Source organism: Sciurus carolinensis, chromosome 9 (assembly GCF_902686445.1).
Source record: "Sciurus carolinensis chromosome 9, mSciCar1.2, whole genome shotgun sequence".
In the NCBI taxonomy this organism is placed as follows: Eukaryota; Metazoa; Chordata; class Mammalia; order Rodentia; family Sciuridae; genus Sciurus; species Sciurus carolinensis.
The window spans coordinates 69969719-70248092 of NC_062221.1; the positions used below are offsets into that span (position 1 = coordinate 69969719).

Here is a 278374-nt window from a genome sequence, read left to right on the forward strand (position 1 = left end):
GTGCTGGGGATTGAACCCAGGGCCTTGTGCTTGTCAGGCAAGCACTCTACCAACTGAGCTATCTCCCCAGCCCTCATTATGTATTTTTTAAACTAAAAGTACATATTCACTTTGATTTGAGTGTGTCCCCCAGAAATTCATGTGTTGAAACCTTAATATCTCAGTGCAGTGGAGTTGGGAGGTTGGTCCTAGTGGGAAGAGTTTGGGTCTTGGGGGTTACTCTCAGGAATAGATTCACACCTTTCTCTTAGGTTAACTATCTCAGGGGTTCAGTCCCCTTTTCTCTCTTCCTCACATTCCCCCTTGCTCTTCCCCTTTTGCACTGTGAATTAAAACAGCAGATGAAGGCTCACCTGATCTTAAATCTTCAGACCTGTGAGCCAGAATAAACCTCTTTCTTTTATAAATTACTCAATTTCAGATATTTGGTTACAGCAACAGAAAATGAACTGAGACAGCATGTTAGGTCCTTCACGTTTTTTACACTAAAAATGGGTCTTCAGGCAGAAGACTAGGAACTGAAAACTAGAATATGCTTTTCATAATGGTGAATCCATTACTGGAGGAAGGGGTTTGTATGTGTGTTATGGGGGATTGAGTGTTCTGCCTCTGAGCTGCATCCCCTGCCCATTTATAACATTGATTTTTTGAGACAGGGTCTTGCTGAGTTGCTGAGGGTGACTGTGAACTTGTGATCCTCCTGTCTCAGTCTCCCTAGTTGCTGGGATTATAGGTGAGCTCCATGATACTCCGCAGGAATAGATTTTTTTTGGACCCCATTTCCCCCCTCTATATTAAACAGCTTTTGAGGTGCAATTTACATACCATAAAGTAGTTTTAATTAAACTGTGTAACTCAATGGTTTTGAGTATATATTTACAGAGTGGTAAAAACTATCACAAGAAATAATCTTTAGAAGAGTTTCACCACCCCATTGTCTTCATTAGCAATTGTTCCCCATTCTTTCTCCCCAGACCCCCAGCGCTAGGCAACTACTGATCTGATTCTATAGATTCACTTCTTTAGGATATTTCAACTAAACAGGATTATATAATATGTGGCCCTTTGTGACTAGTGGAATGTTTGGAATCTAGTCTGCATATTTGACTTCTATACATACTTCTCGGCCTTTCTCCTCAGCCCTCCAAGCCTTTTTTGCATACCCAACCTGTGGAAATAGATTTCTCCCATTAAGTCACGTTCTCTTCTTTGGAGTGTTCAAGAAACACTTCACCTAAGCTACATGGCTCATCTTTGCTCTTTTATCTCCAGCTCTGTGAAATCACTCACCCCTGACTTCTCGGGTGGTATCTTGCTGGCATAGTCCTTGGGGCCCCCCTTGAACTGTGCCCAGCATGGTTTTCTGCCTCAAATGGATATCAGTGTGTTGAAAGAATAAATAACTCATGGGGATGTTCCCAGACTTTCAGGAAAAAAGGATTCAGGAGAAAGTACAAGAAAGAAAGCCAATTCAAGAAGATAAAGTGTGGACCATGGGCATTAAAGTCTCAAAGCAGATCAGGTGCCAGATGACTAGAAGAATATTAAAAGGTCCTAGGATGCGAAGGGTCTCCCACCTACCTCCAGTGGCAATTGAAAGAACATATTAGTCACTCTGTTAGCTGAAGGCATTAACCGCCTCCATTAAAATGCAAATGTCAACACCTGGGAGAGTGGCTGATGGAGCTATTATCAGCCATTTCCACCTCAGCTCCAATCTGAGCTCTGAAAGTTTTCTGTTTCCTGAGGCCCAGGGGTTTAGAGGTTGAGGATGGGATTTGGAAAAATCTAGGTCCTGGATCCCTAGATGGCTCATTACAAACTCATCATCCTTGGCTTTCGAACCGAGGAAACCAGAGGTGAAGTCAGAAGGCTGGTGGCCTTGGTTCCTCTTCAAAGCTCACAGTGGAAGACCAACTGGCATGGAGGATGGCTCTCAGAGATGCCTGAGTCCCAAGTCCACATGGGATGACCAGCCTTCAGGACACTCAGTGCTCCAGCCTGCCAGGCACTCAATGACTTGGGGAAAACAGTTAGTAGTGCATTCTCTGTGTAGTTTGAAGTATGAGGCTTGCTCTGACAATGCAAATAAATGCCCATGCATAGGTCATTTCTACCTAATAGTGGGAATGCGATGATCTTTAAGATGCTTTTCACCTTTGTTGGGCCCCAGGAAATGATACCCCAAAGTATGATGAATGCTTTGAACTGAGGAGAACCAAGATCTTCCTGACATGCCTCACCCCCTGTCTTTCCCCTCTTTCCCTCCTCAGGCACAGGAGGGGCTTTCTTGGAAGTTCCCCTGATTATAGACGTCTGGAGTCCCAGCAGATTAGTCTGTGGGAAGAAGAAAATTTAGAGCACCAGGTAAACTTGGTTCCAGGGTACTGTCTGTTCTTTGGGTCCATTCAGCTTCCCTGAAAGGATTTACTCTGCTTCAAAATTTGCCTATAGCCTCCATTTCCTTTTCCCTTATGAAGTGAGCATGTAAGCTTCAGCCATCTGGCCCTTCTGTGAGTTTCATACTTTGTGAAGTCATCCTAGTCTGAGAAACAAGCTCACCGGCCCACACCCAAAGCATGCAGTAAGAGACCCAAGGTATAACAAAAAGCGAAGTTTTTATTGACCGTCTTGCAAGCTGGGAAGTCTGGGTGAGCAGGCACTTCCAGGGCAGGTACAATCAGCATTTGATTCCCTGGTGTCCCTCCTCCAGTGGTTCCTCATTGGCTGAGTACTATGGGGGCATACAGTTTTACCTAAGTTCACGGAGTTTTATTGTCTTCAATTGGCTTAGTTGTCCCCACCTCCCTTTGTTATTTTGTGGGGGAAGGCCTTTCTAGGATTAAGTGCATTTTGGCATGTATGAAGTTTATCTTTGTTGGTCAGGTATGCATACATTAATGCATTTGTATGTCTTCTCACCTGTTAATCTATTGCTGGGCTCAAATTGTGAATCCCTCAGAGGTGGAACGTTCCTTTTGCCCCTACACCCTTGAAAGAGACTTAGATTCTCAGAGTTCCTTAATCCCTTTTCTCTTTTTAAAGATTTTTTCCCCCTTGGGTACTGGGAATTGAACCCAGGGCCTGCCTTGCACATGCTGGGCAAACACTCTACCTATGAGCTACATCCCCAGCCCCCTTAATTCCTTTTGAAGAACTCATTGTAGGGCAGGCCTCTCCTGGGCAAAACTGTGCAGTGGAGAAAAAGAAAAAAAATTTAAAAATATATTTTAGCCAAGGTCTAAGTTGCTGAGGCTGGCCTTGAACTTTCGATCCTCCTATCTCAGCTTCTCAAATTGCTGGAATTATAGGCATATGCCACTGTATCCAGTTGCAAAATTCACGTTTGACCCCCAATTCCTAATTTGCTTTCATTCCTACCCTCCTCTTTCCAGCTCCCAGGCACCCACGACCTGTCTCCCTTTCTATGGTTTCATTTGCCTGAGGAACTGCCCATGGTGCCAAGGGCTCTTTCCTCCTCTTCCTAACTTATCGCGACTCTTAATAGCATGCATCCTCTCTCTCAGTGTCCCCCAGCCCTGGCTGGGCATCGGTGAGGAGGCATGCTGATTAAACCACTCACCCTGACTTGCCCATGGCTGTCGCAGCACCCTCAACCTCCCAGGGGCATTCCGCTTTTAACCGCTTTATTGAGATATAACTTGATAGCATAAAGCCCACCCACTTTCCGTGTGCAATTTCATGGGGTTTAGTGTATTTACAGTCGTGCAGTCGTCATCATTATCTAATTTTAGAACATGTTCATCATCCTAAAACAAATCTTGTACCTGTGGCCTGTGACTCCCCATTTTAAGCATGTGGGCAAAAGTATTTGTAAGTAGGGGAGTATTACTGGTACTCACGTCTACAAGTATTTCTGAATATTCTAAAACACTTGTATCCTAACTTCTGAAATGTATATTCTTCTAAGGGAGTGAAGAACCAAGCCCTGTAGGGTAACAGAGGCAACATGGGGAAGAGGGCTAGAGGGGTGTGTCCGCAGGTCTTCAAAGGCGGGCGGTGCTCTGGGGACTGAAAAGACTAATAATTCCAGAGAGGCCTGGGAGGGCCCTTGGATGAACACCCTGAGGAGCACATCCTTTCTGCATCACGTACACCTCCTAGAGTTTGTCTTAAAAACCTCTGCCTTTCTACCCTGTGACCCCAGATGTTACAGATTTACTTTTCAGAGAGATGGACCCCTGGACTTCTGCCTCCGGACCTAGCTCTCCTCCAGACAATGGTGTCATTTGCATCCCCATGTCCTTTTGGGGCCCAATTTACATCTGCTCTCTAGTGGCTTCCTGACTGGTCTCCTAATGCTCTTGGATATTGTTTTTTCAATATCCAATGTGGCTGCGCCTTTGCCAGTTTGCCTCCCCCAGTGGAATGAACCGGTATATTCTGACCCCCAATTCAAAGGGCTCCTTATGGTCTTTAAACCCGACTCCTTTATGCTGTGAAGAATTCAACCCACGGGCCCATCTCCACTCAGCATCTCAAGTACCCCTCAGTCACATACACTTGAGACTCCATGAGTTCACTAGTTCCCAGGTGTACCTTCCATTTGTTTAACCACCAACTAGTGGTCACCTTCTACCAACTAGTGGGCACCAGGTTAAGCACTGGGCACAGAATGAATCAGGTACCATTTTCAAGAAGTTCAGCTGACTGTGGAGATGGTTCTGTGAACAAGTCAAGATAATACAAGGTGACAGGTGCTATGACAGAGATATAAGCAAGGAGGAGGGAGTGACTACCGGTGTGGGGTGGCAGAGTGGAGAGGCATTAGAAAGGCCTTCGCCCAGGAGCTGCCAGTTTAATTTGTGGAGGAAAAAGGGTAATGTCTGTAGAGGTGAAAAAGAAGTTCAGCGTGGCTGGAGGTGGCTGGTGGCATGGGGAAATAGTGGGCAGTTAGACCCACAGGTAAGAAGAGGCTGCTTTAAGGAGTTTTCAGCGGGGGACAAAGATAAGGACAAAGTGAAGGACAGGTTTGAGGGCAAGAAGGGAGAGTTGGCAATTGTCCAGGCAAGGAGGGGGACCATCTGGACAACAGTTTAGAGAATGTAGAAGACACCGATGTGAAAAGTCAAAGCAAAAGAAGGAACACCATGCTCAGGGAGTTTGGCAGTGGGAAAACGAAGATGGGACAGGTGACTTGGGAGATAACCTTAGTGTTAGATAAATGGAATCCAGGGTGTGGGTGTGTCCCAGGAAGCATCCATGGGCTGGGGAAGCTTGGAACTGGGAAAAGAGGCAAGGACTGAAGATCTAGATTTTAGAAATATCTTAGGGGAAAAAAATGTGCTTATCCTTTGACCTAGCAATTCTACTTGTAGGAATCCCTCCTAAGGATATAATGCGAAGATTTATCTACAAAAATGCTCATTGTGACAATAAAAGATTGGAAACATTCTATAAACTATTCTGACAGTGAAAAATGTCTCACAGTAGGGATTGGTTAAATAAATTGTGATATACCCACGCAATAGAATTCTATTCCGAAATGAAATGGATATTGTAAGTAAAAGTTTACTGATATGAAAAAAAACAACAATATTTTGCTAAGTAGAAAAAGGCAGACTAAAACTGTTTATAAAAGTCCCAGTTATTTTTTAAGAAAAAAAAAAATCAGGACTTTAATGTTGGTTCTTCCTAGGTAGCAGGATTCCAAATATGTTTTTTCCTTTGTTTTTGTTTTTTCTACGTCAATTAAATATGCCATTTGTTGTAAGATGATTTTTTAATTGAAAAAAAAAATTAAAAGGAATGACCAGTTAAGAATTACTCAGGTAAGGAGGAGCTGATCAAGGACAGACCTCTGATGAGTAACCTTGACACCTCTGGCCATCGGGCCTCTCTGCATAGTAGCCTATGACCTGAGTAGTTCTCCTGCATGGTATTTGTTACATGGCTACATGGTCAAGAACAAGGAGCTGACTGCTGCAAACAGTAGGTCTTCTACCTTTCATTCTCTAAGTCTTAATCTTCTCATCTTTATGCTGGAGAGAATAATACTTTCCTCAAAATGATTATTTGATGTTTAAATAAAATTTATAGGAGGCCATTGGTTTGGATTGATGCCTGGCAGACTTAACCCAAATGGAGTTACTCATGCTGAAGTTCCAAGCCACCAGCCAAAACTAAGTTGTTAATCTGACCTTCCAAGAAATCATTAGGAGGGAGGGAGGAAGACACACACACACCAAACAGGTCAGTTTTAGTAGGCATAGTAAGTCCCCTCCTATTTAACCTTTATAAGGAAAGTAACTCTGGAGTGACCTATATGCCTTTTGTTCTCTATTTCTGCTTCTTCAGCCTTTTTCTGTCCATAAAACCAATCTTCTCTGTTCATCTCATTGGATCACTCAAATCTGTTTTGTAGAGTGAGGTGTTGCCCGATTCTCGAATTGCAAATAAAAGCTAATTAAGATCTCTAAACTAAATTTGTTGTAATGCTGTCTTTTGACACCGACAATAAAATATTTACATACAGTACATAGTAGCTTAATAAATATTAGTCCACCTTTCCTTTCTTCTTCCTCATCCTTCCCCACTAGATTCAGATTTGACCTCCAGAGTCTGTTGGCTCTCAGAGAAGGTGAGACAGCCTCTCTCTGAACACAAGTGAGCTCTGTTGGACTTCTGATAGCAATGAACTTGGTTGGACCTGTAGGTAACAGCCAGCTCTACTCCCTTCCTGAGTTTGGCTAACTCTCTCTCCTGGTAGCACCTAGCACAGCGCTTTGTACACTGGGGGTGCTGGAATTTTTGTTGACTAAATTTGTGTTGCTTTTTATGACTTAGTTAATCATGGATTACTCAAAGGCTGGATGATTACTCAAGGGTTCATTTACTCAGACCTTTTGGAATTTTTCTCCTCTCATTCTGTAGCTCCGGCAAGGTTTATACTCTACTCTGCAAATAGATGACCAGCAGAAAAAAAAGAAGGCAGTTCTTCAGACCTCTAGGTTCCTTGTCAGAAACTCTGGGGAGAGGCTGGAGGACCAAGAGGCTGTTAAAGGAAGGAAGGCTGTTTTTCTCTCCCCTGTTAGAGGTATGGTTCCCTCGCTCCCCACCATACCTCACTAGGAGGAGACAGCCTACAGGACAGCTTTTCCCTAGGTGCAAAAGAAGTTGGGCAGACATCATTTCACAGGCCCAGGTCCCCATTGAGGTAGCAGAGCACTTCTCACCCTTGCCTTTGCTGGCCTGCTGGCCATTATCCCCTCCTCCCAGGTCCTGCCTTGCAGCTTGTTCTGGTGCACATCCTTCCTGAGAACAGCTTATTGGATCTGGGAGGCAGCCTGGCGCTGAGGAAAGATCTTTGGGTTGAAAGGAGACCTGTGTGACCCATGGCAAGTTGGTTACACTCCTGGAGCCTCAGTTTCCACAGAGGCCCTGCCCCTGCTACAGCCCAGGGTTACTGAGAGGGAATTAACTAAGATTTTTTTAAGTATGAACAGGTAAACTGCTTTTTTATAAACGCCAGGTGTTCCCTGTTCGGTTTGTCGGGCTTCCTCTCCGTAACTACCCACCAAAGCATTCCCGTCTGCCCCGCCCTGGTTGCACGGGCCTCACCCACTGCATCTTCATCTTTTCCGTCGTTGTGTTTCTGAGTCTCCGAGATCCTCAGTCTCAGCATGTCCCCTGTCCATTTCCGGGTCTTGCTCTGGGGCCCCTCGGATCTCTCCAGGGACTCAGTCTCCGGCTCCCTGCGGCAGTCGCTGCCCGGGTGCCCCCCGCCCGGCGCGCCCTTCTTTGGCACGGTCGCCGGGCCAGAGAATCGCCCAATAAGCGCGCTGGACTTGAGTCTGACAGCTCAGGAAGCGGCCAATCGAGCCCGACCAGGAATGGGGGGCGCAGCACCGGGGCTGAAGTTGGGTTGAATGGGGGGAGGGGGAATAAAAGGGGATACAAAAGAGGGGAGCTAGGACTGGGGGCGCAGGAACCCAAGCCGGGGGCGGGGGACGACCGAAGCCACCCAGGTCCGGCGAAGGGATCGCGGGCTGGACCTGGCTCCAGGCGCCAGGGAGGGAGGGGCGCAGCGAGAATTTTAGGTGAGGAAGGGGCGCTGGGGGCCCCCGGGCCCGGCCTGAGGATGCCCGCAGGCCGCCGAGGCCGGGGCAGTGGCCCGGCCGAGGGCGGAGGCGGCCGCGCGCCGTTGTGAGCCGAGGCCGGAGCGGCGCGGGGGGCGGGGAAGCGGCGGGAGGAGGGGATGCGGAGGGCGCTTCGGCGGCGGCGGCGGCGAGCGGGCAAGAAGGGAGGAGCGGCGCGAGCGGCCGGAGCGGCGCAGGGCCCGAGGCGTGCATGGCGCGCCCGGAGCCGAGATCCCGCGGGCCCCCCCGGAGCGCCCCCGGGGAGCCACGGCTCTTCGGCGGGTCCCTCTCGGCCCGCTGCTTCTGAGCCCCGGCCCTCCATCTCTGGATGCTGTGCTCCCGTAGAGAAGCCCGCCTGCGTTGGGGCAGTACGGCGGTGGCGCTGCGCCGGATTCCGCCCTCCGCTTAGCCGTTCTGCGCCCGGCCGCGGTGGGCCCGCAGCCGCCGGCAAGAAGCTTGAGGCAAGCGGAACCAGCGCAACAGCTCTCGGGACCGGCGGGTGCGGGCCAGCCACGCTTGGTTTGGGGGAAAGGGGGAGGCGAGAGGGGAAGGGCCGCACCTCAGGAGCCGGTCCTCGCCCCCGCCCCCTGCGCGGACGCGCGGAAGGCTCGGCTCGGCTTTCGCGGGGGCCACGCTCCCACTCGGGCCACGGGAGGTGGGGGATGCGGACGACAGCCCCCCCAGGATCCAGGACCCTCCCCCCAGGGCTCCGGAGCTGTTGCTCCGCCCGCCGCCCCCTCCCCCGTGCTCTCCACCCCCCATCCCACCTCCCCACCCCTCGTAAGAAAATAATGCTGGCTGGCGCCCGCACCTCCCAGTCGCTCCCAGTCCGCTGCGAGGAAAGGGCGCCCGCTGTGTCTCTGTGCCGGGACCCCCGCAGAGCCGACCTCGTCGCCACCTCTCTCCGAGTGCCGCTGGGCTCTGCTTAGGCATTATCTGCAAGCGCCGCGCTCGGGCATTGCCAGCTCCGGGGAGGCGCCGCCCGCAAGGACACCTCTCCGTCCCGCCTCGTCCGCAACTCCGGCCCTCGTCGAGCTCGACGCGAGCCAGGAGTCTGGACGTCTCTCTGCGCGCCGCGCAGTAGCTGGAGCAGTCTCCGCTGCCCCAGCTCAGAGCTAACTCCTTCTCGGACCTGGGACTCTTGACTCGGATTCTCTGCTACTTCTCACCTCCGGGCTGCGCCTGCCTCTCCGCTCGACCTCCGTTGCCCTCCTCACCGCTCAGGACGGGGGTGCCAAGATGCCCCGCTGCTGCGCAGGGCCCCGGGCCGCCCCCGACGTGTGACCCCAGCCTGGTCCCCCTGCTCGGCCGTCCGCCCTCCCCTTGGAGACCCCCGGCCCGGTCCCCGGGGGAGGAGGAAGACGACGAGGCCGAGGGGGGGATGTCCGGCTCCAAAAGCGTGAGCCCTCCGGGCTACGCGGCGCAGACAGCGGCGGCGCCGGCGCCCCGGGGAGGCCCAGAGCACCGCTCCGCATGGGGGGAGGCCGATTCCCGCGCCAATGGTTACCCCCATGCCCCTGGGGGTTCCACCCGCAGCTCCACCAAGAAACCCGGAGGGGCGGTGACCCCGCAGCAGCAGCAGCGCCTGGCTGGCCGCTGGCGCGGCGACGACGACGATGATCCTCCGCTGAGTGGCGACGACCCCCTGGCTGGGGGCTTCGGCTTCAGCTTCCGTTCCAAGTCTGCCTGGCAAGAGCGCGGCGGCGACGACTGCGGTCGCGGGAGCAGGCGGCAGCGTCGGGGCGCGGCCGGCGGGGGCAGCACCCGGGCGCCCCCTGCGGGCGGCGGTGGCGGCTCGGCGGCTGCGGCAGCTGCGGCTGGCGGGACGGAGGTGCGCCCCCGTTCGGTGGAGCTGGGCCTGGAGGAGCGGCGGGGCAAGGGTCGCGCGGCCGACGAAGTAGAGGCCGGCGCCGTCGAGGGCGGTGAAGGGTCTGGGGATGGCGGCAGCTCAGAGGACTCAGGCTCAGGGCCCGGCGCGGTACTGTCGCTGGGTGCCTGCTGCCTGGCGTTGCTGCAGATATTCCGCTCCAAGAAGTTCCCGTCGGACAAGTTGGAGCGGCTGTACCAGCGTTACTTCTTCCGCCTGAACCAGAGCAGTCTCACCATGCTCATGGCCGTGCTGGTGCTCGTGTGCCTCGTCATGCTGGCCTTCCACGCGGCGCGGCCCCCGCTTCAGCTGCCCTACCTGGCCGTGCTAGCGGCCGCTGTGGGAGTGATCCTCATTATGGCCGTGCTCTGCAACCGTGCAGCCTTCCACCAAGACCACATGGGCCTGGCCTGCTATGCGCTCATCGCGGTGGTGCTGGCCGTCCAGGTGGTGGGCCTTCTGCTGCCACAGCCGCGCAGCGCCTCTGAGGGCATCTGGTGGACGGTGTTCTTCATCTACACCATCTACACCCTGCTGCCCGTGCGCATGCGGGCTGCTGTGCTCAGCGGGGTGCTCCTGTCTGCCCTCCACCTGGCTATCGCCCTGCGTACCAACGCCCAGGACCAGTTTCTGCTCAAACAGGTAGGAGCCCTGCCACAGGCACTGGACCATGAGACTTGGCAGGCCTCGGCCTGATTCCAGAAAGTGATCCCACCTTTACTCTTTAAAGTGGTGAAAAGAGCCAGAGAGATATGGCTTCTTGGTCCCCCTTGCATCCCAGTGTCTTCATTTACAACAGAGTGCTTTTGTATTATTTATAATGTTCCTGGCCTGGTAGATGACAGGCTCCAAACTGTATCCATCAGTGCTGGATTTGAGTGAGGAAGGAGGCTTGGAGAAAATGGAGAAATCCCCATCTCTCCCTGAGCTTCAGTCCCTGTATACAAAAGACCTTATCTAAAGTGGCTGGACCCTCTAGCAGCCACCTCTCCTGAGCACCACTGCTGATTTGTTAACCCAGACCTAGATAGAAGGTTGTGGAGGAGGGATCCTGGCCACCCCTTGTCCAGTCTTCCGAAGCAGATAGGATAGCTCTGCCACTGTCTGAGGCTGGAGGTTTGGGAGCTAGAGATATCACTGAACTTTAAGGAAGACAAGTTTGTTTCCTTTACCAAAGTACTCTAAGGCAAGAACTTGCAGTTGGCACAAGTGGGAAGGAGCATCTGAGATGTGTGTGGCTGCAGTCCCCATTCTGGCCTGAGCAGAAAGCTGGTATTGAACATCATAACCCTTCCAAGGCTTGCTCTTGGTCGTTGCTTTTGGTGGGAGCTTTTTAATCCCTGCTGGCACTTGTTGGGCAAACATAGAACTATGGGCTAAGGAGGAGATAAAACTTCTACAGCTTCAGGCTTCTGTGAGAGGGATGATGCTTGCCATCCAGACCTTAGGGTGAGGCAGCCTCTGAGACATTCACACTTTCTCCTTTTAGCATCCTAATATCTGTCCCACTCCATGACCCTTATGGAACCTGCTTGTTTGTATGCTGTTCAACCGGACAGAGTAAAGGGGGTCTTGCTGTAGGCCAGTGTCTTGGTGCCCATCCCCACTGTACACTCCCTCCATCTCTTGGTATCTGCCTCCTCTCACAGAGTCTCTCTTCTCCCACCTCCTCTGTGCTAGGGATTGAACCCAGGGCCTTCCATATGCTGGGCAAGTGCTCTACCACTGAGGTACATTCCCAGCCCTCATAGAGCCTCTTAACAGTGATCTTTTGTCATTGACTTCTTCCTTCTTCCTACTTTTACTACCTTCCCCAGATTTTGATCCTGTTGGCTGTTGTGTCTTTCTTGGGATGCTCCCTTGTATCCCAACTTCCTGGAGTGCTGAACCTGCAGGATGCTCTGTGACAGGCCAAGCAGTCTCTCTGGTCCCAGGTTCCCTTTCTAGAAAATGAGAGGGTTGACTATGCCCCTTTGACTCCCACCAGCCTCTGCACCAAGCCTTGTCTCCTGTAAGGTACCTTCTCCTTTGGTTCCAGCCACATGGGGCTCTCCCTGTTCTGCATGGAGAGTCAGACATACACAGGAGCACTTATTTGTTCTCCAGTGTCCATTGGTTTTGCTGCCTGTTCAGTGTAACCTTCTTGAATACAGAGATCCTGAAGTATATGTTTTCCTTCCTCCACTCTCTCCCTTGCCTAGTCCGGAGTGGACTATTTAGTAATAATTTAATAGCCACTCCAATTTGGTTGAGGTCCAATGAGTAGAGTAGGTGGAGTTGTTGATGTTAAATTTTTTTCTGATCTAGGATCAGAAGGAAAAAATCCCTTTAGAGATTGGCTTTGAACTTGAGAGGGACATCTTTTGAGAGATGGTGGTTTGAACATGTTACTACTATTGTTAGTGCTTATAAAGACTCCAACTCTTTTGGCCCAAAGACCTATGCCCTCAGATGAGGGTCGTATCTCTGTTCTTGCCTTGGGTGGATATAGCGTTTTTGAAGAGGGAAGGGTATGTCATCCATATGGAGCAGTGGAGATTTCCAGGTTGGCTGTGGGTATTTCTGAACCAATTTTGGGATATAGGGTCTCATTACAGCCATAGGCAGTCTTGGACATAGGATTTCAGGAGAATGAGGTCAGATCCCAGATGAGGGAGCTGAACCTGGGCACTGCAACTCTGTCTTGGCATGAAATGCCATTGCCACAGGGTCTGACTTGCCTTCTGGTTTCTCAGGCAATATTCTCCCTTCCATTCCTGCCCCTACCAGCTCCCACTCCATGCTTCTCTATCCATTGTGGTCTGTAGACTTTTCCTTGGCTGTAGGATTTTGGATGGATTTACCCTTAACTTTTGATGATCTGTGTTGAGTACAGCAGAGCTTGTTTTAAATAGTCCAAGACAAGGGAATGTAAACATTCTTTCTATTTGGCTTCAGAGAAAACTATCTTTTTTTTGTTTGTACTTGATTTACCTTCTGATTATGCCTGTTATAAAATTTGTCTTTCTTGAACAAAGTGTGCTGGTGATGGGGACTATTAGTGTAGTATTAGTCTAGCATTGACCACTGCCTCATGGTATCCCAGAGTGGCAGGTATTTTTGAGGTGGCTTAGTTAGATACCATTTTTTTTTTTTAAATGAAGACACATGTCCAGGGAGAAGGGTGACAGTGAATGATCAGTGAATGACAGTGAGGATTCCTCTCCACAATACCTTGGGCACACAATAGGTCCTCATTGAAGTGTGTGGGTATTTCTTAACTTCTCTTGCAAGGCTGGCCTCCTGCCTCCCACCATCCTGAGCCTAATATCTGACCTGTGCACTTTGTTTTTCTTCCCCACCCCTTCTTACGTTTGGGCTCCGGTTAGGAGAAGAAGCATTTGGTTTCTTAACCAGTTGGTTTTTATTCAAGAGCCAAACAAGAGGCAAGGTGGGGCAGCCCCTCTGTGGGACGGTGTTCCTTTCTTCCCCTTTTCTGCATCTCTAGCTCTTGCCTTCCCCTGGGATCTGTCACCCTTCCCTTCTGCCCTTTCCCTCTTCCTGCCTCTGCCTTGCCTTTCTTCCTTTCTCTGACTTCCCCCTTTGGCCCCCTGTTGCTCCCAGCCCACTTCCCCTTTCCTTGCCCTTCCTACTTGTTCTGCTCCCCACTCTTACTCCCGTTGGTTCGTTTGTGGCCTCGGCCTCTTCCGTGCTCGTCTTGCTGTCGTCTCCTCATCTCCTCATCTCCACGCGGGGGTACAGTAGGAGCGTCATGGGGTTGTTTTTTCCTCCTCTTTTGCCTGTTAGAAGTCCCTCTGCTACACCCATACCATAAATAACACTCGAGCATCTGCCAAACACATTCCTCACTTGTGTTAATAGGCTGCAGTGATGCTGGAGCCTGTTGCCATGGCAACCTCATTTTTGTTTGACTGTATCCCACTCTGCTACATAAAGCCTCTGTGCTCACTCACACACAAACAAGCACACTCCACAACTATTACCCATGCTCGGATGTCAAAGATTATTTTGGAGACAGCATCTTTGGGCCCTGTGGGGGCAGGGTGGTCATTTGAGCCATGGAAAGGATCACCTCCTCTACCCAGTATTACCCTAGTAGGTCATAATGGATGGAGAGTTCTGCTCAAATGTGGGGTATTACTATTTCACAGCCACTTTGAACCTGTCTGATGTGGTTTCTGAGAAGATTCTGACCCCATGTGGGTAGCTAGGAGAGTCTAGTGTGGGATGTCCCATCCCCACCCAATCCTGTCCTCCTTTTGCTCCTTATTCCCTGCCTCCTGCCCCTTTGGGAGAAGCACAGTGATTTCCTGCATTTCTTCCTTTGTGCCTGTTTGAACTCACAACTGTCACCAGTTGTTCCAGCGATCAGAATGGCACAGGCATTGTGTGGGTGATGTTCTGTGACTGAGCACGTGTGAGTGTCTGTTGTGCGGAGGCAAGGATGGGTGGGGGTGGGGACATGGACCAGGAATCCACAGCTCTGGCTGCCCTAGGGCATGTGCACGTGTGAGCAAGCGCATGTGCCTGCCCATGTCTGTCTGTCAGTCAGGCATGCTGTCCCTGGTAATGGGGGTGGCCTGAGAAGCCTTTATGTTCACTTTGAAAGGAGATCCTCCTAGCTCTGTCCCGTTTGTTCTTGACTGGGAGCTGGCTTCCTATGGCCATTTGTCTTTCTGATTCTGGGCCTTGCTCATTCTTCTGACCTTGACCTCTGACTCCTCAGGGATATATGCACTCCCTCCCTTTTCCATAGTGATATTGGAGGCTGGACTTGAGTGGTCAAAACTCTTCACCCCGTGGAGTCCATCCTTCCCTTAAGGAACCTTTCCTATTGTGCAGTGGCTCAACAGCCTGGTAAACCCTACTGAAGAGCCCCCTCCTTGCTCTGTAACTTGACCCAGTGGCCTGTCTGGTGGGTCACTGTGACTGCCCCATATACACTGCTAGGTGGTATGGAGGACACTTCTACCAGCGCATTGTCTGCCACCAATTACCTCCCCTGTCACCTGTGCAGGAGAAATCTGGCTGAAAGTGAATTCCAATAGCACCAGCAGGCTGTGTGTGTGTGTGTGTGTGTGTGTGTGTGTGTGTGTTGCAGTGGGGGGTCAGTTGACTTTGAATCTGGAGTGGAGAAGGGTCTGCTTATCTTGCTAATTGTATTTAGCAGTTATGTTTGCTAATTGTCTTCGATCATGTTGCCTACTTCTCTAGGCAGCTAGGAGGGGATGTATGGAGAGAACAGAAGTGACTTCTGACAAGAGTTAGAGCAGGGTTTCTGGATAGGAAATTGCCTGCTAGATCTCAGGGGTACCTTGATCAATGTGGGGAGGACTTTAAGAATGATGAAGACTCAGCCATGGAGCAAAATGCCTGATGCTGAATTTGCAGGAAAGTTCACTGTTAATAATTCAATTTAAGTTGTGATTTGCAAGTAAGAGCATGAAGTCTCTGTGCTGCGGAACACAAAACAGAGTGCTCACATTTGTCTCTGAAGAGGACACAGGCAATTGTTCAGCCTCATCATGGAAACATGTTTGACCTTGCAGGAGAATTTTAAAAATCAGTGTACAAGCCTTGGACAGAAGCTCTCCTATATGGACAGACAGTCCTGGCCATAAGTTCCTGTGTCAGAGGGTGTAGCTGGCAGCAGAACAGGGCTGTGACCAGGGCTCATGCCAGGAACTGCCAAAGTGGAGACTCTCCTGGGAGGTGTGAATGGAGCTACCACTTTGGTCCCAGGCAGAGGTGGAGTGGGGAGAGGGCAGGGTGATGGGAGGAGGGGACTTCCCTGGGTTGTACCAACCTTTAGGTGGGTGACATCCAGTCCACAACTGCCTGCTCTTTATTTCAGCTAACTTTATTCATCTGTGGCAGGTCCAGCTTGTAGTCCTTTACTTCCCAGGAGAGCATCCTGGGCTGGGCATGGAAAGTTGCTCCGGGGGCTCCAACATGCCTGTTCCCATCAGCCCTTTGGGTGCAGTTATATAAGTGATGTTTGAGCATATTCTTTTCTCATCCATGCTTACCAGATGGGGGTAGCTGACTTGTGGAGGGCAAGATCAGCACTGATTTTCTCTCCTGAACACAAAACTTTATGGAGATAATTGAAAAGTCCCAATTTGTTTGTTTGTTTCTTTTTTCTTTTCTTTTCTTTTTTTTTTTCTTAAGGCAATGTCCAAATGTAGAATGGGTAAGATCTCTCTGCAGCCATTGTGAAGAAATCTGGGGGTTTTTAGTTAACAGACAGTGAGTGATCTTAAGGTGAGCTTGTGTTTTTGAGATGGCTAATAGGATCTTGGTTCAGTTTATATGCATATCCAATTCACAGGAAAATTGAGTTCTCCTAGTCTGAAATACGATATTTGATTCTAGAATTTAGATGAAGGGGACCAGTTTAGTAAGAGGACTGGAAACTTTGACTTCTGAGAGAACATTTGAGAGTGATGGGTATTTGGCTGGGAAAAGAATAAACCACAGCAGGTAAGAAACCCTAATGAGCTGGGCAAGGTGTTATTGCTAGGGCCCCTATTGTGAGACATTAGAGAAGGGGATAAATTATTTTTGGTTGCTTCCAAGGACAGGTTTAGGGTAAAGAAGTGAAAATAGTAGAAAATTTCAGCTCCAGGTAGTAGATACCTTCCAGCCATTGCTGTAGCACCCAAACCAAATGCCTCTTGGGGTATTCAGCTCTGTCCATGGAGGTATTCAAGTGGAGACCAGACAGTTGTCTGCCAAGCTTTTTATCAAGGAAATTGCCTGCTTGGTGGAAAGGAAGTTTGGATGGGTCACTGTATCATTGATTCCCAACTTTGGTTCATTGTAATTATCTTGGAAATTTTTGAAAAATGCAGACTACCAGGCCTTACTGGAAAGTGCAGCTTTAGTTCTGGGGTGGTCTCTCCTTTCCCTCCCACCTCCTCTCTCTCTCTCTCTCTCTTTTTTTTTTTTTTTTTTCATAATGGTGCTGAGGGTCCACATAGGTCCTTGAGCTTGCTAGGCACTGGCTCTACCACTGAGCTACCCTCCACCCAGCCTGGATCTAATTTTTTAAAATATTTTTTTGAGATGTTGAGAGACCTTTATTTTTTATTTATTTACCCCAGCCCCTGGATCTATTTTTTAAACAGCTTGGATCTCGTTTTCAAAGCTTCCTAGGTGGTCTTTATCATTATCATCATCATTAACCTCACTGGAGATTGAACCTAGGGGCTCTCTACCACTGAGCTACATTCCCAGCCCTTTCTATTTTTATTTTAAGACAGGACCTTGGCAAGTTGTTGAGGCTGGCCTTGAATTTGGAATCCTCAACCTTTGGAGTAGCTGGGATTACCAATGTCTGCCACCACACCTAGATCCCTAGGTGGTCTTGATGATCAACTCTTACAATTTGGGGTCATTTGTCAAGATGACCATTCAAGTTATACCCAACCCTAGGATTCAGTGGTTCAGTGACTGACAGCAGAATGGCCACCTCCTAGTCCTCTGTGGTGTCCTCTTGTCATGCCCTTCTCCGTATAGCTGTCAGCTTTTCATCACTACAAAAGTACCTGAGGCAGCTAACTTTATAAAGAAAAAAGGTTTATTTAGCTTGCAGTTCTAGGGGCTCAAGGGCATGGCACCTACCTTGGCTCAGTTCTTGGGAGCATTAGTTCACCTCATGGCGAATACCAAAGACAGGAGCCTTTTTGGGAGCAAGTGGTTCCATCTTGAACCAGGAGCAGAGAGACCTGGGTAGGGCCAAACACAGGCTCTTAGAGTAACCCTCTTGTAAAAACTACCAAGGAGTCACATGAGAACTAGCAAGATGCTGTAATCCCAGGGGCTTGGGAGGCTGAGCAGAAGGAGTGCAAGTTCAAAATCAGTCTCAGCAATGCAGTGAGACCCTGCCTCAAAATAAATAAAAAAAAAAAAAAAGAAAGAAAAAAAAGTGGGCTGGGGATATGACTAGTGGTAAAGCACCCCTGGGTTCAATCCCTGGTACCAAAAAAAAAAAAAAAAAAAAGGAACTAGTAACAGTTCATAAGAAATACCTCACACCCACAATGACCTGAGGACGTCCCCCTAGGTAGGCTTCACTCCCAAAGGTTCCATTACCTCCTAGCAGTGCCAGCCTGGGGACCAAGCCTTGAATCACAATGGACCCTTGGAAAACACAAATCATATTCAAACCATAGCACTTAGCCTCTGTTTAAAGAGCAAAACCACTGCATCTGTTCACAGGGTACCATCCAAGTGGGGCCAGTGTGTACTGATACAAGGATGCAGATCTGGAAGGTGGTCTGGTGATGGTGAAGGTGTGAAATGAACTGGGACTCTTGGTCTCTCATCTCTCCCTGCCATCCCAATCCCCTGCTTCCTGTTGGAGGCTAAGCAATCTGTGGTTCACCATTATGGGGTGGTGATTGGTGGACCTAGATTTGACTCCTGCTTTACTCATTCATTTGTGTCTGGTAACTCGATATGAAAACCACTGAGGAAATGCCAGGAATGGATGGTCTAGAATGTGGAGAAGAAGGAGGCTGGGAGTGGAAAAGCGAGGTAGGAGAGAGGGAGGAATTAGGGAGTTGGGAGGTGTTTGGAGAAGGAGAAGGAGGACTGAAGGAAAGGGAAAGGATAGTGGAGATTTATGAGGAGGCCAAGGACTTACAAGTGGGGGCAGGGATGCCTCTGGGAACAATGGGATGTAGTCACAAGAAGGGGGGTAGACAAACAAAACACAAGGAGACAGTGGAGGCTTTATTCTTGAGGCCAGCCTCATGTGTCAGTGTGAAATTGTGTTACTCCCCCACTACATCTTGAGGCCTCCTGACCTCACACTTTCAGAGTCCCCCTCCTTCCCCTCAGGGGCTCCTGGTTCTAATCACAGAGATTACCACAGTTCTACCTGCTTTTGGAAGGGCTCCAGTGCTTCACGTTCATCAGTGCTTAGCACATAGTAGGTGCTCAATGAGGGTTGAATGAACGAACAAGTGAATGAATGAGTGGTGGGGTGGGCGGACGCCTGCACGCAGACTCTGGGCTGTGCTGAAGTGCTAGACCAACACCTCCACAGAAGGAAGCTATGTAGCTCGGCTTGGAAGCCTATTTTGGTGGATTGTAATCCTAAACTCTGAGCAGGGCTTCCAGAATCCCTCCCGCTGCAATTTAAAATGTGTGCCTTAGAAACAGAGCTGTTGCCTGGCACTGCCGATACTATATCACTTCACAGATTTAAAACCATCATTAAGGCATTCTTGCAGCTTTCTCTCCATTCATTCAGATAACAATCGTTTATGTTGGTGCCCACTGTGTACCAGGCATTCTACTAGATCAGGGGGCTGCAAAGATGGTTCATATTGGGTCCCAGCTCTCCCAGGACTGCCTTAGGACCAGAGTCTCCCATTAAGTGTGTCCCTGGGAAGGGTGTTAATTAATGTTTCATATTATTCCCTACCAAATATACAATAGTATAACAACTATTTACATAGCATTACATTGTATCAGATAATATAAGTAACCTAGAGATGATTTCATACACAGGAAGATGTGTGTAGGTTATATGCAAAGATTGCACTATTTTATATAAGAGATTTGAAACCTGCAGGTTTTGGTATCTGAAGGGGTTCCTGGAACCAGTCCCCCAGAATACTAAGGGAGATAGCTGTGCTGGGTTCAACAGAAGTCTTAGACTCTAAAGCTTTTGACATGTTAATGTGCACAAAATTGTCAAGAGGGGGCTAGTGTATGAAGTTTTTATCAAACATATTTGAATGAAGACCATTTTCTTCATACCCAGAGTCATTAGTGTCTGTTAGAACCCACTTTAGCACTCAGTCTCGGGGCGGAGGCCCCCTGCCTCTGGGGTGGACCTACAGAGGCACCTAGAGGAGGCTGTTGGACAGCCTTCCTCCGTCGGGAGGGAGACTGCCAGGCTGCACTGGCTGGCTGCCTGTTTGCAAGGCTCATTCTCCATCTGGGTCAGCAGTTCTTTACAAAATAAAATGATGGGGCTGGAAGGGACCAGGAAGTGCCTCCTTTATCTAGCTTCAGTTTCTTTTAGGGGTTTTCTGCTGGTAGTAGACAGTGGATCAGGTTGGTCTTCTGTATAATGATCGAGTCGGGGCTGTGGGCTCCACTGAATGTCTTTCTAGAACTTTTGCTTCAGGAATTGAGTGTGTTACTGCGCATAGGAAAATAATGATGGGACATTGCAGATCATCCTTCTCCCCAGATTTTTATTTCTTTTTTTCCCACCCCTACTCTCCAAAAGGAGGAAACTCAAAGGATATCGATGGGGGCTGGGGCTGTAGATCAGTGGTGGAGCACTTGCCTTGTGTACGTGAAGTGCTGGGTTCTATCCTCAGTACCACATAAAATAAATAAAGGTATTGTGTCCATCTACAATTATATTTTCTTTTAAAAAAAGAATATTGATGATAAACAATGAGCCTTTACTACACAACTGGCGCAGGGCTAATAATCCCTTATATGCAAGACCTTTACTTAATCTTACTGTCAACAGTGAAGAAGGGATTTATTCCCTTTATATCACTGCAGAAACCAGGATAAGAGAAGGTAAGTAACTCTCCATGGTCACACAGCAAGCCTTGTAAGAGATGGGTCAGTGCCCCACCTGCATCCCCAGGGCATCTGCCTTTGGTTCCTGCCTAGCAGACTTCCAGCCCTTAGCATCTGAGGGCTTTCCCTGGCCTCAGGCCTTGAGGCCTGCTGGTAGGCAGGTCAGAAGTGGGTGCTTGTGTTCTCCAGTGTCTTCCAAAGTACTTTGGAAGGATTAAGCTCTGGTTGCTCACAGTGGACACAGTCTTGATAACACACACCTGCTCTTCCTTCTCTTCCTCCAGGCTTTCTTCCCTTCTAGTACTTCCTGGGTTACCTCCTAGAAAAACCATTTCTTTTTGTTTTTTGGTATTGGGGATTGAACCCAGGGGTGCTTTACCACTGAGCTACTTTCCTAGCCCTTTTTATATTTTGACACAGTAAGTTGCTTAGGACCTCTGCAAGTTGCTGATGTTGACTTTGAACTTTTGATTCTCCTTCCTCAGCCTCCTGAGCTGCTGGGATTATAGGAGTGTGCCACAGAGTCCAGCCAGAAAAAACATTTCTTTCTTTCTTTCTTTTTTTTTTTTTTTGTACTGGGAATTGAATTCAAGGCACTCAACCACTGAGTCACATCCCCAGCCCTATTTTGTATTTTATTTGAGACAGGGTCTCACTGAGTTGCTTAGTGCCTCGCTGTTGCTGAGACTGGCTTTGAACTTGAGATCCTCCTGCCTAAGCCTCCCAAGCTGCTGGGATTACAGACATGTGCCACCACGCCCAGCAGAAACACCATTTCTTGAGTCCTTGTCTCTAGGTTCCTTTTCAGGGAAATTCAGAGAGTGAAGAAGCAGATCCTAATGCAGGTTGGACTTGAATGCTAGGGAGGAGGAGGTGTTTTGCTGGGGACAGAAGGGTATCAGATGTAGAACTCGGTGGATGTAGAAGCCTGGGCCTCTGTCTTATTTGATAACATATGTTGTCACTAATATATTGGTTTCTGGACTAGATGGGTGATGTGAAAATTTAAAAACAAATTTTTAAGAAAATGTGTTTTTTTTTTAATTGTTAATGTTTAAGAAATTTATGTGACTTTCTCTGCCCTTTTTTGTTAGTACTCTGCTCTGTCTTCAAATTTCTAAGCTGTTCTTATAGGAGACAGTAGCCCTTGTGACCTTAAAAAAAAAAAAAAAAGGGTTTTCTTAGAATGAGAAAAGAAGATCCTTGACTTGGGGCATTTTTGCTGTAATGCAGGTCTGAAAGAAATTGCATGCTGACTTAAGGGCCTGCCAGCTTCTTGACCAGGCTGTGACATCATTCAGTCAGTGGAGGACTCGGTAATTACCGAGTCTTCTTCTGGAGTCTGCAGGGACCTTGTCTGCTATGGCAGTGCCTCCTCCTTGGTGTTTCTCTAGTTTGACACTCGGCTGACTTAACTCTGAAGGACCTTGCCCAGACTACACGCACAGACGTCTGAACTGGCTCATCTCAGCGCTCCATTGCTGAGCACCGTGTGTAGTATTGCTGAAGCCATGTACCCATAGGAATGAGACAGGGCCCTTGTGGGGGTTGGGGGGATTTCCCTCACACTAATAGACCTAGGCCAGGGTCCTTTTGAGGGTCCCTGTGTCGTCCTGCATGGTCATTTACCTCTGTGTGACCATATGGGCAGTGGAGGGGCTAGGGAGGGGGAAGGCTAGGATAGACATAATTCTATCCCAGATTCACCCTTGGATCCTCTGGGGAGCTTTGAAAAAGTACCTCTGCCAAAATCAACCCCAGACCACTCATATTAAACTCTCTAGGGATGAGGCTGGGTGTCCCTAGGTGTCCCCAAGAGACCTGGGCTTAGTGGCTCGAATCCTAGGCCAATGATTCCAATACCTCTTAGTTAGCATTTGATAGATGACAGAGGACTTTTCCCTGTGTGATGTTGCTTGCTTCTCGTGACAGCTCTGAGGAGGTGATGGGTTCAGATGGAACAAACTGGAGGCCCAGGACACAACCCTGGTTGTGTGGGCATCCTGGCTGAGTTGCCTCAACCTCTTTTCAGTCAGTTTTCTCTGCTGTACATGGTGACACTAGTTTGCTGTCTGGCAGGACCCGTGTTACATTGCAGCAGCCCAGGTTAGTGTGTGTGAGGGTCCTCTGTGGGTGGGAGGTGAGCTACAGCCCTGTGTGACTGAGGGTGCTTTGGAAATAGAGGTTCAGAGAGGTTTGGTGACCTCATTCAGGCCACACTGTTGGTTGGCTTAGGAGCTGCTGCACGCATCCAGATCTCTGACCCCAAACCCAGTACTCCTTTGTAGGTAGGCCTAGTGCTAGGCTAGTATGGGGTGCCTTTGCATGCTATGGATGGCACACCTGCTCCTGGGCAGTTGTCCCAGCTTGGTTTTGGAACGCCTGGCTTGTGTTTGTAGCTCCCATCCCCGATGGTGCCTGGCACAGATGGGCCTGAGCCTGTGGCCAGGCTGTGCTGAAGCATTCAGGAGCCCCTGGGCTCAGCTGATCACCTGTGAAGAGCTCCTGAGAGATTTTATGGATGATGAGTATGAACTGAGACTCAGAAGAGGGGTCACAAGTGACTCCAGGGTAGCTCAGCTCTGGGCTGAGGTTGCCTCATAGCTCATCTTCTGGTGGCAGAAGTGGGACAAGGGAGGGACGGGAGGAGGCTGGTAGGATGCTCATCAGGACTGCCTCTCACTGCAGCCCTGAGGGGCAGCCCAGGATCTCTGAAGAGCAGCATCCAGCAGACATGCAGTTTAGTGCTTACTAGAGCATTTCTAGGGTTTCTTAAATCCCAGCTCCCCAGAACCATCGATACCCTAAAAATACCCGCACATCCTTTAGTTGGGCTTCAAATCCACTTCTACCCTGTTGGTCTTCTCAAGAAGGAATAAAAATGGAAGAAAAATGAAACGCCGTTGCTAAGTGGATTTTTGAAATATTATTCCACATCTTTGGGGTTGGGAAGATTGTTCACTCAACATGCCCTACTCCCCAGTCTGTCTTTGGCCAAGTTTCTTTTCCAGTATGCATTTCACCACGTTGCGTGGACAGGATCCATTGTGCTAGCTGGGAAGCACCTTGGCTCTGACATCTCTGTCAGGAGGCTGCAGAGGCAGAGGGGCCAGAGTGAACCCCAAGTTCACTGGGGAGCCATTGGCCTGCCTTTGCAACATCTGACCTGCAAAACTAAATTAGCAACATCCCCTTCTTTGACTGTGTAGCACTTGGGTTTGTTTGTCATTTGTTTTGTTTTGAGGATGGAACCCAGGGCCTCTGGCATGCTGAGCACATACCACTGAACTACACCCCCAGGTGTCATTTTATCTGTCCTTCCACTTGACTGTTGGCCCTCTGCAGGCAGGGCCCTTGTCTGTTTTAATTCCCAGATGTTCTCGAATGTCTTTGACTTTCAGACCCCTTGTTGCCCAGCACTGGGGGACAAAGGCAGAAAGTTCCCATTCTCAGGTTCCACCAGAAGTTCTGACTTTGGCAGAGAGGGTTCCCTCATGGACTGCCATGTCGCTACCAGAGCACCACCTTCCTGTCCTGATCTTGGAGAACGCTGGTTTTCATTATTACCCTCTCCCCGGGGTACCCCCACTGTCCCATCTGATGCTGTCGGGAAGGGCGGTGCTGCCCGCTTTGGCCTCTCCCTTCCCATCTTTCTTCAGGTTTCTTTTCCCATCCTCTGCCTCATCTCCACTTCCCTCTTTGCGGCTGGAAGCTGGGGAGGACCATGAAGACTGGCCAGGAAGCAAGTTCCTAGACACTGTCAGGACCACCAATATGGCAAGGATCACTACATGGATTCCAGACGGGGTTCATTCCTTTTAAAGCATTCCTGCGAATAGCAGTTCCCAGTGTGTTACCGACTCCCTGAATTTATTGCCACACATTACAACACTCCTCCGTTCTCCACCTCAAGGAGCCCGCTGGAGCTTAAGTGCCAGAGAGGTCGGCACCTCTAGGAGTTTCCACCTGATCCCACTGTCCAGCTGAGGTGGCCTGGGCATTGGTGTTTCTTTTTCCTTTTTTAGTTTTTGTTTGTTTGTTTACTTACTTATTTTCTTGCGCTGGGGTTGGGCGGTGGGCCTCACCTGCTGAGCATCCACTCTGCCACCGAGCCACACCCCCAGCCCCGCCTCAGCACTTTGCGGTGCTCCTGGGGATTCTCACATGCTCCAAGATTGAGGACTTGCGCCCTGAGCCTCCTCTCGTCAGCAGAGGGGTCATGTGGGTGACACTGAGTCTGATTTATGGCTCTATTGAAAGGCAAGTTGTTTATATCTAAAGGGTTTATTGTGGTGATTCAGTAAAGAGTGATGGCCACTAAAAATGATTGCAGACGTGTAATTCAGGAAGAAGACTTGGTTGGTGGTTGGTGTATAAAATCTTGTCAGGCGAAGCTGTGGTTTGGTATATTTATGTTGCTCTTATCACCAGCAATTAACCCCAAATGTGGCTCGATAAATGGCTTTAATGCAGTGCCGTAATAATTGCGAGAATATTTTAGAAAATGACAGCTGCCCGGGAATGCTAGATGGACCTCAGCGGAGCGGCAAACCTCCGTTGGCATTCCTCAAGGCCCTTAGCTACACGCAAACACCTGTTGGTGGGTATGAGCCCCTACCTCCTCTCTTTTGTGTCCAACATTTCACTTTTGAGTAGGGAGAAGTCCACAAACACCTGTGGCCTCACCGCCCTTGGCTGTGTTCATTAGTCTTTGTGAGTCTCTGTCCCACCAGAGTGTGGCCCAGAAGTGTCTGTAGTAGATGCTCAGTAAATATCTGGTGGACACTTGAATGACTTTGCTTAGGGTCACATAGAGGTAGGTAGTGATATTAGTCCAACACTTTTACTTTTTCGTAACTCTGAAGCTCTGTGAGAGGCAAGGAATGGCATAATTGGTGCCTCCCTGTATACCTTTGTTACCAGCACCATGCCACGTATGTACAGGGTGATAAATAGATGGGCATGCACCCTTCCTGTCCTCTCTGGGGTGAGTGCTTTTCTGACTCTTTGGATCAGGGCAAGAAGGGCAGGGACTCTCTGTTGCAGCCGCCATTCTCTGGGAGGACAAAGGGGGTAAAACTGCCTTTCTGGGAACTGAGAAGATTGGCATGCTCCTGCCATGTGGGTGGGGGCCTGGGAAGCATCCCTGTCCAGGTCAGGGAGGTGTCCTCAGGGTTAGTCCTTCAGGAGGACCACAGGTAGACTGTGGTGTGGACTTTCTTTGGGAAAAGGGTTATTTGGGGAGAGTTAATTTGAAATTCACTTTACATTTATTTTTAAAGTGGAATATTTCTGCAGCATTGGTGACAATGCCCTAGAAAAGCCAGTTGGTCACCCTCTCAGATCTTCCCGAGTCGGGCGTTGCTGCCCCGTTCCTTCCTCATCTGCCCTTGGTGACTTCCTCTTCTTCCTTGCAGGCCTCTGAGTGATTTCACTGCAGGCAGGCCCATTGGGACTGCAGCTGCTCTGAGATGGTGTCATTTATGCTTCTTTCTGGGCGTGTCTGAGGAGCTGTGCGAGTTTGTAGGGTGGTGGGGTTGCCCCAGGAGAGGACCCAAGGATGCGATGGCCTCTCCCTGCTGGGGCCATGTCTGCGAGCCTGATTTCAGCCTGGGTTTCCACCGTCCATTTTGTTGTTTTTGAGGTGGGGGTCTCACTATATTGCCCAGGATGGCCTTGAACTCCTGGGCTCAAGTAATTTTCCTGCCTCAGCCTCTTGAGTAGCTGGGACTACAGGCATGTGCCACCACTGGTGGCTCCCTTGGTCTTTTGCTCTTTGCTTCCCCACTCCCCTTGGGAATTGAACCCAGGAATGCTCTACCACGGAGCTACATCCCAGCCCTTTTTATTTTATTGAAACAGGGTTTTGCTAAGGAGCCCAGGCTGGCCTTGAACTTGCAATCCTCCTGCCCCAGCCTCCCCAGTCACTGGGATTATAAGCGTGTGCCACCACATCTGCCTTGCTCTTTGCTTTAGCTCTGTATCTTCTTGAAGTTCAAGGGGAGTTACCCCCTACCTGGAACTTAAAGAACAGACCTGATTTCTCTTAAGGGAACTAAAGACTCAACATCCTACCACGAGTCCCCTGGAGTGGGAAGAGGGTCTCTGCATGTATGCTGTGGACAACCACTGCAGTGTGCTGACAAGGTAGAAAAAAAGAGGTATCCACCCATAGGCTTGGTCTAGAGGCAGGGCCTCAAGTGACACGTGGGGTGTTTGCTCACCCCCTAGGCTGTGCTGCTACCTCTGAGGCTCCTGTTGGATTCACGTACCCCACCTCAGGCAGTGGCTGGGGCAGGGGAGCTCCAAGGAACAGTTGCAGCTGGGTGTGGGCTGGGGGTAGGGCATCCTGTTCCCCTGACAGAGTGCAGAAGCATTTTCCAGAACTAGAAGCTGGCCACATGGGGATGTGTCACCAGATGGCACCTGTGTGGCTCACATTCTGCGGCTTGCTCTCCCGCCCTTCTCAGGAACACCATCAGGCTGTTGTGGAGGAAGGTGTCTCTCTCTGCCCTTAGTAATGCTGTGGCCTCTGTGTTTATGTGAATGCCCATGCCCCAGGCCCCTCAAGCAAAGAATCCGTAGAGAGGCTGCCATTGCCCCTGAGATGCCGTGACGGAACTCCTTTACCTGGTGCTCTGAGGATGGGGGATGTGATCTCAGAGGAGGGGCTGAGGGCAGGCATTCACTGGGGAAGGGTCCCATCCTATTTCTGGATTCCCTCTGCATTAGGAAGTAGCCTATCAGCCTTCCAGATATGTCAGGTCGTGGCACCCAGGAGTCTTTGAGAATGGCCTCTGTTTCCGTTCCACACGTGAGTCTTGCACTGTGCTGATGGGCTCCTAGGGCCTTGGGCATGGAGTTGGAAGAGGAGACTTTGTTCTCCCCTTGGGGAAGGGTCAGTGTGATGGAAAGCTCCTTTCAGAGATGTGCCACCAAAGATAGGACAGTGTTGCCAGGTCCTGCCATTGTCACACACTTACCATGTGCACAGTGTTGGGCACTGAGAAACCTATTTAACCCTCACAATCTCCCATTAAGCAGGTGCTGTGGTTTGAACACGTCCTCAGAGTGCACCCCTGGGTTGGAGACAGTCCCCCTGCAGCAGTGGGAGGCCAGGAGGTCATGAAGCTCTGCATTCATGCTGCTCTTGCAGAGGGGGTTCTAGATAAAAGGATGAGTCCTGCCCCTTCCTGCTTCCAACCTCCAGAGCCACGATTCAAATAAATTTCTGTTCATTACAGGTCCATGGTGTTCTGTTATATAGCAGCACAAAACAAACCAGACAGTAGGTGTTGCTTTTGTCTTCTTCTTCAGATAAGAATATTTTCTAGATAAGGAAATCAAGGCCCAGAGAAGCTAAGTGACTTGCTTCAGAAGGCACAGTTGTAAATTGATATGGTGGGCTCTAATCCTCACCTTCTTAGTGCCCCAGTAGCTCCCAGACTTACGTGTGTGCAAGAATTCCCCAGGGGGTTTATTTAAAATTTTGATTTATGAGTTTTCTTGACAAAGAATTTAATGCAGTAAGTCTGGAGTAGAGCCCAGGAACCTGCATCTTAAGTAGCACCACCCTCGCCATTTGAGGCAGGTGCCTTGAGGTCTTTTCAGTGTCCTTTGTAGGTAAAGAAAGGCTTGAAGCTGTCTGGGTCACCTTCCCTGGAGCGATGGGGAGTGTTGGACCCCATCACAGAGACAGGTGTTTGTGTAGCTCTCACCAGGAACTTAGGGAGGCAGAGTGTGATGGTTAGATTGCAGGTAGGAGGGAACTTTCTGCTCAGCCTGTGCCCGGGGATTCTCAGGGGAGAGAACTGGAGGAGGCTTTGGAGGAAGCAGGGGAGGGTGTCTGGATGAGGCAGTCTAATTCAGAGACCAGGAGCTAGGAAGTAGCCTAGTAGCGGAACACATGTCAACAGCCTGAGAGAGGAGGCAGACAAAGGGATGTCGAGATGACTGTGGGACTTTGGCTGTGATACTGTGGTGCATGGCTGTAGGTCATGCAGCACAGACAAGACATCCACCTCTTCCTCAGTTTTCCCATGTGTACAACAAAGGCCAGATGGTCTCTGAAGTTCCTGCCAGTGTATGTAATACAGAGCGCACGGGAGTCAAATGAGAAAGGACTGACTGGGTGTGGTGGCACACACCTGTAATCCCAGCAGCTTGGGAGGGGATGCAGGAGGATCAGGAGTTCAAAGCTAGTGTCAGCAATGGCAAGGTACTAAGCAGCTCAGTGAGACCCTGTCTCTAAATAAAATACAAAATAGGGCTGGGATGAGGCTCAGTGGTCAAGTGCCCCTGAGTTCAATCCCCAGTACCAAAAAAAAAGGAAAGAAAGGACTGTATACCAGAGGCCTGGACAGGGGTACTATGGGGACAAAGAAGCTTCAGATCTTGGAGGACAGAGTCACTCAAGTCAGACTGCAGTTCTCTCCAGCCTTGACCGCAATCATGGGTCCTTGTCCATCAATTCTCCTAGACAATGCCCCCTCACCTGCACGAACCTTGAATGTACTCAAACAAAATTCCTCATCCCTGAATTGACTTTATTTTTCTTAATGTCAGCTCTTTCTTTGTATAGACACTGACATTCAGTGTTTGTTAGACCAAATTATTTAATAAGTACCTATTGTGTGTTAGGCACTGGGAAACCAAGATCAAAAGGCCACAGCGCCTGCCCTCACAGGAAACAGTGTCTCGTGAGTGTCAAGCGCTGCCCGGCTGCAGTGGGGAGTGAATCCTCCCCAACCCTGTGAGGTGGGCGTGGTACTAGCATCCCCGCTTTGCAGATGAGGGTGTTGAGACGTGGCTGTTTAAATAACTTGTCCTAAGCTCCTACAGTGAGCCGGGCAGCCTGCTCCAGTGTCTGGTCTGTTCCCTCTAAGCATCGTTACCTTGCAGGTCCAGTGGAGATGGACATGCACACCTCTGGGGAAGTGTGATGTGTGCGTTTTAGCAGCAGAGACAAAGCACGCTCGCTGGCTGTGCCAAGGAGGGAATGGCGTAGCTTGTCTGATTTCAGGAAGAGGTCAGAGGGGACTTCCCCAAAGAAGTGTTCTTTGAGCTAGCTTGGAGGATGAATGGGGGTTTCAGTGGCAGAGATGTTCCCACGTGGGGAATAGCAGGAGCTGAGGCATGGAGGTAAGAAACTGCTCCAGGGCTTGGGGGTGTAGGGAGCAGTGTGGTAGGAAGGCCAGGCTGGCTTGTAGGAGGGACTAGCTTGGGGGGACAGATTTCTGTGTCCAGGAGTTTGAGGATTTTGGAGGCAGTGGGGAGTCTTTAAAAGATTGTGCAAGAGGGTGGGTGCGCATGGTCCCATTTGTGTTCAGAAAGGCAGCACTAGAGGCTGGTGATGGGTAGGGAGGTGGGGAGGTCCACCTGGGGAGCGGGAGGGCCAGAGCCTTCAGACAGAGCAGGGAGCAGGGGGCCCTGGGCATCTGCCTATTAGCTTTTTTTCTGCCTTGGTTATCGATGGGGCCAAATCGCTCCCTCGTGTTCCCAATCAGGACACCTGCCCCCAACCCCTGGGAATCTAGCTATCGCTTCTTTCCAGGGGGACCTGGGTGGACCCCACTTACTTTTGGGGGGACTTTCTATATCCTACCTCAGCTTCCTTCCCTCAATTGAGGTCTCTACCTTCATCTAGGTGTTAGGCATCCAGAGATTCAACTCCTAGCCTTCCTTTCTCTGAAATCCAGGAGCCTCCACCTGGTGCCCAGAAATCTTCAGTCTCCAAGGACACCTGCCCTCTGTGGGACCCTGGCATCCTGGTACCCTGCCCCTGGAAGCTTCTAGCACTCCCACAAGCCTGGATGCCAACTTCTACATATGGCCTTTCTCAGCATTTGTCTGGTCAAGTGTGTATTTCACTCCTTTGTTATTTTGCTGAATGTTTTTCCTGCCTGAGGGTGTCTCTTCTGGCCAGCACCTTGCCCTTTCTGGGTCTTAATATTCTTTGGAAAATGGGTGATAACCATCATCCCACCGCAGGGGGCTGTGTGGAGCATGCTGTGTGTCAGTGTGAGCAAAGCACTGTGCATGGGACCACCAAGGAACAAGCCCTCAGTGATCCCCTGTGGTCTGTCTCAGCAGCAGGGAGTATGTTCTTTGAAATTCCCACACAGTATGGAACAGCTGAGCGTTTCTCTTACTTCCTGTGCCTTTGTGTGGGTAGAAGAAAATTGTATTACCTCCAAGAAGAAGTCAAAGTGGAAGAAGGTCAAGGGCCAACCCATGGGTTTCTCCTCTTCCCTTGGCTCTGTCCTTATTCTGGCCACCAGCTAACCAGCATAGGCCCTGCAGGGGTGGGAGCAGCCTGTGAGCTGGGGCCAGGGTTGCCCTATGCTAGAGTGAACCAGGGAGTGGGCTGGGCCAGGCCCCCTCTGAATTTGGGGGTGGCTGTGACTGAGGTTGGCCCTGTGACCAGCATTCCCTCCAGGACTGATCTGGAGAGGCTGGTAAATGACCTGTGGGTGGTTTTGAGAGGGCTAGGGTCGCTGGGGAGGGGCAAGTGGAATACATCTGCTTCTCCTGCTCCTGCTTCATTCTGTAACCTTATTAAGACACGCTTGTGTGCAGCGGAGGACAACAAAACCTCCCACGGACCTCTGGAGGCTCAGCACCGGGAGATCTCTGAGCCTGTGAGGCTATGAGGAAGCCTCTCATCTCTCAGGCAGGGAAGTCATATGAGACAGTTAAGCAGTCTCTGAGGGTAAGCAACAGCTATGGTCATGAGGCTAATCCCCTATCCCAAGTGAGTGTCTAGATGTGGCATGACCCAAACCTGGGGGTGCATGATGGTAATGATTCTAGAACATTCTTTAGACTGGTTGGACTTTTGGGACTGGACCCAGAACTGGCCAACTGGCTGTCTGTTGGAAGCCTACTGGAAAGTGGCCTGCCTACTTGCTGCTTCATAACCTCATGTGCACCAGGCTGAGGCCCTGTTTCCCAGCGCTCAGATATGATGGCACAGAGAGGGGCCCCTCCTTGCCTGGGCTACACTCAGGCTGCCTGGGGAGAGGCTGCACCAGCGCCAGAAACCACAGTGGACCCTGGCCCTGGCGGCTGGAGGCAGTCTCGAGGTGGACCGTTTTCTTTTTGGCTAAATTAACATTTGGCATTTCAGGGTGCTGGCCTCCTGCCCAGCTGCTCTGGCCTTCTGCCTCTCAGCTCCTTTGAGGCTATTTTTGCCATTCACTTATTTATTAACTATTATTGCTCCCCAGGACAGATGGGCGTGTGCACACTGACATTCTCATGTACATGTGCGTGCACTTACACACACCCTTCAAACCTGGAGCCCTTGAAAAAACCAGCCTGTCCCTGGGCTAAAGAGGGGGAAATGATCAGAAGAATGGGCAATCTGTGTCAGGCTGGAGGAAGGGCTCCGGGGTGGCAGGAGCCAGACTCCCCCAGAAATATCTCCGCCTTCAAGGCATCTCTGTTCATCTTCTCTCGCCCTCGGCATGTTCTGCCCTGGGAAGGGCTCATGTGTGGTCCTGACTGCACCATCTTTCCAGAGAAAGTATCATGGGGCCCCCTACTAGGACATGGGAAGGTATTCCTACCCGGCCTGGAGGCCTGGGTTGCTTCTCTGCCTGCTCCACTAAGCTCCTATCTTCTGGAGGAAGAAAACTTGACTCCTGCCTTCAGAGAGATCCCTGTCTGGTGGGGATAACCCTGGGCTCTGCTCAGGTGGGCAGCCCTGAGTCTCTCCCAGCATCTGAGAACAAAGGCTGCTGGTAGGAGCAGGCCTGAGCTGAGAGGTTTGTGCACGGGCCTCACGCACCTGACTGCAGGCACCAGACCCTGGGTCTGCACAGACCTGTGAGCCTTGCGTGTGCAGGGCATGTATGGGCATGGATGTGCAATGCAGATGCATGGACTTCATGTCTCCTAGTCTCAGGACATCCTATTTGCTTTGAGGCTGGAGCCTTCTGTGTCCCCTCCACATTGCGACACTAGGACAGAAGTAGAACCAAAGGTAGAACAAAATGAAAAGTAGGGATCTCCCTCTGTAGCTGCCTGAGGCCTTTTCCTGGGCCTTGGCCTGTGCATGTGAGAAACAGGAGTGATGTTCCCTCCACCCCCAAGGCAGTGAGTGAGGACATCAGGGACTGTGGTGGATGCTGCCTATGGAGGGTGGTGACCAGGCCTGAGTCCTGGCGTGGTTCCTCTTTCTCTCCCCCTCAGTCGGGCAGCCTCCGCTTCTCTTCTTAAAGGATCTGCTGTTTGTTGTGCTGATCCCCAGGACCCTTCTCTGCCTCAGGAAGACCTCACATTCCTGGGACTGGGTGTAGCTATAGAGGAGCTGCCAGATGCTGCCCTGTGGGAACAAGGGCTGTGTGAGTCTCCTCTATCAGACTACAGACTCCTAGACCTGCTAGTCCCTAGTGCAATGTCCCCTCATCAGACTTGTTCCCTGAGGACAGGAACTAAATTTGTCCCCACCAGACGGAGAACTCTCAGGGCAAAAATTGGTACTCCTCTAGCAGACTGGGAACTTTCAGAGAATGGGACAGTGTCCCTTCTTCCCTCCTCTCAGGACCCAGTTTCTGGTTATGGGATGTATGAGATGTGAGGTCCTGAGCACCAAATGAACTGGGAAAGAGGCTGTGGGATGCTGGGGGCCCAGAGTGTAGTGGGCATGGGAAGGGGAGAAACTTCCCATCTTCCACTGGGAAGGAAGAACCAAGAAGGACATTTCCTTAGTCTCTTCCCTCCACTTACCTTCTGCCTAGATGTGTGTGTGTGTCCTGTAAACCAGACAGCCAATAGGCACTTAGGGTTTGTGCCAAGCTAGGGTGGGAGGAGAGAAATGGAGATGTGGGTATGGGATGCTGGGCAGTCAGGGAGGCTGGGCTGCGGCCTTGGCGGGCTCAGCCCTAGGACCAGGCAGCTCTGAGTCCTGTTAGGCTGCCACCCTGTCTGACCCATTCTGGAGCGTAGGGTCAGGGTGACCCCAGGAACTGGCCTGTCACTCACTATTCAGGGCAGCATCATCTCCTTTTCTGTGAGGTCAACCTGCTGCTCCTCCCCAGGAGGGCCGGGAGGACTGGCCTCTGCTCTGTGTGTCCAGATTATGCATGGAAAAGTTCCTGGTCTCCTATTTGGCCACAATGTTCCTGTGCCTGTATCCCCCCTTCTTGAAAAAGGACCATCCCGTTGATAGGTGTGCTTCCTGGGGTTGGCCATAGCACTTGTGCTCTTCTGGAGTTGCTGGCTTTTCAGGGCTTCCACTGGCTTGCAGAGGGGCTTAGTAAGAGGGGAGCCCAAACCTGCTGCCGATGGCCTGGCCTGGAAGCCGTTGTCATATGGCCTGTGAAGAGGCAAGTCCTAGCCACTTAGCCTTTCACTGGGAGTTAGGGGAGGGAGATCAGCCCTCCTCTAGTCTTGAGCTGAGTTCACTGTTCCTGCCTTGGAGTTGGGACTCAGTCACAGGTTCTTGGGCTTTGTAGTTGGGCATCTCTGGGTTTGATACCCAGCTCTGCCACTGCCTGTATACAAGTGCCTTGGACTAGTGACCACAGCTGTCAGGCCCTCAATGTCACCATCCAGCACTTGGAGCTCTTGCTGTCCACCCCCTGGGGCTGATGTGAGAATGAATGCACCGACCTCTGTGAGATGTCCCAGGCTTCCCCTTGGCCCTGGGACCCCAGGGACAGGACAGGACAGGCTGAGAGAAGGAGGGAGGTCTGTGAAAGTCTGTCTCCTCCGCCACAGTGCCTGCCCTAATTTTTCCACGATCTTGCATGGTTTAGCTTCTGGTTGCTTTAATTGCTCATCCAAATCTAGACCCAGCTTTGGTGCTACTTTGCTGAGAGAAGGGGGAAAAGCTGGCAGGATGAGCAGCTGGGCAGAGCCCTTCGAAGGCCCCTCTCTGCCTGGGAAGAGGCAGGCCTGGCACCCGCAGTAAAGACCACATTATTATGAGCTAATGTCTGTGCTGTCCCCGGAGTGGCCAGGGAAGAAACATCGGGTAATGCGATTAGTACACCAGTAGTAATAACAACAATAGCACTCCAACAAGCACACACGGTGGCGGAGGAGGCCATGAGTGCAAGGGCTGGCCCTGGGCTGGGGCTGTGGCTGGCACGCCAGGACTGTGGTGGCCTTCGAAGGCAGCAGGTTTGGGGCTTTTCAGACTCAACTCCCTCTCCCACAGTCCTCTCCCCTTCAATGAAAACCCTGCAGGACAATCAGTAAGTCCTTTCCGCTGCAGCCGAGCAGTTGGGTGTGTCATCACATGGTCTTGTGTTCATCTGGGGGTGGGTGGGGGAGGTCTCGGAAAGGGAGGCAGCGGTGGTCCATCTCTTCTGTGTACCTTGGTCGCCTGCCCTTCACTCACCCACTCAGAACTCCTCTGTCTCAGGGCTTGCCCACCTGTCCTCAGGTGGTGAGTTGAGCCAGGGACCAATTGCCCTGTGGCACTGTTCCACGGTTCAATCTGATGGCCACAGTGGACCACATCCAGGACCTGGATTTAGGACTGAATGTCATGGTGAGATGTTCGTGCTGCCTAGAACTGGCACAAAGGCTGACATGATATGATATGATTATTGTAGTGCACTAGCTAAGTCCTGAGTTTGAATCCTGGTGTTGTCATTCATAAATTGTGTGGCTTGGGCTGAGGTTGTGGCTCAGCCCAGAGGTGGAGTGTTTGCCTGGCATGTGTGAGGCACTGGGTTCGATTCTTGGTACCGCATGTAAGTAAATGAATAAAATAAAAGTCCATCAACAACTAAAAATATATATAAGAAAATAATTTTAAAAACCAAACAAATAAAAATCTGTGTGGCTTTGGTAAGTTACCTAAGCTCTCTGGTCTCAGCTTTCTTATCAGGAAGTAGAGACAGTAAAAATAACCTAATGTGTTAAACATGTTTATAATAAATCATTGGGGCACATAGAAGCCCTACAAGGGTTCCTTCTGTTATGTTATTATTTCACCAGGAACAATAATAGTGCCTACAGCATTCCTACCCTTCGGGTCTGTTGTGTGTTGAATTATGTCTCCCTAAAAGATGTTGAAGTCCCTGGCTGGGGCTGGGGCTGGGGCTGGGGCTCAGTGGTAGAACGCTCGCCTTGCACATGTGAGGCACTGGGTTTGGTCCTCAGCACCCCATAAAAATAAATAAAATAAAGGTATTGTGTCCATCTAGAACTAAAAATATTTTTTTTGAAAAAGATGTTGAAGTCCCAAACCACAGTACCTGTGACCCTATTTGGAAATAGGGTCTTTGCAAATGACCACATTAAGATGAGGTCTTTAGGGCAGGCCCTCATTTACAGTCACTAATGTCCTTATAAGCTGGGGAAGTTGGGGCATAGAGAGACACAGAGGGAAACCTGGAGACACTGGAGGCCCTCCAAGCTGAGGAACGCCTGAGGTTACCAGAATAGGCGAGAGGCAGGGAGCAGCTTCCCCTGATGGCCCTCAGAAGGAAGCAGCTCTCCTGACACTTTGGTTTTGGGCTCCTGACCTACAGAACTGTGAGAATCAGTTTCTGTTGCCTGAGCTATCCCATCGGTGGTGTTCGTATGATGTGGGTGTAATCTACGCCTCCTCCTGCCTCCCTGAGCTTCCTGCCAAGAGGGTGGGGTCTGGGGCCTACTGTTAGGCTTTGGCCTTGAGCCTCTGCAGCTTCACAGATGGTCTGGGCTCCTGGCCTTGGAGGTAATGAGGATGGGACCATTTGTAGACCCTGGGATGCAGATCGCCCCACCCTGCCTTCCTGCTCCTTGCTTCTGTTTCATAGAGCACTCCCTGCCTCAGCCCCGCACCAGGCAGGAGGAACAGGAGATAAAGCAGAGAAAAATCCCTGAAGAGGACAAAGTGAGGTTCGGCCTGTCATGTCTGCCCCTCTTCTGGCCTGTCTGGATCCTTAACTGAGCAGGACAGTCTGCCGCCTGGGGTGTGCCTGTGTGGGTCTGTGAGGATACATAGAGCATGTCCCTCATTAAGCTTCTGTGACCTCGTGACCATGACTCATAAACTTACAGTCAGGCTGTGCTGAACAGAGGAGACCCATCCCCAGGATGGGTGACGCGGCTCCTGATGTGGTAGCCCGCACCAAGGCCCTCCGCAGCACAGCTTGGCAGCTCACCCCTCTGTTTCCTCCACGGAATGGGTTCACTTTCTTTCATGTGAGGGAATAACTGTGTGCCATGAGCACCTCTATCGCATGGCGTGGAGACAGGATGAGGAGGGCGCAGCCCTCACCCACAGGAAGCTTGTCATTTGTGTGTGGTAGAGGCGAGGGGTGTCTGACCAGTGCACAGTTCACTCTGAATTCAAAGTAGAATAACAGAAGGAGAGTCGGGGTTTGGGAGAGGGACTTGGGAGGGCTGGATGGGGGCCAGGCCTAGGCAAGCCTTCACCAAGGAGACAGCACTGGGGACAGGCTGTGTGGCCCTGGCATTGCTGACAAGAGAATGGCAGACACAAAGACTGGAAAGCTGGAGCATCTAGGGTGTGTCTGGGTCACACTGAGTCTTCTCAGGGTCCTCTGGGGCAGGTGGGAGATGAACATTTCATGGCTGCCCTCAGATCCTGGGGCCAGGAGTCTCTATAGGATGGAGGTGTGAAGGGGATTTGCTGAGGTTTGTGGGCAGGGGCATGATATGACTCTGCTCTAGAATAATCAGTTTCACAGGAGAGATGGACTGGGGAGCATGCTGGGGGCCCTGAGAAGAGCTGATGCCCCGTGAGTGGGAAGGACAGGGTGAAGAGAGTGATGGGATTTGGCTGGGGAGGAGGAGGAGGCCTGGGAGACTGGCTGCCATTTAGGGGGAGGCAGGTGAGTGGCACCTGGCTGGCCCGTGGTGCATGTGGAGGGAAGGAGCTTGAGTGGCATCCGACGGGCACTGGGGTCAGTGCAGGGGCCTGGGATGGGGTCATCATGGGCAAATGAATGCAGGGCCCTCTCTGGGATACCAGGTGAATCTGTCAGGGTTTCTCTGAGAAATAGTAGGTTCTATACAGATAAGTGGAGATAAATTTATTGTCCTTTGACCCCATCAAGTTAACACATAAAAATGGGCCCTCATATCATGGATGGTGGAGGCATGGACTAGGTGGTGAGGTGGGATCCTTGGGTGCACTGTTCTGGAGGCTGAGAAGCCCTCCGTCTGCTGAAAACCAGGAAAACCATGGTGAAGTTCCATCCAAATCCAAAAGCCTGGGAACCAGGAGAGCTGATGGCTTAAGTCTTAGTCCAAGTCCGAGAGCCTGAGAACCAGGGGCCCAATGTCTGAGGACAGAGGTGGATGTCCCAGCTCAGGGAGGGAGAGTGGATTGGCTCTTCCTCTGCCTTTTTGCTCTTTTCAGGCCTTCAGTGGGTTGGACAGTGCCTTTTGTTGAAGCTGGTGTTCTGCATTGGGTCTACCAATGCAACTGCTAATCCATCTGGAAGCACCTCATAGACACACCCAGAAATAATACATGGGCATCCCTTGGCCCCATCAAGTTAACACATAAAATGGGCCCTCATATCATGGATGGTAGGGGCATGGACCAAGTGGTGAGGTGGGATCCTTGGGTACACAGGTACCACTGCCTCTTCCAGGAATGAGTGACCTGTGTGGATCTTAGCTCCTGGGTGCTCCATAGCTATGGCCTGCTGAAGGGTACAGCAGCCAGGGTTCACTGGGAGAGTTGCACCCACTCTGATTCCTGCAAGCTGCTCTCCTTGCCCACCAAAGAATTGGTAGCCATGGCTGGCATAGGGTCTTTCCATGTTGGAGGTTACCCACTCAACATTTTCCTCCAGCACCTTGTAGGCATCTCAGGCCATCTTGCCCTGTAAGTCTTCGTTTGTGTTGTTTTCTGGGTTTTATTTCATAGAATTCTAGAATTCCGGAATGAACCACAGCCATCTTCTCCCACGCTCTCATTTTCAGTGGAATAAACGGCTGCCCTGAGAGGTGAGGTCATGACCCCAGATCACATGGTTCCTCACTGTGGTAAGATATAGCCCCATCTTCTGACCTGAGATATTGTCCCATGGCCCATGTCACTTTTTTCTATTTTTTGTAGATTTCTGGCCCCTCTGGGAGTCAGGAGCTGCAGATCCTTCTCCAGCACTCAGCAGAGTAGACATCAGATAAGATTTGTTGCCTGGATGAGAGAAGGGTGGCGCCTCGCACATACAAGTGTGCATTCAGTGGGGGCTGCAGTGGGCAGGGGCTGAAGGAAATGACCCTTCTGGGAACCTGACTGAGCAGGCCTTGAGGGGGGCGGCTCACTGCCCTGCTGGGGAGTCTGGGAAGAGGAGCTGGGAGGGGAGGCTGGAGCCTCTTATTGTTGCTAACTCCTTTTCTTCTTGGGACAGATAGACCCACCTGTGGTCTTTTTGTGCCTCTGGTCCAATCTCACATAGTGGGTTGGAGCAGGGGGAGGGCCCTTGTACCCTCAGGGATGCTCAGGAATCATGGGTGCTATGGGGTCAGATGGAACTGTGAGGCACCCTGGAGTTGACCACTGTGGGAAGGAGGAGAGTATTACCTCAGGTTGCCATAACAAAACACTGAAGACTAGTGGCTTCCAGAACATATATTTATTTCCTCACAGTTTGGAGGCTGGAAGTTCAAGATTGAGGTGCTATCGTGATTGGTATCTGATCAGTACTGGAGTCTGATGAGAGTTGTCCCTTTGCCTTATAGATGGCTGCCTTCTTGCTGGGTCCTTACTTAGTCTTTACTCTGAAGCCTCTTCTTTTCTTGTAAGGCCACCAACCCTATGGGATTAGGGCCCCACCCTTATAACCTCATTTAAACATCATTACTTCCTTAAGGGCACTGTCTCCAAATATAGTCACATGGGGAAGGGTCTCCACATATGGATAGGGTCACAGTTCAGTCTGGAGCAGAGAGGGTTTGCACGTGAGGACTGAGGTTGGCATCTTCCTAGGTGGCAGGGTGCCTTGTCCCTGGTCATGGAAGGCCTGTCTGGTAGGAGTTTGCTCAGGACCTCAAAGTCCTCCATGGTTCTGTGGGAGACCTGTCTGGCATCCTCCAATGCCTTTGAGCCTGCTCCATCCCACCTAGTGGACTCAGGGTGGGGAGGGCCCTTGGGAGGTCACTTAGGCTGTTCCACTGCCGGGTGGTCTGCTGTCTTCCCTGAATCCACTGGACAAAATATTCTGGTTATAAAAGTTCAAGGGAAGGAGTTCCTTGCCCTTCTTCCCTTTTGGGAATGAGATTGGAAGTCAGTTCTGGGGAACAAGGTCTCACAGAGGGCTTTTGGGGCTGAAGTCCTCCAAGAGAATGGGACCCACAGAGGGACACCTGCCATTGCTGCCTCAGCCCCCGCCTCATTTCCTACCTGCTTCTGGACCTTCACCTGGGTCCTGTGTTATCTCCCCTGCCCCTGCGTGGGGCCTTTGTCTCAGATCTTCTGATAGGAAACATTTCAAAGTAGAAGAATAATGAACTCCCATATGCCCATCATTCAGATTCAACAGTTGTCACAATTTTTGCCACATTTCATTTATTTTTTTTCCCCTCTCTTGCTGAAGTAGATTAAAACAAATCCCAACCATCGTGTCCATTTATTCTTGTATCCTTAACACCCATTTCTGAAAAAAGTTCCGCACATGCATTTGGTCTCTACTGCTATGATCCCGGGGCCACCAGCAGCGCCCTGCCTGCTCGGATTCCTGCCAAGCATTTCCCCTGCGGGTGTGGTGTCTGAGCACAATAAAGAACTTAAAAGGAAAAGCAGTGTAGTGAGAAGGTACACCAGATTCAACCCGGAGGCCCGGCTCTGTAATTAAATTGTGTTCTCCCTGGTTGGAGCTCCTCCCCAAGGCCACACAGCCGCTGTGGGACATGCCACCCCCTCTCTCTGGTCACAGGAAAAGTAATCATTTTCTAAATGGTCCCACAGACGCTGAAGAGAGGCTCATTAGTTCTCCCAGGGGCTGCCGTAACCCCCAGAGGACAAGTGGCCCAACTCTGGAAGAATCTGGGTCATTTTGTTTAGTGCCATGAAGACCTTCCACAGGGCTCTGGTGAGAGGTGTCCTGAGCAGCTGGGACCAGGGCACAGTGGCACCTGGCAGGGCCACCACAGTGGCACTGCTATACTGTGGGGCTGGGGAGGGATGCTGGGTTGTTCTACCCCGCTGAGCCAAAGGAAGTTTTGATTTCATCTCATTCCTCACTAACAAATGAATTTTTCTCCTTCCCTTGGCAACCCAATCCATGTTTACAGAAAATATCAGCGTCTGGAATAAACAGTTCCTATCAGGCCTGGGGGCCTGTTGGGGCCGTGGGAGCCCTCGTGGGTCTCCTCCCTGGTGAAGGAGGTGACTGCGGCTGGGTCCGGCTCATCCTGAGGTTCTTTCCGGGTTCTGTGACTGCAGTGGTGGAAGCTTTGGAAGTGGTGGAAGTTCACAGCCCTGTGTTAAAATCCTGCTTCCTGTCCTAAATACCCATGTGACCTTGGGCAGGTGACTCAGCTTCTCAGAACCTCAGTTTGCTCATCTGCATCCTGGAAAGGGTTGCTTTGAAGATGAGTTTTCAAGTCAAGCCCTGACTCAAAACTGGAACTCAGAAATAATGCTTTCTCTGTCCCCTCCATTGGAGTTCTCATGTCCCTTTGGAATTTACTACTGGACGCAGGGAATCATTGGCTAAAGGGATATGGGAGCAGTTCCCAGGGAGAGTTTGCCATACCTTACCTGGAGTATCAGTGTCCTATTTCCCTGATACTAACTACTACCTGCATTTTAGAGATGAGTCAAATGAGGCTCAGAGAGGATGGGAGGATTGTAGAGTTGTAGGTGCAGGTGGGGCTTGGGTATGGTGTAGACTCGTGGGTGAGATTGGTATGGAGTAGCCTGCAGAAGGAGGGCACTGGATCATCGACCTGGGAACCAAGAAGGCTGGGGAGCCTGAGATTGGTGACAGGTCTTTGAAAGGTCAGTGTCCCCCAAAGTCATTCTTCGACCACCTGTCTGAGGCAGATCTCCCAGCAGTTTCTTTGTGGTTGGCTCACAATGTATGCTCCTGCCAACATTCACACACACACACACACACACACACACACACCTGCATCTACCCTGATTTCTAATGTATTTGAACCAGGTCATCTCCCCTTGCTGTGTCCTCATTGTCCCAGAGTGAGGAAAATGACTTTCCCAGGGTCACATGATCTGCGGTAAGGCTGGGACATGGGTCCCAGGCATTGCTCTGTCTACTAGGCAGCCCTGTTCTCCCTTTTGTCCCCTGGTCTTTACTACGGTGTGCTCCTTTAGGGATGAATTGAGAAGCTGATGTCTCTTGTACCCGGCATAGTCAGGTTTGTTGAACAAATCAAAGGGGAAGTGGTCTGCTCTCTCTGCCATCACTGAAGAGAGCAGAAAGTGCTTCAAGTTGCAGCCTGAGGAACTGGGGTTAGACAGACAGGGGTCTGACAGGTCAGCTTCTCAGGGGGCCCCACTGCTCAGTGTCTAGAGAATGTGCAGTCACCTTGTCCTCTGAGAGCCCCAGTGGTTTGGGATTTGCCTGGGGGGATCCGTGCAGGTCTGGAAACAAGGTTGGCCCCTGACCCTGCCTCACACACTCAGGCTTCAGGTTTCGGAGGGGCCACACTCCCTGAACCCAGTTTTCTATAGTTCATTCCATTGTAGAAATTCTGCTGGGGAGGGAACATCTCCTTTCCTGCTCAGGCTGAGATCAGAGGCCTCCCAAAAAAAGACAGACCCTCCTCGGGCCCCAACCCATGCCTGGGCCTCAGTTCACAGCTCAGCCATCTCTGCGGGGATGGAATGAGCTCCTGCGAGCCTGAGCTCCAGGCCAGGGGAAATGCTAGGCACACGCAGTGCCGGCCTTCGGGAAGGTCATTGCTTAGGCAAACAGCCTGGTCCTTGGCCCGGCCCATCTGACAGGCCTGCAGCTCCTCTCCCGTGAACTGGCAGAGTTTCCAAGGAGTGCAGCCTGTCTTGTCCTGGAGGAGCCTGTGTCTGCCTATCATGCAGAGGACGTCTCCAGGGGGCCCTGTTACTTCTGGATTTGACCAGCGGCAGAGCTGGAGGCTGGGCTGTGGTGCTTCTCTGCAAGGCCATTCCGGGTGCTTGTCCCGGGCCGGTGGGCGCTGCAGTCACCAGCTGTCCTGACAGGCATGTGCGTGTTCAGGGCTATTTAGGGCAGTCATTGAAGGAGCACATAACCATGACTGCCCTTTTTTTATTGTTTGTTTGTTTGCTTTGTTTTTAGCCCGAGGAAGGAGCCAGATGTTTCTAGTTGTGTGGATTTTTGTGTGCATGTGGTAAAACTGAAGACCAGAGATAGGAAGTGAGGAATGAGGGGGAGTTGCCTCCCAGAGCTGCCTGCACAGCTAGACAACCGCAGTGGGCACAGAGTCCTGCACCAGACCCCCACCCAGCCCCCAACTCTCAGGCACATATCTTGGGCTTTCATGTTTGGTCTCCTTCACAGCTCTCTGCCTGCTCTTCTCAGTGACCTTCGGCACTACCTTTAAAACTTCACCCAAGAACGGTCCATGGGCCAGGCCCCTTTGACCGTCCCAGTACATGTGGGACCAACTTTACGAGGACATTGTGGTTACACTGATGGCACACATTCAGAATCAGAGAGCTAGCCCATGGGGAAAGTCCTGTCAGGTATTTCCTGTCTCCTTCTGTCCTTCTTCTGTTCTTTTTTTGGGGGGCCGAAGGGAACGGTCTTGTTATATTGCCCAGGCTGTTTTCAAACTCCTGGGCTCCAGCGATCCTCCTGCCTCAGCCTCCTGAGTAACTGGTCTACAGTCAATCTCTGTTCTTGTCTCTGTGTCTCACTGCTACTTCCTGGTGGGGATGACAACCTGGTGGCAGGAATCTGAACTAAGAGGGTACCCACTGAGGCATGAGTAAGGCCTCTGCTGGGTGGCAGACCTCTGTGGGGTCAGGCTTTGTTCCCTCCTGTTGTTTCCTCTTGTGCTCCCCTATTTGGAAGAAGATTGTGAGTGGGGTCTTACTGGCACCTCCTGGAGAGGAGAGGGCCAGTGTCCTGAGTTCCTGGATGCTGGGGCAGCAGCTCAGGTCAGGAAGCTTGGAGAGCCTGTTTAGGGAGCAGGAGGTTGAAAAGGTGGGAAGTTCTGTTGGGCGGGTTTGGGAACTGAGCCCACAGACTGCCGGGACAGATGCCAGACTGTATGTGGGGAGGTGGGGCGGGCCCGTCCATTCACCTGGGCCTCTGTTGTGCAGTCAACATGGGTGGAAAGCCCCGCCTGGCCCGTTCACCTGTATTGACATGTCAGCCCAGCTGTCCCATCAGGATCAGCTATTCTTGGGTGTGTGTGCCAGAGCCCAGCGGCTTTGGTCCAGAGTGTGAGTCCAGGAGCAGCTTTTGCCAGTCCTGCTCTGGCCTTAGGACCCTGGCTGAGTCCTGGGGCAGGGCAGGAGGGCTGGGCCTGTACTCTGTGAGCTGAGCTTAGAGGTGTCCCTGGCGGGTGGGTCTCAGTTCATGGTGAGAGGCAGGGTAACACTGGGATCTTGGGCAGGCTTAGTCCTTTGTCCCCTTGGAACTGGGTTGCCTCTAGAGGATTCTGTCTCAGATTGAGAACTCTGAGAATATAGCCTCTCAGAATGTCACCTCTCCCAGGTGCCCAGGATAGGGCCCTCACACGCTCCCTGGACAGGGATAGGCAAGGCCAGCAGGACTCCCCTCACTCTCCCTTCCTCCAGCCTCCCATTTCTCTCCTGAACCTGGGAGGGTCCACTCCACTCTGCAGAAACTGCTTTGCTCTGACGCTGGTGTAGCCCTCTGTGCAGGTCCCATATTGGATGGCAGGTTTCCTCAAAGGAGACATTTCCACAACCCTGTCTCCTGATTCCATAATGCTGCGGGGCAGGTGACGGGGCCCAGGGCAAGGAAGAAGAGCTTTCTGACAAATGGCGGGCAGTGAGCTTGGACCCCAGAGCGTTTAGGTGTAGCTGCTAGTTTGTAGGTGAGAGGGACCCAGGGGGCTGGTGCTGGGGAATTGGAGCTTCACCAATCGGGGATGATGAGCCCCTGAAGTTGTTTGAATGAGAGATGGACGTGGTGTTGATGGACACAGAGCTGTTGGGTGTACTTTGTGTTAGGTCATTTTATTTCCTCTCACTGTGGCTCAGTAGGTGTTGTCCTCTGGTTTTCACCCAGATAATAGGAGGTGGGCCTGAGATTCAAACCAGACAAGGGCAAACTGCAGCCAAGGGTCTTGGAATAACAGGGATGAGCTCTTCCCAAACAGGCAGTTCACCCTGGGATACAGCCCCCACTGTTCCTGGTTGACTCCTGGGGTGTCCTCAGGCTGCTCTCTCCAGGAGGAGGAGGAGGAGGGAGCAGGGGAGGGAACCCCTTCCAGGGGCGGCGCTGCCCTGGTGAGAGCTTTTGTGAGCAGCTTCCTGGGGAGTTCTAGAAAGGAAAGTCCCAGCCACTCTGCTGTCCTCAGGAGTGATGAGCTGTGTTCCAGCCCCCATCCCTCCCTCCCTCATCCTCCCAGCTCTGAAGGGAGCCCTGGGGGTGGATAGGGGCTTCCTGCTGGGTTGATGGGGGTTGACAGATCCCAGCTCTGGGGACATGTAAGGAGAGCCTGGCAAATCCCATTGCCTCCTGGGAACTGCAGGGCTGTGGGGCCACCACCCCTGAGAGCACAGGTCTCAGGCAGGGACAAAAGGGTATGGGAGGGGAATGTGCAAAGAGCTTTGGGTAAGGGCCCCTGATTTATTACTGATCTCCAGCAAGGTGTTTGCCCTCCCAGGTCAGCGATCTGGGGAAGAGAGAGGGAAAAGTTAATCTATATCCAGGTGATAGATTAGCTTCTCTGGCCAAATAGGTCTTTCCTAGCTCTTCCTCTGGAGCCTATTGGGTAGGAGGGCTGGGCCCATGAGGGAATGTGTTCTTGCCACTTGTTCTTGCTGGGCCTCTGTTGAGGAAGCAGGGGAGAACTAGGAATAATACTCTACTCAGCCAGCCCTATCCCCAGCATTTCTGATTTACAAGGTCCAGAGGAGGGGGAGCCTAAGAATTTGCATTTCTAGCCAGTTCCAGGGGATCCCGCTTTGGCAACTATTTTACTGGAGAATCAAAGGAGAATTTTTGGTGTCTCTTCCCTGGCCTAGCCATCCTGCTCGGGCAGGACTGTTACTGGCATGCCTGTCTTCCCACAAAAGTCATACCTGGCCTATTTAGGCCCAGCTCCATGAACACCTTCCCCAGTGGCCACCCTAAGAACCAGCATCTACTGGGCTGTCCATCCTCTTTTTTAAAAAATCATTTTTTAGTATATATTTTTTAGTTGTTGATGGATCTTTATTTTCATTCATTTATTTATATGCGGTGCCAAGGATTGAACCCAGTGCCTCCCACATGCTAGGCAAGCCCTCCACCACTGAGCCACAACCTTGGCCCCCCACCCTCTTTTTTGTATTTTTGCTTTATAGTACTTGTTGGATTGCATGCTCCCTGAGAACTGGGACTCACTCATCAATCTCTGGAGCCCCTGTGATACCTAACACAGCCCCTGGCACGAGGAGTGTCTAGGGCTAAAACCATTCTAAAAGCCAGGAAATTGAGGACCAAGTGAACAGGGGATTCAGAGGTTTTCTGAACTGGTTATGGACAGTTCCTAGATCCTGACTTCCCAGATTCCTTATCCAGAACAAATTCTATAAACTTAAAACACCAGTTACCTTCCTTAAATTTCCTCTATATTTTATTTTTAGAGATTCATTTTTATATATGTAAATGTAGACTCTATAGCTAGAATTGTGTGTTTTTTCATTTTTTTATTTGTTCTTTTTAGATATACATGACTTTTTTTTTTAACTTAACATTTTGTATACTAATTTACTTGCTGAGTGTACAGATGACTATCTTTTGTGTGATATCCCTACATTATTTCATTCAATTCTCATGACAACACTGAAGATTAGCAGTACAACCATGTCTGGGCAGATTGAGCATCCCATGGAGGTGATGTTCTGTGATTGGCTTAATGTTTCCCAGGCATCGAACACAGAATTGGTGTTTGGATTTTTTGCTGTAGGTCCAGAGCTCTTTGTACTATCCCAGGCCACCTGTTTTTTAAATTTTTTTTAATGTGCTCACTGTACATTGTATGTAATTGATGCATTATCTAATAATTCAAAAAATCGAGGTGAGTTTATTTAACACAGGATTAATCATTTAAAGTGTATAATTCAGTAGAATTTAGTATATTCCTAATATTGTACAACCACTATCTCTATCTAGTCTCATTTTCATCACCCAAAGGAAACCCCAAACCCATTAGGAGTCACTCAATTTCCCCCTCCCCCAGCCCCTGGCAACCACTATTCTGCTTTGTGTCTATGGCTTTCCTATCCTGGATGTTTCATATCAATGAAATCATACAATATGTGTCTTTTTGTGTCTGGCTTCTTTCACTTTGCATAATACTTTTGAGGCTTGTGTACATTGTAGCATGAATCAGTACTTCATTCCTTTTTATGGCCAATTAATGGTCCCTTGTATAGATATAGCAGACATTTTTGTTTGTGTGGTTCCTCCGTGGACTCCTGTTGGATGCTAAAGTGACACTAATGTTTGAGAAGTCGAGGGCCTCTCAGGAGAGGAGCACGCTGATGTGGGGAGGGGCTGCACAGGACGGTGGGAAGCATCTTGAGAAGGTAGAGTTAATGGTCACAGCTGGGACTGGGAGTGTGGCCTTGAGGGATCAAGTAGACCAGGATGATGGAGCTTGGCCATTTGGAGGGCAGCTGAGGGGATGCCATGTTCTCAGAACAGGCAAATGTGCTGACCGAACTCCAAAGTTGTCCCCAGGTCTGGGTTTGGATGGCTTCAAGTGGAGAAATTTTGATCTAAAATGGAAAGGGTCTCGGCTTCCCACAGGAACAGGAGCAGCAGCTAGCCTGCAGGATAGACGTGCTAACAGGACGACTGCCAGTGTGTTCCCGAAAGGAGTCAGCATGGGATCCTAGTGGAGAGAGCCTTGTATGGAGTCCAGCTGTGGGGGGGCGTGGGAGCACAACTCGCCCAACCCCCAGCCTCCCAAGTTCCCTTGTCCCTCCCATCATTACAGCAGAGCCAGGGCTCATTAAACCATTATCGTGCCATTTCAAGTAACCGTAACCGTGGGAGAAATGGAAAGGGAATAACCCTGAGTCTCAAGAGCCTGAGTCTCAAGAGTTCCCCCTTGATTCCCTTCAACTGGAATGAAAATGCCTCTTGGCTGGTCAGTGCCATAACATGGTTACCTTGGTAACTGACTGGGGAACCCTGGGTGTGGCATTTTAAGACACAGGTTTTTTTCTTCTTTAAGTATGGCGAGACCTACAGGTCAGGAGACACTGCTGTTGTAAAGACAATTTCTCACAGCTCCTAAGACGAAGGGATGTGCCATGCCATACTGTGCAGGGACCACAGGGAAGCACCAGGGTCATCAGGAGGCGGAAGGATCAGGGGAATTGTAGGCAAGAGCTTTTATTGTGCTTTCTAAAGGAAGGAACAGATGAGGCTGGTACACAGGCTTAGGATGGGCTAGTTCAAACAGTTGAGCCCTAGGACATAGGGTCTGTCTCTGGTTGTCTGCTACCCAGCTCTGGGGTGATTGGGGCAGAGGAGTGGCCCAGAGTGTGAGAACCCAGTACAGGAGGTGGTTGGGAGGTGGCCTCTGGACTGCTTGGTTGGCCTATGAAAGGTGCTCACAGGCAAACCACTCACTGTCTCTAGGAGTTGACTAGCCCTAGGAGGCACAGTAACCCTCCAGGTCCGCACAGCCCCAGATAACATAGCATCAGGAAGCCAGGACCTGGAAAGGTCTGGATGCACAGTAGGGAAGGCCAAGGGCCTTGTATTTAGCATGGCCCTGCCCAGAGGGCAAAGTGGAAGTTCTGTCTTCTCTGTCCAAAAGAACTTAGTCCAGAAGCACTTGCATTCTGCTGTGCCTGGAGTATGGCGTGTCCCCACCAGCACTGTATTGAGGTTTGGCGACACTGAGAGGTGGGGCCTAGCAGGAGGTGTTTGGGTCATGGGGTGCTGCCCTCATGAATGGGTTAATGACTTTCTAGCCTCATGAGTGAGTTCTCCGGCTCAATCAGTTACCTGAGAGTGGGACGTAGTGAAGGGAACTCACCCTTTTTAAGTTTTTTTTTTTTTTTTTTTTTTTTTGTACTGGGGATTGAACCCAGGGGTATGGGCACTTAACCACTGAGGCACATCCCTAGCCTTTTTTACTTTTCATTTTGATACAGGGTCTTGTATGTTACTTAGGGCCTCACTAAGTTGCTAAACCTGGCCTGGAACTTGCAATCCTTCTGTCTCAGCCTCCCCAAGTTGCTGGGATTACAGGCATGCGCCACCATGCTCTGCCCACCCTTAGTGTTTGCCTCCTCCTCACCTACCCACGTGCCATTCCACTTTGTGCCTTGAGCTGAAGCAGCAGGAGGCCCTCACTGGATGTGGCTATCCATTCTTGGACTTGCAGCTTCCAGAACTGTGAGCTTGAATAAACCCTTTTCTTTGTAAATTACTCCATCTCAGATATTCTGTTATAATTACAGAAAACAGACTAAGCCACATTCCAAGCAGGGGACGGACTCTGAAGCAGCAGACAGTTGTCTCTGCTCTCCTTTCTGCCAGCTGGTGATTGTTGCTCAGAACCTCTCCAAGGGACTGCAGGCAGGCTGTGGGGCCAGGCTGCCGCAGGCTTCCCGAAGGCCTTGAGTCTCTTGGTAGGAAAATTAAAGCCACAGCCAGGGAAGTCCAGGCCTTGGGAGCTGTGCTTGTTGGTCCCAAAGGCCTTCACCTGTCCTCTCAGTTTCCAGGTCTACTCCAGCAGAACAACTCTGCCAGGTTCATTCCTCACTGCCTGTCCCTTTGGTATCTCTCTGCCCCTCTGGCAGCACCTAAAGACAAGGAGAAGATGTCTAGTTATCTCAGAGGCCTGTGGGAAAACTGAGGCCCAAGTCAGGTGCTGAGACCCTAAGGTAAGCCCATTGACCAACTCACACTGGCAGGGCTTCTCTCTTTTTTTTTTTTTTTGGGGGGGGGGAGTACCAGGGTTTGAACTTAGGGTCACTCAACCACTGAGCCACATCCACAGCCCTATTTTGTGTATACATATATATATTTGATTTAGAGACCATTGCTGAGGCTGACTTTGAACTTGCAATCCTCCTGCCTCAGGCTCTTGAGCTACAGGGAGGACAGGTGTGCGCCACCACGCTGGGTCAGGTTTTCTCTTTCAGAGCTGATGGAAGACAAGCTCTGAAAAGACAGAATGAGACAGAAGGCTGTCAGCTGAGGGGTCCCCTGCCCAGGCACGCTCAAGCCTGACTTGACTTCCCAGGGCTCCTGTCTCTCCTGCTGGCCAGGGTAGTGAGCCCTGGTCTGTGGTTTTCCCATCTCGATCCATCTGAGTGAAAATTCCCTAGTGCTGAACTCACTCGTGTCTGTGACAACACCCAGCGGGCTTGGGCCACATGCCCTTGTCTGAGGAGACCGAGGCTCCCACTTCTTCCCCAGCTGCCTCCCTGCCCAGGAGGCCTGTGTGACTGTTTGTTCTGGGCATAGTGCACATTCTTCTCTCTGGAACACAGCTGGAGAGAGAGGACGAGGCAGGAACCAGGCCGCAGGCAGAGGCAGGGGATGTGGGCTGACTGCCCACCTTTGGCCCCCGCCTGCTGACCTCTGTGGAGTGGGAGGTAAGAGGGTGGGGGTGCTGAGGCAAGAACCAAAGGTGCTGCTCAATGTTCTGAACTGGCCAGTGGCTTGAGGGTGACCATGTCCATGCCCCTGTGTCTGGGCAGTGGCCATATTTGTCCCATGTTGGGAAGCCATGGGAAGTGAGAACTGTACCTTTTTGAGGTCTTGCGTTCTCAGCACTTAGGGTGCTTGGTTAGAACTTGTTAATCAGCCATTCTGTTTGCTTGGAAAGTCCCCTTGCAAGGCCTCAGGGAGGTGTCGGTGAGCAGCAGTGTGGCTCCAGTGACTCTGACACCCTGCTGATGGCCCACCTCCGCTGCTGCTGGCAAGGGACTGCTCCGCTTGGTTCCGAGTTTTCCTGGGTGGGCAAATCTCTGCCTCCTCCTCAAGTTCTCTGAGGCAAGAGACGTGGGTCTTACTGCCTTCTTGTCAACTAACCGAACTCGGTGTGTTTGCTAAAGGCAGCAGGATGAACAGCTGTCTGGGTGACTGAAGTTCGAACAGGGTGTAGGGAAGGCTGTAGAGAGAAGTCCCTTCAAAAGGGCTGAAGGATGATATGGCTTCCAAAGAGGGGTGGAATTGAAGGCCCAAGGAATGGAGAAGCAGAACAAGGACATACAGGAAGGAGGGACCGGGGTAGGCACAGGGCAGCAGTGTGCGCTCGGCCGCTGGCAGGCTGGGCGCACGTGGCTCAGGGTTCACTCTCATTTCAAGAACAGCAGAGACCTGTTGGGAGCTCTCGAGTGTGTGGTTGGTGGAATCACAGAACAGTGGTGAGGGTGGACTGGAGGAGAAGGCAGCGTCCTCAGGAGGAGCCGGGAGCAGCTTCCTTGGCATGCTCGGCCTCTGGGCCCTGCTGCCTGGGGATTCCTGGGAGCCGTCCTCCAGCTGGGTGCTGTTACGATCTCCTCATTGACAAGCACCCAGGTTCCACATGGTGGTAGAGCCACAAATCAAACCTGGGCTTTTCTGGCTCTAGATCTGGGCTCCTGGTGCCATCAGACGCCGAGAGGGATTGATGGGAGATGCTGGTAAAGATATAATTTTCTTGATATTCACATCAGTAGTGAGGAACACTTTAAGGTTTTCCTTTTCTTCTTTCTTTATGGCCATCTTTAATTTATATAATAAATGTAATAAAAATATATTCTGCTGCCCCAAAGAAAAAACTGTAGCTAGGACTAGAGGCCCCTTTAAACTTCCCCTGCCTCGGTGCTGTGAGCTGCTCTTCCTTGGATGGAGAGATTGCTTGCATTTCAGGGTCCCCTTTGCCTGCCAGGGTTGTCAGCACACTGCCACCAGGCTCACCACAGTCCCGTGCTGTCAGACAGCCAGATTCGATCTCAAGAACAGTCGCTCTGGGTGAGAGCCATGCTCTGCAGCCAGGCATTCCGCCTCTGGGCCTGGCCCAAGGGGAGTGTTTGGAGTGCAGGATTGTCCTCCTCGCCATCGACCTTAAAAGGTCCTGCTTGTGGTCCAGGCATCCCTTGTGTCCCTTGATAACAGCATACCTCAGCCTTCTCCTGGTTTATCTGAACTTTCTCTGAGCTTGTTGTCCTCAGCCTATCTCTGCTCTTAGCAAGACCAGGGCCATGGCTCCCTTTGGTGTTCTGACTGGGCTTCCTTGAAGTGCCCAGGGTCACCTGATCCTGGCATTGGAGAACAAGCCTGCCTCTTTGTGCCCCTGTCCACGTGGCCCCTCTGCACCTGCTCCAGCTGACCAGGACTTGTCTTGGGTGTGTGCCTGTGGATTCTGGGGGGTGGGGGACAGACATTGTAGGGTTATTTAGGGGGTTATCCGGGTCTTCTGACAGGTTTCTAAGGTTCTTTCTTATGCGAGGTTTTCTACGTCGGTTTGGGAATAGCTGCACATCACAGCAGAGGTCTCAGGGCGTAGCAGAAAGGGGCTGGAGGGTTCAGGGGAAATTGTTCCTGCCATGAAGAATGCTGACTAGGGAGGGAGGTTGGGACCCAGATGAATCCCAGCTCCTCTTCCCCGCCTCCTAAGAAGAGTGACTGTGACCTTTCTTGTGCAGGTACTCCTGGGAACAGCAGTTAAGAGCTACTTAGGTGGATGACTCTCCTTTCCCTGCCTAGCTCGTCAGACCCCAGCCACCAAGTGGGCTCCAAGGAACGCAAGTTGAAAAAATCAATTGCTCTGGGATACGGAGTGGTCAGACATATGCTGGCTTTTCATCCTAAGAGGCAGTAGCCACAAGCGTGATCCCCCGCACCCCACTTTTTTTTTAAGTAGAGAGATGGAGCGTTAGGGGTGGCCATTCCTGTCTGAGTGGGGGTTATGCTGGCCCTGGCCTCCCAGGGATCCCTGTTAGCTGAAACCTTGGTTGCTGGGTGTTTCTTCACTAGCCACCTTGCTGCCCTCCCACCTGCTGTAGCCAAGAGCACACACCAGGGGAACTTCACATCCAGGACCTTTGTTTTATATATTTCAAAATTATTTATGCACATTATTTTATTTTGGGGATGGGGTCTGTTGCCCAGACTGGCCTTGAACTCCTGGGCTCAGTAATTTCTCAGTCTCCTGAACAACTGGGACAATAGGCACATGCCACTAGGCCATGATTGGAAACAGAAAGGAAGGAAAAAAACCCAGGCATAGTCTCATCACTGAATAGTCACTGCTAGCACGATGGCGAATTTCCTCTAAGCCTTTGTGAATCTGTATGTGTGAACCCCCATAGGAGCACAGCGCTTCTTTCTTTCTTTTTTTAAAATTTAACTACAGTTTTACAGTATCAGTTCTTTAATGTCCTGCTTTTTTTCATATTGAGTGCCCCCCATAAACCAAATCAAAACAAACAAATAACCTGTTTTTTTTTTTTTTTTCCATACAGCCAAAGCACATTCTCTATTGATACTGTGTCTTTTAAGTACCAGCATAGTATTTCATCAAAGGGGTCCACTCTATCATAGTTGAACCATCCTCCTATTATTAGATTTTAGCTCATTTCCAGCTTTTTAGTGTTATAAATAGTGCTGAGATGAAGGTTTTTGCACATAAGCTTTTTCCTTATTTAGGATTATTTCCTTAGAATTCTCAGAAGTGGAATTAGTAGGTCAAAGAGTTTGAACATTTCTAAGACTCTTGACACATATTGCCAAATTGCTGTACAGAAGGATCCAGCTGGTTTGCATTCCCTCTCTCAGGGTAAGTGGGTACTGGTCTGGCTGCACCTCGGAGCATCCAGATGAGGAAACTGAGGCCAAGGAAGTAAAGCAGAGATCCACAGGCGCATAGTTACGTGGGAGCAGAGGTGATTCTGGAACCCAGGCCTACAAGTTCTCATTTTAGGTCTTTATTCTCCTCGCTACCTACTCCTGTTTTAATTTTGTTTCCTTTTTGGTTGATTTTGAACTGTGTCTTGGTCCCTCCTGTTATACACGTAGCCAAGGCCTTCTGGGGTGAGGAGAGCCCGTAACTCACTTCTGCACCATGTCTGCTGCCCTCCCACCTGTGTGGCCTGGAGAGTGTCTGGGGGCAGAGGGCTTGGGTTCTAGTCCTGTGACTGCTATAGCACACCTACCTCACTTAACCCTGACCTCCTTTATCCTCCCTGTTAAGGGGATATTCATGCTAGCCTGCCTGTTCCATGGGGTCACTGTGAGCCAAAGCTCCTGCAAACCATACTCGGAGGGGTGGTACTAACAGCATGTGCTGTTACCTAGGCTATTCCAAAGCTCTCCTGGGCCTGGAGATTCGGCCAGAGGGCACTAATCAGTGAACTAATTTGCAATGCCAGTTTGTGTCAGAGAATTTGAGGCCTTTATCAGAGAGTCATACGTCAAGATAAACTATGAAAATGATACAGTATCACCATGTGCATAGCATAGCATTAACAATACTGTGCTATCCGCTTAAAATGTGTTAAAAGGGTAGATTTTATGTTACCTTTTTTTTTTTTTTAACCACAAGTGAAAAAAAAATCATTAAGGAAATAAAGCAGAATGGAGAGGGAAAGAAGGGAAAAATAAGACAATTCAGGTGAAACCCTCACCACACCCCTCAGAGGGCAAAGAGAGGCTATTGGAATAGCAAAGCTCTCTAGACTCCCACAGCACGGTGGAAACCTGACGGGAGCCATATGTGTACGTTCGGATTTTTCTATAAGTACATTTTTTTTTTTTTTATAAGTACATTTTTTAAGAAGTGAAAAGAAACAGGTAAACTTATTTTTTGCCATCTATTTTCTTTAACTCTGTATGTCCAATATATTATTATTTTAACATGTAGCCAATGTAAAAAATACGCATGAGCTATTGTATCATTTTTCCCCATATTACATCATCAAAATTCATCTTCTGCAGAACTTTTCCACACTGTGGAAAGTTCCACTGGACTGCGCTGTGGACTGTGACCCTTCAGCTTGCTTTGGAAGCTGTGGCTGGGGTCTAGAGATGCCAGTGTGCAGATGAGTCCTGGGTGGGGGGTGGTTCTGGAGATGGCATCCAATCTCATCATTCCTGTCCCTGGGAGATTCCAGTGGGGGTGCTGCGGGGCTCGTCTCTAAGTAGTGCCTAGGGTCTGTGTGGTGGGCCCCCTGAGGGCTCCCAGTCCACTTGGGGCATCTGGATACCTAATAAAGAAGAATTGCTCCCCTCAATGGGCTTGCAGCCAAGCTAGAAGTTTGGACCCCACCAGTGAATGGTTGTGTATAGCTTCACTGAACACCACCATGGAAGTGGTTACGGTGCAAGACCCCAGTGCAGGCTGACTGAAGGAGGCGAATGTCAGCCGAAAGCCAAGAACCAAAGAGCAAGCGCCTGGGTCGGGGGCTTAGTACATGAGCAAAGCAAACATGGCAGAGACCAGAACAGTGGGACAGAGAAGAGATGGGCATGCCTGGAGCCGCGAGGACCTAGTGTTGAGGTTGGAGTGTGTGTGTAGGGGGTGTCAGTACCCTAATGTTTAGATTTGACCTGATAAACTGGAGCAAGCTATTTTGGGCAGTTGAGCTGAGGAGCGATTGGATAAAAAAGGCATTTAAAGAAGATTATCTGGTAGTGGTGGCCCTGTCTGCTTGACGATTTGGAGTAAGGGAACTGACCGCCTGGATTCTGGGCCAGGAGGTGCAGTGATAAAGAATGGTAAGATAATAGCTGGACGCATCCTTGAAGAGTCACAGAGAACTGAGTCCCTTCCAGAGTTTTGTGCTGTCGCATCCTGGGGACCCTGGGGCAGAACCCCAAGGCTGTGTGATGACTGTACATGACTGGCTCTAGCGGGGGCTCACATCTGTCTCCCCATTACTCTGCAGCTGGAGACTGTGGGTCTCTGTGGAGAGACAAGCGGAGCCCTTGGTTTGGGAGGGGTGGGGGTTTGTTAGAAATCACTTGAGGGCCTCCTTGCTGGTGAGACCTGCTCCCCAGGTGCTGGGAGAGCGGTTGCCATGGCAATGGGCACGCATCCACCAGTGCCCTGTGCAGGAGGACTGCAGATGGTTGCTTTGGTGCTGGGTGGCCGTGGGTTAAGCACCCCAGGCAAGGGGGTACATGAACCCCAAGACGCCCGTGAGCAGCTCTGTGGGTCCTCAGCAGCCAGCTGGGTTTTTGGACAGGATTAACCCTTAGGTTTCTCTTCCTCCTCTGCTCTGTCTTTTTCTCCTCCAGTCTCTGCAGTGGCCTCTCTCTGCTGTGTCTGCCCCACATGGTCCCCCTCACTATCTATTTTGTCCCTATCATTTCCTCTTCTGTCCTCCCAGAGTTTGAGCCAGGGATTGGCTTACTAAAGCCCCCCTTTCTCCAGCCCCCTTCTTCTGCCTCCTCCTTTCTGCTTTGGAAAGGTCCACTTGACTTAATATCAGAAGGGGAAAAATAGTTGAGAAGAGGAAAGAAGATCCTCCTCAAAGAAGAAGAGATTTAAGCCAGACATCAGGAAGAACTTCCAGCCTTGAAGATTTAGGGCTGGCACGGATGAGCTAGTCATTTCTTTCTTTGGCAGTCTTTGAGCACAGGGGAGTTCCCTGCCTGAAGCAGTATATAAGAGGGGCAAGTGATTCTGGATATTTGTTCCTCACCCTCTGCTAACCAAGAGTAAGGAAACAGGCCAGGCACGGAGGAGAGTGTTGGCCTTCTGCTAGTTCCACCCATGCTCAAGAACACCAAGACAGAGTCACATTTAGCTCTCTGTTGAGAGTTTGTGGAGGAAAAGATTAGCATAAATCCTTATTGGGCAAGGGGGAAATCCTTCCCAGCTGGGCCTCCTTTCCCAGTTCCAGGAGCCTGAGCATGTGTGGAAGTTTCTCCAAAGTCATGGGAAGGGGAAGGCCCGGGGTGGGGGTGCCCTTGGCATGCATGTGTGTGTGCCCGAAACAGCAGGCCCCAGCCTTTCAGGTGAGTGTGTGGCGGGTGCTGTTCTGCGTGGAGCCACAGGCCAGCACCTGTCTGCACTCAGCTCGCAGTGGGGCCAGCTGGGAGGTGGGGGTGCAGAATGACAGGAGCCCACCACAGCCACGGGGAGGAGGATCTCAACAGGCAGAGTGGGGAGAGCGGCGACAGGAAGTGGGAGGCAGGCTGGGGGAGTCTGAGGGCCAAGGAGGCGGCATGGGCATGTTCGGGAGAGGGGCGGTAGCCTGGGGCTGGCAGGGCTTTATCCAGAGGTGTGGGGCCACAGTGGAGACCAGCGAGGGGGTCCCTTCTGTCTAATGACTTGACCAGGAGATGCCAGGATGGACACGTTCCTATGGACACATGGTCCTCCAAGTGGGGAGAAGTCTGTCCTTGAGAGTTGGGGTGCCTCTCTGCACAGCACACAGGTCTGCTGAAAGTGGGGACTTCTTCGCGAAGAGCAATTCTCACTTAAAAATGAAATTTGCGTAGTAACATCTTTTCCTCCAGGACCCTTGGAGAACAGGCACTTTGGGTGGCCTGCTTTTTTGGATGATTAAGGATTTATGTGGGCATGTGTTATTTTAATTCTTTTCAATGAAGTCTTCCAAAAATGTGTACTTTGTCCACCTCCTTGAGTAGTCGCCTGTAGAACAGAATCTTCTCTGGAGTCAGGCTCTCCATGTAAGTTAGTCATTGTCCCCTGGTACGTGCAGGGCAAGCCTGGGGGGTCAAAAAGAGGAATGTTCACTCCTGAGCTACATGGCTCCAGCTTCTGGGTTTTCTGATAACTTATGCAACTTTAAAAAAACTCGTTTTCTGTCTTCCTCCTCATTAATAGGCTGTGACTTGTCACTTCTCAATGTTATCACAGAGCCTGCCCAAGCAGCTCCTCACCCCCACCCCATCCGACTCCCACTGCCAATTTGCTATTTCTAAACTGCACGAGCTTGACAAGTATATTATTAGAATTTGTGGAAACTAACAGTTATCAGGTACTTAGTGATAACTCGAGATTATCACTTATGGGTGAAGTTCTTGACAGAGTGCAGAGTCTAAATGACATCTGTTTTGTCCTGTAGGCTGCCTTTTTGGCTATTTCCTGTCGTAGCCATGCTATAGACGGAGGAGATGCTACTGTAGGGACGTGCTGTTTAAATTCATTCTGAAACAATGAGCTCCCCAGAAGGGAATGAAAACACGGAATTCACTAAGGCGGTAGGATTGGAGGCCATAGCCTTTATTATTTCTGATTCAGGTGAGAAAAATGTTTTAAAATCATATTGAGTTAAGAGCTAAGAGGATGAAGAAAAATAGGTTATCTTTCTAAAGTTGGAAAAACAAGTCGAAAATGCCATCAGTTTAAAAGTTGTTGCACATAGTCCCTGAGGGGTCCTCAGCAGACGGGGCTAGAGGCTGGGGAAGGAGCAGGGATCTGGGCCTGGGCTGGGAGGGTTGGGATGGCAGGAGGCTGTGGTACCATGTGGTGAGCACCTGGCCAGCTGTGTGGGCACTTTGCACAGGTGGCCTCTTCACGCGGGTAACTGTGTGCCTAAGGGTTAACACCCTAGGCATGTTTTATAGATGGAGACACGGGTTCAGATAAATCAACAAGGATCCCAAGAGAAAAGAATAAGGATCCCGAGGCCACACGACTGAAAGAACTTGAACCCAGGCCTGTCTCACTCTCAAACCCGTGTTTCTTTGACCTACTCAGGGAAGACTGTCCTCAGCACAGTGTGTGCCTGGGGCGGGGCGGGAAGATGTGCAGGGACACTGCTTCTGTGCCCAGCTGCCCACCTGCCGCCTTGTTTGGGGCCTGTTTGTGGTCTGACTATAGGGATTAGGACTGCAGATTCCCGGTCCTCCTAGGTGTGCCATTGTCAGAGTCCAGTGCATTTGGAGTCACAGGTCCTTGGAGGTACTTGGGGTCAAGGAGATCGTGGTGACTGGGGAGGGATGCTGATACACCTCCCCTCACCAAAAAAGTGCTTTTTTCTGTATGTGCGATGGGGTAGATGGGTAAGGGGCAGTGTTAGATCTTTAGTGAGACCTGGACATCCAGTGTGTGCGTGCATGTGTGAGAAACGGAGAAAGAGACACAGAGACAGACAGGTGGAGATGGATGCAAGGGACAGAGCTAGGGAGGGAACGAAAAGAGAAAATGGTACAAAGAAGGGAAATGACATTTTTCCCTGCCTGGGGCCTAAGGGCCTTAGGCAAACCTGGGGACCAGCCCTGACATGCAAGAGTTGGATATGGTCTCTGTGGTTCCCCCTTCCTAACTTGCACTGCGTGAAGACCCCAGCCTCTCTTGACAGTCCCTCAGACATTCTAAATCCCTGAGGTCCATACGCCCCTGAAGTGCACAGGGCTTTCCTGCAGGGCATGGGGGGTGGGAATTCTAATGACATTCCTAGCCTTCTTTCTCTGGTCATGAAAGCCACGTGCATCACTTGAAGACAATCTGGAAAGTAAACAGGATAAAGGAGAGAAGTTAAAAACTACCCTTTGTTCTACACCCTTTTGCTGGGTCCTTCTAGAATTCAGTTAAAACTGAAATGAACATAATAGAGGATATACTATTTTGTAACTTGCTTCCCCCTCTCCTGCCAGGACATTAGTGATTCTTCTTAACTGCATGAAGTAAACGGAGACAAATGTTCTGGACGGAGGGTGAGGAGGAGGCGCTTTCCTTGTCTGGAGCTGGGAACTCCAGCAGCAGCCGACTCTGTCCTTACCAGGGTCCTGGTCTGGCAGGGATGCATTGGGGTCCCAGAACACCATGCCAGTATTGCAGGTGGCTCTGAGGATGGAGATAAGGGGCCAGCACCTCCCTGGAGAGCTGGTTGAGAGCCTTGGCCACCCCAGGCGCTGGCCTGTCAGCTGGCAGGGCCACAGCACACCATCTGGGAGCCTGCGGGAGGCGTTCCTGGTAGTCGGCATGGGAATGAAGCCTCCTGCCCTGTGCGGTGGGAGCTTGGGCCAAAGTCCGAGGGGTCACCTGTGTTACCACTCCAATTAAGAAAAGTCCCAGGTTCCTGATTGTGGCTGAGGACAACTCTTGGGGAGAGGGGATCTTGCTAGCATTTGGAGCTTGGGAAGGGTGGCCCTGGAGACTGGACTGCACAGAGACAGCCCAGGCAGTATCCACGGCTAGGTGGGGACTACCTCCCGGGAAGGACATCCCCATTATCTTCCCTCAGTCCTCAGTCCCAGGGTTTCTTCCCTTTCCCATGGGGAAGGCATAATTGCAATTTATAGTCTCTTTCCCAAGAGAGGGTCTTACACTCTGTTTTGTGCAGGTTGCACTTGCTGTCCCCCATGTAGCCCTCAAGGACATCTGGAAATGTTTAAACGGTCTGTGGTTATCAGGAGAGAAGGATGGGTTTGGCTTAGTTCAGTGGCCTGGTGGGCTCGGGGATGGCACGTGCTTTGACATTCTCAGAATGTAGCTCACTCTTTTCCTCCCAGACTCACATGCTTCTGCTTCCTTTCCTTTCCCCCCCTCTTTCTCCGCCCATCCCACCCACCTGGAGAGGTCAGCATGCCCCGTCCATCCTTCCAGCTTCCGGGAACCCCTGGCCAGTCTGTTTGGGCAGCTGGTCCCCTGTGCAGGTGTGCTGGGCGGGCCCCGAGCCCCTGGAGAGACAGATGGGAAGTGTGCTGGCTCGTGCCCAAGGCTGGGTCAGCACAGTGTCCTTGTAGTGTTTGGCTTCTGGTTTTCCAAAGTCAACTTGGACATCTCATTCCAGTCAGGAGGGAGACCTCAAAATGCCCCCCTCATGCCCTCCCCTGTCTCTCTAGCATGCAGTTATAGGTTGATGAGGGGGTTTGAGAGGGTGGGCTGCAGAGATGAGGCAGACCTCAGCCAGCTGTCCTGAGTGTGTGAGGGAGAGAAGGAAGAGGATGAGGCCATTCCAAGGATGTGACTGGGTGGCCCAGTCCCAGGCCACACTGCACCTGCAGCCTTGAGGGCCCAGAATCACCATGGGACTATGAGGAAATGCTTCACTCACATCTGCCAAGCTCAGAAGGAGGCCGAGCCCAGCCCTCTGTCCTTAACTCCACGGGGTCTCTAGACTCATCAAGCAACTTTTTAATCCTTCTTTGGAGGAAACGTGGAAGGAGTTATCATGTCTCCTGCAGGAAGTGCCCCTCTGCCCATGCAGGGAAGTCTCAAAACCATCTTAAGAGGGCCCAGGCTCCCGAAGACCAGCTGTGCATGCCATAGCCTGGGCCTCCACTGAGCAGGTCTACCAGAGTGCAGGAGGACAGCTCACAGATGAGTGGGAGGCACAGAGGGTTAGCAAGACTGACACCAAGTAGGATGACTGAGGACATCAGGAAGGCTGGGCCAATGTCCTGCCACCAGCACTGTGCTGTGTTTGGGGACAACCAGCCCTCTCTTTTCCACAAGCTGCAGAAATAGTTGGCCTGGAGTCGAGTGCTGGGGAAGAGACATAGGGGACGGACTCTGTCTTCTGAGCTGATGGTTCACCATGTCTGTACACCTGCCTGGCCTGAGACTGAAGCTGGTCCTTCTTCTTTTTCTTCAGCTGGTCCCTTGATGGCTCAGGAGGGGCAACCACCCTCATGCCTGTCATCCAGGGACACCCGCTCTGTCTTGGGGCCCCCATCCCTGTGCAGGACCACACCCCTGACCTTCCTCGAGGCTCTGCACTCACGGTCCCCCCAACTCTTTGAGGAAGGACAAGGGTCATTTGCAGCTCCCCCCAGAGCCAGGCTCCCAGCAAGGCTGCACCCTTCCTTCTTGGTGGGCGGGGCTCAGAAGGCTTCCGAGGACCGCGGTGCTCTGATAAATCAGTGTCTGGTTGTGCTCACTTCACTCTGGAGTTTATCCTTCTCAGAGCCTAGACAAAGAAGCACTTCATTCTGGAGTTGATTGACCCTGTGGTCAGCCAGGAGGAAAGTTATAGGTTTTTCTAACCTCAGGGTCAGTGTCCCTCTCATCTGCTTGTCACATGCCTCTCTGCATGTGCTGCTCTGCTGGGGGCTTCACCAAGAGCAAGAAGCAGATGTGAGCTTGTGTTGAAGCGATGTGGAGTGTGTGTGTGTGTGTGTGTGTGTGTGTGTGTGTATGCGCACACACACATAACAGACACACACAACAGGGACAGGGTGGTGGTATTTGGACCCCTTTTGTGAAAACTTGCCGTGTGCAGATGAACTTTTGGAATTGGAAGAAAGTGATTCAGAGATTGGGGTGAAGGGTCAGAACTATATGTCATTGCTCCGAGGGAAGTCTTGAAACTGTCTTCCTAACTCTTCTGCACTGGTTCCCCTTCTGGGTCAGAATTCCTGGCAAGGATCTCCTGATGAGATTTTCTGTTTTTACTCATATCCTCCTGCTGAGAGTGGCCAACCCAAGCCCTCACCACCTCTGTCCTCTCTATAGCTCCTGTCCTTGTCACCTCAATCTTTCTGTGTTTTGTCATGAATTCCCTGGTCATAAAGGATCCCTTCACCCTGTTCCTCCCCATCTCAACTGCCCGTCCCTCCTGGCCTCTCTGCCACCCAGCTCCTGCTGTTGCCCTCCTGCTGAGGAGAGGGGACATAAATAGCTGGCCCATGACATAGGTTTCCTTCCTCTCAGGCCTGCCTCCATCTGCCATGTCCTCTGCTCCAGCCCACCACCAGCCCTCTGGACAGGGAGGTCCTCAGCTCACACCAGCCGTAACTGCCAAGACGCTCCTATTGGCTGCCCCAGATGGACCCCGCAGCCTGGCCCCACCTCCTCCCGACTCCCTCCCTCCCCTGTGGTGGCCTCTATCCCTCTCTTCCGCCTTAAGCCTGTGTTTTTCTCAGGGCTCCATCTTGGGCTTTTTCTTCTGCCTGGTCTTGTCCCTCATGGTGACCCTTCTCTGTCCTCCTGGCCCAACCTCTGTGGAGATCCACTCACAGATTTCTCTTGGGCAACTCAAACCCAGTGTGGGTCTGCCTCACTTACCCACCTGCTGTCGACCCTTCTCCCACTGCCTGTTAGAAACTGCAGCCCTTCTTGGTACCTCTCCCACCCTGAGTTGGCCTAGGGGACGGTCTTGGCTCTGGACTGTCCTCCCTGCTCCCCTCCCACCCTCCTCACCTCTCATCTGGACCATGGCAACAGCTGTTGAACTTTCTGATTCTGTGCTTTCCTTTTGGGCCACCTGCCCTACCACTGTAATGCTCCATTTCCAAAATTCAGGTCCCAGCAGATGGCTTCCTTGCCATTCTGACCCTGAATACTGGCTTGCCTCCATCTGTCCTGTACCCCAGCATAGCTACCCCATACCCCCATGCGTCCCTGGACTGCTTTCTGCCTCTCCCCACTCCCTTCTGCATTCCAAACCTAAGTCAGCTGTCACCTCCTCAGAGAAGCCTTCCTGGGCCCCCTCCTGCATGCAGAGATGGGTCCTTTCTTTTCCTTCCTGGGTACCCCACTCTAGTCTCCATGGTGACCAACTGTCCTACTGTCCTGCAGTCCCCTCCTAGACTGGGTGTATCTCAGGATCCAAGACAGGCCTTATTTACTGCTGATGTCTCGATCCTTGCAGGGTGCGTGGCCTGCTGTTGGCTCCAGTCCATGTTTGCCTAATTAATGTTGTATGATGATAAATTTTCTTGCATCTGCTAGGAGGCCTTTTTAAAGGAGGTTACTCTCCCCAGCCCTTTTTTTTTATATTTTATGTAGAGACAGGGCCTCACTAAGTTGCTGAGGCTGACTTTGAACTCTTGAACTTCCTGTCTCAACCTCCTGAGCTGCTGGAATTATAGGCATGTGCCATTGCGCCTGGCTGGGAGGTTACTTTTACTTGGTGTGAATGACCCCTATTTGTGACTGGGCTGGTCCACGCCAAGATGAGCATCCTCCCAGGTAAAAGGCTGCTTCTCTCTGTATAATTCCATCCATTCTCATCCTGTGGTTTACCCCCAGCTTCCTGCTGTGCTGGTCAGATCCTGGGCAATCAATCGATGAATTTGACTGGATTGATTTCTTCCCCCTGGCTAGCTTCTCCAACCCCTGGCATTTTCTATGAAAGTAGAAGTTTTCAGAGTCCAGGCTCATGTAAATAACATCACAATATCACGTGGGCTCAAACATCACCAAGGAAGTAAATGTTAAAAAAGAAAAAAACAAGCAAACCATCTAATGCATTTCAAAGCTTGGTATCAATGATTTTCAGAGTGCTCCTGGAATAGTTCACACCCCACAAGCATGACTGACTGAATCTGTGTGTGCACCCGTGTGTCTGTGGCTCTCTGCATCCTGAGTCTGCAGGACGTATGTGTGCCATTGACTGGAGGTTCTAGCCTTGGACCTGGTGGATGTTTAATGAGTTTTGCTGAATGAATGAGCAGACAGAGCTGGGGGAGGATCTATTTTTCTTCTTGGTGCAGTAGCAGTTTCTGGTGGATCCTAGTGGATCCCTGAGCCGAGCTGGGGAAAGGGCCTGCTGTCTCCCTGGTCTCTCTGGAGTGGCGGGTTTCTGCTGGAGGTTGTCCAGACAGGCTCACAGCCTCACCACCTGTGGTGTGTTGAGAAGACCCCTCTGGGCAGTGACAGTACGGAGCGCTGGCAGGCAGCTGGGAGGAAGTTTCTACAGAAAGAGGTAGCCAGAGGTATTTCCTAAAGGCCCTTGGAACTGCCCAAGGAGCCTGGGGTGCCCTCAGGAGCCTTGAGGGAAGGTTGGAGCATGGTGACCATGTCATTTAGCATCAAAACCAGGACACCTGTGAGTAACTGCCAGGCCTAAGCCAGCAGTGCTGGGCTAATGGAACAGACTGTCTCCCAAACCGATGTCAGGGCTGTTTTGAGCCCCGCACCAGGTCCCCCTAGAGAGCACCCCACAGGTGGCAGTCGGAGCTCTCTGGAGCAGTGTGAGAAGCTGAGGGACTTCCTGGCTGTGAGTAGGACCCCCAGGTCTGCTCACATCTCTGGAGTCCCTCCTTCTGACCATCGTGGCTCCTGGTTGACCCGAAGGGCTAGTGGCCCCTGCTGAGGAAGGGGCAGGGGTAGGCGGTGGCCCCCAGCCTCTGGGTCCTGGCAGATGGAGGCAAGGCTGAGTCACCCACTGTGGCAGCCGCCCCCTGCCCTCCTGCCCACCCAGAGCTGAGCTTGCTCACTCATGCCTTCCAGCTGGTCCTCACCACCTCCTGGCCTGGAGTTCTGAGGAGGGTGGGTCTTCTGGAAGCCCCTCCTTGGGCCCCTCAGGACTCAGGCACTCTGCCCATCTCCATGATGGCGCCCTGGTCCTGGCCAGAGTTTCACCCTCAGGTTGCGTCAGAGTCTCCCGAGCCTTAGTGTCTTCATCTGTAGATGGGGAGAACACATGCCTCGTTGGCTGTCTTGGGATCAGGCAGGTGATGGTGACGATGGCAATTGTCTCCCAGTCACAAAAGAAGTCTTTTCTGTAGTCTACTGAAAGAGAAGAAAGAAAAATGGAGAGTGGGAGAATTCATTGTGATAGCTAATAACTAATTTAGCCTCCACAACTCTTGAATGTAAATGTTATTAGTTTCCATTATACAAATGAGAAACTGAGGTACAGAGAGGTTAAGTAACTTGCCCAAGGTCACATAGCAAGCAGTGAGTGGTGGTACTTAGACTTAGCTTTTCTAGCCTACTTGGGAATGGATGAGGCCCCACATGGGAGTCCTAGGAGCTGGAGGCCAGCCAGGGGTATGAATTCAAAACAACAGCAGTTCTCCCTTCCGGCCTGAACGTACCTCTGTCTCACCAGCCAGGTCTCCAGAGACTAGAGGAGTTATGATTTCAAGCACTGAGTCTGCGCAGCTGGCTGGGGCTAAGTGAAGCCTATTTATAAAAGGTTTGAATAAAATAAGCATTTGGCTCTATTGACATTCCCTCCCTCCCCTTTCATCATCCCCTCTATTCGTCCCCCGCCCCCCCATTGTAGCGCTGCTGTGTGTGTGTGCGTGTGTGTTGGACATTTTTTGCCCCTAGAAGGATGTGCCTGGCTCTCTGGTGCAGGGTGGTTGTGTGGCCCTGGCTCTGGGTGGCCTCTGCAGGAAGGGCAGCTTCTGGGATGGAGCTGTCCTGAGCCGGTTCCCACTCAGTGGTGGGGTTCTTGCCTGTTTATTTACTTGCCCAGGGTGGGCTGGGTGCGGGCAAAGGAGATGGTGTGCAGAGACATCTGCTGTTTGTAGTAATTTTTCCGCCAGGCAGAGCCGCTGGGGAGCTAGCTTTGCAGTGTTCCCCATAAATATTATGACTTTGAGGACCAGGGCGGGGCCCCAGAGACCTCAAGAAGAATGAAGTACTGATGTTCCTTGGTGCCTGTGTCCTCCAAGAGCTGTGTTGCTCCCTCCTCCCTCAGACTGAGGGGTGACTCTAAGAAGAGCACAGAGGCCAGACTGTCCTAATGGACCAAGAGTGACCCTCTGATTAGAAAACTTGGGGTTCAGAGATTATCCACAGAGTTAGGAGCTGGGAAAGAAGAGGTGCCCTGGAGCTTAAGTCTAGTTCCCATGGCATTAATGGGCAGTGGGCAGAGAAGCAGTAATTTGCCAGTGCAGTGATTGCAGGTAATCCAGTAGTCCCCTGAGCTTGGTTCTGGGGGCAGCATCGGTGGACAGACCTGGTTTCAAATCCCAGCTCTGACCCTCACCTGCTGTGTGACCTTCGGCAAGGCTGCAACCTCTCTGAGCTCAAGGTGCACGGCTGGTGGTGCAAACACTCTCGGCCTCTTGGGATTTAGTCCCTGCTCTGGAGGAGGCTCTGTAACTGTTTTTGGTTCCTCTTGGCTGGAAGGTTCTTCGAGTCTGACCAGATTCCTTGATAATATGTACTGTTGAGCCATCCTGTTCTGTTCTCACAGGAGACAGCTGGTCCGATCTGCAGTTGTGAGTGAACGGTTTATTTTTAAACCTCCCTCAGGGTCTTTTCTTGGGGCCTGGAGACCTCAGGCCCTCTGACCCCGGAACCCGAAAGGTCACTGGGTTAATAACTTTTGATGGGGCCTTCCTGGTTCAGTGAGGAAGCCCAGTCCCGGATCGTGGACAGACTCCCTTCCCCCTAACAAGACAGGAAAGACCTCTGGCAAGGCCAGGAGGCTGGAGGAAGGATGTGTGTGCACACATGCCTGTGCCTGCACGCGTGTGCGTGTGCGTGTGCACGTGCCTGGTCCGTGTGGGATGCGTGTGTGCATATGTTCAGGTTTTACTTTTTCCTTCTGGATCGCCCTGTAGCTTAAACCTCCGTAGCTGAGCTCTGTAGGGGGCTGTGCCCAGGGAGCCGCTGCGCTTGCTGCCACTGCCGCCACTGTGCTCCAACAGTGCTGGTGGCCTTTTCCGTGTAGCAGTCCTCTCCCTGCATGGCTTGTCCATCTCTAGGAAGGTCAGAGCCTGTGGCACCAGGGAATCCCTCCCACCCTTGCCTGGCATTGGGACCACACTGAGCATCTCCAGATTTCCGCAAGAGATCAGAAGAATCTTCCCTCCCCCTGCTCAGCCTCGACAGGTGCCGGCTAGAGCCCTGACTGGACGAGGGACCTTTGAGCTCGGGCAGGAGCAGGCTCACGCTGACCACGCCACATTTCCCGAGGGGGCGAGGGGTGGCTGGGGAGCCAGGCTGCAGAGGCTTCCCGTCCTCCTGCCTTGCCCCTGTGGCAGCCGCCTCTGCCCCGTGGCTCGGCTTCACTGGAATCCCTACTCCTGGAAGCAGGGCTCAGATTCCCCAAATGCCTTCACCGGTGGGTGGAAGCAGGACTTTTCACCTATTTCAAGCCCCCAGACTCAGTGAGGGACCTGCGGCCAGGCCTAGGCTGCATGCCTCTGTGCCCACGTGTCCATTACACGCAGTGAGTGGCATTAGGGGCTGCGCCAGGCCTGGAGCATCTCAGCCTCCCTGATGTGGCTATGATGGCCTCACTGTGCTTGCTGGTCAGGGGTCACCTGTTGGCTGCTCTCCAGGCCCTGGGGTGAGCATGGAGGAGGCTGGGGGTGGCCTGGAGGGAGCACAGGGTCAGAGTGGATTCCTTGTTCAACCTAACACACCTGGTTTTTTATTGTCCTTTAAAAAGAATTGTGTTAAAATACACATAATGTAAAATTTGCCATTTTGTATTAAGTTCATTTACCATGTCGGGCAACCCTTTCCAGAATCCATTTCCATGACTTTACATCATTGCAAACACACTCTGTGGCTCTTAAACACTTCACAACCCCCCCCCCCCCCCCCCCGTCCCTGGTGGCCTGTACTTTGTGGCTCTGGGGTCCTCATGCTAGAGGGTCGCTCCATGTTTGTCCTTTCACGTCTGCTAGTCTAAGCATGCTGTCTTGAAGTTCGTCCATGCTGAGGCACATGTTCAAATCTCCTTTTTAAGGTTGGGTGATGTTCCCTTGGACACAGATATCGCTGCGGCATTCATTCATCTTGCCCCTCGGGCTGCTTCCACCTTGGGCTGTGGGGAATGATGCTCTGAACTGAGGTGTGCAGCTATCCGCTGGAGTCCCTGCTTTCTGTTCTTTTGGATACATACCCAGAAGGGGAGTGGCTGGACCCTGTGGTGATCTTAGAGTTGCTGTTTCTCACAGCGGCTGCACCGTTTACAGTCCTACCAGCAGCGCACGAAGGTTCCAGTGTCTCTACATTCTCACCAACACTCCATGTTCTTTTTTTTCAGTATTGAGGATTGAACTCAATGTTCTTTTACGAGGCTGGATTAAGTACCAACCCAACCATTTTAGAAGAGATATCTTTAGAGGACTCTTCTGGCATTAAAAGGATGTCTGGTCCTTTGGGGAAGGCTATCTGACATAAGAGTCCCATGCAGAGTGGACAGCTAGAGCAAAGGCCCTGGGGTACGAATGTGTCTTGTTTCCTGTTGGCAGAAGACCAAAGAGGACAATGTGGCTGGAGCAGACCAAGGGAGGGGTTTGCAGGAGATGAGGTCAGTAAGGGAAGGGGAGGATGCTGAGTGTGGAAGCCTCACAGGCAGCTGGTGACACTTGAGTCTTCCTTTTACTTTGAGTGAGATAGGAGCCATTGCAGGATTTGAGCAGAGCAGTGATATGATTTTGATTCACTTCCCCCCATGTCCTCAGGACTGGGGATTGAACCCAGGGGCACTTTACCATCCCAGACCTTTTTATTTTTTATTTTGAGACAGAGTCTAAGTTGCCCAGGCTGGCCTTGAACTTGGGATCCTGAGCTTCCTGAGTCACTGGGATTATAGGCCTGCACCACTGTTCTTGGCTTCTGACTCACATTTTGAAAGAATTCTCTGGTCGCTTTGTTGAAAAGAGTGTGAGAGGCAAGTGTAGAAAGCAGCCAGCAGCCAGGCGTCCAGGTGGGAACTGAACTGGAAGAGCGCCCTTGCAGGTGCAGCCTGAGTGGGTGATAGCTCGGCCAGAGGGAGTGATGGCAGGACCCCTGGGAGATGTGTGGAGGAGCCGCCAATGCAGCCACCTGACTTGAGGGGCCAGACCCAGTGCAAAATGAAGACACGAGGCCCCAGTCCAAAAAGTGTTAAGCATTTCAAGACAGAAATAATGGAGCACTAAACTCAGTGCAGGGCCCTGTGCCTGAAGCTGGCCAGTTGCTAAACCACCCAGCTCTGCCTGGCTGGCAAGGTGGTCTGAGATCTGGCGAGACACTGGCTCTCAGGTCACGCATGTGCAGTGCTGGCACCTGCCTTTGCGTCAGGTCTTAGGTTCACCTCTGGAGAGAGACTTCTGGGGTTGGCTTCGTTGAGATGCAGGTAGAGCGACTTCCTCTGCCAGAGCATGGTGCAGGCTGCAGATGCTGAGTCCCCAGCCTGACATTCTGACTGAGACCTCTTGGCTCTGAATGAAGGGAACTTCAACAATCCTCAGCACACACTAGAAAAGGGGGTGGAGGAAGTCACTGCCCCCAGTAACGGAAGAACCGAAAAATGATATTAAATTATTTTTGTTTTAAATTTGTGCACATTACTCGTATTATGGCCTATAATGCTTGTGCCACTGAGTGGGGAAAGTTATCCGCATTGTTCAGATAAGAAAACAGGCTCCGGCCCAGAGGCACAGTGAGAGTGGAGGCCGGACTGGAGTTCCTCAGCAGGGTCTCCCCACCTCTCATTACAACTGGTAGTGTCACTCTTGTTCTCTCCCCACTGGGGATAAGCTCTCAGGCAGGCCACTCTTCCTTAGAGGCCCACATTACCCTCTCTCAGCTGTCAGCACGGGGTGGGGGATTTGGGCACCATGATTGTGGAGTACCTCATTTGCTCCCTACCCTGAGAGTGGTGTGCGATTCACAGAAGAGGAGACTGAGGCACAGAGAGGTGCTTACACGGGTAGAGGTGAAGCCTTTGGGAGACACCCCTCTGTTTGCAGTTCTTGTGTGGGATCTGAGGAGGGCTGGGGAAGCATAGACTCTGGCACTGTGGTGTGTGCCTGCCCTGATTTTAAGGTGGGTGGCCCTGCTGGACATCCTGACTCCAGAAAGGACGACGTCAGTGCCGTGTATAGAGTACTGGGCGGGGGCAGTTTTGGAGAAGGTGGTGTAGGTCCTCAGGCCCACGCACCCCTTATCTCTGTACCTCTCCTCGGGAGGCCAGGATCTACATTCCTCCAGATGCCAGCCACTGAGAACTTGGCTCTGCTTGAGGACTGGAATCCACCCCAGGGCAGAGAGCGTTAAAGTCAGTTTCCTTAGCTGGTTCCCTGGAAATGTCTGTGCTCGATAATCACACTGGTGGCACTGGTAATTGCAACTGGGATTTTTCTGGCTTATTTTTTTCCTTGGGGACCAAAATGTGTTCAAACCTGGACTCCCTGTTTCTGAGAAGACAGCGGGGGAAGTTCCCTAGTTCCTTGTAATGAGGGAAATAGCCCTAATTAGAGAGTCTCCTCTGTTGTCTGACCCAGAAGTTAGGAGGACCTAGATTTGAATTCTGATCCTGGCTCGTTATTTTGACGGTGTGTCCTTGGGTTGAGATGGCTTTTCCTTTAAGTCCATTTCTTCTGTAAAAATGAGAATATTCTATAACAGTAGACTTGATGTCAGAACTCGTGGTTTGATAGTTAAAAAGGAAGAGAAATGCAGCTCCAGAAAAGTCTGCTCGGGAGCTGGCCTGGGGGCTCCCGCTGTGCTTCTGGACTGTGAAGCCCTGTGCCTCAGAGCCCCTGAGGGGTCCCACCCTCCCCGCCACCCTGCCCATGCCCACGCCTGTGCTCTCAGGGGCCTCTCCCGACAGCCTCCATTGTCTGCCTCGCCCACTCTCCTCTGCACACCTCCTCTCCGCTCCTACCACCCTCTCCCCACAGCAGCAGCAACTGCTGGATTCTGTTCTGAATTTTCTCAGGGAAAGTTCTCAAAAAACCCACCTTCTCTGTGGGCCTGAAGCCTCTTGCCTCCTGCCCCACAGGTCCTCTCTTACCTCATGAGGCTCACCCGCCCACCAGGAAGACTGGTTGTTATTTCAAAGGAGCAGGGAGAATTGTCTATAAAGCCCTTCTTTTTTAAAAAAATAAATTAAATTAAATTTATTTTTGCGGTGCAGGGGATGGAGCCCAGACCTTGGCACTTGCTGGCAATTGACCTGCCGCTGAGCTACGCTCCCAGCCCGGAAGCCTTCCTTGAGGAAAGCTGGTGGAGTTCATGGTCCCAGGGAAGGCCTGTGCCCTCTGAGATCCTCTACACCAGACCCTCCACCCTGTGCCAACCCCTGCCCCCAGTTCCCCAGCTTTTGCCCACAGAAGACAGTGTGATGGTAGAGTGGCTCTGAGTGGCCCTGTGGCCCTTGCTGGAGGTGGGAGAAGCCTGCCATGAGTAGCAGGGTGAAGTGCCAGCTCTGAGACGCAGGAAGGTGACCCTATCCCAGAAACTCACCTCCAGCCTAAGAACCTGGAAACTCAGGGGGTGGGGGGATTGCTCTGAGAAGGAGAGTGTGGCATGGGACCAACGGAACTGGGCCCTTTCCACGGTGCCTCGGAGCTGTAGGTGACCTTCTCTATTTGTAATACCTGATGCCACTTACATCTGAACATCATTTTCTACCTTTCCTCTAACCCTGGGTGAAAGGGAGCAGTTGGACTGAGCATCTCCAGTTCACCTTTGGGAAGACAAAGGCACGAAGAGACACGACTCAAGATACGCAGCCAGTCAGTCAGGGCCAGGACCTGGGCCCAAGACCCGTTCCCCACGCCAGGCTCCCTCTCCTATCAGTCCTTTGACATCCCTGGCCAGTGACTGGGATGCATGTTTCCCCACAGGAGTGTGGCTTCCCTAGGGTAGTGTCAAGCTGCCTCCAGCAGGCCAGGACCAGCTGGGCCAGCTGGACCCTGAGGTGCAAGCTGTGGTTCAAGCACCAGGGCGTGGACTGTGTTTCAGCTTCTCCTTCTGTCCCTCCCCTGACCCCCACATCCACCCAGAAGATGACTTGCTGGTCTTAGGGAGGGCCTAGCCTTTGCCTTGAGGGTTCTTTGCTCTGGGAAACTTAGCTTCCTGGTCAGCATGTTATCTTGGGGAAATAGACTTTCTCCTCCCAGCAGGGAGATGTGGTCTGCAAACCAGGAGAAGCTTTGGGTCACATCAGGACTCTGGATAGAAGTAACCCTAATTAGTAGAAGCGCAGTGGTGGTAGAAAGATGTGCTCTCCATAGCCTTCCCTCTTTATGGGCACTTGAGAAGACCATGTTCCCAAGACTCCCTCACAGTTAATTTGTGGCCACATGACAGATTTAGTCAGTGGAATGTGAGCAAAAACTATGTACACCAGGATGTGCACCACTTCTAGGCCTGGCCATAAAATCTCCCCCTGTTCTCCCTCAGCCTTCTCTTCTCCCTGTCTGTGGTGACCTGAGAGGTCACATGGTCTAGGTAACTATAGCCACAAGGTAGAATAGAGCCACATGGCCTGCATTAAAAAGCTAGAAATACCCTCTTAAGCTGTGAGACTTGGGGGCTTATGCGTTATTGTGGCGTAGCCTAACTGGTTCTGACTAACAGGACAGCACATCAGCATCAGGGGTCCTGATGTAGACCTTGTACTTGTGTTGCCTGAGGTGAGGTCTTGGACACTGGATCTGTTCCAGGGCATCAGGCACTCTCAGAGCCAGAGATTTGGAGAGGCTGTGAACGTGAGGTTTGAGTGAACTGGTGTCAGTTCTTAGTACCCTGGGGAAGGATGGCTCCCGGACCAGGGTGAAGAAGGAGGGCAGGCTATATGGTGTCTTGCCTTATCTGCAGTTTCATTTTCCAAAGTTTCCAATTACCTATGGTCTACTATGGCCTGAAAATATTAAATAGAAAACTCAGGAAATAAGCAATTTATAAGTTTTAAATTAATTTCTATTATAGTATATTGTTAGAATTGTTCTATTTTATTATTATTGTTAATATCTTTCTGTGGCTAATTTATACATGAAATTTTATCATAGGTACATATGTATAGGAAGAAATTAAGTATGTAGGATTATTCTCTATCTGCTTCAGGCATCATTGGGAGTCCTGGAACACTTCCCCCAAGGATAAGGTGGGGGAGACTGTGGTACCGGAGCTGTTTCTTAGCTTTGTTCTGAAGCTGTTTGCGTGTCTGCATTCAGAGCTGTGAATAGCTCTGGAAACTGCCTGAAAGCTCCTAACTGGGTAGATTCTCTTGTTCTTTGGCACCTTCTGTCACTCACCCGCATGGTATTTCTTGAGCTTTCATTTCTTGCCAGTCCCTGTGCGAGGTGCTGAAGCTCTGGTGCTGAGTCCTGCAGGCCTTGCCCCTAAGGAACACATAGTCCAGCAGGGAAGTCGTACTCTGACAAGAAATCACACTGGTCCCAGTAAAATGTCAGCCTGCTCAGCACTGAGAGGGTGGAGATTGTGAGCCTGTGGTGGCTGTTATGGGGGGAGCCACTTTGGAGTGTCAGAAAAGACTCTTGAGAGGAGTTGAATGTTTGGCTGCAGGAAGAGTTCAAGGTGACTAGAGGAATGGGTGGGTTTTTCTTGAGAAGGGGACAGTCCTCTGCCAAAGCCCTGTCAGGACAGCAGGAACTGAAGTCAAGGGGCAGTGTGAGAGGTGACTGGAGCAGCAGGAGCTGAGGGCCCCAACCCATGGCCAGCTGGTTAAGGAGGCTGGGTTTTGCTCTGGCCAGCTGGGAAGTGATCAGAGTTTGAAGCAGGAGAGGAAGTGCTGTTCACATGATCAGATTTGTGTTTGGGAGAGACCATCTTGGCAGCTGCAGAGCTCAGCTCTCCTGCTCCACGCTTGTCTTCTGGAGGTGGACAGGTGTGTGGGATGAATGTGCCATCAAGTTGGAACAGCCCAGGCTGACCCTCTTTCCCCGCCCTGGGCGTGCCTCCAGAGCCCAAGCTCTCCATCCACACCTGAAACGCCAGAGGCTGCAACTTCCCCAGGGGATGACGGGAATTTACCGGGTACAAATCCTAGTTCTGGGAAGAATGCTAGTGGAGAGAGGAACTGTGGTCTAAAATTAGGATTTGGGACTATTTCACTGAGATGTGCTCTTCCTGCCCCTTCCTTGATGATAGCCGACCCTGAGCTCCTCCCTCTGCCAACCCCGTCCTCCTGCTGGCCAGCTGATCCTCTGGGGGCAGCTGGGGCTAAGGTTGAGGGGTCTGTTCGTGTGTCTTTAGGTCTCCCTGGGCTGCACCTAAGGCAGAAGGCCACTGGGGTTTCCACTAAACACCTATGTCCTAAGGCCTTGGGGGCATCTAGAAATAGGTGTCCCCTCCTAATGACATGTTCTCAACAATATAGACTAGACTTGGAGACCCTGGGCATCAGGCAGAAAGAATTTACAGTATTTAGAAGAAATTGATTTCTTTTTTTTTTTTTTAATTTTTTTTTTTTTTTTTTTTAGTTATAGATGGACACAATACCTGTATTTTGTTTATTTTTATGTGGTGCTGAGAATGGAACCCAGCACCTCACACATGCTAGGCAAGTGCTCTACACTGAGCTAAACCCCAGTCCCTAAAATTCTGATTCCTCTTAGAGAAGCCAAGGGCTGGAGCCTGCCCAGGCACTGCTTAGCTTAAGCATAGCCATTTCAGCTCTTCTCAGGGCATTTCTTTGCTATCAGGCTTGTGGATCCCAAACTCAGGACCACCTTGGTCCCAGCCGTGCTGAAACAGCATGACTACCACGGGGACCTTGAACCTCGCTTGCACCCCGCAGCAGTCTCATGCCCCGAGAACAGGCAGATGGAGGACTTCTGGTCTGCTGCACACATGCTTTGAACAACCCCAGAATAGCTGAGCTTTTAAGCCCCTCATTACTATCACTGCCATGACTCCTGTCACCACTCCAAAGGCCTGCATGGAGTGGGACTGTGCACTAGCCTTCCTCATGGTGAGGAGCCTCGGAATCTCCAGAACAGGCATACTGACAGGGACAGAGGAACAAGGTGCTTGTTTCTTGGGGCTACCAAGGCCTTCAAACTCACTCTGCCCAGCTTCTAACTATCCACTGGTCATGCAAGTGCCCTGTCCTGCATCCCAGGATACCCACATGACCAGCACACAGTTGGCCCCTAGGAGACACTGAAGGATGAATACAGCCCTCAGGACATCTGACCTTTTGGAAACGTCTCATCCCTCTGAACACTTGAGCATTCTTGGGGAAACTAGCAGCAAATATTCTTTCTCAAGAAAGCAAGATGGCACCTGCTGACCTTGGGTCCTAATGCCCCTGATTCTCCAGACTGCTCTGGAAACTGGAAACAAAGGTACCTATCCCAGACAGATGGCTGAACCCCAGTCAGTGTGGGCTGGGCTGTTGGGGTAATGCCTTGCCCACCATCAGGGCCCACAGAGTCCTCAGGAAGAACACCCTGCTGAAAGTCCCCTTCGCTGGGATTACTGGCAGCAAGACCTGGGAATGCTAAGCGCCTGGTTTCTCTCTGTTTGTCGTCCCCTGAGGAAAAATGAGAGTATGCTTCCTTCTCAAAGGTGGAACTGTTTATATCTGCAGGATCTTGACACGTGCATACACACTTTTACATGCACCGACTTGAAGATAAATAAGTCCCCCAGTTTGGACTTCTTGGCCGTGAGCAGATACTAACCAGACCCCATCCATTTCCCCTTAGAACAGATGGGGCCAGAGGTGTCACCAGGAGAGGGGGCCTGTGCAGTGCTGAAAGGCACTAGAAGCTTCGTTCCCCTGGAGGATAATCTGTGAAGAACTGGGCTGCAGGGGAAGCGTGGGTGAGATGGCAGGAGAGACATGGAGACATGTCACAAGCAGAGACATGGAGTATCCACTGTACGGACAGTTCACTCTTTAGTCTGAGTTTGTCCTTGGCAAGAACTATCTTGCCAATAGTTCTTTCTTCATAGATCTCTTGGATTCATCTGTCCTTTGCCCCATCTCCCTAGGCAGCAGTAGTCCTGACCTGCAGACCAGGCCTTCTGAGGGACACAGCTGCTCTTCCCGACCCTTCTTTGCAACTGCAGATAAACAATCTTTCTTGGGTGAGGGTAGTATAGCATAGTGGTTAAGAGTATGGGTTTCAGAGTCAGCCAGCCCTGGCTCCACATTCCAGCTCCACCACTTCCTGCCTGTGTGGCCTGGAGCAAGTTGCTTAACTTCTATGCCTCAATTTCCTTGTCTAGAAGATGGACTTTCTGATTGCACATAGGGTTGTCCTGAGGATTAGACCAGGTTACACCTGCACACTGTCAGGACAGTAGCTGTTGTAAATAATCAGTCATCATGAGACCACCCCCTCACCAGTCTGCAGTGGCTTTATTGTTCATGGGACTTAGCCAAGCTTCCCCAACTGGCAGGCAGGGGTTCACCATCTGAGCCAGCTTTATCACCTGCCACTCTCTGGTCCTGCTCTGGTGGCCTCTTCACCACCCAGTTGTACCATGATTTTTGAGGACTGTTGTTTCTTCTGAATATTTGTCCCCCATTCAATCCCTATTCAGCTCACCCCACCCTGGTGCCCCTCCTGACCTCTGGCCCCAGAGGTACTTGCTGCCAGAATACAACCTTCCTGCTCTTAAGTGTACTACACATGGGTGGTTTCTTGTTTTCTACGCTATGAGTGCCTTAAAGGCAGGAGTCACGACCTGAAGGCCTCTAGAGTGTCCCCCCATGTGGGCTGGGTACTGACTTAATATGGAGAGGTGGGAGTTGGCTGTGCAGGATCAGTAGAGACAAATCAAATATTGGGAAACTTTATCCTGATTTCATAGGAACCAAGAGGTCAAGAGGTGTAACCTAAGGTACCAAACAACCAAGTGGTAAAAATGGGATGGGAGCTCCAGCCCAGAGCCTCTGCTCCCTCAGGCCTGATCCTCTGCCCCTGAGGGGCTCCTGGCTCTTGGTCAGGTGCAGCAAGCGTCAGTGATAAAAGCCGGGACCAGCCTTGGGAGTGCTGACAGACAGCTTGTTTTGACAGGGACAGTTTGGTTTAAGTGACTTGAGCTAGTACTTGAGGTGCTCAGAACAGAAACCTGGCTCACTCCTCTTTCAAGGACATGTGTCCCAACTCTTCAGTGCCTTCGGGGCAGGGCGTCATTCTGTGAGAACCTGCAGGTGGGGTAGTAAGAATTTGTCCCTCCTCTGGCCTTCATCCTCCCTGTCCCATTCTAGCACTTGGGGCAGCTCCACCAAGACTGTAAGCTCCAAGAGAATTCTCTGTGTCTCTGATGTCACTCTTCTTAGCTGCATGAAGCTGGGAAGCCAGGGGCCTGGATAATGCCCAATAGCGGAGGACTTCTGAGTGCACTGGATGGTACAGAATGTACTGGATGGTTTGTAGCAGACATCCTCTCTTGATTTTTGGCTTGTGCTAAGTCAGGTCAGCCTGTTTTCCATGTGTACCTATCAGCTGCCTAGAAATGCCACGGGCACAATGGCACTGTCACTAGCAGATGCGAGTGCCCGTTCTCCCACTCAGCCCACTGTTGTGGCATACCTGCTGCATGCAGGGTGCTGTGGAGGTGCTGGGCCTCAGGGAGTGTGACCCCTGCCTTGCTGACTGCAGGACTGTTGTGCTGTGGAAATCCCCAGAGGGAGAGGGGGCCTTCACCAGACGAGAGAGAAATGGTGGCCGAGTGTTGCCTTTGCCCAGCACTCCTTCCCAGGCTCTCTGCCTTTCCTCTCTTCTCAGGGTTCAGGTGATCCAGGAAGTGGGTGGCTTTGTGGGTTATGCTTTCCCCTGTGCCTGCGGCCCTCTTTAAGAAAACCCCATTGACACACATTCAAACTTTCCAAAGCCGATCTATCACGTGAATGTGCATTTGCTTTGGACAAGAGAGTGCAAAGGACGTGCCCCCGGGTTCCTTCCCACAGCGGCACCTCGTGCAAACTTTGATTCAGAGCCGACTTCCAGGGATGGTTCTGTTGCCAGCCTCAGCCTGGCCAGCTTATCTGTCCCTGTGGCTGGTGTGGGGCACAGGCGTGCAGTGCTGGCGGGTGGGTGGGAAGGCAGGCGTGCTGCGTTTCTCTCCCTGTCCTCACGTTTTCAGCCCTGGTTGAGGCACGTTCAGTGCACGTGGTGCTGAAGCCTTGGACACCATCCTGCTCTAATTTTCTGAGGACTTAAGGCTCTTTCCATCCATGTCTGAGCAAAAGAAGGGGACTCTGATGGGGAGAAAGGACACTGTGCTCTCTCTCCCTGACTGTGTGCTGTCAGGACAGTGTGTCCACAGGATCCGATAGCCTGGTCTGTGGAGCATTGGCATTAATGCCATCTTCTGCCTGTGTGCTGGGGTCAGGAGCTGTGTGTGCTGCTTCTGAGTCCTCAGGAGGGATGAGGAGTCGCAGGGGTGGGCTGGGGTGGGCTTCTGTTTTTCGGCAGCAGGGTGGTGATCAGCTGGACTAAGAGTAGGCGAAGGTTAGGGCCTTCTAGCAGGGCACATGGAGTAAATTAAGGTGAGGGCAGCAGTGGCTTTGGGCCAGCGTGGAATTGTTTCAGGAGCAGAGCAAGAAGGAGGAGCCCTGGCTGATGAGGGGCCGTGGTGCAGAGGCCAGGCAGGGGTGGTATGGGGGTTGTCAGCGACCGTCTCCAGCTGGGAGGACCTAGTTGACCTTCCTCCTACCCTTAAATATTTTAAGTTTGTAAGAAAGAAAGGAATTCTATTGTAGAAGTGAAGGAGGAAAAAGGAACCAAGGAAGATGGGGGAGTTGCTCAGCAGGGCCCCAAGCCTCCTATTCTCACTACAGACCTCAGGGACTTTGCCACTCCACCTTCTTAAAGAGTGCCCCCACCTCCAGCCTCTCTGCCCCAAATCTGCCTGAAGTGCAGCTCAAGGCCCACCTATCCCTCAGATGAGGTCCATGGACACCTTTTGCTGCTTGAAATGCTGAGAGTCTCTCAGACAGGAAAGGAAGCTTCAGATTCTTATGCTGGCCCGGACTAGCCTTGCTTGCTGACTTCCTGAGAAGGCTGTAGCCTTTTCCTTCCCCACCATTCCCTCCCCAGGCAGAGACCACCAGAGCCCTCCCAATTTCCTGGTTTTAGGCAAAGGGCATATGACTCCTCCACTGTTGTCCACCATGCCCAAGCCAGAAGAGGGAAGTCCTCATCTAGAGCAGAGGCAGCCCCCATCTCTGAACCCCCTGGTCCTTGAGTGAGCCCATGAGGAGTATGGGGGCAGCACCCTTGCCCCACCTCCTGCCCAGTCCTTCCTACCTGGGTGAGAGAAGCTGTGTTGCTGTGCCCAGGGCCCAAGACTCTCTACCAGAACCTGGTCTGGGTCTGGGCAGGGGTCACTTTCCCCTGGAAGACACTGGTGAAGCCTGTGCCTGGTGCTTCCAGACCCTTGACAAATGAACAGTGTTCTTATCTTCCCTAGCCTTAGGGGCTGGGGTTGATAGGTGGGGCTTCCAGTTTCTTGCTTTTACTGTATCTAAACCTAAATGGGAAGGGGAAGAATAATAGCTTCTCTGACATTTTAGATTATTGCACTATTTAGTCCATCACCTAATCGTTGCACAGCCTGGAGAAGTAGATCTTCCACATTTGTGGAAGAATCTGAGACTCACTAAGTTCTTCAGTCACACCACTCACGCAGCAAAGGACCTGAACTTGAATCCTCTCAAGGTGGGGCCTTGTTCTTTCCCCACGCCACCCGTCATCTCCCTGAGAATCTGCAGAGCCCACTCTCTCTTTCTTCTGGCCTCCGTTTCCCAACCTGCAGAGTGCGGCCACTGTGCTTCCTTCCGTGGTGAGGATCCAGCCCTGTCTGCTTTGTCTCTCGTCTGGTTCTGGGCTCAGTCCCAGCTTTCCTTGGGACCACTGCCCAGAAACCTTCACCTGCTTTTGGAGCCGACTTTGCATTTCACACCAAACCCCAGCTGGCCTTCCCTGGGCCTTGTGTGGTCCGTGTATGGGGGCTCTCCCTTCTGATTGGAGCACATGGTGGGAGAGGAGGAGTAGGGATGGGGTGGGGCTGCTGCCTGGAGACTCGGGTCTGGAAACATCTGCTGTTCGCAGTTGTGTCAGTGAAGGTCAAGACTCAGCTGCTGTAACAGAGGCACCAAGATTCAGTGGCTTTAAGATGGGAATTCATTTCTCTCTCATGTCATAGTACTGGAGTGACGAGGGCCTGGTTGGTAGGATCACTTGGTTCCATGGGGTGGCTCTGTCACCACGAAGGACATTATTATCCTCATCTGTATGGCCAAAGCTGGATTTGGGGCCTATGTTCCAGTGCATAAGAAAGTGAAAATAGGTGCTGATCTGGGGCAAGCGTGGGGCTTGTTGAAAAATGGGAGGGGAGATGAGGTGGAAGTTTCACGTATCACTCCCGTTCCTGCCCTTGACTGAGCATAGTCACACGGCCACACCTAGCTGCAAGGCAGGCTGGGGAATGTTGTCCAGTTGAGTATCCAAGTGCTTGGAGAGCCTTGCTTTGGAAGGAAAGGATAAGTGGGGCATTGTTGCTCATCTGTAATCCCAGCAGTTGTAATCCCAATTAGGTGGCTGATGCGGTAGGATCGCAAGTTCAAGGCCAACCTCAGCCACTTAGTGAGACCCTAAGCATCTTAGCAAGACCCTGTCTCAAAAAAATAAAAAGGGCTGGGGATGTAACTCAGTGGTAAAGTGTCCCTGGGTTCAATCCCCAGTACCAAAAAAAAAAAAAAACCCATTAAAAAAAAAAAAAAAAAACAGAAGAAGAAGAAGGGACAATGGATTTAGTTAGATAACTAGGTCTGTGCCACAGCCCTTTAAGAAATTATTATTTCTAAATAAGAATGTTAGTTTCAATTATCCACTCAGAAAGGGGGTGGTGTGATCATCTGTAGTCCCACAAGTGGACCTAAGAACGTGTTTCTGGGGGAGCGGGTGCGTGCAGGAGGGCCAGGCTACAAGTGAACACGTGCTGCACTCCTCCCAGATACTTTGCAGCCCTCCATCAGGGTGCGGGGAGGTGAGCACCCAGGCCACGAATCCATTGGCATCCTAACACCTCATGCCCAAGCCCTGGAGCAGTCAGCACTGCTCACGGCCTCAGTGCTAGTCCTGGTCACCTCTTCTGCCCCTTAGCAGCAGCATAGCTGAGGGTGGGTGGAGACCAAGGCAAGAGCCTCTTGGATTTGCTCAGGGAGGCTGAATGACATGGAGAAGGCCCCTAGAGTCCCAGGATGTCAGTGCTCTTGGGGAGCCCTGAGAGCCTTGTGCTGTAGTCTTCCTGTTTTGCATAAGAAGAAATCTCAAGGGACCAGCTGAGGAACTGGCCCACAGTCAGTAGTCCAGATCCTGTGCTTTTCCACAGGCCTCATTTCCCCAGCAACCCATTTTTCCTTCAGGCTTGGTCAGCTGTGAGGGTTGCCCCAAAACTACAGCCTCCTGGGCTGGGGCGGAAGCTCAGTGGCAGAGCGCTTGCCTGGCAGGTGTGAGGCCCTGGGTTCAATCCTTAGCACTGCATACAAATAAACAAATAAAACAGAGGCATGCTGTCCATCTGCAACTACAAAAATAAAAAACCCCGACAGCCTCCTGGTTCCCAGACCAACTCATACCCCCATTGTCCCTCACAGGGATCTGTAGACAGGTCTCGTGGCGCATTTCCCTTACAGATATGAACACAGCTCCAACTGGCCATGGCAGTTGGTACTGTATTCATTTGCCCATCTTTTGCTTAATTCTGACACAGACCTGGGCATTTCCACAGAAAGGGTCCCCTAATCCCTCTCCCACTTCGTGTTCCGTGCTCTGCATCAGAGGCAGCAGGGACTGGGGTCTGGGACTGTCTTCTCTTGTGAGCTGGAATTGTCAAGGCCTTGAAAGTGCCCTGCAGCCTTCAATTTCCTCTTCACCCATTTATTCATTGAACTTGGTTTTATTGGTGCCTACTGTGAATCAGCCTCTCTCCCAGATGTTGGGGCCCAATTGCGAACATAGGAGGCTTGGCCTGCCCTGTGGTGCCTTCATCCACTCCTTACCCATCCAGGTCACTGACAGCATCACTAGTGCCAGCTGTATTATTTTACACCTGAGACATGTTGGCATTAGTGTCTTTTTTTTTTTTTTTTTTTGTCCTGGGATGGAATCAGGGCCTTGCCTGTGCCAGGCAAGTGCTGTACCACAGAGCTTCAGCACCAGCCCCTGCATTAGTATCTCACTAGCAGGTGTTAGTAGCTCATTGTGGAGGTGAGGGCATTGAGGTTCCAAAAGGTTTTTGTGACTTTCTGCATGTTGCTAGGCTAGTCCCAGGTTGCCTGACTCCCAGCATGGCTCCTTCATCTATCTCCTTCCAGGTTCCTGAATTCCTGCTGTGTTGCCCTCCAGGGGTAGTAACCCTACCTTGTGCTTGCCACCCCAGGGTGCCCCTCCATCCTGGGCAGCGGAGTGATGGGCTGTGCGCAGGGTGGCCATGCAGTGGTTGGTGTCTGGGCCACACAGACAGCCCAGCCCCATCCCGCTCTGTGCTCAGTTTGAGGTTAGGGGAGTAGCTGACTGGCAGTTTCACTTTCTCTTTAGTGATTTTTTTTCCCCTTTCCAAATTTGGCTGACCTAAAAGAGACCCCAGAGGTGAGGACAGGAGGCGGGCGTGGGTGGCTGACTGGGGGGTGAAGGTAAGGGGATGGAGGGCTGGGAGAGCTGCGCCTCACCTGTGTGGGGTGGAAGCCAGAGCTCGGTGTTTAGGTGGGCTTGCTCTCCTCCCTCCCCAGGTCCCTTTCCTCCACCTACACAACCTGCATCCCCCTCAGCTGTCACTGCTGCTCACACAGAACAATGCGGGCTTGTCTGACTCTTCTGGAGGGGGAGGAGGAAGCCGAGGGTGGGGAGCTTGGTGGGGGGGTGATAATTGTTCTCCAAGATGAGATTTTTGGAAGAGAGAAACTTCATTGCACTTGGTTTATAAATAAACTTCTAGCCCACAAAACTTCTTGCCAGGCCACAAAACAAACTCTTCCTTACCCCAGAGGTCAGGGAACTGTGGGAGAAGCAGTTTGTGGGTGGGTGAAGCTGCCGTCCAGTTTCTCTAGGGAGCCTTTCCAAAGCGCTCCCACAGAGCCAGCCTCTCCTTCCCCTGCCTCCTCTACCCCAACTCCTGTCCTGCGTTTCTGTGGGAACATCTGCTTTGCACTGTGCTTGCTGGTCCTTGATGGGTGGGTGACATGGGGGCCAGGGCCAGGACTCTGGCTTCCCCTGGGATTCCCCAGGGACCCAGAACAGGTCAGATGTGGATGGTGGACTTCCTTCTGACTTCCAGGTGTGACGGCTGACTTAACACTGTAGGGCACGTGCTGCAGCGGTGAGCCTTCTAGTCCACTCAGGAGACAGGGGAAAGAACATTTGAAATCAGGGACTTGAGAAAATCCTGGAAATGGCATCTCCACTGATGGTAGAAAATCAGTTGTCTTGCCTGAGCAGTCAGACTGCCGGGCTGTGGCCATTCCATGAACTTTCCTGGGTGACGAAGACATGCCTCTCCCTTTTACGGATGAGGAAGTGGAGGTTCACAGTGGAGGAGTGACTTGCCCAGAGCCACCATGCTCATTATTTGCAAATCCAGAATGAGTACTTGAATACTTGAACCCTCTCTGTCCTCAGCTTGTCTGCACTGGGCTGCCTCTGGGCCTGTGTTCATTGCTCTTGGCGGTGCACCTTCTCCCCTTGTGCTCTCCTAAAGCCCCCAGGTTCCATGGCATGCTGGAGAAGCTGGCTTTCAGTTTGGCACCCCTGTCTAGACAGTCTTAGAGACCTCTATCATCATACCCGTGTCCCATCTGAGTCCACCTCATCCCTTGGGTCTTGTGGTTTAACTTCAGTCGCTAGACACCCCTTCCCTTTTCTGCCTCCTCATCTCGTGCTCTGACAGTCACAGGGGGAGGCTGCCAGGGTGTGCTGTCTGAAGTCTGCTCTGAGCCTTTGGGAAATGACTCTTCCAGTAGGGGAGGGAGGCAGGTCTTTGTGGCCTTGAGGTGGGCCACTACTGCCCACCAAGTGATATTCTGCAAGTCAGCTTGTGGTCTGTCCCTGCTCCATGTACTCTGGGTCTCTCCCTCTGGCCTCCTCTCTGTTGGATAGCAGTGCTGTCCAACAGGCCATAATGAGAACCACATACATAGTGCTGACTTCCCGCTAAAAAAGTAAAAACAAACAACAACAATGAAAAACCCATGGGTGCAGTTAATTTCAATAATATATTTTGTATCACCCAATAGATGCAGAATATTATTTTATCTTGTAATCAACATAAAAATTATTCTAAACTCCTGTGTATGTTTTACACTTAAAGTACATCCCAGTTCATTCTGGATGCATTTCAAGTGCTCGTGGCCACAAGGGAGTGGCTAGCTGCTTGTTCTGCGGGGCCTAGGGTTCTGTCCTATCTGGCCTATTTGACCTCTCCCCTCCATTTGCCTTTGGAGAAATCAAGTGAACCCACCCCCTTTCCATACTGTGTCTATTGGCCTGGGCTGCTAAGCATCCTGAGATACTGGCTGTCACTCACTACCTCTCTGACTTAACCCCTTGCAGTCAGACTCCTCCTCTGCCTAATCTCCCTGAGCTCACCTGTGGGGCCCCGACAGCCAATGTCCTTCACAGCCTCTGACTTTTACCTTCCTATCCTCCTTTGGATTTCTCCATTCCCATTTCACTTGGATGACACCATCTTCCTTATTCATGGCTCACACCCAAAACCTGCTGCTCCCTGGACACCCTTGTGTGGATTCTGAACCAAAGCCCCGCCCCCCTCCTCCCCCCCCACACATCGGGATATTATCCAGGCCCAGGCACTTGCCCAGTGAGAGCCTGGGCCTTCTCAGGGCGTGGGCCATGCCTCTGTCCTGGCCTCTGCTCCTCATCTGTGCTGTTTCACGCTCTCTTTTTGATCTCTCCACCTCGAGCATCTCCTTCATTGCCTCCTCCCAGCTGTCAAATTCATCTCCCCACGGTACAGCTTTGATTGCATTGCCCTGGTGAATGCTGGCAGCACTCGAACTTGTAATAACAGGGGAACGTGCTTCTGCTATAATATTAAGTGAAAAAAGCAGGATTCCAAATTATGTAAACAGTAAGATCACAGCTTCATCAAAGCAAAACAGAAAGCCTTGATTTAAAAAAGAAAGAAAAAAAGAAAGGAATAAAAGGAAATGCTAATATTGGTTGTCTTTGGGTGGTAATTGACTTTTGCTCTTTTCAGAGCTTGTGAAATTTTTGTGATTTTGAAATTAACTTTGAAAAATTAATTGACTTTTTAATTTTTGTAAATGCAACCTTCAGAGTGTTTAGTGCCTCCAGGTCATGAGCAGGCTGCCCACCCTGACCTAGAACACCCTGGCTGACCTAGCCTGCCCCTGGTCAGCCCTCCCCTGCTGGCCAGCCTGCACCTGCTGGTGTGCCCAGTGCAGCCATGGCCCTCCAGTCTCAGTGATGCTTCTCTGCAGCCTTCCTTGTCCTGTCTGCCCAGATGTGTGTCCTCTTCTGGTTTGACTCTCTCCCTGAGCCATTGGCTTGCTTTGCCTAGTTGTGGAGGCATCTCAATTCTTTTTTTTTTTTTTGTTTTGTTTTGTTTTGTTTTTTGCAGTACTGGGGATTGAACTCAGGGCCTTGTGTTTGCAAGGCAAGCACTCTACCAGCTGAGCTATGTCCCCAGCCCTCAATTCTTATCTCTTCCACTAGAAGAGAAGTTTCTTCTCCCTAATATTCTCTGAGGGAAAAGAAAGGACTTTCTCCCTTCTTTCATCATTGGATTTTTTTTTTTTTTTTTTTTTTTTTTTTTAGTTTTAAGAGTAATACATATGATAAATAAGTTGGAAGGTCTTCAATGGTCTAAAAAAAAACAGGAAAAAAGTGCTACTTATAATCCCACCACCTGGAGCCTTTTCACCATTACTAATATCTAAATGTTTTTGAAAACTTGGAATCATGCTGTATATGTGATTCCCTAGTCTCTTTCTCCCCAGCTTGACGTTGTATTTTGAAAAATCATCTATGATGTTAGATTTTCTTCAAATAAAATAACTTAAAGGCTGTGAATTATTTCAGGGTATTACATACCATCATTTATTTAATCATTCTTTAATTGCTCAAATATTTAGCTATTTCTAAACCTTTTCTTTTTTTATTTTGTGCTGGGAATTGAACTCATGTCCTCATGCATGCTAGGCAAGCACTTTACCACCAAGTCCCCAGCTCCTCCTAACTTTCTAGATTGAGGTTTACATAGCATAGATTACCAAGAAGTCAGAGGGTATAAAGATTTTTAAGGTTCTTGATACATAGCGACAGTTTGCTTATTTTGGAGGAGATACCGGGAATTGAACTCAGGGGCACTCAGCCACTGAGTCACATCCCCAGCCCTATTTTGTATTTTATTTGAGATAGGGTCTCAATGAGTTGCTTAGCACCTCACTTTTGCTGAGGCTGGCTTTGCTGAGAACTTGCAATCCTCCTGTCTTAGCCTCCCGAGCCGCTGGAATTACAGGAGTATACCCCCATACCCTGCTCCAGTTTGCTTTTTTACCAGCTTGTATCCCCATTGATAGAGTAGTGGGTGGGTTGGGAGTCATTCCATTGTATTCTTGCCAATATTATTACCATGAAAAAAAAAAAGCTTTGCTATTTTAATAGGTAAAATATTGGTTTTCTTTGTATTTCTTTGCTTACTAACAAGGCCTCACATTATTCCACATCACATGTTTGTAAGTCATTGGTATTTTTCCTTTAAATAGCCTGCCATCCACATTACCCTTTTTGTTGTTATTGTTAAATTCTACCTATTTTTATGAATTTATAGAACACTATTATCTGGCATATTTTTTGCAAACTGAATGTTGGCAAATTAACTAGATGAGAGAGGTTGGGGACTGTGAGCCCTGTGGCGTGTATGTCCTTTCACCTGCTCCCATGCCTGTGACTTTACCAGCCTCCGCAGGTAGAGCCAGGTGGCCAGCCTCATGGTTTCCCAGACACCCAGCACAGTTCTCAGCTCAGGGCACTCAATCAATGTTTGTTGAACGAATTAAGAGACTGGCCTGCTCATGTAAGTACTTCAGTGTGAAAGCCATTTCTCTGTGGGATGCATAGGAAAACTCTAAGGTCTTCCAAGGAGTAAGTAACAGAAGATGACAAAAATGAAATGTACAGTGTGGTTGCTTCTCTCTATAGGCACAGCTGTGCAAGGTACAGAATAAATTCTTATTGTCATCTCTTTTTGCTTTACAAATTCAAGGGAATCCAAGTCACAATATCACTTCACTCCCATTAGCATGACTATCATAAAAATAAAATGAGTGGTGGGGAACACATGGAGAAAGTGGACCCTCCTACATTGCTGGTTGGAATATAAAATGGTGCTGCTTTGGAAGAGAGGGCAGGTCCCCAAAACATTAAACAGAGTTGCCAAGTGACCCAGCAAGTCTACTCCTAGGATGTACCCAAGAGAATTGAAAACACACATCCTTGCAAAAACTTGTACCTGAATGTTCACCATAGCAACATTGTTCATGATAACCACAAAGCAGGCAAACTCAAATGTCCATGACTGACGGTGGATAAATAAAATGTGGTAGATCCATACTAGGCAATATTACTTAACCATAAAAAGGAATAATACATGTCATCATACAGATGAGCCTTGAAAATAGCATGCTAAGTGAGAAAAGTCGAAGGCTACCTATTATATTCTTCTATGTATATGAAATGTCCCAAATAGGCAAATCCATAGAGACAGGAAATAGATTTGTGGTTGACAGGAGCTGGGAGTGGGGGTGGAGGTGGAAAGTAGGCAATGACTAATGGGTATGGAGTTTCTTTGAGGGATGTTGAGAATGTTCTGGAATTCGTGGTGATGGTTGCATAACCTTATAGATACACTAAAATACTGAATTAAAATACTTTGAAAGGGTGAATGTTATGGAAGTGAATTATATCTCCATTAAAAATAATGAAGGGAACTACACTAAGGTAAGACTTGGCTTCGTTAGGCAGGTGATGGGCCCTTGTCACTCACAGTGGCGGTTCCTCGGGGAGAGCGTGTTGAGGAGGCAGAGGCCCCCAAGGCTGCTCCATGAAGCTGGCAGTGGCTGGGAGTAGGTCCCTAGTCAGCAGTACTTTATGTGACCAGGATCTATGAAGAAGGCCTGGGGCGCCTGGGACAAGGGTGAAAGAAAGTTGAGTGTTTCTTTATTAAATAGAATAAAACAAAACTGGACCTAAATTAAGTTGGGATAAATAACAGCTTAGTACAGTAGAGTAGGAGAGCTCTGAGCTGCGCTTAAGGTTCTGCTCTGCCTTGTGTGCTGCTCATATAGGGCCTCTGCCTTGCTGCTCAGCTTCCTGCTTGGCCAAAGCCAGGTGCTGCTCCCTGGCTTGCTTATTTTACAGGGGCACGAGGAGCGTGAGATGAAGTAATGCACATGAAAGCGTTTCGGAGCTTCAAAATTGTTGTGCCCAAACAGCCTGAGATTCTTGTCCTTCACATTTTGGTCTCTTTTTTACTAATTTTTTTTTTTCCTCCATGCTGGGGATCTAACCCAGGGCCTGAGCATACCAGACAAACACTCTACCATTCAGCTACATCCCCAGCCCACTCCAAACAGATGCTAATTATTGATTTGTTGATTTTGTGTGCTCTGATTTTAGTAACGTTAAAGTTACATTAATAAACATTACAGAATTGTACTGTAGATGGGTGTTTACTGTGAAGTAGCTGGTATGGTCGGGGTCGGTGTGGTTGGGGTAGGTGATGAGACAGGGACCTGCAGGATGTTAAAGCCAGCTCAGGAGTTTGGGCTTTATCTCACTAGTAGTGGGGAGTCCTGGTAGGCTTTTGAACAGGAAAGGGTCATGATGTTAAGGGCCTTGTTCAAGGATCCACGGCACAGAGGCTGGATGCCCTTCAGGTGGCATGGTGAGCTCTTGGGTTATCCCAGAGAGGGAAGAGTGACAACCCCAGAGCAGCTAGATCCTAGCTGGAGTGAGAGGAGAGGCGTGGGAAGCAGGCTGGGCAGGCCTCTGGCAGGAATGAAGAGAACCCAGGCTTCCTCCTGTCTGTCTGAGGGAGAGAGCGAGCCCTCCACTTCCATGAAGGGACCTCATCACGAAAGCCCCCAGCAGAGGTAACGTGGCATCGCTCACCAAGAACACGCAGAGCAATCTTGACAACTATGTAAAAGAAACATTGTAGAGATGTCACTATGATTACAAAAAGAAGTTTAAAAATATGCAATATTTTAAAAAAATCATTAAGCACCTAATTGAGCATGGTGCAGTATACAAGGAACCGTGCTGATATGTCTTCTAAAAGTATATAATTTAAGATTATCTTTCCTTGATTTATTTTATTTTATATCTTAATGAGATTCCACCGAGGTCCCCTGAGCTTCCCACTACCAGTGTGTAGGACAAATGAAGTCCGGCGTGGGAGGAAAGCGCTCTTGGCAGACTCGCCGGCTCCTTTTATTTGGTACTCATGTGGTTGTTAGCTGTGTGTGTTTGTAAACTGGGAAAAGCCTGGAACAGGAAGGAATTGTGCTTGTCAGAGCGTGTGGGGACACACCTGTGGAGAGGGCCCCTCTCTATTCCTGCAGTAGGGGAGCCTCCTCAGCCCAGGGTCCTGAGGCAGACCAACCCCTTGAGGCCAGCAGTGGATGTGGAAAACTGCATCTCTCCTCTTTGGTTTGTGTTTTTGGGGACTTCAGAGAGAAAACTGGTCTGTCTGTCTGTTCCCTGGTCAGCAGGAGCCACCCCCGTGGAGGGGAGGACCCGTGAGTCTGAGGAGTGGGAGCTGGGCTGTGGAGCGAGCTGGGGCGGAAGGTGGGCACAACTGGGAAAGTGTAGGTGTGGTTCGAAAAGGCTCCTGGTAGGGTTGCAGGTAGGATAAGGGTCATTTGAATTTCAGATAAACAACGAATGATTTTTTTTTTTTTTTTAGTATAAATAGGCCCTGCATATTGAATGGTATCTACTTATATTAAAATATTAAAATATTATTCCTGTTTGTTGGGAATTCAAATTTATCGGAATGTCCTCCCCCACTCTCCATTACCAAATCTCGCTCCCTGGGGAATTCTGATTTGTACCACCCCCACCCTCATCTCCGTGAGCCAACCATACTCTGAGAGACCCCGCTCGTCAGGAACAGGAACCAGGTACAGGAACATACTGTACAGGGTCTTTCTCATCCTTCTCTCCCAGTTCCTTTTCTTCTAAGTCCATTAATTCCTCCTCCGTCTTTGCCTCGCATCTTTCCTGGGGCTGGAGCCTATCGTGGTGGCCCTGGAGCCCCTGAAAACTCAGAGCGGGGAGGCAGAGCTGACTGTGGTGTCTGCAGCCGGCTGCTTGGATTTCTTTGAGGGTTCTGCAGAGGAGACGCCACACAAATGAGCAGTGTAACCTCACCCTCGTGGCCCAAATCAAACCTGCAGCCTCAAGCAGCCAGAGATTGGGTTTCAGAAGTGCTGGCCTTTGAGGAATAGTAAATATTCATAGGCTCCTCCCTTGGCTTTCCACTCTGAGAGTAGAATTCCAAACATTTCCCCTCTGGTGGGGTTTCTCCTACTGTGGTCCTAGGATCACCTGGGTCTGGTCCCGCTGGACCCCAGCCATCTGCAGGGCTCACCAGAAAGGAAGATGCTGGGGGGCTGAAGCTCGCTGTCACCTGGGGTAAGGTGTGTCTGTCACTTGACCCAGGCCGCTGATTCCCTCCCCACCCCTGCCCTCCTCTCTCTCTCTCTCTCAGACACACACACACACACACACACACACACACACACATACACACGTGTTCCATGTGGTTAAATATGTCCCATGAGAGCACAAGGAAAACCAACAAGTCCTTAATGAGGTCTGTTTACCTGGGAAGTCTGAGCCATGAACTATACCTGTGCTTACTGGCTAATGAAGTCCTTTACAGACAGCAGGGCTTCTCCTCACCTTGAGTGTGTCTGCCTCCATGAAGGCGCGGGAAGAGGTTCAGTCCATCTAAGCACTGCTTCAGTGGAACAGAGGTGGCAGCATTATATATGCCTCCCTCATGCCCAGAGTGTGAGATCATCTCTACACTCGACAACTTCCCTGATGTCTATAAGCAAAATTCCATCGGATTCGACTGATGCCTCCTTTCCATTCATAACCCAAGCCTCTGATCCTCTGCACAGGGGCCTTAGCACCCTGGAAGACCTGGTGCACAGGTTCCTGCTTTTTGACAGATGGCATGAGTGAGTGAGCGTGTGTGTCTGTGTGTGCAGGTATTGATCTCTTTCACTTTCAGGTCTAACTTGCTGAGATCTCCCTTGCTCAAGAACCCCTTTTCAAACCGTAGCACCCTCTGGCTGCTCTCAGGGTTTTGTGTTTGGTGAATGACAGATGAATCCTGAGGCACACTAAGCTCAGCAAAGCCATTTGTACCCCGATTGGGTTACTGCACCCATTTTTCCTGGATTTGCACCTTCTGCTGCTATTGGCCTTCTGGCTGCAGGGGGAGTCAGATTACAGCAGGGGAGGCCTGGAGGATTAGTGAAGAGGTCCTGCAACAGCCAGTTGATAATTACCTTGGGGTTCTGTCACAAAACTGACTCAGGTCTCTCTTTCTGGCCTCAGAAAGAGGAAAGGCCATCCTTTCCTTACCCAACCAGCCCCTCTCCTAGTCTCCTGGATCTGACTCCTGTTCTTTTTTAAATCATGGTAATGTGTATATAGTAAAATTCACCCTTTTTAATGTATTATTTTTGCAGATTTGACAAAGGCATATAGGTGGGTAGCCATTAGCACAATCAAGATATGGAACTGTCCCATCACCCTGAAAGGTTTCCTTGTGCTGCCCCTTAGTCAACCCTGCACTCTGCCCTGGCCACTGATCTATTTGGAGTCCCTAAAGTGTTGCTTTATAAATGTATATAAATGTAATCATATAAATGTAATCATAGTATGTAGTCTTGGAAGTCGGGCTTTTTTTCATGTAAGTGCAGTGTGTTTGAGACTGATTCATGCTGTGTGTATATCTGTAGTTTATTCCTTTTTATAATCAAATGGTAGTCCATAGTTATACACAGATTTTTGCATCAGCGTCACTTTTACCTGAGTAAACACCTAAAAGTGAAGTTTGTGGGTCATGTGGCAGGTGTATATTTAAATTTACGAGAAATTGCTGAAAGTGGTGGTACCACTTTTCATTCCTACCAGCAAACTTTAGAAGTTGTAGTTGTTTTGCATATTCATCACTATTGGGTATTGCAGTTCTTTTTCCTTTTTTTCCCATTTTTAAATTTAATTTCAGCTATTCTAATAGTATACAGTAGTATCCCTTTGTTTTTAAATTTGCATTTCCCTGATGGCTAATGCTGCTGAACATCTTATGCTCATTCGTCATCCTTGCATCTTCTTTTGTGAACTATCTATTCAAATCTTAAACTCTTTTAAAATGTGGGTTGTTTGTTTTGCTATTGTTGAGTATGAAGAATTCTTTGTAAGTTCTGGGTACAACTCTTTTGTCAGATTTGTTATTTGCAAATAATTTTCCCCTTCTGTGGCTTGTCATTTCATTATCTTTACAGTGTCTTTTAAAGAGCAGATGTTCTTAATTTTGATGAGGTTCAGTTTATCTCTTTTTTTTTCCCTTTTATGGATCATGTTTTTACTGTTGTATACAGGAAATCCGAGCCTAGCACTGTGGTGCACACCTATAATCTTAGCTACTCAAGAGGCTGAGGCCGGAGGATCACTAGTTCGAGACTAGTCTTGGCAACTTAGTAATACCTGTCTCTAGATACATACAAACATAAATAGGACTGGGAGGTAATTCAGTTGTAGAGCATCCCTGGGTTCAATCCCCAGTAACTGTGCTTAACCTGAATCAAATCTGTGCTTAACTTGAAGTTCTATGTGTTCTTCTGAAAGTCATATAATTATAGGCTTTGCATTTCGGCCTATGAACCATTTTGGGTTAATTTTGTATATTTTGGGAGGTGTGTTTTTGTCATATGAATTTTGCAAAGACTTATCTTTCTCCATTTAATTGTTTTTATATATTTGCCAAAAATAAATATGTGATATGTGATTTGCAAATATTTTCGCAATGTTCTGCAACCCCCATTTTGTGGGTTGTCCTTATACTTTCGATGATGCCCTTTGAAGCACAAAAGTTTTTAATTTTGAAGTCCAGTTTACATATTTTTTCCTTTGGTCGTTATATTTGGTATAATGGCTAAGAAATCATTATCTAATCCATGGTCATAAAGATTTATTCCTCTCTTTTCTTCTGAGAGTTTTATAGCTATGGTTTTTGTATTTAGATCTCTGAACCACTTTGAGTTAACTTTTGTATATGGTGTAAGGTAGGTGATTCAACCTCATTCTTTTGCACATAGATATCCAGTTATCCCGGCATCATTTGTTGTAAATATTGTTCTTTCTCCCTTAAATTGTATTGGTACCTTTGTCGAAAATCAACTCTATAAATATAAGGTTTTATTTCTATTGACCTGTGTTTCTGTACTTTTGCCAGTACTGTACTATCTTAATTACTGTAGCTTTATAGTAAGTCTCTTTTTTTTTTTTTTTTTTTTTTTTTTTTGCGATGCTGGGGATTGAACCCAGGGCCTTATGCTTGCAAGGCAAGCACTCTACCAACTAAGCCATATCCCCAACCCTATAGTAAGTCTTGAAATTGAATAGTATGAATCTTCCAACCTAGGCCATCTTTTTCCAGTTATTTTGGCTCTTCTCATTGCTTATATGGCAATTATGTTGCATCTATAGATCAGTTGGGAATATTTGACATCTGAACAATATTATGTCTCTCCATTTTTATTTAGGTATTTAAAAATTTCTTTTATCAATGTTCTATTGCTTTCAGTAAACAGGTCTTGCACATATTGTGTTAGCTTATACTACTCATGGTTTTAGGTGCTATTTAAATGGTACTTTTAAAAATTTCACTTCCAGTTGTTCTTTACTTATACAGAGAGATACAATTGCTTTTTTGTATATTGATTTTATATATGGTTTTAGTCACCTTTTGTGTCACTGTGAACAAAATACTTGACAAGAGCAACGTAGAGGACGAAAGGTTTATTTTAGCTCACAGTTTCAGAGGTTCAGTCCATGGTCAACTGACTCTGTATCTCTGGGCCTGAGTTGAGGTGGAGCATCATGGTGGAAGGCATGGTGGAGGAAAGCAGCTCAGGACATGAAAACCAGGAAGCAAAGAGACCTCTGCTTACCAGGGAAAACATACAAACTCCAAAGACATACCCCCAGTGGCCTGCTGCCTCCAGCCACACCCTACCTGGCCTACATAGGGTATCCATCCACATCAGTGGTTTAATCCACTAACTAGGTTAATGCTCTCATAACATGATCATTTCACCTCTGGACATTCTTGCATTGTTTCTCATACATGAGCATCGTATATAAGTAACAGATATTGAGAATTTTCCAAACTTGTATATTAATTCTGGTAGTTGTTTTGTAGATTCTTTGGTTTTCCTACATGGACAATCATATCATCTGCAAATAAATAACAGTTTTATTTCTCTGTGTCTTTGCTTTCTTTTTCCTGTCTTATTACACAGTGTAGGACTTCCACTATGATACTGAAGAGGAGTAATGCAAGGGAACAACCTTGCTTTGTTCCCAGTCATAAGGGAAAATATTCCATCTTTTCCTATTAAATATGATCTTAGCCGTAGGTTTTTGTCTATGATGTTGATCAGATTAAGGGACTTTCCTTTTATTCCTAATTTTTTTTAATCATGAATACATGTTGCATTCTGTCAAATGCTTTTTTAGTAACTATTGAAACTATTTAGTAACTATTGAAACTATATTTTTTCTAATTTAGTCTGTTAATACAGAGAAATGTATCGATTGCATTTTGAAGTTGAATCAGACTTCATTCCTGGGATAAACCCTACTCGGTTAGACTGTTATCATGATGTGCTATCCTATTTGAGGCTAGCTCCTCATTTTCTGCTTCCCATTTTCTCCTTCCGTTTTTATCATCCTGCACCTCCCTCTGCCCTTTCACACAGATTTCCCTAACTAGAACTTCCTTCAGCCTTCACCTCTTCATCTCTTTCTCTCTTCTTACTCCTTGCTTCTTGGTCCCCAGTGACTTCCCAGAGGCCTGTTCTCAGGGTCTCACTTCATAGTTCCTGCACTTGTTAATACTGAGGCCCCAGTCTCCTTCTTCCTAGACTTTCTCCTCCATGGTCTCAAGGGTTCTGGATCTGCTCTGCCTTGCCTGGCCCCCAACCTCAAGTGGGTCTTTGCTTCCTCATGCTTCTGGCTTTTGTGACACCTCCCATTCCCTTTGCTTTCCTCGCACTGAATCTTCCTGAAGCCTTATCCTCATCCTGCCACTCTTTAGTTCAACAGTCTTTAATGACTCCCATGGTTTAGAACTGTGCCAGGCTCTCTCAGCCTCAACCACATCTTCTCTCCAGGAACTTCTGGAGAATTAGAGAGCCCGGGTTATTTTTTCAAGGATGCAGTGTAACCTGGGGACATGTGCTTCCCATGCCTTCCAGCCTCACTATACATCCCCCTAACGGAGAGCCCAGCGTACCCTGGGCCTGCCCAGGAGTCTCCTCGTCACCTCTCCACTTTTCTTCCCCAGCTAAGCAGGCGTTTTTTGCATGGCATATTGATGTCTGCTCCATATTACTAGTCTCCTTCAGTGTGCCCTTGTCTTAGATAGTTTGGGTCACTACAGCAGAGTCCCATAGACTAGGTCGTTTGTAAATAGCAGAAATTTATTTCTCACAGTTCTGGCAGCTGAGTGCCAGCATGGCTAGGTTCTAAGGAAGCCCCTCTTCCAGGTTGCTGTCTTTACATATCCTCACATGGCGGAGAGCAGAGAGCAAGGAAGTAAGCTCTAGAGTCCCTTCTTTTAAAGACATTGATCCCTTTTTCTTGAGGGCTCCTCCCTGGTGGCCTAATTACCTCCCACAGGCCCCACCTCCATTAGACATTTATACTTTAACATATGAATTCTGAGGAAACACCAGCATCCTATAACATTCAAGTGGAATGAAATTTCCTGTAGAGCAGGGGTCTTCTTCCCTTGTTGTTATCAAGTGTCCCTAGGCCATGTGTTAAAATGATGGTGATAGGATTTTGGGGTGGTCTGAGGTGCAGCTCAAAGCCCTACAGCTTGGAGGCCTGAGCATCTTCACATGGCTTGTCTCATGTGGGCCCAAGGCCAGAGCAGAACCAAGATCAGCACACTCAGATACTGAGGAGTTTACCTGTGCAGAGACATCTTGACTAAACATCAGTTCACTAGGCTCTGAAATGTGTGATATAAACTTGCCTTTGTGGGTTCTATTGTACTGTTTTGTTTTCTCTTAGTTTTTCAGTAAATACTCCTTTCAAAAGAATCCCAGCCTCGGCTCTGCAGACCAGAAGGGGTGGTGGTGTTTTCCCACACACACATCTCAGTCAGCACAGAGAGGGGATGCCTGAGGAGCAGGGGATGGCAGACGCCTGCCAGCTGGGGTGAAGGACTGTCAGGGAGCCTTGGCGCTGGTGTAGAGATAGAGTAGAAACCTGGGGTGGGGGAGGTTGAGCCCTGCTTAGGACACCAAGCCCCACTGGTGGGTACCTTGCCCATCTTCATTCCCCAGAGGGTTTATGTGTGACCAGTGAGTCCTGGATTCAAGGGAGCTGATCTCTGGGAATAATGGGCCAGGACCTGGAGGGGCAGCCATTTGTGCTATGTGAATTCCATTACACTTTCAAAAGGGAAAACCTGCTGGCCCTGGGGAAACTTCCTTGTGGTACCCCTGCTGCCTCCAGCAGACCTTTTAATTTTCAGTACTGTGGACATGTTCAGTATGATTATTCAATGATTCCCTGTCCTTAGGGGCCACACCCCACCACAGGCCAGCTGAGCTTTGGATCCTGGGGACGTCAGAAAGCCCAAGTGACTGCTTGGGTGTTCAGTTGTGTGCCAGGTGTCCTTGGTGTGTGTTTGCCAAGACCTTGGCTGGGGGCTCCCGACTTCCGAGTCAGGGGGTTCAGGGTCGGGGCTCAGGGATCAGTGCTCCAGGCCTGAGCTTGGTGTGCTTGTGTTTCCCTCTGCAGCTTGTCTCCAATGTCCTCATTTTCTCCTGCACCAACATCGTGGGTGTCTGCACCCACTACCCGGCTGAGGTCTCCCAGAGACAGGCCTTCCAGGAAACCCGGGAGTGCATCCAGGCGCGGCTTCATTCACAGCGGGAGAACCAGCAGCAGGTGAGTGAGGCCTTCCTGCCCTGCACAGCCCGGGACAGAGGAGAGGGCCGAGGCCATCCTCCGCTGAGCTGCTGAGCCAGGGCCTAGCCCACTTCCAGGACAGGGGCCCTGCCCACGGGTCAGTGTTTCCGCTGAGGGAGCCCAGCATTCCTGTTCCTGGCTCTGTGGGAATGCTCTTGGCCTCCCTGCCCATAGCCCTGTGGTTTGCCCACAAGCCAAACAGCAAGGTGGCTCCTCCCTCCTTCCTTCCTGGGCTTCCCATGAGTTTTGAGAGGGGAAGCAGTCAGCATTTCCAGCTGAGATTAAGGTGTTTCTCCCAGGGCAGGGAAGAGAAAAAGGGGAGGGGACAGGTATTGGCAGTTCCCATGGTACCCCAACCCAGCTCTTTTTCTCTGGCCAGTACTGGGTATGGTTGGTTCAGAGAAGGAAGACAGTCCTATCTCTTCCTAGACTGTCCTGGATCAGGGAGGCAGGCCTTTCACAGGACCACAGTCTCAGACTGGACTTCCCCAGCAAACCCTGGGCAAAGGGACTGAGGTCAACCTTAGGGTTCTAGCTGTTCCCATTCTGAGGTGTGATCCTGTTTGGGGTTCAGGGCCGAGTCGCCAATATGTCCTCTCCTGTGTGTAGATCAGATAGAGACCTGGTAGCTGTAGATAGTATGGAGCCTAGATGCTCCCCGACAGGAGGCCTGGGAGGGGGTGTGGAGGGGCGGCAACCCCAGAAACAGAGTGGGCCTCCAGCAGGGCCATGGGTCTCCCACTGCTCTTGGACTAAGCATAACTCTTATGAGATAAGGTTACTGCAGACCAGAGGCTCCTTCCTCCCCAAACCCTCAGCCCATATCAGTGGGGCCCTTCTGTGTGCTGCATGCTGTCAGGCCCCTTAGCTAATGTGGAAGGACAGGGAGGACATGGCCAAGAGGGCAGTGGTGTGCACGCTGTGGCCACTCCATGCAGAGTGTTGTCACTGCAGTGCAGGTGTCTCAGTCCATCTGGATGCTTGCTGGGTGGTTCCAGTGATCTCAGCCAGCCAGTGAGGGGGCAAAACTCCCAGTGTCTACAGGTCGTCCTCAGTCCCCAATCCTTCCACGCTGCTTCTGTGGCCACCCATTCACTCTTTGGCCCTGTCTGGCTCTTGCTCTGGCCTCTTGAGCATCCTTGCTCAGCAGCGTCCTTGGAGTCCTTCCGCTGACCTTCGTTGACGGCTTACCTTGCCTTTGTCACACTGCACCCCACTCAACTCCCAAGCCCTGGCACTCATCAGGCCCCAGCCCCTCTGCCCTGAGAACTGGACACACTCCTTCTCCTTCCGTTTTAGGGAGTGGCCCTTTCACTTCAGGGGCTCTGTCCCCTCTGCAGGATAATTATGTTTTGTAGCTCATCATAGTTCACCTGTTTTGACCCTCGCTGGGAATTTAAGGGAGAAAATATTTTTGTCATGCCATGTTCAGGGCCAAGGCACTGGGAGGGCATCTTGCTTCCTGTGACAGGCCCTTTCCTTGGCCAGCCAGAGCCAGCAAGCCATGCAGAAAGAGCTCCTGGGTGCCTTGTTATGAGGGACTCAGAACTGTTCCTCCAGCCGCCCCCGCCCACGCCACCCAGCCCTCAGCCCCCAGAGTAGCTGTAGATGTAGGAAGGTCTCTCATGAATCCAAACCGCGTACAGCACACTGTGTCCCAGTCGTACGGTATCACAGAACTGTCCTTTAGTTCATGTTTCTTTCAGCAATAATTGTTTACAGAGAGTTGAGTAAATGTGAGATGGCCTTCAGTGGCCTTGCTTCCTGATGCCTGGGGACACCAGACAGATGTGTGGAGAGCTGCATCTTTTACTCATTTACCAGTTTTCCAAGTATAAGACCCTGGGCTGTAGCACTGGATAAGACACAGCTCCTGTCCCCTAGGAGGCCTCTCTGTGCACTCAACAAGAGGAGATGCAGCTGACAGCCATTGACACCCAGGGTAATCAGGGGCTCTGTAGAGGACAGCCCAGGGTGGGGTGGGACTCTGGCAGCTGGAGCTGAACCTCCTCTAAGGAAGGAGGGAAACCTGAAGGAGAGTTAGGAGCAGCGTGTTGGGGCATCGATTCCAGGTGAGGGACTCGTGCAAGCAAAGCTCCCGGGAGCTTGCGGACCTTCCCATGTTCTCTCTGTCTGGAACAGGATACAGACTTCACTTCATGGGTGCTGGGAGGGAGGGGGAGAGTTGAGGAAAAGCCAAATGGTGGGGACCTCCAGGCCATGCTGGGGGCATGGACTGATCCTGGAAGCTTCTGGAGGCAGAGAAGGTGATACGGTCTGGTGAGTGTTGTCCACAGGCACTTGCTTGCTCGCACCGTGGAGTGCGGGTCAGAGGCAGCAAGCCTGGAGGCCAGACCTGACTCAGAGGCTGCCCCAGGGGTCAAGTCTGGACCTGAAGGTGGGGGATGCTGGTTAGGGAGCTTCATCAGGGAGAACTGCAGCCAGGCCTGGGAGAACACAGGGAGAGGGCGAGGCACAGGAGAGGGAGGTGGATCTGAGCAAGGGGTCACAGTGCAGAGCAAGGACAGATGTGTTCAGCAGATCCCGAAGAACCGTACTTGATGTGGTGGTGTTGATCAGGAGAGTGCTGTGGCAGAGGAGGTGTTTCAGAGAGACTGGGCTATATAGGCAGCAGGGAGGGCTTGGGGAGGCTATGTGGCCAGGGCCGTGCTCCTGGAATCCCAGAGACAGGTGAGAGCTGGACACGGGCAGTAGAGGGGGACATGGGTGAAAGGGCAAATATGAGAGCTCTTTCCAGGTCAGTAGGACTTGCTGATTGCTGGACGCTAGGACCCAGGGGAAAGGAATGAGTCTGAGTCAAGTTCTGAAAAATGAACAGTTTACATGGGCAGGGTCTTGACCTTGGCTTAGAAGAATGGGGATGTTGGGGGCAAAGGTAGGGAACTTGGAAAGAAGAGTCCCAGGGGAATGAAAAGGTGGGAAGGCACGTCTGGTTAGGGAGGTGGAGGCAAGACATCCAGGTGGATGCTGGAGACCAGTGAACCCTGGAAGGGGGCTGGGGTGTGGATGGTGGGAGGCTTGGTGCAGGAGGGAGAGGAACCTGAAAGGACAGAGCAGCAGAGGAGACTCGGGCACCGGGAAGGGGACCCCGAGTTCAGTGTAGAGTAAAGGACAGGAGAGTGAGGGGGCTGCGGACCACCAGAATGAAGGCTGGAGAGGAGAGAATTGGGTGAGTGAGCCTGTCGGGCCTGGCCCCGAGTGAGGGCTGTGGAGGGCCGTGGCAGAGGCCAGAGCCCACGATGGCAGCAGGGCAGGCCTGGAGGAGAACTTAAAAAGGGAGCAAAATCCAGACTCGACAGCAGCTGACAAGAGGGGCCACCGAGTGGCCTGGCCTCCTCCCCCTTCTGCTCCCCCACCTCCTCTTTGCTGGTTTTGACTTCTCTTGGTTCAGGTTGACTTGCTTTCCCCTCTCCTGGGCCACCGTCCGGCCCCCATATGGATTTTGAGCACTCCCCCATCATTTCTGTCTCCAGGAAGGCTTCTCTGATCATCCCAAGTCTGCCCAACCTAGGTCAGGCATCCCTGCCCGCTGTCCCCATAGCTTGAAGAAGGAGGAACCTGGCCTAGCAATAGGCACGTGGTTATGACTCCTGGCATCCAGAATGATGCCTGGAACATGGCAGCTGGATGGATCATATAATGTCATCAATAACCACACCCATTTTACAGATGAGGAACTTCTCTTCACTCAGAGAAGTTCAGTAGTTTACCCAAAGATACGCAGTCTCTGGTCACATCCGGGTTCTAAGCCAAGGGCTCCGTCCTCGTAGGTCCACCAGGAGTGCCTTTCCCAGTGCAGCATGGTGGCAGGCAAGGGGTAGGACTAGGAGGTGTCCCAGAGAGATGGGGCCAGAGGACCCTGGGGACATGACTCCAGCTGTTGCCCTCCCCTTGCACACAGATGCTAGCCCCCCTGAGCCTCAGGAGAGCCTGGGGGGCCTTCCAGGGGCCTGCAGGCAGGGACACAGGTGTGGAGAGAGGGACCTCACCAGGCAGATGAAGGAGTGGTGACCAACTCATCTGCTTCCCTCCTCAGGAGCGGCTCCTGCTGTCTGTCCTTCCCCGTCACGTTGCCATGGAGATGAAAGCAGACATCAACGCCAAGCAGGAGGACATGATGTTCCACAAGATTTACATTCAAAAACACGACAACGTGAGGTACGGGTGAGGATGGAGTGGGGCTTGGGACACGGTGGGAGAATTGAACCCCAAAAGAACCATCCCCACTTCTTTTCTTTATGGGCACAGCCCAACAGGGGGGCCTGCCGGCTTTGGAGTGTGTGTTGTCTGGAGCAGGGCAGACCCACGCTCCAGTCATTGTACCCTGTTTAACTTTCTTTGGGGGCCAGTGAGGGGCCGCAAGGCTGCAGGAGAGGAGAGAGAAAGAAGGGGAGAAAGGAATGAGCAACACCAGCTGTTGGGGACACTTCTAGCCTAACAAAGGAGACAGAGAGCATAGGTTTGGGATCCCAGTGTCCCCTCATCACGGTCTTCATCACCACAGAGCAGCTTGTCCGTTCTGAGCCCCATGTGCTAGGCACACGCCAGGCACGGATCCTCTGAGTGTTCCTGCAAGGCGGCACAAGCAGCCTCCCCAGTTCATAGATCAAGCTCAGCAGGACTGAGGCCCTTGCCCACAGTCTTCCAGCTCGAGGGTCAAACCAGGGTACACCCGAGTTGTCCCCCTGCTCCGAAGCCCACACTCCTCTCACGGCGTATCTGCTCCCTCCCCAGACAGAAGCTGCTGACAGCAGGGCCGTGCAAGCAGATGTAGATTAATAGACTGCAAAATCTGCTTATGAGTTCCACAGGGACACGAAGCGATACAGTGGCCCTCATCCAGCAAGGCTCCTAAAGAGCCTGGTAATCCTCCCATATGCCAGAAAAGGAGCCGATATGTGTGCCTGGAGTTACATTCTCCCTGGAAAAGTTTTTCTAAGAGCTGAGTCCTCTAAGGTTACTGTAAAGAGAACCCTTTGGGAGCTTGGGCTGCATTTTCAATCCAGGGAGGGAATGGATCATGCACATTGTTACACACGTGCATGAACACACGCATGTGCGCACACACACAGACACACAGACACACACTCTGAAAGTGAGGCTGATAGTGGGGCCCGGGAGAGCGGTGGGGGTTTCGTCTTGTTTTGTTTTTGTTTCTGTTTTATTTGGTTTTTCAGTACTGGGATTTGAACCAAGGGCCCACACATGCCAGGCAAGTCTTCTACCACCGAGCTACACCCCAGCCCAGAGACCTGTTTTTTTCATGTAGAAAAAGCAGAATTGCCCAGTATCCAGGTGTGCCCTGGGACCTGAGACGGTTGATTCTGCATTTGTGTCCTCCAACCGTCTCTCAAAACAGGGAGGAAAATGTAACTGCCCGACACATTCATGCTCAGTTTTGAGGGGCTCCCACCCACCCCCCGCAAAGCCTACCATGCTCGTCTGTCGGGCAGGGCCAGCATAGCCAGCAGTGGCCTCAGTCTACTGGGAGGAAGGCTACCCCTGACAATCTCTATGGCCAAGAGGCATCCTGAGGGGACCAAACCCAAAGAGGGCAGTGATTGGGGGTAGCTTGATTCATGGGTGTGAGCCCAATGGGTAGCACACTGTGCTGGCTCTGCGGCTGCCACCTCTCATGCCATCCTGTATGCTGTGGTGAACCATTACTCAGGATCCTAGCGGGTGCTTGTGGAGTGCCATGCCAGCGTGCTTTTCTGGTCACTGCCCAAAGTTTTTTCGTGTATTTACTTAGTCCCCACAGAAAGTGTCAGGGTATAACACTCTTATCATCCCTAATTTACAGATGAGGAAACTGAGGCACACAGGTTTAAAATGTCCAAGATTCCACAGCTGGATGAGTGGGAGAGTTGCTACCAAAACGCTTTCTGCTTTCAGAGATTTTATCTAGCCAGACTCCTGGACACATGTTTATATAGCCCGAAGAGGGAGTTAGAGCAAGGACTCTGTGGGAAGGTGGCTTGGGGTCTGGCTCAGAGGCCCAGAGGACGGGGTGGGGAGTGGGATTTGGCTTGCAGTGTGTGTGTGTGTGTGTGTGTGTCTGCATGCTGGTGCACACATATGCCTGTGTGATTGAGGATCAGTAGAGCTATCCCCCTGGGACGCATTAAGTAACAGCCTTTCCTATTAAGACAAATCCCAGAGGCTCAAGTTTCAGGTGGGAAGAGGTGACCCAAAAGCAGCCCCAACACATATACCAGCCTATCCCAAGTTCCCCCTTCTGGAATTTTCTCACTGGCCATGGCATTGGCCCCGGCAGAGTGTGGACAAAAGATATTTTCCTTGATTGCTCATAGCTCAGCAGAGATTGCCACAACTTCCACTCAGTTTATACACAGAGGAAATCCAGAACATTTGCTGCTCAGAAATAGCTTGGCCCTTAAGGAACAGGGCCTCAGCCTGGCTTGACCACCACCTCTGTGTCCCTGTCCAGTCCCTTCCAGCCACCCACCTTGTCCCACACAAGGTGGGCATCAGCCTACTTCCTGAAGTCCCACAGTTGTTGACTCTCAGGTCCCTAGCCCTCCAGTAAGGGTGTTTGTTCAGAGGGGCTGCGGTCTCGTTCATGAGGATGACCTCAAAGAATGGCCTACCCTCTGGATAATCCCTTCTCTCTCCCCTCCCACGGAGGCAGTGACTTTAGTCAATAAAAGGACAGGGCCCTAATCACAGAGTGGCCTGAGCATTTGCACAATAATCAGGCCCCCACCCCAGTGCGGGTATTTCTGTCTAGGACATGCCAGGATCAATGACAGTACTCAGGAAAGATAAAAGGAGAGAAAAACCAAAATGCCGTAATTTTCATGGGGATGGAACTCATGGTGAGAGAGAAAGGTGGCTGGTGCACATCAGAGGCCAGCCACCTGCAATCACATGCAAATACCGTGCTGGGGCTGCCTTCCCTGTGTGGCTAGCAGCACTTGGCAGCCCTGAGTGGAACCAGTGCTTGTCCTGGTCTGTTTGGAGGTTGGACTTTGGCTCGGGCTGGGAGTTGAGTAGTAATTGGGGGTCTAATAGTTTTAAAAATCATTTTGGGAGCTAGAGATGTCGCTCCATGGTACAGTGCTTGCCTAGCAGGTGCAAGGCCCTGAGTTCAAACCCCAGCACTGTGGGGGGAAAAAAAAAAAACAAAAAACTGAAAACAAAACCACATGCACGCACACTTTTGAGCCAGTGGAGAACAGAGGTTGGGCTCTGATGTTAAGCAGCTCTGCATGTCATCCCAACTCCGCCGTGTCCTGGCTTTGTGACCAGGGCAAGTTATTGTCATTGAGGGACTCTAAACCTCAGTTTCCTCATCTGTAAAACAGGATAGCAAGAGTGCCTACTTAATAGGGCTGTAGAGAGTGCACGTCAGAACGTAGGGAAGTGCCGAGCAGTTTCTGGTACATAAGTGTTCAATAATCGATTATTGTTACTGGCATCTTTGTGGTTATTATTGCACTTCTATCAACAGGGAAAGGCAAGGCCTGGGATTCCCTAGCTGAGAATGGGAGAGTAACAAGTCACATTCCTCCATTCTCCGTGGAGTTGTGGTATTTAGAAAGGGTGACAACATGCTGTTCTCCAGCCCCACCAAGAACAAGGCCATCAACTCCACAGTGTGACAGAGGGACCTGGATAAGGACTGACGGGGGCTCCGGGAAAAGGGTTTGTCCTGGTAGGGAAGGGGGATAGAGAGGGGCCAGCACCCCTCATTGTCCTTTGACCCAGAGGAGAAGAGTTCACAGCAACAGTTCCTGGGTTCTCAGCAGGGGCTGGCTAAGGAGTCTGTAGAACATTCTGGTGCTAGGCCATCCCTGGCTATGAGTTGAAGCAGGCCAGAGGCCAAGGAACCCCCGGAGGCCCCACCCCCAAGACCCCAGATGCCTCTCCTGATTGTGGGGACAGATGAACTGTGTCACCCCTCTGGCTGAGCAGCCCACTGGGACTGGGGCCCCTGGTCCTGTGGTTTGTAAGTCTTCCTCTCCCTGCCCCATGCTGTGCCCCATGCAGCTGGCAGTGCCTGGTCAGGGTGGGAGCTGTATCCTCTCCACTTCTGGGAGGGGTGAGGGCCTTGGGCCATGCTAGCAGAGGCTGCTCTGGGGGTAGGGAGGGCTCCAGGAGCTCAATCTGGGAAGGAAGGAGATCAAAAGGGGCTAGAGGTAGACCAGAGGAGGCGCCACACCATGTGGTCACAGTAAGAGCAGATGCAGACGCAGACATGCTGCCAGATCACCCTCGCCAAGCAGCCACATTGTAGAGTGGAGCAAGATGAGCGTCCGTGTCTAGCAAACAGGTGCACATCCAGCTGTGCTGGGGGGGACCTCTGGGAACTTGGGCACATCACCTGGTCTGAGCCTCACTTTCTCACCTGTAACCCAGGATAGACGTGTCCACTCATTCATCCATTCAATTCATCTTTACCTCTGCCCCAGTCAGTGGGGATTACCATGCTCCAAGAATGACTTGAATTTAAGGTTCACGCCATCTCTGACATGGTGAAACCTCCTCTGTTAGAGAAGACACATACTAAACAACAAGTAATTGGTAAATTGCCACCACGTGCTTCCTCAGGTGAGGCACCCTGCAAGGAGTGGGTAGCTACCCAGGAGGCGTGGAATTTGCAGCATTCAGATGTGAAAACTTAGGTCTCAATCATGGTTACAATAGTAAACTTGCCAAAGGAAACACCAGGATTCTCCAGTCCCACCACAGGTCCTTCTGAATGAGGGTCACCTGACCAGCCTGTCCAACACTGGAACCCTTTAGTTTATAAGGTAGCAGATGTCGTGAAGTTGGCAATGGATCATTTCAGATTCTTTATGGGGAGAGAAATCTGCCTCTTCTAGGGGGCACTGGTCCTCTGCCTAAGAAACGTTTCTCCCGGGGCTCCATGTGTCCCCCCACTTCTTTCAGGATGGGGGAAGGCTACTGTGGGCGTGGTCTTCCTTCATTGGCTTGAATCAGAGCTGGGTTTTAAGGTACCAGAAGCACTGGAGGCTGCAGCCAGGGTCCTGGCAGAGGGGCTCCTGAGCCCAGCTAGCCTGGGAATGGATAACCAGACCCTATCCCCACATATGGGGATGCATAGGGTCTGGGGAGGGATTTCCTGCTTTGCTTTCTTCCCCCTCTGGTTCCTTCTCTCCCCAACTTCTCCCTAACACCTCCCCCTTTTAAGGTTATTATCTCCTCTCTCTCCTTCAAGGACTTGGCTGCATTCCCCAGGTTGCTGTGGTGTCTGGCTCAGCCATGTGTGGTTCTGAATTATAATGACCACACCACATGTCTGAGATGCTCAGATACCCATGGGCAGATTGTGCCCCCTATGGGCAGAGGGTGGAAAATACTCCCCTCCAGCCAAACCCAGGAGGAGCCAGCCATGAACTCAGCATTCCTGTCTCAGGCCTGGTGCTCAGGAAAGCATGCCAACCTCCACTCCCATGCCAATTTCAGATACAAATGACTTTTTGCATTTTTTTTCTTTTGAGGTGGAGTGTCTTGCTATGTTGCCCAAGCTGGGCTTGAACATGCAATCCTCTTGCTTCCACTCCCGGGTAGCTGGGATTACAGGCTCATGTGCACCACCAAACCTGGCAAACACATGTATTTTTGTAGTGGTGTTGAGGATTTGCATGCTAGACAAATGCTATACCACTGAATTAAATATTCAGCTTCAAGTGGGCTTTATGTTATGAATATTACTCATTTCACAAACATTTACTGAGCTGCTACTACATGCCAGGCTTCCACAATGAAAAAGATCGTCCAGCTACCACAGTGAGATAAAGGCGGAGTGGAGTACCATGGCAACAACAGCTTGATGATCCAACTGGCCCCTGTCCGGGAGCCACTGGGGTTGGGTCTTTTTAAATAAAGTTGTGGTAAAACATATGTAGCATGAAATTTGTGATTTTAAGGGTACAGCTCAGTGGCATTAAGAACTTCATGTTATTGTGCAACCATCACCCTGTCCATCTCCTGAATGCTTTTATCCTGTGAAACTAGAACTGTACCTATAAAACAAAACACCCCCAGCTCCCTGAAACCACTGCTGTCCTTTCTGTCCCTGTGGATTTGACTACCCTAGATACCGCGTAAGTGGAATCTTACAGGTTCTTTGCTTTGTGTGCCAGGCTTATTTCACTTAACACAATGTCTTCAAGCTGCATCCATATTAATAGCACGCGTCAGGATCTCCTTCCTTTTCAATGCTGAATGATACCCATTGCACGACGTTCCGCATTCTGCCTATGCATTCATCCAGCGTTGCACACTTGGGCTGCTTCTACCTTTCTGCTGTAGTGAATGATGTGGCCTGCATGGCTGTACAAGTGTCTCTTCCTATTTCTGCCTTTTCTTTTAAGTTCATATCTGGAAGTGGGATGGCTGGATCAGGTGGTAGTTCTGAGTGTAATGTTTTGAGGAACCTCTATTCTGTCTTCTTCCATTTGACCTTCTAACCAGCAGTGCACAGCCTTCTGCTGTCTCCCCATCCTCACCTGGGGTGGACCTTGAAGGCCTGAGTTTGTTGTGGGCCTGGCAATGGAGGCGTGGAATGGAGGCGGCAGCCAGCAAGGACTTGTTATTTTAGCTCTCTGCACTCACAACCCTGGACCCTGGCTGGGAAGGAGGGAGAAAGGACAGAGCAGAGAGGCACCAATGGGCTGAACCTGGCTGGCTCTGTCTGTGGCACAGTGGGAGTGAGCTGTGATTGGTGGTTTCGATTCTACTGAAAATTCAGACATAGGAAGGATTGTTCTGGACTGGGGAAAGTCAAGGAAGACACCAGGAAGGTGGACAGGTTAGAATCAGTTCCTAAATGAAAAATGTGATTTCTTTAAAAAGTATTTTTATTATACAAAAGATTTGTGTCCTTTGTAGAAAAAATGGAAAATGAGGACAGTATAGAGAGGAAAATAAAAGTACCCAGAGTCTCACTAACTGTGGCGTGGGTCTTGGTACGGTTCCTTCCTTCTTTTTTGTGTCTCCTTTAGGAAGCATTTCCCCGAGTCTTGCGGGACTGTGTAACCGAAGTGTCTATAGGTGCTGTGGCTTGTTCCACTGCAGAGATGGGTCAGGGTAGGACTGCAAGAGGGGAGGTGTTTGCAGGAGGCCCTGCGGCTAGCAAAGTGGATTGCAGGACTTGCCCTGACCCCAGGCCCCCTGGGGCTTCTTCTCTGGGACTCCACTTGCTGGAGGAAGTTTTTCCCTTCTCTGGGAAAGTAAGAGGGTGCAGCTGTCTGTCCTAGGGCAGAGTCTCCCTTTGGTAGGAACTGTGTAGACTGTAGTGTGTTTGGTACGCCCTTTCCCTTTTCCAGCCTGTGCCCTGCGATGGCTCTGCAACTGCTGCCAACTCATATGCCCCTCTCTACTCTTTTTTTCTACCACCCCTTGGAAAACAGCCCACTTGTGTCTGTTCACACCTGGTGGTGCTAACTCACCTAATAGATGTGAGTGACTCACTGCTCTTCCTTACCTTCCCGGGGGCATGAACTCAAGTGACTCTCCAGGCTGGATGATTTGGACTGGGAGGAGGAATGCTGCAGGGGACAGCCCTGTTGGTCACAAAGAGATGGATGGCTGATGCAGAGGCCCAGCTACTCCAGCTCTCGCCCCATACATCAGGCACCTGTGAGGCCCTCTCCCCCAGCACCACCAGCTCCCACAGGGCCTGACATCCGAGGAGGTGAGCTAAGACCCTTCCATACTCTCTTCTCAGCCCTGACCCCTGGGCCCACGTGGGAGATGGGGTGAGCACCCCAGTAATGCTCAGGACCGCAGAGAAGCAGAGGGGCTGTTGTCAGCATGGCGACTTGCCCAGGCAGCTAGGGGAGTCCGCTGCTGGGCGTTCAGCTCTGCTGTAGGATGTGTCTGTGTGCAGGAGCAGAGCCAGAGCTGGCAACTTCATGAAGTCACAGGGCTTCTTGGCAGCAAGAGGGAACAGCCATGAGGAAAGGCATCACCAAAAATGCCTGCGGACAGCTCAGCTGAAGCTGCACAAAGGCAGAGGGACCAGTGTGGCAATTGGGACAAAGAGCCTTGCGCTCCTACCTCTTGGAGTGGGAGGCAGGAGAAGGTGGTGACGGATGGCAGGCAATTAGGGAGGCACACTGCCAACATGGGCCTGCCCCAGCGTCTGGGCAACCGCCACAAGTGCCTGGTCCTGTGGCCAAGAAGAGCTTGAGAGTGGGAGCTAATCGATGAATTAGTCCTGCCTGCTTGCCTGGGCCCAGCGCTGGCTTGTGAAGTGGGCCTCAGAATCACCAAGGAGCAGTTCAGCAAACCTGGGCCCGCAGAACAGATAGTCTCAGAAAGCAGAGGAGCCTCCAGAGGTGACAGTCACCAAGCAGAGAGACGGGGCTCAGCCTCTGATGGGAGGTGTGAGAATGTGGAGGTGGCAGTTTCCATAAATGTGTAGGAGACGCTGCGGGGAGTTCAGTCAGGACCTCAGGGATCCCATATGAGCTTCCAGGCTAGAAGCCAAAAACTGTACTTCCAGTGCCCTCCTTCCTGGCTGCTGGTGGCCAACCTGCCCTTCTGGATCCCTCAGCAGGTGGTAGAAGCCTCGGGAAGGGCCGGAGGGGTAGATGCCTGGGAGCCTGGAGGGAGGTCAGGTCTTGAAGCCACCTGTGGCCCCTCAGATATCTATGTTGTTCCCTTGTCTCCTGACACATGTCCTCAGTAACCATGCAACCACTGGTTCTGTGAATATTGCTGGAGCCACCAGGTGCCAGGCCCTGGGCTTCCCAGGCTTGCATCTCAGGTGACTTGCCTTCCTATATCTGCAGGTTGGGGGACTTTTCTCTTTCTACCCAAGGGGTCTCACAGACCCCAAAACCAGGCTTTTGCTGTGTAGACCAGGGTGGACCAGCCAGTGAGCATGGTCTGTGGCCTTGGTTGGAAACACTGGTGTTGGCCAAGGGGACACTGACTGAATGCATTTCTTGTTTCACATGCAAATCTTGACCTCAGCTTCCCTTGGTTTTCATATCTTGAGAGATAAAGAAGGATTTCCAGGATTACTGTGTGACAAGTGGTTTCGTGGAGACCGGGAGACGACTTGTCCCAGTGGGTGGAGTGGGACAGCCTCCTGAAAGACAGGGACAAGGTGGGTCAGGATGGGGATCTGTATACTGTCACCCATTCAGACACTCTCTGGATGGCATGGTGCACGCATCTGCCAGGTGGCTGCCTCATCAAAGTAGGAGGATCTGCACCCCCCTATCCCCAACCTGTGGCTATGGTGGCCCACTCTGGAGCAGCTCTCTGGTGTCCTGAGCCCTGTGGCCTAAGAGGACAGTGTCTCTCCTCACCCATCCTATGGTCCTCTCATTTCCAGCAGCTCTCGTCTCGCTCTCCTACTTCTCACTCTGTCTGACCCTCCTGCAGTTGCCTCTGCTGATCCATGCTGGGCTGGAGATGGCTCTGGGCAGAGGCCTGGGAGCTGCCCTCTTGTGCTTTTCCTGGGAGGTCAGCCTGGCTGCAGCCTGGGACACATTCCCTGTGGTTTGCTTTGTGTCTGACAAGAAGCTACTTAGAATGGCCTCTTTGGGTGGAGTCCTGTTCCTGCCCCAGGGGCCACAGCAGCTCAGCACAAGCCCACCTATTGCCACTCACACCTGCTCTCTGCCTCCCCTGATCAGTGCCAGGGCACTGAACTATGCTTTTCAACATAGATGACTGTGGGGCTGATAGACAGCATGCTGTTTGTTGGTTGGCTGGTTTTACTTCTGGAATGTGGAACCAAGTTGCCTGTGTGACCTTGGACTGGTGACTCCACGTTTCTGAGCCTCAGTTTTCTTACCAGTAAAAGGAGCATTCTAACTTCAGGGGATGGTCAGGCTTAAACGAGTGTGTACATGTAAACAGGTGAAACAGTGTATTTCAGGTATGGTGAGGCTAACATGCCAGGAGATGATTGCTCTTGACGATTGTTATAGTTCCCAAGAGAAAGGGACATGCCACATGGGGCCACATAGGCAGGCCAGGGCTGCCAGGAAGCAGAGAGAGCCAGAAAAAGCACGGGCTGGGTCTTCACTGTGCTTTCCATGGGAAGGAACTGGCTAGGTGGGGTAAGGACATTTATGAACAGCCACTTTGAATGATTTCATGGGACTCTGGGGTGTGGGACCTGTCCCAGGTTGCCCGGTACTTGTCCCTGTGATGATTAGGGCAGGGGGACAATGGCTCGGTGGCCTCTGGGTTGATTGGTTTGCATACGGAAGGCCGACACCAAGGCAGGTTGTTTGCTGTGTCAGGGAGTTGTCTAGGCCTGAGGGCTCAGATGTCATCTCATGGGAGTAAAAAGCCATGCTTCATCAGTTTCATTTAGACAGGAGGACTAAATGGGAAGTATTTCTGATACAATGATAGGTATGTTAATTAGCTTGATCCCATCCCTCTAGGTTGTGTATGGATATGACTCTGTGCCCCTTACATATATACAATCCTATTTTGTCCATATTTAATAAAAGACATGTTTAAGATACTGACACACATTTTTGGGTAAATTGACATTCATAACATGGGTGGTGGAGCCTCGGGAAGGTGTAGTGGGAAGAGCACAGACCTTGGAGGAAGAGGCCTGTGCTGCTGTCTCCTGCTTCTCCCCTATGCTTAGCCTCTGCTCTGTGATAGGGGGACATCAACCCCTCACCTGCAGGGCTGCTTAGAGGACTCAGTGAGACCCATTGGAAGCTTGCAGCTTGGTGCCTGGCCACCAGGAGAAGCTTAGTGCATGAGAGTTATTACATTTTTTGTGTTCCTTTTAAGGAAAACACCCACAAGGGACCCTCACACATTCTGGTCCCAGGGCCTTCCCTCTGGTAGCTGTTTGAAAGGAAAAGGAAAATATTTTCAACCTAAGGGACATGAGCCCCAGAAGTGAATGAAAGATCCACAATCAGATGGCGCATTTGACAGTCTGCCTGGAAGGAGCTGGCAGGGAGGAGACTCGCTGGTCGTGTCTTCCTCTTTCCTCCCTGGTCTGTCCCTTCCAGAGGACTCCCTTGGGATGGAGGGCTTTGGGCATGCTTGGGGTTGGGGTCCCTTCTGTAAGAGACGGGGAAGTGAGATCTTGGTGGTGCACCATTCTGGCCTGACACAATTTCCAGAGCCGGCATTTAGAAGGGCCCTTGTCGCTAGGCCCAGCCACCTCAAGGAGGCTGCTCCAAGGCCAAAAGGGCAGGTCTGAAAGGTAACCCCTCTGTCTCACCCTCATAAGGCACACACCCCAGGCCTCATGCCACTTCACCTTCCTGTCCTCTTGTTTGGGACTGAGGGTGTGGTGAGAGTTCATAAAGGAGAAGAGAAATGGGGCTCCCTGTCAGCGGGAGAGACCAGCATCCTCAGCTCTCCAGGTGCCCTCTCCAGCAGCCATCTGAAGCCCCCAGGGCTCTTGCTGGCTAGTCATCTCAAGCCCTGAGGTGCCCCAGCTGGGTCCTGGCAGCAGCCCCAGCCTTTCCTTCCTTATAGAGGTCTGCCTTAGTCCATTCAGGCTGCTGGAACAGAATACCAGACTGAGTGGCTTGTAACGACAGAAATTTAGTTCTCATAGTTCTGGAGGCTAGAAGTCCCAGGTCAGGGGGCAGCATGACTAAGTTCTGGTGAGGGCCTTCTTCTGTGTTTCTGATGGCCATCTTAGCATATCCACACGTGGCAGAGAGCAGAGCATGAGGAAGCAAGCTCTTTTGTCTCTCATAAGGGCCTTAATCCCATTCACCATCAGGCCACCATCATGGCCTGATCACCTCCCAAAGACCCCCACCCCAGCACCTTCACATTGGGCATAAGATGACATAGGAATTTCATGGGACATGAACATTTGGTCTACAGCAGGGTCTCCTCCTCCACTGTCTCCCCAGCATCCTGTTTGCTGACATCGAGGGCTTCACCAGCCTGGCCTCCCAGTGCACTGCCCAGGAACTGGTCATGACCCTCAATGAGCTCTTCGCCCGCTTTGACAAGCTGGCCGCGGTGAGTCACGCTGGGCCTGGGCCAGGGGGTGGCCTGTCTTGGCTGTCAAGGGCCCTGTGGTCAAGACTCTGCTGATCCCCATGGTGGGCACATGCCAGACCGTGCCCTGCTGGGAGAGCCTGTTGCTGGGAAGAAGTGATGGACAGAGGGGCCGCCCAGGCATTGACTGAGTCCTTGTGCCCCAGGCCCAGACATCCCACAGCTGGAGGTGCTTTACTGGCCTTGAGGGAGTGAGCCAGGGCACTCTCTGTGACCCATCTGTGGAAGGGGTGGCAAGGCCTGTGAGTCATTCTGCCCAAACCCCAGTGGGATTTCTGTTGGAGGCAAATTAGATGCTATACAACCACATTCCTGATGAAGTTGGCCAGGGTAGTAAGAGAGCAAGTTTAATCTCCGCCTGGCCTGTAGGCAGCCATGTACTGCGGAAAGAAGATTCTCCAACATTTGGACAAATTGGAAGTCCACAGACTCCACAGCAGGGGATGGCGAACCTGCTCCTCCCTTAGGTCTTGCTTTCCAGACTGTCATCCTTTCCCAGCCCGTGGCTTTAGGTGGTACTCTAGGCCATCATAGAGTCATTGCACGTCAGTGGCCGCTTAATACTACATCCCACTGACACGTGGATATGGCCCCCATTGCCACACGGATGCCAGGCTGGTTCAGGATGAAAGACTGGTCAGGGTCTCTGAGGGTGCTAGATGGTGGCCTCCATCACTGAGCTTGGACAGAGTGAATGTGGCATGCTAGGTGCCTGGGGTTGGATGGACCTCAGAACTCCAGGTCAAGTGGACACTTGAGTCCCAGTATCCCAGCTTCATGGAGTAACCTTTGGGAGCCAGGTTTGGGCAGCTCGTAATTGCTGATTAATGACAATGCATCTCACTCCCAGTTACAGATCAATGGTGGCCTGCAGCACCTATCACTCAGCAGCAGCAGCGGCAAGTGCCTCAGCTCTGTGGCACTCCTGTGCGCGTTGATTTAGCAGAACTCTTTTAGATAGATGTCTCAGACAGGCTGAGGGTCAGGCAAGGGTTTGGTTCAAGCTCATTTCTGCTGCTAAAGTCTTCTTTTATATAAGAAGAAGAATCAAAACTGTTGCTAGAATCTTGGGTCAGAAACCTGAGTGTGCTCCTGGGACATAGAGTGGGACCAGAGATTCTCACACCCAGGGATGGGACCTTCCCTGAGCTGACAAGGCTGCCCTAGTTACTGAGCCATGAGGGGCTGCAGCTGCAGGCCTGGGGAACTGGAATGTCTCTGAGAGTTCAGCCCGTCCCCTGACTCCTCACACCTCCTTCCCCTGTGCCTCCTGACAAGCCTGGCCTAGGACTAGGCAGAGTTCTGGCACAGGGTCTGTGCTCGCCGCCCTGAAAGGCAAGTTATTCCAGGCATGGGGTGAATCTGTTTGCTTCCCATTTCTTTTTCTTCCACTTCTCTTTCTCACTATTTATAATTTTTTAAAATCAATTTTCTTTGCAGGAGAATCACTGTTTACGCATTAAGATCCTGGGGGATTGTTACTACTGTGTCTCGGGGCTGCCTGAAGCCAGGGCTGACCATGCCCACTGCTGCGTGGAGATGGGCATGGACATGATCGAGGCCATCTCGTAAGTTCCCCACTCCAGGGAACATCCACAGCACAAATAATGCCTGCCTGGCCAACTGGACTGGTGGAAGCAGGGCCACCGTGGGGCGGAGCTGTCTGCCAGAGACCCCAGGCCAGCCAGGAGGCAGAGCTGCACTTCCAGTCTTGGTGGCTTCTCCAGGGCTCCATACCACCCACAGTAGGGGTGCTTCAGCCAGAAGAGGCACTAGGGAGAGGACTGTGCAGGCTCCAGGCAGGGGGAGAAGCTAACAGTCATGGCCATGCCCCATGTGGGCCTTGTACTCCTGTGTCTTCTCATAAACTCCCAGCCAGGATAGAACCCCCTGGCTCCACTACCTCCCAGATAGGAGAGTTGGACTCCCAGGGGTTAAACTGCTCCACAGGACTTAATCCTAGTGGGTAGATTCAAATATAGGAGTTCCCACTTGAGAGAGTCCACGCTTCTTGTAAGCAATAGCAAAAAGACTATTGGGCCTGTTCTTGGTCATCGCTGGCCATTAAAGGAAATCTGGATTTTGCATATCAGCCAGGGGAGCAGGTCAGAGATTGTGTCCAGGTTCAGTAACTTTGGACTTTAGAAATAACCTGGACGGGGGCAAAGGAAAAAAACAGATGGCTAAGTCAGAGGTCAGAGTGGCTGGCTAGGAAGGTAGCCATGTCTGTTGATTTGGCACAGTTCCATTCACCAAGTGTCCCCTACATGCCTGGGCTAAATAGTCCCTCACCCAGCAGTGCAGAGTGTATTGAGGGGGGCAGGCCAGGACTCCCATTGCTCAGACACCAAATGTTTCATGTGGACACTGCAAGGTAAGAGAGGCAAACTATATGAGGGGACACTTGGTTCCACTCAGGGTTGAAAGAGACTTCCCCAAGCAGGCAGCCCTGGAGAAAAGACCAAAGATAGAATGACATGTCATCATCCTAAGCAAGTGTCCAAAAGCATCATGTGCAGAAGGGACTGACCAAGTCAATCCCAGGACAAGAGAAATGATGGATGACAGATCTTCCCTGCAATCTTCCCTCTCCCTGATGGGGTCGGGTAGGGTGAGAAGCCTGGATCTCAAGGGGTAGCCTCACCCACCCGGCCCCATCAGACTACTGGTCCCACGACTGACTACCTGGGCACCCCCAGGGTATCAGAGAGGTTCACAGTACCTCGAAAGTATGAAATGTGTGCATCCCACCCCTGGCACCTGCACCCTCTTCTGCAGACTGGGCGGGGCTGCGAGTGCCAGACACTGACATGTAGCCTCTTCCCACTCTGTCTCCCACCCCTCCCCCAGCATGGGAGGTTGTAAGTGGAGGGCCCACCTGGTCTTCTGGGGACCCCTGGGTGTGCAGTCAGGGCCTGGGGATGTCCTGTAGGATACGGAACACTCCTAGACCCCTGCTCCTTCCCAGATTTCTTTTATCTTCTGAGTAGGGAACACGTGCTCCCTTGAAACTCAGTCAATTGCTTTTCTCCATCATCCTGCTAATGTCAGGGAAGCAGCAATGCGGATAAATCCAATAAACAGATAATCCAAAAACCATTTCTGTCTTACCCATAGAGCATTATGACTGGGGTTTAGAGTGGCTGTAACTTCCCTGTTGGGTTCTAGTTGACACTAAAGTACATTTGCATTTCTCTGACTATAATCTAATTGACTAGGGGTAGCAATGATCTCCGGTGCCCTCTGGAGGGGAGGCAGTGGACCCTGGGTTATAATACAAGGCACCATGCCACCTTGTGGCCAAGGCAGGAATAGTGCCTCAGGTTAGTGCCCCTGGGCACGAGGACCAAGCACCTGTCACACGTACCCCCAGTCCTTTTCAGGTTGAATAGTCTAGATTCTGTTTAGTCTGGACCAGAGAGAAATGCCTCTTTGACTCCTGCGCCTTCCCACACTCTCCCCCAGCCCTGCCTTCCAGCCTCACCCCCACCTGTGTGCTTGGCCCCTAACCCTCCCCCAGCCTTACCCCTACTCCGTCCCCAGGTTGGTCCGGGAGGTGACTGGGGTGAACGTGAACATGCGCGTGGGAATTCACAGCGGGCGAGTACACTGCGGTGTCCTTGGTCTCAGGAAGTGGCAGTTCGACGTCTGGTCTAACGACGTCACACTGGCCAACCACATGGAGGCTGGCGGCAAGGCAGGGTGAGTGAGGGCTCAAATTTTGCTTCCTGCTCAAGCCCACCCAGGTGGACTATCTGGAACAGACAGAGCTGGGGCGAGGGGAGGGGAGGTCCAGCTGGCTGGCAGAATTTAAGTAGAAATTCCTTGACTTATTTAAACCACAGTGTGGTCAATTTGTAGAGAATGTCTTTGTAATCTCCCTTTGCCCAGGGGGTTTACACAAAATATGGTGATAGGTAGAGCTCTGAGCAGAAGGCAGAGGTTTCAAGACCCGAGGCTGACATAGAGGCTGGTGCTAGGCGGTGAGGCGGGAGATGGTGTGGGTGTGAGCTTTCTGGAAACTGGCCTTCAAGGGCCATCTTGATAATATGGGAAGGTTGTGCATCAGAGCCAGAGTTTGAGGCCCTGGGCTTTGAATCATAATTAAGTCAGGGTTGCAGTTTGGTTTTGCATGAGAGCTTTAGTTCTGTGTTTGCATTTTCTGCCCTCCCCATCCTGATCCCCTCTCCACCTCTAGACGAATCCACATCACTAAGGCCACACTCAACTACTTGAACGGGGACTACGAGGTGGAGCCCGGCTGCGGGGGCGAGCGCAATGCCTACCTCAAGGAGCACAGCATTGAGACTTTCCTCATCCTGCGCTGCACCCAGAAGCGGGTCCGTGGGCCAGAGCTGGGGGTGGGGGTTGGGGGCTCTGTTCCTTTGGAGAGGAGCATTTTCTCAGTCTACTGCTTCCTTCTTTTATTCCTCCTCCCTTGAGCAAAGTCATGGATTCCTTATGTATTTGTGGTTTTTGCATCTTAGAAAAGACCAGAGAGTGAAGGAGGACTTGCCAAGCATGATGGCAAAGAGGGAATATTTGATTTCAGCTTCTGTTGCAAAAGTTCAACAGGCCTCAAATCAGCCATCTGCAGTGCCTCAGAAGGCCACTGGAGGGAGCCCAAGCAGCAAGGCTATGTTCTGCCTTTAACCAGCTGGAACCCCTCAAGGATGTGGGCGCCCAGCTCCACCTATATCTATATATGTGTTTCTTGAACCTCTTTCCCCCTTTTCACTTTCTAGCCTCTTTCTTCTTCCCTATTTGTCGTAGCTCAAACTTGTCAGTCTAAAACTGAATTATTAGCTGACTTGGGTGTTCTATTTTTAATAGTGACATGTTCCATATTCTTAATTTTTAAAGCGAATGAAGAGAACATTTTATATTCCTCCTTAAATTAAAATGCCTTTGACTTCTGAGTCTTTCCATTGAGTTTATCTGCTGGTAGGTGCCCTTTGGTAGAAAAAAGCTTTCCTGTTTTCCTAAGAAATTAGATCAAACACAAAGTAGCTGTGAGGACAGTTCAAAGAAAGTCTTGACAGCTGTATTAGGTTTTTAAGAGGAGGTTGAACAGTTCAGGCAGGTGCCCACCCTCAAAGGGGCATCAGAGGGGCATGTTCCCTGGTATCCCCCAGAAGTGGGATCCTGCTGCAGGGCCCTGGCAGGGAGCTACGTTGAGTCCCCTCTGCAGACAGCAGGAAGAGGGATGGGAGGACTCAGGGCACTTCAGAGAGAGCGCCTTATGGCTTAATTTGCACAGTTGTAAACATTTGCTTGTTCTTTGGCCACAGCAGAAATGAACTGAAATTCTCCTGGGCCCTTTTTCCACATCCTTCCTCTGGGCCCCTGGTTCACAGGCCTCCAGCCCACCTTCCTGCCCTGAGTTCACTGGGCCTTAGTTCCTCCAGTTGACAAGTGGTCCAGAAGGGATGAAATAGAGACAGAGTGACAGAGAGAGGGACAGTCCCCATCCCAGTGGTGTCAACTGAAGCAGGCCAAGTGCTCTCCAACCCCACCTCTAAGGCAGGAGGGAGTTGAGGGGGGTGCCTCTGGCCTCCCCAGTCCTCCACCCCTTGGAACCCAATTGGAAGGATAGACAGACAAGTGAACAGACGGAGATGCTGGGAGAGTGCTCGCCCATAAGTAGCTGCCCAGTGACACAATTTACAATGTGTCAGCCCTTGAATCTCCTCATTTCAGTGACCCAGACCTCTTTGGAAGCAGCCCTCTGGGCAGCAGGGGCCTGTCCTACTGCCCTCTCTGCTAGGACATGTCTATCTGGGAGAAGCTGAGTGGAGATTGGAGTACCAGTTCTCTTCTCCCTCCATCAGCCTCCTTGGCACCAGGCTCTGCCCAGTCCTGAGACAGTAGGCTGGCCCATGCATCCCAACCAGCAGAGACTGCAGGGTGGGAGGCCCAGACTTGTGCCAGCCTGGCTTCTGGGGGACCAGAGGCTTGGCCTCTTCTCCACCTCACCCACCCTCTGAGTGTCCCAGAGGCAGTGGGGAGAAGCACAGGCAGCAGCAGTGTATGGCTCAGGCCTTGGGGAGCTTAGACAACCCAGTGGGAAGGACATGGCATTGGTTTTGAGAGGCACCAGGGTAGAACCTTGTGACCAAACTTGCAGGGGGAACTCCTTGCAAATGACAGATGTGTCATACCATTTGCTTTCTCACAAGACCAGTGCTTATCACCTATTGTCACTCTCCCCTGAGGCCAGCCAGGTGTTGGGAGTTTGGAGGCTCTGGAGTCTTGGCAGACCTCTGGGCTCCAGGGCTGTGCGGAGAGGCAAGGGTGGCCACCTCAGCCCCTGCCTAGCCAGGTACTGTGTACCTGGGAGGAATGAGGAGCTCCCCATGTGGGCTCCTCCTATGGCCTTGCCCATAGACTGATGTGTCTGTGTTGCTCTCCAGAAAGAAGAGAAGGCCATGATTGCTAAGATGAACCGCCAGAGAACCAATTCCATCGGGCACAACCCACCACACTGGGGGGCCGAACGCCCATTCTACAACCACCTGGGTGGCAACCAGGTGTCCAAGGAGATGAAGCGGATGGTGAGTAGCTGGCAGAAGGGGGTACAGGTGACCATGGTCCAGGACCAGGGCTTTCCAGGAGTGTGAGAACTGGCCCAAGCCTCTCTGGTTACCTGGAGGAGTCTGGGGAGTCATAGAAGGAAGTGGAAGTGGGGTCACTCCAATATTGGGCAAGGAGCTGGGACACCTGACTCTGGCCTGGGCATTCGCCTTGAGTCCTAACAGTTTGTAGCATGCTGCATTTGGCACGGGAACAGAGCTTCAATGCCCCTTCCTCCCTCCTGGCAGAAATTGCTGGTGCAGGCTGGGAGTATGCCCTTCCAGCTAGACTCGCGATCCTGCCGGGGCCTCTAGCTGTGTCTTGGCACCGCCTGGTGAGGTCCTGGAGAGCTGTGTGGACACTGGCCTGCCAGATCCCCTTCCAGCACCTACTGCATTTCCCAGGCAATTGAAGTCACATCTTTTGACTCAGTTGCTCACAAACCATCCCAAGGCTTTCTGTCAAGGCCAGGTGATGTCCCTTTGCCCTCTGTGCTGAGAAGCACCCCCTTTCCCACTGCCTCCAGCCTTCCAGCTGGGCACATAGGACTGCCATCTCCACTTCAAGGCACCCTGCCTTGGGGCACAGACACCCCAGCCATCACTGAATTAGCCATCACCAGGGCAGGCTAATTCAGGACACTGCTGGGCTCTTGCAGAAATGACAGAAAGATAGAATCAGGGGTGGGAAGGAGAGGAAGGAGAATGACAGGAAGCCGGGTTACAGCAACAGTGTTTCTTTCTGCTGAGCATGTGGCCACCACCTTTCAGGCCCCCTACTCAGCGCGAGGGCACCTGTTCCTCAGGTGGGAGCCACCCAGACTCTGGAGGCTGGGGAGGGATAGTTTCGATGACTTTGTGAATAAGCTGGAGCGGGCCACTGGCATGAGAATCCTCAAGTCAGGGTCTGTGGATCAGATTGCGTTTAGATGGACTGGAAGAATGAGAGACAGCATGGGCACCCAGCAGAGCCAAGGCAGCAGCCTGAGGGAGAGACAGGTCAGGCACCCAGCCACCCCTCCTTTCTAGCCAACAGCAGCAAATGACAGATTTAAAGGCAGCGTTCAGGGGAAAATGAGGTGATCAGACTTCTGCCTAACGTTCTGTTGGTAGATTAGCTGATCGAAGGACACTGGTGTGACAGGGAGCCTATGGAGAGGCCTGACTTCCCCGGGGCTTTGAACTTGGACATCCACAGACCTGGTCAGTGCCATAGGCTCTGTCCACCACTCTCCCTTGCCACAGTTGGCCCTCCACAAAGCAAAAAGCAGGTGGCAGCTGTTGTCTCCTGAGTCCTGCAGACTGTACCCGTATGACCTGGTTGGTCAGGAGGGTAGGGAGGGGTAGAGGAGTGGAGATCCGGAGGAAGGAGGAAAGAGGGAGATGGAAGGGGAGCTGGAGATGAAGAGTGGGAAGGAGAGAGGGGGAGGAAGAGGAGGCAGAGAGGTGGAGAGGAAGCAGGGAGCCGCCAGTGGCGGGGAAAGGGGTCTGGAGGTAAGATCTGTTTAAAATCCGAGGGAAGCTATTTTTTAGTGACACTTGGTATAAGCTGCATCTTTAGTCATTTCAGTCCTAAAAGAGGCTGTTTGGACTATCAGCACTTGTTTGGCAGACAGATTCATCATTGTTAGGACAAGGAACCTTGGAAGAATTAGCAGGAAGGGCTGTAACTGGGGAAGGGACTCTGGGGAGAAGGGAAGGTTCCTCCTGGTGTGAATTGCTTCACTCAGCAGGGAAAGGAAAGTGTGCAGGAGAGGGTGAGGCTCTTCACCCTGGCTAGGCACAGTGTCCCCAGAGTGTCTCTTCCTGGCCCCGACGTAGCCTGTCCGATGGGAATCTCTAAGCTAGGGACAGAGACAGCTCTTGCAGCAACTGAGCAGACCGTATGCTTTTGGTGTTAAAATTGCCAGAAATCTTTTGAGAAAGACACACAAAAGAAGAGTTTTCACCCCAAATTCCAACACAATATGCAGGGGAGTTTTTTTTTTTTTTTTTTTTTTTTTAAATAGCCCCTGAAGCTGGAGGGGTGGGGATTCTAACAGAGCAGTTAGAAAGTACTAACTTGTGATCAGCAGGTTGATTTTATTGAAATCTTTACCCAACTTTTCTTGGCTTTTGAAATGCCACAAGGAGCTGCGCAGGTCTAAGCTCAGGCGTGCCTGTCGTAACATCTTCTTAAGGTTGTTCATTAAATAAAGACTGAAGGTGGGAAGCCTGTGGACTGAGCTCATGTAACCCTGGGGCTGTCTGGGAGAGAAGTGACTCTTATCCTAGCACCAGTGAGCTTGGGAGGGGGTGGATTTGCACCCAATCTGGTACAAACACAGTTGTGTTTCGGTTTTAGTTTTTTTTGTGGTGCTGGGAATTGAACCCAGGGCCTCACACGCGCTAGACAGGTGCTCTACCACTGAGCCCAGGCCTGTGTTTTCAGTGACCCCACTGCCATGGTTTATGGACCAAAGGAATTTCCTCCCTGTTATCAGTGTACCACCCTACCAGATGCTGAGCTGCCACATCAACCTGGCTCCCATCTCTGCACAGCAGGGAAAAGTGGGTACCCAACACCTGCCTTGGCAGATCACCAGAGGGACATTGGAGAAAATCAGAAATGTTTTCGTTAAAAACACTTCAGGATATTTGATCTGTAGAGATGGGCATATGTGTAATAGAGTTCGATTGTTCTCAGTTGCTTAGTAAACCGGTTGCCAGTTTGTGGAATGGCTGCTAGTGCATTAGTCCCTCAGGGCAATAATCTGCAAGGTGTTCTCCTGTCCAGCCCTCTGCGACTGGTCATGCTGTGCTCCAAGGGGTCCTGAAAACTTCAGGGATGGGTCTGTCCCCAGTCAGAGCATCCACTTGAGTGACAGCCAGGACTGGGAAGGCAAAGTAGGACAGGACTTGGAGCATGGAAGGAGGGCCTGGTACTCTCAGAGGACAACGAGAAGGGTCCAACTTACCTTAGCAGACAACTGGCAGGCCATCTGAGCTGAGCTGGGAGCACCCCTCCCCCAGCACTGCTGCGGCTCGGGGCCCTTGGTTGGGATGGAGTAGAAGGCACAGCGCCTTGATGCTGCACAGATGCCACATTTCAGTGCCTGGCAGCTCTGGCTCCTGGAGAAGAGCAGTCCCTCTTTTTGTATTTCCAAACCATATCCTCAGTGGGATGAAGTGAGATCCATTTGGATTTTGGTTCAGGTAACATGTGCTGAATCCCTTTTGATACAGTAGTGTTCCACACTGGACCACAGAGACAAGGGATCATTCCCTGTCCCTGTCCTGGTAGCCTGAGCCTTATCTGGAACTTCAGGTCTGGGGACAGTTTGTCACCTCCACTACCTTCTGGATTCTGCCCCCTTCACAGTGTAGGGACCCTCCATTCTACCACAGCCGGTTAGACCCTGACATGTTTTTGGGGAATTCTTAGGCTAAATAGGCTTTGAGTTTGGTGATCAGTAAAGGCCAGTCCCCTCCCCTCTGCCCTGCAGAAATGCTCAGAACAGCAGTCAAGTCCATGCAGGTGTTCCTTACCTCCAGAGTCCCGACCGACTGCAGTCTGGCAGGAATACATTGGTTCCACGACACCAAAAAAACAAACAAAAAACAAAACAACAACAACAAAAAAAAACAGTTGCAGGTAGTTGGAGTTGAAACTTTTAAGTGGAGAACCTGTGAACTCCGGTGGGTTTTTGGGTGCTTTGTGGGGGGAGTGTGTGTGAGGAGGGTGTAAAGGCTTGGGGATATGGGAAGGAATCCAGTGGGGGTCAGGAAGAGCTTAGAGGCAGGGACTTCACAGTGGATGGAATGGAATCAGTGTCCCCAGCATCTCGCATGGACCCATGCCTCAGAAGAACCCCTCTGTGTTCACCAACATAGGGAGGGAGGGAAGGAGGAAGGGAGGGACGGAAGGTGCAGACTTCTGTGTCCAGCACTTTGAGAGACCGCAATGAGCAGGGACTGGCCACCTCCTTGCAGGCCCAGCTTGCTCCCTGTGTACTCTCTGTTCTCACACTTTCTCTCTCTCTCTCTCCCTCTCTCTCTCTCTCTCTCTCTCTCTCTCTCTCTCTCTGCCCCTCTCCTTCTTTCCCTCCCTCCCTCTCTCTCTCTCCCTCTCTCTATCCTCTTTTAGGGCTTTGAAGACCCAAAGGACAAGTGAGTAATAAGCCTTTCTTTATTCCTGACACCACCATCTGGGAAATAGTTCCGAATCTGCCTTCCCACTTGACTCCCCACCATCATGGAACGTGGTCCCACAGACAGTCTTAGCTGAGAGTGAAAGGAGCCCACCATAACAAACAGGTGGTCAGCGGCGGCCCCACATGGGCCAGGGCAGCCCAGGGGACCAGCCCACCTGGCAGAGGTCTGGGCCTTAGTGCAGCCTGTTTCATTTTCACTATACACACACACACACACACACAAAAGTGCATATACACGTGTATGTACACACAAGCACACGTGTGTGCACATGCTTAGCAGGGTTCAGCCACACTCAGTGTCCTGAGAGAATGCCCTCCTTGCACTCCTTCAATTCCCAGTTCTCAGAACTGTCAGAAATCCCACTCAAGGACCAGGTTTCACCCTAGAAATAGGGTTTTTAAATTCAGCAAATACCATGAAACCCGCTTCACAAGAGGGTCCCGAGTCTAGTTAAAGGGATTAAATGGACCACAGTCCCTGTGGTGGGAGTCCCACCTTCCCATCTCTGCCTTCATTTCAGGATGAGGAGATGGCTGGATAAAGAGCAGAGACAGCTGCCTATGGAGAAAACAACAAAATATTCTGTAATATTCACAATATTATCACACACCATGTCATCTTGCCAGTGAGGCCCTCCAGCAGCAGGCCTGAGCCTCCGGGGCTCTCTCTGCATGTGCATTTGTTAAGAGTAGGGGCTCACCTGGCTTTAGTCCTTGTGTCCCTGACCTGGTCAAGGCTGGCCATGGCCACTGCCTGGTCTCTCTGTCATTCCAAGGAGATATGCAGAACTAGTCCTCTGAGGGTGCCCCTGATGGTCATCCCATCTGGGTCTGTGCCTCCTGCTCCCCAGGAATGCCCAAGAAAGTGCAAACCCTGAGGATGAAGTGGATGAGTTTCTGGGCCGGGCCATTGACGCCAGGAGCATCGACAGGCTGCGATCTGAGCATGTCCGGAAGTTCCTCTTGACCTTCAGGGAACCTGATTTAGAGAAGAAGGTATGGCACCTGGGCGGGGTGCAGAGCCAGGATGAGGGAGGCAGTAGGACACTTCCTCCTGCCCCCAGCACCATGGAAGGAGCAGCTTCTTGGTGCCTCAGTTTCCTCATATGTGATACTGTGCTGCCCAGGGAGTTCTAGAGAGACTTCCTTGGTTAGAAGGGATAAATTAACCTTATTGAATCTCTGTTTCCTCATCTAGAAATAGATATTTAACATACCTACCTCAGGATTAAATGAGTTCTCTTGGTGTAAAACACATAAAATAATAACTACCACCTAGAGGATGTTCAATAAACTTTGGTCGCTGTTGGTATTATTATTGCTGTTATCATTTGGCCACCCAGCTTGGGGCACACTGGAGCCTACAGGCCTGAAAGTTGGAAGGGGCAGTCAAGATCCCTCTGTCCCATCTCCTGGGCTCTGAATGAGAAAGCGCTGAGCCTCCCAGTGAAGTCGGACCAGAGCCACAGCCTGACTCCAGGCCAGGCAGATCTCTCTGCACCACATTGCAGGCTCTCCCCAGTTTTCACTTCACAAGGACGTGGGTGAACTCCTGTCAGCATTGAAGGAGGAAACCTGATTATCAGAGAAAAACTCTTTTTTGGAAAGGGAAGTAAACCAACCTGACTACCGCATCGCCTGCTCTGGTTGACCATGCAACACTGACCTCCATGCGTGCAGCTGGGTGGTGTCATGGGAGGAGCTGGGGCTAGGAGTCTGGACCTTGGAGTGACCTTGGGCAAGTCAAAGAAGCTTTTGAGGTCCAAGACGCTCATCTCAGAAGTAGGAGTAGCAACAGTCCTATGCCTACTTCTGAGGCTGTTGTGAGTATGACTGATGGTGATGCAGGTGGTGCCCAGGAATTGACAGTTGTGATCATGATGAACTACTGACAGTGGCCCGGCCTGCATAAGGTTTGTCTGACCCAATTCCAAGTCCCTCTCAACTGCCCTCCTCCGGGCACCCTCTTGAAGGGCTTTGCACGGGTTTCTTGTGATCTAAGTCTAGCTCTGGGTCTCAGGTCTCCCTAGGCTCTCTGGGATCAACCTGGCTGGGGTGGGAGGTCCTCCGCCCCTCACTCTGTGCGTCTTCTCTCAGTACTCCAAGCAGGTGGATGATCGATTTGGTGCCTATGTGGCCTGTGCCTCGCTCGTTTTCCTCTTCATCTGCTTCGTCCAGATCGCCATTGTGCCCCAGTAAGTATCCCCATGCCTCCTGGGCTCTCTCCTATGGCTGCGGGATGGGAGAGCTGGTCATTTAGAAGAACAGAGTAGGGAGCCTGGGCTGACCTGTTCGGGCAGGGAGAGGTTTCTCCACGTGTCCTTGGTAGACCAGGAAGCCAGGGTGAAATGCTCGTGCCTGGGTGGGACACTTCTCACTAGGCACTGTTCAGCTGCAGGAGAGACCCCCGTCCACTACCTATCGTCCCATGCCATTTAGCACACACCTCTGCTTCCCAGCTGAACCACCCAAAGTATCTGCAAGACTGGCTCCTGTGTGACCTTTGAATATTGAAAAAAAAAAAAAATCCATATATCTTCAAAAGACAAAGTTTTCTTACTACTATAGGTATTTCAAAGACTGGAATAATTCAGGTTCTGAAGGCTTGTCACAAAGAGGCACTCCTGAACTTTTCTGAGGACTCTTGGTATCACCGTGAGAGCCTATGGTTTCTGCAGGAATCACTTTGAAGTAGTGGGCTTTCAGAAATGAAGTTTAGTAGATTGTCTTTTATATGGAGTCATGTTAGGAGAGAAATCTATATGTATGTGTATGTGTATATATACATATGTATGTGGGTATATATATATGTATATATACATTTTTTTACGTCTTATGTATGTAAAATCATTCAAACATATAGAAACGTAATATAATCAACACTCATCCCCTAGCTATGTTAATATTTTGCAATATTTGTTTTGATTAGTTTTCCTGATTTTGGTGGGGAGTGTACTGGGCATTGAACCCAGGGGTGCTATACCACTGAGCTACATCCCTAGCCCTTTTCTATTTTTTTATTTTGAGACAGGGTCTCACTAAGTTGTTTAGAGTCTCACTAATTTGCTGAGGCTGTCCTTAAATTTTCAATCCTCTTGCCTCAGTCTCCTGAGCCACTGGGATTACAGGTTGCACCACTGTGCCTGGCTTTTCCTGATTTTTTTAAAGTAAATTTAAGAATATTTTGTCCCTAAAATTCTCGATTGACCTCCATTTAAAGGACATTTTCTTCCTGAAAATTAACATCAATTCTCTACTAACCCTGCTCCCAGTCCATGTTCCAGTTTCCAAAGTAGTCCCCCAAAGTGTCTCTACTCTACTTTATTCCTATCTGGGATCTACCTGAGATCCACTGGTTGCAAGTGGCTGTATCTTTTAAGACTCACTTCATCTAAAGAGTCCCCACAGTCAACACACTCTATTTCATTTTGAAATAATGGTAGACTTCTGAGAAGTTGCAGAGGTAGTGCAGAGCCTCTGTGTCTCTCTTATCCAGTTTCCCCTACGGTTGACAATTTCCAGAGCCACAGCTCAGTGATCAAAACCAAGAAACACACGCAGGAATGATACAGTTCACTAACCCGCAGACCACCTTCTCATCTTGTCCGTTTCCCCCGAGGCCCTTTTCCTGATCCAGGAGCCAGGTCAGGATCCCACCCTGCATTTAGTCATCATATCTGCTTTGTCCCTTCCAATCTGATAGTTCCTTTGCTTGTCTTTCATGACCGTGGCACTGTTGATGAGTCCTGGACAGTTAATTTGTAGAGTGTTGCAGTGTGGGTGTATCTGATGTTCTCCTGATCAGACCGGGGCTGTGTGCTTTGATAAGACTCTCATGGGGGTGGCCATGTATCCTTTCAGTGCACGGTGTCAGGAGGCACATGACATCGACATGCCTTTTTTACTTAACACCTTTTATTTTGATGACATTTATTGTTGAAAAGATACCCCATACATTTGTATCTACTGTGACTCTATCAGGACACCACAGGTAATGACCAGACGCTGGCGTGGGCTCTACCTGGTTGTGCAGCTAAACCCACTCCATGGGCGCCGAGGCTGTGCAGGGTTGGTGCGACTGTGGGTCCATATTGCCATAGAACTCCATTTTTTGTATTGAAGTGGAGCCACAGGAATCAACAAGCAAGCAAGGCCTTCTGTCCCACTGCAGCTGGCAGTCCCTTAGCCGAGTGCATAATCCTGCCTCTTTGCCACTTTTCTTTCTCTGCAGTGTGGCCTGGGCCATCCCAGTTCCTGCTCTGTCTGCCGTGGGTTCGTTCCCTCCTCTGGCCATAGCTCCAAGTGGCTAAGGCATTGACAGAGGTTGTCTCTAACCATCCCCTCTCTAGGGAAAACCTGAAAAGCCACTTTAAAAGATTTATCTTCTTCCTCGTTCCATTCATTGAAGTCCACTAAGTGCTGCTTCTGTGGAATCCTGAACAAAGGTGCTGCCTGTGTCCTCCAGGGCTGTCTCCTTCCCCGGGCCTCACTGGCCCAAAACTCACCAGCAACGTCTGGCATTCCCAGGCCACTCTCCTTCCTTGACCAGCTCTTGGTGGCACAGTAGTGATGCCCCTGGCTAGCCTCTGCCCCAGGAGACAATGGAAGGAAAGTGCCTTGCAGCTCGTTTGTCTGAGGATTTCCACCAATGGTGGCCTGTGATCTGCCTGGGAGAGGAGGGGCAGGGACACCTGTGCACTCTTCTTGTTGAGCTGGCTGGGAATGGTGGGGGTGGCAGCAGAAACTGAGCAGGACTTATGGGGGGCGCCTGGCATTGGTCAGTAGGAAGGGGACAGGACTTAGGGACTGTCATTCTGAATGTATGTATCAGCCCTATTTCTCGGAGTGGCTGGCTGGGCCTGCTGACACATGCATTTATATAAACAAAGGCCATTTGTCAAATCCACTTTCTGTCCTTGCGGTTATTTGTCAAGCCACCAGTGGTGATGTGGAGGGAATGACCAGGTGATTTTTAAAGTGGTTCTTCCAAGCTAAGTGGAGCACTCCCGTGAACAGCTAAAAAATTGGACACAGTATTTTCCAGGTGGCACCTGGCTTTCCATCCAGCTCTCTGTGGGTTGCTGTCCCCCCCACCCCCAGGAAGGGGACAGTGGATGGGACAGAAGGACAGGAGCCAGACCATCATGGTCCAGTGTGCCGAGGGGCCTTTAGGCTGTGTGAGCCCCCTCAGGGAGCGGGAGGGAAGAGCAGGGGGCTTTGGGGAAATGAAGCAACTTCAGGTTCTCTCTCGGCTTTCAGAGCCTCAGGCCCCGGAGCTGTGAGGATGGGCCCTGGGGACCTGTGGCCTGTGTGCCAGGCAGGCCCCAGGGAGGCTCAGGCCCAGCACCTGGACGTGGCTTCCCCCTCACCCCTTTCTTCCCCAGCTCCGTGTTCATGCTGAGTTTCTACCTGACCTGTTTCCTGCTGCTGACCCTGGTGGTATTTGTGTCTGTGATCTACTCCTGCGTGAAGGTGAGTCCAGCTGACACCTGGGCCAGCACCTTCTTCTCCATCCTCCCAAGTATGACCAAGTAATGTGCTTGGCATGGGGGGGACGGAATGGTGCTGGGCCACCACCATGACTGGCATTGGCAGCGAGCTAGGCTGGAGGTGAGCCTCATTCTTATTGGCAGGCTCAGCCCTCAGGAATCTTTGCAACAAGAAGATGCTGTCGTGGCCACTTCTCGGGATCAGAAGGGTGTTGGGAGGGCACCTCACAAGCCTGGCACAGAGCAGTGGTCATTAAGCACTCGCTGGAAGAGACCTTCCTGGATACACCCTGGACACTACCTGTGACACTGCCTTCAGTTCCTGGGTGCTGTGGTTTGCCCTGGGGAGGATCTCAGAGATGAGGGATTGGGGTCCAGATGAAGCGCATGACCCTAGAAGGGCTCAGAGTTCCAGACAGGCCACATCGCTAGCTCAGTGAGCAACATGAGCTCAGGACCTGGAACCTGGCTCCCTTCTTCCATAATTATTTCCCTTGGGCATGTTGTGTCCCCTCTGTCTCTCAGTGGGACTTGACCACAGGCCATTCTGGTCTGTTCTTGGAATCATTCAGCTTCCTGATTACCTAGTCCACCCAGCCTTTCCCTTGTTTTTTTACCAAGGAGTAAATAAACTCTCTAACAGCAGAGATGCACCCTCTCCAGCGCCCGCCAGGCCTCCTATTCCACCCCGACACAACCCTCACTCACCCTGACACTTACCATGAGCTAAGCCCTTGGGGCTGCTGGGGTCAGGCCCTGCCTTCGCATTGCACACTCGGCAGTGAGTGCCATGTTCTCCTGGGGAAATTGGATCTTTGTCAACTCCAAAGTTCCTGTTCTCTCTCCACCCTCCAGAGTCCTTCATTAATTGGTTAACTGCATAGCCACCTCATGGTCAAGGCCTTGGTGGACTGATGGTCAGAAGTGGAAGGGACCTTGGGAATCTTCCCCCTGACGGGTGTGGAGGTGGAAGACCAGGGATGGGCAGGGCCGCTAGGGTCACTCAGCATATTTGTTTGAGAAGCCTGGAAGTGGCTGGCTGCATTGCAGGGGTGACCCTTCATTTCTCCTTCCTCAGTGCAGTGGTCTCCTGCGACCTACCCCACTCTGCATTCAGCCACTTCCTGCCTTTGGTCTCGCTGTTGTCAAGCCTCCCCGGCCTGCTTTCTCCCTAGTGGACAGTTCTACTTTCTTCATCCTGTGCCTGTAAAAGGTTACCATAGAGTCACAAAAGGCAAAAGCAGCCCAAGTGGCCATCAGCAGGTGAATTGATAGACAATGTGGAGTCTGTAGTTGCAAAAAGGAATGACCTTGAGAACATTACTTCAGCACAAGGTCACGTGTTATATGATTCCATTAATCTGAAATATCTAGAATAGGCAAATTCACAGACACAGAAAGTAGATTAGAGGTGACCAGCACCTGGCAGAAGAGAGAATGGGAACTTATTGTTTAATGGGTACAGAATTTCTACTAGAAATGATAAAAGGTTTTCAAAATAGAGAATGATGTTTGCACAATATTGTAAATGTAACTAATGCCGCTGAGTGGCACACTTAAAAATGGCTAAAATGGCAAATTTTATGTTATTTATATTTTTACCACAATAAAAAAGTCACAGTAACCTAAAAAAAAAAGCACACTATAACTAAAATGTTCTCTTTAAAGTTTCTTTCCCCCAGAATCCTGAAAAAAATTTTTCTTTTTAAAATTAAGTTATGGACTGAGACAAAGTCATTTGTTTGTTTAAGATACATAATTGGCCTGTTCAAATCAGAATCAAAGCTGTATGTAGGCCACCAATTTTTAGCTAGAACCTAAATATCCTCTTTCCTCGTTGGTGGCCTTGGAAAATCTGAGTCCATCCTGATTCCATTCCCTGTGTGTGCCCTGATCGGTGCATGTCTCTGGGTGAGCAGGGCAGGAGGCCCACTTCCCTGCCTGACACTGACTGCCCTGGCCTTTTTGAGTTAGTACGCTGGTCTAGTGAGTTCTTTCTCCTACTGTTCAAGATGGTTTAAGGAAATCAGCTCTGCTTCCTTTTGTACTGTGAATTTCACTATTTTGTTCCCAGTGCCCAATTCAGTAAGCTTGTTCTCAGTTCCCTTATTGGGCCCGGTGAATTTTCTGACTGTTCTGAGGAGGCCTCGGGTTCACTTCTTGCTGCCCGTCCACAGAAACACTGTCCCCCACACACCAGTCTTCCAGGGAGCTGCTTCCTCCACCTTGTAAATGGAGGGCTTCGGTAAAGAAGGTGTTTAGAAAGTGCCCCCTGGTTATCACATCTCCAGGCTAGCAGCTGACATGTCAAATAGACGCTAGCCCCACCCTCGCATTCTTGCCATCAGCCCCTGGATTAGCCAACTTCTTAGAATTTGTCCCCCTCCTGGAAAGCAGAACACGACCCGAAAATTTGTTTATAACGTGAACTGCTTTTCCAATTCCTTGTTCTCCTTCCTTCCCTCTTGTTGTGGGCCAAACTGTTTGTACATTAAGACATGAAAGGGGCCGTTTTACCTTTTGGCTTGTATGCAGCAGGTTATTAACCCACCCTTTGAGGGATGCAGGACTAACCTGTTGCTGAGCACCATCTCATGCCAAATGAATGAAGGTGGACAGACTAAATGTTTATTGTTTCACCTTGTCAGGTATTGACGCAGCCGGCGGGGCTGCAGTCAGCGTCATGCTGCATTACCTTTGAAAAGCATTCGCCCTTTAACAGAATGCAGACGTTCTCCATCTCACTCCACAGTCTCTGAGGACCCAGGGTGTGCCGGTGAGACGCGTAATCCCTCAGCTACTCCAGGCTCGGGCTCTGCTCATCAGAAACCATACAGTTGTCAGACACAGTTGCTTTCTCTGTCTCATTTGCTTTTCCATTTTCCTCGAGCAACTCAAGCTGCTTCCTTAAGCTGTCCATATTTTGATCTTTTCACAGAGATATGCATGGAGACAGTATGGACCCAGTCTTCCCTGCGTGGGAGGAGCGGAAGGTTCTCCCTTCTCCTCACTAGTGCTCAGAGGGCCCTTCCATCTTGGCCCTGTGAAATCTCCTGACCTGGCCTGGTGCAGTTCTCACGAACCCCAGACTTCTCAGTGAGGCTGACCCCATGCCCTGATCTTCACCTTGACCCCAAGTCCTGTCCTCACTTCTCATTCCACTGTGTGCCTTTGGAACCCTGCGCCTCTAGGATGCCTTGGCTGAAGGATGGGAACCCGGAGTCCACCCTTTCATTCATTGATTGCAGTCGTGAGGGCAAGTTGTATGTCTGCGTTAAGGCCCTCGTCCCCTTCCTCCATGTCTGTGCTGACCACAGACCAAGAACCACCAGATTAAATCCTTCCTCACCATCACGTGTTCATGGACTCAGAGAATCTGAGATGGGAAGGAGCCTGAGCAGTAATGGAGCCAAGCCACACACCTGAGGCTGCAGTCCTTTAATTTAACCTTACAGGCATGGATCAGCCTGTGCTTGATCACCTCCAGGGACAGTGGGTTCACTCATGTCTCCCAAGTACAGCCCCTTCCCTTCTTGCCCAGCTCCAGCCTCTCCGCTGGTCTACATTACCTGTGAAGCAGACCAGGTTTATACCTACCCAGTGGGCAGAGAGGGCAGCTCACTACTCTCCCCACACTCTGGTCTGGGCCTCATGCTTTCCCTGTGGCTCATCAGCACATCCTTACGCAGAAGGTCAGCCTGTCTTTCCAGCAGGACATGGAACCCTGTAGGGGCAATTGGCTACACAGCTGTGGTGTGTGTGTGTGTGTGTGTGTGTGTGTGTGTGTGTGTGATGCTGGGGTTAGAGCCCAGGGCCTCACACATGCTAGATATGCTTTACCACCAAAGCCACATCTCCAGACTCATAAACCATGTATTTCTTAACCTCACAGCCCAAGATCCTTCCCCTCCAGGACACTGCCTTGGTTAGTATGTCCGTTTAACTCCTGAAAGGCCAAGTGATGAGAGCAATGGTGTGCAGCTTTTGCCTGCTTTTCTGGCCTCTGAGGTCTTCATATCTTTTAAAAAATGTTCCCAAAGTAAGAGCTACTGCCTTTTGTTAGCTCCTTGTCAAAGAAGCTGTTTTCTTAAATATTTTGCCACCCGATTTCATCATCTTCTTTCATCTCTGTAATCCCCTGGCCCCATATCACAGGGCCCAGCAAGGTCACTTTTCCTAGGACACTCAAGAGAAGCCAGTGTCTAAACTGTCCCTTACCTCAGTCATGGTCTATTCATTATATCCACATTCCCACTGTTCATGGTGAATAATTTCAATGTACTGATTCTAAACTTACTTTAAAAAGTGTGCTTCTTTTTCTGAGCTCCAGTTGTGAGCCGGCATTCTGTGTACAATCGTCTGCTGTGATGATGCAGTCCAAGATCTGATTATAGCCATGGCGATCCTTCATAAAGAGGCTCTGTCCGCTAAAGGATCTTAAGATGCACACTGGGATTAGCAAATTGGGATTTGGGGTTCACATACATATGAATCTTCCAATTACAGATGAGACTGTGTGAACCAATGCTGGGGCAGGATGTCTCTAGACTTCTGTTCTTGGCTTCCTACCAAATCTAGGATAGGTCTTTTTGCAGGGTGCCAAAGGAAGCTGGCTTGCAGCAAGCCAAGGCATGAAGACTCGGCCATTCATTAGCTGCTTCCCAAACTCCCACTGAGGATTGAACTCAGGGGTGCTCTACCTCTGAACCTCATTCCTGATTCTTTTATTTTTTTACTTTGAAACAGGGTCTTCCTAAGTTGCATAGGCCAAGTTCGAACTTGGAACCCTCCTGCCTCAGCCTTCTGAGTCACTGAGGTTACACTCATGGGTCACAGTGCCAATCTTAGCTCCTTTTATAAAAAAAAAAAAAAAAAAAAAAAAAAATAGCCTGCAGTCCTTCCCCTGGCCTCTGCATGGTCTTTGTGGGGCTCCTGGTCCCACATTCACCAGAAACCAAGCGTACCTGTCCTCTTTCCCAACCACCTTTTATCAAGAAAGTTCTGGCATTTACTAACAACCTTCACTTGAGTCATCCACTACACTCATGGTGCGAATCATGAAGGAAGCTCCTCTGGTGACCAGAACTGAAACAGTTTAAGCAACATGGGATGGAGGTGGGGTGGGAAACGAAATGTCAACACTTTAAACAACCAAAGATCTGAAACAATCTGTCATGCCATTTCAGAGTAAGATCCTTACCTAGAGCCAAAACACTTTCTCCATCACCCGGATTCCCTTAATGGAAAACAAGAACTTTCTGTTCGGCAACATAGCTTTTAAAAATGCAAATACTGGGCTGGGGATGGGGCTCAGTGGTAGAGGCCCTGGGCTCATCCCTGGCACCACCACAGGAAAAAAAAAAAAAAGCAAACATTTACTTCCTTTCTATTGCATTTAACAGCGTACAGAGCATTTTCAAATGTACCACTTCACAGTCTTCATAACCACTCTGGGAGATAAATATTCTCTCTTACTGATAAGGAAACTGAGGCTCAGAGCAATTCATAATATCCTCAGGACCACACAGCTAGTGAGAGACTGAGCAGGATTTTTTTAAATTTTTGTTTTTAGTTGGTGCATTATAGTGATACATAAAAATGAAATTCGTTATGATAAATTCATACGTGCACATAACATAGTTTGGCTAATTCCATTCTGCTCTTCCTCCTATTTCCTATCCCTCCTCCCTCTCTTGAAGTTCTCTTTCTCTATTCCACTGTTCTCCCTTCTATTTTAATGAGATTCTGAGATCCCCCCTTTTTTAAATTCTTCTTTCCCTCTGGATTCCACATATGAGAGAGGACATTCAGCCCTTGACTTCATGAGTTAGGCTTATTTCACTCAACATGATGTTCTACAGTACCATTCATTTACCAGCAAATGTCATAATTTCATTCTTCTTTATGACCGAGTATAACTCCATTGTGTACAGAAACTGCATTTTCTTTATCCAGTCCTCTATTGAGGGACACCTGGGCTGTTTCCATAATTTGGCTATTGTGAATTGTGCTGCTATAAATATTGAGGTGGTTGTATCCGTATAGTATGCTGATTTTAGTTCTTTTGTATAAATACCAAGGAGTAGGATAGCTGGGTCATATGATGGGTTCGTTCCCAGTCTTTTGAGGAATCTCCACACTGCTTTCCAGAGTGGTTGTACCAATTTGAGCAGGATTAAAAAAAAAAAAAAAGATTTATTGAGATATAAATTGACACATCATAAAATTCACCCTTGTAAAGGTGGAGAACTTGTAATTTACTAGTTTTAAGTATATTCACAAAGTTGTGCAACTGTTACCACTAATTACAGGACAGTATCATCATCTCAAAGAAAACCCATACATACTCTTTAGCAGTCTTTCCTTGTTACCTGCTCACCACAGCCCATGACAATCACTGATCTACTTTCTCTCTCTATGCATTTGCATATTATCCATGTCTCATATAAGTGGAATCATATAATATGTGACCTTTTGAGACTGACTTATTTCACTTAGCATAATAATTTCAAGCTTCATCCATATTCTACCATGTAACAGCACTTCATTTCTTTTTATGACTCAGTAATATTCTGTTGATGACTTTATCACATTTTGTTTATACCTTATCAATTGATAGACATATGAGTAGTTCTCATTTTCAGGCTATTATGAATAGAACTGCTATAAACATAGGTGTACAGATATTAGTGCATGTCTCTGCCTTCAGTTATTTGGGCTATATACCCAGAAGGTGGAATTGTGGGGTCTTATGATAATTCTATCTTTAATATTTTAAAAAACCATAATACCATCTTCCACAAGAGCTGCATTATTTTACATTCACAACAGTAATCCACAAAGGTTCCAATTTCTTCACGTCCTTGGCAATAGTTTTTTTACTTTCTTGGTGTTGATTTGTTGCACAAATTTTTAAATTTTGGTGAAGTTCAGTTTATCTATCTTTTTTTCTTTTTGCCTGGGTCTCTGATGCCATCTCCAAGAAAACATTGCCTAATCCAAAGTTATTATCTACATGCATACTTTCTTCTAGGATTTTATAGTTTCAATACTTATATTTAGGCCTCTGGTTCATTTTGAGGTAATTTTTGTTTATGGTGTGAGGTAGGGACCCAACTTCATTATTTTGCATGTGAATATTCATTTGACCCAGCACCTTTGGTCGAAAGACCTATTCCTCATTGAATTGTCTTGGCACTGTCATCAAAATCAATTGGCCATAAATGTAAGGGTTTATTTCTGGACTCGCACTCTGTCTGATTTATCTCTGTTGTTGTTAGGCAGGACTTTAATCCAAACTTATGCTCAGCACATCACGCCTATCTTTCCTTCTGCCCCTGAGAGGGTTTAGTCAGAATGTGTCCTGTATTATCCCAGAAGGTAGTGTTTTGGGGAACAATGCCACAGGCTCACTAGTCTTTGAAAATACTGGGAGGCTGCCTTGCAAGGGAGATGGAGGTCCAGGTCTCCCTCTCTCAACTTAGAGTCTATCTGTCTGCTAGACCTCTGCTACAGCCCTCTCCATGATCTGCCCTTCCCTGTGGTCCCCTCTTTCCCTCTGCTGAATTGGAAGTGGCCTTGCTGGAAGGTAGAGGAGGATTCTGGAGTGGGAAAGTTGTATGCTTCCCTACACGCACAGCCAGCCCAGAGCCCAAGACCCAGGGGTGAGCAGGGCCCTTCCTTACCAGGAACTGGGAAGGTCTGAGGTCTAATTTTACCCTACATACAAGCTGATAAGTTAGCTTGTAAATGTTTTGTGGATGCTTGCAGAAGATATGAGACTCCTAGGTCAGAGATAAAAGGCTGTTACTCCTGGCACAGACAACAGCATGGGCAACAGCACATTTGTATTCCCTTTACCCCTGAAGTCCCAGGGGACAATGCGAAGGGTCCACATGGATGCTGTACATATAAATGGGTTGGCTTGTGGCAGAGGAACATCTGGTCAATGGCCCAGCACTTTTTGAGCTAGGAGCAAACACTGAAGCACACAGTCACTCCCCCTCACCACCTCCTCATTGGGAGTGAGCAGCTACATGGTGGTCATGCTATGAATCCTTGACCTACTTAGTCATCTGTGTGACCAATGATAGGAACTTGGGTCTTGGGGTCTGGCACTCAGCAAGTATCTGCAGGGATGGTTAGGGGCCATGATCAGGGTCGAGTCGTTTGCCTGCTTCACTTATTGCAAAAGTCAGGGTGCTCCTACAAATGGGAGACTTCAGAGAGGGGATGTGGCTTGCTCAGGGCCATACAGGAAAAGCCGCATCTAGAACCCAGGCTTCCCACCTCCCAACCCTGTGCTTTTTCCACCATCCTCTCTTCTTGGAGGTTTCTTAGGACACCTGGAATGTTGGCAGCAGACAGGACTCGCCAAGAAGAGGCAGGGCAGGCAGGGGTGGAGGAGCCCACATACGGGGCTCTGCTTCTCTGTCAACCCCTTCGTTAGCATAGGTCGTGTGGGAGGAGAACGTGGCGTATGAGGCCCAATGTGTCAGATTTGGTGGCAGAAAAGAGACTTAGAAGGTTGATCATTTAATCACCAAAGCCGCAGAGGGTCTTTGAATGGTGTGTCTAGTTGAAGAATATATAGGAAGGGCTGGGTGAGGGGAACGGCTGATCGGAGGAGCTTCATGCTGAAGAAAAGCTGACTCAGTGCTGGTGTCCAGGCCTCGCCCTCTTGTTCCCATGCTGCTTTGCTGCTTCTCACAAGCCCAGCCCCTTCCTCCAGATACCAGGTCTTTTCTGCAAGTCCCTGCTTCTTCCAGGAAGCCTTCCCAACCCTCCCCAGGGAAGTAGGGCCCCTCCATGTGTCCTCCACTGCCACCCACCACCCCTGGCTCTAACTCCCGAGGCCCAGCCAGAACTCACTCTCTGGGGAAATGGGCTTGTCAGCCCTCCTTGTTGGGTCAAGATGGTGTCACGTCTTCCATCCAGCCTCTCGCCGTGGGCTTCCCAGGCACACTCACTCCTGGCAGCCCAGAGTCTGTGCTGCTGTTGCCCTGGAAGCAGGATGCAGTGGTGTGAGGCTGGAGCCTGGCAGGCTGGGAGGGGGTCAGAAAGGCCAGGGGAGCTACACTGGAAGCACGGGTGGGTCCACTGGGCCTCCACTGCCGTCGTCAGGGTCCTTGCTGAATGCTCTTCTGTCTCTCCCTCGCCCAGCTCTTCCCCACCCCACTGCAGATCCTCTCCAGGAAGATCGTGCGGTCCAAGATGAACAGTACCCTGGTTGGTGTGTTCACCATCACCCTGGTGTTCCTATCGGCTTTTGTCAACCTGGTGGGTGGCTCCACATCCTCCCAGTGCCTCCCCAGCCCCATGGGGTCAAACCCAGCAGAGCTCTGTGCCCAACCCCATGACCTGGGGGAGCATACACCCAGAAATCCCTATTTGTGTCTCACTCCGGGTCTGGGATCAGATTTGTCTCCTAAATTAGCTCTCATGCTGGCTTTTAGTTCCTTACTCTCAAGACTGAAGAGCACAGGGAATGTCCCCAAAGCAGACTTAGGACCCCATCTCAGGAAGGCATCCTGGTCTCGCCTTCCTAGCCAGGGGACTGGACAGACCTGCCAGGTCCTCAGCCTCTTCTAGGCTCAACTTTCTCCCCAGTAGAAGGGAGGCCGTACCTGAGACAGGGTGCAGGGTGGCTCTGGATCCTGGGGGCTGACCACTCCTTACTGCCCTCTGCCCCGCCCAGTTCACGTGTAACTCCGAGGACCTGGTGGGCTGCCTGGCAGAAGAGCACAACATCAGCACCAGCCAGGTTAATGCATGCCACGTGCTGGAGTCAGCCTTCAACTACAGCCTGGGCAACGATCGCAGCTTCTGCGGCAGCCACTGGCCCAACTGCAACTTTCCTGAGGTACTGAGCCAGCAGGGCTGGGCGGGGGAGCAGATGCAGCCGCTCCTGCCTTACCCCACTCTGCCCTCGACTTCCCTGGACAGTCTGAGGTGAGGTCGGGGCCCACCAGCTCACTGCCATTCTGGAGACTGCCTGCCCCAGCTTCATCAACACCCACGTGCCCAACACTGGTGAACAAGGGCAGCCTCCTCGGTATAACCACAGCAGTACTGACGTAGCTATCGTTCATAGCATGCTTACCATGGGCCAGGTGCTCTGTTAAGTGCCTTACATACATCTGCTCAGTAAATCCTCACAACCCTATGCCACAGGTACTATCTTAGCTCTTTTGTAGAGATGAAGAACCTGAAGCATAGAGAGGTTAAATTACTTGCCCAAGATCACTGAGCTAGTAGGCAGCAGAGTCTGAGCTCTCACACAAGTTGTCTGGTGTTGGGAGTTCATGCTCCTGAGAGTAAAACTTCCTGGACCCTCTGCCCATGTGGCAGACCTGACCCTTCCTCAGGAGAGTCCACTTGATCCCCCAGCTGCTAGGGTCAGGAAGCATGGAGGGGAGCAAAGGGAACCCAATCCCAAGCCATGACCACAAACCACCTGTTCAGAGTGTGCAACAATAGTTTTCAATGTGTTCACAAGTCAGTGTGGATGTCCTCTTTGGGAACACTTTCACCACCCCCAAGAGAAATTTTGTAGCTACAGGCATCTGGATTTAAAATAAATAGCACCAAGGCTCTTACTGAGAGAATGGCATGTGATGGCATTGCTGTGCTTCTCTGCAAGCAGTTTGCCCCAAGCAGCAGGCCCAGGCTTCCTGCCTGTCTGGAAACGTTTGTTCTGTGCGGTGACCTTTGCCACCTCCCAGCTCCCTGCAGGGCACTCACAGGAAACCTGTAAGGCAATGACAGAAGATCTTGCTCTTCTGCTTTACTGCAATTCCCAAAGGGCCCAGAACTGCAGCGGAGGGGCATGGGCTGTCACAGTAGTGGCCTCTCTCCCCCACCCTGGGAAGGAGCCTGACCATCTCCTTGTTGCACTGTTGAGTCAAGGAAAGTCCAGCGAGGAGCTGGGCTCAGCTGATGGCCACCCAGAAAGGCGCTTTTTCCCATCCTGGGCCCAAGACCAGCTCTCCTTCCCCTCTGCAGCCACGCTGGGCAGGTAGCCAGGCCTCCCCTCCTGTGCTCCATTCCCTCTCATGTCTGGCTGGGAGCCCAGGGAAGCAGCGTTTGTGCTTCCTGAGGAGCAGAGGTTGTATTTGCCTGTTTGCCACTAGGTGGTCGGAGAAGCTAGGAATGGGGGTGGGGGCACTGGTGTCCCAGTTTTTCCGTGTTGCAGATGGTTGGTCCCAGTCTTCAGCCCTCACCAGTATTCCTAGCTGAGTCAGCCACTCCCTACAGACTCCAGGTCCTTCAGGATCGGGGTGGGAACAGCATTAAGCCTTGGCCTCCTGCTGCCCAGGACCCAGCTTCTGCATAGGAGTTCAGGCTGGCTGGAGAAGGCCCTTTTTTCCTCCCCCAAGCTGGAACACTGGGCTGAATTATCTGAGCTTGCTTTCCTACACTCTCCTCTGCCCAGTTATTGGGGGTGACTTGAGGCTACCCCTGTCCCAGTCTTATCACCAGGGGACCCTCAGCAGTGGCTCACTTAGCTCCTGAAAGCCTGGGGAGGCAGAGGGCCCAGCCTGGGCTACCCCCACTGCCAGCTACCCCCACTTGGCCCCCAGCCCAAGGCAGAGGCAGTGTGGAAATAGGAAGAGTCTTGAAGCTGACTCAGAAATAATAGTGCTAAATTTAAAAGAAAGAACAGGATCATAGATGCTGACATGGCTAGGAGAAGCGTCAGGGGACCACAGCAGAGAGGGGCTGCTGAGATCAGCTGGTTTGCCCCTTGGTTGTTTAACAAGGAAATCAACTCAAAGACAAGGAGGGACTTCCACAAAGTAAATAGTACAGGGCACAATCCTTCATCTCAAGTGCTGAGGGTCAATGTCTTTTAGACTGCAGATTTTTCCCAGATTTAAGAAGGCTGCTTCCCGTGCCCAGCAGTCTGGGGCAGACCTGATAGTGGAACACAGCCATACTTCAGCAGCCAAATGCCTGAACAGTCACCAAGAGCTGGATGTGGCTGGTGATTGGCATTGCATCAGTTAGTTTGGGTTTCGCCAGCAAATGAGGAAGTTCGGTTGTTGCCCTCCAGGTTATGAAACACTTCCCCTTTTTCCTGCTGTGGGTTTCAGAGCTGCAGGGAACCTCACAGTTATTGAAGTTATTGTGAGCTGCTCCCCAGTTATTGAAGGTCTCGGACACAGCCCCACGGGGCTTCATTGCATGCAGCAGGCACTGCGAGCCCCAATATAGAAAGTTCTGCAGATGGGGAAGCAGGCTTTAGTGGGGCAGATTACACAGTCTGAAGTACACAACCAGTCCGTAGTGTATCAGGGATGAGCCCAGGTCAGCGTGAGCCTGGAGCCCTAGCCAGGTCTGCAGAAGCTTTTCCAAAAGTGGGCGGGGCGGGCCGGATGCTGGGGGCGGGGCCGGGGCGGGGCCGGGAGCTGACACCGCCCTCTCTCGGCAGTACTTCACCTACAGCGTGCTGCTCAGCCTGCTGGCCTGCTCCGTGTTCCTGCAGATCAGTTGCATCGGCAAGCTGGCACTCATGCTGGCCATCGAGCTCATCTATGTGCTCGTCGTCGAGGTGCCTGGTGTCACACTCTTTGACAATGCCGACCTGCTGGTTACCGCCAACGCCATGTATGTGGTACCTCCTTCACCACCCACAGTGCCCATGCCCCACAGGGAGGCAGAAAGTGCAGAAGTCTGGGGTCTGGCATTGCAGGGACCCTACAGGGAGGGTGCCTAGCTCCTGAGCACTGCTGTCCCATGCTGTCTGGCCCACAGTCAGCCTGGTCATCCAGAGGTCAGATTTCCAAGGGAGATGACTCCAAGAAGGGAAAGGCCTCTGGCTTTGGGTCCAACTGAGTTTGGATGTCAGCATCAGATACACATTTGGTTATTTTCCTGAAATGCATTTTTTTCCCTGTAAAATGGGCGTGATACCATAGTAACAAAATAAAACGAAGTGCCTGGTATGTAGTACCCTTTTCTTCCCATCACCACCTCTACACACACACACCAAGTAGTGCAAAAACAATGTAAGTGACCAGTCTGTGTCTCCTGAGGAAACACAGCACGCTGCACTTTCTCTAAGAGGAAGGGGTCCAGCCAGACAGCCATACATTTGCTCAACTCATTCAGAAATATGTATTGAGGGCCTACCAGGTGCAGGCACTGAGCCAGGCAATGGAGGTACAATCAGGATAGGACCAACAACCCCTTTCCCTTGTGAAAGGGAACCCCTGAGAAAATGAAGTTGCAATGAAGGATCTAAGTCAGATTCAAGCAAGAACTTCCTTGTGGGTGTTTGAGACTATGGACAGATGACAGGAAAATGCTGTGCCATCAGGAACAGTGCAGGCTGCAGGCTGGGGGAGGGCAGGGAGTGCAGACCCTTTTTACCTTGGGTCAGGATGAGAGCTGGCTGTCTTGGCCTCTTTTTGTTTCCTGCTTCCACTCCCAGCCTCTCCTCTCCCACTGCTGAGGTTGGCAGCAGAGCCCTAAGATCATTTCTCTTTTGGGAGCCCCTAGTTTGGCTCTAGGGCAACTCTATTCAATAGACAAATAATGCAAGCCACAAATGTAATTTAAAATTTTCTAGTAGCTGTATAAAACCGGCAAAAAGTACAATTTAAAAGCAATTTATTTAGCCAATAAACCCAAAATACGATCATTTTAACATGTAATCAATTAAAAAGTATTAGAGAAATACTTTACCTTTCCACACTCTTCATGGCCTGATGTATATTTTCATTTACAGCACATTTTAACTTGTGTGAGTTCCATTTCAAGGGTCAGTAGACACACATGGCCAGCAGCTACCACATAGGACAGTGCAGGTATAGGACTTCCCCCCTGTTCCCTCTGGATGTTAGCACAGAGCTGGGGCAGACGGGTGGACAGGTGTCTGTCCAGGTGGATAGGCAGGGTGGGGTGGGCAGATGGAGTAAGAACCAGGTAGTTTGTGATCACAGTGACCAGATGCTGGCTGGGGCTGGCCTGTGCATAAGCCTCCCTGCTGGGATACCCTTGGGTGCTGGGGTTGGGGAAAGAGGAGCAGCACTATTGAGGGTTGCAGAGCAGTTCTGGGGGACAGACAGGTAGAGCAGAAGAGCAGGGTGTGCGGGAGGCCAGCAGAGTAGGCCATGGGATGACAGGCCTGGAGGCCACTTTACACCAAAGAGCAGACCTGAACAATGTCCCCCCACTTCCCTTCACAGAGACTTCAGCAACAACGGGACCTCCCAGTGGTGAGTTGACAACCTTCCTTTGATAGGCCCTCCGGGCCCTTAGCACAGAGCAACAGAGACTGGCAACTGGGACCCAGATGGGAGGGGTCTTGGCAGCAAGGTGGGGGTGGAGGAGCCTGGAGTGAGCAGGGAGGCCCCTGGGGGGAGCAAGCGGCCCAGGTGGGATAGACCCCTTCTTTACTCACCATCCTGGTGACCCATAGCCCCAGTGCCAGGGTTATCAGGACCCAAGACCTCATTTTAAAGCTTCTAGCCTCAGGCCCTTCCCCAGGAGCACACCTGAGACTCCCAGACAGAGCAGGAACTGGCACCTGCTTCCCTCTGCACAGAGCAAAGGTGAGGTCTGCACAGGGCTGCTGACGGGAGGCTCTGGGCACATCAGCCTCTGGCTCTGTGCTGGTGCAAGGAGCAGGGTTTGGAACGGCAGCTTCTATTGAGTGTATGTGTCAATGTTGGCAGAAATGTAATTGGAAACAGTAGCCAGCAGTTTGGCAAGGCCCAGTGTGTAGGGTGCTGCCCTGAGCACCTCCTCTACAGAATCTTCAGTCCTGCCCACCACCTTGCAGTGTGGTATTCTTGTCCCCTGTTACAGAAGAGGAAACTTAAAGAGTCTGGCCAAGGTAACCCAGAGACAGGGTGAGTAGGTGCTGCCTAGCTCCCTTGTTCCTGTGCACACTGTCCTGCCTCGTCCTCTGAGAAAGAGCAGACATCCATGCTGCCTGAGGTGACCAGGGGATGAACTTGAGTGATGGGGGCGTAAGGTGCCAGGAGACGGGTAACAGCTGCCTGAGCTGCCACGGAAGGCTTCCGGGAAGAGGTTCACCTCAGGCAGAGTTTGAGTGGCAACTGTGCTGGGAAGAAGAAGGTCTGGGGGTCTTCAGAGCCTGCTGTGAGTGCCAGGGCGGTCACAGGCCTGTCTTCCTCAATCTGCAGCCCTGAGCATGCAACCAAGGTGGCACTGAAGGTGGTGACGCCCATCATCATTTCAGTCTTCGTGCTGGCCCTGTACCTGCACGCCCAGCAGGTGGAGTCCACCGCCCGCCTTGACTTCCTCTGGAAGCTGCAGGTGGGTGGCCCTGGGGCTGCAGCTGGGTGGGGAGGCGGCTGGACCTCACAGCACTCACTGGGCTGGCCTGGACCTTAACCCTGCACTGATGAGGTGTCCTCTCAGGTCTCATCCCAAATAACCACTGCCCCATGTCCTGGGATCTGCTGCTTGCTTTCCAGGGCTGAGAGGCAAAGCCCTGGAGCATATTCCAGACAAACCCACCCGCAACAGTGCAGGGACTCTGAGCCCAGGAGGTATGCCTTGCACTCGGCCCGTGCTGCCAGAGCAGTTCTATGTGTGTGTAGCAGGGACACCGGCAGGCGGGGCAGCACAGCATGGAGCGGGAGCAGCAGTGTCCAGGCGTGGGAGGAGGAGGGGCAGGAGGCAAGTAGAGTAGGGGCTAGCAGGATCCTGGGCTGCTTGTGGGAGCTGCCACCAGAGGCTCCTGTGCAGGCTTGAAGTGACCACAGCTGGGCAGAGACTCCTCCGTAGGAGGAAGAACCAAAGGAATCAACAGGAAGCCCAGCTGGGCTCAGGGCAGAGGTGGTGGGGTGACCAGGGGCCATGGCTCTGACTGGTGTTGGGTGCACTGGAGGCAGAAATGCAACCTGCACTTGAATATCCAGGCTGTGTCCCTGCTCTCTGAGGACAGTGTCCACCTGCAGGAAAGGATGCCCACAGGCCAGGCAGAGGTGGTGCTCTTGGTAGCCACAGTCCTAAGACCTTCTGTTCCCTGACGAGCCACCGCAGAAGAGCCTGGAGAGGACATTCTAGGGCACTTGCAAAACAAGGCCAGCTTTCCCGTGGGCCCTTTGAATCTAGCCCCGCCACCGCAAGGCTTAGCCAAAGCCTCTTCTGGTCTGACCCGTCTCCAGACCACGTCAGCTCATCCAAGGCCCGCTTAGAACTCCGCCATCCCAGACTCCTCACCATTGTAGAGATCTTTGGCTGGGGGCAGGAGGCTTTTGGTTGGGTGCCAAGTGTAGATGGGGCATGTGGTTGTCCCTTCTGTTGGGTATGTTGCATGCACTGTAGCTTTTAGCTCCGAAGTGTGTCGTAAGGTACCCTGAGGCTGGGGTACCCAAGAAGGGTGCCACAAGTGTCCCATGTGGAGTACGCCTCCTGAAGTCCTGGGCTGGGAACAACCTCCAGGAACAGCCATGTGTCTGTCCCTCTCAGGTGTCCCCCTTCTCACATCCCTCCTCTTTGGGGAAGTCCCAGGGAGGTTCCAGTGCTCTCCTGAGGGTTGATCAGACACGGTGGGGCCTAAAGCCACCTCTTCCTCTCTCTCACATGCACATCTGTCCCCCGAAATCCCACCCAAGATTGTTGCCAATGTGCCTCACAGTTGTTTTACATAGACCTCGGGAGAGCGAGCCTGCCACCAGGCCCCTGCTGGGTCCTCAGCCCCTTCAGCCACACCCTGGAGTGTCTCTGTCCAACTCCTGAGTACGGGGATCCACCAGGCTACACCCGCCTAGTTCCCTTGTGCCCAACCACAGCTGCTCTCTCAGCCCCGGCCAGGGCGTGAGGCCTGCCAATGGGGAGGGCGGGCGCTGCCTGCCCAGGGCTTGCCAGCACTCAACCCAGCTCTGACCTGCCAGGCTGGACAGCTGAAAGGGCTGTGCATGGGACAGGAACAGCACTCCCTTCCCCATTGAGACTTCCCCTGCCCTCCAGCAGCCCCGCTCCGAAGCACCAGGCCTCAGCCCCAGGCGCTTGTGTTAGATGGCCACGGAAACCTCTGACTTCCCCTTCCACACCTTTCCTTCCGACCTCCTTCCTCCCCATGCCCCTGGCTCACCTCCCCCATTTTTTTTATAAGTTAAAAAAAAATTTAAACCTACAGAAATAGTGTAAGAACAACATAAAGAACTCCAGCAGTCCCTTTGGGTTAGCCTCCTTTTATTTTATGGCCCCACCGCCCCCTGTGCGTGTGTATATTCTTTCCTCACTCCTGTTTCTTCCTGACATGATGTCTATCACCCCTGGATACTTCCAGTGTCTCCCTTCCAAGAGTGGGGATGCTACCTGCATCCCCCACCCTGCGACCTCCCCATCAGGAAGTCAGCAGTGGAAACAGGTCCGGCTCACCTGGTGCCAGCTGTCCCCATTCCAGCCCAGAATCCTCTCCAGGATTTAGTTGTCTCAATCTCTGCATTTAGTTGTCTCTTCATTCCTTCCTTGTCTCTCCCTCCTTGCCAGACTGCGAGGGCTTGTTCTCTGTCAGACGCATGTCCAGACTCAGGCCAACGCCTTCCTGAAGGAGACCCAGGGCAGAGGTGCTGGGCACTTCTGGGGCTTCACACTGGGGACTCCCTGTGCTAACCTGTCCCACCACTGATGGTGCCGACTCTGATGGCAGCTCTAATTACTGCCGACCACATTTCTCCACCACCACACCCTCTTTCTCTCCTTCATATTTTCTTGACATTTTGTGGAAAAATACTCTGGATATTACAGCAATCTTCCCGTCCTCAGCAAAGCTCCATCCAGCAGCCTTTGCATCCATTGTTGACTCCTGCCTCTCTCAGTCCCACCACGGAGGTGCCAGTCGGTGAGGCTGTGGCCTCCTTCCTCTGTTCTTAGGGAGACCTCCCATTCATTGGCCTATCATTCACTTATTTATGTCAGTGCAGACTCACAGACACCCATTTAGTCCAGTGGGTTATAATCTGCCACTCTGTTTATTCTAATGTTTGACTAGTGTGCATTTCTTCAAGCTGACTTCCATGTCATTTGACATGTCTCCAGCATTCTTTAGGCATCTCCTGACTTCCTGGCACAATGAGATGTCTCAAGCTTACCTGACATTTTTCCTGTTCCAGCCCAGGAATCATCAATTTCTTTAAAGAGCTCTTGCTCTTAGTGGAGAGTAGTATTTAGAGTCCATGAGCTGAGTACTCAGTGGGCTTGCTGCTTCTGGATCTGTGTTAGTTTCCTGTGACAAAAATCTCTCAAAATCAACTTACAGCAAGAAAGACTTATTTTGGCTCATGGTTGCAGAGAATTTTATCCATGGTCTTTGCCCCATTTCTTTGGACCTGTGACGAGGCAGAAGCGCTTGGTAGAGCAAAACTGCTCACCTCATGGCAACTAGGAAGCAGAGAAAGAGGAGAAGGTCCTGGGACAAGACCTTCAAGGACACACCCCCAGGACCTACTTCCTCCCAGTAGTGCCTGCCTCACAAAGTTTCCACCATCTCCCAAGAGCACCACCACTGGGGACATGATCCTTTGGGGGGATCCCAGATCCACACTATAACAGGGTCATCTCCAGAGACAAAGCTAGGAAATAAATGTAGTTGATGTAAACACGCGGAAATACAAGTATGCACAAATGCAGGTGTGCACACAGACGTACCACCCGGCTCCTATCTGTGGAGAGAGATTTTTTAAAACCATGGCTCATGCCAGCTCTTCCCATTTGAGTCCTGTGCCTCAGGCTTCTCTGTTGCCTTCCCTGTGCCAGGGTGAGAGCCACCTAAATCACTCTCCTAGAGGGTCACTGGCCCCTCAACACCCCCAGCCTGTCCTGTCCCCCTCCCTTCTTGGCCTCCTTGCTTCCTTGTGTGATGGATCCCATCCCTCTGCCACTTTGCTTTCTCAGGCACTCAGGACCCTGTGCTGGGAGGGAAGCCACTGACTCAGGCTGACACCAGCCCTGTCCAATGAAGCTCCCCAAGAGTCTCATGGTGCTGGCAGGTCCCTCCAGCTCCATCCTTCTTCTGGGCTTTTGGGAACTTGGAGAACAACACGGAACAGTAAACAGAAACCTGAAAGCAGGGCTTAGGAACCGGGGGTGCTTGTCACCACCTCTTCCCCAGGCTCGCCCAGCAGCCCCTTTGCTTTTGGACCTGTGGGTGTGTGCTCATGGAGGAGGGGCTTACCAGGAACACACCCTTGCACACAGCGCCCCCTCCTGGCCTAACCGTTGAGTCTCCATTCCCCACCCTCCTCCAGCATTGTTCGCATTAGGACTATCAAGAAACTGTGCAGGCCTGCGCCACCAAAGCCTCAGAAGCCGTTGGCCATGTTGGCAGCTGCCCAACCTGTGTTGGTGTAGAGCTCCCCAGATGTGGCAGGAGTGCCTGGCCTGTCTGGGGGATTGGCCTCTGTCCCCAGTAGCAGCCCCGCCCCCAGCCTCCACGGCACTCTGTCTGTGCTTTGGGAAGATGCTCTCTAAGGGAGGTGCAGGCCCCATCTCTGCTGCCTGTTGGGTGAACAGGAGGAACTGGAATGCTAGGGCCCCCGGGACAGGGTCTGGGCAGGCAGAGGCAGGACAGCAAGTGCTCTGGTGCATTTGCAGAAGCAGATGGACGATTGCCTGGGCTCCTCTATGGTCAGCCCACAAGGGGAGGTAGAGGGACTCCCACCCGCTTGGGCAACCTGCTGCAGAGCAGGAGCAGGTGCCCTTTGTTCATGAAGAAGGAGCCTGAGCAGAGTGCCCCACCTCACAGGAGCACAGGTCACCTGGCTGGAAGGCTGGTCAGGAAGATGGCACACACCAGCCACACTCACCTGGCATCTGAAGTGGTGGGTGGAGGCTGGGGCCCCTTGAGTCCAGGAGCTTCCTCAGGCATGACCCCAATTCTTGGAGCCACATGTCCAGTGGCTCCAGGAGTCCACCAGGCTGTAGACAGTACCATCAGGACATCCCTGAGCCTTGGCAGCTGAGTCTTGGTCTCAGGTCTTCTGTCCTTGGGCTCTATCGCCCCAGGACCCAGGTCTATAGACTCGGGAAGGTGTGCCAGTTCCTGGCATAGGAAAAACCAGAGGAAAGCAGCCCTGGGCCAGTCGTGAATCTAGATGCAGCTGAGTAGAAAGACATTTCAGCCCTGCTAATGATCTTCCCAGTCGGTGTCACCAACAGGTCACTCCTAGCTGGAGAGGGCTGTATGTCTATCAAGGGTGAGAAAGCCAGGTGACTCTGCCCTGGAATCCCACATCCTGTGATCACTCTGGTCAAGGTGTGAGCACACTGCCACACCTTGAGGTACAACTGCTTCTCTGCTTCAGTTCCTTGTTGCTGCTCCTGGCCTCTTGACCCAAGGACTCCACACTGTCCCTTTACATGGAGGGTGACTGACCACAAATTCCCACTGTGCAGACCCAGGACCAAAACTGGGGGAAAACCAAAGTTGAAGGTGATGTCTCCTTCCTGCCTGATTGGTACCTGGTGGCATCTGTCCCTCCTGGCTGCATCTTGGCTTTGAAGGCTGTTCTCATAGGAATAAGATAGGCAGGACCCTAGCCTATTCCCCCTGTGGCCAGTGGGTTGAAGTAGCCCTGGCAAGATGCTTTTCTGATTGCATTCCCTGATTTTAAGAAGAAAAATGCAAGTTAGAGAGGTCTCAGGAAATCAGCAACCTATTTTGGGTGTGGATTTTGGACTCTCCCTTTCCCCTGGAGGCTAGTGCTAGGCTTGGGCAGGCAGGAGACTTTCAGCTCCTCCTCTGGGACCTGCATCTGCTCTGAGTTTCCCTCCTCTGGGACCAGCTCCCTGATGTGTCACTTTCCAAGAAGTAGACCGTCTTTTCTGAAGGTGGAGGTGATGCTCTTAGAGAACACCTGGGAGCAGAGAGAGGCAGAAACAGCCTAGGGCTCGTCTTGGCGTTGGTGGATTCTTGTCTTGTTCTAAATAGGGCTGTAGCTCCTGCCCCACCCCTTGACCAAGTCCTCTGTCCCCAGGCCACAGAGGAGAAGGAGGAGATGGAGGAGCTGCAGGCCTACAACCGGAGGCTGCTGCACAACATCCTGCCCAAGGACGTGGCCGCCCACTTCCTGGCCCGGGAGCGCCGCAATGACGAGCTCTACTACCAGTCCTGCGAGTGCGTGGCCGTCATGTTCGCCTCCATCGCCAACTTCTCTGAGTTCTACGTGGAACTGGAGGCCAACAACGAGGGCGTCGAGTGCCTGCGGCTGCTCAACGAGATCATTGCTGACTTTGACGAGGTGCTTCCGAGCGTCCCATGGGTCCCCAGGACTCCCTTCTCCATGTGTGTGTGAGCTGTGCTGACAGAAGCCTGATGGCAAGAGCCTGAAGCTGTCCCAGGCGCTGTTGTGTCACAGGCACCTTGTCATAGGTTCCAGATGAGAAAACAGAGGCCCACAGACCTCAGGTGGCTCGCCCAAGGGCCTATAAGGGCCAGGGCTGGGGCTTCGGCCCAGGCTATTTGAACTTGAACCTTCAGGGCCCTAGTTGCCAGGACTGCCCAGAGCTTCGAGAGAGTCAAAGGAAGGAGGAGCCTCTAGTGAAGGGATAGGCGGGGCAAAGACGTCAGCCATCCAATCCATAGGGGCATGAGACCCAGTGGTGACCAGTGCCCTTGTCCTCAGGGGCTCTGGGTGTGGGGTTTGGCACGTAGCACACAGGACAGAGACTGAGTACAGAGGAGACCTGGCTCTGTTATGGCGCACTGGGGGCCTCACATTCAGTTCATGCCCTCACTGAAGAGGGGACATCTGAGGGGCCACGCTGCTGTACTTCCCTGGTTCTCCTCTGCCCCTCCCTATAGACCTCAGTGCCCTGGACTTGACCCAGGGTTGGTTTCCTTCTGTCCAGATCATCAGCGAGGATCGTTTCAGGCAGCTGGAAAAGATCAAGACCATCGGCAGCACCTACATGGCCGCCTCGGGCCTGAACGACTCCACCTACGACAAGGTGGGCAAGACGCACATCAAAGCCCTGGCTGACTTCGCCATGAGGCTGATGGACCAAATGAAGTACATCAACGAGCACTCCTTCAACAACTTCCAGATGAAGATCGGTGAGCAAGGAGGGCTTGTGAGGGCTCCCCCACCCCGAATCCTGCATCTGTCACCATAGAAGGTGACAGGCAGCAGAGGCTGCATACTAGTTTGTCTCTCTGCCCAAAGAGGGGCAGCCAGAGCTGGGGAGCTGATCACTCAGTGTAGCTGCTGGCCTGGCGGCGCCTCAAGTGGTGAGGCAGGACACACACCTTCTGAGTTCCCACTCACCCATGTATTGGGAAGGCATGATTGGACCCAGGTTGTGCCTCCCCAAAGGCTTTGTGGGAATGCTCTGTGATGGGGGACCCAGGGCCTGGTGGTAGCTTTGGGCAGATGACAGTGCCATTTATTTCCAATAATACTGATATAACCAACAGTAGTGTTTTATGTTAAAAGTATTCCAAATCCATTGAGTAAAAATGAAAAATAGTAAGATCAAATAAATACTGGATACATTTGAAATACAAAATGTATAAACATAAGTTATTACACTTACAAATTTATGAAAATACTGAACACATTTTCTGCAAAATTGTTAGCAAAATAAAACGAGTCAAGTGAAGTTTACAGGCAGTGGCACACATCTGTAATCCCAGTGACTTTGGAGGCTGAGGCAGGAGGATCACAAGTTTGAGACCAGCCTCAGCAACTTAGACCCTGTCTCAAAATAAAAAATAAAAAGAGCTGGGGATATGGCTCAGTGGTAAAGTTCCTCTGGGTTCAATTCTCCAGCACCAAAAGAAAAAGAAAAGAAAAGAAAGAGAGGAAATAGAACCATGGAAAAAAATCATGTAATATTGACAGTGAAACAATTCTATTTCAACTTTTTAAAAAACAGAAATCTTAGGGGCTGGGGATATGGCTCAGTTGGTAGAGTGCTTACCTTGTAAGCACAAGGCTCTGGGTTCAATCCCCAGCACCAAAAAAACAAAAACAAACAAACAAAAAAAAAACCAGAAATCTTAAAAATGACAACCAGGATCAGTTGGTTGTAGTGAGAACGTGTGATGATCAGCCCTGTGTCTGCCCTGCACTTGTCCTTGGCTGGTGGTTGGGCCCATGAGATGGCTTGGGAGCTTCCCAGGCACCCGTGTGATGTGTGGAGGCCGTGGTGGGGACTCTGCAGAGGGTAGTCCAGGGTTCTGAGCAGAGAAGCCCTGGTCAGCTTCAAAACAGGACCATATTCTACTTGTTCAGAAACTCTTTGAACCCAAAATAGAATATTTTTCTTTTTTATATTTAATTTTGTTTTCATTAGTTCAACCTTTTGACAACTTTCAGAATCGAAAGAATAGTAGCCAAAACTCATGTACACTTTACATACCTACCCAGCCCTGCCCTGCTCCATCCATAAGATGATTTCCGAATTACAGCTTTGGATGAGTTGCTCCATAAAGCTCAAGGCATTTCTGCAGTTTGTTTGTCCTTAGAATATATTTTAATTTCATTTTTGCAGTGCTAGGGGTTGAATCCAGGGCTTTGCACACGATAGGTGAGCACCCTACCACTGAGCTACATCCACAGCCCATTTTATATTTTATTTTGAGGCAGGTGTCACTAAGTTACCCAAGCTGGCCTTGAACTTGCCATTCTTCTGCCTCAGGCTCCCAGTTAGGAGGTATTACAGGTGTGCACGACCACATCCAGCTCGGAGACTAAATTTTACTAACAATTTACAGTCTGACAGAGTGCAAGTTATTTTTGCAATAGAAACTTTGTCAAGTGTCCTCTTCCTCCTCTTGAGATCTGTGGAGGCAGGAAATGCTTTCTGAAAAGAGCAGACCTCAGTTCTATTCAAAGTTGTGTGCATTATCAGCTCCCTGGGAATGTCTCACACCATAAATGATTCAGAGTTCAAATTTTAAAAAAGTAAAAGTAATTCACCAAAGAAAATACTGGCATTTCAATTCTCAAAATTAGCACATTAAAATGAAATATTAGCTTACTGTAAACCAATATTATGATCATTAGTGTCCTCAGGAGACATTTGTTCTAGCCTGAGTGTCAGGAATTGGGCTGTTTCTGAGTGAGCTGCTTGTTTTGTCCTGTGAGCACAGTGCTTTGTGACTTGACCAGGTTTCCATTTTGCTTTGGCTGTTAGAAATTCCAGACAGAGCCAGCTAGGGGTCTGCTTTAACTAACGTGTGGCCTGTGTTTGTTTTTGTATTAACATTATTCTTGGTATCACGTAATGTTGCTGTTCTCATTTTCCTCTCCCCACATCTTATCCATCTACAGTTTTGTATTTTTCTCCTGGTGTGTATTTTTGTAAACTGGGGATTGAGTGATAGCATCAACCAAGCTGTAGCTAAGGAGACTCGAGGGGTAGCTCCATTCATATGAACTAAGGGACACCTAAGTTGGTGGGCATGGTCTTTGGAAATAGAAGCCATCCAGAGCTCTGTGTGACCAATATGGTGGGCAGTCGAACCTGTAACAGCATGCAAGGTAGAAAGCTTCATGTGGTCATGATAGAATGTGGAGAGAGAGGAGCCCAGGCGGGAGAGGGGTTAGGAGTGAGGGCCTAAGAATGAGAAGAGAGGGGAGAGAAACAGGAGTGAGGAAGAGGGAAGGGGCACGTTCTGTCTGCTGAGTTTGAGTCAATGGTGAAAACCTGAAAGTCTCCCAGAAAGGGAAGATTAAGAAAAGGTAGTTGGATTCTGCAAGAGGTCACTAGAGACCCTGAAGAGGGCACTCCTGGCAGTGGACTTGCAGAGGCAGGGGTCACCTGGTGGTGAGGATGCAGGTGTCCTGGATGTGCGCCTAGGTTCCTATGGTCTTGGTTTATCAAACATTTGAGAAAGCAGAGATGTGGGAGGCTGCGGGGGGAGCCTGGCATCAGGCCAGGAGGCAGAGAGAGGGACGCTAGTGAGGACAAGCAAAGCAAGCGTCAGTCTTAATCTGATGAGTGTGGCTTATGTCCCCTGCAGGGCTCAACATTGGCCCCGTGGTGGCCGGGGTGATTGGGGCTCGCAAGCCTCAGTACGACATCTGGGGTAACACAGTTAATGTGGCCAGCCGCATGGACAGCACTGGCGTGCCCGACCGCATCCAGGTGAGTGTGAGAGCGTCCACTGCCCAGGTCACCCACGAGGGGGCCTCTGTCTGATGTTAAAAGGCCTTCAGGGCAGGCCGCGCACAGTTGCTAGTCAGAATTTCTGACCCAAATCCAAGGGCACTGACATCTTGAAACTTGGAGAACAGGATGTGTTTCAAGCCCTCAGCACCTTGGACAGATCTTCAGGGTTGCGCAGAGCCCTCTGCTGGGCACAGAAGGAATCGGGTAGGCAGAAGCAGGGTATTGGCTGCTGATGGCAAGCTGAGTATTGATGGGGAACCCAGCACCTTCCCAGCCAGGTACATGGAGGCACACCAAGACACCTGCAGGGAGCAGAGTCTTGCCTGTGGGGCTCGCTCTTAGGACCCGGTTCAGGAGAACCAGAGAAGGCTACTGGGTCCTAGGATGGCGCCTCCACCAGCTACAGTAGCCAGGGGGCTTGGCCAGAGGCCCAGAGTCTTCTTTTTCCTTTCCATCCTTCGCAAGCTGTAAGTTGTGATCCCCAGGCCTGCCAGCCTTCAGCTGCTTTCCTTTTTTCCTCCTGGGATTTCCATGATTTGCTCCAGAATGACAAAATGGCCCCGAGCTGTGCTCTGCTCCTCTATGGCCCTCTCGCAATTCCCTGCAAGGCTGCAGGAAGTCAGCTTCCCTGGCCTCAGTTTTCTCTAGTGCTAATGGTGCCATTTTAAAGACATTTTGTCCACATTGACACTACTTAAATGTCCCCTGGTGTGCTGCTCTGTAGGGCATCTGATCAAGGAGATTGACCGCCAGCACAGCCTGGCCAGAGCCAGCAGACCTGGATGCTGAGGGGCCCGGCATGTGGCCTTCTCACCTCCACTCCTGTGCCAAGGAGAGAAGGGATGGCTGGTGGGGGCTGGGGCCCTGAGGAGCGCTGTCTACAGAGCTTCTGACCTACCTGGTGACAGGTGTGAGGGACTCTGCCAGCAGCCACCACAGTAACCAGCACTGCACCTTCACTGGGCCTCACCATGCAGACACCACAGTTCATGATAGCAGGCTCCCTCCCAGAGCCCCCAGAAATGCCCTGTCCCAGCCCCTTGCAGCCCGGCTCGGCAACCGTGTGGAGGCCTGCAGGAGGCCTGGCCATGCTCAGTAATGGCACCTGCAACATCCTGTGAGGCATCTGGCCATCCTGCCCCTCCCTGCTCCTGTCACTCCGGCTTCCCTCCTCACCGAGCCCAGCACAGTGTAAAGCCCTGGTGAGTTCTCTCTGTCCCCAAAGCTAATGCAGAGACATGCACAAAATCTGGAACCTAGTCCTGTCTCTGCCGTTTATTAGCTGTGTAACCTCAGGCAAGTGACAGATTTTCTGATGTTGGGGATGATAATAGTATTACTTCGTATAAGGACAAAATGAGATAAGTAGTTGTTCTCAAACCTCTGTGGCGAAAACCAGTTTTTAAAAACCCATCTGATCTGTTGTGGAGTGAAGGATGCTGGTCACACACCTGGCTGTGGGTTGCAATGATGTCACATTGCTCTGAAGTTGCCGAAGCACTATTCTGCCTCTGGACGCTCTGGACTGTGCCCAAGCTGTTAAGGGCCACAGGCCACACTTTTTGAGTAGCACTGAAGTAGCACATGTGAGGTGATTGTCACAGCGTCTGGCAGAGCAAGTGCTGAGAACCACAGTGGTCACTGTTCTCATTTCTAAGGGTCACTTCCATGGACAAGTCCCTGCCAGTCCCCAAAATCCCCCCTCTGGGGGTGCTGCTCAGTCCCTTTTGTGAAGGGGCATCAGCAGAATGTGGGCAGTCGGGGGGGCTGTGCCCCACTGCAGTTCGTGACTAAGGTCATCAACAGCCTGTCTTCTCTCCTGCTTGCCTCCCCAGGTCACCACGGACATGTACCAGGTGCTGGCTGCCAACACATACCAGCTGGAGTGCCGTGGTGTGGTCAAGGTCAAGGGGAAAGGCGAGATGATGACCTACTTCCTCAATGGAGGACCCCCGCTAAGTTAGCAGCTGCCAGCAGTGGTGCCAGCAGCCTGGCCTCCGGAGGAATGGAACCGGCTTCTTTGTGTGCCGCGTGGGCAGGTGGGAAGCCTGCACTCCAGCCACGTGGTCGTGCTGGAGAGATTTCCCACTCTGACTCGGAAGCAGCCTCTACCTTTGATGGTGGGCACGGCCTCTGGGCCAGGCCCTGGGTGCCAGCGTCCTGCGAGCACCAAGCTGACCAAAGATGTTTCCCTCTGCAGGAGACTCGGCTGGACCTGAGCTAAACCATGAGTTTTCTGATAGGTGCTGCCGCTGAACGGTGGAGGGGCGCTCCTGGAGCCTCTACCAGCCCAGTGCACGGTGGCAGGCCAGTGGAGAGGCCTTGGCCTCCATGGGTGGGCGGGCGGGCTCGACGCTGCCCTGGGGGTGCCCAGAGCCCCCCGGGGGTCTGATTTTCCACATGAGCCTTTAAACTTCAGACAGAGGCTGCAGCCCCTGCTTCCTGGCGGTGCTCTGAGGCAGGAGAGCTGGGTTTTAGAAGCTGTGGCCTTGGCCGCCATCCTCTGGCTGTACGTCCACACACAGACTGTGCCCTGGGAGGGAAACAGGTCTTATTACGAGGGGGAGGTGAGAGGATGCCAAGCAAGCAGTAGTGGCTCTGAGAAAAAGGAAATATTTATTAAATAAAACAAAACAAGTTTTCTGTGCCCTTCTTTAGACTATGCTAGTTGTATGCGTGTAAGAGACACAGCAAATGAGGGTGCCACTGGGGGGAGGGGGGGGCCCAAGTTATCTTTTTTTGTATTTTTTATTTTGTATTATTGAAAGCCTTGGAGATCTAACAGATATACCAAATTCTATATTTTGTAAATTCTCTATATTAGAAAACAGCTGTGCACAGGGGGCGTTTGTGCTCATTTGTACTGTACGTATGTCTGCGTGCGTCCTGGTGCACATGTACGTGTGTTCATGCCACGCGGCTGCCCAGCAGGACCTACCCCACCTCAGACTCGGCAGTTTGGTTTTCCCAGGAGCAGCGTGTGTCCTTGTGGGGTACCCTACATTCAGATCAAGGAGGAAGACGCAGGGACACGTGACCCTCTCTCTTTTTCACACACTCGCAAAGACACAACCCACTTCTGCTGAGTTAAACGCAGATGGGAATGATAAGACAGACACTTCCTTCCCATCCAGGTGGTGCAGCCTCAATCTGTGCAGGCAGCACGGCCACCATCAGCTCTTTTGTTCCCGGGGATGTCAGATGTTTGCTGCCTGCACAGAGGCAGTGCCTAGGGACTCCTGAGAGCTTAGGGATGTCCCAGGGCTGGGAGGAAGCCTAGCCTGCCTGGTCTGCTTAGCTGGCCAGGGGCAGGTGGCTCTCCCTGGATGCAGTCTCCTGTGGATCTCCTGGGGATGCAATGTGTAGGCCTCAGGTTTGGGGAAAGGGTGTGGCCCTGCCCTCTACCTGCAAACCAGACAGAGGAATGGGTTGAGCTGTTTTAGAGTCTGTGGGGGAAAAGCAGCAAAAATTTAATTTTGTCTAATTTTTATTTTGGGGGTGGGGAGGGAGCAAGTCAATACACAGAGGGGAGAAAAACTTATTTTTTATAACTTCTGAGGGAGGCACTTGGAAAATGATGTACTAGCACAGAGCTGTATTCAAGCAGCAACCTTAGGGTCTGTTCCCAGATCTTTTCATTGCTTCTCAGGTTAGAATTCTCCCCAGACACACGCTTGGAAGGAGCCTGGACTGGCAGCTATTTGCTGGCTACTGAAACCTTCCTTTATGTCCACCCACACCACCCTCCCCTCCGCGCCACCTCCACCCCAATTTGAACACAGCTCTGAGAAGCAGAGCGTATGGACCCCAAACTGCCAAGCCTGAGTGTGTCCTGTGCCCTTGCCGCTCCACCTTTGAGTTCTGCATTGCCCTTCCAGCCCCTGGCGCAGGGCTGCTCTCTGCCCCGGAGTCGTTCTCGAGTCCCCTGTCCTCCATACGGCCTGCCAGTGGTGCTGGGTTTTCATTTCGCTTCTGACTTGAGTAAAGTGTGCGTGCTGAGTTCATCCTGTGTTCCCGCTGTTGGTCTGGGCCTTGTGGGGCCCTCCCCATCCCAGCAGTGACTGGTGGCAGCGTGCAGTGCTAGCTCTTCGTTCCCTCTAAGGGGTGTGCACTCTTTTTATTCCTGCTCTTGCAAAAATGGATACGATTATGATTTCCCATGGAAATTGAAAAGTCTATTTAAATAATTTAACTATTAAACACTTTCACTGGTAATGTGTCCTGGTCTGGTTTGTGGCTTGGGCCAGGGAAGCATGTTTTAAAACAGGTGAGCCAACTTGGTTTGCATGCCAAGGGAAAGAAAGGTCAAAGGACAGGAAGAAAACACTGACCACGGAAAGGAACCAAGGAGGTGGGAGGCCTGGGCCGCAGACCACAGGCAAACTGATCTGCCTGCACAGCTCACAGTGGCTCTCTGGGCCACACCGGGATGGGCACCAGATAAATGTCAACTCACTGAATCCTCCTAGCCTTCTCATTTCACTGATGAAGAAACAGAGGCGTAGAAAGGTTGCACTATTTGCTTAAGGCCCTATGGCTGCTAAGAGAGGAGTTTGAGAACAGGCCTGTCATCGAAGCCCATGTGGGGCCTTTTCAGCAGTTCTGCCTGCTGCTTCTATCAAATTCAGGGTTATATTGGTTCAGAACAAAATCCAGAAGGGTGTGGGCAAATTAGTTTAATGTGGGTGTAAATGAAAAAGCCAGTGACAAAGACTCCGCTGGCCTCACTAGTGACTGGACACAGAGGTAGCAGTCCTAGGCAGAGCAGCTTCCTACTCTAAAGAACATGGACACTGGGCTGGGGCTATAGCTCAGTGGCAGAGGGTTTGCCTAGCACACATGAGGCCACTGGGTTTGCTCCATAGCACCACATATATAAAACAAAGGCATGTTGTCCATCTACAACTACAAAAAAAAAAAAAAAAAAAAAACTAGTTAAAAAGAAAATGGACATTATTAGGGCTTCAGATGTTCATGGGGAAAGATGTATTTTGTAGAAGCAGGAGTTTAACTGAGAAATTTTCAGACTGGGGCATGTCAATTTGGAAAGAAGACCAAATGATAAGGAAGTTCAAACTTCAGGGAGCAAGAGACCTAAGTGGGAACTTCAGCTCTAAAGAACTCCCACCTTCCCAGTGGCTGGGAAGCTGAGGTAGGAGGATCCTGAGTTCAAAGCCAGCCTCAGCAACTCAGCAAAGCCCTATGCAACTCAGTGAGATCCTGTCTCTAAATAAAATACAAAAAAGGGCTGGAATGTGGCTCAGTGGTTAATCCCTGGTGCCAAAAACAAACAAACAAAACTCCTACCTGCTGTGACTGTAGCCACTGGCCTGCAACAGCCCCTGAAACTGCTCATGTCCAAGAGTGCACACCAGGACACCAAAAGGTGACCTTCATAAACTCTTCCTGTTCTTGTTTCCGTTGAGCTAATCCCAGAGGATGTATGTTTCTTCCTTAAAGTTTTTCACTTTTTTTTTTCAAAAGCATCTCCACACCTAGAAAACTCATGAACTTACTAAAAAAAAAATGCCACTGATATTGGCATTGGTTTTGAATGCCTTTATGCCTACTGATTGCAAATACCAGACATCAGCCATCCTGGCCCTTAGACTATAGTGTGAAGTTAGCAACCAATGAGTGAGAAGGCAGAATGAATCTGGGAGCACTGAGGAGGGTGAAGGTGAATATCAGGGAGCCCTGTCACCTCAAGACTTTCAGTTACAAAGACCCTTATAAACTTTTCCAAAAGTAGTACAGACTTGTCGTATGCCTAAAGCTTTGGTGTTCACATGGTAAACAGGTGTTTTTCATGATGCTACCAGGGCCACGCATTGTTAGGCAGCAGCATTCGAGCTTCCCAGATCCTGGAGACCCTGAGCGGGTCACCACAGGGCATGGGTCACTCGCGGATGTGGGGATGGATAGCTCAGAAGCAGTGCTGAGAAGATTCTCACTGCCCCTGCACAAGAGAATGACAAAGGCAGGGGAAAACACAACTCTGAAAACTCAGTGCTTCGGAATTTGTCTAAACCAAAACACCGAAGAGAGCAATCATGTACACAGCTCACCTTTGAAACAAAGGGAACTGGCCAGGCTGGCCCATGCTGGGCACGGCTGCTCTGCACAATGCCAACCCCTGAGGACGAGTATCAGCAGGCAGGTGTGGTTTATGAACCCGGGATTATTTACTCACCATTCTCTGCCTGGATGAACCTCAAAGTGTATAACACATTTTCTCACTTTGGCCTCTTGGGCGCCTGGAAGCCGTTCAAGGGAGGGTTGGTGCATCCCCTAAGGCTGCTCAGGCACTCAGTGACAAGCAGTTTTGGCACCCACCCCAGGGCACTTCTTCCAGTGTGCCCATCTGGCTGGGAACTGCTGGGCTTGGCAAGAGCAGGGCGCTCACCTCTCCTCAAGGTCAACAGTAGGTGAAGTGAGATCCAATTAATAAAGGAGGATTTTTTTATCCTTATAGATTTTCCAAAAGCCCTCTGGGGTTTTTTCTCCTGTCTTAGGAAGGAAAATATAATATTTACTGTCCTCTTCCTGTCTTTCCTGCCCATCTGCAGGGTCTCTGCTTCATAACACAAGAACAAAGCCAAATGAAGGCATCAGCATGGCTGGCCTCCAGGGTTCTTCCTCTCTGGCATTCTCTGATTCTAAATATTTGTGTAACTCTTCATCCGATCTTCAAGTGCCAGACCACATGTACGGCACAAATGTAAACACAGTCTAATTAAGACTGAGATTTTAGAGGCAAAGGCACAGACACAAGTAAGGGAAAAGCATCATTCCAAGAGGGTCTGTAGGACAACTGCCTTCAAGCCAGTTGAACATCGCCCTTGCTTTGTCCTCCAGACACCAATCCAGCAGCTGCAGCAGTGCATGACAGCAGCACGGCCAGCAGCCTCTGCCATCAGGGTCTCCAATCCATGGGCTGGGGAGAGAAGGTAGAAAGCAATCTAGATTCACAGTGCAAGCAGAGGTCCAGAGAGACGAGGGAAAGGGACAAAGATAATGTAGGCGTGAGGATCAAGGGTGCAGCCTCCTTTCCCTGCATTCCCAGCCCCTCACCTCAGTCGCCATGTTCTAGCAAGCAGTCTCCCCACCGTCCCCATCCCCACTCCACGTAGCCAGAGCCTGCTCATCCCCAGGGCCACTTTCATATCGGTGGTCCATTAGGCCCATGAATTTATACCTGACTGGAACAGGTTTGTCAGCATCTCTGTTTCCACTCTCTAGTTCTCCAGTTTTGCAGAACTCACTCCCCTACTTTGTCAGTTAGCTAGAGTAGCACTCCCACCCACCCACCACCCAGGCTCACGCAGGATGTTCTTTGGAGGAGTGCATCTTCCTTCAGATGAATCTTTTCATAGCATGTTGCACTGGGCCTTTTAAAGGTGGCTTTCGGCTCTCCCTCCCCAGCACCTGTACAGCACTTGCAGGTTGAGGGCTGCTGGCTGCCCACTCCTGCCCCTTGTCTTCCCATTAATGCACATGATCATGGGGCCCTTGGTGAAGGCACTAGGCAGCTGTCAACCAAGGGTGCCTGGTAGGTTGGATTAGTAGGTTCAAAACAAAGTGGAGAAGCTGAATAAATAGCTCATTTTGGAGAGTGCTCGCCTAGCATGCCCAAGGGCTACGGTTCGAGTCCCCTGTCCCTCAGGGGAGGGAAAAAAAAAAAAAAGTGGACCTTCACTTAAGTGGTGGCTTCTGAAGAGCTTTGTAGATGATTCATCACATTTTGGGGTATCCACAATTTAAAAACTCATAATACCTTTAAAGAAACAGCAGCAGCAACAAGGCTACCTGAATCCCAGGTTTGACAGCTGTCACTTTCCTCACACTTGCTGTGCCAGGCAGTTCTCAGAGCTTCACACGGATGGACTCACTGGATCCTCACAACCACCCCACTTTACCCAGAAGGAAACTGAGGCAGAAAGGCTAAGTGATTTGCTGAGGTCCAATGCTAGCAGAAGGGAGGGCAAGAGAGTCTGGATCCAATTTATACTGCAAAAAGTTGTCTCCTATTCTTTCGTTAATGTTTTCCGCTAGAGGGGCGACCAAGCAGAGGTCTCATGAAATTGCTTCAAGCCAAAGAACCAATGTAGTGTTGTATTCCACCAGAAAAAGGTTTGTAACACAGGAATCACCAATGATGCTTGGATCAAGAGTTCCTTTCACTGTAAATGCTATAATGTATACGTCCTTGCCCTAACATCTAAGGACCACTGGGATTTTCCATACCTCGTGTGGCCATCTGCCCTGTCATGATTATAGATGTAGAAATTTTAGTAAACTATTTTATTCGCCTAGGTCATCTACACTGCAGGTGTTGGCACTGACCTGATCTCTTTTATTAAAAAAGTAATGTAAGCTGGGCACAGCGGTGCACACCTGTAATCTCAGTGACTTGGGAGGCTGAAAGGAAAGGATTTCAAGTTTGAGATCAGACTCAGTAATTTAGCAAGACCTCCCTGTCTCAAAATAAAAAATAAAAAGGCTGGGATCCAGCTCAATGGTGAAGTGCACCTGGGTTCAATCCCCAATACTAAAAAAGAAAAAAAAGTAATGCATATTACCTGTGTATGTTTCAACAGAGTTCCACCTTACGTAGCTTAAAGTTCCATGGTGGCCAAGTGCCAAGATGAAATCTGGTGCTACCACATGGGTCAGACTATGACTGAGGTGAGGTTTAGGGCTCAGGTGGCTCATTTGTAAAAGAGAGAGGTTTTACAAATGCCTTCTGTGAACTGACATGCCCCACACCCATGGTGCCTGTTGCGCAGAATGCACTGCCATCTCCTGTGTCTGCTTCACCTGTTCTCATTGCTGCTGCACCGGCAAGGGCCCAGCTGCTGCCAGGTACACACACACTTGCTAAGAATTTTCTTTCTGAAATGCACTGTGGTATAGAAAGATGAGCACCAGCTTTTAAATCATTAAACTGGAACCCCAGGTTTGACAGCCACACCTACCATTGATTAGTGTGCCACCATACAAAGGACAAGTTCCTGACCCAAGGCTTAGTTTCCTCCAATGAAAACCAGGTAGTGCCCCCTTCCGCTCCAGGCTGCCATGAAGATTAACTATATAGGAACACTGGCCCACAAAAGGCACTAATGAGCGGTCTTATCATTAGTCCTAGGTCCTGGAGGGACACAGAGTACAAGGGCTGATATGGTCACCTTCAGGCAAGGTCTTCACAGCCCAGCCTCAAAGGAAAGCATAGGCACAAAGCAGGAAAGTGACCAACACAGAGCAGGAAACAGGATGCCAGGACCAAATGGGAAATGGAATGTATGAATTCTGTTTCCTCTTATCAGATGGAGCTTGAACGTGCTCCACTGTCGTGTGGGATGCAGGAGAAAAGGGCAAATGTGAACTGTGGGTGATGTTGGGCCGAAAATAATGTTTGTTGCCAAGGAAACAGAGAAGGATTAGTGATGCCAGGGTGCTGATTTCAGGAACTCTGAGAAAGCCTGTTCTCTCCGAGTTCCCTCCACTCCCCGGTTGTACCAAGATGATTGATTACACACCAGCACTGCCAACACACAGGACACCTGCGTGCCCACGTGTCAACACCACTCACCGTTAACAAGCGGGAGGATGTAAACCACATGGCTTCCAACCACGTAGTGTTTGGATGTTTCCTGTGATTTCATCTCCTAAATAAAATAACCTAGAAAGCTTGGCCACTCAAGATGCTGCGAGAGCGTCAGCGGCAGGTACTGCTTCTCTTTGAAAAAAGACAGTTCTTACCCAGGAGGCTATACTCCACCGGTCAGGGAGGATGATTGGACAGCTCCGCCCCAGTGAAGAGCGCAGGCACCCGCTAAACTGGGCTGCCTGGGCCCCACCCGCGAAGCCGGTCACAGCCTTGGAGCTGCAGGGGTTTCTTTCTTTCTTTTTATTTTAAATATATCTTTTAGATGTTGACAGACCTTTATTTTATTCATTTATTTATATGCAGTTCTGAGGATTGAACCAGTGCCTTGAACATGCTAGGCAAGTGCTCTACCACTAAGCCACAACCCCAGCCCTCCAGGGGTTTCTTACTCTTTTTTAGCAAGGGATATTTATTAAACAAAAGATTTTAAATTTAAGATTTTTTTTTTTTTTTTTTTTTTTTTTGTGGTGCTGGCGATTGAACCCAGGGCCTTGTGCTTGCGAGGCAAGCACTCTACCAACTGAGCTATATCCCCAGCCCAAGATTTTAAAAAATTTTTAAAGATTTTAAATTTAAACAAAAGACCAGGTCTTATTTTACTACAGCATTTCCAGGAAGGAAGACTCCCTTTCCTTAGAGAAAATGCAGAAGAATACTAAGAAATCTTGACCAATGGGCTGGGGATATAGCTCAGTTGGTAGAGTGCTTGCCTTGTAAGCACAAGGCCCTGGGTTCAATCCCCAGCCCGCAAAAAAAAAAAAAAAAAAAAAAAAAAAAAAAAAAAAAAAAAAAAAAAAAAGTCTTGACCATAGAAAAAGAATGCAGCTGTGAAGAGTGATCTATAATTTGTGTTAAAGGCTAAGTGTTCAATTTGTTTTAAGTGGTGGATGCTTTTGAAATAATTTATTTGTTCTTTTACTACACCTGTGTAGTAGCTCTAACTCTTGAAGTAAACAAAGTCTGTTAAAACAGGAACAAGAATGGAAAATCCAAACACACTGGTTGTGCTCCACTGGACACCCAACAGCTCAGAGTGCATCCTGGGGTTGCTGAGTAAAAAACGCCAAGCAACTTCGCGTTGGGAGGGCAGCCATGCTCAAGAACACAATGGAGTTGCTCCTTTGTTACATGGTGGTTACGTCTCACGTGGCAAACAAAGCTCTGGTCCCTGTGGATCTTGATAAAGCAGCAGCCTAAAGGGATTCCAGACATGGCCTAAGAGAAAAGGAGCCATGCACTTTTCCAGACTAGATTCCACTGTGAAAAACCCACATTTATTGCAAAATAAATGTGTTAATCCAAGAATAGCACATTCATTTGATATAAATTATTAAACTATGAAACTGGATAGTTTCTCCATGATTCAAGGCATTTGTCTCAAATGTATTTCCAAGCTTTAACAGATATTTGTTTCTAGTGTAGGGCAAGAATTCTTACTTACGGGAACGAAATCCTCTTTTAAATACATATACACACCATGAAATGGAAGCTTTTGAAAACAGGTACAAGTTGAGGATCCAAGGCACAATCATAACAAGCAAACACCAGATAATCAAGAATTTTGTTCATTTTAGCACTTCTTAGGACCCCCAAGTGAGAACTCTTTTACCAGAATTCAGCAGGACAGAGTCCCACCTGATGAACTGATATGATTTTGATGTGCTGACAGAGTGAGGCATACCTTATTTCCATTCTTCTAGCCTTAACTTTCAGGAAGTTCCAGAGTCACATTTTACACACTGTAATGGCAATATTTTTACCCTTATTTCCATTTTTGTTGATCTTGTTCTTCTCCCCTTTCAGTTCATATTTTATTAACATCATTTTTTATGTCTTTTCTTCTTATGTTGTGTTCAAATTATTTTGGCAATTAGGCCCAGTATAACCACATTTTAATACAGATCAGAAAAGCAGGCAAATAATGCAATTAATTTAGCATATAAAAGAGGGTATCTTTGCTCTCATGGCACAATCAAAAAGCAGTATTTCAGAATCATCAAAATTAAAATAAAATGCCTGAATGCACTGATTTCAAAAGCCTTCAATTGCTGGGCATGGTGGCATGCCTGTAATCCCAAAGGCTTGGGAGATTGAGGCAGGAGGATCATGAGTTCAAAGTCAGCCTCAGTGAAAGTGAGTTGCTGAGCACTAAGCAACTCAGTGAGATCCTTTCTCTAAATAAAATACAAAACTGGGCTGGGGATGTGGCTCAGTGGTCAAGTGCTCCTGAGTTCAATCCCCTAAAAAAAAAAAAGCCTTCAATTCCTTAATTTTATCAAGAACCAACATATTCCGTAAATACAATCCTGGTCACTTTCATTAGTCTCACACTAATGGAAAGAGCCCTACACTAGGAGACTGACTGGGTGCTTAGCTATGTGACATGGTAAGTCAGTAGGATCTACTCATCTGCTCCTCCTGGGCTCCTCCAGCTCAGTGTGAGGGCAGCTACTACTTTCCCTGCACTACAAAACTCACCCTGATGAAGTAAAGTCCGACTTGCTTTTAGAAGTCAAAGTACAATATAAATGTGAGTTATTGATTTCACACACCTTAGAGGCTGAAGGGATTCTTTCTCATGAGCCTAAGAACTTCTTTAAACCCATGGCCAAAATATTTCCTTCCAAACTCATAGTTTCCAAATCATTTCCTTGGTAGCAGCATGATACAGGCAGGGAAGCTCCGTAATCACTCGGAGATGCAGGCACCAAATAATGAAAGAAAGCATTTGTATACATAAAACATTATTTATACCTGTTTCAATTTTTTTACATTAAGATAAAAACATCCTCTTATCCAAAATAGCTGGTGAAAAACAAAAACAAACAAATTAAACCTTTAAAAATAGCTGGTGAGTGTCCTTGCTGAAAGATCCAAATACCAAACATTACATAACTTATCAATTCCATAGTAAGGAGGTAGCTCCTGAACCAAAGACAGCTACAAAATACCAATACATAGCAGAATCACAATTAACCAGGGCATTCCAACTTCCTGCTTAATTGACCATTTACAAGAAAACTCTTTGTTTTAACCATTAGTTTGGAAATCCTTTCTAAATTGAACCACTTTACTTTCTTGGCTCAGTAAGTACAACAAGCCAAACATAATTCAATGTTGTTTTGATGATTTAGGATCGTGTGATGCCTTGGGGCATCTCTCAGAATATACCTAATTTCTGTGCAGACTCGTTAGAGGCAGCAAACTGGAGTGAATTGGAGTTTCTTGTTTTAAATAAATCCCTGACACCAGAAGTTTATTGTCATCCTTTTATCTAATTCTCCTTAAAGGAGGGGGCAAAGATCTTACAGTTCTAGTAAAATCCACATACACTCGTTCAAGCAAACAAAGCATCCAATGACTTTGCCCTCTAGAATATTTCTTCTACCTAATAAATATGCCCAGTAACACAAATTACACTGGGGTCCACTGTTTTAGGGAATGATATGAAATTTCAGTACCCTATAAATTCCTTGTTTGAAATTTTTTCTTTAAAAAAAATTATGATTCATGAAGATGTCGAATAAAACAAGAGTTGTAGATTTTTGCTAATAAAACAATATGGGCTTCCTATATTAATTCATAATGGCTTGAATAACTAATGATATCCAGAAAGTATGTAAGTTCTCCCAGATACCAGCTGTTCACCCCTCACCCCAAAACAATAAAATAGCAAGATTGCTAGGAAAGTACTGATGCTGATTCCAATTATGAGAAGTACTGTCCAATATTTCCATAGTGCAGGACCACACAAGAAGGTTTTATGTGGTGCACAATGCAGAATTAAATAAAGCTGAATCACAGTGAGAATGTCATTCCCTTTAAAATTTTCTTTTATTCTCTGATTATTCCAGAGAGAACCTAATTTTGCTGCTGGGTAATCTCTCTCTCTCTCTCTCTCTCTCTCTCTCTCTCTCTCTCTCTCTCTGCCACCAAAAAAAGAAAAGAAAAAGAAAAAAAAGGTCTTGATTCAGAGTCTTGGAAGGCATTAGTATCTAGCTGGAACGGAATAACTTTTTGTGTTAATTTTATTTATTTTGTGGTTACCTTCTAGACATGGCAAACTGATACTAGTTTTCCATGTGGGGTATGATTCATTGCTTTTAAAACTACTTTAAAATTTAAGAGATAAATATTACATTAATAGCATATGTAGTACTCAAGTGATCAAAGTTTGGGAAACAATAACTATAATCTAATGAATCATATTTTTAAAAAGTGATTTCAAAAGAAATGACAAACATGGTCTAGAAAGAAAACATACGTCACTGTATTTTCAATACTTGTGATGTTCCAGAGATGAGCTCACCACAGCCTTTTCCTACACCAGGTGATTTTTCAGAGTTAGAACCAATTCCACACCACCCTGAACTTCATAAACTCTTGGTACTATAAATGTGCAAATACTCTGGTAATAAGCACAGTCGTTTGTTTGAAAATATACATTTTCCCATCTACGCAGCATCTTTTTATTTGGTCTATACTTGTGCCTCACAAAGGCAAACTTAGGTTGTGGAGTTTCTGCTTGGTCCTCAGAGCAAGTCCCGCGCCTATGTTTTGACTGAACTCTTCGACAAGGATCAGGACTACAGGCCAGGTCTTCCAGTGGCATCTGACTATTCTTCCACTGTTATGGCCCTGAGGAGACAAGTCTCCTCTTCATGATAATGTCACTCCCAATACTCTTCTGAGAGTTTTCCTGGCAGGTCTTGCATGCTCACAGGCATGCCATGCTGATTTTTAAAAAAGGAAAGTAGGAGAGAAAGAAAGCAAAGCTTCCCATTTGTGGTGACTAGTTTCTTCATCACAGTGGCAGTTAAGGTATGTTCCCTCCTTTTCTTCCTGAAACCAAAGCAATACTTCTGATGGATGGTGTCAGACATCATAATCAGGAGCCTTGCCCTGGGCTTGTCTCAGCCAGATCTGCAGTGTAACAAATGCTCCCACAGTCACATGGAAGAAAAGCTGCCAGAGGTTGCGGAGTTCATAGAGATACATGTTGCACAGACAGATTAAACCAAAAGTCAAAAAAGACTTGACATTCCGCCAGCCAGTGTAGTAGACAAGTAAATAACACTGTTCAAAATATAAAAATGAAAGATGATTAGAGCTACAAGAAAAGAAATTCATGTTTCTAATATAAGTCTGTAACAGATCAGAGAGTAAAATTTAAGAACAGAATATGGGTATTTTTCACTGAAGGATAAGATAATATAACGTAGCTAAGATACTCAGCTATGAAAGTTTCACAGCTTGAAAGAGAAATAGATTTTTCCTTTTATGTCTTTCATTTTTCAAAGGAAACACATTTTGTCTCATATTTTAAATGGAAGTACAATTGAATGATTCCCTTGCAAACAGGCTAGGCAAATTTCCCAAGGTGAAAGGTAACCAAGATGCACCCCCAGGGCCTGAGGGGGTTCCATTCTCATTCTGAAAAGTACAAAAAGCTCACACAAGTCATTCAGTAAAGTGTACTCTTCTATAACCTGAATCTGAGTGTTAATGAAATCAATAAATTTTTCTGGTTTCCCATTGAGTACAAGGAATTATGCCAGGTACCAGATCTGGGTGATCCTCAGAGAGAGGTTTCGTTCAATGCATATTCACTGAAGGCCTGCTACAAGCCAGGCATTGTTCTTCAGTTGTGAGTAAACCAAAGAAAGCCCTTGCTCACACAGAGCTCCCGTTTTAGTGGGGGAGGATTATAAACATATTTTTGATATATGATATCAAACCATTACATGTTGAAAAAGATAAAAGATAAAGCAGAAAAAACAGAGAATGGCAGTGAATGCTATTTAGATGAGAGTAAAGAAAGTGCTCCCATGTGCCCCTACCAATCCACGCATTCCCACTTTCCTGTCTTAATTTTCTTCACGACATTCTATGAACATACTTGGAAAAATGCTTATTTTGTTTGTCATCTATGACCTTTGAATAAAATCTAAGTTTCATGAGAGGGAAATTTTTAACTGTTTTGTTCACTCCAGGGCCCAGAAAAGTGTCTAGCATGTAATAAGCTCTCAATAAAATCTGTTGACTAAATGACCTATTTGTTAGAAGATGCCTAAAGTTCACAACCTGGAAAATATAGAAATTATATATGATCACAAAGTTTTAAGGAAAGGTCTCTGTGAAACTGTATCCAGGATTCAGAATGGGGAAGACATACAGATGTTTGTTCTGTTAAACATGGTTAGTTCTTATAAAAATGAGGACTTTGCTTACTTAAAAAGAATGCTTTGCTACAAGGCAAAGTGAAAGCATTTTATCTAAATTATTTCCATTGTGGAATATAAGGCTGAAAAAATCTTCTTTTGAATAATTTAGAATTAGGGAATAATTACAGAAATAGTAGAAAGTTCCTATACATTCTTCACCCTGCTCCCCATAATGTTACCCTCTTTTATACTTTACTCAAACCAGGTTTGACTCAATACTATTAACTAATCTCTGGGCTGTATTCAAATTTTGTCAATTGTCCCGTTAGGGTCCATCTTCTGGTCCCGAATCCAATCCAGGATTCTGTATTGCACTTAGTTGTCATGTGTTCTCCAATCTGTGACAGTTCCTCAGTCTGTTTGGTCATGACCTTGACAGTCTTAAAGAGTATTAGTCAGTTATGTTGTAGAAAGTTCCTTAGTTTGGGTGTGCCTAGTGTTTTCTCAAGATTGAACTGAGGATATGCAATTTGGACAAGAATACCACACAGGTGACTAGTAATGTCAATTTTGATCACTTGATAAAGTGGTTTTTCCATGAAGTCACTATTATTCCTTTTGTAATTAGTATCTCCTGAGGATGGGATATTTGAGGATTATGTAAATACTTCATCTCATCATACTTTTATCCACTAATTTTACTAATCATGGATAATTCTTCCCTGCAAGAGCTATTATTGTAGTGTTTGTCTAACAGTGATTCTATATTTCCATCATTCTTTCTACATTTTTTTATTCTGTCATTTATTTCTAATTTTAATCCATTATGATCTGATAGAGTACAAGGTAGTATCTCTATCTTCTTGTATTTGCTAACAGTAGCTTTGAGGCATAAAATATGGTCTGTTTTAGAAAAGGATCCATGTGCTGCTGAGAAGAAAATGTATTCGTTCTTTGTTGGATGGTATACTCTATATATGTCCGTTAAGTCTAAATTGTTGATTGTGTTATTGAGATCAATGGTTTCTTTATTCAGTTTTTGTTTGGAAGATCTATCCAGTGGTGAGAGAGGTGTGTTAAAATCGCCTAGTATTATTGTGCTGTGGTCTATTTGATTTCTGGAATTGAGAAGGATTTGTTTGACATACGTGGATGAACCAATGTTCAGGGCATAGATATTTATGATTGTTATGTCTTGCTGATTTATGCTTCCCTTAAGCAGCATGTAATGTCCTTCTTTATCCCTTCTGACTAGTTTTGGCTTGAAGTCCACATTATCTGAAATGAGGATGATACTCCAGCTTTTTTGCTGTGTCCGTGTGCATGGTATGTTTTTTCCCATCCTTTCACCTTTAGTCTATGGGTATCTCTTTCTATGAGGTGAGTCTCTTGCAGGCAGCATATTGTTGGATTTTTCTTTTTAATCCAATTGGCCAGTCTGTCTTTTGATTGATGAGTTCAGGCCATTAACATTCAGGGTTATTACTGTGATATGATTTGTATTTCCAGTCATTTGACTCATTTTTGGTTTTTGACATGATTTGGTTTCTCCTTTATTTGGCTGTTCCTTTAGGCTAGTTCCTCCCGTTGCTGATTTGCATTGTTGTTTTTCATCTCTTCCTCATGGAATATTTTGCTGAGAATGTTCTGTAATGATGGCTTTCTTTTTGTAAATTCCTTTAACTTTTGTTTATTATGGAAGGATCTTATTTCGTCGTCAAATCTGAAAGTAAGTTTTGCTGGGTATAAGATTCTTGGTTGGCATCCGTTTTCTTTCAGGGCTTGGTAAATGTTGTTCCAGGCCCTTCTAGCTTTTAGGGTCTGGATTGAAAAATCTGCTAATATTCTTATTGGTTTCCCCCTGAATGTAATTTGACTCTTTTCTCTCACAGCCTTTAAAATTCTGTCTTTATTTTGTATGTTAGGTATTTTCATAATAATGTGCCTTGGTGTGGGTCTGTTGTAATTTTGTATATTTGGAGTCCTATACTTGGTTTTCCATTTCGTTCTTCAGATTTGGGAAATTTTCTGATATTATTTCATTGAATAGATTGTTCATTCCTTTGGTTTGTTTCTCTAAGCTTTCCTCAATCCCAATAATTCTTAAATTTGGCCTTTTAATGATATTCCATAATTCTTGTAGATTCTGATCATGATTTCTTACCATCTTCTCTGTTTAGCCAACTTTGTTTTCAAGATTAAATAATTTGTCTTCAATGTCTGAGGTTCTGTCTTCCAGGTGTTCTATCCTATTGGTTATGCTTTCTATGGAGTTTTTAACTTGGTTTATTGTTTCCTTCATTTCAAGGATTTCTGGGGTTTTTTTTTGTTTTTTTTTTTCAGTATCTCTAACTCTTTATTGAAATGATCTCTTGCTTCCCGTATTTGGTCTTTTAACTGTTGATTGGTGCGATCATTTAATGCCTGCATTTGCTCTTTCATCTCTTCCTTCAATGCCTGCATTTGTTCTTTCATCTCCTCATTTGCTTCCCTGATTGTTTTAATTATGTACATTCTGAACTCCCTTTCTGACATTTCTTCTGCTGTGCTGTCATTGGATTTTATCGTTTGTTTGGGACATTTTCTTCCCTTGTTTTCTCATATTGGTCAGATGTCAGTGGGACCCTGAGATATTGCAGATTTCCTCTATTGGCTTATAGTGTCCCGGTAGATTTCCAGTGTATCACCTCCCAGCCTTCAGTAGCCTGAAGTCTTGGAGGAACTTGATAATGCAGTGCTTCCGAAGAAAGCTGCCCCTAGCCCCCTACTGGTTCCAGGGCTTGGAGCCTGCGGCCGGAGGGGGCAAGGCCACCTGGAGAAGTCTCTGGCTGCCCTGTCCTGATCCCAGAGGCTGCTGGCGGGTCGAAGCTCTCCGTTGGCTCGGGGACTTGTGGCTGGCTCTGTGTAGAAAGGATCTCACTGGGCGGTCTGCTCCGAGAAGCTAGCCTTGAAAGGCGCCTCCTGCCGGAGGGAGCCGGGCTGCTTAGGGAAGTCCCTGGCTGCCCTGTCCTGGTCCCTGAAGCTGCTTGCGGGCCGGAGCACACCACGCTGGCTCCGGTTTTGGAGCTGGTTCTGATCAGAAAGGCTCTCACTGGGCGGCCTGCTCTGAGAAGCTGGCCGTGTTTGAGGGGTCCACCACCAGAGTGCGCAGGGCTGCCTGGGGAAGACTCTAGCTGCCCTGCCCTGCTCTGATAAGCCACCTCTATCTGGGCCTGCCGCCCAGGCCGAGCTTTACCCGGTGGGGGAGACTCACCCGTGGCTCTATTTTAGTCCGAGTCTCTCAATGCCTCCCCTTCTTGAATCCTGGGTTCTGGAGCGACTGCAGATGCAGTCACCCTCTAGTCCACTGTCTTGGATCGCCCTGTGGCTTTCTACCTTTATTAATGGAATTGTACTATAAAGAAGAGGTGTTCTGGTATTTAAAAATTAATATTTAATTCATGGTTTTAAAGAACTTTAAGAAATAATGGTCTCTACCCCATAGATGAAAATGATACCTTACAAGGCAGGGATCTGAAAGACCCCACCTTAATTAATCAAAATTAATACTTTTCCTGATTGACATCATGAGGGATACACCTGAATCTAATGATAAGAAACAGAACAAGTCAGACTGTGGGCCATTCTATACAATACTTTCCTATACTCTTAAGAAATGTCCATGTATGAAAGATTAAAACAAAACTGAAAAGAACAAAAACAAAAAGGCCAGGAGACTGTATTACAGATTTTAAAACGTAAAGCAACCAAAAAGTGAATAATCCTGGGCTGAGGGAAAATAATAATAAAGAGTGTTTGGAGATAACTGAAATAATCTGAATAGAGGTCCTATATTAAGATTATATTTATCAATGTTAAAGTTCTTATGTGCAGCATGGTGTTATGGCTATGTAGAAGGATGTCTATGTTCTTTAAGATACATGCTGAAGAGTTTAGAGGTTACAGACTTACAATAAGTTACAGACTTATAGTAAAACAGCTGTATAGAGATTTCTGTTTGGAGGAAGATGAAGTAGATACTTTTCCCTACTCTTCCTGCTAAGCACAACTAAAAACCCTGTACCTCATAAATAAAAAATGCATGAGATGATTCTGAATGGTGACAAGCCAAGAATCCTGAAGCCCAAGGAATGATACAGTGGTAATTTCCCTAAGTTTCCTTTTTGCTTCATGCCCTCCATATTTGGAGGCTGAAGAAGCTGGCAACTGGAAACCAGACACAGTCCAAATAAACAAACAAAACAAAAGATTAGGGGACGGTGTACTGGGGACTGAACCAGGGCCTTATCAATGCTAAGTCAAGCATACTATCTCCGAGCTATAGTCCCAGCCCTCAATAATATCTTTAAAAAAAATTTTTTTTAGTTGCCAATGAACTTTTATTTTACTTATATATATATGGTGCTGAGAATTGAACCCAGTGCTTCATACATGCTAGGAAAGTGCTCTACCACTGAGCTACAACCCTAGCCCCAGCCCTCAATAATATCTTGACCTTTCTAGCAAAAAATTAGGAAAGGGGTACCTTAATAAGATAAAAAATGTTTAGACAGTAACTATTATACTGTAGCCAAACACTGTACATGCATGAAAGCCTGATGTCCATCCACACCCACATCATCAAAGGCTGCATGGGGTTAGAGGCTAGAATGGTATAGAGTGAGTTCCAACCCCCCAGCATGACTTCAGAGAAGGCAGGTAGAGAGCAGGATCTTCATTCTCTTGGGATGATAAGGAGCTCCTCCCCACCCTCTCTCAGCAATGTCAGTGGAGACCACACTTGTCAGTAACAAGGCAATGGCTCTCACCATTAACTGGCGAGGGTAAAAGACATTTGGGAAGACAAGGTGTCTGTGTGTCACTAGAACTGGTAAAATAATGACACCAGAACACTGTGATAAGTATCTATGATGTGGTTAAATAGAGCAACTGCTTTAAAAGCTATAAAAAGAGATACTTAAAAATATTATAAATGGGGCTGGGGTTGTGGCTCAGTGGTAGAGTGCTTGCCTAGCACAAGTGAGGCACTGGGTTCAATCCTTAGCACCACATAAAAATAAATAAACAAAATAAAGGCATTGTGTCCATCTACAACTAAAAAACAATTTTTTAAAATACTATAAATGGAAATGGAATTCTGAAAAAAGGTTCAAGTAACCACTGAAAATAAGAAAAAGAAATTTGAAAAATGAAAACAATATATCAATAATCATTTTAAAAGTAATGGTTAAAATACAACAATTAAAAGACAGATTGGCAAGATTTCTCTCTACAAAAAGTATCAAATGATATAGGCAAGGTGAAAGTAAAAGGTTGGAAAAAGAAATATCAGAGAAACATTATTCAAGAAAGGGAGAGTGGCTATATTGGTATGTCTATACCAAAATATTTCAAACATGGAAATTACCAGGAACAGAGAAGGACATTACATAATGATAAATGGGTCAATCTGCTAAGAAAACAGAGCAATTCTAAGTGTGGATAAGCCAAACAATCTAGCTGCAAAATATGTGAAGCAAAAATAGAACTGAAATGAGAAAGAAAAATCCACAACTCAACACTCCATTCTCTCCAAAAGAGCAGAAATCAATAAAATTGAAAATAGAAGAGTGATAGAAAAAGATCAATGAAATGAATAACTGATTCTTTGAAAAGATCAATGAAATTGAAACTGTCAAGTAAGATTGACAAGGGAGGAGAGACGATATAATTGCCAATATCAGCAATGAAACAGAATCACTACAGATGCTGCAGACGGCAAAAGGATAGAACTAGTTCTATAAACTAAATTTGCTAACTTAGATGAAAGAACCACTTGCTCAAAAACCACAAACTACCATAATTCACCCAATATGAAACACATATTCTGAATAGTTCTATACTATTAAGAAAACTTAAGTTATCATGATAATGTGATTATGGTGAAGAGATAAACGCATAGATCAATGGAATATAATTCTGAACCCAGAAATAGTCCCACACAAAGGCCCGACTTAATTTTTACAAACGGACAAAAGCAATTCAATGGAGAAAAAACTGGCCTCTTTAATGAATAATGCTGGAGCAAATGACCATCTCAGGTTAAAAAAAAAAAAAAAAAAAGAACCTGGACCCGAGTTTCACAACTCACACAAAAATTAATGCAAATTGATCATGAACTTAAATATAAAACTAAAACTATAAAACTTTTGGGGGAAAAAAATACAAAAAAAACCACTTCAGGATCTGAGCTAGGCAGGTTCTTAGACTTGACACCACAAGCACAATCCATGAAAGGAAAATTGATCAAATTAACTTTATAAAAATGTAAAACTTCTATTCTAGGAAAGACCCTAGAGGATGAAAAGATAGCCTACAGAATAAGAAAAGATAACTGCAAAGTATATATCTGATAAAAGACTAGTTAGTTCTAGAATAATGAACTGTTTAAAAAAGCTAAACACACACACACACACACACACAATTATAAAATAAGCAAAAGACATGAACCAACATTTCACTGAAGAGGATATACTGATGACAGATAAGCACATGAAACAATATTAAACATCATTAGCTATTAAGGAAATGCAAATTTAAACTACAATGAAATATTACTACATACTTAAAATGGCTAAAATAAACATAGTGTCACAGCAAATGCTGTGAGGCTGCAGAGAAACCGATCAATCACACATTGCGGTTGAGAATGTGAAATGGTACAGGTACTCTGGAAAACAGTTTGTTGGTTTCTTAAAACAACTAACATGTGACCCAACAACTGTACTCCTGGGTCCTTATCCCAGAGAAATAAAGGCTATGTTCACACAAAAAATGTGTGAATGTTTATAGCAGCTTTATTTATGATAGCCAAAAATTAGAAGCATCACCTGTCTTTCAACAGGTAAATGACTAAACAAATGGTGGTATACCCATATCATGGAATATTATTTGGCAGTTAAAAGGAATAGACCATTGATAATGCCAACAACCTAATGACTCTCCAGAGAAACATGAGTTAAAAAAAATGGCGATCCCAAAAGGTTACTATTATGAACCGAATGTTTGTACCTCCCCCACAAATGTTTATGTTGAAGCCTAATTCCTTGTGTTATGGAATCAGGAAGTAGGGCCTTTGGGAAGAAGGTTTAGATGAGATCATGAGAATGAAGCTCCCATAATGAGAACAGTGACCTTATAAGAAAAGGGCTTTCTCTCTCTGCCATTTGATGATACAGCAAGAAGGCACATTCTGCAAGCTAGAAAGGGGCCCTGTACTGCATCTGTCAGCATCTTGATCTTGGACTTCCTACCTTCCATGACAGTAAGAAATAAATGTCTATTGTTTAAACCACCTAGTCTATGGTATTTTGTTATAGTGGCCTGACTAGGACAATTATATATTATATGCCTCCATCTATAAAACATACTTAAGGCAACATGAGGTACCTTTGTCTGACAGGAATGTTCTGTCTGGACTGCATCAATATCAGTATTCTGGTTGTGATACTGTATTATAGTTTTGCAAAATGGTATCATTGGGGAAATCAGGTAAAGGATCATAGGATCTCTTCTACAACTCCATGTGAATCTATAATTACCTCAAAATAAAAACCCTAATAAGAAAAACAACTTTACTTGTCCAAAGCTTACTCTTTAAACAATTATACACATACTATATGCACACACATATAAAGAGAGAGTAAGGAAGTGTTGCAAAATGTTAACAACAGATGTAAAGTCTTTTCAACTGTTCTGTAAGTTTAAAAGTTTTTAAAAGAAAACTGAAGGAAAAGGAATAGTTTCTAGTTTCTCCATTGACCTACTGCTCTCCTAGTTGAAATGCTCAATATCAAGATTAGTCGTAGGGTTAGGGAGTAGCTCAGAGGTAGAGTGCTTTCCTAGCCTGTGCAAGGACCTGGGTTTCATCCCCAGCACTCTAAGGGGGAAAAAATTAGTCCTACCAGTTAAGCTCTGTGCTTCCATAAGCAGCTGCATCCTGGAGAAATAGGTAAAAAGCCATGTAGGCGTAGGTCTGACCTAATTTATTAAAACATCCTGACAACTAGAGATAAAACATTTTATATGATAAAATATAACTTCAGAAGATAAAATATAACTTCAGAATTATTTTAATAAGTTGTTATTACTACTTCGCATATTTGGAAAGCAGGCAGTTTCATGCCTCTCTATATGAAGAAAATTGGGGGGTTTTGCACTTTTTTTTCTTAAAATATGAAATTATTTACTTCTCTCAAGTAAAAGAACACTTGAGTGACACTGCTCCACCCTGAGGCAACTCTTGAAACTGTTCTGAGAAATACAGAGGCATGCCCATGGTCGAGAGCACTAGTTCTGGAGTTACACAGATACAGGTCCAAATCACGAACCAGCTATGAGAATTACTGAGACCTTAGTGAAAGACGGTGGTAACAGGACCAATGTGGGACTTTCTATAAAGACTTAATGGTACAATGAGTGTAAAGGGTTTAGTGCAATGTAAGAGGTCACTGGATTCCACCACTATTATTATGCATTTTAAATTATTTTAATAAGGCAAAGCAAGCTTATGTTTTATAAGAATGATTATTCATGAAATTATTTTAAAGTTAATACCTCATTGTTTTAGAATCAAATGCAATGATGCACATCTGTTATAAAATTATAACTATATAACATTATTAAAATTATACAACTTAGGATTTGTTTTGGAGTAAAGACTAATGCTTGATATTGTGGAAATAACCTGATTTATAAAATCTGAAGAGTTAAGTCCTGATTCTTCCACTTTTTGGGATAGCACTGAAACTGCCTCATTTTTCTAATTTTCAAAAGTGAGATAATATCCTTTGTAAGACAGGACTATTGGGATGAAAGAATAAAATCTACACAAGAATATTTTATAAAATTTAAGCACTATGTGACACTATCAAAGACAAGTTTTCACATTACCTGCAGGAAGTATCATTCATTACACTGATACCTATCAAATTTGACAGAAAAATCCTGAATATTGAATAGTTAAGAAATATTAAGAGATTTTTTAAAAATGGGGCCATTTAAACTGTCTAATATGTATTTATATAAAATTCAAACACATATTTTCATCAAAATATTTCCCTAAAAACATCTATAGAATTTTAGGTAGCCTCATATTTGTAGTTCTGAGTCATCATTTTTCTTTATAAGCCAGAGGAATGTGTTCTTATAAAAGTTAAGCCAAGAGGTCTTGCTTGCTCTAACATGTCGTAACAAAAAAATGCTTCTGAGTTTGGGTCATTGGCATGGTTATTCATCCCTTCCCTACAAATCTGTGCCTTCTCTGGCCTTGGAAGAATCTCTACATCATTCAGGTGCCAAATCTCTTCCCTCTCTAAATTTCCTCTCTATTTGGTCTTCAAGTCCTAGTGAGTCTCTTTTCTGAATGGTACTATTTTTTCTACTCTACTATCATTACCCCAGTCTAGACACTTGTTATTTTATGCCTGTAATAACAGGATCACCTCCCAACTGATTTCCTTGCCTTCAGTCTCTCTGTTCTTGTAAACCATCCTATTCATCACTGCTAAATTAAATATCCTAAAATTCTGTTTTCTCTGTGTCACTCCCTATTCAAAAACTTTCCTAAAGTATAAAATCCTCAGCCTGGAGTAAATATAGAGACTGAAAACTGAGTAATTCATCACTAGAAAAATCTAGAAGTAGTCTTTCCTGCCACAGGAAAACCCAACACAGTAAGAAGGTAAATATTAAGTTCAATGGGATCTATGTTCACTCAAAATGGAGATGTAGGTCACAGAGGTAATAGGTTCAAATTAAAAGAGTGGCCAAGAATTGAGAAATTATTTTTTTTATTTAAAACACAGCAATTATTAGACAATAAAGGACAAGTGATTTCTTAAAAATAGGAGAGAACCTACCTGGTAAAGGCAAGCTGCTGTTCCAAGAAAAAATGCAATGATGTAATTAAAATCCTCACCATCACTCTGTAAAACACAAAATAAAAGATTACTTTTTTCCTGATATAAACCTATTTTCAAAAATAATCCTCTAGAGCCAGGCATTATAGCAGATGCCTATAATCCCAGCAACTCAGGAGGTAGCCTCAGCAACTAAAAAAAAAACACTGTCTCAAAATTAAAAAATAAAAAAAGATGGGATGTTTCTCAGTGGTAAAGCAACCCTGGATTTGATCCTGAGTAGTGCCCAATCAAAAAAAAAAAAAAATCCTCCAAGCTAGGAAATGACAATGTTTACTCACAGTCAAAATTATTATAACGTGGTCCATGAAAGTCTCACAAGACAGGTGTGGTGGCACATGACCCTAATGCCAGCAACTCGGGAGGTAAGTTCAAGGTCATCAAGTTCAAGGTCAGCCTCAGCAACTTAGCAAGACCCTAAGCAACTTAGTGAGACCCTGTCTCAAAATTTTTAAAAATTTTAAAAAGGACTGGGGATGAGGCTCAGTGGCTGAGTGTGCCTGGTGTTCAACCCTGGTACAAAAAAATAAAAAATAAAAAAGCCTCAAGAATTCTGAAATAGAAACATAAAATATATCACAAGACCCAAGGAATGGGAGACCAAAGAGGACTACAAATGTTTCTCTGTCTCTTGGCTTCCCCGACCAATTTCATTTCACTCAAGAGAAGGTGAAAAGCACTGGAGGAAAGTTCCCTCGTAAACTAACAAGCCTCTCTTCTTCCTGCTCAAGAATCCACTTAAAATGCACAACACCCCAGCAGCTGACAAGCCCTTCTGCTCATGAGGGCCACTACTTGACTCAAATAAGAACTGACAAACTTTACCACTTAGTAAGCATATCACTAAATTGTTCGATAAAATAATTTGACATGATTTTTTTTTTTTTTTTTAATGTGAAAGCTGAAAAGCCACTGTCCACTAGAGTGTGCTAAATCCCAATGAGAAAAATCAGGACTAGTCAGTCATGTGTGCTAGCTGGAAAACAGCCACCCTGAAGGAAAATAGATCATGTGTGAAATATTTCTTGGAAATGAAAAAATGAATGGAAACATGTAATCATCCATGCTTTCCAATTTCTTTTTGGACCCTCTTAAATATCTACATTCATCAATTTCTTTCAATGTATTTATGAAGTAAAACATAAAAAATCTATCTGATATAAGTCTACGTTTTTCTTCCATACAAGAACATTACACTTGGCCTTTTTCTTATTTTAGAAAAAGTATCTTCATACAATGAAAAATTCCACAAGACACAGGAGTGTCTCTCATGACCAGGTCTTCATAAGACAGTATAAAGAGAAAACTCCTTTTGTATTGGATATTGGGCCACAGAATTATCTATAAGGCAGAGGGAGAGTGACTTCTCCTAGTTAGAAGAACTTAAAATAAGAACCATTAATATCTCTTGGATGCTTAGGCCAGTACTACCCCAGAGGCAGGGAAGGTCAACATGAAACCTTTCCACTTTAATAATTCTAAGATTTTTAAAAAGCTCTGCTTAATATTTTTTAGTACTTTATTTTCTAAATGATCTTCTTCCTGATTATAAAGCTCATGCTCATTATACAGAATGTGAAAAATATAGATTACCCAGAGAAGAAATTCATACAGTCCATAAATATAATTCTGTGAGAATTACTATTAAACCTTGCAGGTATTTCCTTCTGACCTTTTCTGTGTGTGTAATGATACTTTCATATGCTGCTTTTTAGTACTTCACATTATATCCTAAACACTTTCCCAACATAGTAAATATTCCTCAAACAGAATGTAGAATGATTGCATAACCTTTCACTGTGGGGAGAGACCATAATTTAATTACTATCCTATAACTCGATATTATTTTTTCTCTAAATTTACACTATTATTTTAAAACTCTCTTGTCTTTGGAAAACATAAATGCAGTCAGTCAGACCTGTGTTCAAATCTTTATTTATAGGCTGCATTATTTAAGACCATTTATTTAACTCTAATTTTTCTCTTTTGAGGAAATAACATTCCCCAAAACAAAGAAAAGCAGCTGGCGTATAATAGGTATCCAAAAACATTTACTATCCTCTCTCTCTGAAGTTATTGTCTACACCACTTATCTGATAATCAGATTATTTTTTGGTATTGTTTAGACCTCTTATACACTGACCTTATCTTCTCAATTAGACACTAATCTTTCTGAAGGCAGAAAATAAATCTTTCTATTTGCAAAAAACTGTGCACACAGTAGGAATTCAATAAATGCAGGCCAAATTGAATTGTTCTTTGAAAATCTTTTCTAGTTGATAAAGGGAAGACTGTCTATGAACACATTCTTCCACTCAATAAATATTCACTAAGCACTTATAAGCCAGGTACTGTGTTGCAAGACCTAGGATAGAAAACAATAAAGACCATGTCAATTCAAGGTGCTTACATTCTTAATTATGAAGGTAGATTATGGGTTGGGGATGTAGCTCACTGTTAGAGAACTTGCCACCTACCATGCATGCGGTCTTGGGTTTAATCCCTACCACCACAAAAAAAGGTGGAGGAGGTAAGATCATAAATCAACAGTTTCTACTCAAAGTGCTAACCAATGGGCTACATGAGGGGTGGGGGAGTCCACTGGACAGGGATCTAATTCTGCCTGGAGAAGAAAAGGGTCAGGGAAATCTTCCCAGAGGAAATAGAGCTTAACCTGGGTAATGAACACTGAACAAGTAGAGACGGTAGGAAAAGAACTGCAGGCAAAGGGAATTGCAGAGACAGTCTCAAAGAGTAGGAGGGTAGGATGACTCCAGTGTTTCTTGTTTAGGCAATAAATGAATGCTATCAGGCACTAAGTTGAGAATATAGAGAGAAAGTAAATTGGGAGCAGAAAATACTGAGCTCATTTTGAACATCCTATTTTGGAACTGCGAGTAGGACATCCAAATAATTGCAATTAGTAGATATTTAAGTCTGCTTCAGGAAAATGTTTGGAAATCTAGATCAGTAGTCATCTACTTATACAGTAGTAGTTAAAGGAGAGGTCTATGAGAACTAAGTGCAAGTCTTAATTGTTGACTTCCTCCTTACCTGGAAAGAAGGAGAGAAAAAAAAAAAAAAAAATACAAAAGACATTCTAGAGGCAACTGTGGAAATTTGAATACAGATTTCATACTAGTAAACTGCACCAATCTTAATCTTCTTTATTGTGAAAAGAGTATGTAATTATGTAAGAAAATGTCTTAGTCCTTAAGATATACAAATTGAATAATTTTGGAATAAACTATAATGATATCTATAATTTTACTTTTAAATGATTTAGAAGAAAAAGAAGGTAGGTATATACCTTTAACTGTATTAAATACAGTTAAGATGTTAACTGTATTGTTTTTCAAACTTCTCTGTAAGTCTGAATACTTTCAAAATTGGATGTTGTGCAGTATGGGGGAAAGGCAAATAAAAAGCTACTTCTAGGTTTTCTAAAGCAAACAGTTTTCTTTGAAATTAAATGAGTTATTTTTAAAAGGAAGAACTGGATGATAAATCAGATAAGGCAGAGAAGATACATAAGGACCCTGAGACTAGATGCAGAGTGTGGCAATTCAGAACACTGGTGAGCTTAAAGGTTGGTGTCTGAAAACTATGGGGATAGAGAAGAGATCATGGTAGAATAAAAAAACAGAGGGTAAGGGAGCAGAGCAAAACATGTAGCTTACTTTTTCAAAAAATTAGGAGGGAACATAATCAAAAGGTTTTTTTGTTTTGTTGTTAAAGAACAGCAGGGCTGTCCCCATAGAGAAGAAACAAACAAAAGCAGAGACTGGGGGAAGGAGGGCTGGGTTAGGTGTGGGGAATGGGTGGGAGGAATGGAGACTAGAGGCAGAGAGGGAGGCAGAAGGAGGCTGGTAGAGCTGGGAAAAGAGGGAATACAGGTAAGGAGCTTAGATAAAAATCTAAAAAACATCACTATTCATCTGTGGGGATGCTAGGATATCAATGTTTTGCTTTGAAAACTAACAAAAGGGAATTTTTTTTTTTAAAAAGGTTAAGGATGAAGGTAAAGATTTTAAAGGTAAGGATTATACAACACAATCAATAATGCGAACAGAGAGCCTACAGAGTGGGAGAAAATCTTACCACATGCACTTCAGATAGAGCCCTAAGCTCCAGAATTTATAAAGAAAAAAAACTTAACACCCAAAATAAACTAATCAATAAATGGGCTAAGGAACTGAGCAAACATTTCACAGAAGAAGAAATACAATCAATCAACAAATATATGAAAAAATGTTCAACATTTCTAGTAATTAGAGAAATGTAAATCAAAACTATCCTAAGATTTGATATCACTCCAAGTTAAATGACTATTATCAAGAATATAAGCAACAATAGGTGTTAGCGAGGATGTGGGGGAAAAGGTACACTCATACATTGTTGGTGGGATTGCAAATTGGTGCAGCCCCTCTGGAAAGCAGTATGGAGATTCCTAAAGAAAACTTGGAATTGAACCTCCATTTGACCCAGCTATCCCACTCCTTGGTCTATACCCAAAGGACTTAAAATCAGCATACTACAGTGACACTGTCACATCAAGTTTATAGCAGCTCAATTCACAATAGCTAAATTGTGGAACCAACTTAGTTGCCCTTCAACAGATGAATGGATAAAGAAATTGTGGTGTATATACACAATGGAATATCACTCAGCCATAAAGAATAAAATTATGGCATTTGCAAGTAAATGGATACAGCTGGAGAATATCATGCTAAGTGAGATAAGTCAATCCCAAAAAACCAAAGGCTAAATGTTTTCTCTGATAAGTGGGTGCTGATACATAATGGGGGAGGAGCAGGGGGTTAAGGGAAGAATGGAGGAACTTTGGATTGCATAGAGGGAAATGAGAAAGGGGAGGGGGAAGGAAAGATGGTGGAATGAGACAAACATCATTACCCTAAGAACATGTATGATTACACAAATGATATGCGAAAGCACCTAGAAACCACTCCAGACACAGGAACTCACACAAGAGATTTTATTAAGCAGACAGGCAGAGTGTCTCCCTGCAGGGTATGTGTGTATGTTTGTGTGTGTCAGAGAGAGAGAGAGAGAGAGAGAAAGAGAAATAGAGAGAGAAAGAGAGAGAGAGAGAGAGAGAGAAAAGAGAGAGAGAGAGAGAGAGAAAGATAAGATGAGAGGAGAGGAGAGGAGAGGAGAGGAGAGGAGGAGAGGGAGAGTGAGCAAGACAGCGAGTGAGAGTGAGGAGGACAGAGAGAAAGCAAGGAGGAGACAGAGAGAATGGCAGGGGAGCTAGTCTTAAGTAATGGAATTTCTTAGGCTAATAACAACAGACCAATGGCTGGCGAGGAGGTTCTCGGGTTAACAATCTGGACCAATTACTGGCAAGAAAGTTCACAGGCTAACAATCAGGGTTGTACAGTGGTATAGGGGAGGGAGAATAATGGTGGCAGCAAAATAGCAGATCTCATGCCAATAAAGTGATTCTACATTGTGTACAACTAGAGAAATGAAAAGTTGTACTCCATTTGTGTACAATGAATCAAAATGCATTCTGTTGTCATGTATAACTAAACAGAACCAAAAAAAAAAAAAAAACTAATTATATTAGAATGATATTATTAAAATGTTTAAAATAATTAGGAAACATTGTCTTTCTAATATGGAGTAGAAAGGGACATAAAATAACAGATACATATATGCTCATGTGTTATTTTTGTATCAATATAAATGTCTATATCAGACAAAATTGGGGAACAATTTTTATTTTCTTATACATATTATCCTAATTCTTTAACAATGAATGAGTACAGAAAAAGGAAAAAATGTTTTTATCTTTTTGAAAGAAATCAAGCATTGTGACTTAGAATTGATATTATGCCACTAAAAAAATCAAAAACTTCTGTTGAGCTTCAACAATTCTATACTTTCCAAGGTGTTAACAAGTCTATAGGAAATAAAGAAGACTAGAAATAAAGCAAGTTGATTACTTCTGCTTATAGTAGCAATTATACTTTTAGAATCAGAGAAGCTTACAGCATTGGTACTGAAGCAGTCCTTGACTCATGAGTCTAAAACCTTCCGCCTGCAGAATAGGAAGATGAGATCCAAGAAGGTAAAGTCACCTGCCAAAGGTCATGAAGTTAGTTACTATACTGCAGAGGAGACCCAGGTAACCTGACTTCCAGGCCAGCATTTCTACTGCTGTTATCAGAGGACTCAATTTTTTTCTAATGTACCATATGCAAATTCTTTCTAGGAAGACAATAACCATTAATATCTCTAAAATCTGAACAAAGTTAGGAAGTAAAGATAATTTAATTTACACACTACTGTGAACACTAAATCAATTTACAATTAAATAAAAGCTATACTCATCCTAAAACTCTTCAGCCTGAATTTAGACACCAAAGAAAAACTTCATTGCTACATATTTTAATAAGCCCCTCACTATCACCCTAAGAGCAGTTATTAATCTAGAAGAAACTTATACTGAATCTTAACATTAAAAACACAGGAATGCTGATTCATGTGGGTCCTCACATTTAAATGTGCCTCAAATACAAAGTTACATACTAGAAGATAAATGTAGCAATCATTTTTAGCATTCTAAAAGAGTATTTAGAATTCAAGGTCTTAAAAAACTTTAAACTAATATCTATAAATTATTCGCTCAGAAAACACTACATACTTTTTGTTAGATCAAAATTCTGATTCCTGAATAAAATTTTTACTCTTAAAATCAAGTATCAGAGAAATACTGAGGTCACTTAATCTGGGTACTACCTTTTGCTCCCTCTATCAGCACCATCATCTGACTGATTCCACTGCAGGTAATTTCAAAACAGGTAAAGGCTTAAATTCTGTGTCCTGGGATTTGCACACAAGCCGACACAGCAGACAATCTCAGAAAGACCCACTTTTTACTTACCAAAATTATCTATAGTGACTGTAGAGACTATTCCCAGCACAAAATACAATGATAAACCAGAAAGAAGGCTCACACAGTATGTCTAAGTCCAACTGCTTCAGTGAAAACAAAATAGATCTTTAATCCAATACAAGTTGTGATCAATAATAAAATAAACTAGTGAGGGAAACTTTAAAATTAGAGCCCTCAAGTCATTAATTTTGCTTTTTTTTCTTTCAGATTAAATTGGACTAAGAATGTACTTGCTAAAATTAGTTTGCACCCCTGAATTACTCTTTTTAAAACTCTATCATTGCATCTATTTGCATTCTGATATTTCATCTTCTCCACTCCATCTTTTATAATATAGAACCTTTAGAAGGCAGATGTTTTCCAACACTATATAGTGCTCCCTTGTTCATCCTTATAGCAAGACATGGAAAAATATTTCCAAGCACCACTTTACCACATTTTTCTCTAGTTGACAAATTCCCAATAACTATAGCAATGGGAATCTACTTTTGGTTCAATGAATTTCTAAAGGCAATGATTCTCATTTAGATGAGAGGATTAGAATCTGCTGGAAAATATTTTTAAACTGCCTATAGGTCACCAGGCACTGTGGTGCACGCCTGTAATTCCAGGGACTCAAGAGGGTGAGGTAGTAAAGTCAGAATTGGAGACAGACAGTTAGGATAGATAGGTGATTGGGCCTAATAGAGAAAACGGAGGTCAGTTTGGACCCTGGAAGTTGGAGACTGCCCCTGGGAGATTGGAATGTCAATGTCTCTAGAGCCCTTTGAACACCAGGATTACCTGCCTATATACTACCTCTCCCAAAAGGCTGCAGACAGGGAATTGCTAATTAATGACCCCTGGGGCTGCTACCTGCCTGGACCACTCCATTTGGCCCTTCCCCCTGCCCATTTGCTTCCCATTTTCTGGCCATCTCACCAGCCCTCTCCTGGGCCTAGTCATGTAGTCAAGAAGGAAAGAGATAAGGGGGCAGAAAGAGCAGCAGAACAGAGGAAACTAGTCCATAAGAGAGGTATACCAGTATACCAGCTATGGCCCCCTTCTCCTTCCCCAGAGAAGTCTGTGTTACTACCTTTAAATAAAACCTGCTCTACATATGCTTGCCTCAGGTGCTTCTCTAATGTTCAAACTTGAACATTTGAGAAAGCAGAACTGTCACTGATAACTGGAGTATCAGTAGGATGGCAAGTTCAAGGCCTAGTGAGGCCTAAGGAATTTAGTGAGACACTGTCTCAAAATAAAAAATAAAAGGGGCTAGGAATGTGGCTCAGGGGTTAAGTGACCCCTGGGTTCATCCCTATTACAAAAAAACCAAAACAAAACAGAACAAAAAACTGCCCACAAGTGACAAACTACAAGTGGACTACATTCACTCCTACTTTGCACTATTGCTTCCTCTCTCCTCTGAGAATCACTATTGTAGAAACTTCAACTACTGATGAGAATGTATGTGGAATATATTTCATGGGCAATGACAGAACAAAGATTTTTAAACACTAAGGAAACACACAGTCAGAAGCAAATGCCCGTTTACGTAAGTCAGGTATGAAGCAAAAGCCAATGGAGTAAATTTAGACTACAACCACAGTGAAAAAACAAGAATTCCACACTGACCATCAGAAAAATATACAAGCACACAGAGTCTCCAAATTATACATTACATACCAATTTTAAAAAGACCACTGCAGGGTTGGGGCTGGGGCTCAGTGGTACAGCATGCATGAGGCACTGGGTTCGATTCTCAGCACAGCATGTAAGTAAATAAATTCGTAAACAAGTAAAAGGTCCACCAACAACTAAAAAAATATTTTTAAAAAAACACTGTGGACTCTTTCCTAGGCATAATTTACCCCATTTCCCTTTCATATCCCACCACCAGTAATGATGAACTGTTTAAAGCAAACAAATAAAATCCTTTGAAGCATCTAGGGAAACTCTGGAATCTAAGACTGGGACAGGAGGAAGTTTAAAACTCCAGGGAAAATGCTCATTCTTTCCTAGACCCCCACAAAAATACTGACCTTTACCTGAAATTTTTATTATTTGATAGCCTACCAATTAAGTTGGATTAACAAAAGTTATCCTTTTTTTTCCTGCTTATCTAGTAGGTTTTTATTTTATTTTATTTTATTTTTTTGCAGTGCTGGGATCAAACCCAGGGTCTCACACATGCTAGACAAGTGCTCTATTACTTAGCTACATTCCCAGTCCAATATATATTTTTATTATTTAAAATTGAATAAGCAATTATCATATGGTTCAAAAAGTAAAAACAATAAAAAGTTATTCAGTGAAAAGTCTCACTCCCACTCCATTTCCTCCATCTGTCTAGTTCCCACCATGTTTATTACTTTCTTATTCTGAAGTTTATTTATGTAAATTTATGCAAAAAAACCATACTGTTATTTGGGCAGGCAATCATTGGTGAGCGGCCTGGGGGCTGAGCAGGGACTGTTGGGTGCAAGGTTAAAGAACTAACTTTCACTGGCTTTCTCAAAAAGGCCATTGTTCGGGGTGTGGGGTGGCTGGGGCTGTGGCTCCGTGGTAGAGCGACTGCCTAGCACCTGTGAGGCACTGGGTTTCATCCTCAGCACCACATAAAAAGAAGTAAATAAAATAAAGGTATGTGTACAAAAAAAAAAAAAAAAAAAGACCACCATTCTGAGAGGCACAAAATTGTATATATGTACCTAGAAACTTGAATCAGATCCCTGAACCTGGTTCCGTTCTGGCTAGAACATCCTCACCTGGCCTGTGTGAAGAAGGTGGCTCAGCCCTTCCATGGGCAGCAGAGGCCCAATTCACCCCTTCCTAAAGTAGGCTGAGCGCAACAGGTTATACTTTTACAGCTGCTAAATGGAGTCACACCCAAATAAAGAACAGCAAAGCCCAGAGAGAACATTCTTCTCCTTCCAGATTTCCTCCAATTTATTAAGGAGAAAGTCTTTTTTTTTTTAAGTGCTGACTTTTTAAAATACACTTTTTTAAAAGCCGTTTTAAGTCTATAAAGAACTGAGTAGAGAGTTCCCTTGTACCCATTCTCTCCCCTGCTCAGTTTTCCTTAGTAACGTCTTGCATTACTATGATACATGTAACAACTGACCAATACTAATTATTATAAATGTCCACAGTTTATGTGAGGGATCACTCTTTGTGCTGCACATTCTGTGGTTTGACAAATGTATAATGACAGGTGTCCATGATTATAGTAACATGCAGAATATCACGGCTCTAAGAATATGCACCAGTTACTTATCCCTAACTCTCCCTCCAAACCTCTAGCAACTAGAGATTTTTTTTTTTTTTTTTTTTTTTTTTTACTGTCTATAGATTTACCTTTTGCAGAATGTCATATAGTTGAAATCACATAGTTTGTAGTTTTTTCATACTGGCTTTTTTACTAAGCAATACACACTTAAGGTTTTCCATGCCTTTTTGCAACTTGATAGCTTTTTCTTTTTATTACTAACAGTTCATTGGATGAATTATCACAGTTTTATCCATTTACCTTTTGAAGGTCATCTTTCTTAGTTACTTCCACTTTTTGAAATTATAAATAGAACTGATATAAACATTCACATGCAGGGTTTTGTGTGGATCAAGCTTTCTACTCATCTGGAAGATATATCTAAGAACACTATTGTCAGATCATAATGTTAAACTTTGTGAGAAACAGCAGACTGTCTTCCAAAATGACTATACCATTTGCATTCATCAGTAATGAATGAGAGTTCCCTTTGTTCCATATCCTCATCAGTATTTGATACTTTTGGTTGTGGGTTCCCCCTTCCCATTCTAACAGGTATCTAGTGGTATCTCTGTGTTTAATTTGCAATTCTCTAGGGACATATGATGCCGAGTTCTTTTTTCATATGCTTATTTGCCATCTGTTTATCTTCTCTGGTGAGGTATCTACTTGGATATTTTACCCATTTGTTAATTGGGTTGTTTGATTTCTTATTTTTGAGTTTTAAGAGTTCTTTGTATATTTTGGAGTCAAGTCCTAGATCGATTTTACAAATATTTTCTCCCAGTCTGTGGCTTCTTTCCATTCTCTTAACAATGTCTTTCACAAAACAGACGTTGTTGAATTTAATGAAGTTCAACTTATCATTTTCTCCTTTCATTGTGCTTTCAGTGTTATGTCTAAAAATCCATTACTAAACACAAGGTCAATATATATCACACAGATTTTCTTCTATGTTACCTTTCAGAAAGTTTATGGTTCTGTGCATTACAGTAGGTCTGTGAGTCATTCTGAGTTAATTTTATGAAACCTGTAAGATCCATGTCAAGATTCACACTTTTGCTTTTGGATTTCCAGTTATTCCAACATCATTTATTGAAATGACTATCCTTTCTCTATGGAATTGCTTTTGCTCCTTTGCCAAAGATCAATTTACAGTTTAGATGTAGGTCTATTTTTGGTCTTTCTATTCTGTTCTATTCTATTGGTCTATTTGTTCTTTTGCCAGTATCACACTATCTTAATTATTGTAGCTTTATAATAATAAAGCTGGGTAATGTGAGTTCCCCAATTTCGTTGTTCTTTTTCAGTAATGTGCAGACTATTCTCAGTGTGAAATAGTAATAAATAAATATAGGCCCCTGTTCCTGACACAGAGGTTCTAAAACCCTTATAAATAGACAAGGTAGAAGAATCTTCGGTTCTAATATTTGATCTTTGACTGTAGTCCTGACACAGAGCTTTTAAGACCTTTGTAATTCCCTGAATTACAGAGACATTTGACATAGAACTCCTAAATCCCTTGGCATTTCCTGGGTGATAAGAGCATCTTTGTTTTTAGGCAACTCTTAGTGGGATCTTAAGTGGGGGTTGGCTACCAGAAAGATCAAGACATGATCAGAAGCTGGGAACTTTCAGCTCCATCCCATCTTCTGAGGAAAGGAGAGCTGGAGATGAAGTTAATAATCAATCATGCCTTCCTAAAAATCTCTAAAATGGGTTTGAAGAACATCCGGGTTGGTGAACACACCCACAAGTGAGGGCAGTGGTACCCCTTAACCTCACAGGGACAGATGTTCCTGGTTCAGATCTCCCCCTTTATACCTCATCATCTGGTTATTCATCTGTATCCATGTAATATTCTTTATAACAAATGGGTTAAGGTGTTTCCTGAATTCTGTGAACCATTCTAGCCAATGATTCCATCAAAGGAGGGAGTTGTAAGAAGCTCCAAGTTACAGCCTTAGTCGTAATCACAGGTGACAACTAGATCTGCACAGATTAACAGCCCTTAACCTGTGAGGTCTGTGGTAACTCCAAGTAGAGAGAGTCAGAATTGAACTGAATTGTAGAACACTCAGCTGGTGTTGAAGAACTGGTCAGTGTGGGGAAACCTTCTACACATCTGGTAGCAAAAGTGAAGTTCTAGAAGTACAGAGTGCCATGAGTGAGAATACAAAAGAAAACAGCTTGCTTTTCCTTGTACACTGGCCTTTTTATATAGACTTTAAAATCACTTTATCAATATTCCCAAAATAACTTGCTAGGATTTTTACTGAGATTGTGTTAAATTTATAGACCACAATGGGAAGAACTGATACTTCAATAACATTGAGTCTTCTTATCTGTGAACATGGAATCTCTCTCCATTTATTCAGATCTCTGATTTCTTTTACCAGAGTTTTACAGTGTTGTTTATATGGATCTTATATTTTTTGTTAGATTTATTCTTAAGTACCTCTTTTTCTGGGTTCCAATACAAATGATATTATTTTTAATTTCAAACTTCAATTGTTCTTGAATAGCATACAGGAGAGCAACTGGCTTTTCTATATTTTAACCTCCCATTCTGTGACCTTGCTATAATCACTGATGAGTTGCAGGTTGTTTTTTTTTTTTTTTCCCCTTCATTCCTCATAACAATCATGTCATCTACAAACAAAGACAGTTTTATTTCTTCCTTTACAATCTGAATACCTTTACTTCCTTTTCCTGCCTTATTAAATTAACTGACTTCCACAGTTAATTAATTCTACTTCCAGTAGAATACTGAATAGGAGTGGTAAAAGGGAACATTCTTGCCTTGTTTCTGTCTTAGGGGAAAAAGCATCTGGTTTCTCCTCACTAAGGATGATGCTAACTGTAGGGGATTTTGTAGATGTTCCTTACCAAAGTGAGGAAGTTCCCTCTATTCCTAGTTTGCTGCAAGTTTTTATCATGTATGGGGATTGAATTTACGTCAAATGCTTTTTCTGCATCTATTAATATAATCATGTGGTTCTTTCCTTCTTTAGACTGTTGATATAACAGACTGCATTAATTGATTTCAAATGTTGAACCAGTCTTGCATATATCGGCACAAAAACCCACTTAGTTGTGGTGTAAAATCATTTTTATATATTGCTAAATTTGATTTGCTGATGAATTGCTGAGTCTTTTTACATCTAAGTTCTTGAGAGATATTGGTCTGTAAAGTTCTCTTTTTTAAATGTAAACACACTGAGAAATCTCAGAACTATCAGTTCCATGTATGTAGCAATTAGTTTAATCAGATTATTGTTCTTCTAAAACCTAAAATTATATCAACTGCAATGAGATAAAGATTACTGATAAGGGGGAACATGAAACAATTATGAAATCAAGACAGGTTTTAGCTAATTATAGCATCTCAAAAGCATAAAAAGTTGTAGTTTATACACTTTCCTTAGCTTTTAAGTCATGATCAGAAGAGAGAAGGGAGAAATCAGCCCAACTTTGTGGGATACAATAACCTTGTCTGCATTTAAACTTAAAGGTAATATGATCTGAGTCCCAGGTTCCATGGACCTTATGAATCAGGGATATAAGTGAGGCTCTGTAATATTAAAGTTTTTCTCTACCTAGTTCTGCTCTGCTCCACCAACAAAAATCAACTCTTCACATACCTCTACTACAGTTGTTTCCATTTCATTAATACAATTTAAAAAACAAAAGAGCACCTTATTTATTAGCTTTTCCAGTCAATAGTTTCTAGATTGCTCATGTTTCTTATTTGGGCAACTTGTTGATTGGCTCAAAATTGAACTACTTCTGCTGGAATAAATCTGACAGAGCTGAGAGGCAGGCCAAGGACAGGAAGGCCAAGGGACAGTAACCAGCATCCTCTGAAAGGGGATGGAAGCCTTACCTATGGGCAAAGGATGTTTCGAAGAAGAACTGAGAGGTAATGAGAAGCCCCATGGATCCCCTTCAGGGATAGTTCTGTCATCAGAACATGTGATGCCCACCGTTGTCTTTGAGGGGGGGTGAGTACATTCAGAATGTACCCTCTGAGTATCCCCCAAACTAACACAGTGGAGGAGAGAGGAGGAAAGGGAAGGGGGAAATACTGGGGAATGATATTGGCCAAATCATATTATTACATTGTGCATGTATGATATGAAACAATGAATCCCACCATTATCTACAACTACAATGCACCAATAAAAAATACAGAAAAAAAAAAAAAAAAGCTAGGCATGGTGGCACATGCCTATAATCTTGAGGATTGCTGAGGCAAGAGAATCACAAGCTCAAGACCAGACTCAGCAACTCAGCATGGCCCTAGCAACTTAGCAAGACCCTGTCTCAAAATAAAAAATAAAACAGGTTGTGGAGATGTAGGTTAGCATTTAAGCACCCCTGGATTCAAACCCCAGTATGAGAGATAGAGAGAGAGAGAGAGACAGGTTGTGGAGATGTAGGTTAGCATTTAAGCACCCCTGGATTCAAACCCCAGTATGAGAGATGAGAGAGAGAGAGAGAGAGAGAGAGAGAGAGAGAGAGAGAGAGAGAGAAAAGAAATAAACAGAATATAGTGTGTGGAGTGGGTTTTACAAATGATATTCTGAACTTAATGCTGACCAAAGAAAGAAAAAAAATCTGATTCACAACATGGAAGTGTCAAGAAATAGAGAAAGCAGAGAAAGTGAGTAGAAACAAAGTCTCAAATGTGCCCAATTCTAAGAAAGGAAATTTTAAAGAGTTTACAAAAAACGTAAGAGGAAAAATTCAGTATATTCTGATAGCTACAGTCTCTGGAAGTAACTCCACTGGAAAACGAAAGAGTTGGTAATATCTGAAAAAAATCAGTGGCCTCTCAGGTAGCTCAGGTTTTAAAAGACCACCAACCAAAAAAGGAACAGATAACTAAGTAGAAATATACAGAAGTGGGATACAAATGCAGCTCCTGCGTGCCCCTTAATTCTTCCACTGCTCTCCGCCTACTCAGGTCCTTCCAGGACAGCTCACCTCTCTTCCACAAAGTTGTCTTCTCCTATTCTGACTTACACTGACCTCTCCTTTTCCCAACTCTGCATATTTGGCAATTACTCATGAACTTCTTTGCCTCCCCATTTCAGATTAAGCTGTGAGACTGCAGGACCCATGTCACATACATCTTGGTGTCCTCAACATGCCTATCAACAATGCCTATCAGAGGTGATAAATAACCATGTGCTGATTAAGAAGTCAACTAGAAATGAGTGTTTTTGAAGGGAGAACAGGCTAGATATAAAGGACACAGATTTTGAGCATGCACTCTGAGCTGCACTAATATCCAAACCAATTCAAATCAATTATATAACAAGTAGAATGAATAGGTACAGTCAACTGAAATTGTAAAAATAGCACAGTACCTGTAGGAGACTTTCTATGGCATGAAAGCCGCGAATTAAATTCAGAGCTCCACATAAAAGACTAAGGATAAATGCCACAATCCCTGACAGAGTTGCTGGTTCCAGTCGCTGGTGAGCTGGAAAGTAAAAGAAATGGTTAGAAATGAATACCAGTATCTTGGTGTAGCTGAACTTAAGGCTAAACAGAATTTACTACTCAATTTGAATGGTTCAAACACAAGTAATTTTATACAATGTATTTTAATAATTGAATATTCTTTTAAAATGCAAAATGTTTGACAAAAAAAGCTTCGCTCCCTGAACTCAGATCAAATTAACTTCTTTTTTCTATATTTTTTTTAACAAAGACATCTAACTTGCATTTGGGATGTATAGGGGTAACAGTGCTCACATCTGGCAGTAAATCATTTAGAAAAAAACTACTGCCTTAATATGTCTACTATTTGCAAGTAGATGCGAATATTCACCAAGGTGACTTTGCTTGAAAATTTATCACATAATTCCTGTTTTTACTATGAATGCTTAGAAAACATTTTTAAGAACATAGTTTGCTTTTAAGCAAAGCTTCCCCTTATTTGGATCTCAGGGCTATAAATATCACTGGATATATGTGAAAGCACATATATAATCACCAATCAGAACTCCACAACAGAATGTGCTCCTATAGCTGTGAGATTCTTGGTCCTCTGAATACCACTTGAAGGCAAAAATGATAAAATACCAGTTTCAGAAGTGACCATTTTATCTTAACAAATATATTCCCTCATCTTTCAGGGCTTCAGTTATATAACAGCTTCCCTTCATCATCATTTTGTACTGGTAGAATTAACAATAGAGTCTAAATGAAAACACGAAATTAAATACATAACCATTAGACCTCAGAAGAGAGACAGAGCAGAAAGAGGACAACAGAATCACATTTTGATTATTTTATTCAAACCACTGAAGTGTAAAGCCCAACAATGAAGTTAATGAGGTGGAACATTAATATAAGGATGGGCTTAATCTTTCCAAATTATATTCGGCCACTACAGCAGAAAAGCTTCCCCAGTTTATAAAAACAAAATCAACATATCACAAAAAAAGTATTTATTTTTCAAGTTCAGCAGAAAATATGAAACAACATTTCCTTAAATTTCTTTTGTGCTCATGCCTGGCCTCCCAATCAATTTCCTTGAGGTTTCAATATGAAAATAGGAAATCAAATATTTCTGTGAGTACTGGTTCCAAGTTTTTTGTCAGTAGGAAAAAAAAAAAACTCACATTTAAAAATCTACCCAATTGGTATACCAATTAGTCATATTCTGCAGCTTCCCCTCCCTCTCCACCCCTTCTCAGTGAGCAAGAGGAAACTGACCTTAATTTTAAAAAGAAATTCTTAATATGGACCTCAAGAATAAAACCACTGACAACTGAATAGATTATGCAACACACTTGTAAAGTATACAAAATGAGTTTACCTTACTAAAAAAAAAAAGTAAATAATATTCTGTACTGTAACTAAAAATTCCTATACAGTCAGTTAAGGTCTGGCTATTCAACAGAAAGATATTACCATTTTCAAGTGTTGATGAATATCTAATTAAGAAATGAATAGTAAGTCTACATAAATTAAATATTTATTGCATTTCTAACACTTGCCTTTGACCCTAGAACATTCTCTTTATAATAATAGTATACCATTTATGAATTAATTATTTTGGAATGACCAAAAATATTTTTAAAAGCATAAAAGCAAATGATAGGTCTCCTTTAACAAGGACAAGGTATACATTGTACTCAAGGACAGGCTGGTACTCTGCCAATCACTGTGAGAAAGAAATTCTGAAGTGGCAATTTCCCTACTTCCACCCTCACCCTGTTCCCAGGACCTGTAGCTTGCATTCTGAGAATGGTTATCAAGAAAATTTCATCTGCACACAACACAAGGGGGGACATGCCTACAAGACAATTTCCCATTTTAATAACTGAATTAGATATTTAACCACATTTTAAACTTGCTATCAATGTTATTTTTTACTGCAGTAAAATTTTGTCATCCAAAGATGCTTACTGTACATTTTGTTTGGCACCACTAGGCACTATCAGGTGAAAGAGTGCATTTGGAACAATAACAAATGAGAAGCAATGTAGGGGAAAAAATAATTTTGCTGAAACCAAAGCAGTGTCACCTGGATAAGCCTTGTTTTGTTTTTGTTACAGTCTTCTGCCACAATGCCTTTTCCTTAATTAGTCTCCTTGAACCCAATAATGGCATTTTCATAACGAAATTAAATTTTTCTCAAAACATAACAATGATTTACAGATTTTCAAAGTTCCTAAAGAAGCAAGGTGAAATCCCTTAGAAATAGGGTTATTGGTTAGAGCAACTTAAGGAAGGCTGAAGAGGAAAGAAAGTGAGGGAAAGCAAGAAAGACTTTTGAAGATGAATAAAATGTCATCAGGCATAAAGGACAGGAACCATATTCCATGCAGAGCATGGAACATGAGTGTGGAGATGGAAATGGGAGAAACTCATAATAGCTTCAATACCTACTACTTCTACCACTACTGCTCCTAATAGCAGATGTTCCCCATGTGCCAGGCACTAAGTGCGTTATATGTATGATCTCATTTCATCCTTCCCATAACCCAAAGCAGTAGGCACTATAATTATCCTGTTTTTGTTTTTTCAGAAGAGAAAACTAAGGTTTTGGGAAATAAACTAATTTGCTCATGGACACGATGTAAGTAGACTGGAATTTAAATCCAGGTAGGCAGACTTTAGAACTCCCTCCCTTTTTCTTTCTTACTGGAAGTGCTGGGGATAGAACCCAGAGCCTTGTACAGGCCAGGCAAATGCTCTACTACTGACCTATACCCATCCCAGAACCCATGCTCGTAACCATTCTGTTATAATGGTTTTGTTTGGCTCAAAGTTATGTTTGTGAAGAGTAGGGGGAAATAAAATCAGAAAGGGAACTCAAAGCACAGTAATAATCTCAGGTACTAGGCTAAGAATTATGGGAAATTATATAATGGGGAAACACTGAAGAACAAGAGACTGATATGGTTAAGGTAATGCTTAAGCATAATCTATTAATGGGTTATAAAGAGATTTAAAGTAGGAAGAGAGAAACAATACTTTGAGTGCCTTTTCACTAAGCACACATTGTCCCATTTATCCTTCAAAATAGACTACTTCATCAGTCAGGAATGACTAACTGCTCTGTGCCTGAAATTTCTCATTGGTAAATTGAGGTTAAGTAATTTGCTGTGTCAGAAAGCTAGTAAGGGCCATCTTCTCAGTTAGACCTTAGGACTGTCTAATTGCAAAATCCATGCTCTTTCTACAATTTTACAGTAGTGAGCGCATAAGGAGGAAGTCACTGCAAAAGACTGACTTACAAGAGGGCCTGAATTATGAGAATGACAGTAGAAATGGCAAACAAGAAAAAAGTGAGAGACATCACGGAGGTTAAAACTATTAGAAATGGCAACTAATTAGATGTGGGAAACAAAGGGAATATTTAAAAAGGGAGTAATATTGATGAAAACACACTGTTACATTGTGTCCAAGTATGAATATGTAACAACAAATCCAATCATGTACAACTAAAATGCACCAATAAAATATGTCTAAGAAAAAAAAAACAAAGAAAATGCCAAGTTTTATGTCTTGGTGTCTGGAAAGATGAGGATGCTAGCAAATGATCCACAGAAAGAAACTCAGGTTTGATCAAGAATGAGGACATTTTGAACCTACCAAATTTGGAGGTATGATGAAGCAAGTTTAACAAGCAATTGAAAAATGGAAGAGTATTATCACTGGAGAAGCAAAAGAGGTCTGCACCTGTAGGAAAGTGTTTAGATGAGATTATCAAAGGAAAAAGCAGGTCAATGGCAAATGCTTGGTAGATACTGCCATTCAGAGCAGGTAAAGAAGTTTGGGAAGACAGATGTGGAAGAACCAGAAGAGTAAAGAACCATAAAAGTGTAGCAAAGGGAGACATCAATAAGAAAGATGGAGCTAACAGTGCCTATATAAGTCAAAGAAAATCTGAATTTAAAAAGAAAAAAAAATCCTAGATTTATAAATAATTCAAGTAGATCGAGGCAAAATTCAGAACAAGAGTTTTAAAATGATAGTAAGAGATAAAAGCATAAATGAATATTATTGCCGTTAAAAGACAAATAAACAGAATAAATGACTAATAAGAAAACAGATAACAATAATTATTTTTCTCCTATAGTGTGTGTACAGGAATGGGAGAGGGAAGAAATCTACAATATGCTATGTGGAATGAAATAATTCAGTGAAGATGAAATAGAAGCATCAAGAAAGAGAAAAAAACAATAAATGAAGCAGGGTCCCAGAACAGTCATTGAGAATTCAAAAGATGATAACATTCTAAACCTTAAACTTAATCATAATACCACAGCCCTTATGCCCCAAGTCAAAGGTAAAGTTCAGAAGATATTGATATTCAAGGTGCCCCAAATATATGGAGGAATATGCAATGGAAAGTAAGAGAATTTTCAGGTCATAACATCTAAGTGAACATAATTTACTCTTGAAGCACAACAGAATGAGACTAACTACATGGTACAAAAACATAGTATTCTTTTGACCAGTGATGCCATTCTTATCACCACCTGTCAAAAGTCTGCATGTCCTTCAAGGTCCCAAGACCTAAAGTGGTACTTCCTTTTTATCTCTCTTTTTTTTTTTTTTTTTTGGAGCTGGGGATCAAACCCAGGGCCTTGTGCTTGCACTCTACCAACTGAGCTATCTCCCCCAGCCCCAAAATTCCCTTTTTATCTCTTTTGAAACACATATCACATTCTACCTTGTATTTATGTACTGAATTATATTACCTTTTCCCATTTTAATATCTTTACAATCTTTATAAACTGTCTCACAATATTTAGGATACTACTTTGGGGAAAAAAAAGGCAATAAGTACATAGTGGACTGTGAGATGTGAACATGTGTGTGAGTGTGTGTGTTTGTGAGAGAGAATTCTATTTGGTTTGGAGGCACCAGACAAACAGTAGCATATTTGAGCAACTGGTAATTGTCTAGAAAATAACAAAACAGACTTTAAAAAAACAGGTGTCAGAAACTGACAGATGTGTATTAACTTAAGGTTCTGTGAAGTTTTTTAGAAACAAAAACAGGACAAAAATTAAAAAGAGTAGCAACCTTAAATATTGATAAGAAGTCAAATAATCACAATGCTCATACAATACTTATAGAAATGTAAAATGATGCAACTAACTCCAGAAAACTGGCAATTCTTAAAGACTTAAAAATGCAACTTCGGTAGAGTGCTTGCCTTTGGTAAAGTGCTTGCCTTGTAAGCACAAGGCCCTGGGTTCGAACCCCAGCATCCAAACAAAAAAGCTACTAACATTTTGACCAAGCACTCCACCCCTAATATTGACTCAAGGAAAATGAAAACATCAACAAAAAGATGAATGTTCATTGAGTTTTGTTAACAATAACCAAACACCGAAAACAAATTAAAGTCCATCAGCAAGAGAATGAATAAACAAGTTGTGGGATGCGCACACAAAGGAATACTACTCAGCAATAAAAGGACAAACTATTGAGACATGCAACATGTATGACATTATGTTAAGGAAACGAAGCCATACAATATGAGTCACACAATATAATCTTAGTATATGAAGTTCTAGAACAAACAATGAGTATAAAGTGAAAAAAATCAAAGAGGGAAGTGGAGTCTGGGAAAGGACACAGAGCAACTTTCTAGGGGAAATGGAAATGTTATGTATTTGTTAAAGAGGCAGACTATGGAATATAGTAATCATGTCTTTTTATTCTGTATTTCTGATGCTTTGACATCTTGAGGCCTTGCTTCCCAGGGTTAGCAGGTTCTTAAAACTGGCAAACAACTGACCCAAGTGAGCCTCACACTCTCAAGCACTTTCTCTCATACTCAGAGTCAATTTCCCTGCCCTACTTACCCCACAGCCAGGCATCACACAGCTACAGACAGCCCCTGTGCCCTAGAGCCTACTGAAATTATCCAGACAACACAATCTTAAACATCCTCACTCTCTGATTCACTTCTTCCCTTGGAAACTACAGTAAAGGTTCTTGCCCACATTTTTCTCCTTTCCCTTCTCCAGGGATCTGTTAGTATTAAAAAACCATCATTGCAATGGCAGTCATCTCATGGCCTGTTGACCTCACCACAACCGAATAAGAATAAAACATGTATGTTAAAACCAGAAGTCTATAGAAAAGATAACAAATTTCCCTTAAAAAAAAGAACTATAGAAATAAATTCTCAAGTAGATGAAAAGGCAATAGGTGGAGTAGAGATGAAACAAGAATGACAAAATGTTGATACACTGCTACAGTTGGCAAGATGGTTACAACAGGACTAATTATATTATTTTTTTTACCTTGCCTATATATGAAAGTTTCCATAGTGAAACATTTAAAAGAAAAAAAGCAAAAATAGGACATAGTACTTCATTAATATACTGACTCTATATCTATAATGATGAACATTTATAGACTTCAGTAAATATTAAGTAGGCCAAGATAAAAACATGCCAAGATAAAAACATTCTTTCCAAACTGGGAGGAGGGGGACCTGTCAAAGGGTTAGAAGGAAAAAAGTAGAGAAGTACAGAATACAAAAATGAAAAAATACAAAAAATGAAAAAAAGAAATTGAAAGACAGTGTAATAGAAAGGAGGGAAGTTTTAAAAACAATGTTTATCAAGTGATTATTAACCTTATTCCAAAATAAAATGAGAAATTTTATTTAGAAGTTTCCCCATAATACCCTTCTAACTTGAGGATTATTGAAAACATGTTGATTTTGGTCTGAATTAAAGCAAATGTAAGGGGCGATCCAAGATGGCGGACTAGAGGGTGACTGCATCCCCAGTCGCTCCAGAACCCAGGAGATAAGAAGGGGAGGCATTGAGAGACTCAACTAAAATAGAGCCATGGGTGAGTCTGCCCACTGGGTAAAGCTCGGCCCCGGTGGCAGGCCCAGATAGAGGTGGCTTATCGGAGCAGGGCAGGTCAGCTAGAGGCTTCCACAGGCAGCCCTGCGCGCTCCGGCGGTGGGCCCCTCCCACACAGCCAGCTTCTCTAGCTTCTTGATCAGGCCCCCTAGTGAGAGCCTTTCTGATCAGAACAAGCTCCAAGTCCCAGAGCCAGCGCGGCGTGCTCTGGCCCACAAGCGGCTTCAGGGACCAGGACAGGGCAGCCAGAGACCTCCCCAAGCAGCCTGGACCCCTGCGGTGGGAGGCGCCTTTCAAGGCTAGCTTCTCGGAGCAGACGGCCCAGTGAGAGCCTTTCTACATAGAGCAAGCCACAAGTCCCCAAGCCAACGGAGAGCTTGGATCCGCAAGCAGCCTCTGGGATCAGGGCAGGGCACCCAGAGACTTCTCCAGGCGGCTCTGCCCACTCCGGCCGCAGGCTCTTTCCACAGGGCGATCCAAGATGGCAGCCTAGAGGGTGACTGCATCTCCAGTCGCTCCAGAACCCAGGACTCAAGAAGGGGAGGCATTGAGAGACTTGGACTGAAATAGAGTCATGGGGTGAGTCTCCCCCACTGGGTGAAACTTGGCCTGAGCAGCAGGCACAGATAGGGGTGGCTTATCAGAGCAGGGCAGGGCAGCCAGAGTCTTCCCCAGGTAGCCTTCCAGACTCCGGCAGTGGGCTCCTCCCACACGGTCAGATGCACGGTGCAGGCCCCCAGTGAGAGCCTTTCCGCACAGAGCCAGCTCCAAGCCTGGAACCAGTAGGGGGCTAGAGGCAGCTTTCTTGGAAACACTGCATTATCAAGTTCCTCCAAAGACTTCAGGCTACTGAAGGCTGGGAGGTGATTACACTGGAAATCTACCGGGACACTATAAGCCAATAGAGGAAATCTGCAATATCTCAGAGTCCCACTGACATCTGTCCAATATGAGAAACAAGGGAAGAAAATGACCCAAACAAACCTAGATACTACATCAATAAACCCATTGACAGCACAGCAGAAGAAATGTCAGAAAGGGAATCCAGAATGTACATAATTAAAACAATCAGGGAAGCAAATGAGGAGATGAAAGAGCAAATGCAGGCATTGAAGGAGGAGATGAAAGAGCAAATGCAGGCATTAAATGATCGCACCAATCAACAGTTAAAAGACCAAATATGGGAAGCAAGAGATCACTTCAATAAGAGTTAGAGATACTGAAAAAAAACAAACTGAAATACTTGAAATGAAGGAAACAATAAACCAAGTTAAAAACTCCATAGAAAGCATAACCAATAGGATAGAACACCTGGAAGACAGAACCTCAAACATTGAAGACAAATTATTTAATCTTGAAAACAAAGTTGGCCAAACAGAGAAGATAGTAAGAAATCATGAACAGAATCTACAAGAATTATGGAATATCATGAAAAGGCCAAATTTAAGAATTATTGAGATTGAGGAAGGCTTAGAGAAACAAACCAAAGGAATGAACAATCTATTCAATAATATCAGAAAATTTCCCAATCTGAAGAATGAAATGGAAAACCAAGTACAAGAGGCTTACAGAACTCCAAATATACAAATTACAACAGACCCACACCAAGGCACATTATTATGAAAATACCTAACATACAAAATAAAGACAGAATTTTAAAGGCCGCAAGAGAAAAGAATCAAATTACATTCAGAGGGAAATCAATAAGAATATCAGCAGATTTTTCAATCCAGACCCTAAAAGCTAGAAGGGCCTGGAACAACATTTACCAAGCCCTGAAAGAAAATGGATGCCAACCAAGAATCTTATACACAGCAAAACTTACCTTCATATTTGATGATGAAATAAGATCCTTCCATGATAAACAAAAGCTAAAGGAATTTACAAAAAGAAAGCCAGCATTACAGAACATTCTCAGCAAAATATTCCATGAGGAAGAGATGAAAAAACAACAATGCAAATCAGCAACAGGAGGCGCTAGCCTGAAGGAATACCCAAATAAAGGAGAAACCAAATCATGTCAAAAAACAAGTATGAGTCAATGACTAGGAATACAAATCATATCTCAATAATAACCCTGAATGTTAAAGGCATGAACTCATCAATCAAAAGACATAGACTGGCAGATTGGATTAAAAAGAAAAATCCAACAATATGCTGCCTGCAAAAGACACATCGCATAGAAAGAGATACCCATAGACTAAAGGTGAAAGGATGGGGAAAAACATACCATGCACACGGACACAGCAAAAAAGCTGGAGTATCCATCCTCATTTCAGATAATGTGGACTTCAAGCCAAAACTAGTCAGAAGGGATAAAGAAGGACATTACATACTGCTTAAGGGAAGCATAAATCAGCAAGACATAACAATCATAAATATCTATGCCCCGAACACTGGCTCATCCATGTACGTCAAACAAATCCTTCTCAATTCCAGAAATCAAATAGACCACAACACAATAATACTAGGCGATTTAAACACACCTCTCTCACCACTGGATAGATCGTCCAAACAAAAATTGAATAAAGAAACCATAGATCTCACTAACATAATCAATAATTTAGACTTAACAGACATATATAGAATATACCATCCAACAAAGAACGAATACACTTTCTTCTCAGCAGCACATGGATCCTTCTCTAAAATAGACCATATTTATGCCACAAAGCTACTGTTAGCAAATACAAGAAGATATACTACCTTGTACTCTATCAGATCATAACGGATTGAAATTAGAAATAAACGACAGAATAAAAAACAGAAACTTCTCCAAAACCTGGAGATTAAATAATACACTATTATATGATGAATGGATAACAGAAGACATCAGGAGGGAAATAAAAAATTCTTAGAAGTAAACGAGAACAAAGACACATCATATCAAAATCTCTGGGACACTATGAAAGCAGTACTTAGAGGAAGATTTATTTCATGGGGCGCATTCAAAAAAAGAAGTAGAAAATCAAACAAATAAAGGACTTAACACTACAGCTCAAAGCCCTAGAAAAAGAAGAACAGACCAATACCAAAAGTAGTAGAAGACAGGAAATAGTTAAAATCAGAGCCAAAATCACGAAATTGAAACAAAAGAAACAATTGAAAAATAACAAAATAAATAGTTGTTCTTGAAAAAATAAACAAAATTGATAAACCCTTAGCCACACTAACAAAGAGAAAGAGGGAGATAAGTCAAATTACTAAAATTCGGAATGAACAAGGAAACATCACAACAGACACGAGTGAAATACAAAACATAATTAGAAGCTATTTGAAAATCTATACTCCAACAAACAGAAAACCTCGAAGACATCAACAAATTCTAGAGACATATGAATTACCTAAATTGAACGAGGAGGACATACACAACTTAAATAAACCAATTTCAAGCAATGAAATAGAAGAGGTCATCAAAAGCCTACCAACAAAGAAAAGTCCGGGACCAGATGGGTTCTCAGCCGAGTTCTACAAAACCTTGAAAGAAGAGCTCATTCCAATACTCCTCAAAGTATTCCATGAAATAGAAGAGGAGGGAACCCTCCCAAACTCGTTCTATGAAGCCAATATCACCCTGATACCTAAACCAGACAGAGACACATTGAGGAAAGAAAATTTCAGACCAATATCCTTAATGAACATCGACGCAAAAATTCTCAACAAAATTTTAGCAAATCGCATACAAATATATATTAAAAAGATAGGGCACCACGATCAAGTGGGTTTATCCCAGGGATGCAAGGTTGGTTCAACATTTGGAAATCAATAAATGTCATTCACCATATCAACAGACTTAAAGTTAAGAATCACATGATTATTTCGATAGATGCAGAAAAAGCATTTGATAAAATTCAGCATCCCTTCATGCTCAAAACACTAGAAAAAATTGGGATAGTGGGAACATTCCTTAACATTATAAAGGCCATCTACACTAAGCCCATGGCCAATATCATTCTAAATGATGAAAAACTGAAAGCATTCCCCTAAAAACTGGAACAAGGCAGGGATGCCCTCTTTCACCACTTCTATTCAACATCATCCTTGAGACTCTAGCCAGAGCAATTAGACAAACCAAAGAAATTAAAGGGATACGAATTGGAAAAGAAGAACTCAAACTATCCCTGTTCGCTGATGACATGATTATATATTTAGAGGAACCCTGGAAATTCCACCAGAAAACTTTTAGAACTCCTAAGTGAATTCAATAAAGTAGCAGGTTACAAGATCAATGCTCATAATCCAATGCATTTTTATACTAAGTAATGAATCTTCAGAAAGAGAAATTAGGAAAACTACCCCATTCACAATAGCATCGAAAAAATAAAATACTTGGGAATCAATCTCACAAAAGAGGTGGAAAGACCTCTACAATGAGAACTACAGAACACTAAGAAAGAAATTAAAGAAAACCTTAGAAGATGGAAAGATCTCCCATGTTCCTGGATAGGCAGGATTAATATTGTCAAAATGGCCATACTACCTAAAGTGCTATACAGATTCAATGCAATTCCAATTAAAATCCCAAAGATGTACCTTGCAGAAATAGAGCAAGGAATTATGAAATTCATCTGGAAGAATAAAAAACCTAGAATAGCTAAAGCAATCCTCAGTAGCAAGAGCGAAGCAGGGGGTATTGCAATACCAGATCTTCAACTCTACTACAAAGCATAGTAACAAAAAACGGCATGGTATTGGTACCAAAATAGACAGGTAGATCAATGGTACAGAATAGAGACATGGACACAACCCAAATAAATACAATTTTCATACTAGACAAAGGGTCCAAAATATGCAATGGAGAAAAGATAGCCTCTTCAATAAATGTGCTGGGGAAAACTGGAAAACCATATGAAACAGAATGAAATTAAACCCCTATCTCTCACCCTACACAAAACTCAACTCAAAATGGATCAAGGACCTCGGAATCAGACAAGAGACCCTGCATCTTATAGAAGAAAAAGTAGGTCCAAATCTTCAACTTGTTGGCTTAGGATCAGACTTCCTTAACAGGAATCCCATAGCACAAGAAATAAAAGCAAGAATCAACAAACTGGGATAGATTCAAACTAAAAAGCTTTCTCTCAGCAAAGGAAACTATCAGCAATGTGAAGAGAGAGCCTACAGAGTGGGAGAATACCTTTGCCAACCGTACTTCAGATAGAGCGCTAATTTCCAGAATCTATAAAGAACTCAAAAACTCTACACCAAGAATACAAATAATCCAATCAACAAATGGGCTAAGGAAATGAACAGACACTTCACAGAAGATGTACAAGCAATCAAGAGATATATGAAAAAATGTTCAACCATCCCTAGTAATAAGGGAAATGCAAATCAAAACTACCCTAAGATTTCATCTCACCCCAATTAGAATGACGATTATCAAGAACACAAGCAACAACAGGTGTTGGCGAGGATGTGGTGAAAAAGGAACACTCATACATTGCTGGTGGGGTTGCAAATTAGTGCAGCCACTCTGGAAAGCAGTATGGAGATTCCTCAGAAAGCTTGGAATGGAAACACCATTTGACCCAGCTATCCCGCTCCTTGGCCTATACCCAAAGGACTTAAAATCAGCATACTACAGAGATACAGCCACATCAATGTTCATTGCTGCTCAATTCACCATAGGCCAGATTGTGGAACCAACCTAGATGCCCTTCAGTTGAAGAATGGATAAAGAAACTGTGGCATATATATACAATGGAATATTACTCAGCAATGAAGAATGATAAAATTATGGCATTTGCAGGCAAATGGATGAAATTGGAGAATATCATGCTAAGTGAGATAAGCCAATCTCAAAAAAACTAAAGGATGAATGATCTCACTGATAAGCGGATGAGGACATATAATGGGGGGTGGGAGGGGTTAGCATTACGTTTAGGGTTAGGGATAAGGAGTGTGGTAAGAATGAAGGAAAGAAGGACTGTATAGAGGGAAAAGAGGGGTGGGAGGGGAGGGGGGAAGGGAAAAAATAATGAATCAAACATTATTGCCCTATGTAAACATATGATTACACAAATGGTATGCCTTGACTCCATGTACAAATAGAGAAACAACATGTATCCCATTTGTATACAATAATTAAAAAAAAAAAAAGCAAATGTAAGATTCAAATACATTTTAGTTGTCAGTTATTTTTTACTCCTTCTTAAAACAATAACAAAACTCAGATTCTCCCCTTTTTCCCAATGTTTGATGTTTGGTGACCCAGCATAAACTGCTGTGGTATAAAGGTCAGAAGGGAATTTATAGAAGTCACAGAATTTCTAACAAAGTTTCCATCTCCTGGTAGGTCAGCCTGGACCTCTACCTCATTAAGGTCATCCTCTTGAATTCCAGGGGGTGTGTATAAATGGACAGATATACCTAGCAACACTGACTACCAGACCCATGGAGTTAGAAATACTATAGAAGGGAAGGCCAAAAGAAGTCTTTGTAGCTCCTCCAACCCAGACACCATCAAAATACTAACCCCTAAAATAACTGCAGAGGTTAGTGCCACCATCCAAGGTTTAAAGGTTACATAGGTGGTGATGACTATTATATTACCATTTAATTTTCCAGTTTAGGTCTCCAAAGTGGGTGTGTCTTAGAGGATGACAGATTACTAGAGTCCAACTGCACTTTCCCTTATAGTATTAATTCATGCCCTGATATGTAGGTACTAATTTGATAAATTTTTTCTTAAGTCCAATAACAGGAAATCAAAACATTTGCTTTTACTTGACAGAGATATTAGTACATTTACCATATGGTCACTATGTTACATCAACTCCGTGCCATAGTTCACAGTAGGGGTTGACACCACAAGCCAAATTCAGTCCACCTATCTTTTATATAGTGTTTATGGCCACTTTCATGGATCGTACCAAGCAGAACTACAACAGAGACCATATGGTCTCAAAACTTTAACTATTTCCTGTCTGTTCCTTTATAGAATACATTTCCTGATCCTTCGCCTACAAAGATCTAACATTCTAACACCCTGTAGAGCATTATTTTCATCCATGTTATGACGTTCACATATTGATTATACATGAAAACAGATGGTAATGTATGCCTCAGGTTATATGCCAGACCATGGAAATTATAAAATTGCAGAAGCCTACCACCTCAATCAGTTTCTGCTGGTCAAAGATCAAGAATATGATGCAAGTGAGGATCAAACTGATGGACCTTGCAACCCATACCACTAAGAAAAGATAAACTGATTAGCATGCCTTTCAAAGGTAACAGCACTACATTTGTTTACTGAATGACAATGGTTGACAAGGGCCCAGAGAAACAGAAGTATCCAGACTGAATTACAGGACACTTTACTAATTGGTCCTATTTGGATCTGATGGTGCTCAAAATATCTCTGGAAGGTAAGAATAATGTTTTGAGACCAAAAACTCAGATAAAAGAGTAATAAAAAAGGGCCCTGAGGTTATGAAGCAATGCCATGGTCCTTTGGTAAAAACAAACAAACAAACAGACAAAAACTGTTTCCATTTTGAGAACTAGTTATTGGTTTGCATGTTGGCTATGGCATGGTGGTTAGTTGCCCTAACATGAATTATCAGGTATACACTATGAACCCCAAAATAATATCTCTGTCTCATACACACACATACACACACACACACACACAAATCAAAGAGACACAGTGAAAAAACCAACCAAGAACAGAATACAAAATTTTTAAATTATCAATAAAAATAAAATCAGATGCCAGGCATGGTGATGCTTGCCTATAATCCTAGCAACTCAGGTGGCTAAAGCAGAAGGATTGTAAATTCGAGGCTAGCCTGGTAAGACTATCTCAAAATAAACAAAAAAGGCTGCAAGTATACCTTAGTGGTAGAATGCCCCTAGATCAATTCCCACTACCACAAAAAATAAAAACAAAAATAATATCAGAAAGAGAGAGAAAAGTGACCAAAAACTGATGAGACAAAAAGAAAACAAATAAATAAGATGGAAAATTAAACCCAACAACTTGAATAACCATGCTAAATGTAAATGGCATAAACAGCTCAATAAAACAGCAGAGATTATAAAATTGGATTTTTTAAAAGATCCAACTGCACAGTAGCTACAAGATACCACTTTAAAGGACAAAAAAAAATTAAAACTATAAAGATGTAAAAAAAAAAATATGTCATACAACAAGACAAGGATGTCCGCTTTCACAGGGAGATATGCTGGGGCGTGACTAGTCAAATTATATTGTTATATTGTGTGCATGTATGAATATGTAACAAAAAATTCCACCATTATGTGCAACTATAATACACAAATTTTAAAAAAAAATGTGAGTGAAAAAAGGATGTCCACTCTCACTACTCTTGCTCTTGAAATTCTATCCAGAGCTATTAGGCAAGCAAAGGAAATTAAAGGATACATATAGGAAAAGAAGGAGTCAAATTATTTGTTTCCTGATGATATGATCTTATACCTGGAAGACCCAAAAACTGCACCAGAGGACTTCTAAAGCTGATAAATAAATTCAGCAAAGTAGCAGGATACATGATTGACATATATAAATTGATAGCTTTCCTATACTCCAATAATGAATCTTCTCAGAAAATTAGGAAAACTGTATCATTCACAGCTAATAACCTCAAAAAAAAAATAAAATAAATCTAAATAAAGGAGGTAAAAGATCTCTACAATGAAAACTACAGGACACTGAAGAAAGAAATTAAAGACCTTTAAAGATGGAAAACTGTCCCATGTTCTTGGATGGGAAGAATTAATATTGTCAAAGTGGCCATATTACTAAAAGCGTTATACAAATTCAATACAACCCCCATCAAAATACCAATAACATTTTTAACAGAACTAGAAAAGGTAGTCCTAAAATTCATTTGGAGGAATAAAAGACCCAGAATAGCCAATGCAATACTGAACAAGAACAGCGATGCTGGAAGCATCACAATACCTGATCTCAAATTATACTACAGATTTATGGTAACAAAAAGAGCATGGTATTGGCATTAAAATAGACATGAATATCAATGGAATAGAAGACATAAAGACAAACACACACACAAAAAAAACAAAAACAAAAAACAAAAAACAAAAAAAAAAAAAAAGACAAACACACACAGTTAAAGTTATCTGATACTTGACAAAGGTGCCAAAAATATATGTTGGAGAAAAGATAGCCTTTTTTAACAAATGGTGCCAGAAAAACCAGACAACCATATGTAGAAGAATGAAACTAGATCCCTATCTCTCATTGCACAAAAGTCAAAAGTGGATCAAAGTCTTAGGAATTAGGCCAGAAACATTGCAACTACTAGAAGAAAACATAGGGTCAACACTCCATCATACCGGTGCAACAACTTCCTCAACAAGACCCCTAAAGCTCAAAAAATAACACCAAGAATCAATAAGTGGGATGCAATCAAATTAAAACACTTCAGCACAGCATAGGAAAAGATTAAGAGTAAAGAGAGAGCCTATGGAATGGGAAAAAACCTTTGCTAGCTACTACTCTGATGGGATTAATATCCAGAATATATATAGAACTCAAAACACTCATACCAAAAACACATGCACCATGATCAAGTGGGGTTCATCCCAAGGATGTAAGGTTGGTTCAACATACAGAAAACAATAAAAGTAATTCATCACATCAATAGACTCAAAGATAAGAATCACATGATTATCTCAATAGATGCAGAAAAAGCAGTTGACAAAATTCAGAACTCATTCATGCTCAAAATACTAAAAAAACCAGGGATAGTAGGAACATACCTCAACATTGTAAAAGCTACTACATGTGTTAAACCCAAGGCGAACATCATTCTTAATCAAGAAAATTTTAAAGCTTTCCCTCTAAAAACTAGAAGAAGAAAGGGATGCCCTCTTTCACCACTTCTATTCAATATAGTCCTTGAAACCCTACCCACAGCAATTAGACAAAATGAAGAATTTAAAGGGATGTGAATAGGAAAAGAGCTCGAATTATCCCTTTTCGCTGATGACATGATTCTATATTTAAGAGACCCAAAAGACTCCACCAGAGAGTTTCTAGAACTCATAAACGAATTCGGCAAAGTAGCAGGATATAAATATAAAATTAACACCCATATTTGTGGGTATTAATTGTGTAATTGTGTTCCTATATACTAATGATGAATCAGCCGAAAGATAAAATAGGAAAACTAACCATTCACAATAGCCTCAAAAATAAAATAAAATACATGGAAATCAATCTTACAAAATAGGTGAAAGATCTTCACAATGAAAACTGCACACTAAAGAAAGAAATTAAAGATGACCTTAGAAGATGGAAAGATAACCTAATGTTCTTGGATAGACAGAATTAATATTGTCAAAATGGCCATACTACCAAAAGTGCTATATAGATTTAATGCAATTCCTATTTAAAATTCAATGACTATCAAGAACACAAGCAACAATAGTTGTTGACGAGGATGTGCGGAAAAAGGTACACTCATACATTGCTGGTGGGGTTGCAAATTAGTGCAGCCACTCTGGAAAGCAGTATGGAGATTCCTCAGAAAGCTTGGAATGGAATCACCATTTGACCCAGCTATCCCACTCCTCGGCCTATACCCAAAGGACTTAAAATCAGCATACTACAGAGATACAGCCACATCAATGTTCATTGCTGCTCAATTCACAATAGCCAGATTGTGGAACCAACCTAGATGTCCTTCAATTGATGAATGGATAAAGAAACTGTGGTATATATATACAATGGAATATTACTCAGCCATATGAATGATAAAATTATGGCATTATGGATGAAATTGGAGAATATCATGCTAAGTGAGATAAGCCAATCTCAAAACGAATGATCTCACTGATAAGCGGATGATGACACATAATGGTGGGTGGAAGGGGGGCAAGAATGTAGGAAGGAAGGACTGTATAGGGGGATAAGGGGGTGGGAGGGGTGGGGGGAGGGAAAAAATAACAGAATGAATCAAACAATATTACCCTGTGTAAATTTATGATTACACAAATGGTATGCCTTTATTCCATGTACAAACAGAGAAACAACATATATCCCATTTTTTACAATAAAAAAAAATTCAATGACATCCTTCATAGAAATAGAAAAAGCAGTCATGACATTCATATGGAAAAATAAGAGACCCAGACTAGACAAAGTAATCCTCAACAAGAAAAGTAAAGCAGGAAGGAAGCATCACAATACCAGAACTTAAATTATACTACAGAGCAATAGTAACAAAAACAGCATGGTATTGGCACAAAAACAGACATGAAGACCAATGGAACAGAATAGAAGACACAGAGACAAACCCACATAAATACAGTTAAATATGTATTAGAGAGAAGACAGCCTCTTCAACAAATGGTACAGGGAAAACTGGAAATCCATATGTAGTAGAATGAAATTGAACCCTCTCACCCTACACAAAACTCAACTCAAATGGATCAATGACCTAGGAATTAGACCAGAGACCCTGTACCTCCTAGAAGAAAATGTGGGCCCAACACTCTATCATGTTGGCTTAGGAACCAGCTTCCTCAACAAGACTCCTAAAGCCTAAGAAATAAAATCAAGAATCAATAATGGAATGGTATCAAACTAAAAAGCTTCTTCACAGCAAAGGAAACAATCAAAATATAAAGACAGAGTTACTGAATGGGAGAAAATCTTTGCCACCAGCACTTCGAATACAGCATTCATCTCCAGGATATACAAAGAACTCAAAAAATGTAAAACGAAACAAAAAAAAAAAAAATCACAGGAACTGAATAGGCACTTCACAGAACAGGAAATATGAATGGTTAATAAATAAAATGAAAAAATGTTCAACATCTCTAGCAATTAAAGAAATGCAAATTAAACCACACTGAGATTCCATCTCACTCCAGTCAGAATGGCAATTACCAAGAATACAAGTAACTATAAATGTTGACGGAGATGTGGGGGAAAAGGTTCACTCACACATTGCTGGTGGACTGCAAACTGGTGCAACCACTATGGAAATTGGTATAGAATTTCCTCAGAAAACTTGGAATGGAACCTCTATTTGATCCAATTATCCCACTCCTCAGAATATACCCAAACAACTTAAAATTAGCATACTACTGTGATACAGCCACATCAATGTTTATAGCAGCTCAATTCACAACAGCTAAGCTATGGAACCAACCTACATGCTCTTTAACAGATGAATGGGTAAAGAAAATGTGGTATATATACACAATGGACTGTTACTTAGCCATAAAGAAGAATGGAATTATGGTATCTGCCAGTAAATGGATTGAACTGGAAACTATCATGCTAAGTGAAATAAGCCAATCCCAAAGAACCAAAGGCTGAATGTTCTCTCTGATATATAGATACTAATGAACAATAAGGCATGGTGGGAGGGAAAAAATGGAAGTTCATTGGATTAGACAAAGCAGAATGAAGGGAAGGGCAGAGGATGGAAAACAAGAGAAACAGTAGAATGAATAGGACATAACTTTCCCATGTTCGTATGTGAATACATGACCACTGAAACTCCACATGCTGTAGAACCACAAGAATGGGATCCTAATTAGAATAAATTATACTCCACGTATGTATAGTATGTCAAAATTCACTCTACTGTCACATATATCTAAAAGGAACAGACAAAAAAACTCAATATCAAAAAATAATAATAATCCATCAATAAAAAAGGCAAAAGAACAGAAATTTCTCACAAGAAAAAAACACAAATGGCCAACAAATATATGAAAAAATATTCAACATCTCTAGCAATTATGGAAATGCAAATCAAAGCTGCATTAAGTTGGGCATGATGGCACATGTCTGTTATCCCAGTGGCTTGGGAGACTGAGGCCAGAGGATCTCAAGTTCAAAGCCAGCCTTAGCATTTTGGCAGGTCCCTAAACAGTTCAGCAAGACCCTGTCTCTAAATAAAATACCAAAAAGGGTTGAGAATGTGACTCATGGTTAAGCAACCCTGGATTCAATCCCCAGTACCCCAAAAAACCACCCTATATTAAGATTTCGTCTCCCTTCAATCAGAATGTAAACATCAAGAATACAATAAACCCACTGCAGTAGCACAGCCTGTAATGCCAGTGGCTTGGAAGACTGAAGCAGGAGGACTGAGTTCAAAGAAAGCCTCAGCAATTTAGTGAGGTCCCATCTGGTTCAGTGGCTAAGTGCCCCTGGGTTCAACCCCCAGTACCAATAAAAAAAAAGAATACAAATAATAATAAATGCTGGCAAGGATGTGAAGGAAAAAGATACATTAAATACATATTGGTAGGACTGTAATTAGCACAACCACTTCCTCTAAGATCAAGATAGGAACAACACAAGGCTATTTACTCTTTTACTACTTCATTCTGGTTAAGCACAGGATTATTGGTAAGCACAGGATTCCACATCTGCAGTTATTTTCTGTCATCCTTTAGAAGACATCAAGTTGCCTTCTGGCTTCCACTTTTTTAAATCAGAACTTTTGTGTGTTTATGCATTTCTGATGGTTTGTGTTGATACAGTCTAGTCTAGGTACCTGGTTATTTATGACTGTTTCCCAAGCATTCTATTTTCAATATCTTATTGAAGACACAATTTGAAATTTATGAAACTATCTTCTTCCAAAAAAATAACTATTTGCTTCTGCCAGGATCTTTGGAACATTAAGCACAGAATAATTACCTCACTCCAATTTTAGAGAACATTATGATTCCAAACAGCTGCAGTCCTGTCTACTGAGCCTGTCTACTTCGGTTAACCATATTCCCGGGTGCAGATATCCAAGGTCCTCCTGGTTCACAGCTGAGTGGTTGCTGTTAAGGTTCACCACCTTGGTGGGCCCTGTGCTCAAATCTGCCTCCCTAGTTCTGAGTAGCTGTCACCTGCTCTCTCTAGACCTGGAAACATTGGGCTTATCTCCCCAGGGATCCATCCTCTTCTGTATCCCAGTATTCTTAGTAAACTTTTTGGATCTCTCAAGACTCCAGGAAGATTATGTTGATTAAATTCTTCTGTATATTAGGGGCTGGGGCTGTGGCTCAGTGGAAGAGCACTTACCTAGTACATGTGAGGCACTGGGTTTAATCCTCAGCATTACATAAAAATAAATAAATAAAATAAAGGTATTGTATCCATCTATAACTAAAAAGAATTTTTTTTAATTCTATATATTAGAGTAAACCACAGAATATTTACATTACTTTCAGCTTTTGTACACGTACGCAGTGGAGCTGCTGGTCTCAATTATCTACTCGATCACTACTAGATCTGGAAGTCTTCAATAAACCCCTCATTTATTAATGATTTTAAAATTGAATATAATCCACATTCAATAAAATTTACCCCTTTAAAGTACACATTTCATAAAATTTTAGTGTACTCACAGATATACTACAATTTTTAAAGATACTAAAACTTTTAACTCCATACACTTTTATCACCCCCAAAAGTAAATCCCATGCTTACTGGTAGTATTAGTCACTGCTACCTCTTGTCAACCACTAATCTACTTTCTGCCTCTATGCACATACACACATATATAGGGAGGTAGGAATCCAACTTCATTCTTTTGCATGTGGATATCCAGTTGTCCCAGCATCATTTATTGAAAAGACTATTCTTTCACCACTGTCTTGGCATCATTGTCAAAAATGAACTGACCATAATGGAAGGATTTACTTCCATACTCTGAATTTTATTTCACTGATCAACATGTCCATCCTTAAACCACACCATACAGTCTTAATTACTGTAGTTCAGTAATAAGTTTGGAAATTTGACTCAGAGTCCTCCAACTTTGTTCTTTCCCAAGATTGTTCTATTTTCTGTCCTATATATTTTGATGTGAATTTTAGCATCAGTTTTTTATGAAAAATACAGTTGGAATTATGATTAATCTATATATCAGTATGGGTAATTACCAGTACATATTACCAGCTATCTTAACAATATTGTCTTCTAATCCAAGAACCTGAAACTACCTATCATTAATTTAGGTCTTTAATTTCTTTCAAGGATGTTTTGTTGTTTTTTTGTGGTGCTGGGGATTGAACCCAAGGCCTGGTGCTTGTGAGGCAAGCACTCTACCAACTGAGCTATGTCCCCAGCCCTCAGTGATGTTTTATGGTTTTCAGTGTATAGAATTTTCTTAATTTTATTTTCAAATTATTTGTTGTTAGTGTATAGCATATAATTGATTTTTGTATATTAATCTTATATCCTGCAACCTTGCTGAACTTGTTATTAGACTTTTTTTGGCAGATTCCTCAGGATTTTCTATGTAAAAGATTATACCATATATAAATAGAATTATATTATTTCTTTCTTTGCAATTTAGAGGTTTTGTTATTTCTTGTCCTTGTTTAGTGACTGACTAGATTATTTAGCGAAATCTGTTTCTCCTTTCTACCACATTTGTATTAATTAAAACAAAAGTGTCATGTTCAGCACACATTTAAAGAATACTAATAAACTAAAGTCTGTATAGAGGAAATTTCTAGGACAGGGAAGACTTCAAACTGCCACAGACAAAAATCTGAAGTAACTGAGGATATTTATATGAAATAGATTAGACTAAAAGGGTGGAAAGGACACAGAGTTGCTGATTTAACTGCTATTCTGGTTCAGCTAAAGCGAGGTCATAGAACCTAGACAAACTGGTAGGCATTACAGGCAAACAAACTTTAGATTAAGGAAGAATTTAACAAGTTGTTTAACAATGCATATACTACTTTACAAAACAATGAGATTTCCATTTTTAGGCAGAAGTTTTCATCCTGTCACGACTACTGAGGATGGTGGTGTTCTCTGGGAGGGAGGCTTGAGTAGATGATCATTAAGACCTTTACATTTTCTGTGGTAGTCAAGAACCCTGATTTAAATGGAGCCATTTCAACATAATTTAGATCACTTTACATGCCTATAAATAAACATTATAAGAAAACTACTTTTCATTTCTAGATGTGTTCACAAAATAAAAAAAAACTGTCAGTGTTTTCCTAGCAAAGAGATCCTCTAAGACTGTCATTTGAAAGTATTTTCCTGATTAGTCACATATCTGGTAGCTTTATAAATAATCAGGAGAAAGGGTTGCTTTGAACTTCTATATTCTCTCATGGATTTGATTTAAAATACTAGAACAAAGTAATTCATTTTCAAAAGTTCTTCTGTTCTTATTTTCAAAAAATAAAAATTTAATGAAATAATTGAGATTGAGAACTCACCAGAAGAAATCTTACCAGCACCTTTATAGTCAACAGAAAATGCAGATGTGACTCCATTGGCTGACCCCAGTTCACACATAGGAATTTGATAAGGGGGCCTCAGCTTGATCTCCATCTGCATGTCAGACAGATTTATCTTTGTTGAAAGAGACCTGGGATTATTATATCGCTGCTTGGTCCTCTGAATGAAGTTATCTATGTAAAATAAAAAATAAATTTCCTTACAGTCATTTATTAATTAAATCATTTGAGAGGTGATGCTTATGGACAGTAAATTTTATAGATAAACAGTTTAATTTGTTATTAAAAATTATTGAATTTGTCAAGGAATTTTCAATATTATTTCAATATTATTTCAAATAATATATCTCAGAGTCATCAGTTTTCACTCCAAAAATTATACTCTAGAAATTAGTAATCGTAATTAAATTAAGGGTTTAACACTCCCTGAGTGTATTATATCCACTGCAAGGAATTACAAACAAAAAACAGCTTTAATTTTAAGCCAAAGCCTTAATTTACAGGAATTCTTGTCTCATGAAATATTAATAAGAACATATACTATAAGCTACATGTTTTTATAAATCTGTTTTCTAACTTATTGCTTATACCATTAGAATGTTTTAAAGAATAAATGTAATAAAAACAATAAAAGATATTTCCTAAATATCTTCTAAGTAGAATTTTATTTTTACTATTTATACCTTGGGGTCTTTCCCCACCGCAGCTTCTTCTATATTAGGAGTTGAGCAAATTACTGCCCACAGGCCAAAATTTAGCCTGCTATTTTTGTAAATAAAGTTTTATTAGACCCTAAGTACCCTCATTCATTTATGTATTGCCTATGGCTGCTTTCAAGATACAATGATAAAGCTGAATAGTTGTGGCAGAGACTGTATGGCCCTTAAAGTCTAAAATATGCACTCTCTGGTCCCTTACAACAAATGTTTGCCAATCGCTGTTATACATTCAGCAGGCTATAAAAGAGTATCACATAAACACAAAACTCTGAATTTGTAGCTTATATATTTCTCCTTGAGAAACTGTCCTCTGGATTACTTACTTGGACTAATAATCACAATCCCCTTCACGGTTCAAACACAATATCTTTTAAATAGGCATCCAAATGAAGTAAGAAGTATAGATCATTTACCAAATTATTCTACCAAAAGCAAGGTAGCAGAAATTCCTCTACCCCCACTCCCCTGCCAGTATTAGATGAAAAACTGCTTAGGAAGGGATGGAGACAGGATAATAAAAAGGTTAAAAAATCAGGCCCTTACCAAATTCAATGAAACAGTATGGTCTGACAGCAGTATTTGTCTTCATCATGTTATAAGTAGTAATGAACTCCTTCTGAAGCTCATCCAGGAAAGAGAAGGCGAGAACATTTGGGTAATTTTCAGTGCACAACATCATGTAGCTCACTCCCAGAGAGCTAATAAAACTACAGTATAAAAAACATTGGTTTTAAAATTTCAAATTAAATTAAGGTAATTCGTTGCTTCACAAGACTGGTTCTATACACCATAAACTGTTGCTACAGTGGCGATGAAGGTATTAGCATTTATTATGTATTCCAGCATAAATAAATAAATAAATAAATAAAGCAACCAAAATATAATACTATTTTAAGTTGTGGATTAAAAACAGCAGACAGAAATAATAGAATGTGCTACAGAAGGAGACACACTGTGGTTCTAACATTTTAGTTACTTATCACTTAGAATAGAAAACAGGGCAAAGGATATATAAACACATAAACATTATAGAGACCTTAAAGTCTAATCCTTCACAAAGCGAGTAGAAATTAATATACAGAGTCAAGAACTATTTAAGAGATTCTGATGAAAGTTATGGAACTATTTCCAGAAAGATACCCAAACAACACAAAACTCTGCACACAATTTGCTCATGAAGTAATCACTAACCCCAGAATCAAATCCTTTACACAATAATGAATTATGAATCATTGAGGGGCAAAAAAGAGGAATTTATTAGTTCATAATAATAACAAACACGAAAAAGGGAGGAAAAGGAAAATTCCTGTTTACAGCAGAATGCTGAACACTGACTAGTAAATGAAGGAGGTAGTGTTATCATTGGGAAAACTACCATTTTACAACCAACATAGTAAAAATTTAGATCAGGCATGTACAATCATGAATGTTAGGGAATACTAGGGGGGAGTTTTGATGAGCATCAGTACATTTGCATGGCTTTAAAAAGTCTTCCAATAGAATACTTATTAGTTCTAAGAGAAAAATATTACACCTTAGAAACTATACACACATTGACAAAGTATTTTAACATAACTAATGAGGGGCAGGTGGACATGGAAACCTCTAAATGTGATACCCCAAGAAATATCACCTATGTAGTATTTTGAGAATGCATAATCTGAATCTAATCATAAATAGCAGAATGACCAACATTCTATTTTTTCAAAGGACAAGGTATATTCTTTAAAATCTCAATGTTGTAAAAAAGAAATAAAAATTGTGAAAATGTTTTCAATCAAAGGAGTCTAAAGAGCTATGACAACTAAATGTAATACCTAGCCCTAGTGTGCATCCTATGCCGAAGAGGGGGTAAAATGCTACACAGGACATTTCTGGGGTCAATTGACAAAATTGGAAATCAGATAGTAGATTAAAGTATGTTAACAATATTAATTTTACTACAGTTTATCACTATAATAGTTAAAAAATATCCCTAATCGGGCTGGGGAGATAGCTCAGCTGGTAGAGTGCTTGCCTTGCAAGCACAAGGCCCTGAGTTCGATCCCTAGTACTGCAAAAAAAAAAAAAAAAAAAAAAAAAAAAATCCCTAATCTTAGAAAATACACATTGAAATTGTTAAGAAGAAAAGGGCATGGTATTTTTAAGTTTCTCTCAAATGGTTCAGAAAAAAACAAATGAGATGGATAAAAAGGTAGGTAAAATATTAATAAAAGATGAATCTGGAAATAGGTATTATCTGTATTTTTATTCATTATTATTTTCTTATTCATATTACTTTTCTGTAAGACTGAATTTATTTCTAAATAAATTAAAATCTTTAAAAATTCTACTTTAAGCAGTGAAACATTTAAATTAGCCATGTTATATTGAAAAAAATCTAGAATATAGTTTATTCCATCCCCCCATAATAAATAAGTAAAATACAAATTAATCCTTTTTATTAAGACACTTAAATACCCTTTTATAGTATTGTCAACACAACTACTCTAAATCAGGGATGGTAAACACAGCAAGCAGGCTGTCACTCCCCACTTGTCTGCCATGCATTGCCCACCTATGACAGATCTTTACTCCAATCCTGATCCACACTGAAGCACTTACACACACTTTCTGCCTAATAATATAAGTGCATGATTTATTATCTTCAAATTTAATCTCTGAAGTAAATATGTTTACATGATTCAAATTTAAAAGGAATCAAAATGAAAAGGAACACTGGATTAAAATATTGTATCCCTTTCTTTGTTCAGAGATACCCAGCTCTCCTTCTCTCAGGTAATCCATGATTATTAACTTCTTATATATCTTTCTACTGAGAGGCTATACATATTCAGGTAAATAACTGTGCCTTTGCATGTGTGGGTGTGAACGATTTTTAATAAAAGATCATCTCAGGCAGTCAAATGATGTAAGGACAGGCGCGGTAGCGCGTGCCTGTAATCCCAGTGGCTCAGGAGGTTGAGACCGGAGGATTTCAAGTTCAAAGTTAGCCTCAGCAACTTAGAGGCCCTAAGCAACTTAGTGACACCCTGTCTCAAAATAAAACATAAATACAGCTGGAGATGTGGCTCAGAGGCTAAACACCCCTGGGTCCAAATCCCAGTACCAAAAAAGAAAAAAAAAAAAAAAAGATGTAAGAGTAGCACTTAATTATTAATAATGATGTGGTATATAGTAGTGGTAAAATTGTTCTGATCTTATGCTTCTAGAGTAACCTGGAGTTCCTTTCTGAAATTACACTTAATACAATAATTTTCTCAGTGTTTTTCAAAATATAAGTTGTGGCCCATTAGTAGGTAAAATACAAGCCGCAACCCATTTGCAAGTCACAAAAGTAGTTTAGTAAGTGATATTTTCTATTTCATTTTCTTTAAGAAAAAATGAGAATAGAATTTTACAAAATATTTGGATATTGTTTCATGAAGCTTTTGTTTGAGTTTACTATATGTATATATGTAATATTCACAAAGTCAACTGCATCTCTTCTCAAAGATCATAATCAAAAAATTAGTCATAAACTTTTCATAATTTTTCTACAAATTAATATTTAAATAAAAAATACAGGAATACCAAATACAGGTTTCCAAAGTGATTTTCTCTTCCTCCCAAAATCTTCACTGTCATTATCGAAATTCCTTGATATATCATTAGTCTTCAAATATACCACAATAAACTGAATAACTTGAACACAATTGGTGATTGCTCCCATACACTCTGGACTACCAAATAGAAGTTATATCATTATGCTCAGTAATATGACTGAAATTTTGGGACCTCATTTTTCCACATTGATGACAGGAAGCCACAGATAGTTACCTGACAGTTTATCCAATGATTTATTTTGCTTGTGCTAAATTTAACTAGAGAATTGTATGTGAAATAAAGGAAATCCTACTTTTTAAAAATTGTTAGCGTTTACAGGAAGTCTTTATTTTACTATAATTGCATTATACTCTCTGAAAAGGCTATATGGTATTGTACATTATTATGGTTTTCCACAGTAAATTCAGCCTTATAATGCTTTCTTTGAATGAAAAGAAAGTTTCCAAAAGCATATACTGGCTCAGTTGATTTACACTTGTAATAAGCAAAAACAAAACAAACTAGAAAAACCAGCTTTGCAACCATTACTAGGACAGATTGTACTTTTTTTCTTCAATACTGGGGATTGAACCCAGGGGCACTCTACCACTGACCTATATCCCCAGCCCTTTTTATTTTTTATATTGAGACAGGGTCTCTCTCTAACTTGTGGTTCTCCTGCCTCAGTCTCTGAGTTGCTGGATTACAGGCATATGCCACTGCACCCAGCTGAGGACTACTTTTGAAGTAGTCTAAAGTCACTACAGGCACTGCCACTCCCAGCCTAAGGAGCATTCAGAACTTTGCAATCTGTACTTGTGATGCTCCCAATTCCATCTCCACTAGCCTCAAATTCTGACCTGGTTAACTCCAACTCACCCTTTACTTTTACAAGTCCTCAGAGCACAAAATCTAAACTGATCCTGCCCTGATGGTTAGAGCACTGTAGCTGTTATTATTCCTGAACTGTAATTGTATATGCATGTGTTTTTGTTGCAATGTCTCTCTAATAAATATGCTCCATGAAAGCAGGATGATTTCTGTTTTGTTCACCAGTGTGTTGTTAGCACCTAGAGTATTCCGTACTAGTATACAATAAGTGCTCAGTAAATTACTGAATTAATAGAGTACAAAAATGGCAAAACTTACTTATATACCCACTAAATCCTTGAACATATCAAGCACATATTGTACAATCCATGGTATTTACATAAATATGAAGCTCAATAAACACTAGAAAAATGACAGAATAGAGTACTATTTCACCTGCTCTTCTGGTCACTGTTCCCCAGAAGGTTTCAGGGTCCAGGTCAGTGACTCTTCAACATATCCTAAGCAAGGAGTGTTCCTTGTAGATTTACTCACCTCTGCAGTAAGTACTCCCAGATGGCCTCACAGTTCTAGCAGACCTCTTCTCTCCCTTTATCACTATTACTCCTTATGCATGTGCATGCACTGCACATGTGTGTATGCACGTGTACATACATACATTCCTCTTTTCTCTAACTTAAGTATAATTTTTTAAATTGCCATCTTTTTCTTCCTACTTTAATTTCTTTAATTTTTTTTTTTTTTTTAATTCCCTTGAACTTCTCGGCTTCAGTGCTAGTGGGGTTGGCCTTTCTAGCTACTGCCTTTCTTATGGCCAAGAAATGTATCCAATCTCATAACATCTTTGGTTCCCTTTCCAGACACCTACATTGCTTCTTTACATCCTTCCAGGAGCAAGTGTGTACTGAACAAGTGTGGTTGGTAGAAGTCCAACCTCTAGACAGGGGGATTTACCCCTTCCAATCACTTTGTTAAGCAACTAATTCTATCAAATGTCCGAGTCATATCACAAATGATTCCTAAAAGTCCAACAAAACTAATAAATGGTTTTAGACATTAAACTTTTCTGATAACTAATTTTATATACAGATTGTCAAAGAAACATCGCCAATTAAACATTGACATTACCAGTATAATTCTGGCCTGTTACACCAAACTAATACTTAGCAAAAACAATGATCTTCCTCTCAACATATCACAGAACACCTGGCACAGGTCTAGCATTCTACTCTAAATCTTTGATGTCAAAGGCAAGCTCCTTTGTTTATCTGTTTATCCTTTGTGGCCACATTTGCCCACTGAACAGTTTTCCTGGGTGCACATTCTCCAGTAGGATGTGCCACCTCTAATCTACTATTAAAACTGCTCAGAAAATTATTTCTTCCACACTGAATTCCACTAAAATATTTATAAACTTTTAAATATTAAATAAAAAGGGTTGATATTTATGAAAGTGAGCATGTCTTACGGTTTTTATTAACACCAAAAATGTCCAACAGGAAATAAGTTGAAAACCAATGACTTTGTTATTTGTCAACGGGACAATGAGGAGATGAGAACCAGAAAGGGAACTCGGTAACACTGGATATCTGCCATGTTCAGCGTAAGCTAGAAGCTCTGTGTTTTCTCACTTTCCTTTTATATGCCCAACTTGCAATTACCCTCTAATGATGACCAGTCATATCAAGCATACACAAAAGTGCCCCATGAATAAAAAAGCCATTTAAACCTCATTAAATACAAAACAAGCATTAATATGCAATATGCCAGGCAACAGCAACTTCTAAAAGAATGCTAAAGGAAAAGGTGAGATAGTTTTAAGGAGACAAAGGTAATTACACCATCAGAGGCTTGGATAAAACACCAGTTGAGCAAATTTTGCCTTTGACCTCCTTCATTTCCTTTCCTATAGAATTAATATATCTCATAGTTCAACCTTTCCCACTACCCTACCACCACCCCACCCAGGAAAAAACCTAACCTTCAGACAATTGATCACAAATAACCCTGTATTACCAAAGTTTACTGCACCTAGATCTCTCTTCCCCACAGAAACTGTACTGAAAAAATAATTAGGTTCTTAGGGAAGTTCACAAGAGCCTGTTTAACACATGGTGCTGAAAAACTATGTGTTTTGTCATAATAAATAGTGAAAAAAAAAGTAATTAGACAAATTAGGAAAGCAGGATACACAGATTCTCTCCTTGCCCCAAGGGGCTTGGTAGCCATTGGAGGTCTGTATTCCCCTCCCACAACTCTCCCTGCCAAAGTTCTAGTCTCTAGCAAGGCAACAATGTCCTACCAACTTTAGGCTTAATATATATTCTTCTCCTCATTTATTTCTCAAAATAAATAAATACATAAATAAGAGAGGATATTTCACTTATTTCTATTGCCTGGTTAATTTCCTTCTTCGCAATAAGTGAAAATAATTAGGAATGCATGCTGTCAAGAAAGGGGTTAAAGGCAAAAGGCAGTAACTCCCTTTTTTTTTTTGATCGAATAATGTGAATTCTAAAGCCAAAAGACTTCAGTTCAGATGTACTATTTATTAGACTTAAACTTTAAAGGATAAATATTCCTGAGTCTCATCTGCCTTTTCTATAAAAATAGGGATAACACAATAATCATGACTAAATACCCAGCATCCCTTTGGGGAATTTCCTCTAGTCCCACCACTTAGTCTACATAGCTTTAGAAAATCTGCCCATCAAAGGGCTGAGTGTGACTTACTAAGAGTACTTGGTCCCTTTTAACCACAATGATTAGACCAAAATGGGCCATGACACAAGCAAAGCCAAATTGAAGTCCTGTTCTTGAAACATGGAGGGAGTAGTTTTTCAACTGGAGAAAAGTAAGCCTGGAACTAACTGTGCAGTGTTTTCCAGTCTGTGAATACCTATACGAAAAAGCAAGAGTCCGTGGAAATGAAAGATTGCTAATATGAACACTGATAAACTGTTGCCACCCCAATCTTTTACAATACAATTTTTTCTTTTGGCTCACTGCATTTTTACTTTTAGTGGCCTAACAAAGCAGATACAGTTTAATATTTAACAATGGAGAAATGGGCAAATAAACTATAGTAGAAAAATCACTGCACAGCTTTTATAAATTTTTAATTTAGAAAGCAAAATAACTATAAAACTGTATCAAGAACAACCTCAGCTACAAATAAAAACACTCATAACATAGAAAAAAACTGGAAGGAAATATGCTAAGATAGTAATGATGTTTGAGTTTGGGGAGTGACTTATTTTCTTTAATTTTCTTGTATGTATACAACCAGAATATTTAATTTGTATCACCTTGAGGAGGAGTCTTTTAAGCTTCTTTCTCCTTTGTCTAAATATGGATTCTATCAAAATTGAGGTGGGGAAAAAGCAAAAATACTAAACACAATACTTTTTTCCCCCTTAAGCTAATACGATTTGTGTGTCTGCCCCTAGCAATGAGAAAGAGCTCTATTTAATAGCCATTCACAGAATTGTTGCAAAGCTTAATGGTAAATGTAGATACTTAATAATTTGGTTATTGTTGAAGTTGTTACTCCTATAATCAAAAAGTATCATCAAAGGGTAAAAGGAGTAAATAACTTTTTTATTTTTATAGACTGCATTCTGGTTCATTGTACACAAATGGGGGACATCTTTTTGTTTCTATGGTTGTGGATGATGTAGAGTCATATCATTTGTGTAATCACACATGTACATAGGGTAATGATGTCTGTCTCATTTCACCATTTTCATATTCCCCCTCTCATTTCCCTCTATATAATCTAAAGTTTCTCCATTCTTCTCTCACCCCCGCACCCCCATTATATATCATCATCCACTTATCAGGGAAAACATTCGGCCTTTGGTTTTTTGGGATTGGCTTATTTCACTTAGCATGATATTCTCCAATTCTATCCATTTATCTGCAAATGCCATAATATTATTCTTCTTTATGGCTGAATAATATTCCATTCTATACATATACCACAGTAAAAAAAAAAAAAAAAGGTAAAAGGAAAGCCCTGCTAGAGAGACTAAACTAAAAAAGACAAGTAGGCTTAAAATAGTATTTCTGGTAGGAGGTAGCAGTTTGGGGACAAATACAAAGAAATTGAACCCTCAGGCAAGGAGAGAAACCTATGTGGTTCCCAACCATTATCAAACTTCAAGTGAACAGGCAATGAAAGAATTAAGAAATTATATTTCTTACACTAAATTTCACAATAGGGTATGACTGACCTCCCAAATGGTATTTGTCTTTTCATAAAGTCAATGTCTCAATGTTAAAAGATATCTCAAAATGTACACTATCATTTTCAAATCCCCCAAGTCAATCACAAAGTTTTAAGACCTCAGGTGACACAACTTAATTTTCATACATTTATCATTATTGCATTAGCCTTTGTTTTTTAAGCAATGACCTAAGTTTATTCACTAAATATTTTTTACAACTTCAGGAAAGTATCCCTCAACCTAAGAAACAGATGAGTTCCTTAAAATTTCATGTAGACAGAATTGTAAAATTGCCATGGAATGTGAAAAGAAATCACAAAAATGGATACCCCTACACTCTACCCTACCCTGACCAATCAATAAGATTTCTCCAAAGTTGAAACCTTTTGGAGAAAATGAAGACTTAATTCCATGGCACTCTGAACACTGTCAAACTCCTGAAATAACCATCCCTCATTTAGCAGCTACCATGACACTGAGCAAGACACTATGCTAGCAAAAGCCATGCTCCAGGGATTGTGTGCCACTAGCTGAAGTGAAGTGCCCAGCCCCTACAGACAGATGAAATAAATCATTTTCCCAACACACAAGAGAAGAATATTAAAGGAAAGTTCTTAACCGTAAATGTTACTAATTCCCCTATTTTTTCTCTCTTAAAATTCTGGTCTTTTCCTGTCATGACAAGCAGAATCTAATATGAGGTATCATCTGATTGAGCATATAAATATACATTTTGTTACTATGGTACCTCAATTTCTATAGAAATTTGAAAGCCATGATGCTAAAAGATAAGGGATTAAAGATAGTATAGGCCGTGGCAGATCAATTTCCTCAATGAGCTACAACCTAGTTACAGCAAATAGAGAATTTTAAAAATAAAATTTAACAAATGACAAAAAACAAACAAGTTCTATATGCAAACTGTGAAGGGAATGAGATCATAAGAGAAATGTTAACATTAGAAGGAGGAAGAAAGGGCTGGGGAGATAGCTCAGTTGGTAGAGTGCTTGCCTTGCAAGCACAAGGCCCTGGGTTCGATCCCCAGCACCAAAAAAAAAAAGAAAGGAGGAAGAAAGCAATTCAAAAGAAGAAGGCTATAAACTAGCCTTTAGAGGAATAAGAGGCAATTACTGTGGCCATCAGACAAGAGGAATAGCCTATGGCAGTTTCAGGCTGTGCCACAATGTTGCTACTACAGATTCCATGAGTACTGGCAAACTCCTGGTAGGTAGTTGCCCTGAGAATTTTAAAAGTTGGGTAACAAATAAATTGCCAGTTTTATATATTTCAGACTAAATTCATTGTCATATACTATGAAAATCTCAATAAACTAGAAACCAAGACTCATCAATGATAGAAAATATATAAAATCCAGAGTCTTATCAGCAACTAGTTCTTTGTCAGGAACTTGTTTTTCAATCCTTTTTGAAAGTGTGGCTATAAAAACAACATACATAGAGGTTTTTCTGTGCATGGTTGTAAAAGTCATGCAACCTATCTTTGGAAACCTTGGAACTGTATTCTTGGATTTGTTCAGATTAGACTTCTGCTGATTTATCCCACTCCTAAACTCATTCAAAAAACATCTTCATGCATCATGCCATTTGCTTATACTAGGGAAGATAAGAAAAATCATAAAAAGCTCACTAATATGGCTGCTGGAAGAATGATGATGTGACGCCGCGATGGCTACCATTTAGTATAACTTGAGAACAATATGATTGTTGCCCAGAACAAGTTTTTCTAAACTAATCAAACCCTAATTTCTATTTTGACCACTTAAACTTCATTAAAATGACAACCGCTAGGCAAGTGATTCTAATGAAACAAAGTGAAGTCTTACTTAATGTTATAATGTCCGGTTTTCAGTGTACATCTATCAGGAAGTTGAGCAAGTTTCCTTGAGAGCGCTTTAAAATACTTTCTGCACTCCTGCATTCCTGTGCTTTGTTCGTAATCAGTAGAAGCAGAAAGTGGCAGTCCATCTCTGACACGGATGACTGACGCAGACAAAATCACAGACATTTCAACCACCAGAAGACCTAAAACAAAATGAACAACCTGGGTTAGATAAAAATTAGAGTCATCTGACAAACATATGCAAAAGTATTGGACTCACTAGTAATCACAGAATGCTAATTAGCACTAGGGATATAGTCCAGCACTTGCCTAGCATGTGTGAGGCCCTGGGTTCAATCCCCAGCACTGAGAAAAGAAAAAGAAAAAGAAAAAGAAAGGAATAACAATTAAAATAATGATATATTACACTTTACTTAACAAATATGTTTTCTAAAAATTAATTATTCCTTCTGTCTGGCATTCTCATAAGTACAAGTTAAAGAAAAAACTGGCATAAATATCATTCTGAAAACAATTTGGCAATTTTTGACAAGAGTTTTAAACCATTTATACCTTTTGACCTCAATAAATTTAAATATATAACCTATCCTGAGGAAAATAATCAGAGAAACAAAGACATTCTTCCACTCAAATAACTGAAAACAACCTAAAATTTTACAAGGTAATGGTTAAGTAAATTATAGGATACACACATAACAAAATGTAGTACAGTAACTAAAAGTTACTGTTTGTGAAAAAAAGTTTGCTAATGTGGTAAAACACTGATATATTAAATAAAGAAAAAAAAAGCAGGATTAAAAACTGTATTTTTTTTCTTCACAAAGACAAAGGAAAAGGGAAGGGGAAATGAAGAGAGATACAGGAAAGATGCCAAAATCAGAATAATGCTCTCCAGGAAAGAGTATTATGGGGATTTGTTCTATAATTTTCTAAATACTGATAAAATTCTACAAGGGGCATATGTTACCTTTAGAATCAGAAAAATAATTTTTATTTAATATAAATCCTAAAGCTTTTTTCATGTTCTCAATCCTTTTTACCAAGAAGTAAATCATAAATCTCTTTTATTGGATTCAGGTCATGCTTTACAAAAACAGATAAAGCATTTCACAGGTCTGGGTCTGAAAGAAATTGGGTAAACAAATTTTGATGAAACACATTGTAGTTCTCAAACTTTAGCTTGTATAAGAACTTGGAAGCCTAGTTATATAGATTTCTAGGCCTACCCCCCAAAATTCTGATCATTGATTGTGGGGTGGGATTTGAGAATCTTCAATTTTAACTAATTCCCAAGGTGATTACTATTCTTCTTAAGGACCATAATTTGAAAATTGCTGAAATATACTTAACATACGCTTGGGAAGTATCATCACATGCCTCATTTAATCTATCAATCAAACTATCCTTTCCCAGACTGTCCTGCTTAAATTTCATTTTGGCAAAAGAAAAAGAAACTCCTAAATTTTAAAAGACAAAAGCCCAGTTGAAACCTGCTCATTCTTTTCTTAACCTTTATTTATTTGTTGGTATTTCTATGTTAGCTATATCTTCCTTGATTAGAGATGGAAGAAGAAAACTGCACCAAAATCTAAAGTCATTTCATGTCTAACATTATGAATGAAAAAAAAAATCACTGAATTAAAATATGTCTATCAGCTGAGATTAAGTGATAACTTCTTTGGCAGGCCATCCGAGTGCAGTGTCACTAAGTGCTTCTTTACCAGCAGTAGAGGCACGTGGTAAAAAGTCAAAAATGTGATTACAATTTCAGATATTTTTTCAGAGATATTGTATCTCATAGTCTAAATAAATCTTTACCTGTCCATTTCAGATAGGTCAATACTATCCCATTCCAAAAGTGAAAAAAACAGCAACACATCAAAATATGAACAGAAAACCAAGTGGTATAGTTTAGAAATCAGGAGTTACTAGTTTCATTGCTATAGGAAGTCCAAATTTGACTGCCCTGTCCACAGTGGTAACATCTGACAAGAAGAATTAACCCAATAAAGGTAATGCATTAAATTTACTACTTTCTTCTCTCTTTTCATGAGGAAAGAGGAATAATCTCTAGGTATTAATATTTCATTACCCTTTAATGTTTTTCTCCTACAATAATTTATGAGGAAAAAAAACAGCAACAAATAAAACCTAACTTTTTACTAAAATGAAATTCGAACTAAAGCCCTAGTGTTACATATCGAAATCAGCATTTTCCCCCAGTTGTCCAGTTTCTTCCTTCTCTTAAAAGTATCAAGAGAGCCAGGCCAGGCAAGGTGGCACATGCCTTTAATCGTAGCAACTTGGGAGACTGAGGCAAGAGAATGGCAAGTTTGAGGCCAGCCTCAGCAACTTAGAGAGGCGCTAAGCAACTTAGCAAGACCATTTACCCTGTATCAAAAGAAAAAGAAAAAAGACTGAGAATGTAACACGGTGGAAGAGTGCCCTGTGTTAAATCCCTAAAAGAGAGATGTGATCCCGGAAGATTTGAATGATCTATACAATGAATGCAGCTTTTAAAATATAACATTTATTAAACCATAATTGTAACATTTAGCCTAAGTATAAGAAAGGAGGAAAATACCTTATCTTTTATGCCTGACCTTTCTAAAGTCCTAACAGAAGTATTAGGAGATTTATTAACAGATTGCCAAATTTCAGTCTTCTAAATTACTCTTTTTTTTTTTTCTTAATGACTTGGAAGACCGAAAGATATGATTCATTCTTAAAACAGACTGAGAAAACTTGTTCTTATCAATTTGTAAATTCCATTCACTGAATAAGTACTCACTAAGTATCTACTGTATGCTAGGGATTAGGAATACATAATTCCTACTATCAAGAAACATGCCCACAAAAAGGTACACTCATACATTGCTGGTGGGATTGCAAATTGGTGCAGTCACTCTGGGAAGCAGTATGGAGATTCCTTAGAAAACATGGAATGGAACTACCATTTGACCCAGTTATCCCACTCCTTGGCCTATATCCAAAGGATTTAAAATCAGGATACCACAGTGACACAGCCACATCAATGTTTATAGCAGCTCAATTCACAATAGCTAAATTGTGGAACCAACCTAGACGCCCGTCAATAGATGAAAGGATAAAGAAATTGTGGTATATATATATGCAATGGAATATTAGTCTTAAAGAAGCATAAAATTATAGCATTTGCAGGTAAATGGATGAAGATGGAAAATATCATGCTAAGTGAGATAAGCTAATCCCATAAAACCAAAGGCCAAATGTTTTCTCTGATAAATGGAAGCTGATATACAACAGGGAGGTCAATGGGGGGTAAAAGAAGAATGGAGGAACTTTGGATTGTACAGAGGGGAATGTGGGGACGGGAGCGGGCAGGGGATGAGAAAGATGGTGGAATGAGGCAGACATCATTACCCTGTGTACATGTATGATTACATGAATGTTGTGACTCTACATCGCGTATAACCAGAGATATGAAAAGTTGTACTCCATTTGTATACAATGAATCAAAATGCATTCTGCTGTCATATATAACTAAATGAACAAATAATAAAAAAATAAAATAAACATCTCCAAAATAGAGAGGTTCAAGTGAAAAGTTCAAATATAACACAGACTTTACTGACCACCAGTTTATTAAATGGAAATTTTTACTTAATCTTGCATTTCAGATATTTCTAATACACACTTTGGGTAGGTAACTGAAAGCAGAACGTAGTAGTTCTATTCCCTGCCAAAATTCTTAAGGTTTTTAAAGGACCATTTTCATTTATCAGTGAGAGAAAATTTTTCCTGAGGAGAAAAATTAAATCTCTTCCTCCCAGAGTAATTTGATCTAGTATCCAAACAGCTGAATTTAAGGAAACTAAAGGAACTGGGATGATGCTGAATATGATGGCCCATGTCCATTACCCCAGCAAATGGGAAGGCTAAAGCAGGAGAATTTATAAGATCAAGGTTAGCCTCAGCAACTTAGGTCCTCTCTGAAAATAAAAAATAAAAGAGGCTAGGTTTATAGCTTAATGGTGAAGTGATCCTGGGTTCAACTCAGACTAGAAAAAAAGAAAGAGAAAAAGAAAAAGAAAGGAAGAAACTGGGATGTCCAAGGAACAATATCAGGCTTAACTAATTTGTACAGACTCCAGTTACCTTAGGATAAACAGCAGTATCTTCTCTATCAACTCAATAAACATACCACCCACTTCTTCCCTTTGAATTCTTACCGTGGTTTATTTTTAAACAAACAAAACCAAAACTCCAATTTTATTTGAACTATGCTAGTAGTAAAAGGAATCTGCTCATATCAAGGCCAAGCTAGGGTTAGAGTCCAGGGAGAGTCATGGTTAAGAAAACCAATGAAGATCCAGCAGAACTATGAAAAGCAAAAGGTTACAACAATTGCATGGGGAGATTTGAGAGCGGTAGTAGTTTTTATTTTATCAGGGCCATAGATAAATTGTTAAGCTACACTTAACGAAGAAAAATATTACATCTGCCTTTAGATACCAGAAAACACATATGCTATCTTGAGTAGTCAACTTTATTTCCCTTCCTTTCCCCAACAGCAACTATTGGAAGGAAAAGCCCAAATTAGACTATGTGTAGAAGTATAAAGGCTGGGGAAAATAAACTTCTACATGCCAAACAACTAAATGGTTTGCAACCATCCCAGGATTACAAAATGCCGACTCCTCTCCTTCAGCTTATGAGGTAATGATTAAAGACCCAAAGTATCAGGAAGGCATTGCTCAACAAGCATCAAAACCCAACATAGGAGTAGTTTGGAGTTTTGCTTTATTTTGCTTTCTGATACTAAGGCTCAAACCCAGGGCTACTGTTGAGTTACACCCCCAATCCTCACTGCCTCTTTAAAAATTAAGAAAAAAAAATTTATACAAGGATCACTCATAATTTTAGTTCATCATTTACCAAATTTTAGTCACCTAAGCAACACTTTCGGAATACTTTACCTTATCTGCATCCCACCTGTACTAATACTATATTTACCAAATATTAGTCTTTCAAGTGACTTTTAACAATACTGTGAAATCAGTTTTAAGACATCAGGTTTTTCTCCCTATTTAAATTGAAATAAAGAAGAAGTGTTTTTGTTTCATTTAAATATGCATGTGTGAAAATTTTTGGAGAATTATTTTTTGAATGTCCATCTGCTTATTCAATTATCTTATGTATGTGATGGTACCAAAGTCTGAGACACAGTAACATGGTACACATTAATTTATTCAGTACTAGCTGAATCAGGTGCAGTGGCACATGCCTATAATCCCAGCAGCTCAGGCAGCTGAGGCAGGAGGATCACAGGTTTGAAGCCAGCCTCAGCAACTTAGCAAGACTGTAAACAATCTACTGAGACCCTGTCTCAAAATTAAACAAACAAAAGAACTGGGGATGTGGCTCTGTGGTTAAGTGCCCTTGGGTTTAATTCCTAGTTGACTACTCAAGATAGCATATGAATTTTCTGGTATCTAACAGCAGATGTAATATTTTCTTTGTTAAGTGTGGCTTAACAATTTATCTATGGCTCTGATAAAATAAAAACTACTCCTGCTCTCAAAGCTCCCCATGAAACTGTTGTAACCTTTTGCTTTTCTTAGGTCTGCTGGTTCTTCACTGGTTTTCTTAACCAAAAAAAGTACTATCTGAAATCAGTGGAATTAAGAAGGTTTAATGTGGGGATTGACTACATAATTGTGATGCACAGGATGGGCAGACTGACTTAACTTAATTAGCTATATTAACCGTGATACACAGGGTGGGAGCAGATTGAATAAAAAGAGGGAAAGGGAAAAGTACTTAGGTATCAGGATTTATTTTGTGCTTTGCCTGTTCCCCTACCTCACAAGCAGTCTTTGATGCTATTACAAGTGCTTGCACTGTACAGTGTGTATAAGACCTTAGGCTCTACACAGATTATACCCACATCTGGTAACAAGGGATCCAATATATGAGCAAATGTGTCCACACCCAACATTTGTGTAGCTCCACACAGTTCACAGACACACAGGCATAACCTCCATTTTATAGATGACAAAACAGCAGCTCACTTTACCAAGTGCTAGCACGTGGCAGAAATGGTACTTAACCTAAGTTTCTTACATCTCTACATTACTGTGCTTTATCAGTCTCCACCAAACCAACAAGGGACCAAAAAAGAAAAGGAAAGAAAAGAAAAAACAAAGAACCTAACTGCTCATTTTATAATAATAATAAAATAACAGCTTATACCTTCTTTAAAAGGCAGTACAACACGGTAGTTAAAAAGTCAGGTTCTGGAGTCAAACTGCTCAGGTTCAAATTCAGGCTCCACCACACACCAGCCATGTAACCTTGGGCAATCTTCACCTTTAAGCTGATAGTCACCTCACCTGTAAGCTGATAGTCTACCTCATACAGCTTTCTTTTTTTATTTTTTTTTCAACATTTTTTTAAGTTGTCAATGGACCTTTATTTTATTCATTCATCTATATGCAGCGCTGAGAATTGTACCCAGTGCCTCACACATGCGAGGCAAGCGCTCTACCACTGAGCCACAACCCCAGCCCCACAGGGCTTTCTTAAAGGTATTAACAATATCTACCGCAAAGGATCACGTAAAGCACCTGACATTGCCTTGTAAAATACTAAAAGTACTATATTATGTATTTGCTATTCTTACTACTTACTTTTTACCTTCTATGAACTAGACACTTTGTACATGTTACCTCATTTAAGCCTTCCAATAACCTGTAAGGTGGGCATTATTAGTTCTATTTTACCTCTGAGGAAACTCAACCCAGAAAGGTTACGCATTTTTTTTTCCATCCCTATACTATTACGTAAGGGCTTAAGTTTATGACTAATTCTCACAACTCTGAGACATTACTCCTAAACATATCGAAACTTCTTACATGGAGAGGATAGTCATAGGTACTTCTAGGTTTCTTTCATACACCAGCATAAAATACTTAAATTTTAATCAGTCACACAACAAAAACAACAATGACAAAAACAAATGAACAAAAAAACCCCACTAAACTGATGTGATCATTCTCAGCATAGAAGACGTCCAGATGTCCCACCAACTTAGGGCATGGTGACAGGTGTCAGATTCAAATTCTAAACAATGTACAAGAAAGTGTAGATACTGTAGGTAGAGTTTAGGTACTGCCTATTGCTTACAATCTTGGTATATGGGCAAATACCACTAACATGGAATGTGATTCATAGTTTTAAGAAGCGGTTGTGCTACCTATCAGCTGTTATCCCGTCCAGTGTAGTAGCTGAGGATTTGGCTCTGGGCTGGGCTTTGCCGTATCTGAATAGGTACAGGAGGGGATGGTTCTGAAGCGCTTCTCTGCCCAGGTGGATGATCCAGGAGACTAAGCAGCAGGAGAAAGGTCTAAAGCTGTTTTCACTGACAGAGAGATTCAAACCAGCTCTAACTCGGCCTTCAATTTCAGACACCTCCACTCATGGAACCAACTGCTCAGGTCTGCCATATCGTTCTCAAAGTGCCATTAACAAGGCCTCAAGGGGTTTCCGGGAGCCAACATGGGCAAATCTTTGGGCTCAAAACTCATTCAATTTCCACAAAACGAAAAGTAAGCCACCGGTTCAAGTCCTAGCCTGCCTAATAGAAATAGGAAATGCCACCTCGAGCCCTCTCGGGCCACCTAACAGCCTATATGTGCTAGACATCTGAGGCCAAGGGAGTCCCTACCATCACCTGCTGACAGCACAGGGCGACTGTCTTTCCCCTTGAAGACTCTACCCTGGCTGTCCGGGGCAGGCCCGCCGAGGAGCAACCGCCGCCCGCGCGGCCCACAGACCCAAGGCGCAGAGAGGACAGGGTCCCTGCATGCCCACACCTCCAGAGCTCCGCCACCCTAGGGACACCCGGCTCGCACCGCGTGGCACGGATTCGGTTCCTGCCCGAGACAGGCCCGGGTGGAAGAAAGAAAACTGGGGGAGCCGACGGCCAGGGATCCGAGCAATCCTGTGTAGCTAGAGAAAAGGACTAGAAGGGGCCGGGCAGTACCTGTCGAGCCAGGACCCGCAGCTCCGAGTGACGCGCCACGCAGTGCATTGTGGGGCCGGGAGTGGCCTCTCCACAGGGCAATCCCGCGTCCAACGTGGCTGGCGCCGGCGGAGTTAAACCCCACCCCCGCTCCCTCGGCTCGCCCCGGCCAATCAGATTCCGTGGGAAGCACTCGCCGACCCGCCCGCTTCCGGGATCCGCCTTAGTCCCGCCCGCTCCCGGAGAGATTGGCAGCCTCTCGTGCACCGGCGCCGGGAGATTGCCTAAGCCTATGGGAGCAGAACTATGCTATCCCTCAGAAACAAAGCTAATCTTCCCCGCCGGCCTATATCTAGAGGCAGTTTGTTTCTCACGCGTGAACCTAAAACAAAAGCTTATACGAGGAACAAGAAGAAAATTACCTTCTGGATGAGCAAGAAAAGAACCTTTCCCCATTTACCACCTGACACAGGAAGGAAGCTAACCATGGCAAAGAAGTGCCAGATGCTGGCTCTATGGCCCCTTCCAGACCTCACGTGGCTATGCATTATTAAACAAGCATTCACTGAGAGTCTAAGAGGCGACAAACATCTTGTTAGACTTTGGTTACAGGAGAGAACATAGTATTAGATGGAATTTAAGATGTCGTAGGAATAAGAGACATTAAAACAAATTGTTACATCATATAAATTGTGATCAGTATTAGGAAGAAAAATTTTTTATTTGTTCTTTTAAAAAATGTATGACAGTAGAGTGTATTTTGACATACATGAAGTATAACTTCCCATTTTTGTGGTTATACATAATGTGGAGTTTCATTGGTCTTGTATTCATATATGAACATAAGAAAGTTATGTCTGATTCATTCTACTGTCTTTCCTAGTCCATCTTCCTCCGTTCTCTTTATTCTCCTTTGTCTAATCCAATGAACTTCTATTCTTCCTGACCCCTTATTGTGTGTTAGCATCCACTTATCAGAGAAAACATTTGACCTTTGGTCTTTGGGGGATTGGTTTATCTTACTTAGCATGATAGTCTTCAGTTCCATTCACTTATGCAAATGCCATAAATTCATTCATGAAGAAAAATTAAAGGTGTAATGAGAGATTAATTTTGGACTGTCTACGAAAAGCCCTCTGAATTAACTGCCTTTAATGCTCCAGAAATATTAAAGAACCTCATAGGTCAAGGAAACCATGCTAGTCAGGACTGAAAGAACTTGGAATGTTCTAGGAATAGAAAAAAAGTTGTGTGGTTGAGTGTGGCAAGGAGAAGTTTGGGCTGAGTCGAAGCAGGAGTTAGATCATGCTGGCTCTTATTGACCATACTATATATTTCAGACTGTAATTTGGAAGGTATCCTCAGGTGAACGGGAAGCTAATAAAGACTGTTAAGTAGGATCTAATTTACATTTTTAAAAGCACACTTGACTCTTTGTGGGAGACAGGGTGGAAGAGGGCAAAAAGGGTTACTGGAAGACCAGTTCGGAGGCAGTTGCATTGATCAAGGTCACAGATCATGGTGACTTAGAGTAGGATAATGGCAGTAGAAACAGAAAAATGTGGATAATTTCAAGATATCTATAAACTGGATGTGGAATCCAAGGAATGTAATGAATTGGTTTGCCAGGAAGGAACAAAAAAAGAGGAGTATTAAGGATGACTCCTTAAGTAATGGATTACGAAGCCATTTATTGATTCGGAGAACATAAAAGGAGGAGTAAATCATTTTGAATATGCTAAATTTGAGGTACTTATAAATGGAGAAGTCACACAGTTTTGGATAAGTATGTCTAGAGTTCAGAAAAAAGATTTGGGTGAATTTTATAAATGTAGTTGTTGGAGTGAGTTCATCTGGCTGTTCTACTCTTAGAAGTACATTCAACAGAAACATATTCATATGTTCACCAAAAGATATATGTGTGTGTGACTGTTCCTAAGATGAATAAACTTTAGAATATTCACATAGTAGAATACAAGGAAAAAGAAGAAATAATCTACAACTCTACACAAAGCATGGATGAATCAGAATCACAAAACTGAGTGAAATAGATCAGACACAAAAAATGCATACAACACTATATAATGTTCAAAGTAAAAAATATTACATAGTTATAGAAGTTGGAATATTACTTACCCTCAGGTAGTGTTCATATTTTAAAAAGAACATGAAGGGGGCATAGTATATTCAACTAATGAAAATTCACCAAGTTGTAGGTCTATAATTTGTGCAGTTTTTCAGTATTTTATTATTCAAAAGAAAGTTTACATTTTTAAAATGTTAAGGGTAATCCAGCCATAATTAAGTACTACCAGGAGTCTAAGTCTCTACCATAAGCAATAGAAAACAAGACTAAGTCTATGAGAGGAGAACATTCAGGCATTACAAGATTATGATTCTGGACAGAAGAAAAACAAATAAGATGAACCCCAAACTTTCTCCAGATTGCTTTCTGAAGTTATTTACCTAGGCAAAGACTTTTCAGCTTTGTTTGGGCTAATTTAGCCTTACTCCTACAGTGTGACCTTTCTGGCGTCTCTCTACCAAATGCCCAGGTTTTTAATAAGATGTCCGAATTCCAACTAGTCAGAAATTGAATGTTTCCAAGTTCTATTCAAGCTCTATTAGTTGTTCAGTTTAAATTTCTCGTAATTTGTTATTAACCAGGCTCATAAAGTCTACCCTAAAGCCTACACCAAAGTTTTCCACACAAAAGGAAGAAAAAGTACCAGAAAGGTGAATATATGAATTGACTTGAAGATTTTTCTTCTTATAAAAATCTATCTAATGTAATTAACTATTTAAAGAAAAATAGTGACCTTTTTTTGAAGTTTATATCAAAAAAGTAAAACATGTTAACAATATCATAAAGGAAGAAGGGCTGGGGATATAGCTCAGTTGGTAGAGTGCTTGCCTTGCAAACACAAGGCCCTGGGTTCAATCCCCAGCACCGCAAAAAAAAAAAAAAAAAAAAAAAAAAAAAGGAAGGAGAAAAGGATATACATAGTTGTTCTTCTGCATCCCTCAGGGATTGGTTCCAGGACCTCCAGAATTTTGGTATCTGAAGACACTCAAGTGCCTTATATAAAATGCCATAGTATTTGCATATAACCTATGCACATCTTCCTGTGTGTTTTAAACCATCTCTTGCTTATGGTATAATACCTAATACAATGTCAATGCTATGAAAATAATTTGAGGAATAATCACAAGTATTAAAAGTCTGTACATGTTCAGTACAATGAAAACTTCTTCCCAGAATATTTAAAACTGCACTTGTTTGAATCATGGATGTGGAACCTATGGATATGGAGAGCTGACTATACCATTACAAGGTTCTTACATCATAATGAAGTAATATAATATTATTTGAAGGTAGAATGTGATAAAAAGAAAAAATGAGGTACCTAAAAACTAATAATCCAATATAAAGATTAAGATTAGAAAATTATAAAATAATTAATTCAGAAGAAGACAAGAAAAAGGGGGAAATGGAACAAATAACAAGACAAATAAAAAGCAAATAAGGATTTAAACCTAACCATAGTAACAATTACAATAATGTAAATGATCTCAACACTACAATTAAAAGGCAAATATTGTTGGATTTTTTTTAAAAGGCATTACCCAACTATATGCTCTCTACAAGAAGTCCACTTTAATGGTAAAAGCATGAATAGGTTAAAAGTAAAAAGATAGAAAAATGAAAAGCCAATCACTAATTTTAAAAAAGTGAAAGTAGACAGGCCCAGTGATGCATGCAAGTAATCCCAGCAACTTGGGCAGGTAAGGCAGGAGGATCCCAAGTTCAAAGTCAGCCTCAGCAACTTAGCGAGGCCCTAAGCAACTCCGCGAGACCCTGTCTCTAAATAAAATATAAAAAAGGGCGAGGGATATGACACAGTGGTTAAGCACCTCTGGGTTCAATCCCCCATACCAAAAATAAATAAATAAATAAATAAATAAATAAATAAATAAAAGGAAGTGGCTATATTAATATCAATGTGAACTTCAGAACAAGGAATATTATCAAAATTAAAGAGGGATGTTTTCTAATGCTAAAGAGTTTTTTCATCTGGAAGTTAAAAATAGGTATGCTTATAACAATAGAATTTCAAAGTACATTAAGCAAAAACTGATAAAACTGAAAGGACAAATAGATAGGTCCAGAATTATAGTTGAAGATTTCAGCACTCCTCTCTCAGTAACTAATAGAACAAGTAGAAAAAAAATCAGAAAAGATTTGGAAGACATTAACAGCACTATCAATCAACTTAACACAATGACATTCAAAGGACTCTTCATCAGACGACAGTAGAACACACATTCTTTTCAAGTGCACCCAGGATACTCACCATGATAGATCATATTCTGGGCCACAGAAATAATTTTAAGAAATGTGGAGCAAAAGAAACTATATGCTAAAAAGTACATCCTGTGGTTTTCATTTATATGAAGTTCTAAACAAGTAAAACAGATCTACAGTGAAAAGAAAGTCACAAAATGGTTGCCTCTAGGGGCTGGGGTTGTGGCTCAGTGGTGGAGCGCTTGCTTTACATGTGTGAGGCAGTGGGTTTGATCCTCAGTACCACACAAAAATAAATAAATAAAATAAAGATATTGTGTCCATCTACAACTAAAAACAATATTTTAAAAATATAGTCGTTATAGCAGTTGGGTGACTGGAAAGGGCATGAATGAACTTTCCAGAGTGATAATAATGTTCTATATCTTGATATGGGTTTGCGACGCACAAATGTATGCATTTCTAAGAACTCAATGAATTATACACAAGATTTTTTTCATATCATTGTGTGTGTATTTTACCTCAAAAATGGCATATAAATATCGAATTCTAATTTGCAATTCGGAAAGAAATTTCTGTGTCTTCTAGGCTTGAACAAATGAGTATGTATATTGAGAAAGTGGAGTCAGGTTTACCATATTAGGAAAAGGAGTTCAGAAAAAGGAGTTACCTAAAACTGAACTTCTTAAAACAGGTGTGGTGGTGTGGACCTGAAAGTCCCAGCTACTCAGAGGCTTGAGACAGGATTGCCAGAATGGGCAACATAGTGAGACTCCCATCTCAAAAAAATAAAAGAGTTACCAAACATAAGGAAGTGAAGTACCATTTCTACTATAAAAGGAACCAAGATGTTTGGGAAAATGGCTGATTTCAGGGCCAGGGCCAGAAAGTACAACGTGAGTCTGAATCATCTATGTCAAAAAGCAGTCGGGTGCTGCTGGACAATGTCAGGAATATATCAACAGGACATAGAAGTCAACTGGAAGAAATGGTCACTGATAAGATCTTAGATAATATAAGCATTTAATTAAACAATAATCGTAGCATCCTATAAGCCCCTGAATGGAATAGACTCCTTATCTACCACAACCAACACCTTGTACTGGTTGAACCAACTTCTTCAGGAATCTGCTGGGTCTTTCTTCTTGAGGGCTTTTTTTTTTTTTTACTTTTAATTTCTTGTTTTTGTTATTTGTTCTAACTTGTTGTCAATGACAATAGAATGCATTTATACATTTTGATAGATCATACATAAATGGAGTGTAAAATCTCATTTTTCTGATTACACGTATTGCAGGATCACATCGGTCATGCAGTCATACATGTACATGAGGCAATAATATCTGTTTCACTCTACCATCATTTCTACCCCCATACACCTTCCCCTCCCTTCACTCCCCTCTACCTAATATAAAGTAACTCTATTCTTCCCTATCCACATATCAGAGAAAACATTCAGCCTTTGGTTTTTTGGGGCTTGGCTTATTTCGCTTAGCATGATATTCTCTGACTCCATCCATTTATCAGCAAATGCCATAATTTCATTCTTCTTTAAAGCTGAGTAATATTCCATCATATATGTATCACATTTTCTTTATCCATTCATCTGTAGAAGGGCATCTAGGTTGAAGGAAGGGAATGAACTGCAGCTGATGCCAGTAGTCTGAAGGCTACAGTAGATATTGCTATGGAATGAGTGTAATGTTCCTTCCCACCAAACTTATATGTCCAAGCTTTCATCCCCAATGTGATGGTATTTGGAGATGGTGTCTTTGGGGGTTAATTAGGGCTAGATTAGGTCATAAGGGATTAATTCCCTTATAAAGAGAGGAAGGGACATGAGATTCATCTCCTCCCCACTACCCTTTCTCTTTCCCCACTCATGTGAGGATACAGCCAGAAAACAGCCCTCTGCAAGTCAGAAAGAGGTTCCTAACAATACTCTGATCATGCTGCCACCCTGATCTTAGACTTCAAACCTCCAAAACGGTGAGAAAGAAATGTCTGCTGTTTAACCATGCAGCATATGGTATTTTGTTATAGAATCGGCACTGACTAGGAAACCCTTCTTAACTATCCATTCTAGATGGCCCACATCTTTAGTTTTCAATTCTGCTGGCCTCTGAGTCTTACCTGGTGGTATAACCCAGACTCTTCTTTCAAGGGAGCTGGGCTTCTGATCATCATGCTCCTCTCAGGTCATGCTTATTTTTCCTGTTGTTTTACAGTCACAATTGGACAAGGGAGTAGGAGGAGCTTCCAAACAGATCACCTGGGTTCCTTAGGTAGTCCTCCCTGCCTCCCTTTGTATAAAAGCAGCTCTACTTCCTCCTGATGAGCAGCAGCCTCTTCCAAGACACTGACCCTCTTCATGGCTGGTGCCTGGAGATGTGCCTCTTCTTTGACCTATTAATTCCCAAGACCTACATATTGTTCCTGTTGGGGATACAAGGAGTGGTGACATTTTTGTGGGGTGAGTGCTCTGAGTCTCCCAACTGTCCATTCTTGATTTTTTCTGCTAGGGCAAGATGTGTAGTATTTTTGACAGCTGTCCATCTATGTTGCTCCTATTTTCTCAAGTTTTATTAACCATTTCAGTAATTCAAGCCTGCTGACTGCCACACGGACTTTCCCAGTGATTATAATAATCATGGCTCTGCCCCCAGCTTATGTTGGTTAAGCCCCTGTGTTCAGGGTCTTATGATATCAGGAGCCAAATTTTGTAACAGCCTCTGGTACCATCAGCCTTGGCTTCTGAAGAAAGGCCACTAAAACTCTTAGCGATGGCCTCTTCATCACAGCCCATTCCTCTGGGCCTTCTCATAATATCCATCTATCAAGTCTTCCGGTCATCTACAGAAAGCCGCTCCATCAGTTCTCATCTACTTTTAACCCCTGCCTCCACTTCCTGCCTTGGCAGTTCTGGCATTCCACTTCACTGCGTGGGCCATCACTTTTCCACCCTTAAAGGAGAGAATTCCCATCACCTCCTGGGGTCCTGAGTTCTTGCTAGGTGTTAAATCCCGTATCTCAGGATTGCCCAAGTTAATAAACCCTTCCCTATTCAATTTTATGCTCCAGCTCCTTTGATTAAACCTCCTTAGAACCCAGTCACACATGCTTTTTCAACTCTTTCTGGGACACATTGACTAGATCTTGCAACTTTTTTAGTACATAGTGCCTTTCCTTCCTTATAAGGCCTACCATGTCCTCAGCTGGCCTATACTATGACTTAGCCTCCATTGTAGATGTGTTGGTCAAAAGGAGAGGTGAGGCCACAATTTGGCACATGTGAGGGCCAGATACCAGCTCTTGATATGGAGAGCTGAGTCACAGAAACTTCTGCAGGCTCAGAAGCTTCAGAGGAGACTGGAATGAGAAGGGAGTCTCAAAAATTCAGGGTCCTTTGCTTGTATGATTCCTTCCCATGTGTCCTGTTTCCCTACCAATGTTTCCTAACCAGGGCTCTGACCTTGGCATAAAAATCCTGCATTTGGGGACTTTTTGTCTTGTAAACCTTGAGTTTGTCCTGGGCTTTTTCTGCCATCCCAATAGAGATGCAACCAGTGGTCCTCTAGATTTCATACCTGGTTTTCAGTGACTTATTACTTACCCTTAGCTGTCTATTATATTTCTATGTAAAGTCTCAATGGGAACCAGAAGTAACCACCCATTTTCCTCACAGCTACCCGTTTCTTCATACCTCTTAAATGCTCATACATCTGGCCCTGTGTTGGATCAAAATGGTCAAGCTTTTATATCCTCGCCTTACAAGGTCATAGGACTTTCCTGAGATGGACATGACACAGGCTGAGGAAACTATTGCCTGGAGGCTACCTGCTGTCCACCTCCCTGCAACTGGGCAGCAGTTCCTCTGTTGAAAGAGAATTTGTCTACCACAGACAAAAGTCATTTCTGTGGAACTCTTGCCAAAGATACAAAACCTGAAAACCACCACATGAAAACATCAAAATTATCCAAACTGAAGGACAAGTCTTCATAACAACTGTCCCATATTCTTTAAAATATCAAGAAAGTTAAAGAAAGACTGGAGGTGTTTTCTAAATTTAAAGGAACTGAAGAGATAATGCCAACTACATGCAGCATATGATCTTGAATTACATTCTGAACTGGAGGAAGAAACATCCATTAAGAACATTATTTGACTAGATAAAGTGGCAACAACAAAAAATTATAAACTACCAAAATGTCCAATATTAAATAACTGTACATCATATAATATGGTATAGCCTATAACTTTATAAAAATTACATCAAAAGGTATTTCATAACACCTTAAGTAAAAAAAAAATGGCAAATGATATTGTATCTATACAACAATTCTAATTTTTTAGAATTTGTAGAAAAAAGACTGAAAGATAATATAGCAAAAAGTATATGTCAGTTTATCTCTAGAGAAGGAGATTCATGTCTATTTTATTTTCTTTGACTTCTCTCTATTTTGCAAATTTTTGGCAATGAATAGCTCTTATAATCAGTGAGAAATTTGTTTATATAAAAATGCCTCCCAAGGGGCTGGGGTTGTGGCTCAGTGGTATAGCACTCACCTAGCATGTGTGAGACTCTGGATTTGATCCTCAGCACCACATAAAAAATAAACAAAGATATTGTGTCCATCTACAACTAAAAAAAATTGAAAAAAAATACCTCCCAAAACAAGAAGAGAAAACCGTAATGAAAAGCTTGATCCAATGCAGTGTGGGAAATGGGTTGAGAAGACAGAATTATAAACACTTGTCTATATAAAATTGCACTCTCTATTAGCAACAAATGTCATCTCTGTAACTTATAAAAATTATAACACAGATGCATATAAAGTAAAAACCATAAAAGTCATCTCTTAACTTTTTTTGCAATTTTCCTTTTACAAGTTTAATGGATATTTTTCCATACCCTGTTTTTTTGAAAAATGAGATCTTATTCTACATATTATTCTATACCTTGTTCTTATGACTTAATCATATTTTATGCAAGGTCCCTCCTTCCTACCCCATCTGTCAGTATATGTGGATTTATATGATTCTTTTTAAAGGTGGCAGATGGTAATGTGGATGTATCATAAATTATTGAATCATTTTCTATTCATAGATGTTTAAGTTCCCTTCTCATACCATTGCAAACACCGCTGTCACAAACACCATCATCTGAGCATCTTTGCCTACTGTGAGTATTTAGATAGGACAAATACCTTAAAGTGGAATTTCTTGGTCAAAGGACATGCAAGTTTAAATTTCTACCAGATTTCTCTCAAAAATCCTATGCTTCCAGGGTGTGGTGGGTGGTGCACGCCTATAATCCCAGTAACTTGGGAGACTGAGGCAGGAGGATCTTGAGTTCAAAGACAGCCTCAGCAATTTAGTAAGGCCCTGAACAACACAGCGAGACCCTGTCCCTAAATAAAAAATACGAAATGGGCTGGGGATGTGTTCAGTGGTTAAGTGCCACTGGGTTCAATCCCTGGTACCAAAAAAAAAATTTTTCCTATACTCATTTGCACTCCCCCCAATAATATGGTGGAAGTGTAAATTTCTCCATACCCTCCTCAAAGCTGGATTTGTATCATCATACTGTTTTAATAGTTTTACCCATTTCAAAAGTGAGGGTGGGGACAGGGTGTAGCTTAGTGGTAGTGCTTGCCTAGCATTCAGGAGGAAGCCCTGGGTTTGATCCCTAGCATTTAAAAAAAAAAAAAAAAAAAGCAAAAAAAAAGTTACCTCATTGTTCTGCTTGCAATTTTTATACTTATTAAAGAGGTTGGTAATTTTAAAAAATATGTTTCTTGGTCAAATGTGTTTCATCTTTTGTAAGTTACCTATTTATCTATTCCTTTGCCCAAAATTTAGAAGAGTACTATTCATTTGATGAAGCCCTAGATTTAAAGTTGCTTCTTCAAATATCAAAATACTAATATTAAATCCTGTTAACAAAGGATAGGATGTACTGTCTAAAGATAACTAAGAATTCCATTTCTTAGGCTCTTGTTTTCAACGTTTTCTTGTTTGAATTCAAAAGTCCAAAAATCTTATTGATGTTCTTTCTTTTTTAAAAATAGAATCTCATGCCATACTTTCCAAATAGTTCCATTATCATAATTTTCCAGGTGGGGAATCAGAGCACGAAGTGTTGCACTTAGTTAGAGTCACAAAATGACCCAGCAGCAGACATACATCTAAAACCCATCGCTCCATCTTATTTTTCAATTATGTGCCCCACAATTTCCTCCTTCAATTCACTCCCCGCCCAGTCTCATTTACTGGAATAAAGAGCCAGTTAGTATTCATAGGTTTTATTCAAACACATAAATATGTAAGTTCATGAAAAAGGGAACAATTGTACATGGGCTATAAATTACTCCTTGTTCTTGTTTACAAATAAAGTTTTAATTACTTGGCCATAGGAAAAATGACCTAGAAATAATTTTCCCTCCAACCAAAATTCAGTAAGAAATATGTTTCAGTACAGTGTCATTTGCACAGAGAAAGAAACCACAATGTGACATTGCTGCTGTAGTTTAAAAAAAAAAATAAGGTAAGCTGCAAGGAAAGGACTTTAAACTTTTATTATAGGAGACGGTTTTAGGTGGGGGAAGTTCTCCAAATCCTAAGTACGCTTTCTCTATTCTCTAACTGCTATAAATATAGCCGTCATTTCTTCACCGCCCCCGTGTGACAGTGACCTTGCAGGACAGATGGAGTGGAGACAAAAGCCTGTTTCCCAGAAATGAGGAGACTGCATGGCACACTAATACTTCCTTTTTTACTGTTTTCTAAGGACTGGGAAATGTTATTATTAACACTAATAAATGTTATGTGCTAATTACTTTGCACTCATCTCATTTAGTTCTTCTAGAAACCCTATGCCTTAAGTATAATTATTATTTTTATTTTATCTTACAGGATTAAGCCTTGGAACACTTAGTTAAGGTTCCACAGCTAGTAAACCTAAAAGCTAGGATTCAAGCCCAGCCCCAAAGCTACTAGAGAGGCAGAAAGAGTTATGGGAACCTTGCCTTATGTCCCTGGGGAGAAACCACCCTGTGGGATGAGGATTAAGTTAATATTGGGCTGCAGGTGCAGGAGCAGAGGGCAGGCACAGCTCTTTAAGGTGCATTGACTGACCCTGCTAAGCACTCACGTTGAAACAAAGTTGCGGGTCATTTACCTACCACATCCACTTACCCTTTAAATTAAATTTTTTATTTACATTTCTGGACTCATTACTTTATCAGTTATGTGACCCATCCCCACTGAGCCACAGCTGATTGGACCATCTCACCAAGGAAGCTGGCCAGCAACCAGATTCCCTTAAGAATTTGACCTAGGAAACACACAGAATGAGTTGGTCAGATGTTCTGTGCATGGAACTGCACGGTCATGTAGAGAGAGTAGGCCAGAGAGTCCCTGAGGTGTCATGTATGTCCCAAATTACAAGGAAGGAGACCTTTAGAACACAGCAAAGGAAGCCCAAGAAAGAGACAAAAACAGATAACTCCTTTTATGGTTTCCAGTGAGGACAGGTTATTTCCTACAGTTGGGTCTCTGTGAGATTCCCCTCAGTCTTGAAAATGAACTCTATTTTTTAATTTGTTGGAGTGGAATTCTTTTCTTATCAGTAATTTCCAACCCAGACAATTATTTGTGGGTAAGGATGCCATTGCATTCATGAACACTGGCAGGATCCTTTCCAGTGGGAATTCTTATGGACTTCATAAGCAGAATGTCACTTTGTAAGCAGACTGTCTAGAGCCCAGGGTTTTGGATCATCTTATAAGACATTTAGTTCAAAATGAAGCAGCATTTAGAGAATACTTCTCCCTCTGGAAACAGAGGGAAATGAACAATTATTGAATATCTGTGAAGGGATCATTGAATGTTATATGTGAATTTTATCATCTAATTTTTACAAGCTTGTTATTAGTTGTAAAAAGAATCTGAGACTCTAAGAGTTTACTAAACTGCCCAAGGTCAAAACTAGGAAGTAGCCCTGCTGAAACTCAGAGTCAGGACACTTTTCCTTTCAGACACTATTTCTCCCAGGGACTAAAACACTAGGAGCCCTGACTTTAGCCCCTTGGTCCATGGGCAGTGTGAGGGTTAATTTTTTGTGTTAACTCAGCTGGGTCACAGTACCCAGATAGTTGGTCAAACATTTCACTGGGTGTTTCTGTGAGGGTGAACTTTAAATTGGTGAACTTTGAGTAAAGTAGATTGCCTTCCACAATGTGAGTGGGTCTTATCTCATCAGTTGCAGACCTGAATAAAACAAAGTCTTACCTCCACCTAAGCAAGAAGGAATTCTGCTAGCAGATGGCATTCAGACTTGAACTGCAACATCCATACTTCCCTAGGTCTCCCAAACCACACTGTGATTTTGGACTTGTTATAATCACATGAGCCAATTCCCTTAAATAAATCTGCGTGTGTGCACACACACACACAAACACACACACACACACACACACTATCATTTCTGTTTGTCTGGAGAATCTTAACTACATAGGCAATGATGAATAACTACTACTGTTTTTTTTTTTTTTTTTTCCCTTGTCTGTATGAGTTAGGGCCATTACTTCTAAGGTCTCATGCTCATAGAAAAGAACACTCCAAACCACAAAGTAGGATACGTTACAAAAACTTCCTTCCCTTGTATATTAAATCTCATTAGATTCCATTTTAGAGTGACTTTCCTGACCTTGTCTTCAGATACCAGCTTAGCTCACTGTTTCAAGTAGTAGGAATTTATAAATTAGCCAAGATATTACTTGTCATACTTTAACACCAGCAATAATAAAGTACTGATTCTGGACCTCTATTCTTCAGTACAATCACAAATCTCTGTAACCTCTATCCACACACAAATGTCATTGATACCTGCAAGTGCCAGAGAGGAAATGCTAATTTGAAAACTTTTATTGGCTATAATTTGTTTGAAGATGGTGCACTGAATCACAAATCAAGCTAAATGGTGTACTTTAATACTCTTCATTAGTGTACAAAGTTGTTGGAAAGATGTGGGGAGGGTGAATCAAGGATGAAGCCTCAGCTCAATCAATTATGCATATTCTATTTCAAAACATTTTCCTAATTTCAGGCAACCACTAACTCTTTTGGAGGGAAAAGTGAAGAGCAAATGGACTGTATCTATTAAAATTATACTATGAACTTTGTGCCAAATGACCTGCATACTGTTTAGACTATAAGAATGCCATGTTGTAATAAAATAAAATTAATAATAAAAATTTTAAAATAGCATATCCCATATGCTTAGAAATAAAAGGTCATACTTATAATAATCTGTGGGATAAAAGGCTAAATTACAACAAAAAGTACTAACTCTTCAAATTTCACGTTGAATACTAGGCGTAGTGGCTCAAACCTATAATCCCAGAGAGTGCCCCTAGGTTCAATCTCCAGTACTAAAAAAAAAAAAAAAAAAAAATTACACAATGAAAATGCTACTTACAATAAAACTTGAGCAATGTAGTCAAATAGGGCTAGAAGAAATAAATATGACCTTATGAATGCCCATATTAGAGAAAAAAAGATGGCAAATGAATGAAAAAAGCATTCAGTTCAAGAAGTTAGAAAAAAGTGAAAGAATGAACTCAAAGAACTAAGAAAAATGAAGATGAAACCAGAAATTGCTGAAAATAGAAAATAAACAATGAAATGATTATCAAAACCAAAACAGGTTCTTTGAAAGGCTAATCAAAAGGACAAAGCTCTCACAGTCCTGATCAAAGAAGCAAACAGAGGAATAGAAAGCACAAATGAACAGTACTAATTAGAAAAGGGTGATGTAACCATAAACCCAGCAGAGATTTCAAAGCTTATTAGAGAATAATATAAATGAATATCAAACCAAATTTGAAAATACAGTTGAAAGAGAAAACTTTCAAGCAGAATATTAATTACCAAAGCTGCCTAGAGAATGAATATGACACTTAGACAATTAAGAAATTGAATTAGTGATCGAAAATTGACTCCCCAAAAGAGCATCAGGTCTAGATTTTTTTTAATCTTTTATTTTGAAATAATCTTAGCCTTACAAGTTGCAAAAATAGCACCAAGAGTTTCTGTGTGATCTCCTACTGTATAAGCTCCCCCTACTGTTGACAGTTTACATAACTTAAGTATAGTGATCAAGATCTAGAAATTAACATTGGAACAATAACCAAAAAACTATAACTGTAGCGAATTTTACTAGTTTTCCCACTAATGTCCTCTTTCTATTTTGGAATTCAATTCAGGACCCCAAATTGCATTTAGTTACATCTCCTTAGTCTCCTCTCAACTGTGACAGAGGCTCAGTCTTTGTATGTGTGTGTGGGAAGGGTGGGTTAGGGGTTCTGGGGTTTGAACACCAGATGCTCATACATGCTGGGCAAGTGCACTACCTCTGAGCTACATACCCAGCATCACTCCTTTTTATTTAATTCCAAGACAGGGTCTTGCTAAGTTGTCCAAGCTAACCTCAAACTTGACCAATGCTGGGTCAGCCTCCTGAGTCACTTGAACTACAGGCCTGCATTACCACCCTGACTCGCAGTCTTTTCTTGTTTTTCATGACCTTGGTACTGTTGAAAAATATCAATTACTGATTTTGTAAGATGCCTTTCATTTGGATTTGTGGTGTTTTCTTATGATTAGATTGAGGTTATGCATTTTGTCAAAAAGAGAATACCATGTTTTTGTCATTCATGGTGTATTCTACACCAAAGGGGAACACGATGCTGAGATAGCTTATTTCTGGTTACTTATACTGTTGGGACAGCTCTGGCTCTTAAAGTCTGCTTGATGGCTGCAGGGTGTGAACACCATCACATCACATCCCTTTGCACTGGGAAGAAGGGAACGTTGACCTCAAGGTCAAGGGTCACCAGCCTTTGTTTTTAATCTTAAGTGCTGAGAATTAATCATATTCCTTAATTTGTAGTTAATTGTTACTATCAGTCCATACAAAGCCATTCTCTGACAAGTTTTATGATATTTACTTTTTATCAATTACCAGCACCTCCAGATAGTTACCCACCAATTTACCTAATATATGTTTTGTTAAGTAAGAATGGGGCTAAGGTTGTGACTCAGTGGTAGAATGCTTACCTCACATGTGTGAGGCACTGGGTTTGAGTCTCAGCACCACATATAAAGAAATGAATAAAATAAAGGTCCATCAACAACTAAAAAAATAAAAAAGAAGAATGTATCCTTATGAAATATGTTTTGGGAAGTGATATGTATGTGATCTTTGTTTCTTCTTCTTGAGTGTTAAATATCATTGTACAAAGCCTGATGTAAAACTCTGGAGTAGTTTCTAGGACCTTGAGGTAATGTGCTGATGAACACACTATGCCACTTTATTGCACTTACATGATTTTCCATGCCCTTTGAAATGTGATTAGCTCCTTTAAGGATCATGGACCCTTACAGTACTGAGCTCATAAATAATTAAATCCAATTAATACTCCAGACTGAACCAAATTTGATTTATTTCAAGTTCTGTTTCTCAACAGAAGAGGCCTTGGCTCACTATTTTTGAAATAATATATGAGGACTTTATTCCATCTTCCCTTCAATTCCTTTTAGTAGTAAAATGTGGGTGACAAAAGAGGGGAAGTTATGCATGTAGAGTTTGCATTAAGATATGATATTTTGAGCTGTCATGGTGTAATCCCAGTGGCTTGGGAGGCTGAGGTAGGAGGATCATGAGTTCAAAGCAAGCCTCAGTAAAAAGTGAAGTGCTAAGCAACTCAGTGAGACCCTGTCTCTAAATAAAATACAAAATTGGGCTAAGGATGTGGCTTAGTGGTCTAGTGCTCCTGAGTTCAATCCCTGGTACCAAAAGAAAAGATAGGGTATTTGGGGCCAGGAATGTAGTTTAGTGGTAGAGTGCTTGTCTAGTGTTCCTGAGGTCCTGGGTTCAATCCCTAGCAAAACACAAACACACCCCTATGCAATTCATGTTAAAATAATTTTAAAATCCGCAAAAGTAGAGACAGTTATATGACAAACTGCATGATTTCCAGTGTTTTCTTTAAGAAATAATTTATGAAATGCAAAATGTTTGAAAGATACTACGATAACAAAAGGAACATCACTTTGTCCATTCCTCAGCTTAAAACCTTACAAATATGGCTGAAGGCACCTCCCTGACTCCATTCCACTCCATCCTTCTACGCACCAAATCTCCATTATCCTGAATCCTACGTTTATCATTCCCATGTCAGTCTTTGAGCTTTTACTACTCTTGCATATATCCAAAAGAATAGCATTATTTTGCAGATTTTAAGCTTCATATAAATAATGTCATACTCTCAGTACCTTTCTACAACATTTTTTGGAGATGTGTTTCTTGTTAATATGTCCAATTGATGGTTCTAATTCATTCAAATTCCACTGCCATCTGTTTTCGTGCATAACTAGAATTTAACTTTTGCTGTGATCAATGGTGCTGCTGCAAAAATTTGTCTACATGTTATCTAGTTACATGTGGGAGAATTTCTTCAAAATATCTGACCATTTACAATAGACACAAAATGCAATACATTAAAACAACTAATCCTGATTTCCAGATAAGTCTTAACAGCAAATTTAGGTTTAAAAAGCAAAAATCCAGGTTAATTTCCCCCTAGTTATATAAGAGCTTATTAAAATTTTTGTAGAATATATGATGCTCCTGTTGGGACAGACCTGATAGTGATAAACAAACCTCAAATTCCACCAAGGTCTGTTATTTTGTATCTCTGGAATATAGTTTTTGAACCCAAAGTCATTTCATTAAATTGAAAATCTAAACTCAATCATTTATTTTATTTATTTATTTTAAAAATATTTTTAGTTGTAGGTGGACACAATACCTTTATTTTATTTATTCATTCTATGTGATGCCGAGGATCGAATCCAGTGCCTCACATGTGGGAGGCAAGTGCTCTACCACTGAGCCACAACCCCAGCCCTCAATCATTTATTTTAGTGTGAACTTTAAAAAGGAAAAATAAATTAAAAGAAACAAACTAATTATACATTGCAGCAAAACAGAAAGAAATTAGCCTTCATAGAACTTAGATAAAAAATAATCAGAATTAGAAATTCAAAATTCCCAGGAAATCAAAAGAATGTTTCTTTCAATATTTTCTGCAAAACGTCCTATGAGCTGGGGAGCTGTCCTCCCCACCTTCCTCACATACAACCAGTCAGCCTGCAGAGCTAGGGCCTTGCCATTATCATGTGGACCTAGTGGTGGCTCGTAACCTCTTTTGCATCATGAATCCCCTATTCCCACCAGTAGTGACACCACCTCTAACAACTCCTGCCACCAACCCACATTTATTGAAAATTTGCTTTCTGCCCTGTACTGTGCTCTGTACTTACATAACTTTATAAGTTAATGCTCAAAACAACCCCATAGGAAGAAATCATGATGTTCTTTGTGCAGAAAAAGAAACTAAGGCTCAGAGAGGTCAGATGATTTGCCTGAGGTGGCACATGATTAATAGTTGATAGCAGCCTGGAGCAAGGATTGTGACCCAAATCTGCCTGCTCCTGGATCTGTCTGCTCTAGAACTTACTTAAGAGCCCGAAAGTTCTGCCTTACTGGCTCTCTGATAATACATAACAGTAATTACTAATAGACTTTATTAGACAATGACTTTTATGAATACTGGTTAACACCCCCAAAACAGGAGAAAATGAAAATCACCTGTCATTTTACAATGTGAGGTAACTACTATTGACTTATTGCTGTATTTCTTTCAATTCCCTTCTTTTTTTACATATTAGGGTCAAAATAGAGGTGTCATTCTTTACATTTTAAGAACTGCTTTATTGAAATATAATTCACATGCCATGTAATTTACCTATCTAAAACATACGAATTCAGCGATTTTTAATACCTTAACAGAGTTTTACAACCATTGCTGCAATTTAATTTTAGGATATAGACTGGAGGTAAGCTTAGCTGTGTGAAACCTTAGGTTCAATTCCCAGCACCTCCCCCAGATAAACAACAACAAAGCCCAAAGAATTTTCTTACATTTTCATCATTTCAATGAGAAACACCAGAACCATACCTCACTCTCCTACCCCTGCCCCTAGCTCTGGGCAACCACTAATTCACTTTCTGTTCCTATAGGTTTGCCTGTTCTAGAAATTTCATATACACGGAATCGTACATTAAATGGTCTTTTGTGAACAACTTCTTTTTTTTTTATTGTAAACAAATGGGATACATGTTGTTTCTCTGTTTGTACATGGAGTAAAGGCATACCATTTGTGTAATCATAAATTTACATAGGGTAATGTTGTTTGATTCATTCTGTTATTTTTTTTCCTTCCCCCCCACCCCTCCCACCCCTATTTTCCCTCTATACCGTCCTTCCTTCCTCCATTCTTGCCCCCCTCCTTAACCCCAACCCTAAACCTAACCCTAACGCTAACCCCTCCCTCCCCCCATTATATGTCATCATCCACTTATCAGCGAGATCATTCGTCCTTTAGTTTTTTGAGATTGGCTTATCTCACTTAGCATGATATTCTCCAATTTCATCCATTTGCCTGCAAATGCCATAATTTTATCATTCTTTATGGCTGAGTAATATTCCATTGTATATATATGCCACAGTTTCTTTATCCTTTCATCAATTGAAGGACATCTAGGTTGGTTCCACAATCTGGCTATGGTGAATTGAGCAGCTATGAACATTGATGTGGCTGTATCTCTGTAGTATGCTGATTTTAAGTCCTTTGGGTATAGGCCGAGGAGTGGGATAGCTGGGTCAAATGGTGGTTCCATTCCAAGCTTTCTGAGGAATCTCCACACTGCTTTCCAGAGTGACTGCACTAATTTGCAGCCCCACCAGCAATGTATGAGTGTACCTTTTTCCCCACATCCTCGCCAACACCTGTTGTTGCTTGTGTTCTTGATAATCGTCATTCTAATTGGGGTGAGATGGAATCTTAGGGTAGTTTTGATGTGCATTTCTCTTATTACTAGAGATGTTGAACATTTTTTCATATATCTGTTGATTGCTTGTACATCTTCTTCTGTGAAGTGTCTGTTGTGAACAACTTCTTAAACTTAGCATGTTTGCAAAGTTCATCTATGTTGTAGCATGTATCAGAGCCTTACTTTCAATTAAAAATTTTTAAACAAATCAAAATCAGGATCATATTAGATAAAACATCTTTATTTACTTTTTCCACATTATATTTCATGAATATTTTCACCTGTAGTTTGCCTAAAAATTTTTCCCCAAAATTTACTTTACATTTATCTTATCTGTCAGGCATGGTGGTGTATGCCTGTATCCCAGCAAATCGGGATGCTGAGGAGGGTTGCAAGTTCAAGGCCAGCTTCAGCAACTTAGTGAGACCCTAAGCAACATAGTGAGAACTTGTCTCAAAATAAAAAATAAACAGGGTTGGGGATGTGACTCAGTGGTTAAGCACCCCTGAGTTCAATCCCCACTATGCCCCACCCAAATTATGTTATATGACTTTATCAAACCTTCAGAGATTTGGTGGCATTAGAGAAGCTAGAAAAATATTGAATAAAATTCCAAACAAGCAAATCCACAATCCAAAACTTTAATTACATCTGTGCTTTAAGACTAATATAATCACATTCCATGAATGCACAAAATAGAGAAAAATAACAAAAGTTCCCACCACCCTAACAGCCCTATCATTGTCTTTTTCATGTATTTCTTTCTGGTGTTTTTGAAGCGTATCTTTTAAGAATTGCAATCATATGGCATATTCAAATTTAAATTCTGCTGTTAAAATTTAACCCACCATAAGTGTTCTTCCATGTTTCTCCCTAATTTTCATAACTATCATTTTTACCACCTGCAGAACATACCAAAGGAATGTATTATAATTTTCATATTCTTTTATTAGATGTTTGGGTATTTTTCAGGGTCTTCTCCCCCTTCCATTTTTCTATTATGAATAATGCATAGATGAATATTTTCTTGTTTGTAGCTGTTTCTATGTTTGGGATTATTTCCTTAGAATGTATTCCTGCAACTAAAATTGCTAAACTGAAAGTTCCAGCTTTTTTTGTGCCTCCCAATAAATATTGACAGATTACTTTCCAAAATGTTTGAATCACTTCAAAATGCTGTTAGTGATGATTGACAGTGATGTTTGGGGTAGGATCATTTTTAAAAATACTTTGCTAATTTGAATGGTGAAAAAGTGCTCCTTACTGTTTTAATTTGCATTTCATTTTATTACTACTTAGATTATACTTGTTAAAAATTCTCTTCTTAGGTAAAACTTTCTAGTTTTATTTCCTTTATGTTAATTATTAATGTGAAGAACAGTCAGACTTGTCATATATAAAATACGTAGCTATCTATATCTCTATCTATAGATATAGAAATATGAAAACTAAAATATGTATGTATTTCAGGGAATCCATTACTTTTACATTTTATTTTAATGGAAAACTTGTGTTTGTGACTTTGTCATAGAAATATAATTCTGATAAATTTCTTCAGTACCTGCTGAATTACAATCTATAAATTAGTAAGTGTCCCTTCTACCCCCTGGCAAAAGAAGGGCAAGTGAGGTGAAAAGGTACATTAGTAAAAAACACGTTCAGGTAGAAAAGGTATTATTATGCCTTGATATTGTTCATGGTAAAATTTTATAGCAAGTTCCCATCATTTTGTAGACATCTTTTAGTATATAATTATTTTAAATATAGCCTATTATTTTAATCATCTCTAATTAAAAGCACTTTCACATATCAATGTATATTCTAATAAAAAGAAACTTTGAATTCCTTCATTTGATAATACATTCTCTAGTTATCTCTTTAAAGTAATTTTATATGTAGGCAATAAGTCCCAGGGAGTTCCTTTAGATAAGTTATGAATTTTAAAACTAACTCACATTTTTATTTTATTGTGCTACAAAAATAAATGTTAAGGGACTTTTCACTAAGTGTTTCTTGCCTTCACTAAGTACTTTTCTTTTATCTGATTATTCACATGCTGCTTTCAATGAATACTAACGACTTCTATTTGGCATTCTATTTCATAGCAAGAAGGTGGATTCACCACATCCTAATTATCATTATTATTCCATTACCAAGGTAGTCCTCCGAGACCACAAGAATGTGTCCTGTTATTTGCAGTTACAGTCAATCATCACCACAGGACTTAAGGCACAATTAAGTCAAGTTATGAATATCCTAACTCAGGTGCCTCCCTTGAAAAACTGGAGTTAAGAAAGCATTCAGAATACATATTTTTTTCTTCTGTCCTTTTAAAAGAGCCCATCAAAGTTTACATTCTGATATCCATTTACCTCCTGTTCCACTTTGACCCCCACTCCTTACACTCTCATTAATTTAGTTTTGTAGGATCGATGGAGGAAGCTCTGGAGGTGGGCACTTGCTTCAATGAAAATGAAGGAAAACCCACTGAGCTCACTGTTCTCTCCTCCTCCATCATCGCACTTATTTCTCCCTGTGGTTGGTTTCTTCTTTTCTTTATTAAATTTTTTTCTTAGTTGTAGATGGACACAATGCCTTTGTTTTATTTATTTTTTAATGTGGTGCAGAGGATGGAACCCAGTACGTCATACATGCTAGGCAAGCCCTCTCCCACTGAGTTACAGCCCCAGCCCAGTTGGTTCCTTCTTTCTCTGTTACTCGCTTGCCTTAATCTCATCAAGGTCCCCCATTCCCACCTCACTCCCTCCTTTTTGGCACCCCTTGTCTTCTGTGTCTCTTGAATGCCACCAACTATCCAGCCACATGTCTAGTTTAACAAAACTCCATTTTTCTCAACCCCATTCTTTATTTCATAGTAACATTCTTTACTTTTATTTTCATGTATTAACAAAGCAATTCATGCCCATTATAAAATCTGCAAAATCACAAACAAGTAGCAAATAATGGAAACTACTGTTATTCCAACTTTCAGAGGTAAACACTATCAAACTATTGTTACATTTCTCTTAATTTTTTTTTTTATTGTGCTAGGGATTGAACCCAGGGGTGCGTTACCACTGAGCCACATCCCCAGTCCTTTTTTATTTTTTGTTTTGAGATAGGGTCTCACAAGCTGCTAAGGCTTATAGTGCCAGGGTGTCGGGCCTCAAGTCTTGTTTTTTTTTTTTTTTTTTTTTGGTGGGGGTGCGAGTACTGGAGATTAAAACTCAGGGGCACTTGACTACTGAGTCAACATTCGCAGTCCTATTTCCTATTTTATGTATAGATAGGGTCTCACTGAGTTGCTTAGCACCTTGGTTTGGTGAGGCTCCCTTTGAACTCAACATCCTCCAGCCTTAGCCTCCTGAGCCACTGAGATTACAGGCCAAGCCTTTTTTTAATTAAAACAAATATTGAACAAGTCAGGGTCATAGTAAATATATTTTGTATCTAGCATTTTCACCTCACATTCATCATGAGCATTTCACCTCTACATAAAATTGTAAATATATCATTGAAAAGAAATTGGAATATCTATCGAGATCTAGAAAATCAAGATGAAGAAAATGAAACTCACTTGTAATTTTTTCATCTCAAGATAATAACCTTTAATATATTGATTTATTTATTTGTTTTTCCTATAAATATGACTTTTTTTTCTGGCACTGGGCATCAAACCCAGGGCCTCATACATGGTAGGTAAGCATTCTACTGTTGCCGCCCACAGCAACAATCCTGTGGATATTTGTTACCGCCTGCAGCAACAATCTCATGGGTATTTATCGGAGGTGGACTGGAAATAAACTACTTCTATTCCTGAGCTGCTTCCTTGCTTGCTTGCTTATTCTCTAGCCCATAGAGGAATACAGGCTTGCTTGATTTTAGAGGAAGAGAGGCTTTGAGAGGAAGATAGGCTTTGCTTATAGAGGAAGTTTTAGAGAAAGAGAGGCTTCTACACTTATCAGAGGTCTGTTTCTTCTTAGAGTTCTGCTGCTACTTCTTAGAGGTGCGTACTGCATCCTGTGAACTAAAGGTGCATACTAGAGGTGCGTGCTAAAGGTGCTGTCTATCTGAGGTGCTCTTAGTGATGCGTCCCCCGTACTGCGTTCTGTGATCTGCAACCTAGAGGTGCGTTCTCAGTTCTCCGTCCAGCGATCTGCCATCTGCCTGCTGCCTCCTGCTTGCTGCTTACTGCTGCTGCTTTCTGCTTGCTGCTGCTTCCTCTTGCCTTCTGCCTACTGCCCGCTTATATTCCCTCCAGGAGGCGGAGGGCAGGGCCACGCCAGTTAAGTGAAGATCAGGCGAAGAACCAGCTGCCCAATCATGGCAAGGTCAAAATGAGCAGGCCCAAGCAGGAGCACTCGGGAACACATGTGCACGCGCTGTGTGTGTGTACTCACTTGAACATGGCCATGATAAAGCACCTGAGTGTGTTTATGTTAACCGACTTCCTCACTGCCGATGTGATCAAAACAACTTCTGGCTGGCTGCCGGGTGCCATCTTGGCGTAGTCCACATGGCATAGCCCCCAACATTCTACCACTGAGCTATATCACTAGCCCTCTATATTACTTTAAAGAAACATAAATAAAAACAAAAACTGGATCATACTGTACACATTTTATAAAATATGGAATTCTGTGTGTGGGGAAATTTTCAGCATTTACTCAACATTTATTGAATATAGTCAACTCTTTGTATCCTCAGTTTCCACATCCATGGATTCAACCAAAGATCAAAAATATTTTTTAAAAATTGTGTCTGTAGTGAACACATAGTTCAAACAATACAATACAACAGCTATTTATATAGCATTTGTGTTGTATCAGACATTATAAGTAATCTTAGAGATGATTTAAAGTATATACACTCAAAGCCCTAGAAAAAGAAGAACAAATCAACACCAAAAACAGTAGAAGACAGGAAATAATTAAAATCAGAGCTGAAATCAATGAATTGAAACAAAAGAAATAATTCAAAAAATTGATAAAACAGAAAGTTGGTTCTTTGAAAAAAATAAATAAAATTGATAAACCCCTAGCCATGCTAATGAAGAGAAAAAGAGAGAAAACTCAAATTACTAAAATACATAATGAAAAAGGAAATATCATCATAAGTTTGACTGAAAAATAGAAGATAAAGAAACTGTTTTGAAAAGCTATACTCCAATAAGATAGAAAATCTTGACAACATCCACAAATTTCTAGAGACATATGACCTACCCAAACTGAATCAGGAGGACATACATGATTTAAACAGATCAATTACAAGTAATGAAAAGCCTATCAATCAAGAAAAGCCCAGGACCAAATGGATTCTCAGCTGAGTTCTACAAGACCTCAAAAGAAGAATTAACATCAATACTCTTCAAAGTATTCCATGAAATAGAAAAGGAGGAAACCCTTCCAAACGCATTCTATGAGGCTAATATCACCCTGATACCAAAACCAGGCAAAGACACAGCAAAGAAAGAAAATTTCAGATCAATATCCCTGATAAACATAGATGCAAAAATTCTCAATGAAATTCTGGCAAATTGCATATAAAAACATATTAAAAAGATAGTGCACCACAATCAAGTGAGGTTCATCCCAGGGATGTAAGGTTGGTTTGACATATGGAAATCAATAAGTGTAATTCGTCACATAGACTTAAAAGCAAGATTCATATGATCCTCTCAATAGATGCAGAAAAAGCATTTGACAAAATGCAGCACCACTTCATGTTTAAAATACTAGAAAATATAGGGCTAGTAAGAACATACCTCAACATTGTAAAAGTTATATATGCTAAACCCAAGGCCAGCGTAATTCTAAATGGAGAAAAATTGAAAGCATTCCCTCTAAAAACTGGAACAAAACAAGGATCCTCTCTTTCACCACTTCTATTCAACATCATCCTTGAAACTCTAGCCAGAGCAATTAAACAGGAGAAAGAAATTAAAGGAATACAAATAGGAAAAGAAGAACTCGAACTATTACTATTTGTCCATGATATGATTCTATATTTAGAAGATCCAAAAAATTCCATCAGAAAACTTCTAGAACTCATAAATGAATTCAGCAAAGAATCAGGATACAAAACCAACACCCTGATAAATCAAATGCGTTCCTATACATCAGTGATGAATCTACTGAAAGAGAAAATAGCCTCAAGAAAATTAAATACTTGGGAACCAATCTAACAAAAGAGATGAAAGGCCTTTACAATGAAAACTACAGAACAATAAAGAAAGAAATTGAAGAAGACCTCAGAAGATGGAAAGACTCCCATGTTCCTGGATAGGCAGAATTAATATTGTCAAAATGACCATACTACCAAAAGTATTATACAGATTTAATGTAATTCCTATTAAATCCAAATAGCATTCTGTAGAAATAAAGTAATAATAAAATTCATTTGGAAAAATAAGAGAACCAGCATAGCCAAAGCAATCCTTAGCAAGAAGAGTGAAGTAGGAAGCATCACAATACCAGACCTTAAACCATACTACAGAGCCATAGTGACAAAAACAGCATGGTATTGGCACCAAAACAAACACGTAGACCAATTGTACAGAATAGAAGACGTAAAGACAAACCCATATGAATATAGTTATCTCATATTAGACAAAGGCGCCAAAAACATTCACTGGAGAAAAGATAGCCTATTCAACAAACGGTGCTGGGAAAATTGGAAAGTCGCAATAACAAAATGAATTAAATCTCTATCTCTCACCCTGCACAAAACTCAACTCAAAGTGAATTGAAGACTCAGGCAGGACAGAGACCCTGTGTCTGATAGAAGAAAAAGTAGGCCTAAATTTTCACCATGTCAGCTTAGGATCTGACTTCTTTAACAAGACTCCTAAAGTGCAAGAAGTTAAATCAAGAATCAATAAATGGGATGGATTCAAACTAAAAACCTTCTTCTCAGCAAAGGAAACAATCAATAATGTGAAGAGAGAGCCTACAGAATGGGAGAAAATCTTTATCACATACACCTCAGAGCATTAATCTCCAGGATATACAAAGAACTCAAAAAACTTAACACCAAATTGGGCTGAATTGTGGCTCAGTGGTAGAGCACTTGCCTAACATGTGTGAGGCACTGGGTTCGATACTCAGCACTACATATAAATAAATAAAATAAGGGCCCACTGACAAGAAAAATATTGAGAAAAAAACAAATAACCCTGTGGGAAGTCATCCTTATTTAGCAGAATCAGACTAAGTTGAGCTATGTGACACAGAGGCCTGGCTTCTAGGAACTGCCGGGAAGCATGTCACACTGTGTGGGAGTGATTCCGTTTCCTTCTGGAATTTTCTCCCTAAGAAAATGACTTCCCTAACTCCACCCTATCCTGTCCATCACAGAAGAAGCTCCTCCCAGTCCTTACCCACTTAACCTGTACGTTATAAATAAAGTTGAGTTGGGTGAGTTGTTGTAAGAGATCAGAGTTGGTATGACCAGACCCGTCACACTCCTTCTCAAATAAAAAGAGTATTGGCTCGTGTGTGTTTATTGAGTAGATAAGTTTTTGGGTAATAGATAGAAAAACCGCCAACATCCTCCTCTGGCAGTTAACCCTTTTCTCCTCTACGTGGGATGTGGCAGAAAGGACGCCACATAATGAACTAAGGAACTGAACAGACACTTCACAGAAGAAGAAATATAATCAATCAACAGATATATGAAATAATGTTCAACATCTTTAGCAACTAGAGAAATGCAAATCAAAACTACTCTAAGATTTCATCACATCCCAGTCAGAATGGAATTATCAAGAATATAAGCAACCATAAATATTGGCGAGGATGTGGGGGAAAGGTACACTCATACATTGCTGGTGGGAATGCAAATTGGTGCAACCATTATGGAAAGTGGTATGGAGATTCCTCAGAAAACCTGGAATGGAACCACCATTTGACCCAGCTATCTCCCTCCTCTGTTTGTACCCAAAGGATTTAAAATCAGCATATTACAGTGATGCAGCCACATCAATGTTTATAGTAGCTCAACTCACAATAGCTAAACTATGGAACCAACCTAGGTGCCCTTCAACGGATGAATGGATTAAGAAAATGTAGTATATATATATATATATATATGATGGAATATTACTTGGATGGGGCTGGAGAATATCATACTAAGCGAAATAAACCAATCCCAAAAAAACAATCCCAAAAGAACCAAAAGCCGAATATTTTCTCTGATATGCAGATGCTAATTCACAATGTGGTGGGGCCGGTGGAGGGAGGCGGCCAGAAAGAATACAGTTCCTTTAGATTAGGTAGAGGGGAGTGAAGGGAGGGGAGCAGGTATGGGTGGTAGGAAGGATAGTAGAGTGAATCAGACATTATTACCCTGTCTATATGTTTAGCTGTGTGACCAGTGGGATTCTACATCACGTACAACCAGAAGAATTAGAAATCATACTCCATCAATATATGACGTATCAAAGTGCATTCTACTGTCATGTAACGAATTAGAACAAATTCAAAAAATAAAAATTAATTAAAAGGCATATACAAGTTTTATGCAAAACTACACCATTCTCTCTGAGGTATTTGAGCATCTGCAGATTTTGTTACTGGCCACAGGGAGGGGGCAGCTCCTGGAACGAATTCTGAGTGCACACCAAGGGAAAAATGGACTTATCACATTCTGGATTTGGGGGCAAAATGGCAAACTAGACAAATTGGTTTTGTCCTCTAGAGCTTATATTCTAATGGTAGAGGAAAGACAACAAGCAAACAAATAAAGTAGATATTGAGATAAGCGCTATGGAACAAAAGACGCAGGAAGAAGGAATGGAGACCAATGGAAAGGTGCCAGCTCCTTTGTATAGAATGTTGGGGAAGAGAGCTCCCTGAGGAGACCCTTGAGCAGCCCTCTAAAGGAAAATAAATCTAAATAAAAAGACTGCATTCTTTTTATGGATTTTGAGTATTTTTGGTATATTTCAGCTTTGTGAGTGTTTGTGATTCCTTTTTTAAAAAAATTTTAAATTTGTATTTGCTTTGGTCCCCAATTCTGCTTTATTTTTCTTTAAGAGGGTCCCTAAATTGTGTTGTTTGGTTCTCAGGAATTATGGTGACCTCCCAGGAGGACCATCAGTGAGGGAAACTAGGAGATGTAACTCTTAAGGAAAGAAGTGGATGGGAGTCCTCCAGGGGTCACTGGCTTGGCAGACCACACACCAAAATTTGCTTTGGAGAAGCAGATTCAGGCTACAGAACTCTGGGCAGACTTAGGATATGGAGACCCCAGGAACATTTGAAATTGAGGCTAAAAATAGGGCGATGGGTTGAATATGTGTGTAACAACATCATATCCTAGATTCTGGCTGCCACCCATGCAGTAGAAACCACCCCCCGACTCCGCTAATGGAGCTTGGTTTACTCCAACTGGTTCTATGAGCTATCGTTATCAGCAATTTCCCTTCTTCAGACACCCCTTTTATTTTCCAACAAGTCAGAGACTTCTGAAAATGAAATGTCTGCTTGCATTCAGATAAGCCCCTCTATGCTTTCTCATGTTAGTTTATTTCTTGATTTAAAGAAGTTTGAAATCCAGACCAATTTCTGCAGAAAGTGGATGATTCGAAGGCAGTGAGGAGATGACAGGAACTAAAGTCTGGGTCCTGCTGAGGCCTTAACATCCTGTTTAAGGAGACAGTTGCTTGGAAGACTCCCAGCCTAGATGCCAGGCGAGCATCTGAAACGTTACATTTCATGCAGGGCTCAGCCTACGATCCAAAAAAGCTACAGTGATGAAGCTGCCTCACTTATTTTGCTACCTTGGAGTCTCACTGCCAAGATCTTTGCAGCTGCACACAGATTCTGTGCTGCATTGATAATGTGAACACATGTATATAAATAGCTGTCTATTGAATTCCTTTTAGAAACGATTTTTTCGGTAGCAATAGATCATAAACAACTTAATTACTTAACCATAACAGAATATTTCCAACATTTTAGAGAACAATGTTGTTGGAAAACTTTTCCTCTTGATTTTCCCAAGATTTTCTTGCTTTGCATCCACACATGTATACATACAGGCCTTCTTGGGTATACTTTGGGGAATGATCCCAGGAGACTCCTGCAGACATCAAAATTTGCAGATATTCAAGACCCTTATATAAAATGGCATAGTATTTGCCTATAACCTACACATATCCTCCCATATATTTTAAATCATTTTTAGATTACTTGTAATGCCTAATATAAAGCAAATGCTGTGTGATAGTTGTAGTGTACTGTTTAGGGAATAGTGACAAGAAAAAAAAGTCTGTATATGTACAGCACAGATGCAACCCTCTTAGCCTAACCACATTTTTGATCTGCAGTAGGTTGGATGTGAGAATGTGAGGATCTGAGGGTCTGGACCCCACGGATAGGGAGAGCTGATTGTGTGTGCAAACCTGGGTTCTACTCCCATGTTCTCAGTGTGTGTTAGAGGAAATTCAAGGTCTTTTGAAACATTTCAATGCCAGGGTTCTATTCCCAGATTCCAGTGCAATTGTTTGGGTGCAGGACCCTGCTCCTGATAGTTTTTAAACCTCCTCATGTGGTTAAACCTGCAGCCGGGCTTAAGGATTGTTGCACCTGGGAAAAGATGGGCAAAGACTTGGATTTCTTTTTCTAGTATGTGAAGTGGCAGAAAATGCACTTGTGAGTGCAGAGAACCAGCCCCTGGAGTTTCTAGTTTCTAATGATGGGAGGCTGATGGCATCTCTTGCTTCGTTTTCCTCAATGTCAGGGACTTGGGGCTTGAGATAGGAGGGCATATGGATCTGTGGGGCATTACTTTCAGCTCAGACTGTGAAGGTGTCTAGTGTAGAAGAAATATCCTCTACACTCAGAATAAAGCTGAGCATTAAGGACATTTTCTTTCATTAACAGTGAGTTTGGAGACCTGCAAGAGGGTGTCAGGGCAGCTACCCTCTGTACCCTGCCGGTTGTGTAATGTCAGGAACTGCACATGGGCAAACTAATCAGTGATGCGAATAGTCTCAGGAGACAATAGTCTTTGTTCTTGAGATTTGGAGGACAGAAAAGCATTTTATGACTAGGCAATTAGGTTCACACATGCATCATGGCCCACCCACTGTGAGAAGCTCCCCACCAGTCTGGGAACACCCATTAACCACCTATATCTCCCACTCCTAAATCAACTTCCCAGGAAGATGAACTTTGGGCAAGAGTCCATCTTCTTGTTGAGCTGGCTTTTCGAATAAAGTCACCTTCCTGCCTTAGTACAGTTTCTCTACTTAATTGGCTTATTGTGCAGCAAGCAACTGGACTTGTGTCCAGTAACAGGAGTAGGAGATGTGGCCCAAGAGGATGAGGAAATTCTCAAAAAACGTGTTTATTTATTTATTTACTTTGCAATGGGAAGGATCTCAGTGAAAAGAAAGGACATAAAACAAGGCAGCAGGGTTTGCAGTGGGAGATGAGCTCAGATCATAAAGTACAGAGAACAAAGGCACATGTTAGAGAACTCCAGGAGAGTTCTTAGAAAGCCCAGCCTGCTGGGGCTTCCAGAAAAAAGCTAGGAACAATGAAAGGGCAGCTTTAATTCTGTTCAGACTAAGAGGTTCAAGGACAGAGATGTGGGTTGTCTGCTTGGAGCCCATTACAAAATGTTGATGGACGAGAAAAGAAAGTAAAATTCCCCAGCTTTTATTTCCTTTCCCTACATCAAAGAGAAGGATCAATGTATTGAGAGGACAGTATTTGCCTATAACCTACACACATCCTCCCATATACTTTAAGTCATTTCTAGCTTACTTGTAATACCTAATATAAAGCAAATGCTATGTCATAGTTCTATGTACTTTTTAGTGAGAAGAAAATAAAAGTCTGTATATGTACAGTACAGATACAACGCTTTCAGCCTCATTACATTTTGATATGCAGTTGGTTGAATCTGGGGATCTGGAACCCTTGGATATGGAAGGCTGACTATATGGGCAATGAATTTTGGTTGTAATGAGCTGAAATCCAAGATGGAAAACTTAAAAAAATTTGCAAACACAGGAAAATTCTAAATACACTAATAAAAAAAAGTAATTAAAATGAGAATAAATGGATTAGGGGAACAGGGCAGAAAACACAACACCAAAACATATTTTAAAATTTATTGTGTGGTAAAAATAATGTTTTAACAGGAAAAAGATAAGTGATTCAAAATGGTGTTGGGGTAACTGGCTAACCATTTTGAAAAACTAAATTTTGGATTCTAACTTCTTAAATCAAGATAAAATTGAGAGATATTTTTAAATACCAGGGAAAACAAACAAGTTTATACATGATCTTGGAATGGAAAAGTTGTCTGAATCTATATATCAATATACACATATGCATATACATGTCCACACAAAACACACACACACACACACACACACACACACACACACACAAAGCATATGATAGGGTGTGGTGTGGTTCAGTGGTAGAGTGCTTGCCTAGCATGTGAGAAGCCCTGGGTTCCATCCCCAGCACAACACACACACACACACACACACACACACACACGTGCACACACACACACACACACACACACCCTCCCTTAAAAAGTTTAGCCCTGGGTTCCATCCCCAGCACAACACACACACACACACACACACACACACACACGTGCACACACACACACACACACACACACACACACACCCTCCCTTAAAAAGGCTTGTGGCTCAGTGGTAAAGCATTTGTCTAGCATGTGTGAGGCCCTGGGTTCAATTCTCAGGACCACATATAAATAAATAAAATAAAAGGACCATTGACAACTAAAAAGATATTAGAAAAATAATTTTTAAAAAAGTTTGGAAGGACATACATCAACTTGACTTTATTTTTGGGATGAAAAACTGAAAGATAACAAAATGAAGTTTCTTTCTCTTTCTCTGCATGTCTGTATACATGTGTGTGTGTGTTAGGTATTAATTGATTTTTTCCAGAGAAGATGTATCGAATACAAATACACTTTGAAAAATCAAGATTTAAAAAATGATTTAAAAATTTTTTTAAAGAATGTAAAAAAAATCAAGATGAATTAAGATTTTGAAGGAAAGCACAGGCTTGCTCTAAGTAACAAGCTTTTTGGTTATTTCGCACAGGGTCTTGAAGAAAAATGAGATGGGGCTCACCCACAGCCAAAGAAAGGAAGACTTTATTGAGCAGGCATTATTTGGATTATTAAAATAGTGATTAGTGGGGACATGGGAAGGAAGCAGGCATCCCTGGAAGGAAGCATCGCCTCTTCAAATTCTCGCTGGTCACAGAAGAGGAGCCTGGTGGAATCAGAGGGTGGTGTTGTATCTGAGCTCTGCCACTTACCACCTTTGTGACACTGGACAAGTTGCCCAACCTCCCTGAGCCTCAGCCTCCTCATCTCAGCACCATGGGATTTGCATAAATAAATATTAAATGAAATGGGTTAAAAATGCATGCACACTGTAAGGAGAGCTGCAGAGGTAGAATGATTTTTCTTTTTACAAGAAACTGTGGTAGATTAGTACACCCAGACCTCAGCAAAACATTTGACATCATCTTTCATTGTGTCCCTGAGGAGAGGTTGGAAAATGAGTTGGATGTTGGAATAGTTAACTGGGTGAGGGATTTGCTGAATGACTGTCTGGGGTGCTGAACTAGTGGTTGGTGGAAAATTCCTGTTGGCTTGCTACAAGATTCTAGGTTAAGCTCTGTCTTCTACAGTGTTTTAATTCTTATCCAATTTGCAAATGACATGAAGTTAAAGATGAAAACTTGTCAGAGAGAGAACAGAATCTAAAACATCCTGTCAGGCTAAAACAAAGATGAATTTTCAAGATAAAATGTAACCAGAATGATTGTGACTTGTAATTATATAAAAATAAAATTTTCTAAGATCTTTAAAAATTATAATTTCCAGAGTTAACAAGAATTTAGGAAATCAGGTGCTTTTATGTACTTTTAGTAAGGATATAGGTACATTTCTGAAGGGAATTAAAAAAAATTTCACAAGCCTTCAAAATGAACATATTCTTGCTGGTGCATGCCTATAATTCCAGCAATTCAAGAGGCTGAGGCAGGAGGATCACAAGTTTGAGGCCAGCCTTAGCAACTTTAGTGAGGCCCTATAGCAACTTGGTGAGACCCTGTCTCAAAATAAAAAATAAAAATGGGCGGAGATATAGCTAAGCAGTAAAGCATCCCTGGGTTCAAGCCCGAGTATCACACACACACACACACACACACACACACACAATTGGTTCTCAACTAGGGGTTATTTTGTCCCCAAAGGACATTTGACAAAATCTGGAGACATCTTTAGTTTTCACAATCCACAGCAGAGCAGGGAGGTGCTACTGGCACCCAGAGATGCTGCTAAACATCCTGTAATGTAGAGGAAAGCCCCAACAAGGAAGAAAACCTGGTTTAGGAAACTCTGCTATATAGTCTTTAAAAATCATGTTGAAGAAGAATATCTAATGATATAGAAAAATGCTCAAAGTATTTTATAAATTTTTTAAAAGGCTTTTCATTTGTATGTGTGAAAAAATATTCAATAGTTATTGATGAGTAGCAGGGTTATGTGTGATTTAAATTTTCCTCAGCATGCTTTTCTGTATTTGTCAAGGTTTCTTATAATGCATGTATTACCTTGGAAATCAGTGAAGAACAATAGTCCATGAAAATGAAAAAGGATTGGTCTTTTCCTGTGAAAAGTTTTGATGGATTTTGTTGACAGTGAGCCTACAGTTTTGGATGAGATCAACCGAGATGGAAGATCTGGATGAGGGGTTCATTGTTCTCTCCCATGTGGACCAGATTTCACATTTGAGGGGTTGAATACAGTCCCCCACCCTCCCATGATGGCCACGGAGTACAATCTAGATTCATGCTAGGCCGGCAGATCTTTGCTCCCTCTGCTGGTCAGTGCTGCGCTTGGAGTGGTGTGGCTGAGGGCCCCTGGTCCTGTTCCAGGGCACTGTTACTGTCTGCTCTTGAACCCTCCTCCTCCCCTCTCTATTCCTGGGTGGGGCCCTTTGTCTTCCTGTGGTCACCACCTCATTCCAGCTTGAGCTGTGGATCCTTGAATTGGGCCTGTGATGTCTCTGGGCGACACCGTCTGGCAAACCACTTAGCCAGACTCTCCGCCAACTTGGGCATCCCTCTGTGGGGGCCCCGGGGGATCCTTGGGCTGGCCACACTGAAGCGAGGATGCCTAGAGTGTTAAAGTGAGGTCCATCCTCTGCTAAAGGGGGTGGCTAAGTTATTCATTCATTTATGGCATACTCTTTTTTTTCCACATGCAATTTTTGGGGGACCTGGGGCACTTTTTATTTTGATGTAATTTCAAACTTATAAAAAGTTGCTTATGCTCTGCTCAGATTCACTGGTTGTTTACATTTTGTCTCTTGTTTTCCCTCTGTGTTGGTATGTATGTGTGCATATATGTAGTCCCCAAATGACATGATTACAGAGATGGGAAACAGGTTAGTTGCTGCCATCATGTGGGGAGGGTTGGTGGGTTTGACTGTGAAGAGGTAGCATAGGAGAGACCTTTGGTGATGGAACAGTTCTCTATCTTGATTGCAGCGATTGAATGGAAATCTATACTCAATCATTGGCATAGGAGCATGGAGTTTCAAGGGCACCTCAAACAACCAAAATGATCTTACAAGTAACAAAGTGGGGACTCACACTTCTTGATTTCAAAATGTACTAGGGTGGTACTGACATAAAGATAAGATGTATGGACCAATGGGATAGAATAAGAAACCCCAGAAATAACCCCCTACAGATAAAATCACATGGTTTTTGACGAGGGTGCCAAGACCATCCAATGAGGGAAAGACAGAATTTTCAACAAATGATCCTGGGAAAACTTTATATCCACATGAATAATAATGAAGTTGGACCTTTACCTTACAGTATATACAGAAATTAAATCAAAATGGATCAAAAACCTAAACTTAAGAACCAAAACTATAAAACTCTTAGACAAAAACAGGAGAAAGGCTTTAGGACATTAAGTTTACAATGATTTTTTGGATACAACACCAAAAATATTAGCAATAAAAGAAAAATACAGTAGGCTTTATCAAAATTGAAAGCTTTTGTACACAACAGGACAGTATCAAGAGTGTGAAAAGACAACCTACACATTGGGAGAAAATGTTTACAAATCACATATTAAATAAGAGATTAGTACCTGGAGTATACAAAGAACTCCTACAAGGGAGCAAAATAATCCATTTAAAAATGGGCAAAGGACTTGAACAGATATTTCTCCAAAGAAGATATACAAGTGCCCATACACTCATGAAAAGATGCTCGATGTCACTTATCATTAAGGAGGTACAACTCAAGACAGCAACGAGATGCCACCACACCCTGATTGGGGTGGCTATTATTATAAACCAACCCAAACCAGAAAATAACTGTTGGGGATAATGTGGGGTGATTGGCACCTTTGTGCACTGCTGGTGGGAATGTGCAGCCACTATGGAAAACACCATCTATGGTGGTTCCTCAAAAAATTCAACAGAATTACTATATGATCCAGCAATTCCATCTTCAAAACAATTGAAAACAGGATATCAAAGAGGTATTTGTACACCTACCTTCATAGCAGCATTACTCACAATAGTCAAAAGGTGAAAAACAAACCCAGTGTCCACTGATGGATGAATAGGTGAACAAAATGTGGCATTCAACACAATGGAATATTACTCAACCTTAAAAAGGAACAAAATTCTAACACATGCTACAATGTTGGGGGCTGTGCCAGTCAGAATGGCGCCTGATCACATCTGGTGAGGAGGTTAATTGACATAAGCACACTCAGTTGATTTATCACTGGCTGTATTCAGTTAAGTCCATGCGCACAAGCGTACACAGGTGTTCCTGAGCGCGCCTGCTCGTGCCTGCTCATTTTAACCCTTGCCGTGATAGGGTAGCTGGCTCCTCACCTGATTGCAACTGGCGTGGCCCCGCTCTCTGCCTCCTGGAGGGAATATAAGCGGGCAGTGGGCGGGGGCGCGACAGTAAGGAGCAGCAGCAGGCAGAGAAAAGTGGCAAGAAGAAAAGAAGCAGCGAGTAAGAGCAGCAGCTAGTAGAAAGAAGCGGAGTAGAAGCCACTAGCAGAAAGGAAGAAGAAAAGGCAGCAAGCAGATAGAAGCAGCTCGCAGAGAGAAGCAGCAGGCAGTGGGGGAAGGCAGATCACAGAGCGGAGAGTAGAGAACACACCTCTAGATCACAGATAGGTAGATCACAGTACGCGGGATGCATCACTAAGAAGCACCTCAGGTAGACGCACCCTTAGTTCACAGGATGCAGGATGCACCTTTAAGAAGAAGAAGCAGAACTAAGAAGAAATAGATCTCTGATAAGTGTTGAAGCCTCTCTTTCTCTAAAACTTTCTCTCTAAGCAAAGTTTCTCTTCTTGATAAGCAAAGTTTCTCTTCCTCTAAGCAATTCTCTTCCTCTAAGCAAAGTCTCTCTTCCTGATAAGCCAAGTTTCTCTTCCTCTAAGCAAAGCCTATCTTTCTCTCAAAGTCTCTCTTCCTCTATAAATTAGTGAATATAGGAAAAATAGTTTATTTCCAGGCCCTTCCGATAAATACCTGCGCAATTGTTGCCGCGGGTGGCGACACTACAACATGGATGACCCTTGACAACGCTGTGCTTTGTGAAATAAGCCAGATACAAAAGAATAAATGTTGTATGATTTTGCTTATATGAGCTTCCTAGAATGGTAGAGTTCGTATAAATAGAAAGTGGAATAGTGGTTACCAAGGGCTGGGAGGAGGAGGTGATGGGGGTCATTGTTTAATGGGTACGGGGTTTCAGTTTAGGTTGATGAACCAGTTCTGGTGATGATGGTTGAACAATAATGGGAATATACTTTGCACCACTGACTTGTAGACTTAAAAATTGTTAAAATGATAAATTTCATATTATGTATATTTTACAATAAAAAGGGCACAGATACACTCATACTAGGTTGCAGTAGCCACATTTTAAGTATCTGCCGGCCTTATATGGCTAATGGTTGCCATATTGGGCAACACAGTGTGAAAATTTAAAGGAATTTGGGGGTGGAATATATTTGGTGGTGTGATGGGCTGACAGATCTGGCTCCATGAGAATGTTCTAGGCCAGACTCTAAGGGAAATGACTAAACAGACTCCATTTTGCTCTGAGACTCCATGTTATGTAGGAAATAAACTTCTCCCATGGGAACACTCCACCTCTGTACCCATCATCAGTTACTTGGTGTGACATGTTTAATAATATACAATGGCAACTCCTATGTAGTAAAGAATTGCTCTCTTTTGATTCCTATTGCTCCTAAATAATGTACCATGCAAACCGTGATTGTGTGAATGTTAGTAACCATTCTTTAGTTTGTACCTAGGTGAGGGTCATTTTGACCCACTTCCCCCTCTGTCCATGATCTCATGATGTTAATGTATAATTTCAAATCATAGCAACAGACACTTATGATCAATGTGATTTTTGGTATAAGAACCCCTACAACCCTGTGGTTGGGGCTGTTCTCCCAATAGCCATTTTTTGGGGCATTGTGTGAGACAGTCAGTTGGCCAGCTTAATAAAGACTCTCAAATTTGGACTTCTCAGTGGTGATCGGTCTGTTCTTAAGTTGCGCCCCATAACAGTGGGGCCATAAGGGTAATTTGGTTTTCACACATAGCTTAAGGATCATCATTAATATCAATTGATATCATAATATCAATAAGGATTTCATTATTTGAATCTTCATGAAATAATGGTAAACAGTAAGAGCACACATGCCCACAACTTGGTTCTGACCTGTGACACCCAGTCACTCTCAATTTGGGAGCTGCCAGAGCGCAGGGCTGACCCCCATTTCATTCTGTGCCACTGGGGCAGGCCTTGGGGCCCCTCTGAACCATAGGCTCCGTCTTCCTCAGTGTCCTTGGAGAGCGCAGTGCATCCAGATGAGATTCCACATCTTCTTAGGCAACCGATTTCTGAACCCAGAAACATCAGCCTCCATGCCTGTCATGGAACAGTTTCTGGAAGCCAAACACCTCTAGAAACAGAGGGGCACGTGGGGAAGGTGAGAAGAGTTGAGGGCCCACTCCGAAGGCTCCAGGTAGGGAGCGATGGGGACTCTGGGCGCAAGAGGTGTGGGGTTGCGGAGTTGAGTTGGCAGCTGAAGGCAGACCATGGAGACCTGAAAGAGAAGCAGTGACCCAAGGACGGGGACAGAAATAGAGACCAAGATGGCACCAAGTCCACCAGAATGAAGATGGAGATCAGTCTTCTCCTAAGTCACACACTTCCTTCAGAATCAGCCTACACACACAGGGTCCTGGGGACAGACGGTGATGACAGGTTCTTGAGTGGGGGCTGGGGAGAGGATCTGCACTGAAAATCAGTGGATCCCAAATAAGTCAAGCTTGGTGGCTGGGAACAGAATTAATCCAGATGTTACGACCCTGGTTCAATCTGCACAGGGCTCTGGCAGCAGGGTGTGGTGTGGGGGGTGTGTTAGGTGGTGGTGAGGGAGGGAGCGCACCAGAACTGGGACGAACTTGCTCAGGTCATGCCCAGCCGTGTGGTAAACCCATGACAGGTGAATGAAGGCCCTATAGTGAACAATGGGGTGTGGAGAGGATGCCATTTTGTGGTGTTTTCAGGTCCTCGTGGTCTTGGAGATGCAGAATGAACGGAAAACCTTGCACCTTGATGACGGACACCAGAGTCAGTCAGGAAGTGACCTTTGTTAGGCACGATTTTAATGGCACTGAAAACAACAACAAAAAATTCCAATTTTTTTTTTTTAACACAAAAGCAAACATGTTCCTCCAATTAAGGAAACTCATGTCTACATACATGCTCCCAGGAGGGATTTGCAGGAATGGGCCCACAGCACCTTGTGTCAAGATGAAATGACCCTTTGTATGACAGTGCATGGTCCTCAGGAGGACCTGGGTAAATGTGTTTAAATGTACGCTGCTTTCTTTTATTATTCTATTTTTATTTTTTGGTATCAGGGATTGAACCGAGGGACACTTAACCACTGAGTCACATCGCCAATCATTTTGATTTTGGGACAGGGCCTAAGTTGCTGAGGCTGGTTTTGAGCTTGCGATCCTCCTGCCTCAGCCTCCCAAGTCACCTGTGGGGATTATAGGCATACACCACAGCCCTGGCCCTGCTTTCTTTATATCCATTTACCCTTGGGAATGTCCAGGAGCCACTTCAAAGAAGTGGGTGCTTAGGGAAAAAGAAAGTCTGCCCTGGACGTCACTTTATGGAGCTGAACATAGTGGCCCCACAGTCAACACAGCCACGAGGAACTGAGGCTCTGGCCTCTATTTAGCAGATCCTTCAGGAGGAAGAACTAAGGCTAGGGGCAGGGTGTCAGGTCCTGAAAAGGAGGGCTGTTCCTGCAGGCCAGCTCTCTAACAAGGCCACCAAGCACTGTGGCATAGGCAACTCTCTCTGAACTGACGAATCCAAGTCTAGGGCCACTAAAACCAGTCAAAAGAACCAGTGTGAGAAATAGCACTGAGTGACAAATGCGTCACAGAGGTGCTGGGGCTCTGGCTGCACTACTGGGCACAAGGCTGGGAGTGTCACGCATGGCTGCAGAACATGGGAGGACTTGTGGGACAGGTCAGTCAGGAGAGATGTCCACAGGCAGGAGGCAGAGTGAGGTGTCAGCCATGGAAAACGCGGTGTGGAGGTTTGAAGCTGC

The 278374-nt window shown here is 45.2% G+C and overlaps 2 protein-coding genes across 5 annotated transcripts; one reads left to right on the forward strand and one right to left on the reverse strand.

The window, feature by feature from the left end:
* Nucleotides 1–8262: 8262 nt before the first annotated feature.
* Adcy5 (adenylate cyclase 5) lies at nucleotides 8263–158807 on the forward strand. 2 transcript variants are annotated; one of them, XM_047563470.1, is made up of 21 exons: nucleotides 8263–10608; nucleotides 97035–97184; nucleotides 101263–101384; nucleotides 113090–113201; nucleotides 114681–114808; nucleotides 116706–116942; nucleotides 117439–117580; nucleotides 119654–119794; nucleotides 123939–123961; nucleotides 124857–125001; nucleotides 126103–126200; nucleotides 129390–129477; nucleotides 138657–138773; nucleotides 139192–139356; nucleotides 141928–142103; nucleotides 143687–143716; nucleotides 144650–144782; nucleotides 150455–150718; nucleotides 151329–151533; nucleotides 154447–154571; nucleotides 156431–158807. In XM_047563470.1, exons 1-21 carry the CDS (start codon nucleotides 9481–9483, stop codon nucleotides 156557–156559), a joined length of 3858 nt encoding a protein of 1285 aa, XP_047419426.1. In that variant the 5' UTR covers nucleotides 8263–9480; the 3' UTR covers nucleotides 156560–158807. The 2 variants fall into 2 exon arrangements, with proteins under 2 accessions (XP_047419426.1, XP_047419427.1); XM_047563471.1 differs by having other exon boundaries at nucleotides 116784–116942.
* Nucleotides 158808–165413: 6606 nt separating this feature from the next.
* On the reverse strand, nucleotides 165414–238513 carry Sec22a (SEC22 homolog A, vesicle trafficking protein). 3 transcript variants are annotated; one of them, XM_047565570.1, is made up of 7 exons: nucleotides 238400–238513; nucleotides 230357–230555; nucleotides 220412–220575; nucleotides 219129–219323; nucleotides 195936–196051; nucleotides 180329–180394; nucleotides 165414–169341 (listed from the first exon to the last, which is right to left on the reverse strand). In XM_047565570.1, the coding sequence occupies exons 2-7, from the start codon at nucleotides 230536–230538 to the stop codon at nucleotides 169141–169143; spliced, it is 924 nt and encodes a 307-aa protein (XP_047421526.1). In that variant the 5' UTR covers nucleotides 230539–230555; nucleotides 238400–238513; the 3' UTR covers nucleotides 165414–169140. The 3 variants fall into 3 exon arrangements, with proteins under 3 accessions (XP_047421526.1, XP_047421528.1, XP_047421527.1); XM_047565572.1 differs by lacking the exon at nucleotides 238400–238513 and adding an exon at nucleotides 238269–238289; XM_047565571.1 differs by lacking the exon at nucleotides 238400–238513 and adding an exon at nucleotides 238230–238276.
* Between the last annotated feature and the right edge of the window lie 39861 nt (nucleotides 238514–278374).

Excerpts from the sequence above, each read along its gene's own strand:
- Sec22a (XM_047565570.1), bottom strand. The coding sequence starts at position 230,538 with ATGTCTGTGATTTTGTCTGCGTCAGTCATCCGTGTCAGAGATGGACTG. Across the intron at positions 219,324-220,411 it reads ATACTGTTTCATTGAATTTG|ATAACTTCATTCAGAGGACC; the intron begins GTAAGGGCCTGA and ends TATTTTACATAG. Across the intron at positions 169,342-180,328 it reads CAGCAGCTTGCCTTTACCAG|TGTTATTTACTTGTCTACTA; the intron begins GTAGGTTCTCTC and ends TATTTTGAACAG.
- Adcy5 (XM_047563470.1), top strand. The coding sequence starts at position 9,481 with ATGTCCGGCTCCAAAAGCGTGAGCCCTCCGGGCTACGCGGCGCAGACA. Across the intron at positions 126,201-129,389 it reads CAGATCGCCATTGTGCCCCA|CTCCGTGTTCATGCTGAGTT; the intron begins GTAAGTATCCCC and ends TTTCTTCCCCAG. Across the intron at positions 151,534-154,446 it reads CAACTTCCAGATGAAGATCG|GGCTCAACATTGGCCCCGTG; the intron begins GTGAGCAAGGAG and ends TGTCCCCTGCAG.